Source organism: Sus scrofa, chromosome 2, assembly GCF_000003025.6.
Source record: "Sus scrofa isolate TJ Tabasco breed Duroc chromosome 2, Sscrofa11.1, whole genome shotgun sequence".
Lineage (NCBI taxonomy): Eukaryota > Metazoa > Chordata > Mammalia > Artiodactyla > Suidae > Sus > Sus scrofa.
Genome location: NC_010444.4, coordinates 44374352 through 44658268, shown reverse-complemented (window position 1 = coordinate 44658268; position 283917 = coordinate 44374352). Strand labels below are relative to the sequence as shown.

The 283917-nt window shown below is 38.6% G+C and overlaps 2 protein-coding genes, 1 long non-coding RNA gene and 1 pseudogene across 3 annotated transcripts; 2 read left to right on the top strand and 2 right to left on the bottom strand.

Annotated features, from left to right (window-relative positions):
* On the bottom strand, positions 15411-18783 carry LOC106507278 (annotated as a pseudogene).
* PDE3B (phosphodiesterase 3B) lies at positions 44194-241335 on the top strand. Its single transcript, XM_021083299.1, is given in 17 exon segments — positions 44194-45472; positions 161747-161797; positions 177847-178095; positions 184242-184384; positions 191752-191858; positions 199963-200164; positions 200721-200797; positions 206883-207034; positions 207753-207890; positions 208870-208900; positions 208903-208980; positions 210492-210605; positions 223581-223780; positions 230749-230952; positions 233589-233750; positions 237861-238116; positions 239303-241335. Coding segments are annotated over 17 exon segments (3357 nt in total). The 5' UTR covers positions 44194-44494; the 3' UTR covers positions 239518-241335.
* CYP2R1 (cytochrome P450, family 2, subfamily R, polypeptide 1) lies at positions 264147-282837 on the bottom strand. The gene is given in 6 exon segments (XM_003480731.4): positions 264147-264913; positions 266301-266630; positions 268066-268698; positions 273626-273767; positions 282526-282680; positions 282683-282837. Coding segments are annotated over 6 exon segments (1503 nt in total). The 5' UTR covers positions 282750-282837; the 3' UTR covers positions 264147-264737.
* Positions 282004-283640, top strand: LOC110259296. The gene is made up of 2 exons (XR_002341568.1): positions 282004-282310; positions 283516-283640. It is a non-coding gene; the product is annotated as an uncharacterized LOC110259296 (long non-coding RNA).

Here is a 283917-nt window from a genome sequence, read left to right as displayed (position 1 = left end):
GAAATGTTGCCATAAAGTTTCTAGCCCATTTCACTGGGAACTTGATAGAAATAACTTTCTTTCTTTCTTTCTTTCTTTCTTTCTTTCTTTCTTTCTTTCTTTCTTTCTTTCTTTCTTTCTTTCTTTCTCTTTCTTTCTGTCCATAACTCCGTTGTAATCCCATGTGGCCTAATAAACCTAAGGTACATGGTGGGATGAAGGAATCAAAGTCTTCTCAATGGGAAAGCAAAGACAGCCCAGGGTTACTGTCAAAAAAAACAACCCCCCCTCAACCCCACCCCTAAAAAAAAAATTCCCAGTAAGAGAAAAGCACAAAGATGGCCTTTCTTTCAGGAAAAGGTTCAGTATGTTGGCCTGAGTAAGGAAGGCAGCAGAATGTTAAGTTTGGTCTATAACACAGAGGAGCGATCCTCAGTGGAGGATGAAGAGACATTGGTATTGTTTACTCAACATCTGTTCTTTCTTCCTCTTTTTAACAGAACCCCCATGTTTCCCCTTGTAATTCACCCTCTTACATGCAGCCTTTACTTCCTTAAGCCAATCACTCTCCTCTCCCGTGAATGGTGTAGAAATGAATAGGTCACCTTGTGCAATGCTGGTCAGTGAGACATAAAGCCAAGTCCACTTGGGGGCTTCTGGGAAAGATTTGCTTGTTCATGGAAAAGAGACACATAGGAAGAGGCTGGGTGTGCATGTGATGCCTGGGTCTGGACAAAGTTGACATTAGCAATGAGAATGGTAGAGGAGAAAAAACGGAATATTCTTTCTTTAGTTCTCTTATGTGCTGCTTAAAAAAAAAAGAAAACAAAAAAAAACCCAGCTATCTTGGGGGGGCTATTAAAGGGGTTAAATTTTATTTATTTAATTAATTTACTTATTCATTTATTTATTTATTTTGTCTTTTTAGGGCTGCACCCACCACATATGGAAGTTCCCAGGCTAGGGGTCGAATTGGAACTACAGCTACCAGCCTATGCCACAGCCACAGCGACGCCAGATCTGAGCAGCTCATGGCCACACTGGATCCCTAACCCACTGAGTGAGGTCAGGGATTGAACCTGCAACCTCATGTTTCCTAGTCGGATTTGTTTCTGTTGCACCACAACAGGCACTCCAAAAGGGGTTAAATTTTAGATTAGGACATAAGTCACTCATTCCCAGTGAATAACACTATGCCATGCATTATTCCCTTTCAGAGTTTCAGCTTGACTCCCTATTTCAGGTGACTGTCAGTTGACTGATTCAGGAACGAGGCACTGGGCCTCAGTTACATATGTGATTTGCACAGCCTGTTGCAACAGAGGAGGACTGGTGCCAGGTCTAGGGTGCTGCCTAAATTGGTAAAAGTGGGACCTCGTTGGAAAAGATATGAAGGGAGTAGCTGTCAGATTAATGGTGTAAGGCTGGAGTAAGCTCTCCAAACAACTGTAGCCAAGGATTTCAGGGATACTTCCTGTTTCTAAACTAGGTTCTCATCTCTGGATGCCCCCAGCTCCACGGCTGTCCCAGGGTCTTGTGAAATTACCCCTTGAAACCTGCAACGTCTGCTGTCCCTCCACCTCAAAACATGAGACTAGCTGCCTGTGTTCTTGCCTAAGAGTCTCCAGACAGGGCCTGAAGAAGACGCATATCCTGTCAGACTTATTGCCTGAGTTTCTTGTTACTCTGGGGGAATGGAGACTCAATAAAAATAGAAAGGGGAGGGGTGTCATCTTGGCCAGATGCAATTACCTACATGGTCCCTTCAGGCCAATCTGACAGCCATGGCTTCAGGGTCTGATTTAAAAGGATTTTTAGATTGTTTTAAGGAGCAGAAGTGAGTACTTACATCCCTATTCCATGAACTTGTTCAATTAATTTGTCCAAGACCTCACATTAGTAAGTAAGGGTGAGAGGATTAAAATCCAAGTTTTCTATCTCCCAGCACCTGTGCACAGAACATGATGCTAAATGAGACCAGTCAAAGTTTGGGCCGGATAACTACACATGTGAGGATATCCTGTGAAGGGCTTGCAGTCAGAAAAAGATAATGAAACTGATCCCCACCCCCACTTTTCACCATTTTTCACCTTTCACTTCTACACAAATTTTAGTGAAGCCTCTTGTGGCCAGTATAGAGCACTGGTTGCTCACTGTAAATGCAAGGTTTCAGGCATAACACCAGCATCACACAGTTAGGTAAGTGGGTCCTACTTTGGTCTTGGGGAGACCACCTGTGTCGGCACACCTGTCATTTGGATATGTCCTACCAGAAGCTGAGGATCCAGCAGGATGGAGGAACCCACAAACCACTAAACATTTGTGGGACAGGGTATCTCACAAATGTGAGGATGGAGATGGTTCCCAGCAATGGGCACTTAGACAGAACTGTCTTAGGCAATGAGAAGCCTGGGCTATCACCAACCTGTTTGGGAGTAGGAAGGAAAGTTGTCCTACTCATCATCATTTCTGGGACATTTGTTTGAGAGAAAAGAATAGACCTTGTCTCAAACTTTCACCCTTGACTTGGTACCTTCATTGGGCAGAGAGTTCTATGCCAAGCTTTCCAGCTTCCTTCAAGGGCGTGAAAGAATGATAGTTATAGAAACTTATTTATGCATATGATTTTACATTTTATAATTATATTTATATACTGTAACTATAATTATATTAATATAATGATTTTATATTTTATTTTTTATAGATATAATTACTATTATGTTATAAGTTTATAATCTCAAGAATGCTTGCAGTGTGCCTCTTTTGGGGAACTGGGAATGGGCTATCATGCTTATGCTTGGAGTAGTCATATTTAAGCAGGTATTAAAAACGACTGTTGGTGGAGTTCCCTCTGTGGCGCAGTGGAAATGAACCCAACTAGTATCCATGAGGATGCGGGTTTGATCCCTGGCCTTAATCAGTGGGTCAAGGATCTGGTGTTGCTGTGAGCTGTGGTGTAGGTTGCAAATGCAGCTCAGATCTAGCGATGCCATGGCTGTGGTGTAGGCCAGCAGCTGCAGCTCCGATTTGACCCCTAGCCTGGGAATTTCCATATGCCACAGGTGCGGCCCTAAAAAAAATTAAAAAGCAATAAATAAATAAATAAATAAGACTGTTGGTGATGCAATGCATAAAGTTTAAAAAAACAAACTTGAATATGCAAGACAAGAAGCTGTCGCTCTTGGTCTAAAGTGCAGACAAAGAGAAAGACAGAAGGCAGCTTGCGTTGAGTGCTAGTTTCATGCACACTGAAAACAGAGACAAAGATCATGAGTGTTTCTCATGGATTCAGTGTGGGCTCAGCTGAAGAGCGCTAACCTGGAGTAATCTCAAATTTCACTCGAGTTTTGTTCAGGAAGGTGAAGTGACTCACACGGAAGGTTGGTCCACTGATTCCCCTTGCTGTGGGAGGAAACATAACTGACCAGATGGAGGTAAATGTACCCGCAGGACAGGCAGTTCAATGTGGTGCCTCCAAAGTACCCATGAAACCACCCACACGAAGAATAGCCAGCTTTGAACATCAGCCAGAGAGAGCTTTAAATATTTGCCACAACTACAGAAAACCAATACCAAAGCCCCTTCCTGTCCCTTAGTTCTTATTCACCTCCTTGTTTTGACCTTGGAGGATGGGGAGGCAGGCTGATGGCAAGAGGGAAAGGAGCAGAAGCATCAAGTAGGGAAATAGAGATGAAGCTGACTAAACTCTCTCATTGCCAGCGCTTTGTCAATGGTTCTAACACCGTAGCAGACATTCCACATATAGTTTAAACACCAAATATACATCTGAGCGAATTTCCTAAAGTAATGTCTTACTTCAAATTCCAGCTCTCTCAGCTTTACTGGGAAGGAAAGTAGAAGAAATGTATTTTAATGTTGGGAAGGACTTGCTAAGGGTAATTTTTCAGGGTACTTGTAGGAACTCACGCATGAGATGGGGAGCTAACTTACTCAAGAGAAAGTTAACCATCTTTCTTCTCCCCCTTATAGAGCAATCAAGCCGCAACCTCTATCCCTATTAGTAGAGCTGTGTTTTTACACTTGGATTCCTGGAATATTTCTTTTTCTTTCCTTTTCTTTCCTTTCCTTTCCTTTTCTTTTCTTGGTCTTTTCATCTTTTTAGGGCCCCACCCATGGCATGTGGAGGTTCCCAGGCTAGGGGTCGAATTAGAACTGTAGCTGCTGGCCTACACCACACCCACAGCATCAAGGGATCTGAGCCTCGTCTGCAACCTACACCACAGCTCACAGCAATGCCGGATCCTTAACCCACTGGGCGAGGCCAGGGATTGAACCTGCAACCTCATCGTTACTAGTCAGGTTCGTTAACCACTGAGCCATGGCAGGAACTCTGGATTCCTGGAATATTTCTTGATACTGATTTTCAATTCATAATTTTATGGATGTACTTCTGTCGCTACATCTCTGCATTTTGAACAAATGCTTAAAATTTGTTTCTTAGATTTGTAATTTAACAGTTGACAAGCCTAAGTTCAATAAGAATTTAACTGAGGTCAAATATTTGCTGCTTTTAGCGTGCTTAATAATTTCCATCTTTGTCTTTCTTGAGTAGTCATAAGTATTGGCATTTTATTTTTCTTCTTTCTATTCATTTTTATGAAATAGATTTAAATAAAATATTCAAATCATTGCATAAATCAGCAGTGTAGAACAATCCAGACAAAACAGAACCAATGACTGACAATGACTTCCTGGAAAGTGTGGAATAGATTTGTAAGTATGATGAATTTTGCTTGGATTTTAAGATGTGTACTTTGTCATTTTAATTCTCCTTCCTTGACAATTATGTTCAGGTTATTTTAAATATCTAGATTCAAGCCTTTCCATGTTCAAAGATGAAAATATTGGGAGCAAAACAGTTTTAGTCCATGCCTTGTCATGTGCTAGAGGTCACATGTGAGAACAAGAAGATTAGAAGTTAGTGTTTTCCTTTAAATAACCTCTACAGAAATATTTGTCAGGTCTTTCAGTGAGAGACCACAAATGAGAAAATTTAAAGTTTAAAAAAATCCAAGATAAATAAACGTAAGACTATAGGACCAAATATACTAATGTAAGGGTATTCACTAGTAGTTGAATGTTTTGAAAATTGAATTTTTCTAATTTGTGTGTATCAAAATCTTTCATCATGAAAATAGAACTGTAATAAGAAATGACAAAATGAGAAAGCATAGAAGCTAAGAACTCAGCTTTAGCTTGAATTCTTATTCTGCCACTTGTTAGCTGTAGGATATTGAAAAGGTCGCTTAGCTCACTGTATCTCAGTTTCCTCCTAGGTAAAAAGGGAAAAATAGTACCACCTCCCCACCAGAGTTCAGAACCAGTTATGAGACAGAAAAGGAAAAGTTAGATGGTGATGAAAATATCACCTGCTAAACTGCTGAAGGCTAGAATTGAAAGATGTGGTTTAGATATGACAACAATGGCCTTCCTAGTATGAACTCCAGTCACAGATCAGATAATGTTGAACCTGCTGATCTCCTCATGCAGGGGTCTGCCCTTGTAAACACGCGGCATGGAGGAACAGGATAGAATGCATGCTCTCTGTGGATCCCAGATTAAAATGAAGTAGCGAGAGGCTGAGATAAGCATTTAAAAATTCTTCTCCCTGAAGTTCCCATCGTGGCTCAGCAGTAATGAACCGGAGTAGTATCCATGAGGATGCAGGTTCCATCCCTGGCTCTCTCAGTGGGTTAAGGATCCCGCATTGCTGTGAGCTGTGGCAGACACAGCTCAGATCAGGTGTTGCTGTGTCTGTGGTATAGGCTGGCAGCTGTTTTTCCTATTTGACCCCTAGCCTTATGCCGAGGGTGTGACCCTAAAAATACCAAAAAAAAAAAAAAACCCACAAAAAACAAAAACAAAAACAAAACAAAAAATTCTTCTCCCTACCTCTTCAAGAAGAAAGTCTCGCCTCTTTCCCTGGGGAGGAGAAAGAGGAGCTGGCAGAGAGTGGACAAAGGGTATTACATTGGTGAAGCTCCTTCCAGAAGAAGGACGGGGAGGAAAGTTGTACCCTTAACACTTCCCAGACTTTTGTTCTCTTAATCCTTTGGGCTTGACAGTTTAGGCTATATTCAGCCAGGCTCTGGATATCCCCTTGTGGGGAAAAGATCAACAGATTATCAGTATGGTCCTGTTTTCAGTTTCATAAATGTGTTCCCCTAGGGAAGCGAATCGTGTTCCTCCCTGGGTCTTCCTGGTATACCCCAGGTCCGCAGTGTTGCTCCCCACCGAAATGCTCTGAGATAGGGCAGATGAGTACATTAAATAAACTAACTTAGAGGCAACATTTTACCCCAGGATGACAATCAATTCCCTACTTTTTTTTTCCCAGTCCAAATTATGTCTAGCCAAGTTGTTCAAGTTCATATTGTTTGGGTCCACTGAGAAGCAGATGCTGAGAAGGGATCAGACCTGTAAGAGATTTATCAGAAGAGGGAACCGGAAGGAATTCCCATACTGGTTCAGGGGTTAGCAAACCCAACTAGTATCCATGAGGACACAGGCTTGATCCCTGCCTCACTCAGTGGGTTAAGGATCCAGCGTTGCCGTGGGCTGTGGTGTAGGTTGCAGACGCCGTTGGGATCCTTCCTTGCTGTGGCATAGGCGGCAGCTACCACCCGGATTAGACCCCTAGCCTGGGAACCTCCACATGCTGTGGGTGTGGCCCTAAAAAGACAAAAGAATAAGAGGGAACAGGAGAAGAGGAGAGCCTTGAAATCATGGTGCATGTCTTACACCTGTGCAAGAAAGAAGAGCGGAAGACACAGTAGGGGGAAACAGACTAGTGCTGCTCCTGGAAAGGTTACATCTGAGTCATGGGGACTCTCTGAACCAAAGTCACTTGTTGGAGGAATTCTGTGTCTCACTGGGATGGGCCTGTTTTAATACCCCACCATCCTCAGTCATTGGCTAGGAGCAGCTGGTGGGAAGAGGGAAGGGTGGCCTCAGTGTGAACACAGTGGTGGGTCCAAGACTGTCAGGCCATTAAGATCTCTGCAGCTGGAAGATTTGAGCAGTGCATTTTCATGGCTACCACAGGTATATAATTCATCAGTGGTTCCACAATGATATCAAGTGACAGCATAAAGATACTCTAATAATAATATCCTAACAATGAGATACTTCACATTCCATGGAGAAATTATAGTAAAAAAAAAAATTAGAGATGTTCCCTGGTGGCCTAGCAATTAAAGAATCTGGTGTTGTCATGGCTATGGCTCAGGTTACTGCTATGGTATGGATTTGATCCCTGACCCGGAACGTCCATATGCCTTGGATGTAGCCAAAAAAAATTAAACCCCCACCATGCAAATTAAGTTCAAATAAGTTGCAGTCCAAAAGGATTAAAACCCTAAATCAAATTTTCTTGACTTTATGAGTTAAAGTTTAAAAAAAAATTAAAATCCAAAATTAATTTTCTCCACTTTCTTATCCTCTAAATCTTAGTCAAGATGATGTTGGGTTCCTTCAGTGCCACAGCACCTGGAATGGATGTGATTCTTTCAAGAATCAAGAATTAGAATTTGTCTTCATGATCCTCACTTTATAAAAAAAGTCCAAAGAATTCCTAGAACATACAAGACTGTAAAAGTTCATCTCATTAACTATACAATGTAAAAATCAAGCTGGAGTTCCCGTTGTGGCGCAGTGGTTAACGAATCCGACTAGGAACCATGAGGTTGCGGTTTCAATCCCTGCCCTTGCTCAGTGGGTTTATGATCCGGCATTGCCATGAGCTGTGGTGTAGGTCGCAGACGTGGCTCGGATCCAGCGTTGCTGTGGCTGTGGCGTAGGCTGGCGGCTACAGCTCCGATTCGACCCCTAGCCTGGGAACCTCCATATGCCGTGGGAGCGGCTCAAGAAATGGCAAAAAGACAAAAACAAAACAAAACCAAAAAAAAATCAAGCTAATTCCCAGATCATAAAGGAGTTATCACAGGAAAATTATGTTTCCAGATCACATCATTTGGTGAGGCTAAAGACCATATCAAAGGTACCCAAATTCAGGGGAGTAGATAGAGATAATCTGGGTTTTCATCTCACAAAAAGATTCATTCATTCACATTACAAATAATTATTGAATATCTGCTATGTTCCAGGAGGTATTCTAGCAGTGAAAGAAATAGACAAAAGTCCTTGCCCTCATGGAGCAAAATTGCATTCTGTTGAGGAAGACATGATTTAAATGGGATAAACAATTATGTTAGCATGTTAGTTTTATGATAAGGAGGAAAAAAATAAATAAAAGAGATTATGACATGTTAGGCAGGGACAAGAATATTAGCTAGAATAGTCAGGGAAGGCAATTTAGATTAAAAACCTAGAAGATGTTAAAGAGCAAGCCATGAGGTTATCTAGGGAGAGATCATTTTAGGGCATAGGAAACACAAAGGTGGGAGGCAGGAGTGTTCCTGGAGTGTTTAACAATCAAGGAGGCCTGTGTGGCTGAAGCAAGGTGGAAAGTGATAAGGGATGAGATCAGAGGGACACATGGTGACTGGTTATGTGGAGCTTTGTTAGCCTTCATTTTGATGAGCTGGGAAGCCAGTGGTGGGTTCAGAGCAGAGTACTGACTTGAACTAACATGATTACCTGGATACTGTGTTGAGAAGAGACTCTAAAGGACCAACTACTGAAGCAGGAGTATCGTTTAGAGAACTATTGCAATAACTTAGGGAGGAGATGATTGTGGCTTGGACTAAGGTGATGGCAGTGAGAGGAGTGACATACAGTTAGGTTTCTATATATAGTTTGATGGCAGTCACTTCCAAGTTCTTGGTGTTGAGAAAATGTGAGCTTAATCTCAGTTGGGAGAAAGCACCCATCAAGAAGTTAATCTCTCATTTCTGATGTGGGAGGAAGGGCCAGCTCTTCATACTATCTCCTTTCTCAGAAAGTGGCATTTGTGATACTTCTGGCTTCTAAAAACACTTTTAAGGAATTCCCTGGTGGTCTAGAGGTTAGGATCTGGTGCTTTCACTGCTGTGACCAGAGTTCAGTCCTTGGTCTGGGAACTGAGATCCCACCTCAAGCTGCTGCATGCCATGGCAAAAACAAACAAAAACAAAATAACATTTAAAAATTTTCACATGACGGCAGTCCCAGTCAATAGGCTTTACTCGAAGTATTGATCCTTCCTGTCTAAGATATTCAGAACTTCTTACTTTCCACCCTTTTCCCATTGATCCCCATGGTTCAGGTATCCCATGCTGAAAAGATTGGGGCTCTGTCTAGTTACATAGCCTCCGTGATGTCTCATGAATAGTACTTCAATCATGATCCTCAGGGCTTGTTGCCTTTACCTCTTGCCATGACTAAGACTCTTGCCTCCTCTGGATAACTTCCTCCTGCTTCCTACAGTTGTTTCAACAGGATAATCACCCTTAGCAGAGACCTGAACTAAAGCTGCTTTTGGAAGCTGTACCTCAAGGGCCTCGTGAGTTTCTATCACCAATATAGGTACTACTCAAGACCTTGTTTTTCATTTTGAATGTCACAAACCTTGAGTAGTGTTTTCTTCTTCTGCAGCAAGAGATTAGGCCTCTAGAGTTAGATTTCCTTCCTCTGTCCTACTGCTATTTTTCAGAAAGATTCATCTGAATTTATAGCAGTTCATCCTGATTTGATTGCTCCCCTTCTTTCTCTACCTATGGTAGAGATTTGAGCATCTTCTTTCTTCTGCTTTCTTATACACACTCTTAATTTTGTCTCTCTCTTGTTTTCTGCCTCAGACATGCATTTTTCTTACATGTGCCTCTAAATTTTGCTTTGTGGGGTCTCCCATAGTGAGACATATGAAATCTCAATGTTTGCCAAAAGCAAAGAAACTCTTACCTTCGCTAGTGGCATAATATTGCCAGGAGAGGAGTTCCCATTTGGGCTCGGTGGTTAATGAACCCGACTAGTAACCATGAGGTTGTAGGTTCGATCCCTGGCCTCGTTCAGTGAGTTAAGGGTCTGGCGTTGCCATAAGCGCTGGTGTAGGTTGCAGACATGGCTCGGATCCTGAGTTGCAGTGGCTGTGGCATACATAGCCTGGCAGCTGCAGCTCCGATTCAACCCTGAGTCTGGGAACCTCCATATGCTGTGGGTGCAGCCCTAAAAAAGACAAAAAAAAAAATTTTTCCAGGAGAAAGTCTTCTAGTTGATCAATATGAAATGCAGGACCAGGACTTGACTTGTCATTGTCTTTTCCCAGTCTTGCAGGGGCAGGACCTGTACCACACTGCTGCTGACCTCATCTAGATCAGACCAGAACACATGCTTTTTGCAGGCTGGAATGTAAGAAAGAGAGTGGGGAAGAGGAAAGGAACATCAGTTATATTTGATCTTTTTATGTGCCCTGATCTCATCCCAAACTCATGAAAGTTGCTTCTCCTCTCCTGGGTAGTAAGTGTATTTAGGAAGGAAGATTATTCTAATGGATGTTCTTTCATATGCAAGGCAATATCAGCAGTAAGGAGTAAGTGTTCCCCTATAAAAGTGTGTAAAATACTTAGCACGGTGCCTGGAAAAGGTTAGTTCTCAATAAATGTTGACTAATATAAGTAGAAAAATAATTGAAATATCGAGATGAAAATTATTTTCCAGTTTACTATTAATAGGAAGAGTTAAAGGGGAAAAGTAAAATGATTGAAGTAGAGCAACCAAGCAAATCCTATAACATTGGATTTTTTCAGAGTTTTTTAATTTTAAAGAGTAAACCTCTATGCCTTAAATTGTCCTGTTAATGCTCATCTATGCTACAACCTGCTTCAGACATGGAAACAGCCTGCAGACAAATGAACATGATTAGGTCAAGTGTGAAGTTTTTTTCCCTTGGACCTCAGGACCACAGAATTGGATTAATCCTAATCTTTGGTTATGACACACTGTCTTTGTTGGTTCCTCCCTCCCTCCCTGCCTTTCTCCCTCTTTGCCCTACCTTCTTCCTAATTTGCTCCCTCTCCTAAGGAATCTTATAGCATCAGTACCTTATTCTGAGTGGAACAGAACTTTGGGATTCTCCTGCCCCACCCTCTTTCCCTTTCCAGGCAACTGTCTTTAGTTGTTGGGCTGAATTTGAAATTTTAATAAACACTGAAAGTGACAGACTTGCCACATCTGGAAGAAAAACTGCTGTTTCTTTTGGTTTCTCCCAGAATTCTAAGTGCATCTCAAAAGCTCAAAGGAAGGGAGTGGTTTTGGCTCAAACTTTGCCCTGTTTGCCAGCCTCAGGGAGTCTGGGTTGAGTTAGAGGGAATGTAACAAAACCTGACAATGGACAAGTCTAATGTGCTTTGGAGTTTTATTATGAAACATCTGTGTAGTTCTGCTTTTCACCCAGTTGTGTCATAAGAAAACAACCAAAACATTCGTTTCAGTTTTTGCTAACCAGCTTTCAGAAAAACACAAATACATATTCAGTATTTAAATATTCTGTATTATAACTAGAAAATTATCATAAGATGTTGAAGATGTATTATGTACTGATTCACAAGTCAATTTTAAACTATCCCCTTACATTCCTTTATCAAAAATATGATCATATGTTTATATTTATATATAATGTGTACTATGTACAATAACAGAGATCCATATGAAAGCATACACATTAAAAACACAAACAAAATATTGGGACTTTTCATTATTTTATTATATAAACAATTTATGTTCATTAAAGAAAAATTGGATAATAGAAAAAACTAGAAAGAAGGAAAGATTATGTATGGAACAATTTATCAGTTTATTCTACTGGCAACTGATATTGTGCTAGGTGCTGAGAAAAATACATAGATGTCTAGGATATGGGCTGTAAACTATAGGAGAGAGACATTATTAAATACATGTATTTTGAATATTCAGTGAAAGATGAAGTTTGTCAGGCATCTTCAGTATTCCTATATCTTCCAGTTAACCTTTAACTCAGTCATTTAGAGGTAGGTTCTGTTTACCCAGAAATCAGATGATCTGTATCCAGGCTGTATCATGATTTAACTTGAGGTCCAGCTCTCTTTAGCCTGAATGTATCTGCACTTCATTCTTTAGAGAGGCAGCAGTTGGAAAAAAACCTTCCCACTTGTCACATGGACTGGGAGGGCTGGGTGGATGTGTGATAAAAGGTGCAGGGTTGATAGTGCCCATTGAAGACAAAGAAACTACATTGAGACGAAGGTAGGAAAGGGATATGTCATGTAGTATACTGATGACATTCCAAATTTCACAAGGAAGACAACTGCCAAAACAAAGTTTTTTCTACGTTTTTTTGTTGTTGTTGTTGTTCTTGTTTTTTTGGTTTTTAGGGCTGTGCTTGCGGCATATGGAGGTTCCTAGGCTAGGGGTCGAATCAGAGCTGCAGCTGCTGGCCTATACCACAGCCACAGCAACGCTAGATCTGAGCCACGTCTGCAACCTACACCATAGTTCACGGCAACACTGGATCCTTAACCCACTGAGTGAGGCCAGGGATCAAACCCACAACTTCATGGTTCCTAGTTGGATTGTTTCCCCTGTGCCATGACAGGATCTCCTTTCCAAGGTTATTTTGAATAAAATTTTGAAAAGGACTTTAACAAAACAGAGCCTAGTCAATAACCGAACAATTTTTTTTTTTTTTTTTTTTGCTTTTTAGGGCCACAGTGGTGGCATATGGAGTTTCCCAGGCTAGGGGTCAAATCAGAGCTACAGCTGCCAGCCTATACCACAGCCACAGCAATGCCAGATTTGAGCCATGTCTGTGACCCCCACCATACCTCACAACAACACTAGATCCTTAACCCACTGAGCAAGGCCAGGGATCAAACCTGAAACCTTATAATTCCTAGTCGGATTTGTTTCCACTGTGCTATTATGGGAACTCCAATAACTGAACAATTTTTAATCAGTATATTTAGTCACAGAGTGATCATGTGTAAAATTGACTCAAAAATTAATTGGTTTTTCTTGTACCACAGTGTATGCTGTTAATGGGAGACTTCCATTGGTTTCAGATAATTAAAACCATATTTCTAAGATTTACAAAATAATTATGCTGGAAATTATACAAAGGAGTAAAGTTGCAGTTTTTGTGCCCTGGCACAATGAGTTAAGAATCTAACTGCAGTGTCTTGGGTCACTATGGAGGTTTGTGTTCAGTCCCTGGACCAGCGCAGTGGATTAAAGGATCCAGCATTGCCACAGCTGTAGCTCAGATTCAGTGCCTGGCCTGGGAACTTCCATATGCCTCGGGCATGGCCATAAAAATTAAAAAAAAAAAGTTGTGAGACCCCATACCTATGATCACTTAACATAGCAAGGAATTTGAAGAGAAGCATTTCAGTTCTTCTTAGGTAAGGTGGTTGAGGCAGCTGAACATGAAGGAGAAACTGGGAGTTATGCAATTCCTGATTTCTTCCACTGGTGAAGCAAAACCAGACACTTTCTAATTCTCCCTCGATTATGATTTTTACATATACATACACATAAACTTCTAAAAAAATCAACATTAATATAATCTATTGCTTTCATTTATCCATCTCTCTACCATCCATTTATACTTCAGATATTTTTTAGGTACATGTTATGAGGGAATGCTCTTTTCTAGACATTGTGCAACTAAAGGCTTCAGTTGAAAAACAATTGCACGTCGTGAGATATGAGTTCATATAATAAAATGAAGCTGCTATGAGAAACTTGGAGTTTCTCTACCAAATAAATGAGCTTCAATTTAAGGAGAAAATAGTACTCAGTTTTCAAAACCGGGGGTTGTTTGTTTGTTTGTTTTTCAAAGAACACTCCTAAACTACTATGCAATTTTGAGTTATGAGTTTCTATTGCTAACAAACAAATGAAAAATCTTTCCCCTGGCAAAGAACATCAGCAGTAGGTTATTTGACCCTCATTGTGGTTTATTTCATTACATGATGAGTCACATTTTCTCCTTTGTTAGTTACAGAGGTTGAGAGAAATCTGGGGACTATATTTTACATAGACTACAAAAAATAAATTGTTCTCCAAACTGTATATCTAGCTCCCAAGTCTTCCTCCGGAGTTCTTTTTTGTATGTTTGTTTTTTGGCCTCACCCATGACATATGGAAGTTCCTGGGCCAGGTATTGAATCTGAGCCACAGCTGTGGCAATCCTGGGCTGGGGATGGACCTGTACCTCAGCAGAAACCTGAACCACTGCAGAGACAATAATGGCCATCTTTTATCCATTGCCAGCTGGACATTTCCCCACTAGTGCTCCATGGGCGGACAAACTCCTTATGTATAAAGCTTAAACCCTGTGTAGTCCTCACAAATCTAGTCTTCTTGAAATCTCTCATAATTAATAGTACCAACATCTACCTAATTTCTCAAACTAAAAATTGGATGCTCATTTAGAACCTGTCTTGCTTGCATTCTCGTTATTAGGTCATCACATTTTGTTAATTTTATCTTCAGAATAGATTCTTTGCCTCCTCATCACTGCCACCATGGTAGTGCCACTCACCCTTATGTTGCCTGGACCATTTCAAAGGCCTCCAAAATAATCTTCCTGCTTCTGGCTTCTCAATACTCTAGTCCATCCTCTGTATTGACATTAAAGTTATCTTTCTTCTAACTTAAATATGTTCTGGAGGCCTAGTGGTTAGAACTCAGTGCTTTCACTGCCGCAGCCCTGGTTCAATCCCTGGTCTGGGATTTGAAATCCCTCATCAAGCCACTCACTGTATGCCATAACCAGATAAATACATACATACATACATACACTCATGTCATTCTCTCTCTCTCTGAACGTCTTCGAGTAGATCCTTACTAACCATGGGATTAAGTCCAATAATTTTATTTTATTTTATTTTATTTTATTATTTATTTTTTGTAGGGCCGCACCCAGAGCATATGGAGGTTCCCAGGCTAAGGGTCAAATCAGAGCTGCAGCTCCTGGCCTACACTACAGCCACAGCAACACTCGATCTGAGCCACGTCTGTGGCCTACAGCACAGCTCACAGCAATGCCAGATCCTTAACCCACTGAGCAAGGCCAGGGGTTGAACCTGCAACCTCACGGTTACTAGTTGGATTCGCTCACAGCAATGCCAGATCCTTAACCCACTGAGCAAGGCCAGGGGTTGAACCTGCAACCTCACGGTTACTAGTTGGATTCGCTCACAGCAATGCCAGATCCTTAACCCACTGACCAAGGCCAGGGGTTGAACCTGCAACCTCACAGTTACTAGTTGGATTCGTTTCTGCTGTGCCATGACAGGAACTCTTTTTTCTTTTTTTCTTTCCTTTTTTTTTTTTTTGTCTTTTTGTCCTTTTAGGGCCATACTGGCAGCATATGGAGGTTCCTAGGCTAGGGGTCTTATTGGAGCTGTACCTGCCGGCCTACGCCTCAGCCACAACAAGAGCAATGCAGGATCTGAGCCACGTCTGTGACCTATACCATGGCTCACGGCAACACCAGATCCTTAACCCACTGATTGAGGCCAGGGATTGAACCTGAAACCTCATGGTTCCTAGTCAGATTCGTTTCCGCTATGCCACAACAGGAGCTCTGAGTCTGATGATTTTAGCATGGCCTTTAAGAATCTTTATAATCTGGCCCTACATATTCTTTTCTGGTCCATCTCTCTACAAGTATTATATGCTTCTGCCAAATGGGACTGCCTGGCTGTCTATGCTATGCATGCTCTTTTTTTATATCTAGGAGCTACTGAATATGCTATCTCTTTGTATAGAATCTGTATTGGGTAAACCCCTACTTATATTTCAGGATGTAGCTCAAATACCACCTCCTCTCAAAGCCATCTTTGAGGTCCTCTGGAAGAGTTATTAACCTCCACTGTCTGTGCTGGGCTATTCTTTGTCCTTTTTGACCCCCTATCTACCATTCCTCATCTCTCTTGTTCCTTGGGAGGCTGACCTCTTCAGACACAATTGATCAGGTTTTCTCTGACTTTCTGGTCAATTTGAACAATGGCAGGCCCTGGAAGAAGCTCAGAGGGCAGAAGAGAGTAAGACTGTAGTAATACTCTCCTAACTCCCTTCTCCCAGGCCTTGGATGGGCAAGGGCTGCATTAATCTAGTGAAAGAGTTCCTGGTGGGTAACGCTTCCTTACAGCTAGAGCCTTCTTCCTGGATTTTGGTGATAGTGCCTTGCCTTTGCCTTCTAGCCCTAGGAATGGGAGTAATTTCTCAATGTTAATGCTTAAATTATCCCCAACTCTGCTTACAGCTTTCTAAATAAATTATTAATCTCTCTTTAATCATTCTTTTTGGGTATGCCATCTGTTTCCTGTCCTGACTGCTATACTTCTTTAGTAGCATTTAGATATCTCCTTGACTGTACTTAACACATTATATTCCAGTTATTTTTGCCAATCTGTTCATTTCCTCCATTAAACTCCTTAGGGCTGGTCTGAATCCAGGGAAAGAATCCTTGTAACTAGATAGAGAAGAGCTTTCCTCTCCTAGAAGGGATTTGCAAAGACCAGGGTAGGAACTGCAGGCACCAGAGCAAGGAGGGGTCTCTGGAATATGCAGAAAACCTGGAGGACTTGGCAGTAATCTTTGCAAATGAGGTAAGTAGCTGCCCACCTGCCTTGCTCAGAGGGGTTAACCTGGCTGAAAAAAGAGAGTGTATACTTAAAAGGAAAATCAGAAAGGAAGGACTGAAAAATATGATCCAACCAGTTAATTTTGTCAATTTCAATCTCACCTGGGCTAACATTTGAGATGCTTGGTCTGGCCTTTTTTTTTTTTTTTTTTTTTTTTTTTTAAGAAACTATCTTCCATCAACTATTTCCATTTTAAGAGTTTGTGGAAGAACAGCCTAAGACCACTCAGTGGTTGTTCCTGCCCATTCTGTGGCCTGAGCAGTGGGAGCTGCAGACCAGTTTTCAGCAGTGGACTGAGCACTCAGTTTTCAGTGAGGAACTGCTGAGTGGACACGGAGGGCGCCTGCATGCCTTTGGACCAGCCTGCGACCTCAGGTTGAGTAGCAGTGAACTCAGGAGCAATCCATTCATCCTGAAATTCCTCCTTGGTCACAGCCTTCCTGGCTGCCACCTGCTCTTCCTTTTTTTATATATATGATTTTTATTTTTTTCCATTATAGTTTATTTACAGTGTTCTGTCAATTTATACTGTACAGCAAAATGACCCAGTCATACATATATATATACATATATTCTTTTTCTCACATATCCTCCATCATGTTCCATCACAAGTGACTAGATATAATTCCCTATGCTATACAGCTGGATGCTCTTCCTTTTTAATCACTTCACGAACTCTGTAGAAGTAGAGGTCAGAAATGACCTCCCATGGGTGTTCATAGGAGATGGTGTCATGCATGGGCAGAACCTCCCGGGCAAGCATCACAGCATCAGACCCACTGAGTGAGCTCCCTTGTTGCACAGGATGGCGATGTCCACATAACGCAGAGGAAACTCTGTGTTACACAGAGCAGTGGTAGGTGAGTGAACCTAAGAGGCCTCTGTGAGAGGCTGGTGGTCAGCCCTGGGATCATTAACCACCAGAAGTCTTGGCTCCTAGAAGCCTGCTTGGATCTGGTTAGGGAACCTTGCAGGAGTGAAACAGCCAGCAATAGAAGTGGCTCCAGTGGCAGGAGCAAACTTTAGCACAGCTCACTGGCCAGCATTCCAGGAGGATATGTCATTGACATCAGCTGAGTTTTTAATGGCAGCAATGGCAGGAGCTGCCAACAGAAGCTTCTTCCGGGTTCTCTTCAGATTTATGATGTAGATGCCCTCACTTTTCCTTTTGTAGATGTACTGTTCTCCATTTGGAAGTCCAGGTTGGTTCCACCTAAGTGGGTTCCTGCTACAAAAAAAATTTTTTTTTCTTTTTTAGGGCCGCACCCACAGCATATGGAGGTTCCTAGGCTAGGGGTCGAATCAGAGCTGTAGCTGCTGGCCTACGCCACAGCCACAGCAGTGCAGGATCCGAGCCACATCTGTGACCTACACCACAGCTCACAGCAGCACCAGATCCTTAACCCATTGAGCGAGGCCAGGGATCAAACCTGCATCCTCATGGATACTAGTCAGATTCATTAACTGCTGGGCCAGGATGGGAACTCCAGGTTCCTGCTACAAGGAATTTGAGGACATCCTCCTCCTTTATATAAAGGACATCAAGGGTTCCAGACATTGTGAAAGTTTCCCTTTAAGTTACAGTGGGAATCCAGAACTCTGCCACATGGACTGTGTAGCATGGAAGGCTAGCCTGGCATTTGGAATCCACTAATAAAGGCTTTCAGATTTCATCTAATAAAGGGACCAAGAACTATTAACAAAATGGCAATAACTCTAAAAATCATTTAAGATTTCTTAAACATCCATAACTGTTAGAGGTAAGAGTTGGAAGATACCAATAAATAGAACTTCTTCCTGCCCAGCTTTTCAACAAATTGAGAAATAAAAGATTAAGACAGATGAGCTCAGACAGACGGGCCTTGGCTGGTGGCTTAGTAGTTTAAGGACTTGGTGTTGTCACTTCTGTGTCTTGGGTGACTGCTGTGGTACAGGTTCAATCCCTGGCCCAGGAACTTCTGCATGCCATGGGCATAGCCAAAAAAACAAAAACAAAAACAAAAAACAACAACAAAAAAAACAAAACCAGAAACGAAAACCACCAAGAAAGCAAGATTAAGACAGAGTCAAAAACAATAATAAGAGCTCAAACTTCTGGAGCACTTATTTTGTAACAGGCTCTGTTTTTTTAATTTTTTTTGCTTTTTAGGGCCGCACCCATAGCTTATGTAAGTTCCCAGGTTAGGGGTCCAATCAGAGCTGGCCTATACCACAACCGTAGCAATGTGGGATCTGATCCACGACTGTGACCTACACCACAACTCACGGCAACACCAGATTCCTTACCCACTGAGCAAGGCCAGGGATTGAACCTGAATCCTCATGAACACTAGTCAGGTTTGTTTCTGCTGAGCCACAGTGGGAACTCTTAACAGGCTCTGTTCTAAGTGCTTGATATATATGAACTCAATATTTGCAACAATTCTGTGAGTAGATACTTTTAGTCCCACTTTTGTAGGTGGAGAAATGGAAGCATAGGGAAATTAAGTAACTTGCCCAAAGTCACATAGCTATTATTAAGTGGAAAATACTGAGGTATTAACCAGTTTGGATCCAGAGTCTATGCACCTAACCACCACACATATTGAGCACATTTATAATGGATAAAACCTGATGTTGGAGAATGTGATTTGTACCTACAGACAAGACGGATTCCTAGTAATGAACCCCTAGTCAAGCACAGTGCTGAATTTCTACAGTCTTCCTTTTATGGGGCCTGTTTCTGGAAGACTTGGGGCATGGAAGAGCAGAGAAATTATCTTCTTCATAGGCAGTCTGGCTGCAAGGAGAGGGAGAGAAGAAAGAGGGAGAGAGAGACAGATAGACAAATAGACAGAGGAGATAAACGGGGAGCTTACCTAAGCATGCCCACCTTTTTTTCTCATAGTTATCAATCAGATTAAGTAAATTCTTCTCTCCTAAGGGGGAAAGATTTGAGGGATGGAGGAATTTAGGGGTATTACACCAGTGGAGCCCCTTCTACATAGAAGGAAACATCAGATATTGGAAAGAGGTATTTTCCCCTCAGTGTAAAGTCCTATTTCTTTTTTAGTTCTCAATATCAATGCCACATTGTGTTAGAATTATTTGCTTGTCTGTCTCTATCTCCTTCTTCCTGCCTCACTTAACGTTGCTTCTTAATAGTAGAAATCTTTTTCTTCTAATCTCTGGATCTCCAGTGACTGACAGATGGTACCCACTTGGTCACTGCTTGTTAAATGAAAAAATGAACAAATAAATATTTTTTTCTAATTCCCAAAAAGTACAGGAGTGAGAACTTAACAGCATACTATGATTTGTTTTTAGCTTGGAAATAGATTAGCTGCTTTAGAACTTCAGCTTCTTGGTTTGTGGTCATCCTCAATCTTTTAATTCCTGGCTTTTATTTTTAATATAAAGCCATGACAGGTGAGCCGACAAGCTGAAAGCAAGCTTCCTACTCATTGCTGCTCCTATCCATGGCTTTTCTGTGATTGGAATCAGACAGTGGTAAGGAACAAGAGCCTCGCAGTTTAACACATATCTAGGTTATCCCTGGTCTACCAAAAAGAAGACTTGGGCTTTGGTGTCATTCAGCTTCGATTTGAAAACCCACTTTGCAACTTACTAGCTGTGTGACCTTGGGCAGGTTATGCTTGTAGTGGCTATGTTCTCGTAGTTTTTAGGCATCTTCCTTCTGTGAGGATGTCATTTGCTTTTCAGAAAGACTCCCATTTGACTGCTTTTATGGAATTACTCATGCCCTTGCTCATAGCCTCCTTTTCCATTTTTGAAGTCAGCCTGCTTTATCGTCCAGACATCAGATTCTGCCATCTGACAGCACGTGACTATCAAGAAATGTGATTTTTCCCTCTTACTTCTTTATCCTGTTTTTCTAGTTTGTGATTGTATCTCAATTAACTATTTCCTTAGTTACTGATTGACTTAATGGCATCCAACTTCATTGACATAATTGTGAACTTTGGCTACCACTAACATCTACTTGAATCACAGTAGCTTGTCAAATTGCCCTGATATTTTTATTGTGTCTTCCAGAACTGCTGAAGCTTACTACCAATGGTCACTTCAAAACGGTTCAGTTATTTTAGCCTCTCAGTAGAGTTATCCAAATGTAACACATGTTTCCTTGACCAATCAAGCCTGTGTATTTTGTACCTGGGAACACATATTTCTGGGAATGATATATAAAACTACCCAAAACCTAAGCATCTAAAGAAATGGTCATTTATAAATGAGAGCATAGAAATGAATAATTGGGAAAGACTTCAGCAAGACCCAGTTTTTCAAAACTGGACTCTCACTGTATTATGGGAGAACTTCTTGTCAGCTTGCTTCCATTTATTAATCCTTTCACGATCCTCCAAATGCAATGAGCCAAGTTCATCCTTGTTTTCACAGACTGTTGATTCACAAATTCAGAAGCTACTCCCCAAAGGCTGCTACATAATAGGTACCAGTGACACTTGCCCACCTGTACTTAGGTTTGTAAAGTGTTTCACACTCACTCTTCACTGGATTTGAGTTCTAGAACAGAAGATCTTACATGGAGCCAGCTTTAAACTACTAGAACAGTGATTCTCTATTTCATAGTTTTGACATCCTGGGTGTGTTTCTGCCTCCAAGACCAATGTTCATTCATTCATTCATTCAACTAACATTGAATCTTCTGTTTTAAGCACTGTGCAAGAAATTCTGGGGGGAAAATGAACATGACAGTCCTTGCATCTAAGTCAGAGAGAAAGATTTAAAATTAACCAACAAAATACAATGTGAAGATACTGTAACATAGATTTATATACAGAGCTAAAACAATACAGCAGGAAAGGCTAATTCAGACTCAAGCCTTAGGGTGACTTAAGCTTCAGAGGAGAGAAAGTTAATTAAAAACAAAACAAAATGAGAGTTCCGGCCGTGGCTCAGCGCAAACAAATCTGACTAGTATCCATAAGGCTATAGGTTCAATCCCTGGCCTCGCTCAGTGGGTTAAGGATCCTGAGTTGTCATGCATTGTGGTGTAGGTTGCAGACGCAGCTGGGATCTGATATTGCTGTGGCTGTGGCATAGGCAGCTCCGATTCGACCCCTAGCCTAGGAACTTCCATATGCTATGGCCCTAAAAGACAAACAACAACAACAACAAAAAACCCTGAATTTAAGTAAGATCAATTTAAATTCATTTAAGGAGTTCCCATTGTGGCTCAGTGGTTAACAAATCTGACTAGGAGCCATGAGGTTGTGGGTTCGATCCCTGGCCTCGCTCAGTGGGTTAAGGATCCAGTGTTGCTGTGAGCTGTGGTGTAGGTTGAAGATGCGGCTCGGATCTGGTGTTGCTGTGGCTGTTGCATAGGCCAGCAGCTGTAGCTCTGATTTGACTCCTAGCCTGGGAACCTCCATATGCTGCGGGTGTATCCCTAAAAAAGACAAAAAAAAAAAATTCATTTAAGTGTTTTTTTTTTTAAATTCCACATAGTAGAGTAATAATTTTTTCTTGGAGGTGTGGAGGATGGTATGACAGGAGAGATAGTTGTGAAATCTAACAAAGATAGAGTGTCACAACTCCAAAGAGGTTCAAAATCATTGTCCTAGTACCCTAGAAGTTTAAACATTTGCTTTCTCAGCCTTTGTTACATACAATTTCTAGGCAATGAGGAGTACTGGGAGAAATTTGTGCCCAATAAGCAGAACTAAAGAGTTTTAATAACAATCACTTATCTTTATCTTAATAATTATGATAGGGTAACTACATGGCTTTAGAATCTGGCTGCATATTTCCCATTTCATAAATAGGGGCATCTTAAGTTTTATACTTGAAGGATATTGGGAAAACATCCTTGATACTCATGTGCCTAATAGTAAAGTCAACAGTGATTTCCTCTCTGTTTGGTTACCAACATTCTTGATTGTGTGCGTGTGTGTGTGTGTGTGTATGTGTGTGTGAGAAATGGTTTTTTTAGTTTGAGAACATACCCGAACCTCTACTTGAGTTCTTTTTTAAATGCAACTATAAAAGAAAAAAGAACAAACAGGATTTCCTCTACAGCTAATATTGACTTAACTTTATAGGGTCCCAAGCCTGAACACCTCTGTTTATTCATGAAACAGATCCAGGCTATTGGTCCATTCAGATTTACTTCCAACCTTCCCAGTTCAGACTGTACAGCCAGTTTAACTCTTGGCTTCTCAGGTGACACAATTTTCAAGGATTATAGAAAAGACACAGCAGTGTTGAGAGGTTGTGAAAGAAACCCATGCCCTGGCCCACTGCCCAGTAGTCAAGAGTCCCTCAGCAAAAGAGAGTTTCCACTGATTACTCTTGGGAGTTACCCCCAGTTGAGCCTTTGTCTCAAACCATCTGGATGTTAAAAGTGCTAATAAGCAACTGACTCCCTGGCAGCATAAATTCAGTCTGGTGATACTGCTCTGGAAAACTCTAACGACAGAGATACTAGCAATGAAACAACAAAGCAACTTCCTAGGTTTTGAAGTTATCTGAGCTTCACTGTGAGACGGCAGATTGACAAATGAGGGGGTACTGGAGATGTCATAGTATACCGCTCAACTTTTTTGTAGATGAAAGCGGTCCTGTTTAGAATTTGTCCAACACCGTTTTCCTAGCTCTCTTAAAAGTAGCAAGTGTGGATCCCTTCTTAGAGGCCCTGGAATTATTTCACAGCTCTCACTGTGATAATTGTTGGCCAAGTTTAATGAGACCTGGCAGTTCTCTGAGAGTCATCAACATCATTTAAAGTTTGACTGCTAAGCTAATGCCTGAGGATAATAGCTTTGAGTCCTCTCAATCACAGTATTATGCATGAAAAATGATATTTGCCCTAATGATGACAAATGATGTGTGTGCGTCTGTGTGTCTGTCTGTGTGTGTTCTGGTATAATACTTTTTCATTTTCCTGTTCTGGCTTTTACATTGACCTATTTCAGACAGAGATGAAAAATGTGAATATATGCGTTTTACATAAACAGACATTTAGGTAATGGAAAAGGTCATCTTGTGAGATGTCTAGTGAGCACAAGCGCATTTATTCATTTTGTTTCAAGATCATGTTTCACTTTATTATTAGTGAGAAGCATTTGTCAAGAATTTCAGCTTCAATATTTCATGAAATTATCTCAAATAGAGCAGCACTGGTAATGAATTGGCACATAGCAACTACCTTTTTTCCATTGGGTTAAATGTCTATATCTATAATAGCTTTATAATCATTTTTCTTTTGCATCTTCCTTGGAAACCTCACACCTCAGGAAAAATATTCCAGACACTCTCACTTTAAAGGGCAACTCACATCTTTCACATTTCATTTAGAACTCCATTCAAGGAGTTAACCTGGAGTTCCTGTTGTGGCACAGCAGAAGCAAATCCGACTAGGAACCATGAGGTTGCAGGTTCAATCCCTGGCCTTGTTCAGTGGGTTAAGGATCTGGTGTTGCCATGAGCTGTGGTGTAGGTTGCAGACGTGGCTCAGATCTGGTGTTGCTGTGGGTGTGGTGTAGGTCAGCAGCTACAGCTCTGATTCAACCCCTAGCCTGGGAACCTCCATAGGCTGCAGGTACGGCCCTAAAAAGCAAAAAAAAAAAAAAAAAAAAAAAAGAGTTAACCTAATGTCACAGTTCTCTATCCTATATGATATTTCTCTATGACTTGGAAATACTAAATGCTTTTTAGGTGCCAGCCATGCTGTAAGACTCTACATTTAATAACTCATTTAGTCCTTATAATAGCTTTATAAATTAGGGTTAGTTCAACTAAAATAGCCTATGTATGTGTTTTCTTGAATTTCATTTCCAAATTATTAATTCATTTATAAAATACTTATAGAATGTATGGAAAGTGCTAAGTACTCTTCTAGGTATTCTAAATACAAAAAAAAAATCTAAAACTGGGTATGCACCCTATTTTTTAGGAGTTCAGGGTCAAGCAATTAGTAGTTCAGTTGCAGCTGATTTGCTGGACATTGTATAACTGATCAAACACATTAATAAGACTTCAGGCACATGATATGTGGCAATTTATATGGAGAATTCACTCTTTTCTATTCCAATTAGAAGAGAGGGTCAGAAATTGTTCACATTCCTCTGGGATCGACAACAATATTCACTTAAGCTTTTGCCTCAGGGCTGTATTAACTCTCCTGCCCCTATTCTAATATACTCTGAAGAGATCTGGACTGCCTGGAAATCCCACAGAACATCTCCCTGATGCATTATATTGATGGCATCATGCTGATTATTCAGGACAAGTAAGAAGCTAGTGTGCTGAAGGTATTGGTAAGACACAGTGTTCCAGAGGGATGGAGATAAAAATTCTATGAAGATTCAGGATTATGACCCTTCAGCCAAGTTTTTAGGGGTCCAATGGTCAGAGCATGACCAAGTATCCCCTCCAAATAAAAGAAAATTGCTGTATCTTGCATTTGTTACCATAAAGAGGGATACACAGTGCCTGGCAGGCCTCTTCAGGTTCTGGAGACAACACATTCCAAATCTACAAATACTGGGAGTTCCCTTCATGGCTCAGCACGACTAAGGAACCTGACTAGTACCCATGAGGACGCGGGGTTGATCCCTCGCCTTTCTTAGTGGGTTAAGGATCTGGTGTTGCTGTTAGCTGTGGTGTAGGTTGTAGACTTGGCTTGGATCCCACGTTGCTGTGGCTATGGCTCCAATTCAGCCACTAGCCTGGGAACATCTGTGTGCCTCTGATGTGGCCCTTAAAAAAAAAGCCATATCTACAAATATTGCTGCATATACTGAGTGACAGAAAGCAGCCAGCTTTGAGTAGGAGAGGTCCATGTTACAGTGCAAATAGCCCCACCACTTGGACCCTACAATTCAGCAGATCTTATGGTGTTGGTGGGAAGAAAAGATGCAATGTCTTATGGCAAGTCCCATTGGTAGAATAATAATACAAGCCTCTGGGATTCTGGATCAATGCTATGGCATTTGTAGCACAGAACTAACTATATGCCTTTGAGAAATAGATTTTGGTATGATATTGAGACTGGTAGAAGTGGAATGATACATGGGGCACCAGGTGACTATGGGTACAGAGCTGCCATTATGAGCTGGGTTCTGTTGGATATATCAACTCATAAAGTCAGATTGGGCCAGCAGCAGTCCACTGTAATATGGAAATGATACATCTGGAATGAAGCTCCAGTAGGACAGAGCACACAGTAAACAGTAAACTGCATGAGCAGATGGCCTAGACCAGCATGTCACTCACAACAGTTGCAACAGCACCTTTCCTCAGCTTGCTCCTAATGCCATATGGGGTGCGGGGGTTAGGGGGGAACTCCATGATCAACTAAAGGAGAAGAAAAAAAACAGCTTGATTTATAGATACATCAGTTCTGTATGTGGGTACAGGTTGAAAATGGACCATGGCTGCATTATAGCCAGATTCAAGGATAATCTTAAAAGACAGTTGGGAGGGAACATCTTCCCAACAGGTAAAGCTGTGAACAGTACACTTAGTCATCTACTTTTTTTGTGTGTGTGTGAAATGAGAAGTGGCCTAATGTGTAATGAAATGGGAAGTGGCCTGGAAAGAAAAGAAATAAAAAATTGGAGACAAGAAGATAGAGGCATGTTATGAACATGAAGAGTTTTATATCACACATTACAGCTCAACAGAAAGCATCTACCATAGAAGGAGAACTGAATAACCAAGGATATATAATAACTAGACAATTGGACATAAGCTAGTCTTTGTCATTGGCCACCCTGGAACTACCATAATGGGCACATGAACAAAGTTTACTTGTGGTGGCAGAAGAGACAGGCTATGCATGGGTCCAATAACATGGACTTTCTATTACATGGTCTAGTTTTCTACTGATTCTGAATGTCTAACTTGTCAGTAACAGAAACCAGTATAGATATATCATTATTTCTTAATAAGACCAACTTATCACTTAGTAAGTCAACTACAAAAGCTAGTGGCTTGTCCTCACAGAGATAGATATCTATTCTGGGTACAGTCTGGTCTTTCCTGATTGCCGTGTCTCAACCAGCACTACAATCTGCAGGCTTAAGAAATGCCTGATCCACAGGTATGAATCCCACACAATAAACATCTGAACAAATGACCCACTTCACTGTGAAGGGCGTACAGAATTGGACTCATGACTAGCCATATCAAATACTGCACCATTTAGAGGCATCCTACTTCACAGAACACTGGAATAGCCTTCTGAAGGCACAGCTATGAAGCAATATTCTGAAAGAATGCAGTGCCACCCTTTTAGAGAAAAGCCCAGGTCTTCCCTCTTCCTTCAGCTGGTCATACAGGAACTCTCTTCCTGTGTAACCCCTATAGCCATAGGTATGAGCTGAGGGAGGGGTGCCGTTGCAATCGTAGTGGATGGCATGGGGATCTGGACTAAATCAGAGACCTTTATATGGTGCCATGTCCACAATAGAAAAACACAGTGAACACCAAGGCATAGACTCAGGAAGAGTTGTATTTACTTTACTTCTGATAACCCACTGGGAATTTTGTCCTTCCTGTACTTGCAATTCTGAGCCCTACAGGGTCAGAGGCTCTGGGCCCCAGAAGGAGTGCACTCTTACGGAAAGTATCTCAGTGAACTGTATAAGTCATGGATCCTGCCAGGGAACTTTGGACTCCTTGCGTCCAGGGACCAGCACATAAAAAGAAGAGTAGCGTCTTGGCAGGGGTAATCAACCCTGCCATCAGGAGAAGGTAGTGCTGCTCTTACACAGCAGGGGTAGGAATATGTATAGAACTCAGGTGATCTACCTTGGAAGCCTCCTGGTACCCCTTTAGTCCACTGTAACTATGGATGGACCTGGGTAGCAACCCTGACTTGAAAAGGCCATGACTGCCAAGGACTAATATCCATGAGGAATGAAGGTCTGGGTCACAGCCTGGGATAAGCTACCGAGACTTGCAAGGTGGTCACTGTGAGCGATGGGAATTTAAAATGGACAAAAGAGGCGGGAGAGGACGAGTAGCAGATTACAGCCCCAAGACTAATTGCAGCAATGAGGACTCTGGCTTATCTCACTAACCTCTTTCTTCCAAGTTTTCTCCCAGAAGGAAAGGCCCACGGGAACCAAAGATCTGTTTCCTAGATCTGCATAGAGAAGCAGATTTGTCCAGAGCATGGGGTGGAATGTGGAAACCACAAGAGTGTGACACTCAAATCTGCTGAGGGGGGCATAATTGACTGTTGGACCCAAACCTTTCCCACTGGATGCACTCCTGTTTTTGCACCAGGCCAAACTTCCCTTGGACTCCTTCTAGCCAGTGGCAGCATAGCAGGGGTACTAAGCTAAGCCCATTTCTGTGATACAGGGACTCTTTTTAACAAGTAGCTTTGGCTTGATGACTTCCCATTGCCCTGGCTGGAACTGTGCTATAGTATAAGCCCTGTTCTACCTAAATCTTTCCTCTACTTCTCTTTCATTGGTGTCAGACTTGCATCACAGACTGAAGGGTCTCCCAACTGCCCTTGCTTTCTTTCCTTTCTTTCCCCCAATAAATCTTTTGCACATCTAATTCTGTCTTGGCATCCACCTCTCAGAGGATGCTAACATAATGCCACTGAGGAAATGAGACTTTAGTTAAACAAGAAAATGGTAGCACAGTTGGAGAACCTGTCTTCTTGTACTGGATATCTAGAAACTGTTCAGACAATGTTTACACTGTTGTCTGAAAACACCAATCCACAATTTATTATTTTTGCTACCCTAAAAAAGGAGGAAGTGCCAGTAAAAGAAAACGAAAGTAGAGGAATCACTTCCTCTATCTTTAACTGCTCTTTCACTTTTTTTTTCCCCCTATTTACAGTTTCTACTGTTACTTAAGCAGGAATCCATTGTGCTGTCTGGTATTGTGCAAATTTATATCACTTGGTATCTGAGCAAACATATTCCTATTACTAGAAAGCCACCAAAAAGTGTGTGCCATAAAGGGCTAAAAGCATAATCCTAATTCATAAAAATGGGAGAATTTTGTTACTGCCCAGTAAGTTATTTGAGAAAGAGAAACAGAGTTAGGACTCTTGTACAGAATCCTCTCATCTTTGCTATTAATGTTTAAATACATCACTCTATCTTTTTCTTATTTGGCTGCTCCATGGCCTATGGAGTTCTCAGGCCAGGGATTGAATCCAGTCCAGAGTTGTGAACTGAGTCACAGCTGCAGCAACACCGGATCCTTAACCCACTGCACCAGGCCAAGGATCCAATCTGTGCCCCTGCTGCTGCAGAGTTGAGCTACAGCAGGAACTCCTGTATGTATATTTCAGGAACTCTTGAATTCCTGAAATTGTATCTTACTTAACTAGAAAATAGGGGTAAGGGTATTTGCTCTCTAAGCTAAAGGAAGACATTTGCCCAGATGGATCTTTTGATCTTTTATATAATAACCGTACTTGATGATGAAGATGATGGTGTGTGTGTGTGTGTGTGTGTGTGTGTGTGATATAGGAAAAATAAGCTTAAGATTTGGGGTTGGAAGATGTGAACACAGCCCTACCACTTGTAAGAAACCTGAGTAAGTCCTATTGTCTTTTTGAGTCTTGCTTACCTTAGAGGTTGTTACAAAGTTTAAGTGCAACAGAGCGTGTGAAAAGGGTTTGTAAATTATAAAATGCCATGTGGATCTGAGCTTTTATGATGGTGATGATAATTAGGGAGCTTCTTTGACATGGCTTCTGATATATGGCAGATGTATATAGCATAAAGGAAGCAGGAAGTTGACTTAGCTCCTTGTACGAGTCCACTAGGGCTGCCATAACAAAATAACCATAGTCTAGGTGGCTTAGACAACAGAAATTCATTCTCTCAGAGTTCTTGAGACTAGAAGTCCGAAACAAGGTGCAGGCAGAGTTGGCTTCTCCTGAGGCTTCCCTTCTTGGTTTGCAGGCAGCTGTCTTCTTGCCATGTTCCCACAAGTCCTTTTCTCTGTGCAGACACACCCCAGCTATTTCTTCCTCTTCTTATGAGGACACCAGTCTTACTAGATTAGGTCCCCACCCCTATGATCTTTTGTACTGGTGACTACCTCTTTATAGGTCAAATGTCTCCAAGTACAGTCATATTGAGAGTTAGGGCTTCATCATATGATTGCACGGCGGGATATAATTAAGTTCATAAGCATTAAGTATATCAAAAGCCATTCTAAGTCCTACTCAATACTGCCCTTGTCTATGTCAGAATAATGCAGTTCTTGGACCTCCTACATCAGGATCAGTTGAGGTGCTGGGGAGATCCTACAGTCCCATCTTAGGTTTACTAGCTCAGAATCTTGGGGTTGGGGTTGGTGTTTTTACCATCTGAATAAAAGTTATCTAGATGATTTTCATGTACTAAAGTTTGATAATTAATGGGGGATGGACAAATTTCGAATTTGGGATTAACAATACACACTACTAAATATGAAACAGGTAAACAAAAAGAACCTACTGTATAGGGAACTATATTCTAGATCTTGTAAAAATCTATAAGGGAAAAAATCTGAAAAAGAATCACTTTGTTGAACACCTGAAACTAATGCATTGTAAACCAATTGTACTTACATTTTTTAAAAAAAAATTTAGTAATTGCTGATACAATGAAAGCACTTAGAAACTTTGGAGTCACACTGCCTATGTTCAGATGATGGCTCCAACAAGTACTAGCTGAGTAATCTTTGCCCAAACACTTAATATCCCTTGCCTCGATTTCCCCATATGTAAAGTGGGTACTGTTATTTTTACTACCTTCAGATTGTTGTGAGGATTTGAGATAGAGAGGATTAGAGAACCTAATGTGCTATATGTGTTTCACAATTTAAAAAATTGTATCATTTTTCATTTTATGTTCTGATAAAATAGTGATTCCATGAACCCTTTCTTCATTTTTATGCTCCTTTTTTCTTCCTTGCACTGCACTCCTCTCTCACCTCTAAATCCTACCCATATATATATTTTTTTCTTTTTAGGGCCGCACCCATAGCATATGGAGGTTCCTAGGCTAGGGGTTGAACTGGAGCTGCCCTTGCCAGCCTACACCACAGCCACAGAAACTTGGGATCTGAGCCGCGTCTGTGACCTACACCCATTGCTCATGGCAATGCTGGATCCTTAACCCACTAAGCGGGGTCAGGGATCGAACCCTCATCCTCATAGATACTAGTCGGGTTCGTTACCGCTGAGCTGCAACGGGAACTCCCCCGCCCATATTTTAAGATGGACTTTAAATCACACCTGTTTCATGTCACCTTTCCTAAATCCCCTTTGCTATATGGCTATCTCTTAGAGTTTTCCCTTTTTCATTGCAGTTTTTTGCATATGCCTTATCCCCTACTGGCCATTGACAGATGAGCCCACCCTCAAACATACATACACATATAACACACATTCCTTCAGAGTACCTAGAATGGGGCTTAAATTAGTAAATATTTGCTGAATGGAGTCTAAGAGGATTTTTTTTTTCCAAGCTGTAATTTGGCTTAATTCACTGTCTTATGCCCATGATAGACTGTAAGAAGTAGCTCATGATTTAGGGGCTAGCAGTGTACAGGAAAACTGGAAACAGAATTTTGACAAATGTAAATGTTTGCAGGGAGATGAAGCTAATATTTTCTCAATCCGCATGTCCCAGTAATCAAAAAGAAGTGGACCCTTTAGTTCTTATTATGAATATGTGGCCAGAGAAACTGCTTGCAAAGAACTCTGTGGAAGAGTAAAGAGCTTGAGAATGAGGTTGATGAAGGATGAAGGAATTTTGATTGTTAGAGAAACTTGGAGCCTACAGTTTATTTTGAAACTATTTTTAGTAAAGATTTAGTCAGGTTCATTCCTATGAAAGTTTGGATATGTCTGGTCTATTTTATAGCACAATAAAACCTCATGGTTTCCTGGTTGGCTGGTATTTGTTTAAAGAGAGTGGGTTGCTGGTCCAGACAGCATTTGAGAGGTTATAAGGAGAGGAAATCTGATGTAAACCTTTTCACCTGCAAAAAGGAGGGGTCACTAAGGAAAAAAAAGTGCCATACCCATGAGGTTTGCTGGTTAAAAAACCATAGTTTTGATTTGTTTAAAGTCTTGTCCATATTTGAGTGGATGTTAATCATCCCTTCAAACAAGATTACACATCCCCAAAAGACAGTATTAAAATCTTAAATTTATATAAGGGTTCTTGTTATTTTTCACAGTTTGCACTTACATTTAATATACTTACCAAAGCACTAAACCATGCTACAGAGTTGTCACTGGGAACAGGCCAAGCATAATTCTACTGAAGACTGGAATTAGGTTAACTGGATCACTGCAGTGAATTTAGTTATTTAGCAGGAAAAGGACATTAAACACACTTGTTTTTGTCTGAATTATCTGACTAGATTTTTTTTTAATTTGCTCTAAATATGCAAATTTACATTTGCTTCTCATTGGATCTCGTGACTTGTTTACTATTTCCAGAGCTGGTGAAAGTATTGTAATTTTAAAGAAAGAATATTAAATGAGACCATTTAAATGATCTTATCATCCAAGTCTTTTCAAAAAAGGATTTCTCACTGACTTCAAAGGGATACAAGGGCAAATAAAGAAAGAAAGAAAGAAAGAAAGAAAGAAAGAAAGAAAGAAAGAAAGAAAGAAAGAAAGAAAGAATCAGACTAAGATTGCAGTACTCACTGAAGCTAGATAACTGCTTGTTTTAAAAAAAGAAAGCTCTCAGAGCTATGTTAGGTGTTGGTCTCTGTATGATACTAAATCTGTAATCTCGCTGTCTTATTTTTTATTCCTAATTTGTAGGACACCACAATGAATACAAAATAAGTACTGGTTTAAAATACCCATTAATAAAAATGTAGGAAAGCCTGCAGGTACACATTGAGGGGAATCTGTTAATTTCTCTCTCTCTCTTTCTTTTTTTTTGGCCATGCCTGTGGCACATGGAAGTTCCTGGGCCAGGGTTCGAACCCAAACTACAGCAGTGACCCAAGCCACTTCAGTGACAACGCTGGATCCTTAACCCTTTGTGCCACAAAGGAACTCCAGAAATTTTTTATACAGGGAAAAGATATGTGTCTGTGGTCTTTATATTGTATCAGTAAGTTATTTGAATTGTATTTTTAGCTAAAACTAATGAAGGTAATGACGAAACTGTATAAACTTCTTGGCTAAACTTTCTAGAATGAAACCTTTCCTTTTTTTTATTTTTAACATTTTTTTTTTTTTTGCTTTTTAGGGCTGAACCTGAGGCATATGGAGGTTCCCAGGCTAGGGGTCTAATCAGAGTTGCAGCCAGCCTGCACCACAGCCACAGCAATGCAGGATCTGAGCCATGTCTGCGAACTTTTCTGCGACCTACACCACAGCTCATGTTATCACCAGAACCTTAACCCACTGAGCAAGGCCAGGGATCAAACCCACATCCACATGGATCCTAGTTGGGTTCGTTAATCACTGAACCATGAAGGGAACTCTGAAACTTTTCTTAATGTCAACATAAATATTAGTTTATTCCTAAATCCACTGTTCTACATAAGGCTGACAATGACCTCCTGTGGACACTCTCTTGTCTTCATCCTTTTTCTTTTTTTTTTATCTTTTGTCTTTTGTCTTCTTAGGGCTGGACCCCGAGGCATATGGAGATTCCCAGGCTAGATGTCAAATCGGAGCTGTAGCTGCCAGCCTACCACAGCCACAGCAATGCCAGATCCGAGCCTTGTCTGTGACCTACACCACAGCTCACAGGAACACCAGATCCTTAACCCACTGAACAAGGCCAGGGATCAAACCTACATCCTCATGGATGCTAGTTAGATTTGTTTCTGCTGAGCCATGACGGAAACTCCTGTCTTCATCTTTTTAGAATGTGGCATTTTATGGTTTTTGTCCCCCTTCTCAAAACTTCCTTCTTTAGGTATATGACACCACTCTTGCCTGATTTTCTAACCTTGCCACTTCCTTTTCAGTCATCCTTTGAGCAATCCTTTTGCTCCTTGTCTCTTATATGTTGGGATTCCTCAGAGTTCAGACACTGGTCCTTTTCTCACACTATGTACTCTTCTGAGTGATGTGTCATTTTCCTCCCAGGGTTCCATTCTGCCTGTATACTCCAGGTTTCCAGACTCTAGCTCTAAGTCCCACAGCTCTCTTGAACTTCAAACTCATATATCCAACTACCAAAGAACACTTCTACTTGGATTCAACCAGTTCAAAGTGAACCCACAATCTCTATACTCAATGATTTCTTTAGTACTTCTTATTCTGGTTAATAGCTTCAAGGTAGTCTAGTCATCCTGGCTAGACTCAGGGTATCCTCTTTGTATCCCCCCATTTCCCTCTATGGAATGGACCAGAAAGTTCTATAGTTGCTCCCTACTAATTAACTCAATCCTTCCTTTCCAAATTTATAGCCATTGCCTTACAGAACTTTATCTTTCATTTGGCCTATTATAAACGTTTCTTAAATGATTTTCCTGGCTTTGGTCTCACAGTTTCCCAAACTGTTTTGTTTGTTTGTTTGTTTGTTTGTCTTTTGTCTTTTTAGGGCCAAACCTGAGGTATATGGAAGTTCCCAGGCTAGGGGTCGAATCAGAGCTGTTGCTGCGGACCTGCACCACAGCCACAGCAACACCAGATCTGAGCCACGTCTGTGACCTACACCACAGGTCACAGCAACACCAGATCCTTAACCCACTGAGTGAGGCCAGGGATCGAACTCACAATCTCAGGGTTCCTGGTTGGATTCGTTTCCGCTGCGCCACGATGGGAACTTCTCTCAAACTATTCTTCATGCAGTACCAGCATTGAGATTTGAAACGTGCAACTAAAATTGGTCACCCCCCCAAAAAAATTAATCATGCCTGTTTCTTGCCTAAAAACTTTTAACAGTTCCTTAATTACTCACAGAATAAATTGCAGGCTCCACAGGATGACCTCTAGATCTTCCCATTATTTGACTTTCACCTACCTGTACAGCTTCTTTTCTCCATGCCCATCTTCTCTGCAAACCCAGTCATACCTACCCTGGTGAACTGTCCCAGAGGTGTCCATGCTGCTTCATGCCTCCACATCTTTATGCATATTGCTCTGTGTGGATACTCTACCTTCTCCTGTTACCTGGGAAACCTCAATTTGTTCTTTGGTACCCAAGCTAGCATCTCTTCATTTGTGAACTCCTCTTCATCCCACCACACTACTTGGTAAGAGCTACATTAGAACATTTCATACTGTGCTGCTCTTGTTTACATATTTTCTCCTCTACCAAGCTGAGGGCAGGGACCATATCTTATTCATATTTGTACTTTTAGTACCTAGGGCAATGCTTGGCACATGCTGAATGAATGAATAAACTTTTGCAAACATAAATGTTTTCTTGTCTTCACTGTGTTTTATGTTATTATGGATGAAATTGGTTGTTAATGTTTGATTTTTTTTTCTGTTTCTCCATGTTACTACCAATAGGCCCTAAATCAACATCTTTTCAGCAGAATTAAGTCTAAGATATGTAGGCGCATAAATTTATGATAATATTATGTAGCCATTCCTTTAAAAATTAACATATTAATTTTTTTGCATTTATAGTATACAATTAGAATACAGCATAAAATCCCTGTAGCATATGCCCTATGTTGAAAGAGAGCTGCTAATTTATCTATTTGTGTACTTAGGAAGACAAAGTCTTAGTTGAATGAAACAGCACTGAAAGCAAGCTTTGAAAGCAAGCTTTGAAAATAAGCTTTGAAAACAAGTTGAACAGATGAGATAATCTGAATTGATAGAATCCTGGAAAGTCCTGAAAAGATGGAGAACGTTAAGGAAGAGGACAGGATGTAAGACAAACTAAATTTATATTTACTGGTCATTTAGTCATTTTACATATTAATTTAATCCATAACAATGACCCCATAAGGAGGACATTGTCACCCCCACTTTGTAGATGAGGTAGGTAACATGAGACATTAAGTAACCTCCAAGGTCCTGCAGCTGCAAAGTGGTAACTGGATCTGACTGACGCTAAAGTTTCCTCCCCCCGCAGCATGCTGCCCTGGCTTTTATATAAAGTTCCCAGAGCTGCTGTGCTGCTGTGTGCAGCTTAGTAACACACACAAAGACACATTCTTTACTCCTATTTGCAGTGATCATATGTAGGTGGCTCACTTACTAGTTGACAGTAATAATTTTTATTTTCAATCCCAATGCTCATTTAAAGAAATCTATTCATGAATAGTCTCCAGTTTATTGATGATGCTAGATAATGAATTGGATGAATCTTTTTGAGCTTCTCTTACAAAACAACATAAATGTATTTTAAGTAGGTTTAGTGGAGAAAGCATACCTCGAAATTTTTCCTTGGTGTGCCTCGCTGCTGGCTCCATTTGGAATTTAGCAACGACTGCTATCTGGGGTAAAAGGCAGTTTGCTCTTGCTGCCTCCTGTACATTGCTTAGCCTGGCAGTTTGTCACTCTCCTGGGCAAGAATCCAGCTTGTGGTAGTGAGGTGGTTTTGTGGCAGAACTCCACAATTAACCACAAGTTCAGTGTCAACGGTAGGCTGCCACCGTCGTGGCTGTAATCCTTCAGATCTGCTGGGATAGCCAGAGCCGAAGAAACTACCGCTTGTCTAAGGAGGGAACAGGAAACTTGGAAAGAGTTTGCATTGCTATTTATTGTTCAAGATTCGGGATTTAGGTTTACTACCAAAAAAATCCAGGATATTTCAGATTAACAGTTATAGATTTAATATTTTTACCAGTTCATTTTGGTAAAAATATAGGGGATTTGTGTCAAAGATACAACTGTTGCTCTGAAAACTAGACGTAAAAAAATAAAAATTCTTAAAAGTAAAATATATTCCTTCATAGCAAAATAAATCTAGGTACCATCATTTGAATAAAAAAAAAATTCAACCACACATCTCTTAAACAGTTACTTTATATTGGGAATTAAATAAAACATAAATATAGAAATAATATTTTCTATAAATCTAAGAGAAAATGTTCTTTAACTGATGTGGTACAAATAGATGTTAAGAAAAACATTTTCCAGGAATAATATGGAATCTTTTGCATTAAATCATGTATTAAAAGTTTCAATTAAAATTCATTGACTAATAAAGCAAAACAAAAACATACCCAAAGGACATATAAATAAAATGATGTAATTTTAGTCAGTCTCCCAAGGCAATAGAGATAAAAACAAAAACTGGAAAATGGGACCTAAACAAACTTACAAGCTCTTGCACAGCTAAGGAAGCCATAAAAAAAAAAAAGAAGAAGAAGAAAAGACAACCTACGGAATGGGAAGAAATATTCGCAAAAGATGCAACTGACAAGGGCTTCATCTCCAAAATATACAAACAACTCATACAACTCAACAATAAGAAAAATAAACAACCCATCCAAAAAATGGGCAGAAGATCTATATGGACATTTCTCCAAAGAAGACATTCAGATGGCTGACAGAGACATGAAAAGATTCTCAACATCATTAATTATTAGAGAAATGCAAATCGAAACTACAATAAGGTGCCACCTTACACCAGTTGGAATGGCTATCATTAAAAAGTCCACAAATAACAAAAGCAGGAGAGGGTGTGGAGAAAAAGGAACCCTCCTACACTGTTCTTGGGAATGTAAGTTGGTGCAGCCACTGTGGAAAACAGTATGGAGGTTCCTCAGAAAACTAAAACTAGAATTATCATATGATCCAGCAATTTAATTCCTGGACATGCAGCTGGAAAAAACTGTAATTCAAAAATATACATGCACCCCTAGGCTCACAGCAGCACTATTCACAAAAGCTAAGACATGGAAACAACCTAAATGTCCACTGACAGATAAATAAATACAGAAGATATGGTACAGTGGAATACTACTCAGCCATAAAAAAGAAAAATAATGCCATTTGCAGCAACATGGATGCAACTACAGATTATCATACTAAGTAAAGTAAGTGAGAAAGAGAAAGATAAATACAACTTATATGTGGAATCTAAAATATGATATCACTTATATGTGGAATCTAAAATATGACATAAATGAAGTATCTACAAAACAGAAACAGACTCACAGACATAGAGAACAGACTTGTAGTTGCCAAGGGGGAGGGGAGAGGGAGTCGGATGGACTGGGAGTTTGGAGTTAGTAGAAACAAACTATCACCTTTAGAAAGGATAAACAACAAGGTCCTACCTTATAGCAAAGGGAGCTAGATACAATCTCCTGGGATAGACCATGATGGAAAATAATATAAAAAGGAATGTGTGTGTGTGTGTGTGTCACTTTGCTATACAGCAGAAATTGGCACAATATTGTATGTCAATTATACTTCAATAAAAAATAAAAATAAAATTTAAATCTGATTTAAATTTTTTTGAGAAATAAAAACATACTTCAAAAAAATTCTGAGTATTAACTCAGTACTTATGTATGACATGGAGACTGAATAAGACAGGATTTTGGGGTTTGAAGAGCACATTGACAACATTACCATGTAAACAAATATAACAGAATATGAACCTTTGTATAACAAATGGTAACAATAAATATCCACATATTAGGGCCATTCCATTTCTCTAGCCTCTTCATTCCTTCATTATTGTTCTTTGCCCCATTCATACTTTACCCTCCAGCCATCAAATACTTGAAATTATCCAAATGCATCATTCCTCCAGATTTTTAAACTTGCTTGTTTCCTTTGCCCAGATTATCTTTTCTCCTACTTTATTTAGGTAATGTCTCATCTTTCAATACTGAGCCTAGAAGTCTCTTTCTCTGATTCCTTAAGAGCATTACTTCTTAACACAATCCTCCACCTTGGTCTCAGTCGTCCGTTCTCCAAGCTCCCCGAGTACACTGAGCTTGCTTACATCTATATCGCAGATCCTATTACACTGGGCACTAATAGTCCTTTTATTTTTCTAGCTTTCACCATGAACCCTTAAAGGCTGTATCCTTATTAGCACAGTGCCCAGCACAATGTCAGGCACTTGACAAACACTTAACTGAATGAATGTAGTCATTAAGGAAGAGAGGTTAAATGTTGGCAGGGATAGTGGTACTTAGGAGAGCTGAGGAAGTAAAAGGAATTAGGGATTAAATATAGAGATGAGAGAAAGAAGACAGGCAGAGCAGGGAGAGAACTGGAACTGGTGGAAGAGAAACGAATCTTGAAAACAAGCTGAGATAATCACACAGCAGGGAGACTCTGAAAAAGAATTACTCTCCTTCTTTAATTGTTCTTGGAGTTCCTGTCATGGCTCAGCTATAAGGAACCCAGCTAGCATCCATGAGGACGCAGGTTCGATCCCTGTCCTCCCTCAGTGGGTTAAGGATCCGACGTTGCCATGAGCTGTGGTATAGGTTGCAGATGCAGCTCCAATTCGACCCCTAGCCTGGCAACTTCCATATGCTGCAGGTGCGGCATTAGAAACGACCAAAAAAAAGTTCTCAAGTACTGTTCCCAACAGTTGGTATCAGGTATTCTGTTGTGCTCTTTAATAGTTTACATGTGCCTAGGCCCTACGTCCAACAAAAAGAGGGAGCTTGAGGAAGCTTCTAAAGGAGTTTACGTTTTTTTTTTTTTTTTTTTTAATGTTTTAAATAGCATCTAGCTATTGAGATGATCTAAAAAGCGAGTCAAAGTGAGGTTCAGATTCTCAGATGAGTATTGGCTGGAAGGAAAATAGATATTGATATACTTGGGCCAAAGAATTGTCACTGCATATTGAAAACAATGATTTCTTCTATGCCAGAGAAAAGCCGGTCTTTTTAAAATTTTCAAATGTAAGTTTGTAAATGTTAATTCTTTCATTCTTTAAAATCTTATAAGGTTTTCATGTATTTTAAGGAATGGCTCTAGTTTTGGAATTTGGTATCTCAATGATCTTGCTTGATTTACTGGCTATTCCTGGAAGTTTCCTTGATATTTAAAATTTTTCAGACTATTTTATGTCATTATCTCTGAGGAATTAGGGCTTCTGTTACTAAATTCTGAAAGTTATATTTTAAAAATTTATTTATTTGCTTTTTTTTTTTTTTTTCTTTTAGAGCCATACCCTAAGCATATGAAGTTCCCAGGCTAGGGGTCTAATTGGAGCTACAGCTGCCTGCCTATGCCACAGCCACAGTAACGTGGGATCAGAGAAGAGTCTGTGACCTACACCACAGGTCATGGCAACACTGGATCCCCGACCCACTGCTCGAGGCCAGGGATGGAATCTGCATCCTCATGGATACTAGTCAGATTGGTTTTCGCTGCGCCGCAGCAGGAGCTCCTGAAAAGTTACATTTTAGAAAGAGAACTCAGTTCTAAGCATGTTCCAAAATCCAAATCCAATCAGATCCAAATCTACTTCAGACCATAGGTTTTAAATCAATCTTTTTCTCTTTCCTTTCCCTTCCTTTCCTTCTCCCTCCCTTCCTCCCCCTCTATTTCCTTTCTTTCTTTTGGCCCAAGGGTTCCAAAGAGGGGCTTCAGGTCACCATAGGAGGTGTCAGTGACCTGCCAGTGGTCATGCTCTGGGCTGGGGCATCTCCACTTCAATAACAGCAGTCTGCTTTTATTTGCTTAACACTTCTTTTGAAAAATGTTTGAAAACCAAGCAGAATGAGAACAGTTATAAAAAGCTCTTAAAGAACTGGTAAACTTTTCCCCCTGCTTTTCAACTACACTTAGCAAATCTTTAGAGGCTTCTCCATATATCTGAGCTAAAGGAGTCAGATCCCGAGGAGTTACTTGATTATAGGACAGTAATAATGACTGGACAGAGAATTATCTCTCATGCATCCACCTTTACCATCCCTTCCTACTTTTATTCCATGATAATAACTATAATAGGGTCACCAATAGATGTAGTGACTAAGATCCATTTAAAAATATTTAATTTTGGAAGGGAATTTCTGGGAATACTGCTCTAGAAATGGGTTTTCTTTACATCTGGATTTTAGAGTTTAGGAACTAATCCTAACTTAAAAAAAAAAAAAAAGGTTGCAAGCACAAGGTATAAGAACAGGGAATTAGACTTATCAGAGGATGGGGCAGGTGGGCAGGGGTTGTTGAGGCCTAATATGAGGCCCATTTGTTATTCTGAGGATGAAGGTTTAAGGAGAGAACAAGAGAATTCACAGAGAGGACAATATCCAGTCCAGCAACGGTGAGACCCTGAGGTGCCAGATGAAGTGGGTGTTCTAACAGCTGGGCTGAGCCCGATTACGGGATATCTCAATTGTTGCTTGGAAAGTTAGACAGGGGCAGGCAGTGGCACCCTGAAGGTCAATAAATGGGGTTTTTAGCCAGTAGACTAGGGGCAGAGCTTTTGGCCTAAATACCTAGGTAGGATTTTATTTTATTATTTTATTTTATTTTTTTGCTTTTTAGAGCTGCATCCATGGCATATTGGAAGTTCCCAGGCTACAGGTCCAATTGAAGCTTCAGCTGCTGGCCTATGCCACAGCCACAGCAACACCAAATCTGAGCCGTGTCTTCAACCTACACCACAGCTCACAGCAACGCCGGAACACACTGAGCGACGCCAGGGATTGAACCCGTCTCCTCATGGATACTAGTCTGGTTTGTTACCGCTGAGCCACGCCGGGAACTCTGTAGGCAGGATTTTAGTTCTTTCATAATTAATTGGGGCATTGGCAATTATCGGTGTGGGTACCTGAAATGGAGAACAAAACAAAATTCTCAGCTTATAACCTGGGGCATATGGGAAAACTCTATGAAGCTTGGGAGGATGGATCTCATTATCAGAACAAAGAAGTAGACAGACGGTTGCATTGCACCAGTACTTGGGAGCTGGGTGGTAAGCACTAGAATCTCACATCAGGGATCATCAAACTGGGAGAATGATTCTAGTGGGAAGATTATGTCAAGACTTGACGGAAGGCAAAGTTAGGTAGAATGAAGCTGGAGTAGAAAGTGTTGAAAAAAGTCAAGGTATGCTGTTTCTTTGAGTCTTTTTTTCACAAGAGACAATGGTTATTTTCTTCAACCTAAAGACAGGAGCTATGTAATTCTATTGGTTGTTTAGATCTAGTGAAACAATAACTAAATAATTTGAACTCTAAGACGTGCAGCCTACTAATAACCTCTGACAAAGACTGTAAACAGAGAAGGGAGTTGCTATAAACACAGCTAGCTGATTCTTTTTGTGCATGTTTTCAGTTAAGTAAACCGATGGCCTTTGGTCACGTCCTTATATTTTATCCTAGAATCCCCTCAGGTGCTAGGGTTGGTGTTTAGAGGGATGCACTCCAACTACAGGTTATTGAAAGACTTGGACTTTTAGCCTCAAAAAGACCTGGGAAGACAGCTTAGAGGAGAACTGGCAAGTATGAAGAGGGCTTTGAATTTTATTTTCCAGATAGTAATCCTTGAATACAAATCCTTTTATTTTTACTTGTCAACACAGAGTTTGCTTTAGTGTAGTGGCACAAATAATTTAAAGGTTGCTCTTGGCAATCTTTGGATCCTAAAAATGCCTATATATTTTTGGCATATAGAAATCATAGCTTTTCAAGACTGGAAGGGATTTTAAGTTCACCAAAATTAAACTGCTTCATTTTACATTTGAGAACACCGAGACCTGTAAAAGTTAAGTGAATCGCTTAATCCTGGGATATGAATGTTTGGGCCAGGACTAGAAACTATGACATGGATTTCTAATCTACTACTATTTCCATTATCATGCCCATCCTACCTTAGATGACAACCTAAGTTTTGAAAACAACAACTTCATAACAACTTTTTTTTTTCTTTTCCGGCTGTTCTGAGGCATATGGAGTTCCCAGGCCAGGGTTCAAATCCTAGCCGCAGTCACAACCTACCCGCCGGATCATTAACCCACTGTGCTGGCCCATGACAGAACCTGTGTCCCAGCGCTGTAGAGACACTCTCTATCCCATTGTGGGCCACAGCTGGAACTCCAACTACTTTATTACAACTTTAATCTGAATTTGTTCTAATTTTCAAAACAATTATTTTTTACAAGAATTTGTAATGTTGCACTTCAGTGATGCTGATACTAGTTTGTCATGCCCTACTCAAAATGTATCCTTAAGTTTCCTATTTTAATCTCTGACTGGTAGTGATGCTTCTGTTTATTTTCAATATACTTAAAAATGTATTTGCTGAGTTCTGTTGAAATGAGATTTTTTTAAAAAAAATTCAATTGTTGTGGTGGAAAAAAAAACCCATGAATTTTTATCTTTTAGGGCAAAGCATCTCAGTAATCAATTTGAAGCCTTTATTAAATATTTTTTCCCCTTATCCGAGAGGCAAACAAGGAAAAGGAACTCTGGTCTTTTCTCATTTTGGTCAAACACTTGTGCTAATTTCTCTGTGATTTATGCTATGTATGTGAACTATGACCATATATGAAAATAGTCTGTTCTAGGTCATGGCTGTGGGCAGAGATTAATTGGTGAAAAATGGGCCTGTTTGTGGGATTTACCACACAGTAAGGTTTCACATCTCCCTGGAAAAATGTGGAATTAGCTCTCTGAGAAATGCAGGGCTGTCATGAGGTTGAAGGGAGACTTTCGGTGGAGGGAAACACAGTTCACTCTCTAAGGCAGTTATGATTGGTGAAATTCCAGAGCAGTCCCTTTGGTACAGCAAAGTTCTTCCCGCTTTCAAGTCAGTGTTTCCTACGTGCAGTTAGTTTCACTAGTAATTCACAGATAGCATCCTATTTAGCTCCTTTCATGGCCAACTGATATAAACTAGGCAATGGTCTTGGTGAGAACTCCTAATCCTTCAATCGCCCCTGCAACCCCCCACCCCAACACGCAATTACAGTGAAAAAGCCTTCTACGTGGAAAGAACTTTCCAACAGATTTTCTAGGCATGTTGGGGGTAGGGATACAGATGTGAACAGAGGGTATGTTTGGGCAGGGAGTGCTAAGATGGAACAGTAGTTCCTCTCCCATGAAGATGGTTCTTGAGAAAGACAAACTCCATAATATCTACTAGGATGCTTCCAGAGAGCGCTCCAGGTGCATGCTTCTCCTTAAAAACCGTTGCAAGGGTCTGCAGCGTGGCCCAAGAGTCCACGTTGCTGCTGAGGGACAGATCTAGCCACAATGAGCTTGTTCGCCATGACCTTGGTGGTGGCTGACCCTTACCGGGTCACAGCACGCTTGGACAGTCCAATGACCCACCCTAAACTGAAATGAGGGTAGAGGTAGGACCCGCCGCCTCTTCAACTCAGTTTCTCTACTAGGCAATCCCCTTGGGGGCCATAAACGCCCTCTTAACCCAAGCTCCCGGTAGTGACCTGTCGGAGCTTGGCTGAAGTCTGTGACTTACCCCAAAGGGAACCTGCGCGCCTGGGGTCCCAGGATGGCGGGCGCGCCCTCTTCTATCCGAAAAGGACTCCGCCTGTCTCTCCCAGCCCCGGCCAGTCTTCCGACAGCCCTAGCCGCGCTCTCTCCAGTCCCCGCACTATTAGTGGGCAGGGGTCCCCGGCTCACGTCGAGACCAGCAGCTACGAGAACAAGAGGCGGTGCCGGTGGCTGCTGGACTGGACAGGGCGCGAGCGCGCGCGGGCGGCGGGCCGGGCGCGCGCCCGGCCGGGGCAGCGGCGGGGGAGGAGCGCCCGCCCGCCGCTCGCGCGCCCAACGGACCAGGCTGGGGCCGTGAGGTAACTGTTGCAGCCCGCGGGAGCTGGGAGGCGACACCGAGGCTCTAGTGTCGAGAAGTGTCCGAGGCAAAAGGAGAGGGTCCTGCCGCAGCGGTCCGGGAGCAAAGCCCCTTCCGCCCCTCTGCTCAGCCAGCATGTCGCGGACCCCGCCGCTTCCCCGGCCGCGCGGCGGGGACCCTGGGCCGAGGCGGCGGGCGCAGCCCTGACGCGCTGCCGAGCCGGGGGGCGCCCCGAGCGCGAGCCGCTGCTGCTGTCTGAGCGGGGCGTGCCGAGCCCCTGCTGCCACTCCGGGTCCGGGCCATGAGGAGGGACGAGCGAGACGCCAAAGCCATGCGGTATCCACAGCCGCCGGACGGGGCCGGCTCTCCCCCTGAGAGCCTGAGGAACGGCTACGTGAAGGGCTGCGTGAGCCCCCTGCGGCAGGACCCTCCGCGCGGCTTCTTCTTCCACCTCTGCCGCTTCTGCAACGTGGAGCTGCTGCTGCCGCCGCGGGCCTCCCCCCAGCAGCCGCGGCGCGGCTCCCCCTTCTCCCCGGCGCGCCTCGCGCTGGGCGCCCTGGCCGCCTTTGTCCTCGCCCTGCTGTTCGGCTCGGGGCCCGAGAGCTGGGCTGCTGGGGCCGCCCGGCTGCGGACCCTGTTAAGCGTTTGTTCGCACAGCCTCAGCCCCCTCTTCAGCATCGCCTGTGCCTTCTTCTTCCTCACCTGCTTCCTGACGCGGACCAAGCGGGGCCCCGGCCCGGGCCGGAGCGGCGGCGGCTCCTGGTGGCTGCTGGCGCTGCCTGGCTGCTGTTACCTGGGGGACTTCTTGGTGGAGCAGTGGGGGTCTTGGCCTTGGGGGGACGGAGACGCTGGGACCCCGGCCCCGCACACGCCCGCAGCGGTGGCAGGCAGGTGGTTCTTGGTGCTGAGCTGCGTGGGCTTGCTGACACTCGTGCACCCGGCGAGGCTCCAGCACAGCATCCTGGTGCTGCTCCTCTCCAGCTTCGTCTGGTGGGTGTCCTTCACCAGCCTCGGGGCGCTGACCCCAGCCGTCCGGCCGCTGCTGTCCTGCCTGGTGGGGAGCGTCGGCTGCCTGCTGGCCCTGGGGCTGGATCACTTCTTTCAAATCAGGGAAGCTCCCCATCATCCTCGGTTGTCCAGTACCGCCGAAGAAAAAGTGCCTGTGATCAGACCCCGGAGGAGGTCCAGCTGCGTGTCGTTCGGAGAAACTTCAGCCAGTTACTATGGAAGTTGCAAAATGTTTAGGAGACCTTCGTTGCCTTGCGTTTCGAGAGAACAGGTATGTTACCAGAAAGCAAGGTTTGGTAAGGAAGGGAGGGCGGTTTTATCGCTTCAGTTCCCGAGTTGAATTAGCGTGTTTGAAAGCATGTTAACTTCCAGGGTGAAAAAAAGAAAAGTTTTGTTCTGGAAAAAGTTCCTGAAATACAAGAAGCTTTTTTAAAAGGCAAAAGTACCTTTTATCTTTGAATAGAAATGAAGTAGCAGACTAGGCATATTGCACTTTTTAAAGAGTTTGCTATGCATTGGACGCATTCTCAGAATGAAATGAATTATTTTGAACTTTAATAGATTGACTACTCCCACTTTGGCAGAGTCTGATGTGTATCTTTGTGAAGCCATTTATCTGTTGCTGTTATAATGATGATGTCTCGCCGAAGATAACATGCAGTCATTAGAATGAGTGAATATATATACATGTGCATTTTAATCAGTGTGGTTTAATTATTCTGGATAATTAAGAGGACAAGTCTGAGATCTTACAATAAAAGGAACAGTGGTGAGTTTGGGAACGGAGATTTGTTAATTTAGATGAAAAGACTCGGAATAATTTTAAGACCCCCCCCCGCTGCATTTTTCAGAAGTACAGGCTAATAAAATCTTTTACAGACTAACTCAGGGTCGTGTTTGTTGCATAAGTAGGAGGGTGTTGTAACAATTTAACCTTTAAACTTAGTAATGTTTGGAAATATGCCAAAAGCATTTACAATTTCTTTTCCTGTAGGTTTTTACATGGTTTTGTTTTGTAAAGGAATTGAAATCATCATCATTAGGGGGAGAGTTTCTGTCTTTATGTAGCCTTGGGAAATCTTACCTGTTCTACCTTGGGGAGAAACTCACTAACTATAGTTCTATTCACTGAGCACTTACTAAATGCAAAATACTTACAATGTCTTAAATCCTTACAAGGACCCTCTATGACAGATGACATTAACCTCAAGTTAGAGATGAACAAATATTGAGGCTTATAGATATTACCCAGCGTCACACATCTAGTAAGTGGCAGTGCTGGAATTTGAAACTAGGTGTTCCAGTTTTCAGTGCTGTCTGCTAAACAACTAAAAGGATGAGTGTAGAGATTTTGCTTAAGTAGGAGTCTATACCATTGGTTTTCAGACTTCTTGATTAGTGATATGTTCTGCACCAGAGACCCAATATATTTGAAACAGAAGTTTCTTATTCTTACTACATCTGAAGCTCTTTGCTCTTTAAGTTAAAACTACAAGCTACTACACTATGTGTAGTGCTTAGAGACAACACCTTGCTTCCTGAAAAGTGCTTTCAGAGGCTGCTTTTGTGGCCTGTAGTTATTTAGCCAAATGCTTCAAGAAATGGTCAAAAGATGTAATGCCTTTTTTTTTTTTTTTTTTTTTTTTTTTTTCAGTTTACTGCCAGCGATGAGAGACAATGCTTAAAAATATGTATCAGGAGAAAAATTGTCATGAGAAGATTCACTGTAGAGCAGTTGTGTAGACTGGGAGAAAAGCATTTGACATTTGACTATTTGTGAATTGGGTGCATTTTTTAACACCAGCAAAGTGTTTTAGCACAGTTTCATCACATTTGCAGACAATTTTCCTGAGCTTAACTGCATTACAGTTTAACATAACCTAATTGTAATATATTGGCATAGAGAATTGTGGTTGTCAATCTTATAAATTGAAAATTCCTGGTCTTCTTAGTCCTGGTCTGGTGCCCTTTCCATCATAGCAACCCTTTTTCAGCTGTTAACTAAGTGCAGCGTTGTTATGCTACGGAGCTTTGTCAGTTTATATTAGAGGAAAATACAATTTGTGCTTTTAAAAAGGGCATATTTTATTAGTGCAGGAAACCCTTCTTCGCATTCCACTATGAATAGGAACATTTGGGTGGGGTCTTAAATATATACTAGTAGTTCAAGGGTTTATATATGGTTACTTAATGCTCAGTGTCATTATATAATACTCTTTGGGTATTACTAGAAACTACTAAGTATTTTTAACTTGGGAGCAATTGTAATAACAAAAATTTTTACTTATGCTTTTTCCTGAAGTTTAACAGTGGATCTGTGGTTTTGTTTGCATGTATGCTTTATGAAAGAAATTAAGAGGGAGCCAATATTTTTATGGGAATAAAATCAAGAGATTTTTCTGTTTTTCAAAGTGCTAAACTTCGTATATGACAATTGTAAAATCACTCTCATTTCAGAAAGTGAAGAGAGACAAACAGTTTTGGGTAGAAACTGATACAGGGGAAAAATGTCCTGGGGGAGTTCCCGTTATGGCACAGCAGAGATAAGTCCGTGGTTCTGGGTTCAGTCCCTGGCCTCGCTCAGTGGGTTAAGGATCCTGCATTGCCCTCAGCTGTGGTGTAGGTTGCAGACGTGGCTCGGACCTGATGTTGTTGTGGCTGTGGTGTAGGCTGGCAGCCGTAGTTCTGATTAGACCCCTAGCCTGGGAACCTCCATATGCCGAGAGTGAGGCCCTAAAAAGCAAAAAGAAAAAAAGAAAAATAACCTGGATTCATAGACGTTCGAGGGTTAAGTTTTGGCTCTACTGTCATATTGGAAAGTCAGTGAGCCTTTCCTAGTCTTTCCTGTCATATCAGGAGAATTGTTGAATTCTGTACTACCTTCCAATTCTTGAATTTATTCTTTTATTTAGTTTATACTTTTTGTAAGGTGTGAATAAAAACATGAATAAAACTTCGCAAGTTAGTAGATCTTGAAGTTTTACTTAAATGCTTATTATTGATACTATTAACCTGTATTTTCCAAGGTGTGGTATTTGGATCTGAACGAATATTCTGTATTTTTTGAAGAGAAAGAACTTTTAACAAGAATATGCAGACATTCATTTTTGGATCGATAAAATTATTACGCTGTCATTTCCTTAAGAATTTAAACATTTTTTTAACATCTTTGAAAAACAATTGAAAACATATCAATATAAATAAACATTTTTAATTGTAGGAGTAGATTTTTTTTTTTTTTTGTCTTTTGTTATTGTTGTTGTTGCTATCTCTTGGGCCGCTCCCGCGGCATATGGAGGTTCCCAGGCTAGGGGTTGAATCGGAGCTGTAGCCACCAGCCTACGCCAGAGCCACAGCAACGCGGGATCCGAGCCGCGTCTGCAACCTACACCACAGCTCACGGCAACGCCAGATCGTTAACCCACTGAGCAAGGGCAGGGACCGAACCCGCGACCTCATGGTTCCTAGTCGGATTCGTTAACCACTGCGCCACGACGGGAACTCCTGTAGGAGTAGATTTTAAGTAATTTTTAATGTTTGGGATGTTAGATACTGTGTTGAAAAATAATGACGTATGTTTGTAAAACATTTGATTTTCATAATTAGGTTTGAAGTTTAGTTACTGCTGACCATGTTCTACCTTGGTGGGTTAATGGAAAGAAGCACTAGGTTGCAGGGTATTTGCCAAGAGTCAGCTGAAACTAATAGGAAGTAAAAGAAAAAAATTTTTTTGTTGTCTACATAAGATGTTTTGGCCAGAATTTAACAAATACATTTCTGTGCCATTTTAATTGTATATTCTACAATGTAGTTTTCAACTTTAAATCAGATCATTTTGTGTGTCATAGACTAGATAAATACAAGGTTTTGAAAGGCATAAACATCTGTGTGTGAGGTATTTTTCTATACCTAAAATGTTGAGTGCTCTCTAAATGGTTAGGTAAATATTTAACAATTCTGTGGGCTTAAAGCCCATAAATATTATTTAAAGTGTTAATTTTATTTGGAAAAGGATACATATGTAGTATGAAGTCTTTTGAAAAAGATTTTTAAGTTCAAGTGATTATTTATTCCCCTCAGGAATTTGCAAGGCATAACCACTATGAATTTTTGTAAAGAATGCTGTAAAATTAAGGAAATTTAATGAGTCAGTTTTTTTTCTAATATCATGTTAATATTTTGTAGTAAAACATCAGCCTACGTAATAGTTTTATGCTCTATTTTGTAAATACTGTATGTACTCTGTCAGAGTTATTTTTCAAAAACACAGATTTGATCAAATCACTCACTCTGTTTTAAATCTCTGATGGCTTTTCATTGTCCACAGAATAATGTTCATGCCCTTCACCGTTGCTTTCAAAGTCCTTAATTACTTGTTAGCTTTTTTCTTCTTTTTTTGGTTTTGTTTGTCTTTATAAAAGCCATTAAGAATTATGGAGTACCCTCTCCCCACATCCATCCATGGCTCTAGCTATTTGAGGACTGCTTGTTGTTATTGATGTATAGATTTTTTTCTTTTGCTTTTACTGTTCACACTGGTTAAAATCTCCTTTAAGAAATGTGTAAGATTAAGAAATTTTTAGGCAGTACAGTGATGCTCAAGTTAATGTATAAACTAAAAACAAAACTCCATTGTAGCAGAGTTGGCCATATTTAAAAATAAAAGTTGATAAGTCATGTGAAACAGTGATGATGTGTGATAGAATATTTTCATCATGCTACATGAAATAGTTAGATCTCCATTGTTTGTTTTTGTACACAGAATGGAAGCTAAATAGGGCCAACCGTAAGTAAAACTTTGGTTTTACTGAAGCTTGTTTTTATAGTCCTCTGATTTTTTTAATCTTCCTCAGTCGCAGACCCTTCTCTCATTCTTTTTCCTTTTTCCCTTCTAGTTAGCAAGTTAGCCTATTTCCTTAGTGCTTTCTCCTAACTTACTATACCCAACCCAAAGCAGGAAGAGTCTATACCCGTGGGAAAAAGCTTATTTCAAAATAAACACATCTGTATAGATAGAAGAGATTTGGGGTTTGCTAATTGAAATCTACTCATTTTATAGAAAGAAAAAAAATTCAGCTCCAGAGAGAGAAAAATATTCTTTATGTTATGCCATGAGATATTGGGATACAGGGACTAGAACTACAAGTGTAGGTAAACTTGTAGTTTACACTTTACTTTACTGTACACTTTACTGTAGTTTACACTACACTTTCCATAAAGAGCATATGCACCTGCAGTCATAGTTTTCCAAGGCTGTTCTTAATTTGCCAGCTATCTCCAATTACATGATAAATAATGTCCCTGGTTAAAGGAGGTTGAGGGTAGTGGGGGGGGGTGGTACGGGGAGTGAGAGATAGGAGGTACTCTTGAAGTCACTTGGTTCAGGATGACCTTGAGGATAAACTTGGTACCTGATATTTCAGGGTGACTTGTCAGGATGCATCTGGTCTCAAACTCAAGTGCCTTTAGAGGCCAGCCACAGAGCCTTTGTACGTTATATGCTGAGGAAAGAGGGGAGGGGAGGGAGAATGGAAGTGAGCTGGCTGTTGCCTACTTTGCCTAAGGGCTTTCAGTTTAAACAAAACAAACTGAACAACCCTGTTAGCCAAGCAAAACTTTAGTAGAGCTGTGTTCTGTCTGTGGGTACTTCCTGACAGTTTACATTGTTCACCTTATTATTTAGAAGCAGCTTCATTTTTCTCTAAGAGATTGTTAGAAGCCTGTTCTTAGAAAAGGAGTGTATTTCACACTTTTTCTTTTACAACCTAGAACTTTTAATCCAGTATTAATTTACCTGGAAGGTATCTTTCTTTCTAGATTTTCCCTCCTCCATCAGATAGAGTACATTGTTTGGCTGCTTCTTTACATTTTGTGCAACTTCCTTTTAATATTTTAAATTTAGTTAGCATTTAAATTTGTTAACAAGAAATGCCATATATATATATATGTATATATATTTTTTGTACAATTTAGGGAAGAAAATAAAACCAAAAAAGAAAGTCAAGTGCTTACCACTCATTTCCTTTGTGTAACCTCTTTTGTATCCCCTTCTCTCTGCATCAGAAGCAATATATCTATCCTGCTTTTTTTTTTGCTATTCATTCCCTTATCTTTATAATTATAACCTCACTGAATGCATTACTAAGTAATCTAAATAGTATGTGGTCAGTATTGCCTGCTTTTGAACTTTAAATAGAATCATGAATTCATTTTTTGCTTGCTGTTTGAGCTTCATATATGTTGATACAGATGCATGTAGTTCATTTTTTTCAATGCTGTATAGTGTTTCATTGTATGACTATAATAAAATTTATCCATTCCACTGTTCATGGACCCATGGGTGGTTTTCACTTGTTTGCTATTAAGTCCAATGCTGCTATGAAAATTTTTGTGAATGTTTCCTGGTGCATGTGCGCATCTGGAAGTAGAATTGTTGAGTTGCAAGGGATGTTCATATTCACCTTTCCTCTGTATGGTAGGCAGAATAATGACACGCCAAAGAGGTCCATGTTCTAATCCTTGGAATTTGTAAGTGTGTTACCTCCAGTGACAAAGGAGACTTTACAGATGGGATTTAGTTAAGGCCCTTGTGAGGGGGAGATTATCCAGGATTATCTAAATAGACCCAGTGTAATTATAAGGGTCCTTAAAAAGTGGAAGAGGGAGGCAAAGAGATCAAAGGAGGAGATGTGCCAATGGAACTAGGGTTGGAGTAATACAAGGTGAGAAAGACTCAACTCAGTCTACCTTTGGCTTTGAGAATGGGAGAAGAAGGTCAGGGGGTCAATGAAAAGAAGCAGCCTTTTCACTGACTCCTGAAAAAGAAGCCGGAAAAGACAAGGAAACGGATTTTTCCCTAGGGCCTCCGGGAAAGTAACAGAGCCCTTTCAACACCTTGATTTTAGCTCAGTGAGGCCTTTGTCAGACGTAATGACCCACCAAACTTTAAGATGAAAAATTTGTTTTGTTTTATACCACCAAGTTTGTGGTAATTTTTTAAAGGAATGTATTAGTTTTCATTAACTGCTGTAACAGTTTGCTTGGGTGCTCTGACAAAATACCATAAACTGGATGGTTTACACACAGAACTTCACTGATTCTCTTATCCTGGAGTCTAGAAGTCCAAGATCAAAGTGTCCCCTGGATTAGTTCGTTAGAGGATCCTGAGGGAGAATCTGTTCCATGCTTGTCTCCTGGGTTCTGGTGATTTTCTGGCAGTCTTGGAATTTTTCTGCTTGTGGAAGCTTCACCCCATCCATCTCTGCCTTCATCTTCACATGGCGCTCTCTCTCTGTCTCTTCACAGTCTTCCCTTTGTGCCTGTGTGTCTTTGTGTTTCAATATCTCCCTTTTTTTAAGGACCCCCAATTATATCAGACTAGGGCCCACTCTGATCACCTCAATTTAATCGCCTCTGTAATGGCCTTATTTCCAAATGGAAGTCACTTTCTGAGGTATTTAAGGGTTAGAACTTCAGTGTTTTTGGGGGGGTGGGGGACACAAGTCAATCCATAAAAGTAGCAGTGGAAATCTAAGACTTGGGGAAGTTGAATTGCTTATTAGAATGGTGGCACCATTTACATTTTGCTGGCAGTGAATAAGAATGCCCTCGAGCCAGCGATTCCTATTACTGACTTTAATTTTTGTTAGTCTAGTGTGTGTGAAATGTATTTCTTTGTGATTTAATTTGAAGTTTTCTAATTACTAGTAAAACTGAGTATTTTTTATGTTTATGGATTGTATTTCTTATTCAGAGATTGTTCATGTCTTTTGCCCTTTAAAAAATTCAGTGGTTTGTTTTTTCTTAATTCATGAGTTCTGTTTTGCTTTTTAATATTCTGGATTTAATCCTTTATTGATTTTTTTTTTTTTTTTTGCCATTTCTTGGGCCGCTCCCGTGGCATATAGAGGTTTCCAGGCTAGGGGTCCAGTCGGAGTTGTAGCTTCCAGCCTACGCCAGAGCCACAGCAACGCGGGATCTGAGCGGCATCTGCGACCTACACCACAGCTCACGGCAACGCCGGATCGTTTGTTTACCCACTGAGCAAGGGCAGGGATCGAACCCACAACCTCATGGTTCCTAGTCAGATTTGTTAACCACTGCGCCACTGAGGGGAACTCCCTTTATTGATTATTTAGGTTAAATACCTTCTTCCAGATTTTATGGTATGTTTTAATAACTGAGGTTTTTAATTTTAATGTTATTAAATATACTAGTCTTTTCCTCTAATTATAAGACTCTTCATGTCTTGTTTATAAAACCCTTCTTTGTTGGAAGTCATAGACTCCTATATTGTCTTTTTATAGTTTTAAAGCTTTGCTTTTTATCTGCCTAGAATTGACTTACATATATAAATGTGATATAGAAATCCAATTTCATTTTTTTGCTCATATACATAACCAGTTGGGTCGGCGCAATTCATTGAAAAGTTTATTCTCCATTTATTAGCAGTGCTGCCTCTGTCATATATCAAATTTCAGTGTATGTATGAGTCTGTATCTGGCCTCTCTGCTATGCTTCATCAGTTTATACACCTTGTGCTAATACCACACTGTCTTACTTGTATTAGCTTTATAATAAGACAATGTACAGTAAGTCCCCACGACTTGTTATTCTTCAAGAATTTGTCAGTTATTTTTGGACCTTTGCTTTTCAATAAAAATTTTAGAATAAGCTTGTCAAGTTCTACAAAAAAATCCTGTTGGAATTTTATTGCCATTGCATTAAATCTTTTATTTTATTTTATTTTATTTATTTATAGGGCCACACCCACAGCATATGGAAGTTCCCAGGCTAGGGGGCAAACCTGAGCTGCTGCTGCCAGCCTCCACCACAGCCACAGCAACACCAAATCTGAGCCTCATCTGTGACCTGCACCATAGCTCACAGCAACGAGGGATCCTTAACCCATTGATCGGGACCAGGGATCAAACTCATATCCTCATGGATACCAGTCAGGTTTGTTATGGCTGAGTCACAATGGGAACTCCTTTTTTTTTTTTTTCTTGTCTTTTTGCCATTTCTTGGGCTGCTCTCGTGGCATATGGAGGTTCCCAGGCTAGGGGTCGAATCGGAGCTGTAGCTGCCAGCCTACGCCAGAGCCACAGCAACGCAGGATCCGAGCCGCGTCTGCGACCTACACCACAGCTCACGGCAACGCCGGATCTTTAACCCACTGAGCAAGGCCAGGGATCGAACCCGCCACCTCATGGTTCCTAGTCAGATTCGTTAACCACTGCGCCACGACGGGAACTCCCCCTTTTTTTTTTCTCAATGGCTGCATCCATAGCTTTAGTAACACCAGATCCTTTAACCTACCCTGCGGTCTGGGGATCAGACATGTGCCTCCACAGTGAGTGACCTGAGTGCTACCCCACTGGGCCACCACAGAAACACTTGCCTGAAATCTTTTGAACCATTTAGAGAAGAATTTGATTTTTTTTTTTTTTTTTTTTGTCTTTTTAGGGCCACATCCACAGCATTTGGAAGTTCCCAGGCTAGGGGTAGAATTGGAGCTGGAACTGCCAGCTTATTCCACAGCCACAGCAACACCAGATCCGAGCCTTATCTGTGACCTATGCTGCAGCAGCTCATGGCAATGCCAGATCCTTAACCCACTAAGTGGGGCCAGGGATCTAACCCGAATCCTCATGGTTTGTTACCACTGAGCCACAATGGGAACTCCATTGTGGAGTTTGCAAATTTATTTTCTTCATATCTTTTTTATTATCCATTTTATTTGTTTAGCATCTGCATTTATGTGTTCTTTTTCATTCCGAAAATCATTTATATGGTTTCTCTTTGTTTCTTAATCACCCTTGCTAGAAATTTGTTTTTTAATCTTTCAAAAAAACTAGCTCTTGGATTGGCATTTATTTTCTATTTTATTTATATCAACTCTTTTATTATTTTTTTTTCTTTCTTTGAGTTTCTTTTCTTTTTTTTTTTTTACTTTTTAGGGCCACACCCTCGTCATATAGAGGTGCTCAGGCTAGGAGTCAAATTGGAGCTACAGCTGTGGCCTGCACCACAGACGAAGCAGTGCAGGATCCGAGCTGCATCTGCGACCTACGCCACAGCTTGTGGCAATGCTAGTTCCTTAACCCACTGAGCGAGGCCAGGGATTGAACCTGAAACCTCATGGTTCCTAGTTGGATTCATTTCTGCTGTGCCATGATGGGAACTCCTGAGTTTATTTTCTTGATCCTTTTTAAACTTTTTTTTTTTTTTTTTTTTTAAGTATTTCCTCTTCTCTTTATTCCCAGTAAGGATCGCTTCTGTACTGTAAGTGCATTTCATATATTCATACATAACACACCTCTTAAGTCATGTATAAAGGTCTGGTTGCATAAATCAGACCATGGGTTTATACCTTACATGACAGGCATTCAGAAATAAGAAAAGAAAAAAAAATCCTCATTACACCTTTCATTTTAGGTAGTATCTTTGAGATGCTAAGCCCATTAACTTTAAGTTTTTCCAGCAAATGCATTTAAGATTATATATTTCTCTCTAAATATTGCTTTAGTTGAATTTTATAAGGTTTTTTTTTTTTTTCCTTTTCTTTTTGGCCATGCCTGTGACATGCTGAAGTTCTGGGGCAGGGATCCAGCCTGAGCCATAGCAGTGACACCAAATCCTTAACCACTAGGCCACCAGGGAACTCCAAATTTCAAAAGTTTTGATGTGTAGCGTGGTTATTGTTCAGTCCTAAGAATTTTCTAATTTTCATTTTAATTTCCCTTTTAACTCACAATTGTTTAGGAAAAAAATCCTAATCATATGTATGATTTCTCATTATTGTTGCTTTCCTGTTTGATTGCCTTGTGGGCAAAGAATGTGGCCTAACATATGATCAGTTTTATAAATATTCTATGTACTTGAAAAATGTATTTTTCAGTTTTTCAGTAGATGTGTTTGTTAGCTGTCTGGTAGATAAAAATTGTAAAATGTCTTTATTATACCTTCTTTGTTTTTACTGACTTTATCTTCTTGACCCATTATTAACTAGACAGCATTAAAAAAACTCACTTTGCTGGTAGATTTCCCATAGTTTGTGCATAGGTGTATGGAGAAATGAACTTTTAAAATTGGATAGAATTATTTATCAAAGGCGGAAAAGAAAGGATGCATGGGAGAGTGTCTGTGTCAAATGTTTAAATAGTCAATGTGAGAAAGTAATGAAAAATTAGTTTGATCAGCATTAACATGTATTTACAATTGCCTTTTATATATGCCAGGCCCTGGAGAGATACTAAGATGACAGTCACAGAGTCTCTATGGCAAGGAGATCACACTTTAATGGAGAGGAAAAAATGTAAATAAATAATTAAAATTCAGTGTGGTAAGTGATATAACAAAGGAATAAACAAGGTACCATTGAAGCTTTAGGGAAGAAAAAACTAACCTTCTCCAGGAGGAGAGTCAGAAAGCCTTCAAAAAGTACATTAACAATTGAACTTTAATCTTCAAAGAAAGTTTGAAGTCTTATTGATATAAAACAAATTTTAAAAAACTTAAAATTTTCACTTCTGTGACCTGAAAAAGAATTTTTCAGAGTTATTACAGCATAATTCCACCTTACTCTAAATATGTTTGGAAGTAAATACTTCTCAACTAAGACTATAAAGTCACAGAAACAAACTGATGCCAATCAGGCAAACTGTTCACCTTTGGTCACCAATCATTCTGACAACCAAAAATGATATTTAAATTCTCTATTAGAAATGTCAGTATCAGTGGTAAAAATAATATAGGCAATAAAGAAATGTAAGCTAGGATTAGAAAAGAGGAATTATTATAAGATGTAGTAATTACCAAGTGCTCACTATGTGCTAGTCCCAACAACTCTGTGAAGTATTAAGATCCTGTTTTGCAGCCGGAAACTAAGACAGATAAATTGACTAGACCCAAATCACTTAGCTAGTACATAGAAAATACCACAATCTGTTAAGTGTCATTTTTAGTATGTAACAAGTCCCTAAGAGCTCTCCCAATTGAACAACTAAACTGCAGGTTTAAACATTTTAGAATATTTTTTGAAAGCAATCATTGAGCAGGGGGAAAAAAAAAAAATCTCAGCTCCTAAAAAAAAGTGAAAGTAATGAAGGGGAGGAAAAAATTTCTCTTCCTTTTTAGGTTCTTTGGCTGATTGAGTAATTTAAAATGACATAAGACAAATTAATAGGAGAAAAACAATTTTGTATGTATAAGAGCCCCATAAAAAAATGAGACTCAAAGAAGTGACTAAAGCACTTATACCTCTAAGACAAAAGAAACAATAAATTTGTGAAGAATTGACGAGGCAAAGAGGTTTGGGTTTAGGGTAGTGAATTGGTGGAGAAGTAACAACATTTGATATACAGCATTCTTGGCCCTAAATGCCCTATCTCTGGTAATAAGGATGGCTTCTCCCCTCCTGGTACATGGAGGAGTACCTCTCACTTGGGAGATTTATATCCTGCTTTGGGGGAGGGAGGGACAAAGGAGAGTCAGAATCCTTGCACTACTGTTTCTCAAGTAAACTTTAATTCAAAATAATCAGTTTGCCAAAGTGGTATATTCTGTTCCCATTCAGTAGGAATACAAAGAGGTAAGCAGATATTAAACCTAGATTTCATTGGAAGATTTCTGACTATCCTTAGAGACCTTGAACATTTGTTTCTGTTAGGTATGGCCAGGCTTAAGAGATAAAACCGGAGTTCCTGTCATGGCGCAGTGGAAATGAATCCGACTAGGAAACATGAGGTTGCGGGTTTGATCCCTGGCCTCACTAAGTGGGTTAAGGATCCATTGTTGCCATGAGCTGTGGTGTAGGTCGCAGACACGGCTGGGATCTGTGGGATCTGGCATTGCTGTGAGGTGTAGTGTAGGTTGCAGATGCGGCTAGGATCTCGTGTTGCTGTGTCTGTGGCATAGACTGGTGGCTATAGCTCCGATTTGACCCCTAGCCTGGGAACCTCCATATGCCACTGGTGTGGCCCTTAAAGGACAAAAAAAAAAAAAAAAAAAAAAAAAAAAAAGAAGGAAAAAAGAAAAAAAAAAAGATTAAAACCTAGGGTCTGTCCAGCACCAGAAATCTAATAGAAAAACTCCTGCATAAAAGCTGAAATTCCAAAGTGCCTCTCCCGGCAGTGTAAGGATAGGTGAGAAATAAATATGGGGATGGGATGCCTGTCTTCACCTTGGCATAAGGGCTGGGGGTGGGGTATAAGATAAATCTCCCCTGGGAATATATAACCACAAGAGGGCCCCTAGGTAGGTGTTGTTTTTGTTTGTTTGTTTGTTTGAGTTTTCTTTTTTGTTTTTTTTTTTTTTCCACTGTACAGCATGGGGACCCAATTACACATACAGGTATACATAATTTTTTCTCCCATTGTTGTGCTGCGATGTAAGTATCTAGACATAGTTCTCAGTGCTACACTGCAGGATCTCATTTTAAATCCATTCCAAGAGCAATGGTTTGCATCCATTAAACCCAAGCTCCCAATCTTTCCCATTCCCTCCCCCTTTCCCCAGGCAACCACAAGTCTATTCTCCAAGTCCATGATTTTTCTTTTCTGTGGAAAGGTTCATTTGTGCTGTATATTAGATACCAGATATGAGTGATATCATATGGTATTTGTCTTTCTCTTTCTGACTTATTTCACTCAGTATGAGAGTCTCTAGTTCATCCATGTTGCTGCAAATCGCATTATGTCATTCTTTTTTATGGCTGAGTAGTATTCCATTGTGTATATACACCACATCTTCCTAACCCAGTCATCTTTCGATGGACATTTGGGTTGTTTTCATGTCTTGGCTATTGTGAATAGAGCTGCAAAGAACATGTGGGTGGGTTTTTTTTTTTTTTAATTGTGGTAAGACACACATAACATAAAATTTACCATTTTAACCATTTAAACATCTACAGTTTAGTGGTGTTAAGTACATTCACATTGTTGTGCAACCATCACCACCATCTATCTCTAGAACTTTTTTATCTTCCCATATTGAAACTCCATTCCCCCTCTGAGCCCCTGGTAAGTGTTTTCTAACTTTCTGTTTCTATGAATTCAACTGCTTTTAGATACTCTATGCAAATGGAATCATACCGTATTTATCTTTTTGTAACTGACTGACTTCATTTGGCAGAATCATCTTTGTAATTTTGATAGGAATTGCATTGAATCCATAGATTGCTTTGAGTAATGTTGACATCTTAATAATAGTAAGCCCTACAGTTCATTAACATCGGATGTCTATCTGTATTTTGATTCTTTTTTTTCAGCGGTGTTTACATGTCTTCTACCCCTTTGGTTAAGTTTATTCTTAAGTATTCTTTTTGATGCTATTGTGTATGGGATTGTTTCTTAATTTCATTTTTGAATATTTCATTGTTAATGTTTAGAAATTTAACTGACTTATATGTATTGATTTTGTATCCTACAGCCTTCCTGAATCTGTGTATTCTAACCTTTCGTGTATGTGTGTGGAGTCTTTGGGGTCCTCGTTTAGTTAAAATTTTTAAAATTAATGTCATTTTTTAGAGCAGTTTAAAGTTCACAGCAGAATTGAGGGGAATTGATTTCTGTTATACAATTTGCCCGCACGTGGCCATGGCCTCTGCTCATATCAACAGCTCCCACCAGTAACATTTGTTAGGACTGATGAACCCACATTGATACAGCATAATCACCCAAAATCCATAGTTTACATCATGTTTCACTCTTGGTATTGTACATTTTTTGGGTTTAGATAAATGTATAATGACATATATTCATCATTGTGGAAAATACATAGAAAGTATTTTCACCACCCTAAAAAATCCTCTGTGCTCTGCATATTCATCCCTTACCCCTCTTGGGAGCCACAAAGCTTCTTACTTTCTCCATGGTTCTGCCTTTTCCAGAATGTCATGTAAGTGAAATCATAGAGTAGTCATTTAGTTTTTTTAATCTGAATTAATGCTATGTATGTGGCCTTAGAAACCTCAAGTGAAAAATGTAAAGTGGTCTGAGGTGATTCTTAGAAGTACATTCAAATTCTCTAAGGCCTCAAATCCCCACAGATAAAATTCCAAGGAAATTGAGCAGTGCATAGTCAGAAATCCACAAAACTTGCAAGGAAACAAGGCACTATGAATAAGAACCTGCAGAAAAAAGTATGCAGAGAAAGAAACACCCACAAAGGCTTCAGAGCTTGGAGATGTTATACATCAGATATTTAAAATATGTTTAATTTGCTTAAATAAATGAAATAGAAGCTTGCAGAAATGATTGAGGAATAAAGGACTAAAAGAATAATCATGCAGATTTGAAAGAGAACTTCTAAAGATGAAAAATAACCACAAATTAAAACCTGATGCACGTATTAAATAGCAGTTGAGAGACAGGATATGCAAACCAGAAGATAGATTCAAAGAAATTGTCGTTACTAACAGTGCCTCATTTGTTCATGAGGGAAGAACAAGCCAGAACTAAATTGTCCACAATGTTTTGCAGAGAGAAAAAGAGGTGGAAATTAAGAAAGAGGGATCAAGAAAAGTTGGATAATAGGAGTTCCCATCATGGCTCAGTGGTTAACGAATCCGACTAGGAACCATGAGGTTGCAGGTTCGGTCCCTGACCTTGCTCAGTGGGTTAACGATCCGGCGTTGCCGTGAGCTGTGGTGAAGGTTGCAGACGCGGCTCAGATCCCAAGTTGCTGTGGCTCTGGCGTAGACTGGCGGCTAAAGCGCGGATTAGACCCCTAGCCTGGGAACCTCCACATGCTGCGGGAGCCACCCTAGAAAAGGCAAAAAGACAAACAAAACAAAACAAAAGACAAAAAAAGCTTAGATAATAAAGGAAAAAGTTTAATGTGAATTTAATTGAAGTTCCAAAAGATGATCATAAAAGGGAGAAGAGACAATATTTGAGGAGATAATGGCTGTAAAATAGAACTTTATAGAGCTGATGAAAAATACCAACCAATATCCAGAAAGCCCAAGTGGAGTAAAGAAAAAGAAATCCACTCTTAGTTTCTATCATTGAAAAATTCAGAACACCCACAGTGGAGAGAAGTACTGAAAGAAGGCAGAGAGAAAAGAGAAGTTATTTACCCAAAAAATGAATGGCAATTATATTGAAAAGTGACTTATTAATAGTAAGAGTGCCAGAAAACAGTAGACTGTCATTGGTCATGTGCTGAGGGAAAATAACTGTCAAAGTAGAAACCAAAGCTAAGCAAAACTGTCTTTCTAGAAAGGGAACGTATTAAAACCATTTCAGACCAGGAAAAACAGTTTCTACAAGCAAAAATATGTATACTTCAGGCAGAAGGAAGAACTGAAATCAAAAATGAATGCTGATAGTAAAATACAGGTTAAAATTAAGTAACCTTGATGTTCTGAAACATTACTAACAGTGCCTCATTTGTTCATGAGGGAAGAACAAGCCAGAACTAAAACTAGAAAAAAATAGCCTTTACCGTGGAAGAAAAAATAGTGAGATGGAGTGAGGATCTTTTCTCTCTAGTGAGAATGGTGGAGTGGGGAGACAGAAAGGTATGACTATTTTTATATGAAGAAAGAGAGGTCTAAAGATATTTTAGGTCTGAGTGTCTGAAAGGTTAGTGGTGTCATTAGTTAACATAGGGAATATGGGGAAAGGACCTGGTTTGGGAGAAATGACAAAGAGCTTGGTGTTATTGATTAATGCACATTTTCTCACGTGTATGCTTGTTGTCTCTAAGTGCGATGTGACTTCCTGAGAACAGGGGTCAAACATTTCTGTTTCGTATTTCTCATAGTGCATTTTGGAGTTGACAGTGGTTATCTATTGTTGTGTTTACTCTGTCATTTTTCATAATAGTTCTGCGTTGCCCTTGAATGAAGGAAAGAGCTCTAGGTGGAGATGGTTCCAATTCCCTCCTGTCTTTGGTGTTCTCCTTAACAATAAGCTGTGTTGCACAATTGTGAAGCCAGACTGCTTCAGAGTTTAAATGGCATCTCTGCCACTGACAAGATACTGGGCAAGTTGTTTAACTTCTCTGTACCTCAGTTTTCCCAGGTGTAAACTGGGGTTAATAATAGTATCTATTTGAGTTCCCGCCCAGACACAGCGGAAATGAATCCGACTAGGAACTGTGAGGTTGCAAGTTTGATTCCTGGCCTTGCTCAGTGGGTTAAGGATCCGCGTTGCCGTGAGCTGACTCAGCTCGGATCTGGCGTTGCTGAGGCTGTGGCGTAGGCCGGCAGCTGTAGCTCCGATACGACCTCTAGCCTGCGAACCACCATGTGCTGCTAGTACAGCCCTAAAAAGCAATAATAATAATAATAATAATAATAATAGTAATAATAATAATAGCATCTGTTTCACTGATGTGAGGCATTGTGAGGATTAAATGAGTTGATAACTTGTTAAATTCTTAAAACAGATCCTGGCACCTGACAGGTTGTCATGCAAGGTTAGTGTTTGTTGTTACTAATAGTTCAGACTTTCATCTTTGAATTGCTTGGTGCTTTATGCCAAATTACTCTAAAATCAATGGTAAAGCTAATTGCAATTTAGATCTTTCAAGCAATTCTTTTTTGGGAAGGTGGGGGTATGTCCACTGCATGCTGAAGTTTCTGGGCCAGGGAATCAAACCTGTACCAGAGCAGTGACAATGCCAGATCTTTAACCTGCTGAGCCACCAGGCAACTCCAAGCAATCCCTTTTTATTGTTCTGATACTTCTCTTACAATCTGTATTAAGTAAAAAATGTGTGCATGAGAGATTTTATGGGGGAAATTCTTTCATCAGTTGTTCGGTATTAGGACAACAAAGAAAAGATGCAACTGATGATTTCAAAAGCGATTAAAAGAGCTAATTGGAGTACTTAATCTTTTGAAGTTTCAGTGTTAAAGATTAAGAACCTTTGGTCTACCAGACGACGAATTCGTCAACTATTGCAACTATAACTTTCTGTCCCTTAAACTTTTGTTCCAGTTTTTCACTTTGGAAGTACCCTGGAACTTCAAACAAATGGCCTCACTCGTAAGTCTTGCTTCATAGTTCACTGTCTGCTAAGCATGTTGACAGTTTTATGGAGCCTAACCCCAGGGCTGATAAGAGGGAGACAAGAGATGAGGAAACAGAAGGCTAGGAACGCTATGTAAAAAAGTGATTTCTCCTACCCTCCAGTCACCATTAGGCACCAAGCTTTACTGCTTCTTTAATTTAACGCTTAGTTCCATTTTTTAGATAAAGTTCCCTGAAGACCTTTCACTACTTAAGTGATGATGCTTTAAAGCAGACGAAAATAATTATGGATGTGAATTTTTATAAATATGTGGGAAAATATCTTTCCTTAGAAGTTAAATACCTATGTATGCCTTAGTAAACACCAATATTTATTATTTTACAAGTCATTTTTCTTTTGTTGTAAATTAGGCACCATGTAGAATTAGCTTTGCTCTCTGAAAATTCACTCCTTCAGCAAACATTGCTAGGGTGAATGTTCTGCTAGGAACTAGAGGGCTATGAAGAAGAATTATGTATGGATATTATACCCAGGAGTTTAGTATAAGATAAAAGTGAAGATTTTGTTTTAAATAAGAAGACATTATAATATTGTAGCACCTAAGAGGGCTCAATAAATAACACCCACATTTTTCCCCAAATTTTGAACAAACTGAGAAAAGAATGATAGATGAGTATCAGAATACCACCTTTATTCCTGGTAAAGCTCATGTTGCAGCACATGGCTTATATATGCAGGCTGTTTTACTTTCTAATATGAAGCCCAGAGTTAAATAGACATACCTGGTCACAGACAGGACAGGGCCAGGAACATCTTCCCTATTTGCTAGGAAAGCCTATTTGTGGAGGAGCACTGGAGAACTTCCAGCTGGCAGATAGGCTCCCAAGAGCAAAAGGCAACAGGTAGAATTATGGTATGTAATTCTTTAGTCTAAACTTACCAATCATGTACTATTATTCCCCTTCTAGGAGAAAAATAGTGAGGGGATAAAGAGAGGCCAGGAGTTTTAGGGAAAATTCCAACTTATGGAAACAGTAGGGTTGAGGAAAAGGCATTGCCTTTCAACATGAAAATGGAGGTCCTTGGTAATCTTAACACGTTTTATGCAACAAGTATTTTATTTTATTTTATTTTATTTGGCTGCACCTGTGGCATGTGGAACTTCTTGGGGCCAGAGTTCACACCAGTGCCACAGTAGCAACCTGAGCCGCTGCAGTGACGATTCCGGATCTTAACCTGCTGCACCATAGGGAACTCCTACAACAAGCATTTTAAATTTTGTATGTCCTCGGTTTTGCTACTGTAGTTTTGACATAGTTGTATGGAGCACTGAATTTTAAAACTGAGGCTGGATTCTGCCTTTGTTCATTTCTTACTTCTCTTGACAATATTGAGTCACTTCCTTCTCAGTGTGCATCTACTATTGCTCTTTATACTCAATATATTTGTATTGACAGGTCTTTCGTACTTCCTTATTTTGTGTTCTTTAAATGCAAGGACAGTTTCTTATTTATGCATCCCCTTTGCTTGGCATATACCAAATAGTTTCTTGAATTGAATTATTGCACTAAATACTATTCTTTTTTAGCACTTAACATGGCATTTTTTCCTCATTGCTACCTAATACTCATAATTCCATCATTGAAAATAATGCAAGGTGGAGGATACCTAAAGAATATGTTATTGAAATCAGAGAACCCAACAGTAATCTTCTCCAGTAGAGGAAGATTGCTTTAGGTGAATAATAGCGTTTATAGAGGAAGTTTAGGTGAATATTCAAAGTTGGGAGAATGGAGACTAATGCAGGTCCTTGTGGGTAGGAATTCCCTCTTTGAAAGAAAAAAGAAGCTTCCTGTTGTGCATCAGTGGTTAACGAATCCAACTAGCATTCGGGAGGATGCAGGTTTGATCCCCGGCCTCACTCAGTGGGTTAAGAATCTGGCAGTGCTGTGAGCTGTGGTGTAGGTTGCAGATGCAGCTCGGATCCCATCTTGCTGTGGCTGTGGCGTAGGGCTCCGATTTGGCCCCTAGCCTGGGAACCTCTATATGCTGAGGGTGTGGCCCTAAAAAGACAAAAGACAAAAAAAAAAAAAAAAAAAAAAAAAGAGAGAGAGAGAGAGACAGATGGCATATAACAATTTGAGATGACATTGTGGTAGTTTAGTAGTATTCTAAATAACTTTGATGTTACTTTTTCAGATATGGCTTATTAAAACATGCTTAGATTTGGTTAAAAATTCCTAGGTGTTGGAATGATTTTCAATTAACCAATGTTGATAGAATGAATAATTTCAGTGCTAAGATGCTTTTTAAAAAATTTCTAGGGAGGAGTTCCTGTCATGGTGCAGTGGTTAACAAATCCAGCTAGGAACCATGAGGTTGCAGGTTCGATCCCTGGCCTTGCTCAGTGGGTTAAGGATCCAGCATTGCTGTGAGCTGTGGTGTAGGTTGCAGATAGGGCTTGGATCCTGAGCTGCTGTGGCTGTGGCATAGGCTGGCAGCGATGGCTCCGATTTGGCCCCTAGCCTGGGAACCTCCATATGCCACAGGAGCACCCTAGAAAAGGCAAAAAGTCAAAAAAAAAAAAAACATTTCTAGGGAGAACTTTGCATTCTTAATACAGATCTGCTAATTTTTATAGTTTGCCAGGTAGGAAGATGGTAGTAAATTATTAGTCATAATTTACATAGCAAACTCCAGAAGTGTGATTATGTTAAATTAAGTATTTTTTTTCAGGTAACTAAGTTTATCTTTTTACAAATAATACCATTTTAATTTAAATACATTTAAAAAAAAAATACAGAGTTCTCGTCGTGGCTCAGTGGTAATGAATCCAACTAGGAACCATGAGGTTGTGAGTTCGATCCCTGGCCTTGCTCAGTGGGATAAAGGGTCCAGTGTTGCTGTGGGCTGTGGTATAGGTTGCAGACTCGGCTTGGATCTGGCGTGGCTGTGGCTGTAGCTCTGATTAGACCCTTAACCTGGAACCTCCATATGCCGCAGGTGCGGCCCTAGAAAAGACAAAAAGATAAAAAAAAAAAAATTCATGTTTACTCCTGTTTCTGCTTACTGAATTGATCTTGATGAAAAGAGTTATTTCCCTGATAAGGAAGCATTGTCTTTTTAAGCACTGTTTCTTTGCGTCATGCCCTAAGAGCCTTATAAATTGTCCTTGCCATGTACTAAGTGATCTCAGACTTGGTATTTTGAATTTTTGCCTGCTCTTTAATAGTTATTTTGCTTGCTTCTTGCTGTTAGCTCTTATTTCTTAGTTATCAATCTTTAACAGACATCCTCTTCACCTTCTCTTATTTGTTGCTGATTATTAACAGTAGGTCAGGAAACTAACCAAGCTAGTTGGAATTGGCCAGTAAAAGTAAGGATGAAAAGGCCTTTAAGTCTTTCTAATGGATAAAGTGTATGGACTTTGTAACATCTATTTTGACTATGCAGAGACCTTTTTTGCTTGTTTTGATAAGAATCTCTGGATAAATAAGATGTTAGTCATATTGATTCAACATGAGCCATCAAATATAGATTTATTTTTCCTTTTCTTTTCTAGTGAGGTATATTATACATAACATAAAGTGAACAAATGTCAGATATATAGCTCCACAAAATTTGGCATATGTATATACCCATATAATTATCACTCATATCAAAATAAGGAACATTTCTAGAACCCTAGCTGGCTCATTCATGTTCTCTCCCAGTTAATAGCCTCATCCAGAAATGTCCACGATTCTGACCTCTATCCTAATAAATTAGTTTTGCCTGTTTTTGAATCTTTATAGAAACTGAAAATTTTTTCATTTGTTTAAAGTTTTATTGAAATGTAGTTGATTTACAATGTTGTTAATTTCTGCTATACAATGAAGTAATTCAGTTATACATATACAGAAAACTGATGTTTGAGTTTTATCATTTTCTAATGAAGCATTGTTCTTTTATTTATTTATTTATTTTTATTTTTATTTTTATTTTTTGTCTTTTTAGGGCCGCACTTGTGGCATGTGGAGGTTCTCAGGCTGGGGGTCAAATTGGATATACAGGTGATGGCCTACGCCACAGCCACAGCAACGCCAGCACTGAGCCACATTGTAACCTACACCACAGCTCATGACAACACCAGATCTTTAACCCACTGAGTGAGGCCAGGGATCGAACCCAAAACCTTATGATTCCTAGTTGGATTTGTTTCCACTGTGCCACAATGGGAACTCCTATTCTTACAATTTTTTAATGTTATTTCCCCCTTTTATTCTTGGAACACTCATTCATTGCCTGCTGTGGGCAAGAAATTAATGATTTGGGAGATTCAAAGATGAATAAAACATACTTGTCATCAAGAAACTTGCAGTCTAGGGAGTTCCCATCATAGCCACTGCAGCCCTTAGACATCTAAGGGCAGAGATAGGAGGCTGTTGTCAAGACTCAGAGGGCAGCTGTATGAGGTCTATTTGAACCGCAGCTTTGGTTTCTCATAGCAGGGGATTAATAACTAGAGGTGATATTACATGAGAGCTGGGGAGCATTACTCTAGGCTCACTCTTCCTTTCTCCATTGGCTGAATTCACCCAAAAGACAGACTAAAGGAGGCTGCTGATACAGTCAATTCAGGATAGCCTTCTGGGGATGCAAAACAGAGTGGAGAAAAGTAGAGTATGGATCTGGAGGGACAAATGAAATATACCCAGCATAATTGGCTCTTTTATTTTAATTAATTAATTTATTTATTGGGTCTTTTTGTCTTTTAGGGCTGTACCTGTGGCATATGGGGGTTCCCAGGCTAGGGGTCCAATCAGAGCTGTAGCCACCGGCCTACACCAGAGCCACAGCAACTCGGGATCCAAGCCATGTCTGCAACCTACACCACAGCTCACAGCAACGCCAGATCCGTAACCCCCTGAGTGAGGCCAGGGATCGAACCCGTGTCCTTATGGATGCTAGTCGGGTTCACTAACCTCTGAGCCATGGTGGGAATTCCCATAATTGGCATTTTAAAAACACAGAGGATACCATTCTCTGCAGAAGTGGAGGACTAGCTGCTTAGGAAGAGAAAATGATAATACACAGAGTTAGAGGAGTAATGAAATAAAAAGCGTGTTCAGAAAATGGGAAGTATTTCGGTTTGGAGTATATGCTGAGCAAAGAGGAATAATAGTTCATGAAGTTGGAAGATGGGATAGAATTGCGAGAAATGTTAATTTTTACACCAATTTTCCTCTTAGTATTGTCTTACATTATTCATAGTATGTGTCATAAATGTATCAGAATCAGTATTGCCTTCATTATTAGGTAGAAGAAGACATCTGGGTCAAGTTCTGAGCTTTAGCATTGCTATCTCAGTGTTTTGCACATAGTGACACAGTACAGATAATAGAGCAGGGGTCATTTGGAGAGTAAGGCTTTCATTTAAGAATGTAGGCTCTGGAGTTTGCTGTCTGTGTTTGTCTCCTGGCTCCAGAATGCACTTTCCAGCTTGATGAGAGAGGCAGATTACCTAATCCAGGCCTCAGTTTTCTCGCTGGTAAAATAGGCATAGTCATAATAACTTTAGTTATTGTGGTGATTAAATGTAGTGTAGGCACTGTCAAGAAATGTTACCTGTTTTAAAATTACATTTAGGAGAATAAAAGTTGTCTTCAAGTACTTGAATGCCTGCTGTATGAAATATGGGTTAAACTTCCTATTTTCGTGAGAACTTCTGGGGTCAACACTGAGATTAATGTGTATAAATATCAGAGAGGCAGCTTTTTGATTAGTATGAGAAAATATTTTGATCATTTAAGGTTGCTGGGATCCGAATTGATTACCTTGTGCAATAATGATTTGTATGCCAGAGGAAGTATTAAGTGTGTAAGAAAAGACTGGGGCTATTTGAAAGTATATTCATTTCATGAAAACACAACAAAAGTAGATAACATCTTCAGGATACCTCCCAGCTATAACTTTATTCTCTTGAGTCTGTGAAAAATGAAGCACCGGATAAACCCTATTGATATCCTTTTCCCCCTCTTTTTGTTCCTCTTGACAAGGTCAGTCCCTCCTGTACTCCCCCTGCCACCTGAATCCAGCTTGAATGTCATCTTTATTTAATAGTATTGAGCACATACAAATGTGCCAGATTTTGATTAGTACTGTGAATAAGACACGTAAGGTTCTCACTCTAACGGAGCCTTAACAAGATGCTAGTACAAGTAAATAGAAAATAAAAGCACAGTAAAATAACTTCAGGTAGTTCTAAATACAGTGATACATGAAGAAAGCAAAACAATAATGGACCTAGATGGAGGAGGTGGAGGTGGTGCTTTAGGTAAGATGGTCAGGAAAAGCATCTCTGAAGGGACATTTTAACTGACACATGAATGTTGAGAAGGAGCTGGTCATGTAAGCTCTGGGGAAGAACATTCCAAGCAGAAGGACCAGCAAAGGCAGAGACTCTTGGTGGGCATGACCCTGGCATTCTTAGGGGTTAGAAAGAAAGCTGGGTGCCTGGAGAGCAGTAGGAGAGTTAAGAAGCTCATGAATCACATAGGGCCTTGTAGACCATATTGACACTTGCATTTCTTTCTAACTGCCTCTCTAATGGGGAGGCATGGAACAATACTACAATATAATTGATGTTTCAAAAACATTATTCGTGCTTTTTTGTTGCTGAGAAGTAGCCAGAGTGAAGCAGGAAGATAGGCGACAGTTGAAGCCGTCCAAGTGAGAGAGAAGAGGCTTGAACTGTCTCAGGGGACTTTCTCCCCACATCCTACCCCACCCCCCTTTTACCTCTTAGCTAGAATGTTTTTGTTTTTGTTTTTTTGCTTTTTAGGGCTGCACTTGCAGTATATGGAGGTTCCCGGGCTAGGGGTTGAACTGGAGCTACAGCTAGCAGCCTACACCACAGCCACAGCAACACCAAATCTAAGCTGTGTCTTCAACCTACACCACAGCTCGTGGCAACATCAGATCCTTAAATCACTGGGCAAGGCCAGGGATCGAATCCACAACTTCATGGTTCCTAGTCGGATTTGTTTCCACTGCGCCATGATGGGAACTCCCTAGAGTGTTTTTTTTAAATACCTATAGTGCTTTACATACGCTACTGTTAAAGTGCCTTTAGTTACGTGTGTGATTGTCGTCTTCCTTAGATGCTGAGTTCCTTAAGCACGGGGGCAGTCTTATCCCTCTTCATTCCTTATCCTTAGTACTGTAGGTAGCAATGTAGCACTGTTGTTAATGTAGCACTTAATAAATGTCTATTAAGTGAGTTCATTCATACTCTTTATTAAGGTTAGAGAAGTTCCTTTCTATTTTTAGTTTGCTGAAAGTTGAATGTTGTCAAATGTGTTTTCTGCATCCAGTGATATCATTTAGCCTTTTTTATTAGACTGTTAGTATGATGGATTACATTGATTGCTTTTTAAATATCAAACCTGCTTTTGCATTGCAGGGATAAGTCCCACTTGGTTGTGGAGTATTATCATTCTTATGTATTACTGGATTTGATTTGTTAATTATTTTATTAACAATTTTTGGGCCTGGAGTTCCCATTGTGGCTCAGTGGGTTAAGAACCCAATATTCATGAGGATGTGAGTTCAGTCCCTGCCCTTGCTCAGCAGGTTAAGGATCCGGCTTTGTCACAATTACAGCTTGGATCCCAGATTGCTGTGGCTGTGGTGTAGGCCTGCAGCAGCAGCCCTGATTCAACTCCTAGCCTGGGAGCTTCCATATGCTGCAAGTGCAGCCATAAAAAGGAAAAAAAAAAAGAATTTTTGGAGTTCCTGTCGTGGCACAGCGGAAATGAATCTGACTAGGAACCATGAGGTTGCAGGTTTGATCCCTGACCTCTCTCAGTGGGTTAAGGATCTGGCATTGCCGCGAGCTGTAGTGTAGGTCAGAGACATGGTTCAGATCTGGTGTTGCTGTGGCTCTGGCCTAGGCTGGCAGCGGTAGCTCCGATTGGACCCCTAGCCTGGGAACCTCCATATACCACAGTTGTGGCCCTGAAAAGCGCGCGCGCACACACACACACACACACACACACACACACACACACACACACAAAAGAATTTTTGGGTCTATGTTCACGAGAGATATACGTTTGTAGATTTTTTTGGTACTGTTTTTTTTTGTCTGGTTTTTGTATCATAGTAATGGTATTCCCGGTGTGAGTTAGAAAGTATTCCTTTTTTATTTTCAGTTAGTTTTGTTTATTTTTTAAATGTTTGTTAGAATTTGCTAGTGATATTATTGGGGACTAGAAATTCCTTTTTTCTCTTTGGAAATTTTAAACTACGTATTCATTGCTTTTCTCTATTGTTTATCTATTGTGTTTTTTTAATTGATGTCTGATCTTATTGTTACATTTTTTCTGCTTGCTTTAGGCTTATTTTGTTCTCGTAGTTTGTTAAGGTAGAAGCTTAGATGATTGATTCTAGATTTCTCTTCTAAAATAAGTGTTTAGTGTTTTAATTTTCCCTTTAAACACTACTCTGCATGTCATAAATTTTGATGTGTTGTATTTTAATTTTTATTTGGTTCATAGTATTTTCTAATTTCCCTTTAAACTTCCTCTTTGAGTCGTAGCTTATTTAGAAGTTGCTTCATTTCTAAGTGCTTAGTTGTTTCTGTTACTTTTTGAATCTCTAGTTGAATTTCTAGTTTAATTAGTCTAACTTTCTGGCCAGAAAGCTACTTTATATGACTTCAATCCTCTACATATATTTGGTGCATGTGTATGATCTTTTCTCTGATGTAGTTTTACCTTGGATGGACTTGCCAGGTCATAGGGTATGTCTATGCTTCAGTTTTGCTAAATAATACCGAAATTGTTTTTTAAATGAAGTGATGATCAAAAACTTTGTAGAGGTAGAAAAGTTACTGCTTTGTGATTTCTCAAATGTTACTTCAATGACAACCCTTGAAATAAGTTATACTGAATTGATTTGAAATATCTGAATATTGAAATAGAATATTGAAGTTGTATCCCAAAATGTATAACGTTGAAAAATATTTAAATGCTCTGAGAGCCAGTGAGAAATATGAAGCAACATTGTTAAATGCTGTTAGAAAAACAATGGAACTGTGTTCACTTAATATTAAATACTGAAATTCTAAAGGTTTTTCCTGGAAATTTGATTGATTTTGCTGCCAGCCCATCAGGTGGTATTTTGAGTCCATTTGATACACCATACCTGAGCTGTATCAAGAACAGATGGAAGTTCTTGGGGGAACTTTCTTACTGGTCCAAAATTTGAGATAGGGTGATAGTTACAGGGCTACAAAAGTAGTCCTGGAGTTGCCATTGTTTCTGTTTTATTTGCTTAACAAACAGATTTTTTTTTTTCCTCTTCTTTCACAGATTGTATGAATGACATACAATTATTTTATTTATTAGTGTTTAATCAACTAGCATATAATTTTAAGATAATAATTCTAAAGGTGAAATGGATCCTAATTGAGTAATTTAGGAATATACTCAAATCACCATGTAATTTCCCCTTTTTGAACAATGCAAAGTATGTACTTCTCATACTATACAGATTCAAAAAGTTTCTGACTGTTTAGGAGATACTTTTCTCTTAAAGCTGCATTCAGAATTTTATTTCTCTGATACTAACTTGAAAGTATTCAGTTTCCCTTTTCATTTCATTTTGTTGACATTGATTTTTATTGCTGTTTTTGGTTAAAAAAATTAAAATTTCACTAACATTTTGTTTTTTAGTGTTTTTAAGAAATTACAGATTTGAATTTGAAATATTTTTGTATGTCAGGCAGTCTGCCAGTTTTTTAACTGTAGAATCTTCATAACATCAAAGAGTTGCATGTTCTAGAGCTTAGAGAAAAATGGACACACTGAATCCTAGCAACTGAAGGCAAATAGATACGTCAGTGCCACACTATGTCAGCAGTTTGTCCTGTTTGCTTGGGGAACTCTTTTGTTTTAGTAGCATGTTTACAATGAAGTCTTTCACTGGAGCAGGACTACAGGACTGAATATATACTCTGTATTGTCTGAGCGGATTCTGTATCAAAGACATGTATACAGGCATATTATTTATTTATTGCTAATATTTAGTCTTATATATTGTATTTATTTTCTTTCTTAAAAGTATTTTATCTGTTCATGTTTCATAACTAGCAATTAATTAAGTTTGCACTTCTGATTATGGTGTCATGAGAGAGCACTGAGTGTGCTTCCAGATAAATTATTATAACTAGATCTATATGTTTATGAGCCACATGACTTGTTTTTAAGAGGGAAGTTTAAGCTATTAGAGGTGGAGTAATCTGTATACTTCTTGATCAAGACCTATCATTTCATTGTGCCTTAATTTTAAAGATTATTCTGAAAATCATTTACTAAGAACTTAAAACATAGCATTAAAATGAAGTTTAAAGTATACCCGGAGCTGTGGGATTTTGTGTGTATTTTGAGGGAGCAGATGTTATCTCCATGAAAAAGGCCAGTAGGCAGTTGAATCAGAAACCACACGGTTGGAGCCTAAAAAGAGAATGAGACTAGAGATAAACTTTCAAAGATACTCAATATGATTCCTTGAAAGTCTACTATAGCTCCTGGGAATTCAGGCCTTGAAGTTCATGCAGACCACAAGACTGGCTTCTTCCTTTCCCATAGGGTTGATAGTTTAGTCATTGTATTCTAGAGGGAGAATTATTTGCTAAGGTCATAGTTGAAGCTTGAGAATGTGACTATGGAAAGAAGAAAAAGGAGCATTCATAGAATTTTTTAAAAATTAAGGACAGTGTGACTTTGGGAGATACCTATATTGTGCAGGTTTTTAGGATAATGGCAAAGATTGTGGGATATACCTGTATTTAGTGGTTGGTATGTCAAAGAGGAGTCAGTGAAGAAAACAGTCAGAGTGGTAGGATGTGGGGATTTACCACTTGTGCAATTTCTTCCAAGACTTGGGGAGAAAGGGGTTTACATGATTACATTGTTTTTTCAGGATTTCCAAAAGTCAAGTATTTAATTTTTTTATTTTATTATTTTTTAAAATTACTCATTGAATTTTACTACATTTATAGTTGTACAGGGGTCATCACAACCCAATTTTATAGCATTTCTACCCCAAACCCCCAGCATATCCCTCACCCCCAACCTGTCTCATTTGGAAACCATAAGTTTTTCAAAGTCTGTGGGTGAGTATCTGTTCTGCAAAGAAGTTCGTTGTGTCCTTTTTTAGATTCCATGTGTAAGTGATAGCATATGATGTTGGTATCTCACTGGCTAAGCTCACTTAGCATGGTAATTTCTAGGTCCATCCACGTTGCGGCAAATGCCATTATTTATTTCCTTTTATTTTATTTATTTTTTGCTTTTTTATTTATTTTTATTTTTTTCTTATCAAGTAGTCTTAATTGTAATCAATTGTTATTTCCCCAATACATTTTTCTCTATTGTACAGTATGGTGACCCAGTTACACATACATGTACACATTCTATTTTCTGTCATTATCATGCTTCATCATAAGTGACTAGACATAGTTCCCAGTGCTACACAGCAGGATCTCATTGCTAATCCATTCCAAAGGCAATAGTCTGCATCTGTTAAACCCAAGCTCCCAATGCATCCCCCTCCCTCCTCCTCCCCCTTGACAAGTCTATTCTCCCAGTCCATGATTTTCTTTTCTGTGGAAAGGTTCGTTTGTGCCCTATGTTAGAGTCCAAATATAAGTGATATCATATGGTATTTGTCTTTCTCTTTCTGACTTATTTCACTTAGTATGAGAGTCTCTAGTTTTATCCATGTTGCTGAAAATCGCATTATTTCGTTCTTTTTTATGGCTGAGTAGTATTCCATTGTGTATGTATACCACATCTTCCTAATCCAATCATCTGTCAATGGACATTTGAGTTATTTCCATGTCTTGGCTATTGTGAATAGTGCTGCAGTGAACATACAGGTGCATGTGTCTTTTTCAAGGAAAGTTTTGTGTGGGTATATGCCCAAGAGTGGGATTGCTGGGTCGTATGGTAGTTGTATGTATAGTTTTCTAAGGTACCTCCATACTGTTCTCCATAGTGATTATACCAGCTTACATTCCCACCAGCAGTGCAGGAGGGTTCCCTTTTCTCCAACCCCCCCCAGCATTTGTTATTTGTGGTCTTATTAATGATGGCCCTTCTTACTGGTGTGAGGTGGTATCTCATGGTAGTTTTGATTTGCATTTCTCTAATAATCAGTGATGCTGAGCATTTTTTCATGTGCTTGTGGCCATCTGTATATCTACCTTGGAGAAATGTCTATTCAGGTCTTTTGTCCATTTTTCTATTGGGTTGTTGGCTTTTTTGCTGTTGAGTTGTATAAGTTGTTTGTATATTTTAGAGATTAATTCTTGTCAGTTGCATCATTTGAAACTATTTTCTCCCATTCTGTAAGTTGTCTTTTTGGGTTTTTTAATGGTTTCCTTTGCTGTGCAAAAGCTTGTCAGTTTGATTAGGTCCCCATTGGTTTATTTTTGCTTTTATTTCTGTTGCTTTGGGAGACTGACCTGAGAAAACATTTGTAAGGTTGATGTCAGAGAATGTTTTGCCTATGTTCTCTTCCAGGAGTTTGATGGTGTCTTGTCTTATATTTAGGTTTTTAAGCCATTTTGAGTTTATTTTCATGCATGGAGTGAGAATGTGTTCTAGTTTCATTGATTTGCATGCAGCTGTCCAGCTTTCCCAGCAATACATGCTGAAAAGACTGTCTTTTTCCCATTTTATATTCTTGCCTCCTTTGTCAAAGATTAATTGACCATGAGTGTCTGGGTTTATTTCTGGGTTCTCTATTCTGTTCCATAGGTCAGTATGTCTTTTGGTACCAGTACCACACTGTCTTGATGACTATGGCTTTGTAATATTGCCTGAAGATTGGGAGAGTTATGCCTTCTGCTTGGTTTTTGTTCTTCAGAATTGCTTTGGCAATTCTGGGTCTTTTGTGGCTCCATATAAATTTTTGGATTGTGTGTTCTAGTTCTGTGAAAAATGTCATGGATAATTTGATAGGGATTGTGTCGAATCTGTAGATTGCTTTGGCTAGTATGGCCATTTTTACAATGGTAATTTTTCCAACCCAGGAGCATGGAATATCTTTCCATTTCTTTGTATCTTCTTTAATTTCCTTGATTAATGTTTTATAGTTCTCAGCGTATACTCCTTGGTCAAGTGTATTCCCAGGTATTTGATTTTTTGGGGTGCGATTTTAAAAGGTGTTGTATTTTTGTATTCCTTTTCTAATATTTCATTGTTTATATACAGAAATACGACTGATCTTTGAATGTTAATCTTATATCCTGCTACTTTACTGAATTTGTTGATCAGTTCAAGTAGTTTTTGGGTTGAGTCCTCAGGGTTTTCTATATACAGTATCATGTCATCTGCATACAGTGACAATTTTACCACTTCTCTTACTATTTGGATGCCTTTTATTTGTTTTGTTTGTCTGATTGCTGTGGCTAGGCCTTCCAATACTATGTTGAATAATAGCGGTGAGAGTGGGCATCCTTGTCTTGTTCCGGATTTTAGTGGGAAGGCTTTCAGCTTTTCTCCATTGAGTATTGTGTTTGCTGCGGGTTTGTCCTAAATGGCTTTGATTATGTTATGTTGCCTCTATACCTACTTTGGTAAGAGGTTTTTTTTTTTTTTCTTTCCCTTGTCTTTGCCTTTTTGGGGTGTCACCTGAGGCATGTGGCAGTTCCTAGGCTAGGGGTCTAATTGGAGCTACAGCTGCCGGCCTACACCACAGCCACAGAAACGCCAAATCCTTAACCCACTGAGTGAGGCCAGGGATGGAACCGGCAAACTCATTATTCCTAGTCAGATTCGTTTCTGCTATGCCATGGCGGGAACTCCCTGGTAAGAGTTTTTATCATGAATGGGTATTGGACTTTGTCAGATGCTTTTTCTGCATTTATTGAGATGATCATGTGGTTTTTTGACTTTTCTTTTGTTAATGCGGTGTATGACATTCATTGATTTGCATATGTTGAACCATCCTTGTGAACCTGGGATGAATCCCACCTGGTCGTGTTGTATGATCTTTTTTATATGTTGTTGGATTCGGATGGCTAAAAATTCGTTGAGATTTTTTGCATCTAAATTCATCAAAGATATTGGCCTATAGTTTTCTTTTTTGGTGGTATCTTTGTCTGGTTTTGGAATTAGCGTGATGGTGGCATCATAGAATGTCTTTGGGAGTGTTCCTTCTTGAACCTTTTGAAGAAGCTTAAGGAGGATGGGTATAAGTTCCTCTTTATATGTTTGGTAGAATTCGCCTGTGAAGCCATCAGGTCCTGGACTTATTTATTTCCTTTTAATGGCTGAGTAATATTCCATTGTGTATATGTACCACTTCTTTATCCACTCTTCTGTTGGTGGACATTTAGGTTGTTTCCATGTCTTGGCTATTGTATATAGTGCTGCAATGAACATTGGAGTACATGTATCTTTTTGAGTTGTGGTTTTCTCTGAATAGATGCCCAGGAGTGAGATTGCTGGGTCAAATGGTAATTCTATTTTTAGTTTTCTGAGGAATCTCCATACTGTTTTCCACAGTGTTTGCACCAATTTACATTCCCACCAGCAGTGTAATAGGATTCCCTTTTCTCCATACTGTCTCCAGCATTTTTGGATGATGGCCATTCTGGCTGGTGTAAGGTGGTACCTCATATGGTTTTGATTTGCATTTCTCTAATAATGAGTGATGTTGAACGTCTTTTCATGTGTTTCTCGGCCGTCTGTATGTCTTCTTTGGAGAACTGTCTGTTTAGAACTTCTGCCCATTTTTTGATGGGGATGTTTGTTTTTTTGGTATGGAGCTGCAGAAGGTGTTTATAAATTTTGGAGATTAATCCCTTGTCAGTCGATTCATTTGCAGAGATGTTCTCCCATTTTATGGGTTGTCTTTTCCTTTTGTTTAGGGTTTCCTTTTCTGTGCAGAAACTTTTAAGTTTAATTAAGTCCCATTTGTTTATTTTTGTTTTCATTGTCATTACCTAGGAGGTGAATCTGAGAAGATGTTGCTGTTGTTTATGTCAGAGAGTGTTTGGCCTATGTTTTCCTCTAAGAGTTTTATAGAGTCTGGTCTTATATCTAGGTCTTTAATCCATTTGGAGTTTATTTTTGTGTATGGTGTTAGGGAGTATTCTAATTTCATTCTTTTCCATGTGGCTGTCCAGTTTTCCCAGCACCACTTATTGAATGGGCTGTCTTTTCCCCATTGTATATTCTTGCCTCTTTTGTCATAGATTAGTTGACTGTAGGTGGGTGGGTTTAATTCTGGGCTTTCTATCCTGTTCCAGATCTATATTTCTGTCTTTGTGCCAGTACTATATGGTTTTGATGACTGTAGCTTTGTAGTACAGTCTGAAGTGAGGGAGCCTGATTCCTTCAGCTCCATTTTTCTTTTTCAGGATGGCTTTGGCTATTCTGGGTCTTTTGTGCTTCCAAACAAACTTTAAAATATCTTGTTCAAGTTCTTTGAAAAATGTCCTTGGTAATTTGATAGGGATTGCATTGAATCTGTAGATTGCCTTGGGTAGTATAGTCATTTTGATGATACTGACTCTTCCAATCCAAGAGCATGGTATGTCTTTCCATCTGTTTGTGTCATAAAAGTCAGTTATTTTCAACGTGCTTTCCATTCTTGATTTAGCCTCATGTAATGTAGCTTTGGCATGCCTGTAGGTGTTTTTGGGAGCCATCTATGGGGAAGTTAAATTGGGGTTACATTTAGTTTGGGTGGCATATGTTTATGTGGCTCATTTTCACTTCAGAGTATAGTTTTTGCTAGCTGTTCTGATATAGGAATGACATTTGGAATACAGTTAACCCTTGAATAAAACAGGTTCAAACTATGTGTATTTACTTATATGAGGATTTTTTTCAAGAATAAATACTATACATTGCTCGAGTTCCCTTGTGGCTCAGTGGGTTAAGATCTGGCATTATCACTGCTGTGACTGTGCTTACAGCTGTGTTGTGGGTTTGATTCCTGGCCCAGGAATTTCTACATGCCACAGGCATGGCCAAATATACATACACACACACACTCACATTATAGTACTATGCTATCTGAGGCTTGTTAAATCTGTGGATGTGGAACCATATATATGGAGGAACTGCCTATGCATTAAGGTGACTATAAATTATATGCAGATTTTCGAGGATTTAGAGGGTTGGCACTCCTAATTCCCCCCACCCCTGGCCAGGTGTACTCTTTTTTATTTATTTATTTTTGTCTTTTTAGGGCCACACAGGTGGAGGTTCCCAGGCTAGGGGTCTAATTGGAGCTGTAGCTGCAAACCTATGCCACAGCTACAGCAATGCCAGATCTGAGGCGCGTCTGTGACCTACACCACAGCTCACAGCAATGCTGGATCCTTAACCCACTGAGTGAGGCCAGGGATCAAACCCGCAACCTCATGGTTCCTACTCGGATTCTTTTCCACTGCGCCACGACAGGAACTCCATGTACTCGTTACTTATTGTGCTGACCTAGTGTTATGACAAAAAGATGCAAGGCCAGAGATTATAGATGATAAGGAAGAAGTATGTGAGTAGTGTAAGAGAAACACACTTTGAAATAGAGCCAAAAGCTAGTCTGGGGAAAAGTCTTCTGAATCTGATAGCTTTATATATTAAAGAAATAAATGGAAATTTCCTCAAATTTGGCAATACTAAAATTTTATATCACAGCCAGTAAAAGTTTGTGAACCTAAATGAATATTTTCTAAAATGTAATGATTTACTCTTCAGAAAGATTTTTTTAAGTCTCTTTATAGAAAATCTTGCATATCATTTTCACACAAAGAAATGATCATGAAATACATGGTAATTAAAATGTAGAAAAGTAGTATAGGAGTAGTTAGGGAGTTCATCATTGTTAGAATTATGATGTTCTTTTTCCAGATTTTTGTGATACTTGTATTGCTGTGATCCCCCCCATTCTAGATAAGTATTGACCTTTACATCTAAGTTTGTACTTGTATTTCTGCTTTTTTTTCTTAAGGAGGTTCCCCTAAATTGTTTAAAATCCAGACCCACCAAAACCTAAGAGGCATGGAATCATGGAAGTCAGGAGAATACAGTTTAAGGATAGAGGATGTGTTCTGTTTTAAATGATGCATTGAGGTAGTAAGGAAGGCAGTTTGACTTAGTGATAAAGATTATTATTGATGGTTATATGAATTTGGGAGTGGAGTATGGAAGTTGTATACTTTTTCAAGGAAGTGGCTGTAGATGTCAAATAGCGTGTTTTGGGGAAAAGGCAAGGTCCCAGCAAATTTTGTGTGTATGTGTGTAAATATTTCAAAGATAGATGCACCTCTAAGTATGTTAGAGAGGAAAATATATATGTACAGCACGGTAGGAAAAATTAGAGATAATAGCAAGAGAGGTTCAAAGTAGAGACAGTGGCTAGAGCAGGGGGAAACATCCACTCCTATACCCTGAAGTGGTTTGTTTTTTAATTGATGTTTAATGGATATATAACATTATGTTAGTTTTGGGTATACAACATAATGATTTGATATTTGTATTTATTACAGAATAATCATAATAAATCTAGTTAACATCTATCACTATACATACTTTACCCCCCAAATTGTTTGTTCCTGTGATGAGGACTTTTAAGATTTTGCAACTTTAGCTAAATCTAAAGCAACTTTCAAATATGCAATACAGCATTATTGCATATTAGCAACTCTTAGCAACTTTCAAATATGCAATACAGTATTGTTAACTATAGCCACTGTGCTGTACATTTCATCCCTATGACTTATTTAGTTTATAACTGGAACTTTGTGCCTTTTGACCTCCTCTACCCGTTTTGTACACCCCCACCCCTCACTTCTGGCAGCCACCAGTCTTTTCTCTGTGTCTGTAGCTTGTTTGTTGTTTTTTGATTTCACATATAAATGAAATCATATAGCATTTTTCTTTTCTCTCTGACTTATTTCACTTAGCATAATGCCCCTAAGGTCCATCCATTCTGTCACAAATGGCAAGATTTTTATTCTTTTTTATGGCTGCATAATATGTGTGTGTGTACACACACACATATACCCCATTTTCTTTCTATCCATTGATCCATCAATGGATATTTAGGTTATTTCCCTATCTTGGCCAGTTGTAAATAATGCTGCATTTCAGCAGTTCTTTAGTCATTACTGTTTTAGCTCTGTGTTAATGCTGAGTATAGAAATTGGTCTTAGTACTGCTGGCCCCAGGCAGTTCATCCCCAAACCATGACATACTCTATGCTTAGTTGGCTTCAAAATAATAGAACTTTAAAAAATTTGCATTTACATGGCTATGTCTCTCATGACATAAATGGAACATGTTAGTTTAACATGTTAAACTCAATCTTCCATAGTCTTCTTTGACTTTATGAAATGGTTGCCCCCAAATTTAAGATATATGTCAAGTCTTTCACTGGTAGAATTATATAAACTGATTATTATCAAAGACATGGAATAGAGTTATTTTCTTTTAGTTTTATAGATGCAAAAGGGTACAAATTAAGTATCAGATAAGATATTTATTATTAATTTTTCCATTCCATCCACTTATATTTATTAGGTGCTTACTGCCTGTCAGACATGGGTCTGTGTGCTGGGGGAAAGCAGTGAGCAACATGGACCAGGTCTCTGCCTTCATGGAACTTGCATTCTAATGGAGGAGATAGCAGATAAGCAAATGAGCCATAAACATGTATTATCAGATAGTAATGTGTGTTATGAAGAAAAATAGGGGAGAGTAAAAAAATAGTGGAGGATGATATTTAGATAATGTGATAGGAAAGCCAGGTAGGAAATCTATATACCTTTTTGTCATTATATTTAGAAAACTATTTTATGCAAACCAGAATGTGTTTGTGAAGATCAAACCATTTAATATTTAGTAGGATCATTGCATATTCACCATAATTTTCTCATCTTGGAGTTCCCATTGTGGCTCAGCAGAAATGAATCTGACTAGTATCCATGAGGACACAGGTTTGATTCCCTGGCCTTGCTCAGTGGGTTAAGGATCCAGCATTGCTGTGAGCTGTGGTGTAGGTCACAGATGCAGCTGGGATCTGGCATTGCTGTGGCTGTGGTGTAGACTGGCAGCTACAGCTCTGATGTGGCCCCTAGCCTGGGAACCTCCATATGCCGCAGGTGCGGCCCTAAAAAAACAAAAAGAAATTCTCATCTTTAAAATTATTTACAATAGTACGTACCACTCTGTAGATTTATTGAAGAGTTTAAATAAGATTGTGTGTGTGTGTGTCGTGTGTGTGCACACATATGCTTGGCACAATGCTTGAGATATTATCAACTCTCAATAAATGTTGAGTCTCCTTTTTAGCCTGACTTTATTTGATATTATTTATTACATATGAATTTATGTGAACCAATAGGTAATAAGTTGACCAAGTCCTCTGTTATGTACCTTATTTTCCTGCATATATCTCCAAATTCCAGGTTGAAACTTATGGGATTTTTTTTAAATTTACAGAATAAAAATTTTTTAAATTGAGGCATAACATTCATACTACAAAGTACACTAATCTTAAATATACTGCTCAGTGAGTATTTTCATAGGTATATACACAGGTAATTACCACCCAGATCCAAATATACAACACTCCTAGCATACCAGAAGAAACCTTTGTTCATGCTTAGAGACACTGTTCTCTCCAAATGTTAACCACTATTCTAACTCCTGTCTCCATCAATTTTTTTGGTCTGTTTTTGAATTTCATATAAGTTGTTACTTGATATGTTATCTTTTATATCTGGTTTTGTTTGCTGAAAATAATGCCTACAGGATTCATACTTGTTGTTAAATGTATCACAGGTTTGTTCTTTAATAGTTCTGTGTAGTATTCCATAATACAAATGTACCACTATTTGTTCATTCCCCGGTTTATGAGTTATTTCCATTTTGGAGGAGCAGGTGTGAATAAAGCTGTTGTATAAGAAATATTCTTATACATTTTTTGGTTGACATATTAATTTTTGTTGACTATATGTAGGAATAGGTTTACTGAATCTTAGGGTAGGTGTTATGTTTGACTGCAGTATAAGCTTCCAATCAGTTTCCCAAAGTTGTACCAATTTACACACCCAGTAGTAGTTGACGACAGTTCCATTTGCTGCACATTCTAATCAACACTTCACATCAGTGTTTAGCTATTCTCTAAGCTATGTAGTGGTGTGTCATTGTCACTTTACATTTCTTTGGTGCTAATAATGCTTGAGTACTTTTCTGTATGTTGATGGGTCATTTGGATATTCTCCTTTATGAAATTCTTGTTTAGATCTTCTATCTATTTAAAAATTGGATTGTCTGTTTTTATTATTGATTTATAGTAGTCTTTTATATTCTTTATGAGCATTTTTTGTTTGTTTGTTTGTTTGTTTTTTGTCTTTTCTAGGGCCACACCTACGGCATATGGAGGTTCCCAGGCTAGGGGTCTAATCAGAGCTGTAGCTGCCGGCCTACATCAGAGCCACTGCAACTCTGGATCCGAGCTGCATCTGCAACCTACACCACAGCTCACGGCAATGCCAGATCCTTGACCCACTGAGTGAGGCCAGGGATCGAACCCACAACCTCATGGTTCCTAGTCAGATTCGTTAATCACTGAGCCATGACGGGAACTCCTTTTATGTGTTTTTGATAGAAAACATTTGCTGGATTTATGTATTGCAAATATCTTTGGTTGGTCTGTGGCTTATCTTTTTTTTTTTTTTTCTTTCTCTTAATGATATCTTTCAGTAAACAGAAACTCTTAATTTTAGGAGCTTTCTGGTGGCTGAGTGAGTTAAGGATCTGGTGTTGTCATTGCTGTGGCTCTGGTTACAGCTGTGACGTGGGGTTTGATACCTAGCCTGGGAACTTCCACATGCTTCAGAAGCAGCCAAAAAAAAAAAAAAAAAAAAAAGTTTTTAACTTTAATGAAGTACAACTCTTTTTTTTTTTTTTTTCCCAGCTGCAACCATGGCATATGAAAGTTCCCAGGTCAGGATCAAATCCAACCTATGCCACAGCTGCAGCAACGCCAGATCTTTAACCTGCTCTGCCACAGAGAATGCTGGATCTTAATTTGCTGCACCATGGCAGGGACTCCTGTTTTTTTGTTTTTTGTTTTCCTATTAGTACGTTAGTAGTTTTAGTTTTTAGCAGTTTAGTAGCTTTTTGAATATTAATCTTTAAAATCTGCTTACAGTGAATATCATGAGGATATTCACTTACATTTTCTTCTAGCTTTATACTTTTCATTTTGAGGTTTGTGATCTATCTTAAATTGATTTTGTTAATGGTGTGAAATTGAGGTCAAATTTATTGTTTTTTTCATACTGATTTCTAGGGTTCTAGCACCATTGATTGAAAAGTCTCTCTTTTCCCTGCTCATATTTACAGTGGCATCTTTTCCATAAAGCAAGTGACTGTGTATGTCCGGATCTAGTTTTGGACTCTTTCATTAGTATATTCGTCCATCCTTTGACCATTGTCACACTCACTTTATAGTAAATATTAAAGTTGGGTTGTGTAAGTTCTTTGGTTTTGTTAATTTTTTTTGATGGTCTCATGTTGTTTTTTTTATAATGATTTTTATTTTTTCCATTATAGCTGGTTTACAGTGTTCTGTCACTTTTCTACTGTTCAGCAAGGTGACCCAGCTACACATACATGTATACATTCTTTTTTCTCACATTATCATGCTCCATCATAGGTGACCAGATAGAGTTCCCAGTGCTGTACAGCAGGATCTCATTGCTTTTTGCTTTTAAGAGCAGTACCTGTGGCATATAGAGGTTCCCAGGCTAAGGGTTGAATTGGAGCTGCAGCTGTCCGCCTATACCACAGCACATGGCAATGCTGTATCCTTAAGCCACGGAGTGAGGGCAGGGATCAAACCCACATCCTGATGGATACTAGTCGGGTTCTTAACCCACTGAGCCACAATGGGAACTCTGCCTCATCTCATTTTTTAACATATTTAGGTCTTTTCTTTATGTTTTCTCTTCCTTGTATCTTAGATTTGCAGAACTTCCTTCCCTTTGACCAGAGTAAGAGGGGAAGGACTCTGCAGAACTAATTTAAAATCCTGACTTTATCCTTTTTAAAAAATGCTTATTTTTTATTACTTAGTGAATTTTATTACATTTATAGGTGTACAACAGTCATAACAACCAAATTTTATCGTATGTCCATCCCAAACCCTCAGAACATCCCCCCATCCCCAACCTTTCTCATTTGGAAACCATAAGTTTTTCAAAGTCTGTGAGTCAGTATCTGTTCTGCAAAGAAGTTCATTGGTTCTTTTTTTAGATTCCACATGTAAGTGATAGCATTTGATGTTGGTGTCTCATTTGTCTGACTGACTTCACTTAGCATGATAATTTCTAGGTCCATCCATGTTGCTAAATATGCCGTTATTTCTTTCCTTTTAATGGCTGAGTAATATTCCATTGTGTATATGTACCACATCTTCTTTATCCACTCCTCCATTGATGGACATTTAGGTTATTTCCATGTCTTAGCTATTGCAAATAGTGCTGCAATGAACATTGGAGTGCATGTGTCTTTTTGAGTCATGTTTTCTCTGGATAGATGCCCAGGAGTGGGATTGCTGGAAATCAACTGCATTTCTGTATACTAACAATGAAAGATCAGAAAGAGAAATTAGGGAGGCAATCCTGTTTACCATCACATCCAAAAGAATAAAATACCTAGGAGTAAACCTACCTAAAGAGACAAAAGACCTGTACTCTGAAAACTATATGACACTGATGAAAGGAAACAAAGATGACACAAATACATGGAAAGACATACCATGCTCTTGGATTGGAGCTACTACCCAAGGCAATCTACAGATTCAGTACAATCCCTATTAAATTACCAAAGACATTTTTCACAGAACTTGAACAAAATATTTTAAAGTTTGTTTGGAAGCACAAAAGACCCAGACTAGCCAAAGCCATCCTGAAAAAGAAAAGTGTAGCTGGACGAATCAGGCTCCCTCACTTCAGACTGTACTACAAAGCTATAGTCATCAATGCTCTATGGTACTGGCACAAAGACGGAAATGTAGATCAGTGGAACAGGATAGAAAACTTAGGATATAGTCATCAAAATATAGGGTATGGTTGCTTCTTCTATGGTTGAGGAAACTGAAGCTCAGAGAAGTTAAGCAGGATTAGTAGCTGGGAGATAATGATCTGGTATTAAAAATAAGTTCTATCTTACTTCGAAATCCATGATATGTAATGTACGATGGAGGAAAGTGACTGACCAAGTGGTCATATGGAAGTCTTTAAATACTAGAAATTATCCTTTTGAAAGCTGAGAGACTTCTTTTGAAAACTTTTTTTTCTGTCAGCTTAAGAATCACACTCTTGATGACTGCTTCTTAGCTGTTTGTGAGGGCTTGTGGCTTAAAGCAGCTAAGCTTTATAATTCTCTGCTGGCTCTGTCCACTGAAAAGCCTACCCATTCCAAAACTGAACAAATCAGTTTTATTTCTCTGTGGTAACAAATGGTTACTTGGAATTTACTGGAATTCCTCTTTTTCCAAATCCACATACTCCTGGCAAAAATTCTTTGACTTTGTAGAAGTTAAGATATTTCCTAGCATAGGTTAGGTTCAGAGAGTCAGTTCATCCTATACTGACAGGACCAAGGATGGGGAAAAAACTTCATACAAAGGAAATATAAGTTGATTTTTAAGATTTATCTGGTGCTTTATTCACCCCCTAGTTCAAGCGTTCTCATCAGAGACTCTTATAAAAAGAAAATTAACTTTTATTTCACATGGAAGCATCTTTTCTTCTAAGGAATACAAAATACATGAAAAGATGTACCTTGTTGATCATCAAAGAATTCAGATTTTCAAACAATTATTTACTAGTGACTTATTATTCTGTAGCTATTTACATTTTATTTTTAGGAGTGTATTGGAAATGTTTGATTCCTTATGAATTTTCAGCAAGTTATAATGTTTAGTCACTAAAATTTATACTGTGCCAATGACATTATGTTATTCTCTTCGTATGAAAGCCTCAATAAGTTTTTCTTGTTTACAGTTAACTTAATTAGAAAGTCTGGCTCCCTTTGAAACAGCTTCTCATTTTTAAAGCATAAAGCATTATTTAGTGAAGCCTACAAAAGAGTAATGTTAGAGAAGGTAATTCTTTTTAGGAGAAAAATGTTTTGTGTGTTAATAAAATCTCAGGACTTTAGAGCTGGAAACTTTTCCAAGAGATGATTTAATCCTTTTGGTACTTGTGATATTGATACCTTTTTTAAATGAATTTTATTACATTTATAGGTGTACAATAATCATCACAGATATTGATATCTTAATGGGATTATTTTGTTGGCAGAGTATTTATTGGTTTCTAAAATCCTGTATTAATTATGGGTGCCTCCAACAATGGAGATATAAATTTAATTTAAAGGGACAGATGTTATGGAGAAAAACAATTTATTCAGTCTTTGACATAGGAAAATTTGATGGAGGGCATTAGGTATTGTGCCATGTGCTCCTAGGTATGCAAATGAAAGCAACACAACCATTGCTCTGAGTAGTCACAATCATTGGAGGAAAAAAGGGGGAATAAATATTATTTTTAGCCTTGGTCACCTTAAAAATTGGAGTTAACGTATTGGCTCTCTGGTCTTTTTCTTTCTCTTTAGTTCTGTTGGTAATAGTAGACCTTATTCTTTTTCTAATCTGTAGGTCTAATTGCTTAATATGTGGGCTTTAGTATTTAGTAAGGTTAATTACTAGTATGAGAATTAAGGATTTCACTTTGGTTTTTATATAAAGCTAGACATGGATAGACTTGATAGTTAATTATTTGTGCTGAATAATAAAAATTTGGAAGTTTTATGTAGTAGTAGAATTGGAAACACTTGCTCTAGAAGTTCCACTGAAATCTGAGATCGAAGGAGAGGAAATTGATTTTGTAATAATAATTTTGTGAAATAGGAAAAAAATTTTAAATTATTATGCTGTCAAAATAAGTATTTATTTAGAGTGGAATACTTTAATGTTGAATTACTTATGAACTGACAACTAATCTTTTGCCTAAGATTAATATCATAGTACAGTGCTTTAAAAACTTTCAAAGAAAATGCTTGTCAGTTATTTCCACTTTTAGGGTATTTTTCCTAAATTCTTTGTTAAATAAAAAAAAAATTACTTATGATACTCTAGATGAGGCTTTCCCTCCAAATGAAGTTTTCTCTTTTTACCTCTCTGTGTTCTCATGTGTAATATTCAAGTGATACTGTTGCTGGCAAGATCTCCTAACTAGATTTCTTTTCCTATCGTAAATGTTCTGATATCATCATTATTTTCTTTTCTGTCTTTTGCCATGGTTCAGTCATCTTATGGGAGCCTGACACAGTAAAAGAGCAAAAGGTTATCTGGAAAAGAGATGAAACTGAAACTACAAGTGATTAAATATATACTAAGTTATCAGTTACTACTTGTATATATTCCATGGCAAATTTTATATTTGTACTGGCTTTTCCTTGTTTTTTAGCAGCCCTTTTTGGAGTATCTCCTTTAGTCATTTAGTTAATTAACAAATCTAAGTGCTGGTTATGTGTGTAACATTTCTGTGAACATTAGGTTATTAATTTGTGCTCAAGTGATAGTATTCAGTTTTAATATTAACTTTGTAAAACATAAATAGGTAGCCATCCCAACAGACAGAGCTTAATATTCCTAACAAATTTTACTTTGTGTATTTAAATGGCAGAAATAAATGAATTTATTCATATCTACTTCTCTTCTGTCTACAAAAATGAATAGGTTTAATTATATTTCCTGTTACCATTTTCTTAAGTTTTATTGAATGAGATGTCTAAAATGAGCAGTAGATATTATATGTATTGCAATTATCTCTGTATTCCAGTTACTTACACCACATCTTTACAGCTGATAATAAAAAATAGTTTTAAAAGCTTGAATGATTTTAACATGAAATTTCTGTTCCATTTTTGTAAATACATTTTTGTTTCCTTCCAAGTAATACATATACATAGTTAAAAATCAAATAGCACTAAAAGATTGAAAATGAAAAATTGCAGTCCCCTTGCTAGTTCTTCCCCATTCTCCAGTCCTGCTCTTTAGACATAATCACGCCTAATTCTTTGCACTATTTCTTATGGTATTTAGCTACATAATTTAAATAATACATCTCTTTGGCCAATTTCTTGGCTTAAATAATTCCTATATGTTAATGAGAATTTAGGTTTCTTAGAATTCTTCCCTTTTACTCTTCCACTCTCTTACTATAGCTGTGTCACAATTTTAAAATCTATTTTTGGTATTTACATTCTTTGAATATGAAAATATTGTTTACTGTTGAACTCATTCCACTTTTTTTTTTTAAGCATCCAGTGTTACTCTTAAAAAAGTCCAAAGTCAATCTGATTTCTCTCTGGAAGCTTTTAGGATTTTCTTTATCCTGGTGTTCACAAATTTTGTGATGTTGTACTTTGGTATATGTCTTTCAAATATGCTGATATTTGATTTTTTTTAATTTAAGAGTTATCTTTTAATTTGGGGAAATTTTCCTGCAGTTTTTAGTAATTTCTTTTTCTCGTCTTTTTGGCTTTTTCTTTCTGGATTTATTGTTAATTGGCCATTATATCTCCTTTTTTGACATTGCATCTCTTGGATTAATTGCCTAACTTTTAAAATCTTTTTCTTTTCTCACAAAGTCCATCTCTTAGGATTTTTGTTTTATTTTTCTAGTTGTCCTTCATCTTCCCATCCTTCTGAGTTATAAAATTTGGGGGGTTTTTTTGTTTGTTTTTTGAGTGGTTTTTTTTGTTGTTGTTGTTGTTTTGTTTTTTTGTTTTTTGGCTTTTTAGGGCCACACCCACAGCATATAGAAGTTCCCAGGCTAGGGGATGAATCAGAGCTGCAGCTGCTGGCCTACACCACAGCTCAATGCAATGCTGGATCCTTAACCCACTGAGCAAGGCCAGGGATCGAACCCATATCCTCACGGGTACTAGTTGGGTTTGTTAACCACTGAGCCACTATGGGAACTGAATTATAAAATTTTTGTTACCATGGTTTAATTTTCTCCAAGGGTTTTCTTGTTCTCTGTTCCCATTTAATTTTAATTTTTATTATTATTTATTTATTTATTTTTGTCTTTTTAGGGCCATGCACGCAGGATATGGAGGTTCCCAGGCTAGGAGTCAAAATAGGAACTGTAGCTGCCAGCCTACATCGCAGCTCACGGCAATGCTGGATCCTTAGCCCACTGAAGCGAGGCCAGGGATAGAACCCAATCCTCAAGGATGCTAGTTGGGTTTGTTAACCACTCAACCATGATAGAAACTCCTCTGTTCCCATTTTAATATTACATATTTGTTTCATGTATACAATATCTATTCTTATCTCTCTGAGATTATCGATAACGGTTTATCAATATTCTGTTTCTTTTTCCTGCCATTTCCTAATTTCTTGTGGCTCATTTTAGTCTTTGCCGTTCTCTTGGAAGCTTTCATCAGATCCTTAGAGTCTTAGCTCTCTCAAAAGCAGACTCTGAGATAGGGAGATGATTCCAGGAATTATCATGAAAGAATGAGGTGAGACAGTACAAGAGGAAAACTAGTAAAGAGAATATTGATTGAGTGGATTACTGCTGTGGGCAGCTCTGTATTACAGGAGACCCTCAGGGAGACTCTGTGCTATCCAATGCTGATCACTAGCCATGTACTGTTATTTGAATTTAAGTTAATTAAATAAAATTAAAAATTCAGTTTTTGGGAGTTCCCGTCGTGGCACATTGGTTAACGAATCCGACTAGGAACCATGAGGTTGCGGGTTCGGTCCCTGCCCTTGCTCAGTGGGTTAACGATCCGGCGTTGCTGTGAGCTGTGGTGTAGGTTGCAGACGCGGCTTGGATCCCACGTTGCTGTGGCTCTGGCATAGGCTGGAGGCTACAGCTCCGATTCAACCCCTAGCCTGGGAACCTCCATATGCCACGGGAGCAGCCCAAGAAACAGCAAAAAGACAAAAAAAAAAAAAAAAAAAAAAAAAAAAAATTCAGTTTTTGGTCACACTAGCCATATCTAAAGTGCTCAATAGCTACTTGGAGCTAGTGGCTGCCATTTAGGTCAGTGCAAATATTGAATGTTTCCACATTGTTTTAGAGCAAACCACAGAATTGTGTCACTGAGGTGCAAGAAAGCAGGGCACTTTATCTACCAATATCTGTCCCTATTGGTTCAAGTTGCTCCCAGCATTGTTAACGACCTCTTACTCTTGTTTTGTGTCAGCCTGCTGTCTCATCTCTGTTTTCTACCGGGTGCCTCCTGACACCAAATGGAGAATTTCTTTACATCTCTTGTCTCTAGAATTTCTCCAGAGACCAAAATTCTGGTCTGTCAGTTTAAAGGATAGTAGTCACTTGACTGAGTATGGTGGAGGTAGTCTCTTATCAGTATAAATATGTAGGTTTTCAGTCAAACTCCCCAGATTTTAGTGGGCAATCTCACCCAAATATTCTATGGCAATTGGTGTCTTTAAGCTCTGAGTCTCTGGAAGTTTCTGAGGGTACATTGACTTCCTATTCTTTTTCCCTACTGTAGGCTCTTAGGTTTCAATCTTTTTTGATTGGCAAAATGCCACTCCTTTAGGGCTTAAGAAACATTATGATATACAGTGTTTCAAAGATGGAGAACTATAAAGAAAAATATAGTTGTAATTCTTGTAATGCTGGGATAAATCCAACTAGGCCTGCTGTGTTGTTTTTTCTTTCTTTAATCCCAGGATCTTTTATTTGATTAAATTTTAGGAGACTTGCCACCACTCACTGATATCAAGGCTGCCATGATTGTATTGTTTTTTTCTCCTCCACTTTGCTGTGTTTAGTTTGCTAATATTTTATTGAGAATTTTGTGTCTATTTGCATAAGACATTTTGGCATTTAATGGCATTAAGAAATAACATCCATTCTCATCTTGTTTTGATATCAGTGTTACACTAGACTTGTGAAAAAAATTGGTGTGTTACCTCTTTTTCTGTCATCTGCAATAGTTTGTACAAAAAAATTGGGATTATTTGTTCCTTAATGTCTGTTTGAGGTACTCAATTTGAGCCTAGTTGTGTGTGTGTGTGTGTGTGTGTGTGTGTGTGTGTGAGAGAGAGAGAGAGAGAGAGGAGAGGGAGAGAAAGAGACACTGCTTCCTTCTATTTTAATACTTTTCTTCATAAGTATATTAAAAAAATATTTCTTTCAGTTAAGGTCAGCTGGTGTAAGCTCTTTTTGTGTGTCTGAAAGTTTCTTTCTTTTTTTTTTTGCTATTTCTTTGGGCCGCTCTGCGGCATATGGAGGTTCCTAGGCTAGGGGTCGAATCGGAGCTGTAGCCACCGGCCTACGCCAGAGCCACAGCAACGCGGGATCTGAGCCGCGTCTGCAACCTACACCACAGCTCACGGCAACGCCGGATCGTTAACCCACTGAGCAAGGGCAGGGACCGAACCAGCAACCTCATGGTTCCTAGTTGGATTCGTTAACCACTGCGCCACACGGGAACTCCTGAAAGTTTCTTTGTTTAACTCTTACACTTGAATGATAGTTTAGCAAGATATAGAATTCAGATTGACGGTTTTGTCCCCCTAGGTTTTTCCTCCTCAAACATCTTTTGAAAAATTTCCAAATGTCTTCTTTAAGTTTGGCATGATGACCAGATGGCTTGATATTTTAACTTGAATCTTACTTATATTAGGTCTGTAGATCTAACAAACAGAAATTAACTTTTTGAATGGCTATCCCAGTTTCTATTAGACATGAGCAATATTTATGACAAAAAAGTTCTTTATAGTTTCAGATATCTTTAATTTTAAAGGCAAGTTGTTTTTTTTTTTTCCCTGAAAGAATAAACCAGCATTTCTGAATCATAGCTCAATATTAGAACCTACTGATTTGATTGGTATGGGATGGGAGTCTAGGCCTGAGCTATCTTTTGATGTGCCCAGATAATTCTAATGTATAGATAGGGATTAAAAAAAAACACGGAGTTACAAATTGACATGTATTTTCAGTGAAATTCTAGTATAAATTTCATAGTCTTTTTAAAAAAACTATTGACAATCTAACTCTAAAATTTACATGGAGGAGTTCCCTTCGTGGCACAGCAGAAATTAATACAACTGGTATCCATGAAGATTTGGGTTCGATCCCTGACCTTGCTCAATTGGTTAATGATCAAGCATTGAGGTGAGCTGTGGTATAGGTTGCAGATACAGCTTGGATTCCACATTGCTGTGGTTGTGACATAGGCCAGCAGCTGTAGCTCTGATTCCACTCCTAGCCTGGGCACTTCCATATGCCACGGCTGCAGCCCTAAAAAGTAAAAAAAAAAGAATAATGATAAAATAAAATTTACATGGAAAGACATTAATACTCAAAACAATTTATAAAAAAAAATAATTCAGACTTAAACTACTTGATTTCAAGATTCATTCAAATACAGTGTGGTAGTAGTAATGGGGTAGACATTATGAATCAGTGGAATAGAATTGAAAGCCCAAAAATAGACCCACATATATAAGGTTAGTGAATTTTTGTCAAGGGTGCCAAAGAACTTCAAAGGGGAGGTTATAGTTTTCAACAAATGTCCTGGAACAACTGGCTAATCGATGGGGAGAAAAATGAACACTGACCCTACTACACACCATATACAACAAAGGGTTATAGACCAAAATTTAAAACTAAAAAACTATAGGAGTTCCTCTCATGGCTCAGTGGTAACAAAGCCGACTAGTATCCATGAGGACACGGGTTCGATCCCTGGCCTTGCTCAGTGGTTTAAAGGATCTGGCATTGCCATAAGCTGTGGTGTAGGTCACAGATGCAGCTTCGATCCCCTAGTGTTGCTGTGGCTGTAGCATAGGCCAGTGGCTGCAGCTCTGATTGAACTTCTAGCCTGGGAACTTCCATATGCTGCAGGTGAGGCCCTAAAAAGCAAACAACAACAACAACCTCCCCTGAAAAAAAAAAAAAAACAAAAGAAACCCCTATAAAAACATCTAGAAGAAAATACTGAACATTAAAAACACCATAAAAGAAAAAAAAATAATTAACTGGACTTCATTAGTTAAAAACTTTTCTTCTTTGAAAGCTATCAGAAAAGGAAAAGGCAAGCACTTGCATGGGAAAATATTTTTTAAACATGTTATCTGATGAGTGACTTTTGTCTAGAACATTTAAAGATCTCTTACAGCTCATTAAAAAGAAAATGATTGAATTAAAATTAGGCAAAAAATGTAAACACTGCTGCTAGGAATGTAAAATTGTACATTCCCTTGGAAAATATTTTAGCAGTTTAGTATATGATCTTGGAATTCTCCCCTAGGTATTTAATGAAGAGAAATGAAGACATACAGCCTCAGAAAAATTTTGTTTATGGATGTTTACAGCACTTTTGTTCATAATAGCCCTAAATGTTCATGCAAGGTGAGTGGGTAAAACAAATTGTGGTCTATCCCTACAATGGAATGCTACTCATTAATAAAAGGGAATGAACTATGAATACACACAATGACATGTGAATCTCAAAACATTATACTAAGTGGAAGAAGCCATAATACAAAGGAGTAAATCTGTATAATTCAGCTTATATAATGTTCTAGAAGATGAAAAAGAATTTATAGTGTCACAAAGCAAATCAATGATCTGTTACCTAAGGGCAGTGGTAGGGGGAATTGAATGCAGAGGAGTGTGAGGGAACTTTAGTTGGTGGAAATATGTATATCTTACTTGTGATAATTACACAGTTGTACAATATTTGTCAAAAATCATCAAACTGAACATTTTAAATACATAGCTATATTTAAATTTTTCTTCAATAAATTTGATTTTAAGGAAATTAACACCGGCATTCCCTGGTGGTTCGGTGGGTTAAGAATCCACCGATATCACCACTATGACTAGGGTTGCTGTGTGATGCAGGTTCGATCCCTGACCCAGGAACCTCTGCATGCTGTGGGCATGGCCAAAAATAAATACATTTTAAAAATAAAAAAGCAAAAAATAAAAGTAACACTGTATTAAACTGATATTTTTGTCCAGTTACAGTAGTATATATGTCTTTTTCTTAAATATTTATTACTTTACTACGGGTATACATTGACAGTTTAAAATTCTAGAATGAAAATTACACTTCCAGAAGGATTGTAACTCATCTTTTTTTTTGGCCACCCTGTGGCATATGGAGTTCCCAGCCCTGGGATCAGATCCGAGCAAACTTGGATCCTTTAACCCACTGTGCCAGGCCAGGGGTGGAACCTGCATCCTGGCACTGCAGAGTTGTACCACAGTGGGAACTCCTGTAACTGCTCTTTTTAACTGTGTGTGTGTGTGTGTGTGTGTGTGTGTGTGTGTGTGTTTGGAGTCTTTACACGCATCCTCCCCCAAAACAAAACAAAAACAAAAAATAAACTGGGAATTGTAGTTTTATTTTACATTTGCCTATAAAGACAAAGACCATTTGGGGAATGATATTGTCGCTTCTAGTTTTTGTTTTGTGACTTCAGATCCATGTTTAGTGGTTAAACTACAGTGTTTATGGTTGAATGTGGAGTATTTACTATGGAGAAAGTGTATGTACAACCTTGGCTCATTTACAAATAAAATATTTTAGTTTTTAATTGAATGTTGATATAGCATGGATGTTAAGTGTAGGTTACAATTATATTCTGTATGTATTACTGGGAATTTTTTATTATTTATATAGTAATAAGATGAAAAAACTGTATATTGTTTAAAAACTATGGGGACAGTAGCTATTTCAGATCTTTTATGTGAGCCTGTGAAAGCTCACAAAATGGGATGCAATGACCATGTTTTTAGACTGTTGGAGTGATTGTAAACAGATGAAGACATGCTGAGTCAGGCACTCCAGGACTTTGGCAGTTGCCCTGGAAACAATTTGCATTATACCTGCTAGCAATAATCTCCCCCTTTCCCTTCCCTCTCTGTCTTTCTCTCTCCTCCCCACTCCCTCCTGCCCCTTCCTTTCTTTTCGATGATGGCAGTGCAAGTTGAAATATGTATTCTGATCTAGGCTCACACTTAAAAATTGAGGTGAATGAAGGAAAATTAAACTGTAGTTTTAATTAGACTATATCATACAGTACCTAAAACTGAAAGGTTAAGTAAGTTGATTTATATTTTAAAGTATTATATTTTTGGAGTTCCCACTGTGGCACAGTGTGTTACGGATCCAGCATTGCTGCAGCTATGGTGTAGGTAAGCAGCTGTGGCTCAGATTTTGATCCCTGACCTGGGAACTTCCATATGCCATGGGGACAGCAAAAAAAATATATATTTTCTTAGCATCTGTATTCAGTTTAAGATGGTAGACTGAAATTTATAATTTCCTGAGTGACTTTGGATAAATTAATTCAGCCCTCTGTTTCTCAATTTACTCATTTGTAGAATGGCAGTGGTAACAGTACCACAACTAGTGGTGATGTAAGGATTAGATGAGCTGTTGTGTTTGAGGTGCTGGCACATAGTAACTACCCAGTAATTTGCATGTCATCATCATCATATCCAAAGTAAAATTTCTCCTATACCCCATGATGGCTATTTTAATGTATGTGTTTCTAAGAGTTAATGTATTTAAAAGAAAAATGCTGGTAATATGACACTGTCAAAGAAACAGAAAGATGTGTATTGTAAATTTTACATCATATATGTGGTTGAATTTTTAAATAATGTGTTACGTTTACGTAATAATCATTTTTTAAATTTAATTTAATTTTTAAAATTCTTCCCCCAATACAGTTTTTTTCCTACTGTACAGCATGGTGACCCAGTTACACATACATGTACACATTCTATTTTCTGTCATTATCATGCTTCATCATAAGCGACTAGACATAGTTCCCAGTGCTACACAGCAGGATCTCATTGCTAATCCATTCCAAAGGCAACAGTCTGCATCTGTTAACCCCAAGCTCCCAATCCACCCCACTCCCTCTCCCTCCCCCTTGGCAACCACAAGACTATTCTCCCAGTCCATAAATTTTGTTTTCTGTGGAAAGGTTTGTTTGTGCCCTATATTAGATTCCAGATATAAGTGATACCATATGGTATTTGTCTTTCTCTTTCTGACTTATTTCACTTAGTATGAGAGTCTCTAGTTTTATCCATGTTGCTGAAAATCGCATTATTTCGTTCTTTTTTATGGCTGAGTAGTATTCCATTGTGTATGTATACCATATCTTCCTAATCCAATCATCTGTTGATGGACATTTGGGTTGTTTCCATGTCTTGGCTGTTGTGAATAGTGCTGCAGTGAACATACAGGTGCATGTATCTTTTTCAAGGAAAGTTTTGTGTGGGTATATGCCCAAGAGTGGGATTGCTGGGTCGTATGGTAGTTGTATGTATAGTTTTCTAAGGTACCTCCATACTGTTCTCCATAGTGATTATACCAGCTTACATTCCCACCAACAGTGCATGAGGGTTCCCTTTTCTCCACCCCCCCCCAGCGTTTGTTATTTGTGGACTTATTAATGATGGCCCTTCTTACTGGTGTGAGTATCTCGTGGTAGTTTTGATTTGCCTTTCTCTAATAATCAGGATGTTGAGCATTTTTTCACATGCTTGTTGGCCATCTGTTGTAATCATCATTTAGATGGGCAATTTTCATTTGTTTTTAGAATTTTTGGCCACTTTCATAGACTTCAAAATAGCTTAAAGGACATAATTTGTTTTCATATAAACATATTTTAGTATTTTGGTGCATCCTATATCTTAAACATCTGACAGCATGTAGTGACAAGATTGATTTCTCCTTTATTCAATCATCTAAGAAATTCATACTTTGTACCAGATGCTGGGGATAGCATAGTGAACAAGACAGTCAAGATTCATGCTATCGTGAAACTTAGAAATCACTTTTGGGGGAGGCACTGGAGAAGAGTGATTGGACAAGATAGTATATGAAAGAATTAGATAACTTCAGATAGTGTGATTAAGTCCTAAGAAGAAAATAAAACAGGTTGATGGGATAAAGTGTGCCTGGAAGGACTAATTTAGATTGCATGGTTATAGAAGTCCTTTGTGAGAGATGCAGTTTGAGCTGAGACTTGAATGACCAGGAGACAGTCTCATGAAGACCTGGGATGGCTTTTCTGTTAGTGGGAATAGGAGTGCAGCTGCTTGTTAGGCCTGATGATTGTGACATATTTGAATACTTTAAAAGATAAATAATACTACAGGGTATGATTGGAAGAGTAATAGAGTAGAGGGGGTGTAAAGATAAGCAGGGATCTCTCAGTCATAGCCTTGGGAATCATTTCTTACTGACTCTGAACATGATGCCACTAGCAAAGAGAATTATGGAAAACATGTGGTTGGTATTAACAATGTGGCTTTTCAGAAACCAAAAAAAATCCGCAAAGGTTTTTTATTGGGGATTTGAAAGTATAATAAAAGAAATAATCATAATTTTTTAGGCTCTGGGGATAAACCAGTCCTGACTGATACGTGGCTTCTCTTTAGTGAATTATCAAGGTATAAAAATGTGTTTTGAAAGCAGTAGAGGAGAAAACTTGTGCACAGTACCCTTTTCTCCTATTACATATATATGTATTATATAATTACATAAATATATACATAGAGATTGATATAGGTACATATGAATATTAATAATTTTGGTATTATTGTGAATGCTATTATAGGATATGAACCTATCATTGTTGCGTAGAATTTACAAACTATGCATTTTGCTGGTAATTTTCTATTTTGTATTTGCACTCTGAGGAATTACATTAATCTTTTAGTTACTGGAATAGTGGTTGAATAGTGTTGGGAATAGTGAATTAGTTGCTCTTTGTTTCACTCAGTTTGATAGTTTACTTGAATATCATGGATTTTATGAAGGACTAGACTGTTTAAAGTTTTTCCTTTTAAGCTAACTTCTGTCATGTTGGTAGGTGACTTTTCTCTTTCTGTTTCAGAGCCACAGACCACAAGTACCCTTTGCCCTAGTTAACCATCTGGAAATTTTGTGCCACTGATAATTACTAGAAAGATAATATATGGAAAATGTTGTGTCTACTATGTGTATGTGCACAACAACTGATAGTTCTCCCTCCAGATTGGAGTATAGAATTAGAATATGAAAAAATTTTTATGCTATTCCTAGCAGATAATTTTTATTTCATTTTGAGTTGTGATACCTAGTTCACCTCTAGTATTTTAAAAAGTTGTCAAAATTTTTAAAAATTATAAACAACTCATGCTCGTGGTCAGCAATTGAAATAGTAGAATAAGATGTACAAAGAAAAGTAAAAGTTCTTACAGTCCTTGCAGTCTTATTACCCAGAGATAAACATTGTTCGTTTCCTTCTAGAAATTTTTTATGTTTATGCAGTCATGTGTAAGAGTATGTTTGTATAAATTTACATATATAGTGTATCCTCCCTTCCTTTCTCTTTTTATATGTATAAGATCTACAATACTGTTCTGCAGTATTTTTGTCACATAATACATACTCCATATATCTTTCATAGACCCATCTTGTTTTTTATAACAGTTACATGGTAGTCCACTGTTTGAATAAAATGTAATTTATTGACCTGGCTGCTATTGATAAACCTGCTTCCAGTTTCCTTGTAACTTGTATACTTGCATCTTGTATGAGTTATCCATGCGTATATGCCTTTTAAGAGTTTGAAAGGAGGGAGTTCCCATTGTGGCTTAGTGGTAACAAACCCAACTAGTATCCATGAGGATGCAGGTTTGATCCCTGGCCCCACTAAGTGGATTAAGGATCTGGTGTTGCCATGAGCTGTGGTATACGTTGCAGATGTGCCTCAGATCTTGCCGTGGCTATGGTGTAGGCCAGCAGCTGCAGCTGCAGTTCGACTCCTAGCTTGGGAACATCCACATGCCACGGGTGCAGCCCTAAAAAAGGGGGGAGGGGATGAGTTTAAAAGGAGTTGTCAAATATTCTTTCAAAATAATAGCAGTAGTTTATAATGAATTAAAATGGACTTAAATTTTGCAGCCATATGATACAGATTGGATCTGGCAAGAATCATCAATGGATGCTAAAATCCAAGTGGAACTTTTTTGTGTGTCTTTTTTTGTCTTTCTAGGGCTGTACCTGTGGCATATGGAGGTTCCAAGGCTAGGGTCCAATCAGAGCTGTAGCCACCAGCCTACACCAGAGCCACAGCAACGCAGGATTCAAGCCGCGACTGTGACCTACACCACAGCTCATGGCAACACTGGATCCTTAACCCACTGAGCGAGGCCAGGGATCGCTAGTCTGTTTCGTTAACCGCTGAGCCATGACGGGAACTCCCAAGTGGAACTTTTAATGAGGATCAGGATATTTGAATGATTTTAAAATTTCTCCTTACAAAGTGCTTATTAGTTGCAAGGGAAAAAATAGTAACTATACAGAGGCAATATCAGACAACACTTGGAACAGAGGATCAAAATTAATAGCGATAAGGGGTAGATGGACATTGTGTGTTTCCAGACGTGATTCTCTAAACAGTATGAGTATTTCAACCAGGAATGAATAACTTAAATCTAATTATGAGAAGAGATCAGACAAACCCTAAAATGAGGGGCATAATATTAAAAACAAAGGGTTATATTCTTTACAAAGTCAATGTTGAGATCCTGTCATGACTTAGTGGTAATGAACCCTATTAGTATCCATGAGGACTCGGGTTCAGTCCTTGGCCCCACTCAGTGGGTTGAGGATCTGGTGTTACTGTGAGCTGTGGTGTAGATCTCAGATGCGACTCGGATTCTGCATTGCTGTGGCTGTGGTGTAGGCCTGCAGCTGCAGCTCCAATTTGACCCCTAGCCTGGGAACTTCCATATGCTGCAGATGCAGCCCTAAAAAGGAAAAAAGTCAGTGTCATAAGGCAAAGAGAAACTTTAGAAAAGTTATAGTTATTTATTTATTTATTTATAATTAAAAAAATTTTTTTGGCCATACCCACAGCGCCTGGAAGTTCTTGGGCCAAGTATTGAACCACACCACAGGAGCAACATGATCTGCTGAAGTGACAATGCTGGATCACTAACCTGCTGCACCACAAGGTTTAGTTTAAAGGAAAGTAAAGAGAGAAAATTAAATGTAATACCCTATTGTAGATTGGATCCTATTAAAAACTATACGGCATTATTGGGTCAATTGACAAAATCGAAATAGGACAGTAGATTTGATTGGAGTATTTAGCAGTGTTGGTTTTTCTGAAGTTAACCATAGTATGATTACTTAAGAGAATACCCGTATTCTTATAAATTTACACTGAAGAATTTAGGGATGCAGGGTATGATATAAGCCATTTTGTCTATAAAGTTTCAAGAGGAAAAAATAGAGAATATGCGTGCAAGAGTACATATATGATAAGGCAGATAGGACAACATATTAACAAGAGATGAGTCCAGGAGAAGACAAACAGAGCCTTTATGCACTGATCTTATTTTGCAACTCTTCTGTAAGTTTACAATTATGTTCAAATAAGATGTTTAAAAAAGATTATTTTCTTATAAAATGCCTTTTAAGAGCTATTTATAAAATCAAAGGTTTTTAATCAGTGGTATTTTATTATGTATTAAGCAGAGAAATAATTCTAAAATCTAGCTATATCTCATTGACAGAAGTGATAGCAATTTTGATTTGAAGAGTTCCTCATGGCTACTATGATTAACTGGTATTAAATATTGGGATACAAAACTAATGTTTTTAGAATCTTGAATTGGGGAAGATTAATGTAGGCTTCATGTTAGGACAGTGACGAAAGTGCAGAAGTTTCTGTGGTGTAGTGGTGAGATGAGATAGAGGAATTGGCTAGAGAATTCAGAGTTGCAGAAAGTGAATTTGAAAGTAAATTTCCATGTAAATGCTACCACTGTAGAGCAATGTTTCTAGTCTTTTCATTCCTAAGGACACTTATGTATCTCATTGATTTTAATATTCACTTTTTTTTCACATTTTAAAACCTCTGAAATCTGGATGTGCCTTACAATCAATGGCATTTGACAGTCAGTTCTTCCATAAAATATTTGTGTTTGCTTCTCTCATAGCCTGGGGACCCTAGCAACCCAACTCCATTTTAATGAGGATTTGAACCACACTAGTAGTATGAATTCAGATTACAAGTCTGTGTTAGTTCTGGATGGTGGTTCAAATTTGAAAGAGAGTTACGCCCCTTCAGCTACTGCCAAGGTTAAGATGACAAGTTTCTGTGCTGTTGCTTTTCATTTAATAGGTTTCTTTTTTTCTCCTATGTACTTTACATCAAGCTTCATTATGAGCTTTTCTATTATATTCCTCATGTTGGACATTTTTCATTTTTAGTTGTACATAAAAATAATATTGATAATGTACTTTTTTTTCCCCTTCCTGGCTAATCTTAACATTCTTACTGTTTGGATATATGTTCTTAATTATATTATTCCTGTTCATGGTTTCACAATGAGCCAGAGGAATCTTTCTAAAAGGAAAATAGCACCCTATATTTATAGTTCAAGCTCCCTTAAGCCATTTATCATGGTGAGAAGTTGCAGCGTAGTCACTGTGGCAGGTTTTGGTTTGGAGGACATTTGTGGTAATATTATAGAATAGATGAATGAGTATCCATATGCCTTGGAGTTAACCTTGGTTTTGAATCCTCTGCAACTTACCTTTGCAGGTTATTAACCTTTCTGAACCTTAATTTCCTTATCTAGATAATGGATATGATAATACTACTCTGATGATGTTATTGTGAGCCTTCCACAAGATAATATATATTAAAGGTCTTATGTGGCAACTGGCACAAATGTGGTGTTGAATAGCTGATTGATTTTGGGGTTGACTGTAATAGCTCTTGGTTTTGGTTTCTCAGGATATTCCCTTCCATCCAGTCCCTCTTCTTTTAGAAATATATCTTGCCCACCCACTCCCTACCCCCTCTACGCCTCTACCCAACCACCAGAAGTGTGGCCGCATTACTCACCCTGGTGATCTAGGTTAATGCCATAGATAAAATAATAGGTTTAAATCTGAATGGGCATGTAACCAAAGTCCTTCAGAGTCTTGTCTGGCCAGAGATTTATATGTGTACATCGAGGAAGAAAACCTCTCTTTTACACTGCTGTTATGAATATGAGATTTAGGCTCTGAAGCTTTGGGCATCATCTTCCAATTCTATATGGAGAAATTCTGCTGAAATAATAAAGCTAAGGAGAAACTATCAGGGATAAGAGGTGGGTGCGGGGGGAGGATGGTTAGGGGCGCACATACACACACACTCAACCAACTGAAGGAGACCTACTTCCATTTTTTTGAGGCCCTTCTTTCTGCAGCTTTTCTGGGGCTTATTGTGGTTTGCTTTGTCTTTCTGTCACTTGCAATGCACAGTCCTAATGGGTAGGTATGATAATGATATTATTTGTCTAAAGAATTTTTCTTGTTCAAAGAACTGCCTTTATTGCTTCCATGCTAAATATCCAAAAACTACTGTTTAACAGGGCATTAAATGGGGGGGGGGATTTAAATGTCTGAGGAAAGGAATATAAATTACGATTTTTTTAAAGGAATGTCCCTGAGTTTAGGATGTTTTTTTTCATGTCACATGATTCTTTCCAGTGATGCTACATAGAATACTGTATTGAAAATAGACTTCTGTTTAGATGTTCAAAGAAAAATTTCAGTGTAATTTTGTTTATTTTTTATTTTTTTTGCTTTTTAGGGCTACAGGTGTGGCATATTGAAGTTCCCAGCCTGTGGTTCAAATTGGAGCTGCAGCTGCTGGCCTACACCACAGCCACAGCAATGTGGGATCCGAGCAGTGTCTGTGACCTACACCACAGCTTACAGCAATGCCGGATCCTTAACCCACTGATGGAGGCCAGGGATGGAACCTGCATCCTCATGGATACTAGTCAGATTCATTCCCACTGTACCACAACGGGAACTCTGCAGTATAATTTTAGATAGATACTCTTAGTTATTTTAGAAGCTCTGATTAAAGATATAATGGGCAAAGGGGATGAAATTACATGTGCAATTTTTTGTGGGTTGGATCTATACTGCTTTTCCTTAAGTATCTCAGATAGAGTGATCAGAGCCTGACTGGTCTGAGGGGTGACCTGGAATGTAAGTGGGAGGCTCAGAAGGGTAATGAATCAGTGTCAGCATCCACAGCTGGTAAAAATACTCTTTGTGTTCTCAAATGGGATAGTTAGTCTGGATAGGGGCCAAGGATCATAACATTCACATGCAAGTTTATAATTTGATTAGGACTTGAGAACATGTTAGGGAAGGAAGGAATTTCCTTTAAAATCATGTTGCACACTGAATATTCAGTGTGGTAGAAATGATTAAGCTGAGAAGCCAAGAAAAAAATTTAGTCATTCTTCCAAATCTGAGAAGAGCTGTATTTAGAGAATAGTACACAAACTCCTACCATTTGTATCTGTTTTCTTTTCTTGGTGTGCGTTAGTATTTAAATATTACCCAAGATTGTAAAAGTGATTTATGTGGGTGTGCAAAAGATGTTTTAAAAGTAGATGATAATCCTGTGGATTGGCTTAACTTATTTTCTTTGCAAGTGGTTGCATAGGAGAGTTAAATACAAGTCTACTAATGTCAGGTTTAAGTAATGCCTTAATATAATGTCTTAAATAATGAACTGTTTGACCGTACTGCAGATTGTCCTATAAGCCCTTTAATATGTCTCAGAAAGTTGTGCAAAAGAATGATGTTGAGATCCTTTACTGTCAGGCACATAGAATTACTTCATTTAGCATTTATTTTTAAAAATTAGAATACCAGTTTTATGTAGGACTCCATGATAAATAAGTAGTCTGCTGTAGGCCAAGTACATTCTTAGAGTTAAAATATTTATACAAATATCTGTTACCCAAAGCATTATATATTAAATATCTTATGCCAAGTATAAGCTGAAAGTATCATCAAAATCCATTTGGGTTTGTGATGGTTAATTTTATGTGTCAACTCGACTGGGCCATGGGATACCCAAATATTTGGTCAAACATTATTTTGAGTGTATCTATGAGAGCGTTTTGGAATGAGGTGAACATTTAAATAAATAGACTAGGAAAGCAGATTGCCCTCCCTAATGTGAGTGGGCCTCATGCAATCAGTTGAAGGCCTATGAGTAGAACAAAAATAATTCCTTCTAGTCTGACTGCCTTCAAACTAGAACATTAGCGTTTTTCCTACAGACTCAGTCTGAAACATTGGCTCTTCCTGGGCCTTGAGCTTGCTATATTTAAACAGGAACTGTACCATTGGCTGGTTCTCAGATTGGAACTGTTGGCTCTCTTGGGTTTTCCAGCTTCCTGTACGCCCTGAAGATCTTGGGATTGGCCAGCCTCCATAATTGTGTGAGCCAGTACCTTATGATAAATCTCTTTATATCTATATATTTACTCTTAGCGCCCTTTCTCTGGGCAACCTGGACTATTACAGGGTGACTCTGAAAGGTATCAAGGAGAAGGTGGGATTTAAAATATAGCTTGGCAGTTCCTGCTGTGGCACAGTGTGTTAATGATCTGGCTTGTCTCCATAGTGTTGCCAGTTTGATCTCTGGCCCGATGCAGTGGGTTAAAGATCCGGCATTCGGCAGCCGTGGTGTAGGCCATAACTGCAGCTTAGATTCAGTCCCTGGCCCAGGAACTTTTATAAGTCACAGGTGCAGCCAAAAAAAAAAAAAAAAAAAAAAAGTGCAGGCCTCTTGTCTAGCAGGATTTCATGAGGTAAAGATGGTAAAGAAAAACATCATAGGCAGAGGAAATAGCACATGTGATGGGAGCAATCTTAAGTAGTATAATTTGGCTGGAGTTCAGGGTATTTCCATTGCTGTTTTGCATTTCAGATGAGTTGTAGGAGGACGCCAGTTTTATTACAGCCTGTCTAGTTTTGGATGGTGGTGGTGGTTGTATGTGTGTGCCTTTTTTTTTTTTAATGACAGTAACTGATTATTGATTAAAGAGGAAGCCTACTTTCTCAGCATCCTAATTAATCTAACCTGTGATCATTTTTCATTCCTTTGCCATGTTCTAGTCCAGGGGAAGTGATGGTTGTGTGTGTGTGTGTGTTGCTTTTTGTATTGGTCTTTGTATTGGTCTTGGCAGGTTTCACGGTGAACATGATAGCATTCTTCCTTTGGCCCTATTTTAAGCTTGCATCTCTGTTTGTGGATCTAAGTTACAGAAAAGCAAAGATTTCTATAACTTTGAAATTCATGTTTATTACTGAGCCCTTGAAATATGGCTAGTGTGGCTAAGAAATAGGATTTTAAGTTTAATTTTCACTAAATTGTTACATATGGCTGGTAGCTAGCTACTGAATGGGGTAGAATACTTATATAGAATTTAAGCAGTTTTGACCTGTTTCTAGGTCTTTGGTGTTGAGAAAGGCTGACCAGGTAGCTCTTTCACTCACGTATGGTAAACACGTATTTAAAATAGAAAATTATTTTAAACTCATTTAAATATGTTTTTGGTGATTACACAGTAAATGAATTTTGATATTGTCAACTCCAGTAAAAGTAGTTATTAGTTGACTGATTATTTAATTCAGCCTAATACCAAATATTGTGTATAGATATTGCGAAGTGATGTATTAACAAGAGGATTAGTAAATTAGTGACGGAAAAGAGTCATGCAATAAAAGAAGGGAGAATTAAAATGGGTGTGAGAGAGAAATCTAAAAAAGTCTCAGTGGAGATTAGTTTGGCAAAGAAAAAATCTGTACCAATTGCCAGAGTAAAAAGAGAAAATCCAACAACAACAACAAAAATCTTTGTGTAGTAAAAAGACGTATGCCATTTTGTCAAGAGAGAAGCTTTTCCTTAAGATGAAACATAAAGAGAAATTTTTTGAAAAAAAAATTTTTTTAAGGCTGCGGGTGTGGCATATGGAAGTTCCCAGGCTAGGAGTCAAGTAGGAGCTATAGCTGCCAGCCACAGCCACAGCAACACAGGATCCAAGCTGCTTCTGCAACCTGCACCACAGTTCATGGCAATGCCAGGTCCTTAACCCACTGAGCAGGGCCAGGGATCAAATCTACATCTTCATGGATTCTAGTTGGGTTCATTTCCACTAAGCCACATGGGAACTCTGAAATTTATTGAATTTTATAGGGAGTGTTGAATAGCATCATGGATGACATCATTTCATAAATGATGGGAGATATTTTCATCATACTGTTTACATCAGATCTTGATAAAAATGTATGAAGACTTAATGTCTGCCAGTGACCACATGAGTGAGCTTGTAGGCAGATCCTTCAGCCCTATGTTGACCATAGCCCCTGCTGATAGCTTGACTCTCACCTCATGAGAACTTGAGTCAGAGGCCCTCAGCTAGGCCTCTTTCAGATTATTTATCTATATCTGTGAGATTAAAAACGTTTGTTTTGGAGTTCCTGTCATGGCACAGTGGAAACGAATCTGACTAGTATCCATGAGGATGCAAGGTCAATCCCAGGCCTCATTCAGTGGGTCAAGAATCCAGTGTTGCTGTGAGCTGTGGGTGTAGGTTGCAGACACAGCTTGGATCTGGTGGTGTTGTTACTGTGGGTAGGCCAGTGGCTCCAGCTCTGATTTGACCCCTAGCTTGGGAAACCTCCATATGCCATAGGTATGGACCTAAAAAGACAAATAAAAATAAAAATAAAATGTTTGTTTTAAGCTGCTTAGTTTGGGCATAACATTTTTTTCTTCTGGCCATACCCATGGCATGAGGAAGTTTCCAAGCCAGGGATTGAACCCTGGACATAGCAGTGGCAATGCTTGAGTCCTTAACCACTAGGCCACCTGGGAACTCCTGGCATAACTATTTTACACAGAAGAGATAACTAATATATACCTACCATGTGTTTATTTTGCTGTGATTTTTTTTTAGGATGCAGTACTTGATATTAAGTGTTGAATAGATATAGTTTTCAAAAGTTATTTGTGAAAATTTATTTACAATTTAATTTAGTTGAAGGTATAAATATAATTAGAAAAAGGGCTAAGAATAAGGCACCCCAACTAGCCCACCTAAATGGCATCTGGCCATTTGAATGAATGAAAAATAGCTAATAATAGCTGACATGTACTGAGCTTTTTCTATGTGTAGGAAAGTGTGCTAAGCATACTGTGTGCATCCTCTCATTTGATCCTCACAAAAATCCCATGAAGTACTGTAAGCTTTAAGAGATTAAGTAACTTTCCTAAAGTTACAGAGACAGATGCAGTCAGGACTTAAACCCAAATCTCTTTGACTCCAATTTAGCCAGCAGACCGTACCGCCATCAGAGAACCTCTCAGGTGCAGAAATCCATGTAACAAACTTCTGAGGAATTCTTAAGTTTTGGTGGATCCTGTAGATGTAGTGATGAAGACAGTGAAATACAATCTCTGCTCTCACGGTATTTATAATCTTCTGTAGAAAATAGACACCAATAAAATGGGTGTATATTTACAGGCTGAGGGAAGTGCTATGGGGGTGAGTTCTGAGATCCTTTGTTAAAAGCACGGTTCTGTTATAGGCGGAGTAATGACTTGCTTAGGAGGTGAGAGAAGGCCAGTGTTGTGGTAGCACAGAAACTAAAAGGAAGAGTGGTGTGAGATTAGGCCAGAAAGATATGCGCACACTAGACTGGCCAGGCCTTGGAGTCCTGTTTTGCTCTTCTCCTAAGGTGTGTGAAAAGCTATTGAGAAGTTTTCTGTAATAGATATTAAGGCTTTCTTTTTGAAAAGATTATTGTACCTGCAATATGGACAATACATTTTAGAGGTACCAGAGTGGCTATGGGAAGATTATTAGGAAATGTTGCAATAATCCAACTTAGTAAGATGGACTAGGGCGACAGCAAAAGTCTTTTCAGAAATGGAAATAGATTTGAAAAATGACTATAAGATAAAATCATAAGGACTTAGTGATAGATTACCAGAAGCTGGGGGAGAAGGAGATAACAAGGATGACTGAAATATTTCTGGCTTCCCTATCTGGATGGATGGTGATGTGATGTACTAAGGTATGGAACGTTGGAAACGGGACAGGATTGGTGGTAAAGCTCACAAGACAGTTCTTGCTGAGTTTGAGATATTTTTGAGTCATCCATGTTGAAATCTTGAGATGCATGTATTAGATTGGATCTAAGAAAACTCTGGGCTAGAATTGTTAGAGAAATGTAAATCAAAACTACAATGAGGTATCATCTCACACCAGTCAAAATGGCCATCATCAGAAATCTACAAATAATAAATGCTGGAGAGGGTGTGAAGAAAAGGAACCTTCCTACACTGTTGGCAAAATATAAATTTGTACAACAATTGTGGAAGACAGTATGGCAGTTCCTTTAAAAAAATAAAAATAGAATCACCCTATGATCCAGCAATCCTACTCCTGGGCCTATACCCAAAAAAGATGAAAACTTAACAAAAAGACACATACCCCAGTGTTCATAGTAGCAGCATTTACAATAGCCAAGACATGGAAGCAAACTAAATGTCCATCAAAAGATAAATGGATGAAGATGTGATACACACACACACACACACACACAAACAAAGGAATTCTACTCAACTATAAAAAAGAATGAAATAATGCCATTTGCAACAGTGTGGATGGACCTAGAGATTATCATACTATGTGAAGTATAAATCAGAAAAAGATATCATGATACACTTATATGTGGAATCTAGAAAAGAATGGTATAAATGAACTTATTTATAAAACAGAAACTGACTCACAGACATAGAAAACAGGAGTTCCCTTGTGCAGTGGGTTAAGGATCTGGTGATATCACTGCAGCATCTTGGGTTGCTGTTGTGGCATGGGTTTGATCCTTGGCCCAGAAACTTCCACATGCCATGGGCATGGCTCCTCAAAAAAATGATTTTGGAGTTGCCTGGTGGCTCACCAGTTAAGGATCCAACATCATCACTGCTATGGTGCGGGTTTGACCCCTGGCCTGGGAACTTCCACCACATCCATGATGTGAGTGCTGCCAAAATAAATAAATGAATGCATGAAAGAAACAGACATAGAAAACAAGTTTATGGTTACCAAAGGGGAAAGAGGAGATGGGGGAGAGGGATAAATTAGGAGTATGGGATTAATACATACAAACTACTATGTATAAAATAGGTAAAACAACAAGGACCTACTATATAGCACAATGACTTATTATCAGTATCTTCTAATTACCTATAATGGAAAAGAATCTGAAAAAGAATATATATATGTGTGTGTGTATATATATGTATATATAACTGAATCACTTTGCTATACATCTGAAACATTGTAAACAACTATACTTCAATTTAAAAAAATAACTCTGAAAAGGGAACCCTCCTGCACTGCTGGTGGGAATGTAAACTGGCACAGCCACTATGGAGAACAGTTTGGAGATACCTTAGAAACCTATACATAGAACTTCCATATGACCCGCAATCCCACTCTTGGGCATCTATCCGGACAAAGCTCTACTTAAAAGAGACACTGCACCCGCATGTTCATTGCAGCACTATTCACAATAGCCAGGACATGGAAACAACCAATGTCCATCGACAGATGATTGGATTCGGAAGAGGTGGTATATATACACAATGGAATACTACTCAGCCATAAAAAAGGATGACATAATGCCATTTGCAGCAACATGGATGGAACTAGAGAATCTCATACTGAGTGAAATGAGCCAGAAAGACAAAGACAAATACCATATGATATCACTTATAACTGGAATCTAATATCCAGCACAAATGAACATCTCCTCAGAAAAGAAAATCATGGACTTGGAGAAGAGACTTGTGGTGCCTGATGGGAGGGGGAGGGAGTGGGAGGGATCGGGAGCTTGGGCTTATCAGACACAACCTAGAATAGATTTATAAGGAGATCCCGCTGAATAGCATTGAGAACTATGTCTAGATACTCATGTTGCAACAGAAGAAAGGGTGGGGGAAAAAACTGTAATTGCAATGTATACATCTAAGGATAACCTGACCCCCTTGCTGTACAGTGGGAAAATAAAAAAAAAAAAAAAATAAAAAAAATAAAAATAAAAAAATAACTCTGGGCTGGAGATAAAAATAGGTAGGTGGAAACTGAAGTGGTGGATAAGAATGGGCAAATAGGTAGAAACTGAAGTGGTGGATAAAGAATGCCTTGTGAGAGCTAGTGAAAGGGTCTAGAAGTCCAATATTAACTGGCCAAGCTGAAGAGAATAACTTACCGAGGAGACAGTAGGAGGATTCTTGACATCGTTTACTCATCCATTCAACAAATATCTTAGTGCCTACTATATACCAGGCAGTATTATAGGATCCAGGGATATGGCAGTGGACAAGACAAAGTCCTTACTCTCTTAGAGCCTGCACTGTAGTGACAATATATACATAAATAAGTAAATAAGTAATTCAGAGAGGGACAAGTGCTGGAAGGAAATAGAGAAAGATTATGTGATAGCATCTGAGATGGGGAAGACTTAAAAGAGGAATAAGACTTTTGAGGAAAATAAAGGACTTGTTGTAGCCATGCTACTTTTGAGGTGTCTGATAGCCAACTGGGTAATAGTGGCTGCTGCATGCTAGTGAATAGCACTAACATTCACCCAGTTTGGCAGTTGTTCTTTATTCCTTCTTTTTTTTTTTTTTTTTTTGTCTTACATCCCATATTCAGTGCCTTAGAGTAACTCTTGACAACTATCTTTTAAATAGGTGCCCAGTCTAATTACTTTGATTAATGGTACTATCTCTTTAGTCCAAGTCACTGTTTCTATTTACCTAAACTAATATAGTAACCACTTTTCTGGTTCCCACCTTCTAATCTTCACATTGTAGCCAGAGGGATCTTTTAAAAATGAAAATCTGAGTTCTTGTTGTGGCCTGGTGGTAACAAACCCACTAGTATCCATGAGGACCCAGGTTCCATCCCTGGCCTTACTTGGTGGGTTAAGGATCCGGTGTTGCTGTGAGCTGTGGGGTAGGTTGCAGACACGGCTTGGATCCCACGTTGCTGTGGCTCTGGCGTAGGCCAGCAACTGCAGCTCTCATTTGACCTCTAGCCTGGGAACTTCCATATGCCATGGATGCAGTCCTAAAAAGCAAAATAATAATAATAATAAATAAAATAAAATGAAAATCTTAACCGGTCACTTCCTTGCATGAATGCTCTAGTTTTTTTCCTATCAAGTCTAAATGCTTTACAATGGCTATAATGTCCTATTAGATCTGGTCACTTTCTACTTTTTCTGACTTCACATTCAAAAGCCTTTTCACTCTATTTCAGTTACACCGGCCAGGACTCCTCACTGTTCCTTTGTGAAATCAACACTTCCTGTGTTTAGGGTGCTTAAATTTGCTGTTTCTTCTGCTTAGAATGCTCTTCCTTACATATTTCTCTCACTTTATGCTAATTCCTGTTCAAGTGTGAGCATATTAGAGAGGTTTTACCTGACCATCTCTCCCTGCCTGACTGTCATTCTATATCTCTTTAACTACTTTATTTTTCATTCCACTTATCACCCCCCTCACAAACACATTTGTTTATTATCTTTTCCCTCTCTAGAATTCAAAGACGTTATCTTAGTTATCTCTGTATTCCCGTAGCTTAAGATAATGCCTGGTGCATAATGTGTGTGTTCAGTAATGATTTGTTGAATGAATGGATATATGTAAGTCTAGAGTTTGAGGGGAAAAGTTCAGTGCTGAAATGCAAATTTAGAAGTCAGTAGCATATAGATGGTTTTTAAAACCATAGGAGATTATTAAGGGACAGCATGTGGTCATAGCAGAAAAGGGGACCCAGGTTAAGTCTTGGGCTACTTTTCCATTTATAAATCAGAATAGAGGAGTTCCCGTCATGGCACAATGGAAATGAATCCAACTAGAAACCATGAGGTTGTGGGTTTGATCCTTGGCCTTGCTCAGATAGTTAAGGATCTGGCGTTGCCATGAGCTGTGGTGTAGATTGCAGATGTGGATCAGATCTGGAGTTGCTGTGGCTGTGGCGTAGGCCAACAGCTGTATCTCTGATTCAGTCCCTAGCCTGGGAACCTCCATATGCCGCAGGTGAGGCCCTAGAAAGCAAAACAAATAAACAAACAAACAGAAATCAATCAATCAGAATAGAAAGACCCAGGAAATTAGGAGTAATACCAGAAGAGATTTATCATTGAAACAAAGAGAGGACATGTTTTCAGGATAGAATTGTACTGAATGACACTGAGAGGTTGACCAAGGTGAGGTTTATGAATTAACCATTGAATTCGGCAAAGTGAAGGTGGTTTTGTGGCCTCCAGGAGTTTTTTCTTGGAATGGCTGAGATAGAAACCCAATTTTAATAGAAAAGGGGGTGAAGGTCAAGAAGTAGGAAGAACAAAGTACAGAGCTCCTTTGAGAAGTTTTGTTGTGTCTGTAGGGTAACAGAGAATTGGGTGATTAATGAAGGAAGGAAATGAAGTTAAGAGAGAGCTAAAGCATTCCCTGGAATTTTCTGAATTTCTGGATCCATCCATCTTGATTACCTCCTCTTGTGTTGAGGTTGAGCTATCATCAGTTAACTGGAGGATTTGTTTATAATGCCTTTTTACAAGGTGGCAAAATGTAGCTTCCTCCCTTTTTTATCTACCTTCTATCTATCTTTGTCCATTTCATTAGAGTCCTTGGTAAATGCTTTCTGTTTGTTTGTTTTCCAGCTGCGCTCATGGTATGTGGAAGGTCCTAGGCCAGGGACAAACCAGATCCTTTACCCACTGTGCCACAGGAGAATTCCGCTTTCCATTTCTTTAAATAACCGTTTAGTAAATTAAGCTTTTTCAGCTGTTTGATGATTTTATTGCATTGTATAACCATCACAGATACTTTAAAGTGTCAACATAGTAGTAATAATTGTAATAAGACGCTAATGTGTATTGATATTTACTATGTACATGGGACCTTTTGAAGTGATTCACTTGAATTTATTGAGTTAATATTCAGAACAACCCTGGGAGACATGTGCTATTATTATTCTTGACAAAGGATCCAGGGATATGGGATACAGAGAATTTGAACTAATTTCGTCAAGATAATTCAACTAGTAAGTGGCTGTCAGTGTTGTTGGAGAGCGTTTGCTCTTAGGCACTATGCTCATCTGTCTCTACATTAAACAAAGCAAATATCTCATCTTCCAATTACATTAAATAAATATGCCCTTGGTTAAACGTTTGGTACAGTCAAGAGCTCTCCTTTCATATCATCTATCATAAGAATAGATGTGTTAGAATAGGTTGTCGGTATTTCCATTCTTTAATAATCAGGTTTCAGAGTTAGATGAGACATTTAATTAAATAATGACTGGAATAAAATTTACTAATCAGATAGACCTGTTTGCTAGATTGCATTTTTTTTCCCCATGTATCTTTTTTGGCCTTCCTCTGTTAGTTGTGAACTTTAGTTTTAAATTTATTTCGTGCCATGAGTAATTTAATTAACCTTACAAGGCTTACCATTTCCAGAATGTTAGAGTAGCCATTATCAAGTTCACACTTCTTAAATATGCTCTTTTGGATTCATGACATTCCATTTTGACAGTGATAAAGAGCATACTCATAGGCATCATTGAAAAGGAATGTTAGAACTGTTTATGTGATAGTTCTACAAGTTTCTTTCACTTATATAACAGCAAGGTCTTATCAGCATGCTTATATAGAGTTTATAATGGATGAGTAGGTTTTTATAAGGTAATTAGTAAATGCTTAAGTGGCAAATAAAAGTTTTTAGGAATTTAACTTTTAGAGTTATTTTAGGATTAGAATTTAAATTTTTTAAATTATGAATTTAAGTAAGTTCTTTCATTTCAGGTTATTGTCCAAATCAAATGTGACTGATAAAAGCTATGAAAGAGTTTGTTCTAATAGTGAAAGGCTAAAAGTTTATTTAAATAAATTTTTATGCTTTATGAAGGTCACACGACTTAATGAAAATATTTTTACTGCCACAGTTGTGAAGAAATTGCAAGAGCTTAAGAGTTAGTAATTTTCATGCTAACATTATAAAGAATGCTACAGGCAGTGGAGAGGAGCTGGGAGGGTCAGAGAAAAGGAAGAAGTAACATTTTCTTTTGCGCACCTACTATATTCTTGGTAAACCAGAGATATGGCGTTTACTTGTTTCTCACAGAACTCTTGCAACGTAAGTATTAGTCATTTCCCTTTTACTGAAGAGGAAAATGATGTTGTAAAGGTTATCTTGATGAAGATCACACAGGTAGAACCAGAATTAAAATCTAGATCTGTTTAATACTCAAGCCAAATCTGTACTTTTGCTTCATGGAGTTTTTTTTGACCTTCTTATGCAGAAACTTACTTTATATCATAGCAGGATTTCTATGGTATTAAAATTTTTATTCATGTAGCTATTATAAATATCAAGATATTATACTATATATATATATATATATATATATATATATATGCCTGCCGATTTTTTAAATATAAATAGAGTTGCATAAACTTTTTGCCAAGTTGCATAAACTGCCTCATCTTTCCAAGTGCTATGGAATAACTAAATTAAAGTAGATCTCTCAGATATACATGATCATTGATGTTTTTCCAGAACCCAGACACTTTTATGTCAGTATGGTTCCAGACCATGCTCACCGCCATATTCAGGATACCCATGAACAGTCTCATATTTCCACCCAGTTCATTTATCTTCTGTAGGAGACTTTGAGTTAGACAACCTTTTCCCATTACCTTTGGTATAGTTTCAGATAAGGGCAAGATCAAATGTTTCTTGAAGATATTTTCTTTAGCGTTTATCTTAGAATGCCAACAGCAAATGCATTATTTACTGATGTGGATAAATAAGAAAGCATCTCAATCCTTTTACTTATTTAATTTTTTAGGGTCGCACCTGCAGCATAAGAAGTTCTCAGGCTAGGGGTCAAATCAGAGCTCCAGCCTACACCACAGCCACAGCAATGCCAGATTTGAGCTGAGTCTGAGACCTACACCACAGCTTACAGCAATGCCGGATCCTTAACCCACTGAGGAGGCCAGGGATCAAACCCACATCTTCAGAGATACTAGTTGGGTTTGTTACCCCTGAGCCACAGCGAGATCTCCTCACCCTTTTATTAATCAGATTCATGGCTCAATTATTTTAAGAATTTCAAATAAAATGATAGTAACGTATTAATCTGATGGCTGTCTTTGAAATTAATTCGAATATACTGACTTTTATGTTTATTCCCATAGTGACCTCTGACCAAAAAAGCAGTAAAGTTCTAGCCTGGGTAGAACTAATTGTAGTTTCTCAAATTTATATAATGAGAAATTTTGCTTTAGTAAAAGTAAGTCATATTTTTCACTGCCAGCTCTGCTTCTCTATTTTATCTCATCTTGGTTGCAGAAATTACTACATACTACAATACCAAGATTTTATGATGTTGCATATTTTAATTTGCAAGCAAAGAGTTTTGCTAAAACATTTGTAAGACCTAAGTACTAGAGACAGGATTAAGATGGCAGAATAGAAGGACTGGAGCTCAATTCTCTCCTAAAAACAACAAAATTCACAACTAAAGACTGAGCCATCTCCACCCAAATGGACCAGGACCTGAAAAAGATACCCTACTCCAGAAGAAAAAGAGGAGGCCACATCAAGAGGTAGGAGGGGTGATATCATGATATAAACAACCCCATATCTCCTGGGTGGGAAGCTCCACAGACTGGAAACTAACTGGTTCACAGAGACTCACCTACAGGAGTGAGAATTCTGAGCCACACATCAAACCGTCACATGCTGGGATCTGGCACTGGGAGAAAGAGCCCCTGGAGCATCTGGCATTGAAGGCCAGTGGGGCTTGTGCACAGGAGCTCCACAGCACTGGGGGAGACGGAGACCCATTCTTAAAAGGCACACACGGACTTTCACGTGCACTGGGTCCCAGGGCAGAGTGAGGTCTCCATAGGAATCTGGGTCAAACCTGACTGCAGTTCTTGGAGGACATCCTGGGAAAACAGGGGTGAATGTGGCTTGTTGTGAGGGAAGGACATTGAAGGCAAAGCTCTAAGGAATATTCGGCAGCTGCCTTTCTCTAGAGATGGCCATTTTGGGAAAATCTGGCCCCATCTATCAGTCAGCGCTGAGAAGCCCCAGGGCAAACAATAGTCCAGGTGGGATTGCAGCCCTGCCCCTCAGTAAACAGGCTATCTAAAGACCCCTCAGGCTGCCTCTAGAGACTAAGCCCCACCCACAGGAGGGATTAGAATCAGCTCCACCTACCATTGGGCAGGCATCAGCCCCTCCCATCAGGAAGCCTAAGCAAGCCCCCATACCAGCTTCAGCCACAAGGGGGCAGACACCAGAAGTAGAGAGGCTACAACTCTATTATCTATAAAAAGGTCACCACACCAAAAACCTATAAAAATGAAAAGACAGAGAACTATAACTCAGATGAGGGAGAAAAGAAAAACCCCAGAAAAACAGCTAAGCAATAAGGAGATTCTTAGCCTTCAGGAAAAAGACTTTAGATTGTTGATGCTGAAGATGATGTAAGACATCGGAAATAAACTGGAGGAAAAGATGGATAACTTACAGGAAACACTGAGCAAAGAGATACAAGATGTAAAACTTAAATAAGAAGAGATGCAAAATACAATAACTGAAAAAAAAACTCACTAGAAGCAGCTAACAGCAGAATATAGGAGGGAAAGAACGAATAAGCAAGGTGGAGGACAGGCTAGTGGAAATTATGGATGCAGAACAGAAAAGAGAAAAAAGATTGAAAAGAAATGAAGAGAGTCTCAGAGAACTCTGGGACAACGTTAAACGCACCAACATCCATATTATAGGGGTGTCAGAAGGAGAAGAGAGAGAGAAGGGAGCAGAAAAAATATTCCAAGAGATAATAGCCGAAAACTTCCCTAACATGGTAAAGGAACCACTCACTCAATTCCAGAAGCACAACAAGTACCATATAAAATAAACCCAAGGAGGAATACACCAAGACACATAGTAATCAAACTTACCAAAATGAAAGACAAACAGAAAATCTTGAAAGCAGCTAGGGAAAAGAAACAACATACAAGGGAACCCCAATAAGGTTATCGGCAGATTTTTCAGCAGAAACTCTGCAGGCCAGAAGGGAGTGGCATGATATACTTAACGTGATGAAAGGAAAAAACCTCCAACCAAGATTACTCTACCCAGCAAGGCTCTCATTCAGATTTGAAGGAGAAATCAAAACCTTCACAGATAAGCAAAAGCTAAGAGAATTCAGCAATGCTAAAGCAGCCTTACAACAAATACTAAAGGAACTTCTCTAGGCAGAAAAGAAAAGATAACTACAGAAAACAAAAATTCCACAGATGACAAGGCTCACCAGTAAAGATGTATATACAGTAAAGATACAAAATCATCCATGCACAATTATACCACCAAAATCAGAAATCATGAGAAGAGGTGGTTACAAATGCAGGACACTGGAGATGAACTTGCAGTTAAAAGACCAACAACTTAAAACAATCTCATATACATATAGACTCTTATAGCAAAACTTCAGAATAACTGCAAACCAAAAATCTACAGTTGATACACAAAAAAGGAATCTCTGGAGAAGAAATATATCTCATAGTAAATAAGTGCATAATCCACCACGAAGGGGGTCATTTGACATCATTCTTGGAATGCTGAAGTCTTCTTACATCTGATTCTGATTTCCTCTCCATCAAAGAATTTATGATAATTATAATTAATGCAACTGTACAATTAAATAATACAGTTTCTACAACTGTATTATTAATAACCATTTCTCTCCATGGTACAATGTAAGGTCTATAATGTCTTGTTTATCACATCACCTAGAATGGTGTAATGCCTATATTGAAGAATCAATAAGATGTAACAAATTGTGAGGACTTATTTTCAGAGGGTATATTATTTTTGTTATTATTACCATTAAGTTATTCTTTTTATTATGCTATATAAAATATTTAATGGTAAAAAATAAATAAAAATACTTTATAATCAACTATAATGGAAAAAATAAAAGTCATTAAAAGATGGATTGAAAAAAAAAAAAGACCTAAGTACTGTGAGAGAAATATGATATTCAGAGTTTGAGTATAACTTTCAGGGTTATACCCATTATATAAAATATAATTAATCTCCACACTTAAATACTACATAAACAAATTTGGGTATAAAATCATAATCCTAAATTTTGCTTTGCATTTAATGAAGTATTCAAATACTTGATAACAAAAACATAATTCATGACTAGAATGATTGAATAAATTATTAATTGAGAGTATATAAGTTAGGGTTCTTAGTAACAAATAACAGAAATCAACTTTGGCTCTTTTAAGAACTAAAGAAAAAAATATTGAAAGAATATCGAGAAGGTCACAGAATCCCTGGGAAAGGTGGAAAACTAGTCTCAAGAAAAGGACAAAAAAGAAGTTAGGCGAAGACAATACCATAACAAAACATCATAGCATATCCATCTGGCGAATGTATATACATGCATGGCAGCCACCAACAGTGAATACTCACTTGCATGTTGATTATCATAGCTGATCCAGTTCCACCTGTTACCTCTGCCACTGGTACCTCAGAACTTTGATGTTGCTGCCATCCATTTCCACCTGTCTCCAGAATAGATTCTCTGATGTTCCCCTTCATTGCATTATCATCCACCAATTTGAAGCCCTGGACAGGTGTTTCTGAGCAGTTGATCTAAGGACATATGCAAGTGCCATTAACTCCCAGAATGATTGGGAAGTGAGCTCTGTGGACCACCAACATCGGGTAGAGAATTTCTCGAATGTAGAAAGGGAGTTCAGATGTTAGGTGGCCAATCATGGACAGATATCCACTATATTCTTTTACTGCATCTGTGTTCTTTCTTTTCCATTTTTTTATGAATTCTTTTACCCTGTGATGACACAAGAGAAAAAGTCATAAATGATTATAGTATTTTAGAATTATTTGGAGACAGTATTACACTAGCTGTTCTTTGAAGTTTCAGGGTTTTTTTCAATCTTATTTTAGTTATTGTTTTAGCAGATTCTGTTAAGTCACAGAAATGTTGGTAAAGACATACTGATTGTATTCTTCGAGCATTATCACTTAAACATAGACTTCTGCTTCTTCTGAAAGATATGATTTCCGTAGATATATCCTCACCTTTTTACCTGGTTTGGATAATATGCTCTCAAAGTGTAAAGGAAGGAGCAAAAACTTTAGAGCCAGACTTGTCACTTTGTCATGATCATTTGACTTCTGTCTTTTTTTTTGGGGGGGGGGGCGTCCACACCCACGGCATTTGGAAGTTCCCTGGCTAAGGGTCCAATCAGAGCTATAGCTGCTGGCCTATGCCACAGCCACAGCAACATCAGATCCAAGCCGCATCTGTGACCTACACCCCAGCTCATGGCAACGCCGGATCCTTAACCCAGGGATCGAACCCGAAAGGCCAGGGACATGCAACCTCATGGTTTCTAGTCAGATTCATTTCCACTGCACCACGACAGGAACTCCCTGTCATGATCATTTGATATCTAACATTTACTGTTATTTCCACTTTAGTCATGAGGAAACTGAATCATAGAGGTCAAGTAGCTCAAGAATTTTTGATTAAACATGAATGATTAAACATGAAAAAGCCAGAAAAATTTGGTAACTTTGTCTCCCCTCCCCAAGGTAGAATAGATATTTTTATTGTGTCTTAGGTATGCAGTGGTTCCCATATTCAGATTGTAGATACCTAATTTGTAATTTATCTACAATAATAGGTAATGATGTTAGATCAGTTTGTCTTCTCTATATTTTATGTTTAGAATTTTGTTCATATTCTAAATAATAACTCTTGATTATACCCCACCACTATCACTTTATATTTAATATTACATATATATATATATATATTTTTGTCTTTCAGGGCCACACCCGCAGCATATGGAGGTTCCCAGGCTAGGGGTGGAACTACAGCTATAGCTGCCCGCCTACACCACAGCCACAGCAACATGGGATCCAACCTGCATCTGCAACCTACACCACAGCTCACGGCAACACCTGATCCATGACCCACTGAATGAGGCCAGGGATCAAACCTGCACCCTTGTGGATACTATTTGGGTTTGATACCACTGAGCCATGACAGGAACTCCTGTATTTAATATTTAAAAATTTTAAAGCCTTTTACTTTGATTTTATCCCTGTGACACCCTTGTAAAATGTCAATTTTATAGATGTGAAAACTGAAATATATGGAGGAAAAATTATTTCTTTCAGCTCAATCTTCTAAATAGTGATTATGTACTTTATTTAAAGACTTGGTATGTAATTGAGTCAGAGCATGTTTTAATTTTTTTGAAAATGTACTATTGTTTAAATAGTATTAATTTTCTTTTTCTCAAGAGAAATATATTACTGTTTGGTGCTATTTAGCTATTCAGCTATAATTTACTTCCCATAGAAAAACTGCCTTCATTGGACTTATATCTTCGTAGAAGGAGATAGCAAATAAATGTAAAAACTTGTGGTCAACTGTTGATAGGTAAGTGTTATGGCCAAAATTAAGCAAGGAGGAATAAAAGAGAGCTCTGGCATTGGGAGAGGGGAATTGTAATTTTAAACAGGGTTTTTGCAGAAGACCCTCTTAGGAATTTGGCACCTGAGCAAAAAGAGTCCTAAAGGAGGTATGGGGAGGGAGACATGCAAAAACCTTGGAGAACATTTCTTTACAGGCAGAGAGAAGAGTAAGGGCATCGGTCCTGAGACAGGAGCATGTTTAACATGTTCAAGTTGAGGCAGAGAATGTCAAAAGCTGGGCAAGCAGAAGGACAAGGAAAAGGAGATGAGATTTTAAAAAGTAATGAAAAAGCTTACAAAAGTGCAGGTTTGTTTTTTTTTCCTCTTATGTATAGGTTACAAACTGGTACCTGTCCTGAATGTTTTAGTTGTAATAAGAATTGTCAGCATGTCAGAGGATGTGTTTGAGCAGCTGTAATTTACTGGGGCAACTAGGTTGAGAACCTTGAACAGATCAAATATACTCTGAAGAATTGTACTTTTAATATATAATTTGAAGTCTTTTTTAGTATCATTTTTTCACTGTTTGATAAAATTGAGAGGAAAATAATGATCTTAAAAAACACAGCTATTCAAGAAAACTTACTAGAATGGATCATCTGTGTTTGCCAAACAAATATATCAGGTTAGCTTTCTAGATGTTTTGCCTTGTGTAAAATAATAACTGATAACATGATTTCTGTCTTGGGCCGTTTCATAAAAGACAAATCAAATAGCTTTTTAATTCCCATTGTTAGACACACATATTTTTAATATTTTAAAAGCAGACATTATGGAAAACTCATTTTGGCATATTAATATACTCATTTTGGCATATTAGTATACTTATTGCTTTATAAAATGACAGTATGAAAAAATAGCATTCAGATTATTCTAAGATGCTTTAACATCTTTAATTTTTGCTTATTAGGTTTCACTAATATTTATCAATAAAGAGTTACAACAAGAAGTGTATGAGGGGAATTCCCATCATGGCTCAGCAGAAACGAGTCTGACTAGTAGCCATGAGGACGCAGGTTCAATCCCTGGCCTAGCTCATTGGGTTAAGGATCCGTCATTGCCATGAGCTGTGGTGTAGGTTGTAGACACGGCTCAGATCTGGCATTGCTGTGGCTGTGGTGTAGGCCAGCAGCTACAGCTCCAATTTAATCCCTAGCTTGGGAACCTCAGTACGCCACAGGTGCATCCCTAAAAAACAAACAAAAAAGTGTATGAGGATTTTATAGGTGTCAGGTATGTTAAAAGATTAGGAGTGAATGTTTTATCTTGTAAAATTATTTTTTAGAAGTTCCCCTTGTGGCTCAGCGGAAACAAATCTGACTAGTATCCATGAGGATGTGAGTTAAAGATCCAGCATTGCTGCAGCTATGGTGTAGGCCAGTAGCTGTAGCTCTGATTTGACCCCTAGCCTGCGAACTTCCATATGCTGCACCTGTGGGCCTTAAGAATAAATAAATAATTAATTAAAAAACTAATAAAACTGCAAATTTTGTATTTTTTTATTATGTTAACTATGCCTATCCTATCTTTTCCTGTTTTCTCTATTTTACTTTCAAATTCTCCTGTTTCTTTCTCTTAATCCATCAAAGTTGGAAATTGACTAAAATTTCTAGTTTATTTTAAGGTATGAGTTCTGAGATCTTTGTAAATTCTCAAACTCACAAATAGAAGTATAGTAACTTTGTGAAAGCATGACTTGTAAATATATACTTTTCAGGCTAGGGTGTGGGAGTCAGCTAGTAGATAAACCTAGATTGTCCTACTTTAACAATTTGCTATTCTTCTCGTTTATAATACCTTATATGAAGTGATAAAAATTTTTGTTCAGAATTATTTTATTGGAAATGGTCTTAAAAAGGAAGCAATTGGTAGTTGTAAAAGTAGAAAGAGGAATTTCCATTTTGGTGCAGTAGTAACCAACACGACTAGTATCCATGATGTGGGTTCAATCCCTGGCCTCACTCAGTGGGTTAAGGATCTGTGGTGTAGCTTGCAGACGTAGCTCGGATCTGGCCTTGTGGCTGTGGTGTAGGCCCGCAGCTGCAGCTCTGATAAAAAGTAGAGAGAAAGAAATCTCCTCTGTCCCAATGGCCTTGCCACAGCTGTGGTGTAGGTCAGTCACAGCGTTGGCTCTGATTAGATCCCTGGCACAGGAACTTCTATATGCTGTGGGTGTGCCCCCCCCCCAACAACAACAACAACAAAATGTAGAGAGAAGAATGAAAAAGGCTCAGAAAGATCTGACTTTTAACTAGAAAATAGAAGTTTGAGTCATCAAAGAGTAGGATGTTGTTTTTTTGCAAGAGTTTGGATTTAGCCTTAACAAAGCCACCATTACTCTATAGGAGGAAAGAGAAAAGGGAGTCTATTTCAGAAAGTGATTTTTCTATATTAAAAACTGCTTGAGAAAGAAAACATTTTACTGAAAATTGAAAATGATTGAAAACTGAACATTCAGTTTGAGGATATGCATAGGAGTCACCTGACTCAAAATTTCAAGTATAATTTTGATTCCAATATATCATTTCTTCTGACATTGAAATTAAACACAGTTAATTTTTACAACATATTGATAACAATCTTGCTGAACTTACTGTTTCTTATAAATTTTACCTTGTTTTTCTTGGAGCTTCCAAGTAAATAATTGATAATATCATCTCCAACAGTGATAATTTTTCTTTCTTTCCAACCTCATATTTTGTTTTTCTTCTCTAATTGCACAAAGTGAGCACTTCCAAGACAGTGATTTTTCATTATTTCTTCAACAAGTTATATACTTTTTCTTCTTTTACTTGTTAATAAGGGGAAGTCTATTAGCAGGTTGCGCAATATTGAATTATACCTGTGTTTTCTGAAACATATCACATGATTCTATCCTTTCTTCTTTTTCTTTCTTAGGGCCTCACCCGCAGCATATGGAGGTTCCCAGGCTAGGGGCTGGATCGGAGCTACAGCTGCTGGTCTACGACAGCCACAATGCCAGATCTGAGCTGCATCTGTGACCCACACCACAGCTCAGGCAACGCCGGATCCTCAACCCACAGAGCGAGGCCAGGAATCAAAACTGCAACCTCATGGTTCCCAGTCAGATTCACCTCCACTGTGACATCATGGGAACTCCTCCATTCTTTTTTCATTAATTTTTTATTATGAAGATTTTAACCACACAGAAAAGTTGAAATAATTCATTGAACATCTGTATATCCTCTGTCTGAATTTGATAATTGTCAGTGTTTTGCTATTTTGCTCAGCTTTTTCTAAACTATTTGAAATCATTAGAAATCATGATACTTCACCCTATATACTTCACCATACATTTCTAAGAATAAGGCCTCCAACATAACTACAAAACCCCTATCATATCTAAGAAAATTAATAATTCTATATTATCTAATATCCATTCTTGATGTTTTCCCAAACATCCCAAGAATATCATTTATAGCTCTCATTTTTTTCCAAATGAGGCAAAGTTTAAACATTGCATGTAGTTATGTCTCTTTTGTCTTATTTAATTCTAGAACAACACCCTCCCTACCATTTTTTTCCCCCTTCATTGACTTTCTGAAGAATCCAGGACAGTTTTCTTGATAGACACTGCCATTATTCTCAGAGGTTTTTACTAATGTAAGACAAATATTAAACATGCAACTTCATACATTATTTTATAAATATGCAAGATTATATAGATGAGAAAATTGAAAAGTGATGAGATTAAATCAAGATAACACAACGGATAGCGGCCAAGATGTGTTCTAACTGGATCTGGTTTTGAAACTCACTCTTTTCAACCATTATCAAGATGATTCTGATTTTAAGATGGTAAATAAAATTTTGAGCATGTGAAATCCAGGTGGTAGATACTTCTTTTTTAAATTGCAGACAAATAGTGTTTCTAGATGAGAAATAAAACCTTGAAAAATACTTGCTCTTAAGAGTGGTCAGACTGTGGGGTTCTAAACCTACAGGTTAACCTGCAGACCTGTTTTGCCTTAGGGATGTTCCGTGATATACTGTTTGATGACATAGACTTCACTGTAGAGCTTTGTTTGAGAATCTCCTTTAGTTCAGCTTTCGCAGAATTTTATCTACTGTTTTAAATTTTTCTAAATTTGCTTGTATACCATCTGTTACCTTGTAAGACCCATTGGCAGTTAAATTCTCCTTTAGCCAGTACTCACACACCTACAGATCAGATACGTTGATGATCCCAAGAAGACATGTATTTGTTTTGTTTTTGTTTGTTTTGTGTCTTTTTAAAGCTGTACCTGCAGCATATGGAAGTTCCCAGGCTAGGGGTTGAATCGAAGCTGTAGCCGCCAGCCCATACCACAGCCACAGCAATCCCACTTCTGAGTCATGTCTGTGACTACACCACAGCTTACAGCAGGGCTGGATCCTTTAACTCACTGAGTGAGGCCAGGGATCGAACCTGCATCCTCGTGGATACTAGTCAGGTTCGTTACCACTGAGCCACAACAGGAACTGCATGATACCAATGTGTTTGTGATTCATTCAGCCAGGAATCTTTCTAAGCTTAGAGGTAACTTCTGTGTAGTATGGATACTAGGATAAATTCCTTTATTCTTTCCCACTTCAGACTTAGTTTAGTTGCAAGTTTCAATTAATGTGTGCTTTGGACTTGAGTGCCCAATAGTCTTAGTTGATTGTTATTTGTTGTTTGACTACCTTAGACAAAAAGCCGCAAAATTTAAATGCCTGGATATTACAGCATAGGTGTTGAATTTAATCCATTTAATTTTTCTGTAGTATTTGCTGGCTAATTAGGGAGTACTAAATCAGATTAATTTTCTCAGTACATTCAATTTTTTTAAACTGTTTTCCTGTTATTATATCCAGATTGTTAAGCTTTGATGGGAGTGGGCTTGGGGAATGGTGTATTGAAACTGAATTAGCAGAACAGATAATATCTATTGAGCACTAACTTTGTGCTCAAGCACAAGAACTGTGTGAAGTGATTTATACCTGTATCTTCCTTCTCACAAAAGTCCTTTGAAGTTGGTACCATAATTAGCTCCATCTTTACAGACATGAGACAAAGTTAAGACTTTTCCAGGGTCACACAGCTATTAAGTAGTAGAGCCTAGATTTGAACTCAATTCTGGGAAAGTCATACTCTTTATTGCCTTGCCACTGCTGCTACTACCTATTCAATACTATCTATTCATCTCTGTTCTACAGATGAGGAAACTAAGGTATAAAATGGCTAAGTAGTTTTCTTTGGAAGGACTTCTTTGACTACTTAGCCCATCTGATGATTCTTTGTTCTCTAGAATAAACTCAAAGTGATTCTGCTAAAGTGACAGCTATTAACTAACTTTGATTAGTTTGATCCATTTCATATATAAAAGTAATAGAAACATGTAAAAGAGCATGAAAACTTAAGAAGCCACCTAGAAGATCTTGACCCAATCAGTATTGTTTTGGAACTGCAATTTGAAAAGAACTTTAGCCAAATGCTAATTTGATCCTTTTTAACCAAAGAGCAGTACACAAGGATAAAAGAGATAGTTCCTGTTTTTTCTGTTGTTTGTCTGAAATGAGCTTTTCTTCCATCCTGCTTCCCCTCCCCCCTTTCTCTTATTGGGTAATCAAATCCCACCAACCTTCTTCCTGTGGCTCCCTTAGAAACAATCTCTTCCTCCTTTGAACTTGCCTAATAATTTAATTGTTTTTCTCTTGCTCATTGGATCTTACAAGATAACAGGTGAGTTCAGAATATCTTTTGACTTTCCCATATTTTATCTCAGCTAATTTTTATTAACCTTTTGGTTTTTGTCAGTGTGATATGATGACGCATCAATTACAGCGAGCACTCATTTGAATAAATATATTTTAAATGTTGTAGAATTATGTTTAGATGTTTATTCACATTTTAGCTTTTTTTTTTTTTGGCATTTCCTTTGTCTTCAAGTGTAGGGCCTGGATAAGTTGTTTGACTAATAATCCAATTTCTCTTTCTCCTTTGTCTCCACCTTTCACTATAATTAAAGTTAAACTCATGGTAATTGTAACAAGAACAATTTGCAGGGTACTTAGGAATTCTTGTTACAGAGGAGAAATTTAAAATATGTTTAGTTTTAAGTGTACTGGTTAAATAAACAAATGCCCAGGGGTGTCACTGGGAGGTCTGTGGAATAGTCTGTGGTACTGCAAACCAAAGGAATATAATAAGGAAAGCCGAGAAAGCACAGAATGGAAGAAATAGGAGTGAAAAAAGGTTTGGCAGTGGTAGTGAATCACAAGAAACTGTCTCTCTTGCTGTTTGTTCTTGGCTAAAAAATTTTAAGAGATGAGGAAGCCAAGTACAGTTCTGTTCAAGCTGCCTCCTTTCAAAAAACCAGGTAACAAATATGCCTTAAATTTACTCTTTTCTGAAATATGATGTTCATGCTTGAAATGTGCTATTGTGGAATAAAGTTCATATCTGACGTAATATATCTGACCTTCCTCAGCTTGTGACATTGCTGTTTTTTAACACACATGTTTGTCATTACTGTCTTTTAGAAAGTTTGTAGGCCCTCATCCAGGAAAAGAAACTAACCGCAACCAAATGAGTCTGTATTATGCCTAGGATAAAAAAATATTGACTTTGAACCTTAAACATGAAACAATGAATTGATTTTAATCTTAAAATTAAATCATTACTTCAGTCTGTCATATGGCTCATAAGTTCTGGTTTATTGAATTTTTAGAAACATGTAGAATTAAGCATTGCAACTTTTTAATACTTTTGTTGAAAAATATTTAAAGTGTAATACAGATATGCTTTAGTTTAATAACCACAATATACTTTATAATGTTTAATTTTCATGGTATCAGAGGGCTTTGAGTATGAATTAATATACTAAACAGTAAACTATTATAGTATGCACAAGAGATTTCCTAGTACGGTATTCTCATTTTCACCCAATAACATCCTCCAGATGAGGTACAGAGGTTATGTGACTTGCCCGAGGTCCCATGGCTAGTAAGTGGAGCCAAGTCTCTATTTACTGCCTTTATTCATTGTACTGTGATTTCTGTGCATACAGAAGGCATGGGGTGTGCCATCAGCTTCCTCTAATCCTAGTAATATTGCTAGACTAGCTATTTGGAGTAAATTCCTGATAGGTCGCAATGTCATAAAATCAGGATGAAGAAAATACAAGCGTACAAACCATAGAATTAGAAATAGGAGTTCCCGTCGTGGTGCAGCAGAACGATATTGACTAGGAACCATGAGGTTTTGGTTCGATCCTATCTTTGCTCAATGGGTTACAGATCCAGCATTGCCATGAGGTGTAGGTCGCAGACGTGGCTCTGATCTGGCATTACTGTGGCTGTGGTGTAGGCCAGCGGATATATCTCGGATTAGACCCCTGGCCTGGGCATCTCCATATGCCGCAGGTGCAGCCCTAAAAAACACGCGCATGCACGCACGCATGCACGCACACACACACACACACACACACACACAAATAGAAGGGAACCTTAGCTTTTTAGTCCAGTGATCCCCATACCTGGCTGTACCTCAGAATTAACTAAGTAGCATTTTATTTCCTGGTACCTGTCCTACTTTCAGACTTTTCTGAATTAATAGGTTCAATGTGGATTGTAGGGGTTGAGATGAGTTTCTTTTATCTTTCTTTTTGCTTTTTAGGGCCACACCTGCAGTATATGGAAGTTTCCCAGGATAGAGGTTGAATCAGAGGCGCAGCTGCAGGCCTACACCACAGCCACAGCAATACCTGATCTGAGCTGCGTCTGCGAGCTACACCACAGCTCATGGCAACACCAGATTCTTAACCCACTGAGCGAGGCCAAGGATTGAACCCGCATCCTCATGGGTACCAATCGGGGGTTTTTTTGGTTTGTTTGTTTGTTTTTACTACTGAGCCACAATGGGAATTCTGAGACAGCTTTCTTAAATGAGTCTCATGATATATGAGATCCTCTGATAGTCCATTCCTTTGCATGGACAAAAAAAAAAAAAAAAACTTTCATTTTAGCCAGCAACTTTCATGTAAGTGCTAATAAATGGTAAAACTTGGACTCAACGATGTTCTCTTATATCTTAGCCCAGCGCTTTCCCCATCCACTACTTGCCTATAACTTCTCAGGCATCTTTTGCTTGAGACACTTAGAGGTACTCCCTAAGTTGTTATAATACTAAATTAAAGGTAATAATAACAATAGTAATTCTGTCCATATTTTCCTCTATTATGAAAGTCATTTTGTATTTCAGTGGTGTTTATACACTGTGTTACTTTAGTCTCCTTTTTAGTTATCAATCCACTTTTATACCTCACTTACGTTTTTGTTGTTTGGCAGTAGTTTGTGATAGTGTATTTGCCAATCTCCTCAACATTGGCTTCAGAGCTTTAAAAATACTCTTCAGGAAGGAGTTCCCTTTGTGGCTCAGTGGTTAACAAATCCCAACTAGGAACCATGAGACTGCGGGTTCAATCCCTGGTCTTGCTCAGTGGATTAAGGATCCAGCGTTGCTGTGACCTGTGGTGTAGGTTGCAGATGCAGCTTGGATCCCAAGTTGCTGTGGCTCTGGTGTAGGCCATCAGCTGTAGCTCCGATTAGACTCCTAGCCTGGGAACCTCCCTACACTGCAGGTGCAGCCCTAAAAAGACAAAAGACCAAAAAAAAGAAAAAAAAAAAAGTACTCTTCAGGAGGTCCCATCATGGCTCAGTGGCTAACGATCCCAACTAGTATCCGTGAGTACTCGGGTTCGATCCCTGACCTTGCTCAGTGGGTTAAGGATCTGGTGTTGCTGTGGCTATGGATTCTACCCCTACAGCTCCCATTCGACCTCCATATGCTGCAGTGCGGCCCTAAAAAGACAAAACAAAACAATACTCCTTCAGAAGATGATCCATAAATTGAATATATTTTCTGAGAGACTCTAGAGGTTGAGAAAAAATAATAGTTCAATGATCTTATAGTCGGGCAGTTTACAGTCCAGTAACTATGTCTGGGAGACTATACTGATTATAATAATTGGTACTAGTTTGTTTATAAGAACCAAACCATATGTCTGACCTGAAAGGAAAAACAACAACAACAACAACAACATAATAGGAGGCTAACAATTTAAAAATGACTAGCATTTATGGACACTTTAATATGTGCCAAATATTGTGTTCAGTGCTTTGCAGACATTATTTCATTTTATCCTTTACAGTAATTCTTGTAGATAACTGCCCTGTGGGAGATTTTTTTTTTCAAGGTACAGTACAACAAAGTATGCATGATCTTCTTGATAAAAAGTATATACTGTTGGAGTTCCCATCATGGTTCAGTGGTAATGAATCCAACTAGCATCCATGAGAACATGGGTTCAATCCCTGGCCTCACTCAGTGGGTTAAGGATCTGGTGTTGCACTCAGCTGTGGTGTAGGTCGCAGACACGGCTCAGATCCCAAGTTGCTGTGGCCCTGGTGTAGACTGGCAGCTACAGCTGCTATTTGACCCCTAGCCTGGGAACTTCCACCAAAAAAAAAAAAAAAAAAGGTATATACTGTTATGATCTCTTTTTTAGAGATTCAGAAACAAAAACTCAGAATGTTTAAAATACATTGCTTGTAGTCACATAGTTAAGTGGCAGATCTAGGACTTGAACTCAGCCCTGAGGCCAAAGTCCATATTCCTGATTCACTATCATTGATGCAGTTTTAATTTGGCAAACACTTACAGAGTTCCTACACTGCACTTGAAAGATCTAAACCTTGAAAGATCAGAAATGACCAGGTACTTTGCTCCTGAAATCAGTACAACCAGTAATCCAGGAGACCCTGGTTAGTCAGAGTTCTCATTGAAATTTCAGACCTATTCAAGATGTATGGATGTCTATTGGACTGTTGTACTAATTGTCAGAGATTACATATATTTTTTCTCTTTTTTGGCCAAAGGAAAAGCATTCAATTAAATGTATCATAAACTCGAATTGATTGCAGTCCTTCAAGAAAAGGTGATGGGCATTGAGATTCATACCTCTGCACTCCATTTGGAAAAAAGGTGAAAAGTTCCAAGGCAGAACAGAGGAAATGATGTATAGAAACATCCAAGGGTACAGAGCCTATGTGAACCTATGTCATAGGGAGTAGAGGAATGGGATACAAAGGAGAATTCTCTTGTGGCACAGCAGGTTAAAATCTGGCATTGCACTGCAGGGCCTTTGGTCACTTCTGTGGTATGGTTTTGATCGCTGGCCTGGGAACTTCGATATGCTACAAGCACAGCCAAAACACATACACACACACACTCACAGAAGGAAAAAACTTTGAACCTTGGAGATATATGATAAATGTTAAGGTTCTCTGTTTTGAGGTTGTGAAGTTAGGACTATGAAAAAAAGAAAGGAAATAGCTTGCATTATGAGAGTTTTAAAAATATTACCAGATTTATCCTAAATAGAATGTTAGATCTTCCAGTGGAAAGTATGGAAAAATAGTGGGTTATTGTCTAGAACTTAAAGGTGAAAAAGAGCACTTTACTTGTACTGTGTAAAAGAGATGGCTTATACTATACAGGCTAGCCACAGATGGCTGTTGAAACTTCAATTAAACAAATTAAAATGAAAAATCCAGTCTCTCAGCCTCACTAGCCACATATCAAGTGCTCAACAGTCATACATAGCCCATGGCAATCATGTTACACAAAGCATTTCCATCATGGAAAAAAGTTTTATTGGACAGCACTGCAATAGACTCACCACAGAAGTATGCTGGTTTTTAGGGTATATATTCAGGATTTGGCAAAGAGCCTTCCTAAATTTGTCAGTATCCTTGAGAGTTATCCAGTTCAGATGAGCCACATAGGGATGAGAGCAAGGAAGAGAATGTGGAAACAACTTTATAGTCCTCTATAAAAAGGAACATGTTGGGAATAGGTAGGGTGTGTGTGTGTGTGTATATATCACTTGTTTTTGATGATTAAGATAACTGAACACTGAAGAAGGATAGCAGAAGATGAATAATCTAGTTTATGTTGTTCTTCCTTGCAAGGTAAGGGCTAGGCATTTGATCTAGGCTGGATGTCCTGAGACTAGGTATTGTTAGAAGGTGCCCAAGACGATGGCTGTGGGGTCTAAGAGCAAAGCACAGAATGCACCCTGATAAACTAAATGAGCAAAAGATGCCCAGTCAAGAGCACATTAAGAGGATAGCCTGAAGTACAGAAGGAAGCAAAAGCTCCAAGGGATGGTAAAAACATCTTGAAGTACAGAAGTCCTTGGAAGTTTTGTGTGAAGCAAAAATTTTAAAGAGAAAATAGACTTGCTGCGTGGGGAAGATTGTGTAATGCTTTTGGATCATAACAAAAATGACATCTCTTTTATACATATTTTATTTCAGTATTTTTGGGCATGGAGAGTTAATTTGTTTTCTGACTAAAAAGGGTGGAACTGAAGTTGCTCTAGGGAGCTAAAGTCCCAGATCAATGAAGATTATAGCATGTGAATGTTCAGTTTTAACATCCTAATACAGATTAATTTTGTCCAGGGTATGCAGTGAATCTACAAGAGATTAGCAACCAGCCTTTATTTTTCTTGGAGGCACTGTGGAGACATGAGAAGGGTTCTGGAATACTAGAGATAGGTACATGACTCTTGATTTTCAGAGGGCAGAAAAGAGGGTTCCACAAACAATAAATACATTGGCTTGACATAGTCTCAGATAAGATTAAAAGGATAGGTTTTGAGTGCTCAAGAGAGGTAGCCATGGTCGCCAGGAATCAATATGGGCTCATGTGCATTGGCTCCTCCAATCCACCACATGCTAGCTGTGTAGCCCTGGGCAATTTGCTTCGTATCTCTGTCTCATTTCTCATTTTTAAGATTAAAAATAATGCTATATTCTTTTTTTATTTACATCTTCTTTTTGCATACTAATAGCTCTTCATTAAAGAAAATTTTTATTGTTATTTCCCCAATACAGTTTTTTTTTCCTACTGTACAGCATGGTGACCCAGTTACACATACATGTACATATTCTATTTTTGCACATTATCATGCTCCATCACCAGACATAGTTCCCAGTGCTATACAGCAGGATCCCATTGCTTATCCATTCCAAAGGCAATAGTTTACATCTATTAACCCCAAATTCCCAGTCCCTCCCAGCCCCTCCCCCTCATGTCCATGATTTTCTATGGAAAGGTTCATTCATGCCATATATTAGATTCCAGATATAAGTGAAATCATATGGTATATGTATTTCTCTTTCTGACTTACTTCACTTAGTATGAGAGGCTCTGGTTCCATCCATGTTGCTGCAAAAGACATTATTTTATTCTTCTTTATGGCTGAGTAGTATTCCATTGTGTATATATTCCACATCATCTTAATCCAATCACCTGCTGATGGACATTTGGTTTGTTTCCATGTCTTGGTATTACTTTTCTATTCTCTATTTTGTTTAGCCATTCTAATATTTATTATTAACTTTATTTCTGCTACTTTTGGATTGAAGTTAGGTTTTTGATTTGTGATCTTTCTCTTTTATTAAAATATAGCATTTATAGCTATACATTTCCCTCTGAGCACTGCTTTGGGTTTTAGTATGTTGTGTTTTCATTATTATTTGCCTCAAAATATATTCTACATTTATTTTTAATTTCTTCTTGACTCATTTAAGAATATGTTTAATTTTCAGAGTTCCCATTGAGGCTCAGCAGTAACGAACTTGACTAGTATCCATGAGAACATGGGTTCAATCCCTGGCCTCTCTCAGAGGGTTAAGGATCCACCATTGCCATGAGCTGTGGTGTAGGTCACAGAGGTGGCTCAGATCCTGTGTTACTATGGCTGTGGTGCAGGCCAGTGGCTGCAGCTCCAATTCAACCCCTAGCCTGGGAACTTCCTAATGCGATAGGTATGGCCCTAAAAAAGACAAAAATAAAGAATATGTTTACATATTTGTGTGTTTTCTCGTTTTCCTTGTTATTGAGTTTTAGTTTCATTTACTTGTGTTCAGAGAACATACTTCTTATAATTTCAATCATTTTAGATTTACTGAGACTTGTTTTATATATGATCTATCCTGGGACATGTTCTATGTGCACTTGAGGAAAATGTTGTGTTCTGTTGTTGAATGTTTTGTCCCATATATAACTGTTAGGTCTAGTTGATTTACAGCATTGTTCAAATCCCCAGTTTCCTTATTTATTTATTTATTTTTGATCTCCTGTATTGTTTTTCTATTCATTATTGAAAAATGGGGTGTTGAAGTTTCTAACTACCATTGTAAACTATTATAACTAGCTTTATTTCTCTTCTTTCTTTTCTGCTTCATTTATTTTGGGGGCTCTATTGCTAATAATTATTAACAAATATTGTTTCTTGATGGATTAACCACTTTATCAACATCTAAGGTCTTTATTTGTCCCTTAAAATAATTTTTTGTGGAGTTCCTATCGTGGCTCAGTGGTTAACGAGTCCGACTAGAAACCATGAGGTTGCAGGTTTGATTCCTGGCCTTGCTCAGTGGGTTAAGGATCTGGGGTTGCCGTGAGCTGTGGTGTAGGTCACAGATGTGGCTTGGATGCCGCATTGCTGTGGCTCTCGTGTAGGCTGGTGGCTACAGCTCCAATTAGACCCCTAGCCTGGGAACCTCCATATGCAACGAGTGCGGCCCTAGAAAAAGACAAAATAACAATAATTATAACAGTTTTTTGTTTTAACATATCTTTTGTCTGATATTAGTGTAGCTCTCTTGCTTACTATATGCATGGGAAATCCTTTTCCTATCCTTTCAATTTCAATTTATTTGTGTCTTTAGATCTAAAATGAGTCTCTTTTAGATAATATATATTGGACCATATTTTAAAAATCCATCTTGCCAGTCTCTGCCTTTAATTGTACAGTTTAATACGTTTACATTTAAAGTAATTACCTTGGTGTTCTCATTGTGGTGCAATAGGTTAAAGGATGTACATTGCTGCAGATACAGCGTAGGCTGCAGCTATGGCTCAGATTCAGTCCCTGGCCTGGGAATTTTTATATGCTGTGGGCATGGCCATTTAAAAAAAAAGAAAAAAGAAATTACCTTAAAGGAAGAAGTTACTTCTGCCATATTGCTTTTTGTTTTCTACAAATCTCATATTTTTCCCCTAAATTTCTCCATTATTGCCACCTTTTGTTAAATTTCTCCATTATTGCCACCTGCAGGTTAAAATGAAGGCTTTTCACTACAAGTAATTTTAAAGCTTTAATATTCTTTTAATTTTCACATAATCAATTTAAATTAGCCTCATTGTTATATAACAGTATTCTTTTAAGTTATGTGAAATAGCTGCTAATTTATTTTCACATAGAAAGGAGCTAAAATATCCCAGTTATATTTTCACATGAAACTTCTCACAAATGCTTATTTAAATCTTGACCCAAATATAATAAAGGTTATTACATTCATTCTTTAATCATTTTTAAGTGGGAAAAAATTATTAACAGTGGAATTCTCACCATCTAACTTTTTCATCTCTCTCTGTCTCTCTCTTTTTTTCAAATCATTCATTATGGCTTTGGATGGTCTCTAGGCAGCTACATTGATTAACTATATTATAGTTAAGGTGAAAAGAAAATGTTATTTTTCTTCATTGTTTGAAATATCCGTATTATAATGGCAGTACTCAAAATCTAATTTCATAAATGTTTGAAGACCTACCTATGGCATTAGGAACTTTCTATTTTTATGTAAGACTGTTTTATACCTAGGTTAGCACACACACATACACACACGTGCATGCACGTGCACACACATACATAAATGCAAAATAATAGAATATTCAGGTTGAGAGGGAAGTGAAAAATTATCTAATCTGACTCTTCAATGTTTGAATTACCTTGAACATATAACTAAATAGTAGGCTAGCTTCTGCAAAGATCAACCCAATGATGAATAATAACTCAGTACTTCTGGAGATTATACATCTTATTTTAGGAGAGCATTGACTAATTAAAAGCAAATACTTAGTGAGGTAGTCTGCTTTTTTGTTTAAACCCATTGGCCCCAGATTTCTTGGGGGCTATAGAGAATAACCAAAACCCTCTTCCTAACATTCATGAAATATTTGAGGGCATCATTTATGACCTATTTCTTCATTCCTAAAGTTTCTCCACTAGATTAAAATTTTCTAATTCTTTCAGCTATTCTTCATGTGTCACACAGTTATTTTCTGTCATTTAGAATGTGTTTCAGATGATTCCTATCAGGGATAAAGACCGTGATAGAATTCAGGGAATGCATTGATTTGGATATTATTTTAGTCAACATTTTCCAGAGAAACAAAGGCATGAGAGAGGAGAGAGAGAGAGGAAAAGGGAGGGAGGGAGAGAGAGAGGGAGAGAGAAGAGGAATTGGTTCAGCCAATAATGGAAGTTGAGAAGTTGGCACACTGGAGATTAGGGAGGAGTAGTTCTGCTCCCAGTCTGGGGGCCTGAGAACCAGGACAGGTGAATTCAGAGTTTCAGTCTGGGTCAGAATACTACTGGAAGAGACAGTGTTCCAGCTCATGGTCAAGCAAGAAGTTTCTTCCTACCAGTCCTTTTTTGTTCTTTTCAGATCTGCAGTTGATTAATGTTCACTCACATAGGGAGGGTAATCTCCTTTCTTCAGTCTGCTGATTCAAATGTTAATCTCATAAAAAAACAAATAAACAAAAACACTCTCAGGGACCCATCCAGAACATCTGGCTTAAAGTCTGGGCCCCCAGTGACCCAATCAAGTTGATAACATAAACTTAACCATCACAGATATGAATAAAATATATTCTTAAATTTCCTAGGTTCTGAATGAATTTTGGCATTAAAAAAATTATGATTGTTGGAGTTCCCACTGTGGCACACTGGCTTAAGAATCAGACTGCAGCAGCTCAGGTCACTACAGAAGCGCAGATTCAATCCCTGACCTGGTGCAGTGGGTTAAAGGATCCATGGTGCATAGCTGTGACCTATACCACTGTGGCTGGGCTTGGATTCAATCACTGGGCTGGAAACTTCCATATAAAAAATTATGGCTATTGACAATAAAACACTATAGCTAAACCTGTGACTTTATACCAGTAGAAATCACAGATAATTTCATACACACTGCAGCTGTTGCAGATATTTTCAAATAGTGACATTCATTATTACTTATAGTATATGCACGTTCTTATTGTGAGAAGAGTGTACATTATTAAATCTTATTTTAATATTCTAAATGGAAATTTTATTGAATAATTGCTTTTTATTTTGTTTTAGAATATTATTCTGAAGAGACCATAGGCCTTACCAAGCTGCAGAATAAGTTCATTGTTCTAGAAGTGGTTAAAAATCTTTTAGTGTGTACTTTCTCTAAAGTGTAATTTTTATTATTTATTTATTTATTTATTTATTCTCTTTTTAGGGCCGCACCTGCAGCATATGGCAGTTCCCAGGCTAAGGGTCTAATTGGAGCTGTAGCCGCAGGCCCACGCCACAGCCACGGCAATGCCAGATCTGAGACCCGTCTGTGACCTATACCACGCTCACAGCAGTGCCAGATCCTTAACCCACTGAGCAAGGCCAGGCATCGAACCCGCAACCTCATGGTTCCTAGCTGGATTTGTTTCCACTGCACCATGATGCTAACTCCCTAAACTGTAATTTTTAATATAAATACATTTAATGTTTGTGGCCCACAAACAGTAAGTAGGGGAAGCTGTCATCTTGAGTCTATGTAACATAAACCAAGACCCCATTTATTTGGGGGAACATTGAGTTCACATCAATTAGAATTAGTCCATCTTTTTTGTTTGTTTGTTTTGAATGGTTAATTTTGTCTTTAATTTATTTTATATTTTTAATTTTGTTTTTCTTTTTCAGCTGCACCTATGGCATATGAAAGTTCCTGGGCAGGGGACTGAATCCAAGCCATAGCTTCAACCTATGCCACAGTTGCGGTAATGCCAGATCCTAACTCAAACCACTGGGGCAGGGATTGAACCCAAGCTACCAAAGAGACAACAGCAGATTCTTAACCTGCTGTATCTCAGTGGCAACTCCTATTTTTTATCTTCTAATGCATTTTTATTGAAGTATAGATGCTGTACAATATTATATGCTATAGGGTACAATATAGTAAGTCACAATTTTTAAAGGTTATGCTGTATTTATATTTATTATAAAATATTGGCTATATTCCTCACATTGTACAATATATCCGTATAGCTGGTTTTATACTTAGTAGTTTGTACCTATTAATCTCCTATCCCTATATTTCCCCAACCCCCTTCCCTCTCCCCACTGGTAATGAGTGGTTTGTTTTCTCTCTCTGTGTTTCTGCTTCTTTTTTGTTATATTCACTAGTTTGTTGTAGTTTTAGATTCCACATACAAGTGATATCATATAGTATTTGTCTTTCTCTGTCTGAGAATTAGTCTATCTTCTGATTCAGCCTGTCCTGGTTTTTATTGTTTCTGAATCACTGTTAATATATTCTCTGCTCTGTGCCTACATCATCCACAAATATGATAAGCATACCCTCTATATCACAGATTGCTACACCCAGCTGCCCATTATAATCATCTGAGGAACTGTAAAAAATAGATTCTTAGGTCCTACCTCACACTTAATATTATGGCATTAAGTATGGTAAAATGAGTTTTGCATTTGTTACGGTACTGGAATAAGGGAGTGGGGAAGAGAGGTCAGCTTCACTAACAGCTATAATTACTCTGTCACGGCCAAACACATGATTATTTTTGGGATTGCAAACAAGCCACGCTAAAAGTGTGTGTGTGTGTGTGTGTGTGTGCGTGCGCATGTTTCTTGGTGTGAGATCTCATATAATAGGTTTCAATAACTGGTTATTAAATTCATTATGGTAAGGTGGTATTGATGTAATGATGTTGTGTAAATATAATGATCTTGGTATATATCCCAAATGTTAATGATTCCTAGCACTAGCACACCAATGATAATTGTATTATTAGAAAAAAGCTGTCACAGTAACTTATTTGTTGTTCACTTGCCTTTCTTTAATACATGTGGGGTAAAATGCGTGTTGAATAACTTTCTGAGTTTTATAACAGCTTTACTTTAAAAACCAAGAAGTGAAATAAATGCCAAACTAGCACTTTCTCTGAATGTTCAGTAATTTGTGTGAGACCATTTGAAGGAGACTTCCAAAGTCTGCACAAATTTCATGTCAAGAAGATGATGTTTTTGTAAACATTTCAGCAGGTCATCATTTTCTTAGGCTCACTTTCATAGCTGGATTTTATTTACTCATTTTTCCATTGAGTATTCATTTATTTGAGCCCCTTCCATGATCCATGTACTTTGTTAGTCACTGAGGATAAATAAGGAATAAATAAGGATAAATAAATAAGGAAGGAACCTCGCCATCAAAAAGTCTAGGAGAAGAGATGGAAATGTAAACAAATACTTGAATGTTAATGTCAAAATAAAATCGAATGCTCTTGATGCTGCCTTTTTTTTTTTTTTTTTTTTTTTTTTTTTTTTTTTTTTTTTTTTAGGGCCGCACGCACAGCATTTGGAGATTCCCAGGCTCGGGGTCAAATCAGAGCTGTAGCCGCCAGCACAACCACAGCAACACCAGATCAGAGCTGTCTCAGACCTACACCACAGTTCACAGCAATGCCAGATCCTTAAGCCACTGAGTGAGACCAGGGATCGAACCTGCATCCTCATGGATACTAGTCAGATTCGTTTCCTCTGAGCCATAACAGGAACTCTGATGATAGATTTTTTTAATGAAATCTCATCAGTAATAACATTTGATGTTCTGATAACCCTTGGATTCAAAAATTCTATCTAAAGTCGACATGTTTATTCTCAGATGACAGTTCTGATTTCTTTAGGCTGAAAATTCTCTAAAAACCCAGTAGCTTTGATTTTCATAGGTAAATGTTAAGCTAACCATCCATCCCCATATCGTCAGCATTTTCTACCAAAGAGAAGTATAGTTATTTTTATGCCTCTGTGTTTAAGTGATAGAGGTAATTGAAAATAGAATGACAAACTTATCTCTTTTAGTGGATCAGAGAGGAGCAGGAGCTACCTACCCATCTGATCACAGCTATCATATTGTTTTTGAACTTTTTTCTTAGAATAATAAAAAAATTAATTTATGAATATGAAAATGGGAACTTCCCATTGTAGCTCAGTGGAAGCAAATCTGACTAGTATCCAAGAGGACTCAGGCTTGATTCCTGGCCTTGTTCAGTGGGTTAAGGATCTGGCATTGCCGTGAGCTGTGGTGTAAGGTCACAGACGCGGCTCAGATCTGGCGTTGCTGTGACTGTGGTGTAGGCCAGTGGCTACACCTCTGGATTCGACCCCTCACCTGGGACTCTCCACATGCTGTGGGTGGGGCCCTAAAAAAAAAAAAAAAGAAAAAAAAAGGTCTATAAAATTGACTTGCAATTTTCTCATACTTTTTACTGTTTTCTGAAGAAAAGTAATAACATTTTCTGCAATGTTCAGTCAACTCAAGTGTTTAAATATTTTAGTAAGCAAAATGTACATAAAACCTTAAAATAATTACTTTTTTGGGGAAAACCCAAATAGGCCCTGGAGATTTTTAAAATCCACTTGATGTTAGATGACTAAATGATGTTTTTCTTTCAAAGTTAAAAAACAAAAATTGTTATGAAAATAGTTCATTGCACACCAATAAAATCATGTAGGCTTATTTATTTTTACTTTTGAACAAGAGAGTGACTGTGGAAGCTTGTGTTTTAGGAACTTCCTGCTGTGTTAAATACCATACAAAGACATAGAGTAATATGGGTTGTGAGATAGGACTCAGCTTAGATAGGCAGAAACTTCAAAAAGCATTTTTAGCTTTAAAGGAATAGTTTGCTTTTCTTAAATTATCTGTTCCATTCTGAGTTGCACAGATATTTATGGAAATGCAGTTTTGTTTTTTCTTTGACAATTTGATCATTTAATTGAATAGTCTAATTTTACTGGATAGTTTCCTTAACACTTTAGTTTTAGTACATTTAAATCAAGAGAACTGATTATTAGCATCAATGATGCTAATAAACGTTCACACTATTGCGACAATTTGTACAGTAGTACATAAGGTTTTCATGGATATTATCTCACTTTTTCTGAATAACCTGTGAGTGTGAGTATTATTACTCCTTTATAGATGACATTATTTAAAAGAGCTCTTCAGTTAGTCCTTTGGAAACATGAAGTGTTCAGAATGTGAGCAGCCCCAATTTATCACTTTATTGATGTGGATTTTCATAATGATGATATTCCTGTTTAACTTGCTGTTTCTGCACCTCCTCACCCATAATAATGTATGCTTAGACTTGAATTCTCTATGTACTTTTGACCATGCACCACTCCTCCCCTTCACTCCCTCCCAAACCAAGAGGTTGCAGTCTTGGAAAGACATTCCATGTAATATTCTACCATTATATACTGTATAGTTGGAGTCTAGGGCTGAGACTGAAATTTTCTGAATGAGAGAAACCATCCTCAACCATTATTATTAATACTGAACTGCTTAACAAATTCAACCTAATATTACAAGGAATAACAAAGCTTTAATGCAGACTTTATACTATGGTGGAACTAATTTTGATGACAATAAATGTTTGGATCACAGGTAGTGTCCTGCTGCTTTATATACTTCGCATGTTGTCAAAAGTTTGAACAAGAAATGGGGGAGTTCCCCGACTAAGGCACAGTGGGTTGGGAATCTGATTGCAGCTGCTTGGGTTGGTCAGTGTGATCCATGGCCTGGCACAGTGAGTTAAAGGGTCTGGGGTTTCTGCAGCTGTAGCATAGGTGGCAACTTTGGCTCAGATTCAGTCCCTGATTTAGGAATTTCCATATGCAATGGGTACAGCCATTGAAAACAAACAAACAAACAAACAAAAACCCACCACCAACAACAAAAACAAACAAATTGAATCTCCATTTCCACACAAATTTTCATCAGATATATATCCTAGATCAAAGTATAGTTCCAGGAGTTGTATTCAGAACTCAAGGATTTTCCAGATTTCAAAATCCATTTAACTGCACAGAGAACTTCTAAGTAACCTTCAACTAGAACAGATTATCTGCAACATAATGACATGCTGCAATGCAAATATCAGGGGGAGAGTCTAATCTAATTCTATAAATACCTTTCAAGTGATGAGTATGCTCAATTAAAATCATATGCTTATCAACTGGTACCCATATTTGCCAGTCCCTGTCTGTATGAAAAGACATTTTCAAAGGTGAAATTTGTAAAAATCTCATTAGTGATGTACATTAACAAATGAATATCGATGGTGAGAATAGGGAACACCAACTTTGAGTCTCAATTAAATGAAATGCTTTCCTTCCAAACTAGTTTCATTCTTCTCATTGGCAGATCTGCATTACAAAACTTATACTATTATTATATTCTGAATGTTTTCAGTTAAAAATTATAGAAATATGTTTGTCTCTCATTATAGAAGTTCCTATATAGTAGCCTTACTCTTGTTTTCTGGCTTCCAGTGTCTAAAATATTGACTCTCTGGCCCATTAGATAGAAAGTGCCAACTTCAAGCTAAGCAGTTATTCATTTGTTTTTAAGTGATCCCATGATTATCCAAACACAAAGAAATAAATTTCTATTGGTGAGGTTTCAACTATCAGTAGAGGAAAAAAAATACTTCTCACCATTTCTGGAACAGATTTTAGGTTACCATTTAACCCACCTTCTTTATCTTGCAGTTACTATTCCAAGGTTCAGTGGAAGCTAGTTATTGGTAGAATTGAAAATAAAACTAAGATATTCTGTTTTCTGTCTAGTATCCTTCCTAGTATACTTTATTCATATGTAAATGCTTATACTGGGTGCTAAGGATATTAAAAAATAAATATGAAAACTTGCCTAAATCATCCAGGGACATTATAATTTAGGTAGTACATCAACCAGAGCCCCAGCAAGAAACAGATGGCACACTAAAATAGAGTAACTAAGGATCATTTACTAAAGGAGTATTTATGAAACTGTTGAAGAGAGTTAAGGGAAATAACCCTTATTACCACCCAGGGCCTGAAGAGAGACGAGGGATAGCTATAGAAGTTATAGAAGAGGTTCCCCAGCAGATGGAAACTGTAGCTTTTGGTGGAGGAACCCAGTCACTGCCAGCCTATGCTGTCTAGGAAGGAGCTGGTGGTGTCCCCATCTCTAAATACCTAACCTTCATTCTCCTCTGGCCCTCTCCTCTCCTGCTGGTGCCTCTCGTCGTCTCCCACTGAAAGCCAGATGACAAACAGCTTTTTGATGTGGTCCAAAATGGTCAGCTTGCTAAGCGAAAACTGCCATACAGAGTGGATCTGAAGGCACAAATGGAGAGTACCCAGCACTGGGAGCAAGATTATGTTACAACAATATGCGGTAACATATTATTCTAAATGAGAAATCTAGACACCATGTTTCAGACAACACCATATTAACACATAAAATACCATTTTATAGCATTTTTGTAGTGCTTTAGGTTTTATAAAGTATATTTTCAATTTATCTTTACAAGTTTAGGATGGTACGTTCTTTTATATACTGGCATTTGGAACAAAAGTAGTTCAGTCCTTGTTTTTTCTAAGTTGGTAGGACACTTCTTCCACTGCATAAAGTTGTATTCTCCAATAGAAGCAGATGTGGTTTTTTTTTTGTTTGTTTGTTTCTTTTGTTTTGTTTTACAGCCACATCTGTGGCATATGGGCTAGGAGTTGAATCAGAGCTGTAGCTGCAGCTTACAGCAATGCTAGATCCTTAACTGAGCAAGGCCATGGACCAAACCTGCATCCTCACAGAGACTATGTTGGGTCATTAACCACTAAGCCACAATGGGAACTCCCTGAGATATTGTTTTAAGTGGTTAAGAACTCAGTTTTAGCAGGACACCCAAGTACTGAAGCCAGGAGAGCAGATAATGTATTATTTACCATTTGAAAATTCATTGCTTTCACGTTTTTTGTAAACTAATCTTTTCTGTGGGATGAAAGAGACTTCAGTAGTATTGATTCTTAGCATAAAAATAAATTGTAGGAGTTCCCATTGTGGATCAGTGGTAATGAACCCAACTAGTATACATAGGGACGCAGGTTCAATTCCTGGCCCCACTCAGAGCGGGTTAAAGATCCAGCCTTGCCATGAGCTGCGGTATAGCTTGCAGACATGGCTCGGATCCCACATTGCTGTGGCTGTGGCCCTAAAAAGACAAATAAATAAATAAATTGTGAATATTCAAGTATGTAGTTACTGAATTTCTGGATTTTGTAGGTAGAAAACCATAATTTGAGTTCTTGCTCTACTACTCACTTGCCATGTAAACTTGGTCAAGTTAGTCTCTCTCAGTCATGATTAACTATAAAAATGAGTACAACAGGTCTTAAATGAGACAGCGGCATGTAGTATGCTCTCGATAGATATTAGCTATTATTAATAGTATTAATAGGCTCCATAACCAAAATTTCACATTTATAAAATGTGACAAGTAATTTCATTCTACAAGTATTTATTAAGCAACTGTTGTGTGCTAGGGATTCACTTTGTTAGATGCTGGGATCACAGAAACAGATCAGATCTTGTCTTCCTAGGCTGAAGGTACATAACTAGCATTTGACTTATAGTAATAATTGGTGAATTAGTAAACAGTGCCTATACTGACATAGATGTTGCCAGCCTAATAGTTTGTTGAGCTGTCTTCATTAACTATCAGCATACCAAATATGGTAGGTTAGTTTACTTTTTTAAAGTTTTGTGGTCAAGAATTAGGTTATCACTGTGCTTAGATTCACTAATCTCAGAGTAATGCCGGCCAGCTTGATGTGCATTTGTCCCCTAATGAGTGAGTAGCCATTAATTTAGGGGGAAAAAAGACTACTGAGTTAATAAAACTGGAAGTGTTTTTAAAATTTTACTAATACATTGATCATTGACAGACCTTAATATAACTAACTGGTTTCCTTTTCTTTGCCAGTTGGAGCTGCTAATGGTGACTACAGCACTATCACAAGGTTTAATGTTTGGGAAAATAAGTTGATAGCACACTGAACAGTTAGTAATTGCCGTCAGTCTAGATAGGGTCTCTATAAGTTATTTGAAGCTTACTTTTGATCTGTTTCTTTTGCTGATCTGTGTCATATTACTGTAATAGTTAATTCATATTAAATAACCCTCACATTTTTACTATTTTATTCTGTTGTTTTTTTTTTTTTTTCTTTTTTCTTTTTATGGCTACACCTGCAGCATATGGAAGTTCCCAGTGTAGGGGTCGAATTAGAGCTGCAGCTGCAGGCAGGTCACAGCCACAGCAACACAGGATGAGAGCTGCATCTGCAACCTACACCACAGCTTACAATAACACCAGATCCTTAACCCATTGAGTCAGGCCAGGGATCAAACCCGCATCCTCACAGAGACAGTGTCGGGTCCTTAACCTGCTGAGCCACAGTGGGAATTCCAATTTTATTCTATTTTATACATGGAAAATTAATGTTTAGTGGTCTCCTACATGATTAAGTTTTTAGTAAAATGTAGTGTTACATTTATTTCTATACTTAGAAATTATTAAAAGGTAATTTTGTTTATGCAAAGCATAAAACTTTTAGTACATTTTTTTTCCATAAGTTTAGGATACTGTGATGGTCCCTGGGGAAATCTAATTTTTTTTTAATATGTGAGGTTCCATTTTCATTTTCAGATCAGTCCCTGTGGGGCTAGTATCTTTGCTTAATTTTAATTGCAGTTATTAATTTTAATCACAGTTACAAAACCTGTTTATTCAAGCAAGTATGAAACAGATACTTCTGGGAAACTGAATAATTTCTTCCTTGAATAAAAACTCCCAAATGAAAAATGGTAAATTTTAATTTTAAATGGAAAAAAAGTTTTGTTGATTTTTTTTTTTTTTTTTTTGTCGTTTGCTTTTTTTAGGGCTGTACCTGCGGCATGTGGAAGTTCCCAAGCTGGGGGTCTAATCGCAGCTGTAGCCACCAGCCTACACCAGAGCCATAGCAACGTGGGATCCAAGCTGCATCTGTGACATACACTACAACTCACAGCAACGCCAGATCCTTAACCCACTGAGCGAGGCCAGGGATCAAACCCAAAACCTCATGGTTCCTAGTCATGTTCTTTTCCATTGCGCCATGACGGGAAGTCCTGTTTTGTTGATTTTTAAGTTTCATTCTTAGTCAACTAAAATCTACTTTGATGCTTATATGATAATTTTTTTAATACCTCTGTCTCCTAAATTTAATATTCAGGCAGGTAAGGGCCTACCTAGTAAATATATCTGTTAAATATTTAAAATTTTATCCATAAAGTTATATTAAACAAGTGATAAGAAAATATTCTTAAATATACCTGAATTTTGGAGATGTAGCCATTTGACAAAATAAGAGTCTTTTTGTGATCCTGAATCTTTACAGTATTGGCAGAGTGCTAGTTCATGTTGAATAATCTGAATTCTTACTGTTGCTTTCTAAGTTAACTTGTGGTTACTACCTTCAAAATGTTTTATTATTTAAAGAATACTTCCATTGTAGCCTTTAAGTATATTTGCTGTTTTAAGAGGTCAGCTGTGTTAATTGAGGTTAAGAAATAGGAAGTAGAGAATAGGAACCAAGGAAAATAGGAAGGTTTAAGTCAGATGTAGAGAGTGGTAAGCAGGTTTTTGTTGTTAGATTTCCCCCTCCATGAGTTTGGGGGAGATAATCAGATGTGCGTTTGGTTGGAAAGATGAGTTGGTAGAATTATAAAAGTAATCAAAGAGATGTCTTTATTTTCTTTGGAGAAGGCTTGTCTCACTTAAACCCAAATAGTTCCAAGAAAAATCACTTAATTACTGTAGTCCTTGTTTTCTTTTATCCATGAAATGAGAAGATCAGAATTAGCTTCTAAATTCCCCTCAGCTCAAATATACCCTGAATAATTCTAACAGGAGAGTAACAGGATACATGTGGCTTCAGAAATTGATTTTATTGTATAAAACAGGTAGCATCAATTGGAGGCTGTTGAAAGTGATCTAGGTTTGACACGATAAAAACGTGAAAACATTGTGATAACAGAAAGTAATATCTATTATTTCTAAATATCTAGAATTAGATTGATACGGGGAAGAAAGTGTCATTTATTCATTCAGCAAGATACTTCAGTCTAAGTTGAATTTTATATAAAAACTGACCTCACAGGTTGAGTGTAATGATATAAAAAGCTCCCAAAAGAGTACCTAATGTAGTCAACAGACAGGTTTTCAGAACCCCTCTTGTTGCCTCTGGTTTGCCAGACTTGAGATTGTCTCCCCTTTTTAAGCTAAGTTTTACTTGTTTTAGTTATGATGAGATAGGAATTTGAGGACAGTAAAAGACTGAGACTGAGGAGCTCCCGTCATGGCGCAGTGGTTAATGAATCCGACTGGGAACCATGAGGTTATGGGTTTAATCCCTGGCCTTGCTCAGTGGGTTAACAATCCGGCGTTGCTGTGAGCTGTGGTATAAATTGCAGACATGGCTGAGATCCCCCGTTGCTGTGGCTGTGGTGTAGGCCGGTGGCTGCAGCTCCGATTCGACCCCTAGCCTGGGAACCTCCAAATGCTACTGGAGCGCTGGAGTGACCCTACAAATGGCAAAAAGACAAAAAATAAATAAATAAATAAATAAGACTGAGACTGATTAAAGGTCACCACTTGTTCTCTTTAAAATGCATGACCCTACACACAAGGTGACCCAGCCATATGTATACTTTGCTATACAGCAGAAATTGACAGAACATTTAAATCAACTATAATTTAAAAAAGAGAATAAAAGTGAAAAGAATATTAAAAAAAAAAAATACACACAAGGTGACCCAGCCATATGTATACTTTGCTATACAGCAGAAATTGACAGAACATTTAAATCAACTATAATTTAAAAAAGAGAATAAAAGTGAAAAGAATATTAAAAAAATAAAATAAAATAAAATAAAATAAAATGCATGACCCAAGCAGTCTTTTTTTGCCATTTCTTGGGCTGCTCCCGTGGCATATGGAAGTCCCCCGGCTAGGGGTCGAACCGGAGCCGCAGCCACCGGCCTACGCCAGAGCCACAGCAACGCAGGATCGGAGCCGCGTCTGCGACCTACACCACAGCTCATGGCAACGTCGGATCGTCAACCCACTGAGCAAGGCCAGGGATCCAGCCGGCAACGTCATGGTTCTTAGTCGGATTCGTTAACCACTGTGCCACGACAGGAACTCCGACCCAAGCAGTATTTAGCTGCTGCTTACAAGGATTTCCACCCTGTAGCCAAAAGGGTTGGACATAGTTAAAGATGGGAAACTTCCACAGTCCAGGACCCATGAATGGTGTCTATAGTTCTAATGATCAAAGGCAGGTTGGGGTGGGCAGACTTCAGCGGGCAGGCTACAGTGGAGTATCAAAGCCTGGAGCTGAATCCTTGGAGGGAACTTTTAGCTTTTTCCTACAGCAGTATTCTTACCCTCTTCAAGTACTCTTGAGACAGAAATTACAAATTGATGATGAAATACACTCTCTGTCCATGGTGAAATACCATTAGGACTCTCCTTTGTGTTATTTGGGAATACAAAGGTCACGGGCCTGTGTAAACGTATTAGAGAGTCATAGACCTCAGAAAAGCCAAGAAGCAGAATTCCTAAACAAAGGGGCTTCCAAGCAGGGAACTTGCATCTTATTTTCCTCTGTACGAATTATGTAACTACTACATCAGTAAGCCTGGTGTCTTTGGTTAGTTCATGATTCTTTAGCCTAAAGGACTATCAGAGGGGGAAAAAATGTACTTGCTTTCTTAAGCAGAGGGTAAATATGCCTAGGCCAACAAGTTCCTTTGGTTACTTGAACATCTGTGCAATTTGTGGATCTTTTAGATATGTGAGCTGGATAGAGTTGATTGCCTTGGGGTAGGGGTGGGGAAGCAACTCAGCCTCCTCTGAGTTGAAGCAGATGAGAAGCATTATACTGCAGCATTTGAGACCCTGGGCTCTGGCATCAGTCTGCTTGAGTTGTCATATATATAGATGGAGATGATTTAGATTTGGTGATAAAACCATTATTTTAGGTTGAACTCAGATCTCCCCAGAAGGTTTTTGTGATCTCCTGGTTTTCTCTCTAGACTGGAGTCAAGTTTGTAGCATATTCCTGTGATTGAGGTGAGAAACCTTTTGTTCTCTTTTGGTCTTGTTCATAAATGGTGGTTCGAATTCTAGAATATTTATTAGGAAATTCCTCACGCAATCCTGATTTGTTCACATGTTTCACATTTGTAAGATCTTTTAAATATTAGCTATTATTATTTAAAATCTTGCTTAAATTGTACTGAAAATTATATAGCAACTTAAAAAGAAAACATTATTCACAGTAGGAGGAAGAGAGAGGTTATATGTTTAGAGTCCCATTTCTTTTTTTTTTTTTCCAGTTACTTTTGATACATTCTCCCCAGAATATGTATCCCTTTATTTATTTTTTTTAAGGTCTCCACCTGTGGCATATGGAAGTTCCCAGACTAGGGGTCGAATCGGAGCTGCGGCTGCCAGCCACAGCAATGCCAGATCCAACCCCTGCCTGCAACCTACACCATAGCTCATGGCAAATCTAGATCCTTAGCGCACTGAGCGGGGCCAGGGATCGAACCTGCACCCTCATGGGTACCAGCTGGGTTCATTACTGCTGAGCCACAATGGGAACTCCCCAGAATATGTATCTTTTGGTGGGAATGTAGAGTCCATGTCAGGGATATAGATAAAATTTTGCTCAATCATAAGCTAGAGAAACCGGTTGGGACATGTGCCATGTTACATATCCAGGAAGGACACAGGAGGTCTAGAAGAGAAGCAGGCAGATGAAAACTTGAAAACATCTGGAGGGAACAAGAGATTTAAGAATACTGGTAAAATAGAGGCTCTTCCATATTATATTTGGAAAATGACAGTCTCTGCTTGAATTCCCTTTAGCACAATTAGACCATGATGTTTATAACAATTTTAAAATTTTAAAATGAGTCTGAAAAATATTAGGGTTAGGAAAAAAAGTAGGGAGTTCCCGTTGTGGCTCAGTGGTTAACGAATCCGACTAGGAACCATGATGTTGCCGGTTCAATCCCTGGCCTTGCTCAGTGGGTTAAGGATCTGGCGTTGCTGTGAGCTGTGGTGTAGGTCGCAGACATGGCTTGGATCCCGCGTTGCTGGTGTAGGCTGGCAGCTACAGCTCCCATTAGACTCCTAGCCTGGGAACCTCCATATGCCGAGGGAGCGGCCCTAGAAAACGCAAGAAGACCAAAAAAAAAAGAAAGTATGTGTTTTACTCAATTTCAGAACATCGAATGATAAAAACAAAAGTCTCATGCTGTCAATAGAATATGGAGATTAATTGGTATTTTTACAGGTTAAAGTTCTACCTATTTCAAATAATAAGTGACCTCAGTACTCTCATATATTGCTCCACTCAACTTATATTTGTCCCTTGTCCCTTTAAATATTGTTATTTCTGGTTTTGTACACTTAACAGGAAAAAAACCTTACATGTATATTTTACGTGCTACTTTATTATCAGTATGGGTTTAGAAAAATCCTTTTCGGAGTTGACTGGCATGTTGAAGGACCAGCAAAATAAACCAGAATAGCTAAGAGAGAATTACAGGAGAGGAATTGGAAACAAAAAGTAACCATCACTCTTTTGAGGAATTTTGCTATAAATGGGAGCAGAGAATTGGAAACGGCTGGGTGTGAGTATGATCATGAGAACGTGTGTGAGAGATGTGAGGAACTACAGTATATTTATAGTCTAATGGGAATGATTTAGTAGCAAGAAAAAAGAATGATGAAGTAAGGAAGAGGGAGAAAATTGCTTGTGAAATATCCTCAGATAGAATCCAGGGGATTGGATCTAGTGCCATTGACTAGACCTGGTGAAGTTCATCTGTAGTAACAGAATGAAATGCAGGGAGTGTGGGATGGGGGTATCGGAAGGCAGTTTGATAATTTGATGACTTTTTTTTAACTTATGAGTTTTGGAAAGAAAGGTCTCATCAAAAGTTAAAATAATTATCCTTTCAGCATAGTAATAGAAAGGGGATAAAATTGGAGGGTTATAAATCTAAATTCAAATTCTAGCTCTGTGATTTATTAGCTGACATCTGACAGAAGAACTTGGTTAACAATGACCCTGTATTACTCAGGGGTTCAGGGAGAAATAGAATTCATTCCAAGGTGGTTCCAATAAAAAGATTTTAATGATGAATCCACTTTGAGCGAGTGAGCAGGGTTAATAGGATAGACAAGAGGTGGCTAGGCAACTAGAGACAAGTAACTATGGAAAGCTATTATCTCACCTGAGGCTGAAGGAACAAGGGTGGAAATGGTGTTTCCAGAGTCACAGCTGAAGTTGTGAAGGGAAGACCATCTGCTAAGAGCTGTAGTCATGGAGGAACTACAGTTATTACCAGAGACACAGGTGTGTAGGCAGAGGCAGCAGAGAAAAAATAACCTTCATCTCTCTCTCCTCCCAAACTCATTTCCTGCTGTCATCATCTCTCAATCTGAGCGGAAATCAGCTGCATGGGAGCTCAGGAGATGCAGAGCATAGGGGTCTGTCTCCCCAGAGAGCACAGGAAGGCAAAGAATGGATCTGGAAGGCAAATGCAGAATAATTAATATAATCACTAAGCCTCAACTTCTCCATACATAAAAGGGGTTACTTGCAAAACTTGTGATTTTACATGGCTGCCAAGCACCTGCTGTATTACTAGCACATAGTGCTGTTGATAATAATAGTAGTAAATGATAATTATAAGATGATGTAGCATAATGGTTAAGAATCCTTAAGGCTTTGGAATGAGGCAGATCTGAATTTAATTTCTGTCCCTGCCACTTACTAGTCATGTGACCCTGGGCAGCTTACTTCACCTTTTTTAGTCTCTGTTGTGTCATTTGCAAAATGAGGAAATAAGGCTTACCACAAAGAATTCTAGTAAAGATTAAAGAGGACATTAGGTATTAGGAATCTAACAGTGCTGGTGCATAGCTTGCAGTCTAAGCCACCACAGCTGTAATCATATATTTTGATTGATTAGTAAGAATAGTAAATGAAATTAGTTTCTAAGTAATGCTAGTCTCCACCCACTCTCCCCCCCCCTTTTTTTCCCCTGCTTCTCAGTTTTTCTGGCTGGGGCCCTTCTGTGTCATGCAAGGGTCAGGGTTACTATCTTTGTACTTTCAACTAGTAGAAAGTACCATTTTGGTTAGTTTAGCTTTTTGACTGTCCATTTATTTTGTATTTTTGGTTTATATTCAATAAACAGAGTTAAATGGGCCTAAGGTGGAAGGCATAAAAATAGAAAAAGTTGTTAGTGCTAAAATTCAATCAGTTTCATTAGCCTAGATTTATACATGAAGCTCAAGTAAAATATCAACAAGAAACACGAGAATAAAGGATGCTTTAACAGTTAATTCAGAGTTATACCATAATGGCTAATCTTTCAAATTTCACATAAATATCACAGTTCTGTAAGCTTGACTTGAGGACACATATATGTTTTTCCTTTTGGCTACATGGGGAACAATGAAATAAAACCTCATTGACGTAATTGAACCTGATAACATCTCCTGGTTGTGCTGCTGATGTTTCACTGTGGTATTGGTGGTTTTGTAGAGCTCTGTGAAGCATGTTGGACTTATAAACATATTCAAACAGAAACTTTTATCAGGATTCAACTTTTTAACCACAAAGAAAAGCTGAATTTATATAAAGGCACAGTCTTGGGTTTACTTTATCATGTCAACTAAAAGAATTTTTTAATAGTATGCACCTGGTATGTTATTTATGATAAAATGCTATTTTTAAAATTATCTTGAACAGGTAACTACAGTGTGTGAAAATATATAATAATTTTCAATAACTGTATTATACTTGAGTTTAGATGGAAACAAATATAATATTTAGAGCCCCTAAAAATAGCCATTAAAATTTCATACTTTTGTTAAATCTTATAATAGAACCATGATTTGAGAACATATCATCGTCACCGTAACTTCTTGCTTTACTGTTATTCAAAGTTTAGCCATGTTTCAATTATTTATTTATTCTTATATTTAAATTATAAGATCTACTTTGGCATTGGGATTGAACTTTAGATGCCTACATTTTAATGGACTTGGGAACAGTTTACATACAAAGCATATACTATATACTTGGAAATAAAATTTTAAAAGGGCTATACATTATATAGGAAGAATGAGGCTTCTACTGATGTTTCTTAAACTTTTTTTTTTTTTTTTTTTGGTCTTTTCAGGGCCACAGCCATGGCATATGGAAGTTCCCAGGCTAGGGGTCGAATCAGCGCTGTAACCACCAGCCTACGCCACTGCCACAGCAATGTGGGATCTGAGCCGAATCTGCAACCTACTCTGCACCTTGCAGCAACACCAGATCCTTAACCCACTGAGTGAGGCCAGGGATCAAACCCACATCCTCATGGATATTAGTTGGGTTCTTAACCTGCTGAGCCACAATGGTAACTCCTTAAACTTTTAATATCCATGCACTATCCACTATGTATTCACTGTAAGTGGCATGCACTACCAATATTAGATAAATATATTAAAATGATTCATAATTTTTAAAAACTAAAAAAATTACATTACCAGTGAACATTGTTTGCAATAGTAAAAGCATTCTGTTTTAGCTCACTGATGTAAAGAGGTATGTGTTGTAGGTTCATTCTGTATCTAACCAAATTCTTTCCTTTTTTCTATTTCTCTTCAATTGGAAAAATCCAAGCAAAACTATAACCTACAATGGAAAGCAGCAAGTGTTTTTTTGACTGTTGGTTCTGAATACTCTAATTCAACAAGGACCCTGGAATCAGAAAGAGATTTCTTTCAAGACTGTGTCAGTTGCTAAGTAATGGGCATTGTCATACTTAAAAACTTGAGAAATAGTTCTTTGCATTTTATTGAAGAAAAACTTCTATTTACTATTTGCAGGTTTATTTGTACTCCATTTTCCCACAGCACGCTGAAAAGATGTACATACACTCTGTGGCCCAAAATTGAGTGCCTGTGTGTTATGCTCTTTCTTTAAAACTGAAATCATGCCCAGCATGTATGTTTTAACCACCAAGCTGTTTTCTGTGACTAAAGCAGTGGTAGATCTATAGTTAAGAGGTAATCTCATTGTTTAGTAAGTCTTTTTCTTACTGAACAGTTAACTGATTCTTTCAGAATTGATTGCAGCACATTTTTCAAGTCTCTCTCATAGTTCACAGAATAATCATTAAATAGGAAAAAATCATATTTTGTAGTATGAGTTTACACATAAAAATTTGTCTGCTATCTTTTGTTGTCTGTATTACACATAAACCAAGAGCTGATTTGGATTCATCATATGAGTGCATTTGCCTGCCAGTAAAGTGAAATATCTGCCATGTACACATATGATAATAATTACTCTGTTACCTTTTATGCCTTTTCAGTTCTGTGATGTCCCAAGGTGTCATGTAATAAATACGTTTTGGAAATTATTTGGTCTGGTTTCTCTACCAGCATAATGTTTGTTATCTGTGTGACTAGTTTTACAAGTCTCTCAGCAATAGTTTGTCTTTTGTGTATGCTTTTCCTATGAAAGGCACAGACTCTGAATGGTGCCTCTATAGTTTTTGTCTCCTCTGTTTTAGGGACAGAAATCTTGAGTTTCATATAAGAAAGTATTGTGTGTTTATTCTAGAAAAGTTCTACTGGTTTATCAAAAAGCTTCATATTTTGTTTGAATGTCATCAGTGTTTCAAAGTAGACAATATGCAGAAGAATATAGAGTGAATGAATTGCAAGTCTGAAAAAAAGTCTAGTTTTTCGATAGTCATTCTTGTATCACTTAATAGTATATATTTGTTTTCATGGGTTGTGGTATTATCACACCCACAGATTTGTAGTCAGTTTGCATTAGAATCTTATTCTTGATTTTGGCTTAGCATTTATTCTGAGTTATTTATGTTACTATTTTTATTAGTACTTTAAGCTTTAGGAAACCAATTTTGAGCCATTTTTTCCCCCTTTGGAATAATACTGTAACAGAATGTAAAGAATACAGAGTTCCCATTATGGCTCAGTGGTAATGAACCTGACTGGTATCCGTGAGGATGTGGGTTCGATCCCTGGCCTTACTCAGTGGATTAAGGATCTGGCATTGCCACAAGATGCAGTGTAGGTCACAGATGCAGCTTGGATCCTGCGCTGCTGTGGCTGTGGTGTAGGCTGGCAACTGTAGCTCCGATTTGACTCCTAGCCTGGGAACTTACATATGCCGCAAGTTGGGTCCTAAAAAGCAAAACAACAACAACATCTCAGAATGTAGAGAATGCAAATTTAACAGATATAAACAGTAGTATTCAAATGACATGAAAATATTTCTACTAAAATGATTTGTAGTCTTACAGGATAATGCAGGTCCTTAGGGCACCTGGCCCACTTTTCAAAATATAATGATTATTAAGATGATAGTTTTGTGGAAATCAGTTATTTTATATTTCAACATTTTGAAATATGTATAAACTAAATTGGTTCTTTTATTCTTCCTATAAATATTCCAGACCCCTGAGGAACGACTGGTGATTCACAGATTTAATTAATAATGGCTAATACCCTGCTACTGTTTCCCAGTTTGAATTTTTATCTAAGTGCTAATATTATAGAGATATTGAGCAAGATTTTCATTAAGGATTTTGCTCCTTTGGGGAAATCTCTCACTCTACCCTGTATATTAGTTCTCCTACTGTCCTGAATCATTCCTATTAAGTATAAACAAGCTCTAGAACCTACCATTTTTTGTTTGTTTGTTTGTTTGTTTTTTGTCTTTTTGCTATTTCTTGGGCCGCTCCCGCGGCATATGGAAGTTTCCAGGCTAGGGGTCGAATCGGAGCTGTAGCCACAGGCCTACGCCAGAACCACAGCAACGCGGGATCCGAGCCGCATCTGCAACCTACACCACAGCTCACGGCAACGCCGGATCGTTAACCCACTGAGCAAGGGCAGGGATCGAACCCGCAACCTCATGGTTCCTAGTCGGATTCGTTAACCACTGCGCCACGATGGGAACTCCCAGAACCTACCATTTTAACAGAAGTATTATCACCACATTCTTTTCCAGCTATCACTCCATTTCATTCTTGCCTCATACAGCACAATTCCTAGAAAGTTTACTCTCGTCACTGTCTCTGCTTCTTTACCAGAATAGACACTAAGGATAATAACAGATACCATCAATCCACCATTAACTTTGAACATTACCAATAACTTTGAAATTAACTGTATGCCATTCTCAGATTCAGTTTTCTTCTCTTCCCCCTTAGAGATGATTATACTGAATTTCTGTATGGTTTCCCCTATATTTATATTTCTAAAAAATATGTTTCAGAGAGTTCCTGTTGTGGCTCAGTGGGTTAAAGACCCAGTGTTGTCTCTGTGAGAATGTGGGTTCAATCTCTGGCCTGGCTCAGTGAGTTAAAGATCCAGCATTGCTGCAAGCTGCAGCCTAGGTCGCAGATGTGGCTCAGATCCAGCATTGCTGTGGCTTTGGCACAGGCCGGTAGCTGCAGCGCCAACTCCAATTTGACCACTAGCCTAGGAACTTCCATATGCTTCAGGTGCAGCTGTAAAAAGAAAAAGTATATTTCAATGTGTTTAATTTTATATGTATATATTTAGACTATATACATACATTCCTCATGCAATATTATATTTTTAGGATTCATTCATATAGGAGGTAACTATCTTTCATCATTTTCACTGTTGTTTTCCACTGTATGAATATACCAAAATTTCCCCATGTTGTTATTGACAGATATTTGCATTGTATTTAGTTTTCTTGCTACCCAAAACAGTGCAACTCTGTGCATTTATGTTCTTGTCTCCTGGAATCAAACTATATAGCAAAGGATCAAGCTTTGGGGCTCTGCCCCAATCTGTTGTGGACCCATGCTTTTAAAAAATACACCAAAACCTTCTCAATATCAAATTGTTATAAAAATTTCTAAATATTTACTTTCTGTACCTTTCTTATTGTCTACTACACCTCGAATAACACTGTTCTAAGATGTACCTAGCTGCAGAATTCCAGGATCATGTATCTTCCACTACTTAAGTGGAAAAATTTTTTTTTTTTTTTTTTTTGCTCTTTTTAGGGCCGTACCTGCAGCATATGGAGGGTCCCAGGCTAGGGGTCAAATCGGAGCTGTAGCAGCCAGCTTGTGCCACAGCCATGCCAACACCAGACCCAGGCCATGTCTGCCACCTACATCACACAGCTCACAGCCATGCTGAACCTCCAACCCACTGACCAAGGCCAGGGATCGAACCCACATCTTCACGGATACTAGTTGGGTTTATTACCACTGAGTCACAATGGAAACTCCCAGAAAATTTTGTTTTCTTAAAATCACTAGTATTCTCATTGTCCAGTTTACACAGAAGGCCGTCTACCTGTAATTTGTGGCTTTCACTGTATTTTGTTTTCAGTTCCTAATATACAGGGGATTTCAGACTAAGACCTAGTATTTTTTTGGTAAATGTATTGATCCCAGAGAAAGTGACCGCAAATAAGATTGAGCTGCTGAAGAGTTTATTTGAAGCTAGGGTAGCAAGTACAAGTGAGAGAAAACCAAGATGATGGGATAAAGGGCAAAGGAGAAGTGAGTTTATTAAGGGAGATGGTCTGCAATAACAAATGCAACCGTAGAGAGAGCTAGAAAGGATAAACATAGAGAAAAAAAACCTTGTACATAGTAAAGTAAGAGCACAGTTAAATAGGATGTACACATTATCTCCCATGTCAGCAGCAGCTTTTGAAAATGCAGCCTTGGACTGGTCTCAGTGCATTAGGGAACTTTCTCAGAATGTAAACTAGTGATGCTCTTATGGGAAGCAGGACTACTTATGTATGTATGTATGAAAATTTAATATTGTAGATTTAGTTTATCTCTGTATGTACTGTGGTGTTAGGAGGGCCACAGCCATTTTAATATTTTAAAGGTTTTGTGGTTTTTTTTTGCCACCGAGTTACTAACTTAGATCTCTTGGGAGTGATAAGACTACTGTTAAGAATTCATAATATGAATGTAGGAGTTCTCGTTGCAGCGCAGTGGTTAATGAATCCGACTAGGAACCCTTGCTCAGTGGGTTAAGGATCCAGCGTTGCCGTGAGCTGTGGTGTAGGTTGCAGACTCGGCTTGGATCCCACGTTGCTGTGGCTCTGGTGTAGGCTGGCAGCTACAGGTCCGATTTGACCCCTAGCCTGGGAACCTCCATATGCCGTGAGAGCGGCCCGAGAAAATGACAAAAAGACAAAAAAAAAAAAAAAAAAAGAATTCATAATATGAATGTAAATATGGCTGTTGGCATTGGAGGGCAGATATTTAAAAAGATAATCATACAGGTTAATGAAGTAGGGGGCAAGGAAGACTCAATGTTAAGATACTCTCCTAATGAAAGTATGCTGGAGTAAGCAAGAAATCAGCTTCTACTTAGACTAACGGCTTAAAGAAATGAGGTACATATATGTCACTTTGTAGAAGAAATGCAGAAGTATGGATTAAATGGTAGCATGTTAGGCATGTTTGTAGACTCCAAAAACAGTGTCATAGGTAATCTTTAGTGACCCATCATGTGGTTCTGTCTTCACTCCTCTCTAGTCTGTATTTTTATTAGTGAACTTAAGGAAAGATCAGGTTTACAAATGTCATGATGATGAGAGGAGTGGTGAATAGGTTAGTCGACATTCTCACTCTCCAAAGAAACTTGGACAGGTTAAAATGAGGACTGAAGGGAAGTATTGCGGTTGGGAATAAAAAGCCAGTTGTATAAGAATAGCATGAAGCAAATGGAGCATGTATATCAAATATAAAAGAAACTCAGGGGTTTTAGGTTATGTTCTTTTTTTCTTTTTTTTTTGTCTTTGCTAGGGCCGCACCTGCGGCATATGGAGGTTCCCAGGCTAGGGGTCTAATCAGAGCTGTAGCTGCCGGCCTACACCACAGCCACAGCAACATGGGATCCAAGCCCCGCCTGTGGCCTACATCATAGCTCACAGCAACACTGGATCGTTAACTCACTGAGCAAGGCCAGGGATCGAACCCGTAACCTCATGGTTCCTAGTGGGATTCGTTAACCACTGAGCCACAATGGCAACTCCCTAGGTTATGGTCATCTTAATGTGAATGCTCCTAAAACGTTATTAATGTTTTGGAGTTCCCCTCATGGCTCAGTGGTTAATGAACCCGACTAGGATCCATGAGGATGCGGATTTGATCCCTGACCTCACTCAGTGGGTTAAGGATCTGGAGTTGCCATGAGCTGTGGTGTAGGTAACAGATGCAGCTCTGATTCAACCCATAGCCGGGGAACCTCCGTATGGCACGGGTTCAGCCCTAAAAAGCAAAAAAAAAAGGCAAAAAAATTTATTAATGTCTTAGAGTGCATTAATTGATGTCTCTAGAATCTAGAATGTATGCTGGCTAAGTCACAACTTAAAATAATTATATGAGAACCACACTTAGGACTATATAAAATACTGCATAAATTTGGTGAGTCTACTAAATAACATTATGTACTTTGCATGTAGCTATACCATAGTCATTTTGCAGGTACAAGGCCGTGAATTTTGTAAGTGGTTGTAGTCTGTCTGGATTTTCTTTGGGAAGAAATAGGTTTCTCCTCACTGGCAAGAAATGACCTTCTGCAACAATGTTGACAAGGTGATAATGACAATTGACAATTTTTTAAAGTGATCATATTATCTAAAATAGGGGTCAGTAAGCTCTAGCCCACTGACCAAATCCTGCCAGCAACCTGTTTTGTATGGCCATTGAGCTAAGAATATTGTTCTGTTTTGTTGCATTTAAAGGGCTGTAAAGCAAACAAACAAACAAATGCAAAGAATATGCCGTGGAAACTTTATGTGGCTTGCAAAACCTAAAATATTTACTACTTGTACCTTCACAGAAAAAAATCTGCCAACTCCTAATAAAATATCAAACCTATGATGGAGTATATCTTTGTGCATTTTAATATTTTTTTTTGCAACCAGGATCCTTACGACCAAGGACAAGAAACAACACAAATATTTCAGTACATAGAAACTATATGATTACATTACAAATTAACCAGGCTTATGTTCCAAGACTAGGGTTTCAAAGCTATGTAGAAAATCACAATTATAATCAATTACTTAAGCAAAAGGAGACCTACTTATTAAGTAAATTTAAAAGAAATTTAAGATTAATGATAGGGAGCAGTTATAGTTTGATAAATTAAAGCTAATTTTATTTCTTTGAGCAGTTCCTCTTGGATGGGGAGGTAGCCACAAACCCTGCTAGGACGAGAAGGGCAGGAAGAAACTAGTCTAGTACTAAGAAGTTATCATTGATAATCTATAAAGGTGACAAAAAGGAAATCCGTAGTTATCTGTGTATCAAAAGGAGTGTTAATTTTTATAAATCCATTCCCTTATATGTAAACCACAGGGCCAGCTTTCTAAAGTGTTTTTGATAGAAATGCCCTATTGGTAAGGAAATATCACCACCTACTGACATGATTTAAAATGACAGATTATGAGCCTTTGGAGAGTGGGAGGGGGAAGAGCGGTGATTTGTTATTTTTCTTGTATTTTTAGCAAATGGGTGTGATTTTGGATTTACATTTTCAGTTCTGTGTAATAGATATTTTGAAGGTTAATATAGTTTAGTGACCTTATTCTTTTGATTTGTCAATCACAGATTGCATAGTTAATGAGATATTCCATCTAAGGGATAATTTTATTCTCACCTTCCCAGTTCCTCTCAAACCATAAGGTATTTTAGGTATCTGTAATCGAAGATGCTCCATTTTGTCTTTACATGCATTTGTTTATTTCCAGGTATAACAAAGTGGATTTCTCTTTTTCAGATGATTCTTTGGGATTGGGACTTAAAGCAGTGGGACAAACCTCACTATCAGGTAAATATAAGTGATATCAGTATAATATCTGTAATCAAACTTTTGATACATAAGTTGAAGTTACATTCAGAAGATTTCTATGTTTTAAGATTTTTCTTTAGCTAAACTAAAATAACTAGAACTTTCATTTAGTTGGATTTTTTAAAATACATTTTAATTGAAGAAAATGAAAAGAAACTAAACTTATATAGTTATTTATTAAATGTTGCTAATTAATCTGGTCTCAAAATAGACTATTAGTTCTATGTTAAGGATGAGATTTATTTTTCTAGTTGTGGACAACTGATCCACAGAGAGGGGGAAACAAAAACAGATTAAAAGCCATGTATGATAAAAAGCAAAGCAATTGAAAATAAATTTATTACAGAAGTATATCAAAAATTGCACAGCTTAATGAATTGTCAACAAATAAGTATCCCATGTATCTAGTACATATATCAAGAAATAGAACATTGGAGTTCCCATCCTGGCTCAGTGGTTAACGAATCTGACTAGCATCCACGCAGGTTTGATCCCTGGCCTTGCAGGGGGTTAAGGATCTGGCGTTGCCGTGAGCTGTGGTGTGTGAGCTGCGGTGTAGGTCACAGATGCAGCTCAGATACTGTGGGGCTGTGGCTGTGGTGTAGGCCTGCAGCTACAGCTCCAATTGACCCCTATCCTGGGAACCTCCACATGCTGCAGTGCAGCCCTAAAAAGCAAAAAAAAAAAAAAAAAAGCAAAAAAAGGAAGAAATAGAACATTCCTGGCATCCCACAAGCCTCACTTACATACCAATCTAATCATTACCTATGTTTCCATAGAAAATCTCTATCCTGGAGTTCCCGTGGTGGCGCAGTGGTTAACGAATCCGACTAGGAACCATGAGGTTGCGGGTTCGATCCCTGCCCTTGCTCAGTGGGTTAACGATCCGGCGTTGCCGTGAGCTGTGGTGTAGATCGCAGACGCGGCTCGGATCCCGCGTTGCTGTGGCTCTGGCGTAGGCCGGTGGCTACAGCTCCGATTAGACCCCTAGCCTGGGAACCTCCATATGCCGTGAGAGCGGCCCAAGAAATGGCAAAAAGACAAAAAAAAAAAAAAAAAAAAAAAAAAAGAAAAAAGAAAATCTCTATCCTGACTTCCAGCATTTAGTTCTGCTTATTTGTCAGCTTTATAAGTAGGATCATACAAAATGTACTTTTTAAAACATTCTTTGATCACTTTAGGTTGGTATCAGTGGAACTGAAAATAGAAGTATAGGAGAAAAAGGAAAAATCACTCAAACATCAAGGAATATGTTAATTTTGTTAACTTTTCGTATATTTTTTAGGTCTTTTCCTACTTCTCAATTGTATTGAAGTGTTTGTATATTCAAGTCTAAAAATGTGTAATATTATATTTCATGATGCAGTTTTGAAACCTTATGTTTTTCACATTAATGGATAAACATTAATAAATAAGAAACCTTTGTCAGTTGTGTTTATAGACCCACTACCTTTTTTTATCACATTAATTTAGTTAGTTGTCCCAACAGAAGAATTTTTTTTTTCTTTTTAAGCCCACACCCACGGCAGAAGGAAGTTCCCAGGCTAAGGGTCAAATCACCACAGTCACAGCAATGAAGGATCCAAGCCATACCACAGCTCAAGGCAACGCCAGATCCCTGACCCACTAAGCGAGGCCAGAGATTGAACCTGCATCCTCATGGATACTAGTAGGATTCATTTCCTCTGCACCACAATGGGAACTCTGGTTGGCTTTTATTTTTAAACTATAAATGAAGTAGAGACAAGAGCTCATTAAGAATAAAATATTCTAGGAATTTCCTGGTGACTCAGTTTAAGATTTAAGGATCCAGCATTGTCGCTGCAGTGGCTCATGTTTGACCCCTGGCCTGGGAGCTTTTATATACTGCGGGCATAGCCAGAAAAAAAAGTTAAAGTGTAACACTCATATATAAAAGTGCACAGGCCATAACTGTACAACTAGATGAATTTTCTGAATTAAAATATGCATGTGGAGAGAGGAGGACAAGATGGCGGAGGAGTAGGAGGACACGCTCGCCCTCTCCCACAAACACAACAAAAAAAGCACATCTACAGAGTAAATGACTCGCACAGAACAGCAACCAATTGCTGGCAGAGGAACCTAAACTCCAATAACGGCAAGAAAAAATATGCAACCTAGAATACTCTATCCAGCAAGAATATCATTTAAAATAGAAGGGGAAATAAAAATTTTTCCCAACAAACAAAAACTTAAAGAATACAGCAACACAAAACCCAGGTTAAAGGAAATATTGAAAGGGCTTCTCTAAACCAAAAAGAAAGGAAGGAAAGGGAAGAAAAAAGTAAAGAAAAAAAAAAGAAGAAGAGGACTAGGACTGAGGAAACCGCAATCAGAGAGCAGTCACTCAAATAAGCCAGCATACAGATTTAATCATGAACATGCTTCAAACAAAATAAAATTAAAAAGAAAAAAATAAAAAAGAGTCATCAAAACCATAAAATGTGGGCAAGGGATGTCAGGAGGTAAATAACCCTTTTTGTTTATATGTATGTCTTTCTTCTTAATTTTAATATAGTAATGAAGTGTTTGAACTTACAGGACCATCAGGCTAAAACACACAATTATGGGAAGGGGTTAGCATACTTAAAAAACAGGGCAACCACAAGCGAAAACCAAATATTGCATCTGCAAAAAATGAAAAAAAAAAAATACACTCAAGCAGATAATAACAGGAGACCATCCAACCAAAAAAAAAAAAAAAAAAAAAAAAAAGAAAGGAAGAATGGAGAACCATAGAATCAACTGGAACACGAGGTTCAAATGGCAATAAATAATCATCTATCAATTATCACCTTAAATGTCAATGGACTGAATGCCCCAATCAAAAGACACAGGGTGGCTGAGTGGATAAAAAGGCAAAAACCTTCAATATGCTGCCTACAAGAAACTCACCTTAGGACAAAAGATACATATAGATTGAAAGTGAAAGGGTGGGGAAAAATATTTCACGCCAATAGACATGACAGAAAAGCAGGAGTCACAACGCTCATATCAGACAAAATAGACTTTAAAACAAAAGACATAAAGAAAGACAAAGAAGGACACTATTTAATGATTAAGGGATCCATCCAAGGAGAGGATGTTACTATCATCAACATATATGCCCCAAATATAGGAGCACCCAGATACATACAACAAATATTAACAGACATAAAGGGAGATATTGATGAGAATACAATCATAGTAGGAGACCTAAATACCCCCCTCACATCAATGCACAGATCCTCTAGACAGAAAACCAATAAAGCAACAGAGATCATAAAGGAAACAATAGAAAAGTTAGACTTAATTGATATCTTCAGGACACTACATCCGAAAAAAACAGAATACACATTCTTCTCAAATACTCATGGAACATTCTCAAGAATCGACCACATATTGGGACACAAAGCGAATATCAATAAATTTAGGAGTGTAGAAATTATCTCAAGTATCTTCTCTGACCACAATGCCATGAAATTAGAAATCAACCATGGGAAAAGGAAAGAGAAAAAACCTACTACATGGAGACTCAACAACATGCTACTAAAAAACCAATGGGTCAATGAGGAAATCAAGAAGGAAATTAAAAACTATCTTGAAACATGATAATGAAGACACAGCCTCTCAAAATCTATGGGATGCTGCGAAAGCAGTGCTCAGAGGGAAATTTATAGCAATCCAGGCCTTTCTCAAAAAAGAAGAAAGATCCCAAATTGACAACTTAACCCTCCACCTAAACGAATTAGAAAAAGAAGAACAGGAGTTCCCGTCGTGGCGCAGTGGTTAACGAATCCGACTAGGAACCATGAGGTTGCGGGTTCGGTCCCTGCCCTTGCTCAGTGGGTTAACAATCGGCGTTGCCGTGAGCTGTGGTGTAGGTTGCAGACGCGGCTCGGATCCTGCGTTGCTGTGGTTCTGGCGTAGGCCGGTGGCTACAGCTCCGATTCAACCCCTAGCCCGGGAACCTCCATATGCCGTGGGAGCGGCCCAAGAAATAGCAACAACAACAACAACAACAACAACAACAAAGACAAAAAGACAAAAAGACAAAAAAAAAAAAAAAAAGAAAAAGAAGAACAAAAAAGTCCTAAAGTCAGCAGAAGGAAGGAAATTATAAAGATCAAAGAAGAAATCAGTAAAATAGAGACTCAAAAAACAATAGAGAAAATTAATAAAACCAAGAGCTTGTTCTTTGAAAAGGTGAACAAAATTGACAAACCCCTGGCCAGACTCACTAAAAAGAGGAGAGAAAGAACCCAAATAACCAAAATTATAAATGAAAAAGGAGAAATCACAACGGATACAGCAGAAATACAAAAAAACCATAAGAGAATACTATGAACAACTGTATGGCAACAAGTTTGACAATCTGGAAGAAATGGACAATTTTCTAGAATCTTACAGCCTGCCAAAACTGAATCAAGCAGAAACAGACCAACTGAACAGACCGATCACTAGAAATGAAATTGAAGAGGTCATAAAATCACTCCCTACAAATAAAAGTCCAGGACCAGATGGCTTCACAGGTGAATTCTATCAAACATATAAAGAGGAATTGGTGCCCATCCTCCTTAAACTCTTCCAAAAGGTTGAAGAAGGAATACTCCCAAAGACATTCTATGAGGCCACCATCACCCTCATTCCAAAACCAGACAGAGATACCACCAAAAAAGAAAACTATCGGCCAATATCATTGATGAATATAGATGCAAAAATTCTCAACAAAATCTTAGCCAACCGAATCCAACAACATATCAAAAAAATTATACACCATGATCAGGTTGGGTTCATCCCAGGTTCACAAGGATGGTTCAACATACGCAAATCAATCAGAATCATACACCACATTAACAAAAAAAAGGTCAAAAATCATATGATCATCTCAATAGACGCAGAAAAAGCATTTGACAAAGTTCAACATCCATTCATGATCAAGACCCTCGCCAAAGTGGGTATAGAAGGAACATTCCTGAATATAATCAAAGCCATTTATGATAAACCCACAGCAAATATAATACTCAATGGGGAAAAACTAAAAGCCTTCTCATTCAAATCTGGAACAAGACAGGGATGCCCACTCTCACCACTGCTCTTCAACATCGTTTTGGAAGTCCTAGCCACAGCAATTAGACAAACAAAAGAAATAAAAGGCATCCATATAGGAAGAGAAGAGATCAAACTGTCACTGTATGCAGATGACATGATACTATACATAGAAAACCCTAAGGACTCAACCCCAAAACTCCTTGAACTGATTAATAAATTCAGCAAAGTGGCAGGATATAAGATTAACATTCAGAAGTCAGTTGCATTTCTGTATACCAGCAATGAAACATTAGAAAAGGAATACAAAAATACGATACCTTTTAAAATTGCACCTCACAAAATCAAATACCTCGGGAATACACCTGACCAAAGAGGTAAAGGACCTATATGCCGAGAACTATAAAACTTTAATCAAAGAAATCAAAGAAGATGTAAAGAAATAGAAAGATATTCCATGTTCCTGGATTGGAAAAATCAATATTGTAAAAATGCCCTTACTACCCAAAGCAATCTACAGATTCAATGCAATCCCTATCAAATTACCCATGATATTTTTCACAGAACTAGAACAAACAATCCAAACATTTATATGGAACAACAAAAGACCCAGAATCACCAAAGCAATCCTGAGAAACAAAAACCAAGCAGGAGGCATAACTCTCCCAGACTTCAAGAAATACTACAAAGCCACAGTCATCAAAACAGTGTGGTACTGGTATCAAAACAGACAGACAGACCAATGGAACAGAATAGAGAACCCGGAAATAAACCCTGACACCTATGGTCAATTAATCTTTGACAAGGGAGGCAAGAACATAAAATGGGAAAAGGAAAGTCTATTCAGCAAGCATTGCTGGGAAACCTGGACAGCTGCATGCAAAGCAATGAAACGAGAACACACCCTCACACCATGCACAAAAATAAACTCCAAATGGCTGAAAGACTTAAATATACGACAGGACACCATCAAACTCCTAGAAGAAAACATAGGCAAAACACTCTCTGACATCAACCTCATGAATATTTTCTCAGGTCAGTCTCCCAAAGCAATAGAAATTAGAGCAAAAATAAACCCATGGGACCTCATCAAACTGACAAGCTTTTGCACAGCAAAGGAAACCCAAAAGAAAACAAAAAGACAACTTACAGAATGGGAGAAAACAGTTTCAAATGATGCAACTGACAAGGGCTTAATCTCTAGAATATATAAGCAACTTATACAACCCAACAGCAAAAAAACCAATCAATCAATGGAAAAATGGGCAAAAGACCTGAATAGACATTTCTCCAAGGAAGATATACAGATGGCCAACAAACACATGAAAAAATGCTCAACATCGCTGATTATAAGAGAAATGCAAATGAAAACTACCATGAGATACCACCTCACACCAGTCAGAATGGCCATCATTAATAAATCCACAAAGAACAAGTGCTGGAGGGGCTGTGGAGAAAAGGGAACCCTCCTGCACTGCTGGTGGGAATGTAAACTGGTACAGCCACTATGGAGAACAGTTTGGAGATACCTTAGAAATCTATACATAGAACTTCCATATGACCCCGCAATCCCACTCTTGGGCATCTATCCGGACAAAGCTCTACTTAAAAGAGACACGTGCACCCGCATGTTCATTGCAGCACTATTCACAATAGCCAGGACGTGGAAACAACCCAAATGTCCATCGACAGATGACTGGATTCGGAAGAAGTGGTATATATACACAATGGAATACTACTCAGCCATAAAAAAGACATAATGCCATTTGCAGCAACATGGATGGAACTAGAGAATCTCATACTGAGTGAAATAAGCGAGAAAGACAAAGACAAATACCATATGATATCACTTATAACTGGAATCTAATATCCAGCACAAATGAACATCTCCTCAGAAAAGAAAATCATGGACTTGGAGAAGAGACTTGTGGCTGCCTGATGGGAGGGGGAGGGAGTGGGAGGGATCGGGAGCTTGGGCTTATCAGACACAAACTAGAATAGATTTACAAGGAGATCCTGCTGAATAGCATTGAGAACTATGTCTAGATACTCATGTTGCAACAGAAGAAAGGGTGGGGGAAAAAAACTGTAACTGCAATGTATACATCTAAGGATAACCTGACCCCCTTGCTGTACAGTGGGAAAAAAAAATATGCATGTGACCATTTTTCAGATGAAGAATTCAACACCCCAAATCTCCCCACCTAGTCATCAACTTCTCCCAAATATTATTTCAGTCCTGATTTCTGTCATCACACCATGCTTTTCTTGTCTTTTTCTGAATTTTATATAAATGAAAGCATTCATGTATTTTGTTTTGCTTCTTTTTGTAAGATTCTTCTTCTTACTATTATTGATACTTTGTCTCTTTAGGGCCACACCCATGGCATATGGAGGTTCCCAGGCTAGGGGCTGAATCAGAGCTGTAGCTGCCGGCCTACACCACGGCCACAGCAATGCCAGATCCTTAACCCCCTGAGCGAGGACAGGGATTGAACCCGCAACCTCATCATTTCTAGTCGGATTCCTTAACTACTGCACCACAACATGAACTCCTCATTGTGGCTTTAATATTTGTTTTCACTGATTCATCAGGTTGAGAATCTTTTCATATGTTAATTTGCTTCCCAAATATCCTTTGGTAAGTCTTTTCCCCATTTTTCTACAGATTAACTAGCTTTTACTTAAGTGATCAATATGAATTCTTCATGTGTTTTATACATTAATATACCTACTCGTGAAAAAGATCTTCTCCCTGTCTATGGCTTGGTCCTGTTGAAAATATTCTATATATCATTTTATTGTGTGCCAGCTTATCAATCATTTCCTTTTTTGCCTAGTGATTTTTTGTATGTGTCCTATTTAAGAACTCTTTTTCTATCATGCGGGTTGTAAAAAAAAACCAAAACCTCTTCTGTTACCTTCTAGTAGTTTCTTTTTTTAATTGAAGTATAGTTGGTTCACAGTGTTGTGTTAGTTTGTTGTGTACAACAAAGTGATTCAGTTACACACACACATTCTTTTTTAGATTCGTTTCCCTAATAGATTAATATAAGATACTGAGTTTCCTCCTAGAAGCTTTGTTTTACTTTCCATCTTTAGATTTGTAATTGCATCTGGAATTGATTTTTCTATATTGTGTGATTTATAGATCAAGACTTTTTTTTCCATATGGATATCCCATTGATGCACTTCTTTCTTCTTTGCACTGCATCATCACTTTTGTCATATATCAAGTGACCATTTGTAGATCTGTTTTAGGACTTTTTATTCTGGTCTATTTGTCAATTTGTCTATCCACAAATTGATTCCACATTCATTAATTACTGTAGCTTTATAATGTCTTGATATCTGATAAGTTCTCCAGCTTTGTTCTCCTTCAAAGTTATCTTGGCTATTTTTTAATAAACTTGAAAATTTCCATACACAAAAAAATACTGCTAGGATTTTGATTGAGATAATATTGACTATACAGATCAGTATGAGGAAAATTTGCATTTCTGTAATACTGAGGCTTTCAATCCATGAAAATCATTTATTCCTTCACTTCTCTGAGTCATCTCATTTATTCCTAGATCTTTAATTTTTTTGATTGCAAAATACCTATCAATTTTTAGAAAAAGTTTGTCCTCATAGAAATACAACTGATTTTTATATGTTGAGCCTTGCATCTAGTGACTTTGCTAAATTTACTCATTAATTCTGATAGCTTGTCTGAAGATTCTTTGAGAGTCTTTTAGGGATTGAATAATGTCATCAATAAATAAAGACAGGTTTATTGATTTATTTCCAATCCTATGCCATTTTTCTTGCATTACCGTATGGTTTAGGGCCTCCAATGCAATGTTGGACAGAAGTGGTACTAGTAGGCAGCTTTGTCTTGTTTATGAACTCTGGGAGAAAATGTTCAACAGGTTCACCACTAATGTTTTCTATAGTTACCCTTTATCAGATTAAGGAAGTTCCATTCCAATCCCAGTTTACTAAAAAGTTTTTTTTCTCTTTTAAGTCATGAGTAAGTATAGAATTTTATCAGATGCTTTTTCTGCATCTATTGAGACTATCCCTGGATTTCCCCCCATTTATTCTATTAATGTGGTAAACTATATTGTTTAATTTTTGTGGCCATGTTGACCCATCCCTCAATTCCCAGAATAAGACGAATTTTATCAAGATAAGATATATTTTCTTTTTAAAAATATATATCACTGGAGTTTATTAATATTTTGTTGTTGTTGTTTTGTCTTTTCTAGGACCACACCCGTGGCATATGGAGGTTCCCAAGTCTAATCAGAGCTGTAGTCACTGGCCTACACCAGAGCCACAGCAAAGTGGGATCCGAGCCGCATCTGCGACCTATATCACAGCTCATGGAACACCAGATCCTTAACCCATTGAGCGAGGCCAGGGATTGAACCTGCAACCTCATGGTTTCTTGTCAGATTCACTTCCACTGCGCCACAACGGGAACTCCTATTTTGGAATTTTGAACACAAGTTTACTAGAGAGAGTTGGCCTATGATTGTTTTTTCCTCGTGTTTTTGACTTGTTTTGATATAAATGCTACACTGGTCTCATAAAATAAGGTGGGAAATTATCTCAGTTTTAAGCTTTTTTTTTTTTTTTTTTAAGGGCTGCACCCACTTCATATGGAGGTTCCCAGGCCAGAGGTCGGTCTAATTTGGAGCTACAGCTGCTGGCCTATTCCAGATCCACAGCAACATGGGATCCGAGCCGCATCTGCAACCTACACCACAGCTCACTGCAATGCCAGATCCTTAACCCACAGTGAGGCCAGGGATCAGAACCCTCAACCTCATGGTTCCTAGTCGGATTCGTTTCTGCTGCACCACGATGGGAACTCCAGTTTGAAGCTTTTTATGGACAAGTCTTAAATTATTAAGTTTCCTTAATAGTTTTAGGGCTATTTAGATTTTCTACTCCATATTAGTTTTGCTGGTGTTATTTTTCTGAGAACTCCTTTCGTGTTGTTCCCTCCAGCACTAAGACTGCTGCAAGATCTATTTTACTTTCAAAATAGAAATCTTTTTGAGGATTTCTGCTTGGTTTTTCCATCTCTTGGCCACTGTTTATAAATTGGCAAATATCTCCAGGGCAAAAGCAGCTCTGAATTCAAGCTTGCCTCCTTGTTCTTTGCTTCTCTCTGGGCATTTGAAGCTCTGTCTGTCTTTAGAACACTAAATTCCAGTTTTGGTCTCCCAGCCCCTTGAGCCTAGAAAGCTCTACGATATATTTCCTAGCCTCATAACTGCTCTGCTTCTCATCCTCTCTGCCCTGTGCCAGCTATGAATTACAGCAAATTCCAAAAGGGGAAAAAGTTGCACAGAATGTTGGGTTCATTTAAGTTACTTTCTCTTAACTCTGAGTTCTTATTTTTTTGAGCCCTGGCTGTTTGACTGTGTTCTGATGCCTTGAAAAAATGCTGCTTGTATTTTATTTTGGCTTTCTAGGCAGTTGCTCTATGCAGAAGAGTTGGTCTGATTCAAACTAGTCCTCCGAAGCTGAAAAATTAGGCGACCTTCTTATTCTTAAGTCACTTTTAACATATTTACCCATCTCTAAATTGGGAATAATATAGTTCCCTCAAAGCACTGATTAAAATAATAATAATATGTGCCAGGTACACAGTAGCACAACCAAAATGTAAGCTAATATAAATATAAATTATAGTAAATACTAAGCATCTCTGAAATTATACCATAAGACAGGAGTCTGCAATTTTTTTCCCTATATAGGGCCAGATAGCAAACATACAGCCACCCACTCTTCCCCCTCCTCCTCCTCTCCTTCAGTAACTCTTAATACATAGAATTTATTCTTAACTATGTAAAAACAAGAATTTGTCAATTATAAGCCAATGGGAAGTAAGAATTTAAGTAAAACTTTTTAAATTATAGCAAACAATTTGAACAAAGTCAGATGATGTCACTCTCTTGATCACTGCTCTCCTATCTGACGAAAAATAAAAGATAAATCCTAATCATGAACTTAATCATGGTTCCTTCCTTTTCTCCCTTTTACTTCTCTGACCTCATCTTCTACGATTTTCTCTTCCATTTACTCTGCTTCAGCTACACTGGCCTCCTTGCTCTTCCCCAAACAAGCCAGGCAGGCTTCTGCTTCTGCATCTTTGCTCACTCTAATCTTTCTGCCTGGAATGCTCCTTTCCCACACCTTTGGTCAAGTCTTAACATAAGTCCTGCCTTATTTTCCTCCCTAAAATTTCATTGTCTTCCATCACTTCTTTTTCCCTTTTCTTGCTTTATTTCTCTTGGACCGGCTCAAAATCCATGATTCTGAGGGTCCATTTTCCTTACCCTGGAATCTGATGTTCTCAAATACTGGTTCTAACATGCCTCTCCGGCCTTATTTTCCACTGCTTTAAAAAAAAAAAAAAGAATTCCCACTGTGGCACAATGGAATCAGTGGTGTCTCTGCAACACCAGGTTGCAGATTCAATCCCTGGCCTGGCATTGCCACAGCTGTAGTGTAGGTCACAGCTGTTGCTCAGATCTGATTCCTGGCCCAGGAACTCCATATGCCTCAAGGTGGCCCAAAGGCGCGGGGTGGGGGGGTGGGGGTGGGATATATGTACATGCACATACATATATATGGTGCTATACTTTAAAAATTTCATATTCCCTCTACATTGTTATTTTACCACTTTTGCACCTTTATTTATGCCCTCTCCTTGAGGAATGAGCTCCTCCAAATAAATTATGTTTATTGTAAAAAATTATTTTCTCCTAATCATTATAAATAAAATCCTGTGACATTATTAGTTCAGCTCAAGTGGTACCCTTTTCTTAACATTTCTGTTATTACCTATATCCCCTTTGAACTCTGGTGCCAGTTTATCTGTATTTTAAATCATTTTCTGTAACAATAATATTTATTGCACTGTACCTGTATGTACTATACATTGCTTTAAGTGCTCTTCATATCATCTGCTAAGTACCACTGTAAACTTTGGAAATAACGCAAGAGGCAAACAAAGGAGAAGTCTAAAGAAACAAAGAAGAGAAGTTAGGGACAACATAGTAAGAGAGTGCCTTAGAACCATCACCCACCAGCAAAAGGTGATGCAGACTCCCAGCTTAGCCAGAATGGGATGCAGGTAGGCTCTTTCCATCCTCAGAATTAAAAGAGTCTTGCCAACTACGCCAAGGGGGAGTCGATCAGGAATTCCAATGACATTGAGTGGCTGGGGATATACTCATATTCCATACAGGGTGTGAGACTCCCCCTCCCAGTGAGAGACAGTGCGTGGCCAGGTCTTGGCAAACCAGGAGCCTTGCCCAGAAAATGCTCTTTGTTCTTGTGTCCGGGAGACTCCCATCCCCCCACCTAGAGGTACCAGGTAGTGGAACCTGAGGAAGCTGCCCACCAACTCCCACCTCCAGGCACCAGCAGGGAGCAGTGGAAACCCTAGTGGCACCAGAAGAAAATCAGACAGACTGAAAATACCATTGTGAATGCCCTAAAAATTAAATTGTCACTAGAACTACAGCCTGAAAAAGTAAACCAGGACTTGTGTTCTAAATATAATCAGGAAGACCATCTCCTATAGCAGAATAGCCAAAATGTTAATGATAAAAAATTTTTTTTTTTTTTTTTGTCTTTTTTTGTCTCTTGTCTCTTGTTGTTGTTGTTGCTATTTCTTGGGCCGCATCCTGCGGCATATGGAGGTTCCCAGGCTAGGGGTTGAATCGGAGCTGTAGCCACCGGCCTACGCCAGAGCCACAGCAACGGGGATGCGAGCCGCGTCTGCAACCTACACCACAGCTCACGGCAACGCCGGATCGTTAACCCACTGAGCAAGGGCAGGGACCGAACCCACAACCTCATGGTTCCTAGTCGGATTCGTTAACCACTGCGCCACGACGGGAACTCCTTAATGATAAAATTTTGAAAATCACCTGTCATACCAAGAACCATGCAAATCACAGCTTGAATGAGAAAAGACAACCAGTGTTTAATACCAAGATGAATCAGATTTGGAATTGTCTGAAAAGGAATTTTAAAGTAGAAATCATAAAAATGTCCTAACAAGCAATTACAAATTCTTTTGAAACAAATGAACAAAATAGAAAATCTCAGCAAAGAAATAGATGTACCCCCCAAAAAAAAGAAAATTATAAAAAAGTGTATAACACAATAATGGAAATAAAAAAGTTGTTAAATGGGCTCAATAGAGTGAAGATGACAAGATAGAATCTGTGATCTTGAGGGTAGATCAATAGAATTTACCTAATTTGAACAACCTAGAGAAAATGCATGGAAACAAAATGAACAGAGGCTTGGGGACCTGAGAGACAGTAACAAAAGATCCAACATTCATATCATCAGTGTCTGAGAAGGAGAGAGACTGGATTTTAAAAAACATTTGAAGAAATAATGCTGAAAATTTCCCAAATTTTGCAAAAGAATAATTCTGCAAATTCAAGAAGATGAGTTAATCCCAAATAGAATCAATCCCCTCAGAAATCTACTCTATGTCGATAAAACTTTTGAAAACTAAAAACAAGGAGAATATCTTGAAAGCAGCCAGAGAGAAATGACACAGTGCCTGTAAAGGAACACCAGCTCTGATGACAGCAGATTTATTATTTAGGTAGGGGAAAACAGATACTGTTATATACAATGCATGGAAGTATAAGTTTGACCAACACATGAAAGAGTAGTTTTTGATGGTTTTACGTGTTCGTTTACTTTGGTTCAGTAGTTCAAGTTATGGAAAGTTATCTGTCGGAAGTATACTTCGCTATCTACAGTGACATACAGAGAGACGTATTTGTTTATAATGACTAGAAATAGGCTATGGCCCAATAATGGGGAATGTTTAAAATTAAAACTAATACAAAATAATACTTCACAAGTAAAAAAATCCACAAAGAGCAAAGATATTATTAGCTAATTGTTGGTCTAACTTTCATAACATTTCTCAACTTCAAAATGTGTTAAGGGATACTTAATAAGCAGTGAACTCAGTAAATACCTTGAATAATTATGAATTACAGATACACAAATATAAATTCAAGATACAATAAAACAAACAAGTAACATTTAATTCAGTGTTTTTTAGGGTTTTGGTTTTTTTGTTGTTGTTGTTGTTTGCCTTTTTTAGGGCACATGGAAGTTCCTAGGCTAGGGGTCTGATTGGAGCTACAGCTGCTGGCCTACACCAGAGCCACAGCAATGCTGGATCTGAGCCACGTCTGTGACCTGCAGCATAGCTCACAGCAATGCTGGATCCATGACCCACTAATCGAGGCCAGGGATCAAACCTGCATCCTCATGGATACTAGTCAGATTCACTTTCTCTGAGCCGCAACGGTAACTCCTAATTCCCTGTTCTGATTATCAGTGTACTTATTTTTGTGGGTCATTGAGTTAAACATCATTACATGTATTTTTTAAAAAAGTAAAAATCATATCATATATATATATATATACACACACACATATATGAAATATTTAAATTTTAAAAATGTATTTCCATCAGTTTTTAAGGGCCCAGTCTTATGCTATTCCTTCCATGTTAACCATTCAGTTCCATGTTATCACTATCTCCTTTGAACATCATTTTTTTTCTCTTTTTATCTCATCATTTTCCATAGTCTTGATAGTATTATTACTATCAATGGTATTGTATATTGTACTTTAAATATATGCACTATATATTGTTTTATGTGCTTTACATAGATTATCAGATTTAATTCTCTCATCATCTTTTAAAGACTATCCCCACTTTATAGTGAAGAAACTGAAAAGTTCAGATGTTGAATAACTTGCTTTATGTTACAGGGTTAAAGTTTAGATTTCAAACTCAGATGTTTTCACAACAAAGCCTTGTCACTATGCTGGACTGCCTCTTAAGTGAAGAGTAAACGAAAGAAATGCTGTACACATTTAAAAGAAATTTTGACATAAAGGAAAGAAAATCATAAATAAATGAAATGCCCAAATTATACATCCTGAAATACAAATTTGATTCCATACTAGTATGAAGTCATTAATGAATACTGTTAAATGAGACACACTAATGAGAAATATAGGGAAAATATCACAATATCTGGTACATACTTCAGCATCAAAAATTTTAAGGTTAAAATCATATCACTTGTTATATCATTTATGCCATGTTCAAATAAATGAAATTTAATATTGAATAGGATTCAATTAGTTGTTGTTAGATGGACTTTTAATTAAAGTAGAGTAAATTCTAAATAAAGAACTACCATATGTTCCAGCAATCCCACTCCTGGGCATATATCCAGAGAAAACCATAAATCAAAAGGATATGTGCACCCCAGTGTTCACTGCAGCACTATTTAACAATAGCCAAGACATGGAAACAACCCAAATGTCCATTAACAGAAGACTGGATAAAGAAGATGTGGTACATATATACAATGGAATATTACTCAGCCACAAAAAAGAATGAAATGCCATTTGCAGCAACATGGATGGATCTAGAGATTATCATACTAAGTGAAGTAAGACAGAGGAAAAACAAATATCATATATCACTTATATATGGGATCTAATTTTAAAATAATACAAAATAACTTATTTATAAAACAGAAATAGACTCACAGACTTCAAAAGCAAACTTTATGGTTACCAAAGGGGAAAAGTGCCAGAGTGGGATAAATTAAGAGTTGGGGATTAACATATACACACTATTATATCTAAAATAGAAAACTAACAAGGACCTACTGTACAGCACAGGGAAATCTACTCAAAATCTGTAATTATATGGGAAAAAATATGAAGAATGGATATAATGTATATATACAACTGACTCACTTTGCTATACTTGTGAAACTAACACAACATTGTAAGTCAGCTATACGCCAGTAAAACTTTATTTTTAAAGGTAGAGTAAGTTCTTAAATGTTAAATTTTCTGTGTAACCAATATATAATTTTGTGTATTTTTTTTTTCTTTTCTAGAATTCTGGAGGTGGAAGTGGAGTTGATCTTTCAATGCTAAATGAGGCTCGCAATATGGTGTCAGATCTTCTCAGTGACCCAACCCTTCCCCCACAAGTCGTTTCTTCCCTACGGAGTATCAGTAGCTTGATGGGTGCTTTCTCAGGCTCCTGTAGGCCAAAGATTAACCCTCTCACGCCATTTCCTGGATTTTATCCCTGTTCTGAAATAGAGGACCCAGCTGAGAAAGGAGATCGAAAACTTCACAAGGTCAAATTTAGTAATCAGCCAGCCCTATTCATCATGTTTAATAACGTTTTCAAATTAAAATTACTCCTTTAAATCTTAAATAAGATAGAATTTTGTTTTAAAAGTCCAGCCTCTTTTAGTTGTTTAGTTGCTTGAACATTGGCGGTCATTGCAATCTCAAATAATTCTAAGCAAGTACTTAGTTTTTATTCTAAATAATATTCTTGTTATTAGCAGTTGTAACTTCATCAGTAACAAGGTTCTTATTATTGCCATTGTTATTGTTTTTTAAGAAATAGAGAACAGGCAAATTTAATTCTAGGTGGTACAACAAACTAGAGGTCAAACTGTGTCATTGAACTTATTCTTTAGAAACCAGAATTGTTCTTTTTGAACCAAGGAAAAATGGTCATCATAATATTCATTTTATGAAATTACATAGCATTATTTTAAACTGATTTTCTCAGTTTTTGGAACTGTCTCTTCTGACCACTATCACTTACCCCCTGTAGATTGCTATAGCCCAGTAAGCATTGATTTTTCCATCAGTAGATAAGGGATAAATTTTTCTTTAAATATCAATAATTCAAAATAGGATTTCCTTTAGAAAATGATAAATACTAGAAAATACTATCTTTAGAAAATAATAAATACTAGAAAATTCTTTCCTTTAGAAAATAGATACACAGAGAGCTTGTGATTTCTTTATTTGGCTATCCATATCTTTACCAGCAACTAAAATTATAAGACTTTAAAAATAGAAATATCTCAGGAGTTCCCATCGTGGCGCAGTAGAAACAAATCCAGCTAGAACCATGAGGTTGAGGGTTCAATCCCTGGCCTCCAGTAGTGGGTTAAGGATCCGGTGTTGCTGTGAGCTGTGGTGTAGGTCGCAGACACGGCTCAGATCTGGCATGGCTGTGGCTGTGGCATAAGCCAATAGCTGCAGCTCCAATTCAGTCCATAGCCTGGGAAACTCCATATGCCTCGGGTGCAGCCCTAAAAGGACATAAAGACAAAATAATAATAATAATAATAAAATAAAAAAATAAAAAGAATAACTTAGAGATTATTCTACTATAACTACTTTATTCTACTGGTTAAAGAAACTAAGAGAAGATAAAATTTAAATCAGTTAATTTAGTTCATTGTAATAGTGATAGAGCTCAGAAAAAGTTAAATATAGGGTTAAGGATCCAGTGTTGTCACTGCAGTGGTTTAAGTCAGTCCCTGAGAACATGCTGCAGGTGTGACCAAAAAAAAAAAAAAAAAAGAAGGAAAGAAAAGAAAAAGTTAAATACAGTTTTTGGAAGGACTTTGATCATCAGTTAATTTCATTTTCTTAGTTCTTAGCATTATTGTACAGAAATGTTGAAAGATTAAGCAAGTCTGATTGGGGCAAGATTTTGATAATTACTAATCCTAAATCTGGATCATACATAGTTATGTGATGCTTTTATTTTATAAAGTATCTATAGTAGCACCTGCATTACTCAATGCCCAATGGGACTTGGTTAAATGGCATTTTTTTTAGCTCCGTACCTACAAAAAATAGGTTAATCACAAGCATCAAAAAGGGATAGCAATAAATTCATCAGTTAAATAACTTTCTCTTGAGTTAGTTTTCATTTGATATGTTGATTTTCCTTTGTATTTTCCATCGACATTTGATGTTTAGAACAGTGCTTTTCTTTTGTCTTTTTTTTTTTTTTTTTTGCTCTTCAAGGCAGCACCCGCAGCATATGAAGGTTTTCCTAGGCTAGGGGTTGAACTGGAGCTGTTGCTGCAGCCAAGGCCACAGGAATGCAGGATCTGAGCCGCATCTGCAACCTACACCGCAGCTCACAACGCCGGACCCTTAACCCACTGAGCAAGGCCAGGGAGCGAACCAGCATCCTCATGGATGCCTGTCAGATTCGTTAACTGCTGAGCCACGAAGGGAACTCCAGAACAGTAATTTTTAAAAATAGTAATTCTTAAAAATCTTTTTTGTTTGTTTGTTTTTTGGGCCAAACTTGTGGCATATGGAGGTTCCCAGGCTAGGGGTCCAATCAGAGCTACAGCAGCTATAGCTGCTGGCCTGCGCCACAGCCACAACAACACAGAATCCAAGCTGTGTCTGTGACATACACTACAGCTCATGGCAACACTGAATCCCCAACCCACTGATTCAGGCCAGGGATCAAACCCAAAACCTCATGGTTCCTAGCCGGTTTTGTTTCTGCTGTGCACAAAGGGAACTCCCTAATTCTTAAAAATCTTAATCGTAAAAATCACATTGATGTTAGTATTATGTTTACTACGTAGAAAAGTATACTGATACATTTTAGAAACATTTTAAACTGCAATATTAATTAAACAGGATGCCTAATTGCCTCATTTCTTTTTCTTTTTAGGGCTGCACCTATACACATGAAAGTTCCCAGGCAAGGGGTCAAATCAGAGCCTCAGTCACTGGCCTACGCTACAGCCACAGCAATGCCAGATCCAAGCCACATCTGCAACATACACTGCAGCTTTCGGCAATGCTGAACACTATATCCTTAACCCATTAAGCAAGGCCAGAGATTGAACCCGCTTTCTCAAGGATACTAGTCAGGTACTTTTTTTTTTAATCGTTTTAGGGCCACACTGGTGGCATATGGAAATTGCCAGGCTAGGGGTCGAATCAGAGCTGTAGCCACTGGCCACAGCCACGCCAGATCCGAGCCAAGTCTGTGACCTACACCACAGCTCATGGCAATGCTGGATCCTTAATCCACTGAGCAAGGCCATGGAGCAAACCCACGTCCTCATGGATACTAGTTGGGTTTAACCGCCGAGCCATGACAGGAACTCCTAATCAGTTTCTTTTTTTTTTTTTTTAATTTTCCCACTGTACAGCAAGGGGTCAGGTTATCCTTACATGTATACATTACAATTATATTTTTCCCCCACCCTTTCTTCTGTTGCAACATGAGTATCTAGACATAGTTCTCAATGCTATTCAGCAGGATCTCCTTGTACATCTATTCTAAGTTGTGTCTGATAAGCCCAAGCTCCCGATCCCTCCCACTCCCTCCCCTCCCATCAGGCAGCCACAAGTCTCTTCTCCAAGTCCATGATTTTCTTTTCTAAGGAGATGTTCATTTGTGCTGGATATTAGATTCCAGTTATAAGTGATGGTATTTGTCTTTGTCTTTCTGGCTCATTTCACTCAGTATGAGATTCTCTAGTTCCATCCATGTTGCTGCAAATGGCATTATGTCTTTTTTTTATGGCTGAGTAGTATTCCATTGTGTATATATACCACTTCTTCTGAATCCAATCATCTGTCGATGGACATTTGGGTTGTTTCCACGTCCTGGCTATTGTGAATAGTGCTGCAATGAACATGCGGTGCATGTGTCTCTTTTAAGTAGAGCTTTGTCCGGATAGATGCCCAAGAGTGGGATTGCGGGGTCATATGGAAGTTCTATGTATAGATTACTAAGGTATCTCCAAACTGTTCTCCATAGTGGCTGTACCAGTTTACGTTCCCACCAACAGTGCAGGAGGGTTCCCTTTTCTCCACAGCCCCTCCAGCACTTGTTATTTGTGGATTTATTAATGATGGCCATTCTGACTGGTGTGAGGTGGTATCTCATGGTAGTTTTCATTTGCATTTCTCTTATAATCAGCGATGTTGAGCATTTTTTCATGTGTTTGTTGGCCATCTGTATATCTTCCTTGGAGAAATGTCTATTCAGGTCTTTTGCCCATTTTTCCACTGATTGGTTTTTTTGCTGTTGGGTTATATAAATTGTTTATATATTCTAGAGATTAAGCCCTTGTTCGTTGCATCATTTGAAACTGTTTTCTCCCATTCTGTAAGTTGTCTTTTTGTTTTCTTTTGGGTTTCCTTTGCTGTGCAAAAGCTTGTCAGTTTGATGAGGTCCCATGGGTTTATTTTTGCTCTAATTTCTATTGCTTTGGGAGACTGACCTGAGAAAATATTCATGAGGTTGATGTCAGAGAGTGTTTTGCCTATGTTTTCTTCTAGGAGTTTGATGGTGTCCTGTCGTATATTTAAGTCTTTCAGCCATTTGGAGTTTATTTTTGTGCATGGTGTGAGGGTGTGTTCTCGTTTCATTGCTTTGCATGCAGCTGTCCAGGTTTCCCAGCAATGCTTGCTGAATAGACTTTCCTTTTCCCATTTTATGTTCTTGCCTCCCTTGTCAAAGATTAATTGACCATAGGTATCAGGGTTTATTTCCGGGTTCTCTATTCTGTTCCATTGGTCTGTCTGTCTGTTTTGATACCAGTACCACAGTGTTTTGATGACTGTGGCTTTGTAGTATTTCTTGAAGTCTGGGAGAGTGATGCCTCCTGCTTGGTTTTTGTTTCTCAGGATTGCTTTGGTGATTCTGGGTCTTTTGTTGTTCCATATAAATGTTTGGATTGTTTGTTCTAGTTCTGTGAAAAATATCATGGGTAATTTGATAGGGATTCCTAGTCAGTTTCTTAACCCAATGATTTGCCTCATTTCTTTTTTTGTTTGTTTTGTTTTTGTTTACTTTTTTTCATTTCTTGAACTTTCTAGTTTATCAGGCTTATTCTGAGTATTGGAGTTACTGTGAGTCATATAAGAACCAAGAAGTAATTCTTTAAACTTCTATTTGAATTTTTATATCTAACTTATTTCTGCTTTTAGAAGAGAGTATAAAAAGCCTGATGTTACTTCAGAAAAGAACAATAGCATTTATGAAAAAATAGTAAAGAAAAAGGAGCTAGAACAGATAATTTTAAAAGATGTCATATATATGTTAAGAATTAAGCAAGAGCTCAGTGGTAATGAACCTGACTAGTACCCATGAGGATGGGGGTTCGATCTCTGGCCTGCTCAGCGGGTTAGGGATCTGGTGTTGCTGAGAGCTGTGGTATAGGTCCCAGAGGTGGATCAGATCTGGCGTTGCTGTAGCTGTGGTATAGGCCAGCACCTGAAGCTCCAATTCTGCACCTAGCCTGGGAACTTACATATGCTTTAGAGGCAGCCCTAAAAAGTGAGAAAACAAAAAAACTAAAACAAAACTAAGAGTATAGGAACCTAAATTATAGTCAGAAAGGACAAAATACCATAAACAACTTTTTCAGTGTAAGTCTAACTATCTCTCTGAGATGGTTTCATGTCTGCTGATAGGGGAAATTCATAAGAAGCAGAAACTTTTATGTAAATTTCAATAAAATACCTATTCACAGTGGTCAGAAGTAGAATATTCTGGTTAACATTTGAACTAAGAATATTTTCAAACACTAAGGTAAATTATTCTCTTTTTTTGTAACTCAGAGGTAGGTTCTTTATTATATCTTTCCTTGATATTTTAGATTATTAGACTTTTGAAACCCCAACTTCCTATTTTTTAATGATTAGTAATTTTAATAAATGGCATTTTATCATCCTTTACATTGTTTACCCTTTGCGTTTTTTAATTGAATTGTTATTGATTGTGAGGGTAAAATATTCTTAATTTGAAAGGTGTTCTGAATTTAATTTAGCCATTAATTTAAAAGGTAGCTTAGAATTCTGCAGTTTAACTTCTATAAACATTAGTGTTATACTGAAAATATAAAAAAGTTTGGATATAGGGTTGATCATACCTGATCCTAAGCTTGCCCTCTGAAGTCGTTTTTCAAGGTACATCTTTCATATCTACTTTTAAAATTGTCAGTTGTTTATTTCTCATAAAACTAAGAATAAAATATACAAAAAAAGAAAAAAATTTAGTTAAACCTTAGGGAGGTCAGAAATCATTTTTTAGTAGGAGAAGGATAAGTAGAACAATAGATATAATGTGATATATGGAGCAAAACTGACAGATTTTCAGAATAAAATGTTCTGTTTCTCCTGTGCATGCTAAAAACGTGCAGTTGACCCTTGAACAACATAGGTTTGAACTGTGCGGGGCCCACTTATATGCAAATCTTTTTCAGTAGTAAATTCCACAGATGCGAAATCCTGGAGGTGGAGGAAGGACACGTAAGGAGGGCCAGCTATAAATTACACCCGAATATTCAGCTGTGTCCCTAAGCCCTGAGTTATTCAAGGGTCGGTTGTACTTTGTATTGCTATTTTCATGTACCATCTTGAGTATCACATTTATGGCATATTATAGGGTGACAATTTTAACCATTGTTAAATTATTCCACAGGGGCTAAACAGTAGGACTAGTCTGCCAACTCCACAGCTGAGAAGGAGCTCAGGAACTTCAGGTCTGCCGCCCATCGACCAGACTTCTCCAAGGTGGGAACGCAGTAATGGCAAAAGGCCTCACCAAGAATTTGGTATTTCAAGGTAAAATCCCCAGAGCCTTTTCAAGGATCCTGAATCTCATACATTTGCATTGTTTCTGTGAATGAAGTTTGAAATAGTTGTAAAGGGGGAGGTTCCCATCGTGGTGCAGCAGAAACGAGTCCAACTAGGAACTGTGAGGTTGTGGGTTCGATCCCTGGCCTCGCTCAGTGGGTTAACGATCTGGCATTGCTGTGAGGTGTGGTGTAGGTCGCAGATGTGGCTCGGATCTCGTGTTGCTGTGTCTGTGTCATAGGCCGGCGGCTACAGCTCCAATTAGACTCCTAGCCTGGGAACCTCCATATGCCGTGGGTGCAGCCCTAAAAAGACCAAAAGCAAAAAAAAAAAAAAAAAAAAAAAACCACAGAAATAGTTGTAAAGGCATAAAGGGACCAGTGAAGTAATTTAGGTATAGCACAGCACAGTTTGTAAGATGGCCTGATAGAGAAACTGATTCTTAAAAAGAAGATAAATGTGCTTTCTCCCCCCCAAATTGGTAAGTTACAAAGCTTGCTGGGGCCTTAAGAATATGAGCCAGGGAGACAGTTAAAGAAATGAGGATCAATTTAGGACACAGTACTTGGGAAAGCCACGGTAGAGGAGGCCTCATAAGGGGCAGTCACTAGTCCACTGCATGGTGTTCAAAGTTTCTGACTTGTGAAAAAGGAAGAGCATCCCCTGGGCTCACCCCAGATGTTATCTCAGACATGAGAGGTAAGATCCTGTGCATAAGGTCATAGGACTCTTTCAAGCCCTGTCCTGCTGGAGAACAAAGACCACTAATATATTCTATAGAGGATTTCCTTGGAACTAAACAGTGCTAATCCTACAAAGTAAAGGCAACCAAATGAGGCTGGAAAATTGCAGAAGTTGGAAGGAATCTTCTGAATGTAAACATACCCATACTCTGATAACAGAGGATTCAATACTTTGCCTTTTTTAAAGGCCAGGAAAGATATCGATCTCTTGTGTGTTAGAGGCTTCTATTCGTCAGTTATCTAACCATGTTAATAAAATTGGAATCAAGGAGTTCCTGTTGTGGCTCAGCAGGTTAATGACCCTGTTTGTCTCTATGAGGATGAGGGTTTGATCCGTGGCCTCACTCAGTGTGTTAAGGATCCCGTGTTGCAGCAAGCGGCAGCATAGTTTGCAGATGTAGCTTGGATGGGGTATTGCCAAGGCTGTGGCGTAGGCTCGAGCTGCAGCTCTGATTCAGCCCCTAGCCTGGGAACTTCCATATGCCATAAGTGCAGCCATAAAAAAGAAAACAAAATTTTTAAATTGGAATCAGTGTAAATTTCCTGTTAAGCCGCTCAATTACAATGAAGCATGTATTATAACTTTTCTTAGCTTGAACTGTGTAATTACACATTGGAAGCAGTAGATGGCAGAGTTGGATCATAGCTAACTTCTCTCTTAAACTTTGTTACCATTTATATATGAACTATGATCAGACACTTGTAATTTTCCAGATTCTTTTGTGATTTATTAATTTGAGTCTTCTACAGTACATTCAAGTAGATGAACTCCTTTTTTATAAAAGAAAAGCTGAGCGAAATGACATATAAAACAGGATTTCTAGTATGAAGAGAACATTACAAGAAAATGAGCTTTGGTCCAGAGCTTGCCCAGAGCCCAAAGATGATATGGTTTTTGTTGCTGTTTTGTTTTGTTTTTTTAAACGGAAGCAGGATATGACGAAGTCAGTGACGTTAGGTACTGAAAATACGACAGATCTTTCTTAACCATGGGAAACAACCTCTTGAGAATATTTTTGCGTTTAAGAATGACAAAAAATGATTCTATTTTTTTTGTCTTTCCGTCACATTGATGTAACAGCCACGCATTTAAAATTAAGTGTTTGATACACTGAGGTAGGATTATTTTTATCTTACTGCCTCACACTATTGATATGAAAATAGAAGCATGGAAATCTAATCTTGATATGAACATATCTCAGAGTTAAAGGTAAATATAGGCAGATTCAATATACTGACTCAACCCTCATTAAAACAAAATCATACACCTCATAAAAGATTTAGAAATTTGGAGACTAAATTATGATGGTATTATGAAACATCTACTTTAAAGAGATGAGGCTAAAGGTAATTTTTTCAAGGGTGCAGAAGCTGGAGCTTTTCAGTAATAAATTTTTAAGTATACTTTGAACATAGGGTAATGGGGCCATATGACGCATTTATAACCACTCTTCCTTTTTAAATTCAAGTCTAACAGAAATGTCTGTGATAGGAATATTTTTTTATCTGTCCATTCAGTTCAGTAGTCTCTAGCTACCTGTGGCTATTGATCACTTGAAGTGTGTCTAGTATGACTGAGGAATTTAATTTAAATTTTATTTTATATTAAGTAATGAAAATATAAAGAGCCGTGCACAACAATCATGTAGATGTAAATGGTATCCATATTAGACAGCAAAGCTATAGATCTTTAACGTTTGGTGACATTTTCTTTGGGAGGCTTTATGCTTTAGTAGCACAGAACTAATAGGCTTGTGTTAGGGTATTCCAGAATGGAGACCACGTTTTGATCTGAATGCAGCTCTGCATTCTGATCATAGCTGCTCTGACTGTAATTTTAAATGACCCTAACTCTGATTTCAATATCTCCCTGAGACTATGTCGGAAACAAAATTTTTCATCCATGCAGCTGCTTTTCTGTTACTATTGTTTTGTCCTCATTTCTGGCACAATGCTGCTATCTATTCTCTAGTTTTGTGGTTGCTAATAAAATTGATGTACCTAGAAAACTTGGTGTTATCATTGGATCCTGTTACCTTAGTCTACAGGTAATCAGTTGTCCAGTCTGTCTCTGAACCTCTTTTCCTCTCTTCCTTTTTTTTTTTTTTTTTTTTTGCCTTTCTGCCATTTTCTTGGGCCGCTCTCTCGGCATATGGAGGTTCCCAGGCTAGGGGTCGAATCAGAGCTGTAGCCACCAGCCTACGCCAGAGCCAAAGCAACGCTGGATCCGAGCTGCCTCTGCAACCTACACCACAGCTCACAGCAACGCCGGATCGTTAACCCACTGAGCAAGGGCAGGGACCGAACCCACAACCTCATGGTTCCTAGTCGGATTCGTTAACCACTGCGCCATGATGGGAACTCCCCTTTTTTTTCTTTTATCACTTTGCCTACACCATTTCATGCTTTCATTGTTCCTTACCGGGCTATTGAGTTATCCTTGCCATTTCTAATATCCTTTATTCTCTGATCCATCTTCTCCCCTTCTACCAGAAATCTTCCTTAACCGAAACTTTGGTTACATAGTTTTTCTAATCATTAAGTTTTTGGACATTTATCAAAGCCTGTAGAATTACTGCCAGATTCCTAGCCTGAGATTCAAAATTCTTTTACTCCCTCATGACAAAACTGCACCCTTACTTGGGAAAATTAAACAGAGATGAGCAGTCTTGCAGAGAATAATAGAAAAATGATTTGGAAAGCTCTCTAGGTGAAACCAACAGGCATGTAATTTGTGTTAGACTCTTCCTTGAAGTTTTCTCATAATTTTGTTTTTAGTTTCACTCCATTTGAAAAGTAAGCTTAATTATTTTTTAGCCTACCTCACTGTTAAGGAAACCCACAGGTAGAAGGGTTAGTCCTGCTTGAACAGCCACTGTATTACCTATGCTTTAAGAGTTTACCACTGTTCATCTCTTAGAGGACTTGTGATTTTAATTCATTAGGAGGGCCATGACTTTACAACTCCAAAACACCTCTCCAGTATCAATTTTATTTACCTGAAACTCCAGTCCAGCTCACCTATTTCATACTCCTTCTATTTTACACATCCATGCGCCCTTTCAGCGGTTCCCTCTACCTGGGCTGGACCTTCTCACCCTACCTCTGTATTGTTAAAGACAGATGTCAGCTCAGATGTCAGCACTTCAGGATGACACCTAGACAGCCCCCCAAGGAAAAATCATCTGTATGGCCTCTGAATCTCGTTCTTTGCTTCTTTTATGGCAATTTCCATTTTCTACCTTATTTTAGCCATTACTATCCTTCTGAGGTTGCTTGGTTACTGTGAAGAGTTTGGGATTACATTAAGATGGGTCTTTGAAGATAATGGCTGCATAACAAGTATCTTGCAGGGGTATGGTGTCCATGTAACGACTGACACTGCCTTCTGATTAAGTTTCAGATGTAGGATGAAGTTTTCCTGGTCAAGAAATTCCATGGAGGGTTGAATAATCCTTCTTTAGGTTGGCTGGGAATTGAATTACCCAAGTACAGTGTTAGTACGTAGGGTTGAAAGAGTGGTTGAACCACTATCCACGGACCATCTGCTGGGACCCAGACCCTCCCTGTGGACCATCAGCACGTATTCAGAGCCCACAGCTATTCCCTTTGAACAGACTTTCCCCGGGAAAATACAGGCAAACTGCATCCCAAAACTCACAGGGCTATCCTCTATAGGTACTCCTATCCTAAAGAGCCTTACCTTTAACCTCTTTGCCGATTCATCATTTATCACCGTACGTGCTTTTAATTAAATCTAATTTGTTGCCCAGCAATAGTATGTCTCCTAAATAGTGTACTTGGGAACCAGCTTGTCAATTATGTGTTTCATAGTTTATTAGAGATTTATACCAGTGCCTGGACACTATTTGAACTGCAGAGGTTCAAGAGGGCCGATGGTGTCACCCCACTCAATTCTTAAGATAATGGCTATATAAGTCTGGATATTGTATAGCCAAAAGGTTCTTGCAGCTGCTAAAAAAAAAAAAAAAAAAAAAAGAGGTGATACAAACCTTTTCAAGGTAATTTGTATTGATTGTCTAGAAATCAAGTCTTACTAAATGGTTTAACTCTGTGACCATAACATTTGAGGTCTCTTGTCATGTTGTGCATTTGGATTTTTAGGACTGATTCCCAAGTCTGACTTTAATCACCTTCCTGCCAACTATTTAATAATCACTAAGACTCCGAGGTATCTTGCCTTCTGTTTTCTGCAGTCTTGTTTTATCTGTTCTCATTGGAGTGTATATTTATCTAGTTCTAGGTCAGGAATTAATGAGATGATTCTGGACCTGAGCTGAAAACCTATACTTTGACCTATACCTTTCAATGCTAAATAACTAATGTTTAGCATTTAATGTCTCATTTATTAAAAGACCCTAGATTAAGGCAGAGTACTGTGGAGCAGAGCCTCAGGTCTCTTCTCCAAAGGAAAAAAACCCTGTCTTCGTTTTGAATATTAACCAGGAAGTAGACAGATTTTTCTATTTGAATATTGCCCTGGGTGGCATTGTTACTCTTCTTTCCCTGTCTCTCCCACACTATAGGTAGGCAGTGAATATTCAAATACAAAGAATGATTGAGCATTGGTAGGGAGATGAGTTTCTGTGAGCAGTATTATTTACATATTGCCTTTTTTTTTTAACATTGCCAACAAATTATTATTACTACTAGCTTGAACAAAAAAATATTATAGACTCTAAAGGCTAGATGTTACCCCTGAAGTCCTTTATTCTAAATCTCCAGTTTTACAGATGGAGAAACACACACAAAGATAGCAACAGAATTGTCTTGTGGAAAGGGCATACACTTTACAGTCAGAAACATTTAAGAATCAGAGAAATTCGAAGTTGAATTTTAGCTCTGCCACCGTGAATTCTACCTGTGTGAATTACTTCTCTTCTTGAAGCCGCAGTTTTCTTATCTAATAATAGCATTGTTCATGTGACTGAAAGAGATGAAATATGTAAAATACCTAAAACAATGAATGATATATCATACTCAAAATAGTGCTGTTATTATAACTTTTGGTTAAAACTTCTCTGTTAATATTAAGTAGTTTTGAACTGGTTTTACATGCTTTCTCTTTATAATACAGAATCTTTTTCCTACATGAGGATATAAGACAAACTAGATTCCTAGAAAAAGGCCCAAGAAGAGCCTCAAAGCAGGAGTTAGCTAGACTCTATTCACTCAGGACTGGGGACTGGAAAAGATCTATAATATAGAGAAATGAGAATAGGAACCTAAAGAGAGGGTCATTCATTTAATCCACAAATGTCTGTTGCACATCTTCACCAGGCACTGTGAGTCAGTGAGGAAAAAGAGTCTATACGCATCTATAATCTGAAATTATAATACAGAATGGGCAAATGTTATAGTAAAGGCATGAACAAAAAATTCTTAGGTCACAGAAAAATAGATTTCTCTTGAGTAATAGAGGGTGAAAATGGAGAAAAGATGAAGGGGTTGGGGAAAAGCTTTTTGAGAACCTAGCTTACACTAACAAAATACCAAGTGAAAAATAGAGAATCTAGATTTGTCCTTGATCCTGTGGCAAAGTGCCCTCATCAGGAGCTGACAGAAGAAAACAGATTAGTGAATATCTAAGAAAGGGTGTGCTGTCTATATGATGCTGGGCCTAAAGCTTTAAATAGATAATCCTAAAAAGTATCAATTGGTGACTTGTGATTACTCACCTATATTTAATGTCCTCTTAAGAACCCTAAAACCTATAATAAATATTTAAGTTATAGGATATGATTGTGTTAATGGGTAATCAATATCTGTGAAGAAGAGGAGAAGAGAGTGAAAAACTGTGTATGTTAGGCCAGTGATTCTCCCTGAGGTCCCAGGACCATTTAGGTACTTATTAGAAATGCCACTTCTATGATCTTGTCCCAGATCTAGTGAATCAGAAATCCTGGGGGTGGGACTAGCAGTCTGTGTTGTAAGAAGCCCACCAGGTGAAATTAGTAACCTACTTTCATGCCAGCATTCAGCAAATTATAGCCTGTGGACCTACTGTGGCATATAACCTGTTTTTGCCCATAAAGTTATATTGAAATACAGCCTCACTAATTTGTTTATTATTGCGTTTTGTTTGTTTGTCCTTTTTAGGGCTGTACCTGCGGCACATGGAAGTTCCCAGGCTAGGGGTCAAATCGGAACTGCAGCTGCCAGCATCTGCTACAGCCACAGCAGTGCCAGACCTGAGCTTCGTCTGTGACCTACACCACACTGTTCACAGCAATGCCAGATCCTTAACCCACTGAGTAAGGCCAGGGATTGAACCTGCATCCTCATGGATTCCAGTTGGGTTCATTACCTTTGATCCACAATAGGAACTCCTCATTATTGTTTATGGTTGTTTTTGTACTACAGTGGCAGAGTAAAGTAAATGCAACAGAGACTTCATGGCCTGAAGAGCCCAAAGTATTTACTGTTGGGTTCTTTACAGAAAAAGTTTGCTGACTCCTGCCTTACTCCTTAAGTGCTAGATGTCTAAGCTAGATGTATAGGCATATATTTGTTAATTGAATTAAAGACCATAAAGAAAAAAGGAATTTCTTAGGTTTTTAAAATTCTTAACCTATTATTTTTCCCTTTTAGTCAAGGATGCTATCTTAATGGGCCCTTTAGTTCAAATCTACTGACAATCCCGAAGCAAAGGTCATCTTCTGTATCATTAACTCACCATATAGGTCTAAGAAGATCTGGTAAGAAAACATTCTTTGTGATTTAAATATGCGAAATCTCAAAGTATATACTAGTGCAAACTTTGTCATTACTTATTTGTAGCTAATTTTGAATACCATTTCATGTATCGTGTTAACATAACTAAGCAGTTTGGGTTGGCTGTGAGTTGGCCATTTGCTCATTTTTTCATTTTTGAACATCTGCTATGTATCAGGCACTTTGTTAGGCACTAGGGATTCAGGGGTAAAATACAGAACTATCTAAACATGCATAGTTGCAAACAAGGGAACTATTTCTGAAACACGCATTTCCAGAACAAGGGAAAACCCTCAGGAAAAGACATTCTTTTGTAGCATGGTAATTGTGAAGGAAAAAAAAAAAATCTTAATACGAGAATGGAAAAATCCTTGACTATATCCAAATCATAGTTTATCTATCTGTGGTAGAGCTAATTTTTATAGCATTATATTAGTTTTAGGTGTACAACTAAATGATTTTGATATTTGTATATATTGTGAAATCATCACCATAATAAATCTAGTGAACATCTATCACCATACATAGTTACAACATTCTTTTATTATGAGAACCTTTAACATCTATTCTCTTAGCAACTTTTAGGTATGCAATATAGTATTATTATGCAATAGAGTGTTATTTGCAATACAATATTATTAACTATAGTCACCAAAGATAATAAAAGGGCATACTTAAGGTTTTGCAAAAACAAAATTATCAACCTAGAATTCTTTATCCAGTAAAAATATCCTTTAAAAATTAAGGTGAAATAACATTTTTTTTCATACAAACTAAAGCTGGTAGAATTTATTGCTAGTAGACTTGTACCACTAAGATTCAGCAAAAGAAGTTACTTAAGTTGGAGGGAAAATGATCCAGATTGAAGCATGGATCTTCAGGAACGAATGGAAAGCACTGGTAAGCCTAAATGGGTGCATATAAGTGAATACTGATGATTAAAACAATGACTCCCTTGTGGCTTGCATAATGTATGAAGAAGTCAAATATATGGAAACAATGGCACATAGGGCAGGAAGGGGTAAATTAGATTTAAACTTACAGTGTACTGTAGCAATGATTGAAAAGTACTGAAAAGTTCTAATTTAAAAGAAACTTAATACTTCAGAGATCCACGTTTTAATATCCAGGGTGAAAATTAAAAGAACAAAAAGAAAAAATATAAGCCAAAACCTAATATAGAAGGTAAAATGGAATGATTAAAATTTTTTTTGAGTTTTCATTGTGGCACAGGGGTTGATGATCTGCCTTTTCTCTATGGCAGTGCCAGTTTGATTCCCTGCCTGGCTCAGTGGATTAAGGATCCGGCATTGCCGCAGCTGTAGCATAGGTCACAGCTGTGGCTTGGATTTGATTGCTGGCCTGGGAACGTCCTTATTATGCCACAGGTGTTACCAAAAAAGGAAAGAAGAAAAAAAAAAGTTGGAGCCCAAAATAATCCAAAAGAGAAAGTAAGAAAAACAAAAACCCATAAGGAACAACTGAAAAAGAAATAGCAAGATGGTGGATTAAACAAACTATAGAAAATATACACCTTGTGTGGATGGTTGGCAAGAGGGCAGGGGTACCAGGGACCTGACCTGAGTTACAGTATACTATCTAAAATGTCCAGTTTTCAATAAAAACTTGAAAATACACACCAATTAAAAGACACAGATTGTCAGACAGCAAGTATATGCTCTTTACAAAAGACACACCCTAAATCTAAGGGCACAGATAGGTCTGATCTCATAGCTATAAAACCCACAAACCCAAAATTAATAGAACTAAAGGTAGATAAAGACAAATCCGTATTTATTATGGAAATTTTAACTCACCACTCTCATTTTCTAGTAGAATAGCAAACCACAATATTCATAGAGATATACGGAAGATTAAAACAACATGATTTAACTGACTTGACCTAATTGACCATAAAGCACTACACTCAGACATTAAAAGATAAATGTTTTTCCCAAGGATACTCACAAGGTTGATGAAAATAGATGATTTGCTGGGCTATTCTTCTGTGATATTTTAATTGGGAGCAGTTCCCATCCCCTCTCTCTTCCCAGCTCAGTGGTACTATAACTAAAAGCCAGTAGCTTTGCAGCCTCAAGTCTGACCTCTTTTGAAATAAAAGCAACATCCTGGGAGTGAGGGGGATGGATTGGGGGTTTGGGAATTGCAAAGGCACACTTCTGTATATGGGATGCAGGATCAATGGGGACCTGCACAAGGAAGTCTATTCAGTGTTCTGTGATAACTTATATGGGAATGGATATGTTTACAAGTATAACTGAATTACTTTGCTATACAGCAGAAATTATCACAGCATTGAAAGCAACTCTACTTTAATGAAATTAAATTTAAAAATAAAAACTTAAAAAAAATTTTTTAAAGCAACATCCTGAGAATACATTGTTTTGTCCAAACTTATGGCTTCCTGGAAAACCTCTCTATGTTTCCAGGGTGTTTTAGATATTTTGACTCAGAACTCAGCTCTCAAAAAAAAACCCCAAAAAACCCCCACACCCTGAAGTTCCTGTTGTAGATCAGCAGGTTATGGACCTGATCATGTGAGGATACAGGTTCAATCCCTAGTATCACTCTGGATTAAGGATCCTGCATTGCTGCAGGCTGCAGCATAGATTTCGGATGCACCTTGGATCCAGTGTTGTAGTAGCTGTGGAGTGGGATGCACCTGCAACTCCACTTCAGCCCCTGGCCTGGGAACTTACATATGCTTCAGGCATGGGCCATAGAAAGAAAAACAAAACCCATATCCTATGCCAGGCAACATTGTGAGTGCTTATGGCTGTGATTTGAACTGGGCAACAAGAGCCGATTGGGAATTTAAAAGGAGATCCTGGATAATAGATGGCCATGTTGGAAAGTGGGAAGCTCTGACGTGTTCCTAAAGATCTGCTAGGCCAAGAGCACAAGTGTAAGGCTGTGCACATGCCCAGGAAAGATCTGGGAAAGGAGAAGGCCCACCTGTAGCTGATCTTGAGGTCCTGCACAAGCAGGAAGTTAAAGCTGAGGCTGTCTTGTAGATTGTCTGGAAGCTTGAAGTTCAGTATCTTTTCAAACAGATTCTCATCTACAGATGAGAGATAGTCAAGACACTTAAAGAAAAAAAATCGAGGAAGAAAAAAAAAAAAAAAACAGTGGAGAACTCAGTGGCAACACACCTCAGAAAAAACAAAATCTGCATAATGAATCCAGGAAATTACTCAATGAACAATCAGAAACAAAACCTAACACAAAACCAGCAACACAAATGTTGGGGGTGAAAGAGATCTGATACTAGAATTATTACAATATAGCATCTAAAATGTCTAGGTTTCAACAAAAAATTATGAAGCATGCAAAGAAACAAGAAAGTTTTAACCATGTAGATAGACAATGAAAAACCACCAATGGAAAATTTCCCTGAGGGGGCTTGGATTTTTGTTTAGCAATGACTTAAAATGTGTTACCATAAATAGGTTTACCAGTGACTTTAAATGTGTTACCATAAATGTTTGAGGAAACCATATCTTAAGTATTTAGGGAGAATGTGACAACAATGACTCACCAAGGAGAGAACTAGAAATTATAAAATTATAAAATAAATAATTGTAAAATAATTACCACTTCTACTCAACATTGGGTTTGAGGTTCTACAGGTTAAAAGGAATAAAAGGAAGATGTAAAACTATTTGCAGATGACATTAAATTAAAAGGAATAAAAGTAAGGTGTACTGCTGTATAGCACTGGGAACTATATCTAGTCACTTATGACGGAGCATGATAATGTGAGAAAAAAGAATGTATATATGTATGTGTGACTGAGTCACCTTGCTGTACAGTGGAAAATTGATAGAACACTGTTAACCGGCTATAATGGAAAAAAAATAAAAATCATTAAAAATGAAAATAAAATAAATAAAATTAATAAAAAATAAAAAGGAAGATATAAAACTATTTGTAGATGACATTGTCATGTATTTATAAATTCCTAAGAAATCCATTAAAACCTCTTCCATCCAATAAACAGGTTCATCAGTGAGGCAGAACACAAAATCTATATGCAAAAATCGATTATATTTCTCTATAATAGCAAGGAAAAATGAAAAACTAAAATTTAAGAAAATAATTTCATTTATAATTAAATGAGGTCAGGACAACTGGATATACACTTTTATGAAAAAATGAATTTGGAACCTATCTGTTGTCATCATACTCAAAAACTAACTCAAAAAGCTCATGGGCTCAAATGTAAGAGTGAAACCATAAAACTTGAAGAAAACACGAAAATCTTTGTGACTTTGGATATTGAGTAAAGGATTGTTAGCTATGACACCAAAAGCAAATTCAAGGGACCCAGAATAGCTAAAACAACCTTTAATAATAAGAAAAATGGGAAGAAAAAAATTGATAATAGGAATTCATTAAAATTAAGAACATTTTTACTTCTACAGATGCTTAAAGAAAGTGAAAAGACAATCCCTAGTATGGGAGAAAATATTTGCAAATTATAATTTGACAATGTACTTGTATTCAGAATAGACCTAAAGATCTCTTCAACTCAATAATAAAAACACAAATGACCTCACTAAAAAATTGGCAAAAGATTTGAATAGATGTTTCTCGAAGGAGATGTACAAATAGCCCTCAAACACATGAAAAATACTCAGCATCATTAGTCATTAGGGAAATGCAAATCAAAACCAGAATGAACCATGACCTCACACTCACTCTGATGTCTATAATTCTAAAGACAGCATAACAAGTGTTGGAAAAATGTTCAGAAGTAGGAACACTCATACGTCTGTGATGGGAAAGTAAAATGCTACAGCTACTTTGGAAGACAATTTGGCAGTTCAGTACTTGAAGAGAAATAAAATTGTGCTATATTCATACATACAATTTTATATGTCATTCAAAATGAATGAATATGTGAAATGTCTTTTTAAAATGTTGAGTAAAGTAAGCAAGGCATAAAAGCATTTATACTGTCTGATTCAATTTACAAAGTTCAAAAAAAGGGCAAAACTAATCTGAATTGTTAAGAGATACATATGTGGTATAAATTTAAAGAGAGGCAAGAAAAACAGTTACCATAAAAATAAAACTAACGATTTCCTTTAATGAGAGGGAGAGTAATAAGGACTTGGACAGGGGTTTCTGATCTCTGGGCCGTGTTCTACATTTAGCTTGAGTTGTAAGCATTCCTGTTATAACCTTTCTGTAGGTGTTATATTTCACGATTAAAAAGGTTTATTTAAAATAAAAATTATGAATCTGGGGTTTCCCATTGTGTCTCAGCAGAAACGAACCTGATTAGTGTCCATGAGGATGTGGTTCGATCCCTGGCACCACTAAGTGGATTAAGGATCTGATGTTGCTGTGACCTGTGGCTTAGGTCGCAGATGTGGCTCGGATTTGGTGTTGCTGTGGCTGTGGCTTAGGCTGGCAGCTGCAGCTCTGATTCAGCCCTTTGCCTGTGAACTTCCACATGCCATGTGATGAATCTGTATTGTAGAAAGAATTCAAGAGTTGCTAGGTTTTTCTCTACCATTTTGTCCTCTGCTTTAAACTTTTCTATGTTTTATCAGAACTCTACCTTATAACTAGTTTATCCTTTATTCTTCCTAGCCTGTTTGTCAGGGCTTTGGACACTCACTAGTATAATTGGAGAAAAAAATGCTGAAAATTGGAACTGTAGTCTCCAGTTAGTAACTAACCACTATGATTTTTTTTTTTAAATGACTGCACGTGCAGCATATGGAGGTTCTTGGGGCAGGGATTGAATCTGACCTGCAGCAGCACTGGATCCTTTGACTCACTGTGCCAGGCCAGGGACTAAACCCACACGTCCACAGTGACCCTGCAGTGTGCGTCACAGCGGGAACTCCCAATTGTGATTTTGACAAGCAAGACACTTCCCCTCTCTAGTCCTCAGTTTCCTCTTCTGAAACATAAAGTGTTTGATGAGATTATTTATAAGATCTTGTTCAATCCTAACATTATATGAAGCTATAGGAGCCTCTAAACAAATCAGTTCAATAGAACAGCATTGCAAGGAGTATGTTAACCGTGTAAATAAATCAAGTTTCTTGATTTTTATTTTGGCAGTTTTTTTCTTCACATGTAAAATTAAAATACTATTTAACTCAAAAGTGTTATTATGAAGACTAAATAACACATTGTGTTTGTCAGAGTTTTCCAGAGAAACAGAACCAATAGGATGTTTGTGTGTATATATATACACCTACTATATACATATATACATGCATAAGTAAACATAGGTATGCACATACATATGGAGGAGAAGGTGATTGATTGATTGATTGACTGATGAGCATTGGCTGCCAGATTGTGAGGGCTGCTGGGTCTGAAATTTTCAGGGCAGGCTACCAGGCTGAAAATTCTAGCAGGAGTCGATGTTGTAGCCTTGACTTGGAAGGCAGTCTGGAGGCAAAATTCCTTCCTTTTTGGAGGACCTCAGTTTTTTTCTCCTAAAGCCTTTAACTAATTGAATAAGGCCAACCCACATTATGAAGTAAACTTAGTCTACTGTTTTCAGTGTTAATCACATCTGAAAAAATACCTAAATAGCAAGCCCTACTAAACTGGACAACTGGGTACATAGCTTAGCCAAAATGGCACATAAAACTAACCATCACACACATCTATAACTATGTCTCAAAATATCATAGGTCCTTAATAATTGTTATGTATGGAGTTCCCATCATGGTTCAGTAGTTAATGAGTCCGACTAGGAACCATGGGGTTGCTGGTTCAATCCCTGGCCTCGATCAGTGGGTTGGGGATCCAGCACTGCCGTGAGCTGTGGTGAAGGTTGCAGACTCGGCTCAGATCCCATGTTGCTGTGGCTGTGGTGTAGACTGGCAGCTGTAGCTCTGATTAGACCCCTAGCCTGGGAACCTCCATATGCCTCAGGTGCAGCCCTAGAAAAGACACACACACACAAAAAAGATAACTGTTATTTGCTTTACTCTCTGCTTCACACTTGACTTGGATCTTTATTTCAAAATAAAGTTTTAAATCTGCCTACACCCCTCCTGATATACCCTTAGTTCAAGGCACCCAGCAAAGGCTTCTTGAGCTAAATCAGTAGGATTAGGGATGCTTTTCTGAAACACTCTTTTTTTCCCTTATATTAGGAATTAGCACTTGCTTGTATTTTCAACTAGACTTTAGGTTTGTTGAGTTGTTGGATGGCATCTTTTTTTCTCCATTGTGATAGCCTGCACATTTTCCAGCATTTAATATGTTCTCAAATACTTGTTGAATGAATGAATGAGCTGGAAAGATTTTGATTTTTTTAAAAGGGATCTGCTGTTGTGTTAATATAATTTTATCATATGCTCAACTTGCTTAATGCTATTAAGAACTTTGCTTCTTTGATAAAAACATGAATTTTATTGTATTAGAAAATATTCTGTAAAATTTGGTGAAGATGCTTTTGTTATGTGGATAATCAAGCTGATAGGGACACACAATGAGAAAGTTAAAGACCAATATGAACTAGGAAAATTTGTACCACACGCTATGTATATTTTAGTTATATTCCTAATATTTACTTACTATGTGCCAGCCTGCCACAGGGTGTTTATTCCACAAGCATTGATGATGACAAATACGATCTATATTCTGCTTGATTTCTAGAATATCTTGAAGATAGCACATAGAAATCTATTTTATCAGAGTTCCTGTCATGGCTCAGTGGTAATGAATCCAACTAGTATCCATAAGGATGCAGGTTTGATCCCTGGCCTCACTCAGTGGGTTAAGGATCCAGAGTTTCCGTGAGCTGTGTTGTAGGTCACAGACACAGCTTGGATCCTGTGTTGCTGTGGCTGTGATATAGGCCATCAGCTACAGCTCTGATTTGACCCCTGGTCTGGGAATTTCCATATGCCTCAGGTGCAGCAGGGCCAAAAAAGAGAAAAAAAAAAACTATTTTATCCTTTAATTGTAAATACTTTTCTTTCTTTAAAGAAGGAAAATATTCTTTATAAATACCCCAAAATAGACAATAAATATATACATAGAAACATACATACCTATTTCTTTCCTCTTTTTTCAATTTTCTAGGTGCTTTACCCAGCCCGAATTCTCCCAGTCATGGACCAATGTCTGCTGGCTCTCCAACTAACCGGTCACCTATAGAATTTCCTGATACTGCTGATTTTCTTTCTAAACCAAGTGTTATTTTACACAGATCTCTGGGCAGTGCACCCAATTCACCAGATTTTTGTCAGCAAATTAGAAATTCTGATAGCAATTTATGTAACAGGTAGGTTTCCTGAATGTCTATTATTTCCATTTCAAAATATAGGTTATTTTATAAAGTATTACCAGTTTTCCAGTTCTGTATTATAACTATATGATGAAGACTATATCCTCTCCTTCATCTAGTAGTTTTTATTCTAAACAATTTTCTTCTCATTCCAGTGCTATTATTCATTTCCCAGCTAAATGATTACCATCTGAAGTGAAATACAGTGGTATTCTATCCATCATAAGATATCAGTAAATGTATGAGAATTATTTTAATATCTACTAATTTAGTGCCTATTTATAATACCCAGATCTTATGGCATTCATTCTCATTTCTGCTTTGATGGTAATAAGATCTCAGTGTGATTTTCAAAATATGTTATTTCCTTCAGGGACACAGATGCTAGGATAAAGCATCTATTAAGGATAAAGCCTATTATTAAGTTTATAAAGAGATTGAATATTAGGATATTTTGAGTTGAGATCTTGCAGTTAAAAAACAACCAGATTTGGTAAAAAAAAGTTTTGCCTCATTTATCATATGTACATATTTATCTGTTTTATTTTACAAGCTGTGGACATCAAATATTGAAATATGCTTCAACATCTGAATCAGAGTCTGGTACAGACTGCCACAGGGGAAAGTCAGGTGAGATTGCAGAAATCCAGTGGGTTTAAAAGCATTTCCTTATATATTTTTTTAAATGAATGAATCACTTTAATTTTAGGTTATTCATCTTTAAAATGAAGATTATAATGTTTTTATCTACTTCACAGTAGTATTAGAAAATTATAAATAGATGGCAAAAGTATTTTGAAGAGTAAAAATGTACTGCACAAATGAATATAGCCTTTTGTCACAGCTAGGGTTCGCAAACAGTGAAATTAATTATATTAACATTGAAATTTAAATTGCACAATATAAGCTCAAAAGGGTTTGCATACATTTTTAAAATAATTACACAGAGGAGCTATTTTAAAATTTAGTTAATTATATTATTCTGAAGTATATCCTTAAACAAGAAGTATTGTTGGTGATAAAATTATAGTTTTTTATAACATTAAAACATTGATGACTCAGGCATCCAGTAATAGTTAGCTAGTTAACTCATATCATCATTTTCACTGAAGATAGCTAGAAAGGCCACAAATTATTAACAACAACAACAAAAAAAAAACCTGCTTGAAGCACTGAAGAACTAACAACTCCTCAGAATTTCCAGTACAGGATCTGGAGGAGGATAGAAGTCTAAGAAAGTGAGTCTCTCAAGTTTGGGGCACCAAAAAGATGTTTGTTGCTTCTAGATGGGCCAGTAACTGATAGAATGAGCAGTCCCTTTTGGCAGTTTTGTGGGACTAGGGAGACAAAGATTTGGAATTGAAGGCTTAACTGTGGTAGGAATAACTTGGTAAACTCTATAGTACTGCAGCCTAGTAATAAAGGTAAACCAGAAATAGATAAGCCTTTTCAGGGATTATATGTACTATCAATCCCTTCATATACTTTAAAATTCAATTTTTTATGTCATACAATAGTTTCTGGTTTTTGCATTTTAAAGGATTAAAAAACAACAAAGAATACCAATCCTTCACAAACTTCCAAAACGTAGAAGAGGGAAAACTTCCTAATTCATTCTATAAGACCATAATCAGACAAAGAAAAGAAAATCAGGAGTTCCCTTTGTGGCTCAGTTCTCCATGAGAACTCAGGTTCCATCCCTGGCCTTGCTCAGTGAGTTAAGGATCTGGTGTTTCCATGAGCTGTGGTGTAGGTTGTAGACGTGGCTCAGATCCCTCATTGCCATGGCTGTGATGTAGGACAACAGCTACAGCTCCGATTCAACCCTTAGCCTGGGAACTTCCAAATGCCTCAGGTGTGGCCATAAAAAGACAAAAAACAAATAACAAAAAGCAAAAAAACAAGAAAAACCATAGACTAACATTCTTATAGCCTTAACAATATACTAGCAAACTGAATCAAGCAACAGATAAAATATCATACCATGACCGAGAGGTACTTATCCCAGGAATTGAAGGGTGGTTAACATTTGAAAATCAATCAAGGTAATACACTACATTAATAAAATAAAGGGTGCACGGGGTTGGGGACAACACATGATAGTCTAAACAGATGCAGAAAAAGCATTTGACAAAATGCAACATTCTGTCATGATGAAAACAAACAAGTAATATCAGGGAATTTCTTCAACCTGATAAAAGGCATCTTTGAAACCAACACAGAGCTAACACCATCCTTATTGGGGAAAGATTGATGCTTTCCCCCTAAAATCAAGGATAAGAGGATTTTCGCATTCAGCACATCTATTCAATATCATACTGGAGGTTCTAGCCAGGAAAATTAGAAAAGATAAAGAAATAAAGTTACCCTGAATGGAAATAAGTAAACCTTTCCTTATTCACATATCATTTGTAGAAAATCCCAAATATACACACATACACACACGCGATTATTAGAACCAATAAACAAGTTTAGTAAAGTTACAAGATACAATTTTTTGTTGTTGTTGTTGTTGGTTGGTTGGTTTTTTTGCTTTTTAGGGTCTCACCCACAGCATATGGAGGTTCCCAGGCTTGGGGTCCAATCAGAGCTGCAGGTGCCAGCCTATGCAATAGCCACAGAAACTCACAGCAGTGCTGGATCCTTAGCCCACTGAGCAAGGCCAGGGATTGAACCTACACCTTCATGGGTCCTAGTCAGGTTCGTTAACCGTTGAGCCAATCAATCATATTTCTACATGCCAGCATGAACCATCATAAGTTGAAATTAATAGTATCAAAAAGAGTAAGTAGAGACAGCGGGCAGTCAACTGGCTAGTGCACCTGATTTCCAATGTGTACAGAACGCTTGCTGAGGCCTTGGCCGACTTCTTGTCAGAGGGTAGTTTCACGGCCTGGAGGGCACTGTGGATACATAATGTGAGCACAGCTGCCATGTACCTCATCAGCAAGAGGATCAAGATCAGGCACAACCTCTAGGAGAAGTGCTATGAGAGCCTCTGTGAGGTTGCTAATGAATGGGTGGCAACCACTGGCAAAGGTCAACCCTTCAAGGGGGACCAGAGGCTGAACCTGACTGATCTAGTGATGTATGGCATGCTGCATGTGATGGAAGGCCTGGAGATCTTCGACAACCTGATATATTGCACTCACATCCAGCCCATGTACCTGTGGGTGAAGGAGGCCAACACTGAGGTTCCCTGGAAACTGAGCGTCCCAGCCTGCAGGAGGGGGGTGACAGTGGAAGACACCAGCTTCAGGGGACCAAAGCTTCTGGGCCATCACCTAGCAGTGGTGTGCAGTGAGGGCACTCGATCATTGGTCCCCTAGTCTCTAGCTCTGGACATTTGCTGGGGTCCTTGGATGTTGGTGAACAGAAGTCCAGGCTCAGTTTTCATTCATTAACTAGGAAAAGAATTTGGACCCTTACCTCATTACATATATAGAAAGTAATTCAAAATAAATCATAGGCCTGTGTGTTAGAAGTTAAAATCATGAAATTTGTAGAAGAAAATATAGAACCAGGTCTGTGTGACCTTGGTTTAAGTAAAACATCCTTTACTTAAAACAGCACAATTCATGAAAGAAAAACTGACAAATTGGAATTCAGTGAAATTTAAAACTTTTCCACTTCAAAAGACACCAATAAGAAAATCAAAGATGGGAGTTCCTGTTGTTGCTCAGCAATAATGAACCCAACTAATATCCATGAGGACACAGGTTTGATTCCCCGGCCTTACTCAGTGGGTTAAGGATCTGGCATTGTTGTGAGCTATGGTGTAGGTCACAGACATGGCTCAGATTTCGAGTTGCTGTGGCTCTAGTGTAGGCTGTCAGCTATAGCTCCAATTCAGCCCCTAGCCTGGGAACTTCCATATGCTGTGGGTGCAGCCCTGAAGAGACAAAAATAAAATAAATAAATATAGTTAATACATTTTTTAAAATGTGACATAAAAGGGGGGGGGAGTTATTCCCATTGTAGTGCAGTGGAAATGAATCCAAATAGTATCCATGAGGATGTGGGTTCAATCCCTGGCCTTGCTCAGTGGGTTGGGGATCTGGTATTGCCATGAGCTGTGGTATAGGTTGCAGATGCCTCTTGGATCCCATGTTGCTGTGGCTATGGCATAAGCCAGCAGCTGCAGCTCCGATTTGACCCCTAGCCTGGGAACTTACATATGCTGCGGTGCAGCCCTAAAAAGACAAAAAAAAAAAAAAGACAAAACAAAAATCAAAGACAAACCACAGATTGGGAAAAAATATTTGCAAATTATACATCTGATGCAGGTCATATCCATGATATAGAACTCTTACCACTCAATAGGAAGACATCAACCAACTCACTTAAAAAGTGGGCAACAGATGTTAGCTATTTTGGTGAAAGTCATGGAGAAGGATATGAAAGATATAAGCGAATGGGTAGTAAACATTAAAAATGATTAACATCATTAGTCATTAGAGAAATGCAAATTAATACTATAGTAAGATACTACACTCAAATTAGAATAGCTATAGTCAAAAAGACAGACAATACCAAGTGTTGCCAGCGATGCAGAGAAATTGGAACCCTGTACATTGTTGATGGGAACGTAAAGTGGTCAACCCAATTTGGAAAACATTTTGACAGTTCTAAGATATAAATTTACCGTATCCAGCAGTAACATGGATAAGAATTTACTCGAGAAAAAGCATATGAGCTTTCAGAGACAGGATTATGAATACTTTTGACATCATTATTCACCATAGTACTAAACTGGAAATTATCCAAATGTCTATCAACCTATAAATGATAAATATCATGTGGTATATCCATACAGTGGAATTCTCTTTAACAAAAAAATAAACTGCTGATATATGATTCTACACGGATAAACTTCAAAATATTATTCTAAATGAAAGAAACCAAGCTTAAAAAGTTATATAGTTTGATTCCATTTATATTAAATTTTAGAAAAGACAAATTTATATAGAGTTTAAAAGAGACTGAATTTCCAAGATGTGTTATATGTCTGTTGGGTATTGACCAGTCCATATAAATATGACCTCTCTCTGGGCTTCTTCCAATATGTTGGCTGGAGTCCAAGAGAAGAGGCTCTAGAAGCTGCCAGTCTAGTTAATGGCTCAACCCAGACCAAAGTGTCACTTCTGTCATATTCTGTTAATCAAAGCAGTCATGTGGCCTGTCCAGATTCCAGGGAGATGGGAAATAAATGCTCCCTTGATGAAGCAATAAGAATGCATTTCTAAAGAATGCATGTGGCATAAGAGTGTGTTGTATATATATTTGGAAAAGAAATTGCTACATTTATTTCAACTTTATTATCTGCAAGATATCGTTATTAGGAATTTAGATTAAAAAGTAAATCATGTACTTCAGATGTCAACAATTTTTGAATTAGGGCTGTTTTGGAATATTATTGTCATTAGCGCCTTAACTTTCTAAGAACAGTTAAATAGTCCAAACTTTTAAATTTTCTTAAAATACGTTTTATCTTTAAAAAAAAGATACTTTCCAAAGGATAATACTTCTTTATCATCAATTAATGATTTTTAGAATATTCAGTGTGTTAGGTTCAGACTTGACTAACATTTATTGATCATCTATTGTATGTAACATCTAGTAAGACAGGTGTTATCCACATTTTACAGGGGAGAAAACTTGCCATTATTAAGTACAAAAATCAGGATTTAAATCTGGTTCTTCTGAAACAACTCAAATGAGTACTCTTAAAAACACTTCTTTAAAAAAAAAATCCCTACATATTAAAAACTAAATAAGCCCTAAGTTTGTAGCTTGGTGAATTTCATACATCTAATATACCTATATAATCAATACTCAAGTCAATAAACAAAATATTACCAGCACCCCAGAATTTCCCCTCAGGCCCCCCTTCCAGGAATATCCTCAAAAGGTAACATTCATTCTGTTTTTCAGTACTCATGTATATCAATTTTGATATGTTTTTGAACTTTTCATAAAGAGAATCACAGAGTATGTACCTTTGTACTGGCTTCCTTCACTTAACATTTGTGTATTTTTAAGAATAATCCATATTGGTACATGTGATTGTAGTTCACTCTTTGTTCTGTAGTGTTCAATAGCGTGAGTACATTACAGTTAACTTATTCTATTGTTGATGGATTTGGGGAAAGTTCCCTGTTTTGTGTACTACAGATGCAATGAGTATGAATTTTTTTTACATGTAAATGAGTGCAGTTTAGCGACCAGTGCTGCTTCCCTTTTCCATGTAATTTGGGGAAAAGAATATTATTAATCTCGCTGGTTTTGAGAAATAACTCGATGCATGACATTGTTTTAATTTTTAGATGTGCCTTACTCTCACTCATCACTATGAATTTAGAATTTTCCTATCTAAAACTCAAATAATGTCAGGTATTTGAAATTATTTACATGAAATTGGTTTAAAAGAAAAAAGCTACTAGTGGGAGGGGCTGACTTTTCTGGGTCTCACTTTTTTTTAGTGAATATCCATCATCCTGTTCATCCAGGTGTGGATATATCAGGTAAAATATTGCCTGAGCACAAGACATAGGCCAAAATGGTCCAGCAAGATACAGCTTAATGGTGTCATTAATTTAAATTAAATGCCAGTATGGTCCACTTTATCTGAATATTTTTTACAAATTTTTCTTATGAAACTCTTCACACAGGGCAAGTTTTATTTTTATTTATTATTTTATATATTTTTTGAAAGGTGACGAAGATGATACCATTTTCCCAAGAGCATCACTCAACCTTACAGAAGCTCAACAAGAAGTTGAAACAGAGAACAGAGACTGCAGAAAATTATTTTGGGAAGGTGATACTCACCTAACAGAAGAGGCACAGAATGAAGAGCAACCAAATGTAAAAGATAAACTTTCAGTATGATTATGTTAAGGTGAAATATATTATTAGTTAGTACCAAGTTCATTGTTTTTGCCCAGAATAAGGTTTTTAATATGATATATTTATTTTTAATTTTACTGAAAAGTCACTATTAACACCTTAAAGAAAATCTTAGGTTAAATAAAAATAATTACATTTCAGCTCATAGAACATGCATTCATTTTTAAATGAACACATTTTATTTAGTTTTATAGTAAATATATTACTTTGTATGATATTTTCTTCATTGTATGTGTTTAAGTATGAGGAAGTAAATATGCACATAGTTATAAAAAATGATGAAAATAATTGCTTACTTATAATAGCAGTTTTTTCTTTAAAGTTCAGATTTTAAGCATTTTAAGGTAAAAAATCCATCCATTTCTTTTGAGGAATTATCCTACTAATAAATGCCAGTATTCTATGATTTTTTGATAGCTATAACTTCCAAAATGAAAATGATGTGTTTAAGATTTGTGCAATGTTTTGGAAATATATTTTTATCTATAAAAGTAATGTAAAGATTAAGTCTTCTGATGCCTAGAAAACACGTTTATATTTGACATGTTATCTGAAGATAACATTCTACAAAGAGAATAGTATGGTAAGTACAGATTATATTTGAGAATAACTGTTGTAGAAAGTAATACTGACCATTTTTAAGTTGGTTTGGGTTATTTCCCTCCTCCATGTACAGACTGAACAGGAAGCATCATTGGACCTGGATTTAATAGAAGATTATGACTCATTAATAGAAAAGATGAGTAACTGGAATTTTCAAATTTTTGAACTTGCAGAAAAAATGGGAGAGAAATCAGGAAGGATCCTCAGTCAGGTTTGTTTCAAACTCTACTTATTATAAATTAATTTTTTTCTTGAATCTTTATAAAAAGCAAAATCTGAAGATATGTAATATTGATTTAGGTACAAGTTCAGCATTGTTCATTGAATTATTTTTTCACAAGTTTTCAATATAAAATTTGAAAAGAGAAATCTGTGTATATATAAACCCATATATAACCAAATGTATTATTATGTAAAGTATTTCATAATTTCATATATATGTGAAGTCATTTTTTTGCCTATAATAGTGGGATTTAAGCTAAAGAAATAATAAAGATTTACTTTTTACTGAATCTTAAGGTTGAAAAGGATATGGAAAGGGATTTAGTTCTAAAGATTGAAATTTATGCTTCATCTTTTTCACCTGTCCTCCCTGTGCTTTACCCAAGAAGGCAAGGCCAGCTAGTTCATTTCATGCTAGAATCATGGAAAAATACTTCCATTTTACACCCAGATTCCCAAGTTCTCCCTGGTGGATCCATAAAACAACATCCTGAAATATCACTCTCATTAATCCCAAAATGTATTATATATGAAATGCAAGGACATAAGGATAAATTATGTGGAGGACATAAGTTCATCTCATTGAAGTCTTTAAGACAGAAATGTGATATATGTATTGTTCTGAGTTCTTCTAACACCCAGGACTAGAACGAAAGGCTAAAAGGCAAAGTAGAAAAATTTTAAAACTAGGACATGACATGGTCATCTGTCTTTGGTTTTCAAGTGCTTTATAGGGTGATAACTTCTTTTTCATGTTTTGGAAAGAATTCCCTGTAGGGAAGTTTTTAATACATTATTAAGACATATATATAGTTAATTTCCCCAAATACAAATCACAAAAACACATTATACTCAACTCAAAATAGGAATTTGGACAGTGTCTGATTTATGTATTTATTTTTTTTGTAAATCAACTACTCTAAGAAATTCTGATTTTTAAAGTGAACTTTCTCTTAATTGACATTTAGGTTATGTATATCCTATTTCAAGACACTGGTTTATGGAGATATTTAAAATTCCCATTCTACAATTCATTAACTACTTTCGTGCATTAGAAAATGGTTATCGAGACATTCCTTGTAAGTATTAACATATCTTATTATTTAAGTTGAAATAATACTACTTGTTTTGAAATTCTTCCTTCAGACGGTCTCTGAAACACTTTTTAAATTATGTGTTTGGACAAGTTGGAAAATAGAGATTTAAAAAGGAAATCTACATCCTCCTACCCAGAGTTCTTATATATATTTATTTTTTTATGACATGAATCATATAATACCTTTTTATAATCTACTTTTTTGCTTAACCATGTAGTAAACATCTTTCTATGTCAATAATTATTCTGCTAAGTGCCTTACTGTACTTATGTTTGGTAACATTAAGTCATGAATTTCAGAAATTTCTTGACTTTAAAATGTTTCACATTTATCCATAGAATTTTTTTTTTAACTGTGTCCTGATTATGGGATAATTTTTAATAGTTACTTAATTTTAGGGCAAAATAGAATTTTAATTTTATTAAGAAAAGATATAGTTTATGTGTTGATTCATTCTATAGTTAACCTCTATGTGGACACGTGTTTGGGAAATTAATTATATAGAGGGCAAATAATTCTTAATTTGGAAAAACTCATAAATAATGTTGATGCTTAATAGTTTAATGTGCAATATATGTACTATAATTACCACCTACAAGGTAGGCATTTTGAAAAGTGGCTGAATTTTATAAATGGGATAAAGTGATAAAAGGTGGACTTCAAGGACAGGGAAAGGGAAAAAATAAAGTGATGGTGAGTCTTCACTGTCACCTCCAATTAGGACATATTAGGTAAGATAACAGTTTTTGGAAGCTAACTTTTCTAAATTTTAGTTTCCAAATTTGTAAATGTGAATAACTATAGTACCTGCCCCATAAGTAGTGATAATTCATGTAAAGCACATGTCAGAATTCATAGCACATAGTAAATGATCAATAAAAAGTAGTGACTGCAGTAATAATTAAGCTCCTAGTGGGTTTAAATCAATCATGGCTATAGTCTGAACTTTTAATATTATATTATCTACTAATGCTACATGGTAGGTACTCATTAAATGTTTGTTGAAACATCAGCTATGACTATAATCATTACATTCACAAAGGTAACCTCATTTGGTCTTTGTTGGAAAGGTAGTATTATCTACCTTTTACAAATGAGAAGCAGAAGGATCTTTCCCAAGATGATAAAACTGGAAATAGCAAAGCTGGGTTTCATTTGTAGGTTTTACGTTTTCACATAGTGGTATTTCAGTAAACCAATGTTTTGCTGATCACATACTATTTGTCAGACACTACTCTGGATGTTTTATATACCTTTTAACATGTAATCCTTACAGCAGGCCTGAGAGATAGGTATTTCATAGTATATGTGAAAGTTTTTAACACATCGAGAAACTTTACAAAATATGTTTTCATAACAAAAATATAACTATGGGAAATTAGATGAAGCCATACATTTTGAGGATACTATATGACTAGAAAGTACTTTTTAAAATGTCCTATATTAAAAAACAACAAAATGACCATTTTTATAAAACATTTTGGTGACTTTAGATCACAATCGTATACATGCCACAGATGTCCTACATGCTGTTTGGTATCTGACAACACGGCCAATTCCTGGCTTACAAAAGATCCACAATGATCATGGAACGGGAAATGACACAGGTACTTAGTTCAACAAATTTTTCCTTTAATTATTTGATTAGGAATAATAAGTGAAGCTCTCATTTCATTGTCTCTGATTTCTTGTAATTCAATGAATTTTATTGTATTTACAATTGTACAGCCATCATCACAACCTAATTTTACAAAATTTCCATCCCCAGACTCCTGCCCATTCGCTGCCCCTCAACAACCTGTCTCTTTGGTAACCATAAGTTTTTCAAAGTCTGTGACTCTTTTTCTATTACCAAATAAATTCATTGTATTCTTTTTTTAGATTCCACTTACAAGTGATAGCATATGTGTTTGTGTCTCACTGTCTAACTTCACTTAGCATGATAATGTCTAGGTTCTTCGTGTTGCTGCAAATACCATTATTTTATTCCTTTTTATGGCTGAGTAATATTCCATTGTGTATATGTAGCACATCTTTTTTATCCACTCCTCTTTCAGAGGACATTTAAGTTGCTTACATGTCTTGGCTATTGTATAATAGTGCCACCATGAACATTGAGGTACATGTATCTTTTTGAGTCATGGTTTTCTCTGCATAGATGCCCAGGAGAAGGCTTGCTGGATCATATGGTAATTCTATTTTTAGTTTTTTAAAGAATCTCCATACTGTTTTCCATAGTGGTTGCACCAATTTACATTCTCACCAACAGTGTAAGAGGTGGGGATGTAAATCTTCTCCACACCCTCGCCAGCATTTATTGTTTGTAGACTTTTTGATGATGGCCATTCTGGATGGTGTAAATTGGTGCCCCATAGTAGTAGCATTAGTGATGTCAGACATCTTTTCATGTGTTTTATTGGTCATCAGTGTGTCTTCTTGGGATAATTGACTGTTTAGATCTTCTGCCCATTTTTTGATGGGGTTGTTTATTTTTTTGGTCTTGAGCTGCAGGAGGTGGTTGTATATTTTGGAGATTAATCCTTGTCAGTCACTTCATTTTCTCCCATTCTGTGGGTTATCTTTTCATTTTGTTTAGGGTGTCATTTGCTGTGCAAAAACTTAAGTTTAATTAGGTCCCATTTGTTTATACTTGTTTTTATTGTCATTACTCTAAGAAGTGGAGCTGAGAAGATAGTGCTGCCGTTTATGTCAGAAAGTACTCGGCCTGTGTTTTCCTTTAAGAGTTTTATGTAAGTATCTGGTCTTTAATCCATTTTGAGTTTATTTTTGTGTATGGTGTTAGGGCATGTTCTAATTTCATTCTTTTAAATGTAGCTATTCAGTATTCCCAGCAACTCTTACTGAAGGGGCTGTCTTTTTCCACTGAATATTCTTGACTGCTTTGTCATAGATCAGTTGATCACAGTGCATGGGTTTAATTCTGGGCTTTCTATCCTGTTCCACTATATTTCTGTTTTTGTGCCAGTACCGTATGTTTTTGATGACTGTAGCTTTGTAGTATAGTCTGAAGTCAGGGAGCCTGATTCCTCCAGCTCCATTTTCTTTCTCACGATTGCTTTGCCTATCCTGGGTCTTTTGTACTTCCAAACTTTCAAATGTTTTGGGCTAGTTCTGTGAAAAATGCCATTTGTAATTTGATAGAGATTGCATTGAGTCTGTAGACTGCCTTGGTAGTATAGTCATTTTGACAGTATTGATTCTTCCAGTCCAAGAGCATGGTATATTATCTTTCCATCTGTTTGTATAATTTTTTTTTCTTTCTTTTTCAGGGCTGTACCCGTGGCACATGTAAGTTCCCAGGCTAGGGGTTGAATCAGAGCTACAGCTGCTGTCCTGCACCACAGCCACAGGAACTAAGAATCCAAGCCATGCCTGTGACCTACACAACTCACAGCAATGCTGGACCCCTGACCCATTGAGCAAGGCCAGAGACTGAACTCATATCTTCATGGATACTAGTTGGATGCCTTTCCACTGTTCCATGATGGGAACTCCCTGTTTGTGTCATTTTTAATTTCTTTCATCAGCATCTTATAGTTTTCAGAGTACAGATCTTTTGTCTCTTTAGGTAGTTTTTTTCTGTATTTTATTTTGATGTGATGGTAAATGGGATTTTTTCCCTAATGTCTCTTTCTGATTTTTCAGTAAATAGAAATGAAGTAGATTTCTGTGTATTAATTTTGTATCTTGCAACTTTACCAAATTCATTGATGAGCTCTCACAGTTTTCTGGTAGTGTCGTTAGGACTTTTTAGGTATAGTATCATGTCATTTGCAAACAATGATAGTTTTACTTCTTCCTTTCAATTAGAATTCCTTTTTTTTTTTTTTTTTCCATTGCCATGGCTAAGATTTCCAAAGCTCTGTTAATAGAAGTGGCAAGAGCAGACATCGTTGTCTTGTTCTGATCGTAGTAGGGAATCTTTCAGCTTTTCACCATTGAGAAGGATGTTAGCTTGGGTGTGTCATATATGGCCTTTATTATGTTGAGGTAAGTTCCCTCTATGCCCACTTTCTGGAGGGTTTTATCTGAAATGGGTGTTGGATTTTGTCAACAGCCTTTTCTTCATCTACTGAGAGGATCCTATGATTTTTATTCTTCAGTTTTTTAATGTGGTGTACCACACTGATTGATTTGCAAGTACTGAAAAATCTTTGCATCCCGGGGATAAATACCACTATCATGGTGTATGATCCTTTTACTGTGTTGCTGGATTTGGATTGTTTGTATTTTGTTGAGGATTTTTGCATCTATGTTCATCAGCGATATTGATTGGTCTGTAATTTTCTGTTTTCATTTTTTTTGTAATATCTTTGTCTGCTTTGGTATCAGGGTGATGGTGACCTCATAGAAGGAGTTTGTTCCTTCCTCTGCAGTTTTTTTGGAATAGTTTCAGAAAGATAGGTGTTAACTCCTCTCTAAATTTTTGGCGGAATTCGCCTGTGAAGCCATCTGGTCCTGGATTTTGTTTGTTGGAAATTTTTCATCACAGTTTCAATTTCAGTACTTGCAATTGTCTGTTCATCTTTTCTGTTTCTTCTTGGTTTAGTCTTAGAAGATTGTACTTTTCTAAGAATTTGTCCATTTTTTCTAGGTTGTCTTTTTATTGGCATATATTTGCTTATAGTAGTCTTTTATGAGGTATTTCTGTTAAGTACAAAAGTATTAATGTTATATCTGTTGTAACTTTTTCATTTCTAATTTTATTGATTTGAGTCCTCTTTCTTTTTTTCTTGATGAGTATGGCTAAGGGTTTATCAATTTTGTTGATCTTTCAAAGAACCAGCTTTTTTTTTTTTTTTTTTTTTTCCAGCTATTTCTTGGGCCGCTCCCACGGCATATGGAGATTCCCAGGCTAGGGGTCGAATCGAGCTGTAGCCACCGGCCTACGCCAGAGCCACAGCAACACGGGATCTGAGGCGCATCTGCAACCTACACTACAGCTCACGGCAATGCCGGATCGTTAACCCACTGAGTAAAGGCAGGGATCAACCCTGCAACTTCATGGTTCCTAGTCAGATTCGTTAACCACTGCACCACAACGGGAACTCCCCAGAACCAGCTTTTAGTTTCACTCATTTTCCCTATGGGTTTCTTCATTGCTATTTTGTTTATTTCTGCTCTGATCTTTATGATTTCTTTCCTTCTGCTATTTTTGGGTTTAGTCTGTTCTTCTCTCTCTAGTTTCTTTAGGTATAAAGTTAGTTTTTTATCTGAGCTTTTTCTTGTTTTCTGAGGTAGGCTTGTATTTCTACAGACTTGCCTCTTAAAACTGCTTTTGCTGCATCCCATAGTTTTTGGATTGTTGTGTCTTTGTTGTCTTTGCTACTAGGTATTTTTAAATTTCCTCTTTGATTTCTTCAGTGATCCATTGGTTGTGTAGGAGCACATTGTTTAGTCTCCACGTTTGTGTATTTGCAGTTTTTTTTCTTGTTGTTGATTTCCAGTCTTAAAGCATTGTGGTTGGAAAAGATGCTTGATGTGATTTCAATTTTCCTAAATTTACTGAGGCTTGATTTGTGGCCCAGAATGTGATCTATCCTAAAGGATGTTCATGTGCACTTGAGAACAATGTGTGTTCTGCTGCTTTTGGATGTCATATTCTGTAAATATCTATTAAGTCTGTCTGGTCCAAGGCATCATTAAGGCCTGTATTTCCTTTTTGATTTTCTGTCTGGATGATCTGTCCATTAAGTAAGTAGGGGGTTAAAGTTCGCCACTAATATTGTGTTATTGTCAATTTATCCATTTAAGACTATTAGCAGTTGCTTTATATATTGAGGGGATCCTATGTTGGGTGCATATATATTTACAACTGTTATATCTTCTTCTTGAATTGATCTTTTGATTATTATATAATCCTTCTTTGTCTCCTATACAATTCATTATTTATTAATTTTTATTAGGGCCACATTCACAGCATTTGGATGGTCCCAGGCTAGGGGTTGAATCGAAGCTATAGCCACTGGCCAGTACCACAGCCACAGCAACACCAGATCTGAGCAGCATCTGCAACCTATGCCACAGCTCACGGCAATGGCGGATCCTTAACCTGCTGAGCAAGAAGGGGATCAAACCTGCATCCTCACAGATACAAGTCAGATTTGTTTCCACAGAGCCACAACAGGAACTCCAAAATTCTCTATTTTGAATTCTATTTTGTCTGATATGAGAATGGCTATTCCGCTTTCTTTTGATTTTCATTTGCATGGAATATTTTCTGCCATCCTCCCACTTTCAGTTTGCATGTGTCCCTAGAACTGAAGTGGGTCTTTTGGAGACGGCATAAATATGCGTCTTGTTTTTGTATTCATTCAGTCAGTCTATGTCTCTCAGTTGGGACATTTAGTCCATTTACATTTAAGGTAATTATTATGTATGTTCTTACTGCCACTTTGTTCATTGTTTTGGATTTGTTTTTGTTGGTCTTTTTTCTTCCCTTCTCATAGGTTGGATTTGTTAACCACTGAGCCATGACAAGAACTCCCTTCTTCTCTTGTGGTTTTATGATTATCTTTAGTGTTATATTTGGATTGCTTCTCTTTTTTGTGTAGATTTTTGCTTTGCATTTACCATTAAGTTTTTTTTCTTTTTCTTTTTTTTTTTTTTGTTGTCTTTTTGCCTTTTCCAGGGCCACTCCCACAGCATATGGAGGTTCCCAGGCTAGGGGTCCAATTGGAGCTGTAGCCACCAGCCTACGCCAGAGCCATAGCAACACGGGATCTGAGCCGCGTCTGCAACCTACACCACAGCTCACGGCAACGCCGGATCCTTAACCCACTGAACAAAGCCAGGGATTGAACCTGCCACCTCATGGTTCCTAGGCAGATTCGTTAACCACTGCACAACGACAGGAACTCCTACCATTTAGTTTTGATGTATCAGTCTATATCAAACAAGGTTAAGTTGCTGGTCTCTTAATTACAAATGCATCTCCAGTATTCTGCATTTGTACCATCCTCTTCTCACAGTTTCTGGTTTTGGTAACATATTTGTGTTGGATGATTTTTTACTTTTACTGTATATTTGCCTTTACTGGTGAACTTTGGCATTTGTCGTATTTTTGTTTCTAGTTCTGGCCTTTTCTTTTCCACTTAGAGAAGTTCTTTTACTATTTGCAGTAAAGCTGGTTTAGTGGTGCTAAATTGTCTTAGCTCTTACTTGTCAGTAAAGCTTTTGATTTCTCCTTCAAATCTGAATGAGAACCTTGCTGGGTAGAGTAATCTTGGTGGAGGTTTTTTCCTTTCATTGCTTTAAATTTATCTTTCCACTCCCTTCTGGCTTGCAGAGTTTCTGCTGAAAACCAGCCAGATAACCTTAGCAGTTTCCTTGTATGTTATTTCTTTTCCCTAACTGCTTTCAGTATTTCTCTGTCTTTAATTTTAGTCAAGTTTATTAATATGTGTCATGGAATTCCTCCTTAGATTTACTTTATATGGTACTCATTGTGCTTCCTGGGTCTAAATGAGCGATTCTTTTCCCATGTTAAGAAGTTTTCTGCTATTATCTCTTCAGATATTTTCTCTGGCCCTGTCTCTCTTTCTTCTCTTTCTGGCACCCCTATAATGTGGATGTAGGTGTGTTTAAAGTTGTCCCAGAGTTCTCTTAGACTGTTTTCATTTATTTTCAGTCTTTTTTCTCTTTTCTCTTCCACATCAGTAATTTCCACCAGGCTGTCTTCAACCTCACTTACTGGTCTTCTGCCTCCTGTATTCTGCTTTTGGTTCATTCTAGTGAATTTTTTATTTCAGTTATTGTATTTATTCAGTTATTATGTTGTATCTTTGTTTGCCTAATCTTTAAATCTTCTATTTCTTTGTTCATTGCTTCTTATAATTTATCAATCTTTGCCTCCAGTTTATTTCTAAGATCTTGAATCATCTTTACTGTCATTAAGTCTAAAGTCTTTTTTATGGAGGTTGCTAATCTCCAGATCACTTGGCTGTTTTTCTGGGGGTTTTTCTTGTTCCTTTATCTGAGTCATAATTCCTTGTGTTTTCATTTTGTGTAGATTTTTTTGTGGGGGCTCCTTTTTGTAAGCAATAGGATTGTAGCCTATCTTGCTTCTGATGTCTGCTGCCCTTGTGACTGAAGTTGGTACAGGCACCTTTCTGCAGGCTTCCTGATTGGAGGGACTGATTCTTATCCCACTTGTTGGTGGGGCTTTGTCTCTGGGTGTGATTAGAGGTGGCTGTGTGAAAAGAAAATCATGGACATGGAGAACAGACTTGTGGTTGCCAAGGGGGAGGGGTACGGAATGGGATGGATTATGAATTTGGGGTTAAGAGATGCAAACTATTGCTTTTGGAATGGATAAGCAATGAAATCCTGCTGTATAGCACTGGGAACTATGTCTAGTCACTTATGATGGAGCATGATAATGTGAGAAAAAATGTATACATGTATGTGTAAGTGGGTCACCTTGCTGTACAGTAGAAAACTGACAGAACACTGTAAACCAGTTATCATGGAAAAAATAAAAATCATTATAAATAAAAAATAAATAAATAGAGGTGGATATGTGCCTAGGAGGTCTTTGCCAGCCTGTTTGCTGATGAGTGGGGCTGTGTTCCCACCCAGTTTGTTGTTTAACCTGTTGCTTCTCAACCCTGATGGGTAGGGCCAGATTTTCCAAAATGGCACCTCTAGAGGAGCACACACTTATGATTATTCCCGAGACCTTTGCCTCTAATGTCTTTCCCCCACAATGAGCCACAGTCACCTGCTTTTTTCCCAGGAGACCCTCCAAGAATAGCAGGCAGGTCTGACCCCGATTCCTATGGAGCATACACTTTGCCCTGGGACCCAGTGCACACAAAAGCCTCTGTGCCTTTCAAGAGTGGAGTCTCTGATTCCCCCAGTCCCGTCAAGCTCCTGCACACAAGCCATGCCAGCCCTCAATGCCAAGTGCTCTGAGGGCTCCACCTCCCAAAACCAGACCCTCAGGCATGGGGACCTGATATGGGGCTCAGAACTCTCACACCTGTGGGTGAGCCTCTGCAGTATAGTTACTTTCCAGTCTGTGGGCCCCACCCACCCAGCAGGTATGGAGTTGCTTATTTCATGTACTCACCCCTCCTACCATCTCGATGTGGCCTCCTCTTTGTCTTTTTGTATAGGATATCTTTTTTGTTAGTTTCCAGTCTATTTTGTTGATGGTTGTTCAGCAGTAGGTTGTAATTTTGTTTTCATGAGGGAAGGTGAGATCCAGTCCTCTACTCTGCCATCTTAATCCTGTCTTCTCATTATCTCTGTTCTTTAAAATTCTTTATTAAGTAAACCTTAGTACATATAAATTTTGATGCATAAATAATGACATGTAAGTCAGGAGACCCTAAGAGTGAGGTTAATATTTAATACTACTCAGTATACCATGGGACTACATCAAACTAAAAACCTTCTACACAGCAAAGATGATTTAAAAAATGAAAACACAACCTACAGAACAGGAGAAGCTATTTGCAAAACATATACTGGGTAAGGGCTTAATATCCAAAATCATCAAGAACTTGTACAGACATACATTCTAATGGAACAGAATAGAGAAGCCAGAAGTAAACCCAGACACCTCGGTCAGTCTTCTACAAAGAAGGCAAGAATATAAAAATGGGGAAAAGACAGTCTTTTCAGCAAGTGGCTCTGGGAAAACTGGACAGCCCCATGTAAATCAATGAAAGTGGAACACACCCTCACACCATGAACAAAAATAAACTCAAAATGGCTTAAAGACTTACGTAAGACAAGATACCATCAAACACCCAGAAGAGAACATAGGCAAAACATTCTCTGACACCAACCTTACAAATGTTTTCTCAGGTCAATCTCCCAAAGCAACAGAAATAAAAGCAAAAATAAACCAGTGGGACCTCATCAAACAGACAAGCTTTTGCACAGCAAAGGAAATCATAAAAAAAAACCCAAAACGACAACTTACAGAATGGGAGAAAATAATTTCAAATGATGCAACTAACAAGGGCTTAATATCTAAATTATACAAACAACTTATATAACTCAACAGCAAAAAAGCCAACAATCCAATTGAAAAATGGGCAAAAGACCTGAATAGACATTTCTTCAAAGAAGATATACTGATGGCCAACAAGCACATGAAAAGATGCTCAACATCACTGATTGTTAGAGAAATGCAAATCAAAACTACTATGAGGTACCACCTCACATCAGTCAGAATGGTCATTATTAATAAGTCACAGATAACAAATGCGGGAGAGGGTGTGGAGAAAGGGAAGCTTCCTGCACTCTTGGTGGAATGTAAGCTGGTACAACCACTATGGAAAACAGTATAGCGGTGCCTTAGAAAACTATACATGGAACTACCATATGACCTAGCAATCCACTCTTGGGCATATATCAGGACAAAACTTTCCTTGAAAAAGATACATGCACCTGGATATGCAATGCAGCACTATTCACAATAGCCAAGACATGGAAACAACCTAAATGTCCATCAATAGATGAATGGATTAAGAAGATGTGGTATATATATATATATACAATGGAATACTACTCAGCCATAAAAAAGAACAAAATAATGTCATTTGCAACAACATGGATGGAACTAGAGATTCTCATACCAAGTAAAGTAAGTCAGAAAGAGAAAGACAAATACCATATGATATCACTGGAATCTAATATATGGCACAAATGAACCTTTCTACAGAAAAGAAACTCATGGACATAGAGAACATACTTGTGGTTGCCAAGAGGGAGGTGGAGGGAGTGGGAGGGACTGGGAATTTGGGGTTAGTGGATGCAAACTATTGCATTTGGAATGGATAAGCAATGAGATCCTGCTGTATAGCACTGGGAACTATACCTAGTCACTTATGATGGAACATGATAATGTAGAAAAAAGCATGTAAATATGTATGGTGACTGGGTCACCTGGCTGTACAGTAGAAAATGGACAGAACACTGTAAACCAGCTATAATGGAAAAAAATAAAAATCATTTTTAAAAAAATAGAACTCAATAACCAAACAATAATCCAATTTTTAAAAAATGGGTGGAAAAGCAAAGTAGATACCCAAATGGCCAACAGGTACATGAAAATGTGCTCAACATCATTAATATCAGGGAAATGCAAATCAAAACCACTTGTTAGAATGGCTGTCATTAAAAAGACAAGAGCTGGAGTACCCCCCTGTGGCACAGTGGGTCAAGAATCTGACTTTAGCAGTTCGGGTCACTGTAGAGGCATGTGTTTGATCCCTGGCCCAGGAAGCTGGTGCATCCCCACGAAGGAAAAAAAAAAAAAAAAAAAGGCAAGAGGTAAGTCTATAAGGGAACTTTGTGCAATGTTGAAGGGAGGGTAAATTGGTTGAGCCACTGTGGAAAACAATATGAAGATTCCTCAGAAAATTAGAAACAGGACTGCCATATGACACAGCAATTTCACTTTTTGTATAAGTCCAAAGGAAATGAAAACAAGAGTTTGAAGAGATATAGGCACTCCCATGTTTATTACAGCATTATGCACAGCAGCCAAGACATGGAAACAACGTGTCAATGGATGAACATATTAAGAAGATGTGTATACATACACAATGGAATATTATCCAGCTATGATACAGAAGAAAATCTTGCCATTTGCAACAACATGGATGGGACTCGAGGGCATTATGCTAAATGAAATAGAGTTAAGAAATTCTATATGATATCATATATATATATATATCTTAAAATGCTGACGTTGTGAAAACAGTATAATGGGGTTAGCAGAGGCTGGGGTAAGGGAATTGGGGACATGTTTGAGGGTACAGACGTGGAACTACTAAATAAACAAGTGCTGGAGAGCTCATGTACAGCATAGTCATTACGTCAACAATACTATAATAATTTCTGAGAAACTAGATCTTAATTGTTCTCACCACAAAAAAAGAAATGATAATTATGTGATGTAGAGGTGTTTGCTAATGTGAGCATTAAATGAAATAACGTATGAAAGTGCCCAGCATCACTCAGGCACAGTTGGCTGTCAGCAAGGTCTTGGCACCCTTGTCCAAAATCAATCAACCATAAATAGGAGAATTTGTTTTTAGACTCTGAATTCTATTCCATTGATCTGTGCGTCTATCCTTATGTCAGTACCACAGTATCTACTTTGCTGAAGCCTTAGAGTAAACTTTGAAATTGTTCTTTTTCAAGACGGTTTTGGCTGGTCTGGATCGCTTACATTTCCATATGAATTTCAAGGCCAGCTTATATATCTCTACCACAAAAAGCCAGCTGGGATTTTTATAGGGATTGTGTTGAACGATAGATCATTTTGGAGAATATTGTCATCTTAACAATATGAAGTCTTCTGAACCACAAACATGGGCATTTTCCACTTATATATGTTTAATTTATTTCAGCCCTACTTTTTAGTTTTCAGAATACTGATTTTTGCACTTCTTTTGTTAATTTTTTCATAAGTATTTTAATTCTTTTTGATGGTAGTGTAAATGGAATTGATTTCCTGTGGCATGTAAACGTGGGATATAACCCACGCCACTACAGTGACCTGAGCCACTGCACTGACAACACTAGATCTTTGACCCACTGCACCATGAGAGAATTCCTTGGGTTCATTTTTTTTTTTAATTATTATTTATCTCCAGTATGGAGAATAAAATTGATTATTTTGCATGTTGATCTTTACCTTCTAACTTTGATGATCTCATTTACTAGTTCTTATAGTTTTCCAGTGGATTTCTTAAGATTTTTCTATATACAGGATCATGTCATCTACAAGGAGAGACAGTTTTACCTCTTCCCTTTCAATCTGGATGCCTTTTACTGAGGCCTCCTTTTAAATGGAATCTATAGTAGTTATGTTTAGCTGTTCTTGCCATCTATTTTCTTTTTTATACTATTAATTCATGTTATACATATACACATTAAGGTATTAAGATCCAAATATATCTAAGTAATTATTAAGTTTTAAGGGATATCTTTTGCTATTTTTGATAGTCTATGTATATATTTTAAATTCTAGGAGAAATACAGAATGCATATAATGCAGGAAAAAATCTAAGTTATTGACTCTGACATTGATAATTAAAGTCTTGTCAGAAATTTGAATATTTAAATAAATTTTATCCATACATTTAACTGTCTTGTTTTCACTTTTTATAATTATTTTTTTAAAATAGTTCTAGGAGTTCCCTGGTGGCTCAGCAGGTTAAGGATCTGTCATTGTTGCTACTGTGGCCCAGTCACTGCTGTGATGTGGGTTCTAACCCTGGCCTAGGAACTTCCACATGCAGCAGGTGTGGCAAAAAAAAAAAAAAAAAAAGCTCTAGTGTGTGTAATTCAAAAACTCAGTTTAGGTACAAAATATAAACAGCATGAAAAGAATCAGCTATCTTTATAATCATCAGTAGTGTATATTAAAGTCATTATGTTAAAAAAAAAAAAAAAACCTTGTGATCACAAATACTGAGTGAACTAAATTATGATAAGATCCTTTTGGACTTTGACAAGCCAGGACATTATTTTGAGTTTCCATTGCTGAACACAACCAATGAATGAATTTTGTATCTCTCTAATATCTTTGAGGTTTTATTTGCTGTCTACTCTCAATAGTTTATTACTTCCTTCCTATACTTTAAGATTCCTTTAGCAAAAACAATCAAGTGACCACCTAAATAGATAAAGCTATCAAATTACAAAAAAGGAAAAAACAAATGGTAAGATATTAGGATACCAAAAAAACACAGTGCTAACATGAAAATAGTTTCTAACTAGAAGACAAAAAGAGTTATATTGATAGAGTTATTCCTCAGTTTCCCATGCTTTTTCAGTTTTTTTTTTTTTAACAGTATTTTATAAGGGGCTTCATAGAAGGAAAAAGAAGAAGAAGGGTTGCAGTCAGGATTACAAATGAAATGTAATCTATCTGGATAAGATTCGAAAAGCATCTACGTTGAAAAGCTTTGCTTGTTAATACATTAAATTCCTATTATCTCTATATTATTTTCATAAAACTTTATTCTCCAGATTGGCTTTTCCTATTACTCTGGCCATTATATCTAACCCTCAGATGTTTAGAAAATCAGAGGATTTTAAAAATTGTTACTTAAGGAGTTCCCGTCATGGCTCAGTGGTTAACGAATACGACTAGGAACCTTGAGGTTGCAGGTCTAATCCCAGGCCTCACTCAGTGGGTTAAGAATTCCGCGTCGCTATGGCTGTGGTGTAGGCCGGCTCCAATTAGACCCCGAGCCTGGGAACCTCCATATGCCGTGCATGCAGCCCCAGAAAAGACAAAAAGACAAAAATAAATAAATAAAATAAATAAAAAATTATCACTTGAGTAAGAGCATCATGAGAATTCTGTCATGTCCTGTAAAGTAAATGACTCAGAGTAGTATTTAACACTGTTCCTGTTAGCATGTATGCTGAAAATAGGATACTGCTTTATGTCTATATTTATAAAGAGTATTTTGTAGGTAAGTCAGCAAATAAGATAGATAATCATGTTACTTATGTGAATCTCCTCCTTAGCTTCACTGTGAGGATGTTATGTGTAATACTTGTTTATTTTGCTTGTTCTTCAGATTCTAATGGTAGAATTAACCCTGGGCGCATTGCTTACATTTCTTCGAGGAGCTGCTCTATTCCAGATGAGAGCTATGGTTGTCTATCTTCAAACATTCCTGCATTAGAATTGATGGCTCTATACGTGGCAGCTGCCATGCATGATTATGATCACCCAGGGCGGACAAATGCATTTCTAGTGGCTACAAATGCCCCTCAGGTAGGAAATACTTTTTCAGAAAGTTTAAGGAGTGGATTCTGAAATTTTACACCCATGCTATATTTTCCACTGTAAACCAGTCTTTAGTAGAATCATTTAGCCATTGGATAATACCCATGGCATTAATGACATGTGGCTAAAGAGAGAACAATCATCTTCTTCAACTTGAAAATAAATAAATGTTGTTTCTGGAAGAATAATTTGCTGTTTTATGAAATTCTGGAGTCCTTGCTGTCAGTATCTTTGCCTTTGATCAAGTTGATAAGACTTTGACTAGGTGTAAGACTTACTCTCCTTTCTAGCAAGATCCTTTGTAGGCTAAAAGCTGTAATGATTGCAAACTATTATTATTTTCCTTGTTGTTGTCCCCCCTTTTTTTCCTAAGACATTCATAGTATGCAGACTTTAAGTCTCTTAGCTCTGCATATATTCATGTATGTAAAAAATCTTCTAGTACCATATTATGTTTGTATCCAGTACAGCTGATAAGATGCAAGATTCCTTTAGAGTCACAATTTGCATAAGAGGTAGGAGTTCCCAACAAATGGATACTGTAATTGTAATGTTTTTAAATATTGGAACTTGGAACTAAATACAATCAGCCTACCATATCCAGGGGTTCTGCCTCCATGAATTCAATCATGGATCAAAATATTTGAAAATTTAAAAGAATTCCTGAAAGTTCCAAAAAGCAAAACCTGAATTTGTTGCACACCAGCAACTGTTTATATTGCATTAGGTATTATAAGTAATCTAGAGAAAATTTAAAGTATACAGGGGATGTGTGCAGATTATATGAAAATACTACATCATTTTATATAAGGGATTTGAGCATCTGCAGGAGTCCTAGAATCAATTCCCTGCAGACACTGAGGGATGACTGTACTTGGGTTTAAGCAGAATGTAGTGTGGTTGCGAGTGTTTGTTTAAGCTGGCGATTCCTGAAATGTCAGCTTTGTATTTCTGCCTGCCTGCCTTACAAAGAATAAGTTGTCAATGATTGTTTGCTGGATTCAGTTTACTTCCTCTCTCTGCTGCTGCACGTTCAAACCTCAGTTCTGATTCTTTCATCTTGTACAGCCATTCTCTGTGTACATTTTCTCATTTCTCCCTTTTTAGAATATAGGAGATAGACATAAAATATAAGAGAGAGATTCTCTAGCCAGAACAAGAAGAGGATTCAGAGAGAGAGAGAGAAAATTAAAAGTGCTATGTGATTTATTTTCTCCAGTTAGACTTTCATCTATTCATAGCTCATGATTTCCACAGGTAACTTTTAAATGCATTTCAATCTAGATATTAATATTTTTCCACTTTACAAGAATTGCTTTTGGAGAAATTACCCACTAAGAAACACACATTTCCTCATTGGCAATCCCATTCTGCAAGAATCAGATATGCACTTCATACTCTGAAAATCTTAGTCCTATGGCAAGTCACAGACCTGAGCAGCAGTGGCACAGTGGGAAAAGCACTAGTCTTGGAATTGAGAGAGCTGAGTTTTATTGAGAGAGCTGTGTGATGTTAGGCACGTAACTTATTTTTCTTAACCTCAAAATATGTACCTCATATGATTCAGGGAAAAATGAGGTAACATTTGGAAAGTTTTCTACTGAATCAGATAATATGTAGACTATTTACTATGCTGTTCTACTCTCTGCTTTCAGTCTCTCTTTATTAGCTTTGCGTCATATAGGTGAGTCAGACTTGTTTATTATCTCTTCTTCAAGGATATTACAAGTTAGTGAACTCTAATGTTACTTGGATAAAATTTATATAAGCCATGTACTCAAAACTGTTGTTCTGATCAAAATACAAACATGAAGTCTGGACACAATCAATATCCATGTGTTATTTCTAACTTCTCATTGTTAAGGACTGCCAGGAGACAGGAGGAGAAAAGGGGAGAGCTCTGATTGGAAAAGAAATTGATCAAAGTTCAGCTGTGAAAAAGGATGGCCTTTTACCTAGTCTCTCTGCTTCCTTCCTGCTCCCCTTCAGTCTGTTTTCAACACATAGCAGCCATAGTGGCCCTGCGTAAATGTTACACATCACTCTGTTTAGAACCCTCACTCCTCCGCCCCAAAAAAAGTCAGTATTAACCCCCATCAGGTCTCCTTCTATAATTCGCTCAGGTCTAGCCTCAGGGCCTCCTTGCTCTTTCCTTTGGTGTGTAGGCACACTCCCTTTCTGAGAACCTGGGCCCTTTCTGTTCTCCCTGGCGAGTGCCCTTTCCCCAGACATCTCTATATAGCTCATTTTGTCACCTCCTTCCATCCGAAATTTCAGAAGCCCCTCCCTGGCACTCATTACCTTCCTACCCTGACTTGTTTCTTCCATAGCAGCGAACATTTAGCTTACTATGTATTTTGCTTGGATGTTTGTTTTCTTTACTACATGCCTCTCCTTGATGGAATATAACTTTCCATGAGGGCAGGGGTTTTTGTCTCTTGTTTTTCCTAATATACCTAGAATGGTGCCTTACACACAAAAGGTATTGGAAAGTAAAAATATTGAATGTAAGGAGGCCTGATTTCTTTGCTCGGCAGGACTGCTAAGGTTGTCTGAAACATACTCTCTTCTTCTCAAAGTAATGAAATTCACGAGACCGTCTTCAGCCATTGTCTGTGAAATAAGGACTCCTTTGTGAAAGCCTGATGCTTAACTGGTTTATTAGTAATAAAGCAGCCTCTCTTAGGACACTTAGTAGGTCTAATCAGGGCATAATTAGTGGAACATATTATTACTCTGGTGTATGATAAAAAGGGACGATAATGTATAGTACTTCCAATTGGATCAAGCATTCTTCATTCTCATGGTAAGGGAAGTATGTGGGAAGACTTAGGAGGATTATTTTGAATCCTTGCCATGAAAAAAGGGGGAACATTTAGTCAGGTTTATCCTGGAGGGATGTCAGTATTAAGATTCTAAGAGATTTCTGAGCTCCCGCTAAGTAAATGGTTGGCTGAAAGATGGAGATCAGTGATTGAAATGTTAGAGTTTGTAGAATATTTTGATTTGGGGTAAAAAGGAACAAAACTTTGAGAACTGTAGATCTGAGACAGTCATAAATTTTTGTCTGCCCAAATATGGATCAAGATGGTAGTTAAAGTGCACTTGTCTCCCCTTCCTCCTGATCAAAATAACAGTAGGGAATGAAGCTCATTATGTGTGTAAGAGACAGAGAGATGATTACAACACAAGTGCTAGGAAAGAAGTAAAACCAGGGAAGGAGATATAGGGAGTGCTGGCGTAGAAGGATGATTAGAGATCTGTATCCAGCTAAGCTACAGTTGAATATTAAGAGCAAAATTAAGAGTCTCAGGTATGCAGAGATTTTTAAAAATCATGTCCCATACATTCTGAGAATGTTCCATTAAAAAATGTGTTTTAGCAAAACAAGAGTGATAACTAAGACAAAGGGTCTTAGAAGAAACAGGATTACCAGAAATTTTAGAAGCCAGAACTTGAGGGTAAAGGAATCCCTAGATGACAGCTGTTCATCAAGATTATTTCTTTAAAGAGAATGGCTTTTTTTTTTTTTCCCCTAAAAATAAGTGCTTGTTTAAAAAAAAAAAATGCAGGGGGCAGGGGGGACTGTCTTCCTTCTCTAGTTGTTAGGGCACTTTCAGTAAAAGCCAGCTGAGGCTTAATTTTATTTTACCTGGAATGTTTTCCTCACCAAGTTTAAGCTTGGCTTGTTGCTCTGTGTGCCCCCATCTAGTATTCTTCCTAAAGTAGAACTGAGATTTGCCTCCTCCTTACTGTTCCATGATTCTCACCTCCACTCATCCATGAGGTAGTGAGTTTACTGGGGTCCAGCAGGGGACTCCTTCCACCTCTTCTCCAGGTGGGTTTTTCCTTCTTTTTTTTTTTTTTTTTTTGTCTTTCTGTCTTTCCTAAGGCTGCACCTGCAGCACAGGTTCCCAGGCTAGGGGTCTCATCAGAGTGGCAGCTGCCAACCTACGCCACGGCACAACAACACCGGATCCAAGCCGCGTCTGCGACCTACACCACAGCTCATGGCGACACCAGATCCTTAACCAACTGAGTGAGGCCAGGGATCGAACCTGCAACCTCATGGTTCCTAGTTGGATTCGTTAACCACTGAGCCACGACGGGAACTCTGGGTTTTTCCCTTCTTATGTGATGACTTAGATGGCCTTTCCTCAACCATTCCCACTTTCACAGGTCTTTAAAGCTTCCAGTATGAAGATTATATCTAGATTCTAATATTGGTTCAGATTTTTTTTGGGGGGGGTCCCCATTATCTATTTCTCTGGTAGTTTCAGAGGCAAATTAGGATGTTGAAGGAATTCTGAACTACTGATTCCTTTTACTGATCTCGCTAACTGGGAGTTTAAGTCAGCTAGCTTTACAGGGCACTCATTATACATTGTGCTTTGAGCTAGGAGTTTGATTACTTCTTCCTGAAATAAGTCTATTGATAGTTTATCAGTCTTTATTGGATTTAAGCATGAATTAGTTAAATCACTATTAAATGTAAGTTGGCCCCTTAGGGTATCTTTGAAGTTTAACACGTACAGTGTTTTAGTTTGATACATATACTGTAATATGATTACCACCATAGCAATAGCCAAGACCTCCATCACATCCCATAACAACTTTGTGTGTATGTGTGGTAAGAACATTTGAGATCTAGCTTCTTAGCCATTTTCAAGTACATAATATAGTATTGTTAATTAACATCACAGGTTGTACACTAGATCCCCAGAACATACTCATTGTCTGACTGCAAGTTGTACCCTTAGACCATCATCTCCCAATCGTCCCCTGATAACCACCTATTCTACTGTTTCTACGAATTCAGGTTTTTCAGGGCCGGGGGGAGGCGGGGACCACGCCTGTGGCATGCAAAAAGTTCTCAGGCCAGGAATCAAATACCCGGGCCACAGCAGCAGCCTAAGCCATTGGATCCTTAACCCACTGCACTGCAAGGGAACTCCCCTGTGAGTTCGGTCCACATATAAAAGTGTCTTTCTCTGTCAGACCTATCTCACTTAGCACAATGCTATCGCTGTCTACCTATGCATAGCAATGGCCAGATTTCCTTTTTTCTCATGGCTAAAAAATATTCCAGGAGTTCCCATCATGGCTCAGTGAAAACGAATCTGACTAGTATCCATGGGGACGCATGTTCATTGTAGGTCACAGACATGGTTTGGATGCTGCAAGCTGTGGCTGTGGTATAAGCCAGCAGCTATAGCTCTCATTGGACCCCTAGTCTGGGAACCTCCATATGCCCTAAAAAGATAAAAATTAAAAAATTAAAATAAAAAAATAGAAAATATTCCATTGTGTGTATATTACATCTTCTTTATCTATTCATCCATTGGTGGACAGAGACTCTTTCCAGCCTTTTTATGACCCACTGCAAAGTTTAAATCCTATCATTGCTTAGATAAAATCAAACAATGTTTAAACAAACAGTTTCCTGATGGTCCAGTGGTTGGGACTTGGTGCTTTTACCACTGTAGCCTGGGCTTGAGCCCTGTTCTGGGAACAAAGATCCTACATCAAACTGCCGCATGCTGTGGCCAAAAAAAAAATCCCAAAAGAACAAAAACTTATCAAACTCCCAACTATTTATACTTAAAGCTAGACTATAGTTAGGTTTCACTTAAACATAAAATGATTTAATTAGGTTCAGAATATGCATCTTAACTGAGATTGTACTATATTTTTATCTGTCCTTTTCCATTAAACATGAAGCTCTATGAAAATAGGGACAGGGTTTTAATTTTTTTTTCCATTTCCGGTCACACCCACAGTATATGGAAGTTCACAGGCCAGGGACAGAATCAGAACCACAACTGTGACCTGAGACATAACTGTAGCAATGCCAGATCCTTAACCCACTGCACCAGGTGGCAGGGACTGAACCTGTGCCATCACAGAGACAACGCCAGATCATTAACCCACTGCACCACAACAGAATTCCTACAGGTTTTAATTTTTTTTTTTTTTTTTTTGGCCATCCCATGGAATATGGGCCTGGGCCAGGGATCAGCTCCGAGCAGGGGATCAGCTCCAAGCCGCAGTTGCCACAACGTGGGATCCTTTTAACCCACTGTGCCAGGTCGGGGATCGAACCTGCATCCTGGCCCTCAGAGACGCCTCTGATACCACAGCGGGAACTCCCAAGTTTTAATTTTTATCCTCAGCCTTTAGCACCGGCTATGAGTGTTTTTTTTTTAATAATTACTGTGCTCATTTAATAATTTTTAAAACTGCTTATTTGTTAAAGGTAGAAGAAGCTTTAGAAATTTTATAATCCAGTGGTTTTTTAAAACCTGTATTCCCAAATCCTAGACTACTGAGGAAGTACCGGAGTCTTCCCCTGAAGCAAGGTGGAAAAAACGTGAATAGATGTACACCATTTGAACCGAGGATTTGTGTCTTTACTCAATTGATACTTCCTTGACTGCCAGGCCCTGTGTCAGTAGGAGGTAGAGGATGTGTCCTTCTCATTCCTGTGGGTTTCTAACTCCCCTTTCCCTACACACTGCTCCGGGTTCCTCTCCTTCAGTCACCACCACCACTCATTCCATGCTCGGGAAAGAGCATGATGCATATCCCTAAACCTGCTCTCTCTCTCTCTATCCTTCATGACTTTATGAACAGGAGCTTTATCTCAGAAGGTTTACTGATTTAATGAGGTAGCCTTCAAACATCAACTTTACATTTCTTGGGAGGCAGTGTGGTGTCTATAAAGAAGATGAACTTTGGAGGCAAATTACCCTTTGCTTCCTGGCTGTGAATGCTGGAAAGGTGTGCCTTATTCTCTTTGCACTTCCAGTCTACCATTTATAAAATTATCACCCCTTCTTTACTGGTATCAAATGTAATAGGTGCTCATTATATTCTTCCAACCTGGTCATAACTCTGTTTATTATGGAAGTTCACTATCATGGGATGCCTGCCTCATTTTTCTTGTTCCTTTTTAGGCAGTTTTGTACAACGACAGATCTGTTCTGGAAAATCATCATGCTGCATCGGCCTGGAATCTTTATCTTTCTCGTCCAGAATACAACTTCCTTCTTAATCTTGATCATGTGGAATTCAAGCGCTTTCGTTTTTTAGTCATTGAAACAATCCTTGCCACAGACCTTAAAAAGCATTTTGATTTCCTTGCTGAATTCAATGCCAAGGTTTGTTACACAAATTAATTCCTGGTTTCAAAAAGTAGAAATCATTGTCATTATTGCTGACAAAAGATATATATATATGTGTGTGTGTGTGTGTGTATATATATATATATATTTTGTGTGTGTGTGTGTGTGTGTTTTTAGGGCAGCATCCACAGCATATGGAGGTTCTCAGGTTAGGGGTCCAATCAGAGCTGCAGCTGCCGGCCTATGCCACAGCCACAGCGACACCAGATCCAAGCCACGTCTGCAACCTACACCACAGCTCACAGCAACGCTGGATCCTTAACCCACTGATGCGAGGCCAGGGATCAAACCCGCGTCCTCATGGATCCTAGTTGGGTTGGTTAACCGCTGAGCCACAACTGGAACTCCAAAAAGATATATTTTAATGTTAATTAGAATACCACTCATGAAGTCATGATAAATCTGATAATACAATATATATGCCAATATTTTTTTAAAAAAAATTATAACATGTCCAAAAATACTGTTGTCTACCACATTTCCAATTATGTCAGTTGAAGTTTTTAGGGACAGATTTGAGAAAATCATGCCCAGTGCCCAGTAAGGCATCTTATGAAGTTAAAGATGTGTTTTTAAGAAGCCCGTTATGCCTACTTTACTGCACCTGTTTCCCTTTTTCATATGATCGAGTGTTTAACTGGCAGGTGTGGGATTGGAGGAGGACTTGAGAATAAGGCACAAACGGAACTACTGTTTATTAGGCTTGTGCACTGCGGGCAGTCGTGCTGGTGAAGAACAGGCATGAACAGGTGGAAAGCCCTGCCCTCACTGAACTCACATTCATCACGGAATTGAGAACCACTGCCCTCCTGCAATAGTGGTACTAGTGGGAGTGTGTTCTGTCCCCCAGACAAAGGGATGAAAAAAAGTTAAGAACCACTGCATTAGATTCCTGAGGGAAGGAAGCCCCATCTTTTGCAGGCAGGAGACTGTTGTTTTCTTGATAATATTTGTGTCCTGAAGGATGGTGTACCTTCAGAGTAGAGAAACAGGTATCACAGTAGTATTAGATTTAACCTTCTGGAAGGAGGCCTATACATGTTGCTGTTGTGGTATTGATAAAGAACTTAGAAAAATCAGCAAGAAATCAGTGTGCCTTTAAAATTATTTCATAGTTGTATAGTTCTTTTGGTTAATAAAAATTCATTTAGGAGCTCCCGTCATGGTTCTGTGGTTAACAAATCTGACTAGGAACCACAGGTTGCGGGTTCGATCCCTGGCCTTGCTCAGTGGGTTAACGATCCGGCGTTGCCGGGACCTGTGGTGTGGGTCGCAGATGCAGCTCGGACTCCGAGTTGCTGTGGCTCTGGCATAGGCCGGTGGCTATAGCTCTGATTAGACCCCTAACCTGGGAAACCTCCATATGCCGCGGAGCAGCCCTTAGAAAAGGCAGAAAGACAAAATAAATAAATAAATAAATAAATAAAAATTTGTTTAAGCGCTTGTCAGAATAAATAGAAGTTTTTACAGGTGAAAGATTATCTAGCCCAAAACTTTTGAATCTGTGTCCTTCAAGACTTCTATTGTGCAGTCTCTCTCTCAGGAAGATGCCACATGAGTGGAGCTCTAGACTACACAATTTCAGTCTAAAGCCTTTGCCTTTCTTTTCGGTTTTCTATACTGGTGGTCTACATAAAATTTCCTTTGACAGAGGGTTGGATACCAAAAAATGTACCATCACAATAAAGCTCCGAAGCCATTGGTATGACCCATTCACTTTCTTTCTTGCTTTTTTTTTTTTTTTTTTTTTCCTTTTTTGTCTGCAGCATGTGGAAGTTCCCAGGCCCCAGTCCAGGGATTAAACCAACGCCACAGTGACCTGAGTCACTGCAGTGACAATGCCAGGTCCTTAACTTTGAGCCACAAAGGAACTCCCACTTTATTTCTTACAAGAGAAAATTTGAGTTCTTAAAAGGCATAGTAATTTGCCAGATAATTACCATTTATTTAAATAACTTAGCATTTACTATGAACTATGTGTTTTTCATTTGTTAATCCTCTTGGCAATATAGCTAGATCGATATTACTTTTCCTGTTTTATAAATGAAGAAAGACTCAAGGAGCTTAAGTAATTTTTCTAGTGTTACACAATGAAATAAATTAGTAAATCATTGTGAGTCAGGATTTAAAATCCTGACTTGTGTTCTAAGACTTCTAAGACTTGTGTTCTTTTAGCTATATCATGTTGCCTTTTACAGGTAGAGCCAACTTCTCCTTAGATCCTTAAGTGTTCCTTTTTGAGGTAGAAATAGTTACAATTCTGATATATTTGATTTTGCATATATATATTTTATATCATATTAATATATAATATACAAATTACAATTTTCTTTGGTAATCACAAATATTGAAATCCATGGTTATGCTTTTATAGTGCTCTTCTTCCAATAAAACAAAATTACAATGACACTTCAAAGGGAAATTTAACCTACAGAGGTACGTGTTATGGCTCAATCAATTCAAAGAAGCGTGTGTTGAAATTTTTCCATGTCATTGAGAGGAAACAATTTTGAGATTAGTTGGTTAAAAAAAAAGAAAAAGAAAAGAGAAAAAAAACAAAACAAAACTCCTGTGCCCTCAGTACCTAAAATAATTCTGTTTTTTCAAACTAGGCCAATGATGTGAATAGTAATGGCATAGAATGGAGTAATGAAAATGATCGCCTCTTAGTATGCCAGGTGTGCATCAAACTGGCAGATATAAATGGCCCAGCAAAAATTCGAGACTTGCATTTGAAATGGACAGAAGGCATTGTCAATGAATTTTATGAGCAGGTAAGTTGAAACATGAGATAGGTGGAATTTTTAAGAGCTGCCCTCTGACGACCACATCCTTTGGATTTGGATAGCTACATTAAATGCTTGAAATAACTTGCTTTGACAAAAAATGTTGCATTTGCTCTGGTCTTATTATTCTCAGCTTTTTTGCCTTTGTTGTTAAAATTTAAAAACAAGAAATACCTTATTGCCGATAAAGGAATGGGTTGAACGTGCTGGAGTCTAGAGCTTAGCGAAGACTACGTTATCATTCCAAGGTCCCTTTCAACCCTGAAAGCCTATAACCTAAGATAATTTATTTCCAAAAGTTGTTTAATTGATTCAGAGTATACTTGGATTATATTTTTTTTTATTTATTTATTTTTGCTTTTTAGGGCCTCACCCGCGGCATATGGAGGTTCCCAGGCTAGGGGTCTAACCAAGCTACAGCTGCTGGCCTACGCCACAGCCAGAGCCACGCCAGATCCAAGCCATGTCTGCGACCTACACCACAGCTCACAACAATGCCAGATCTTTAACCCGCTGAATGAGGGTAGGGATTGAACCTGCAACCTCATGGTTCCTAGTCGGATTCATTTCTACTGCGCCACAATGGGAACTCCTGGATTATATTTCTAAAGCAAACTCATTGTCAGCTTTGCTGTAGAAAGACCTTAGAAATATCAGCTGGGTAAAGGTCCTGGCAGAGGCTAAGATATTAGAGCTAGAAATGAGGACAGAGTAGTGGCTTTCCAGGTTCAAAGAGGTAAATATGCTCTTTTTTCATGTTTTTAAATCTTGTCTTTAAAATAATCCTACCACTCTGTAGTCTCTATCATTTTTTGGTCCAACTTTGAGGCTCCCTACAATATAAATGAATACTGATTTTTTCCACAAGTCTAACATTTCAGTATCTCCGAAGTAACAAATACATCCTCCTGCTTTGGAATTGCATTCCTTGGGAATCCTTACTGGCCCTAGAAATCAAGGAAGATCAAGATACCTACCAAGTGGGACTTCTGTGACAGGGCTTTCTTACCATTAGTTGAACTCCAGTAGGAGGGATGAAGTGAGCCTATAAACCATGCACACTTGTATCTGCTATGCCTTGTCACACCCGGATTGTACTGAATGACCAGTAAGTGTACAGTGTCTCTCACACACCTTAGCTAAACATCCCAATACAATAGTGAATACTCTGTTGTTTACAAGTTAACAAAATACCATACTGTATAATCATGAAAATAGTAAAATCTTAGTAATAATCTTCAAATACTTTTGTCTGATAGATTTGAACTAAATTTTATGTAATTTGAAGCAATAAATGGTTATAAATATTTAATTTGTGGATTGCAATATGTATAGTAGTTTGCATATTCCCATCCTCATTCTCAAAGGTAGTTGAAACCTCAGGCTTCAGTTTATGTTCACAGAAGAATTTCATGCCAAGGAAAAAATGCTATCTTTACATTATCTATACAGAAATAATAAGAAAGTGGTAGCATATGCTAATAATAGAAAACTCACTAATTCAGTGAAAGACCATTAGAAAGTTTCATTTAGACCCATTTTATAGTATTTTTTTTAATTTAGAAAATTTACTAAAAAAACTTTGAATCCTGCCTCTTCTTCCCTACCAGCAATGTGACCTTGGGTAAGTTACCTAACCTCTCTGTGCCTCAGTTTCCTCATTGAGAAAATAGGAATATAGATGGTATCTGCCTTATAAGGTTGCCATGAGGATTAAATTATGTATAAAGTTCTTAGAATGATTCTTGACATATAAGTGCTCAATAAATATTAACTATTATAACTATTATAATTCCAGGTCACTAAAAACAATATAATATTTCAGATAGTTTCACTTAATCTTTCTAGGTTTCATTATTCATATCTCAAAGGAGAAAAATATCATCTGGGGAGTTCCCTTGTGGCCCTCTGGGTTAAGGATCCAGCATTGTCACTGCAGCAGCTTGAGTCACTGTTGTGACGTAGGTTCAGTCCCTGGCCTGGAAACTTCCACAGGCCACAGGTGCAGCCAAAAAAAAAAAAAAAAAAAAAAAATCTATTCCCCCCCCAAAAAAAGCCATCTGATAACCCTACCCACAGCGTGGGGTCATGAAGGTTAACTGTGCTAATCTATAAGAAAGTCGTAGTCAACTCTCATCAAAACCATCAGACTTTCTTCTCAGTCTAATTATACTATTAAGCATCCATCAGCTATGGATGCAAATTTCTAACCTTGCCCCATCTTTTACCTGTTTATTATCTTAATTATATTGTCTTTATATGCTGTAGCCATTTATGTGCCATGGGCTTAGAAAAGCCAAACTATTATTTAAAAAAAAAAAAAAAAAGTCAAACCTATGAAACTGTACAATGCTCTGGATAACCAACTGGGTATCTTTTTTTTAATCTTAATAGTTTTCTTCCTCACAGAGGATAAAGTCACGTGAGACAGTTGATCATGAGACAGCTTCTGTCTCCTCAGGGCCCTCTTGGCTCAGCACAGACACCGCTCGCCTACAGAATTTGTGCCCTGTGGAGAGTACTCGTCCTCCACTGGTTCAGACGCCAGGCACTCAAATACTAATATGCTAATAGTACCATTTGGAGACTGCTCAGCACTGTGCTCAGCATATATAATACTGCGTGTCATCCTCATAGCAGCCCTGCAGATTATCATTCAAATCTTACACGTGAATTGGGCATACAGCTTGCCCAGTGCCACACAAGCAGTAGATGGCAAAGGCAGATTTTGATCTGTCTGGTCTCCAGGCGTGCTCTCCTCAACCCTAGAGACCACAGTAGGTATCACAGGGAGGCAGCCGGGGTTCTGGGCCCAGAATCCTCACGTTAACCACAGGGGCTCTTTACTTCTGTCTCTTTTACATATTGAGTTTCCTGATTTAGATTCAGTAAAGGGTTCTGTTGTTACCAAAAAAGGACAAAGTATTGAAAAACATTTGCAAAATTCAACTCTGTACACTTGAGGTACAATTTACAGCAACCAAAATATTTCCATTGTATCATCTCCCCCTAGGAGAAAGAGGATCTATATTTGACATTATAGAATTTTGGTAATTTATATAGAATTTTTTTGTTGTTGTTGTTGTTTTTTTGTCTTTTTGCCATTTCTTGGGCCACTCCCGCGGCATATGGAGGTTCCCAGGCTAGGGGTCGAATCGGAGCTGTAGCCACCAGCCTATGCCAGAGCCACAGCAACGCGGGATCCGAGCCGTGTCTGCAACCTACACCACAGCTCATGGCAACGCCGGATCGTTAACCCACTGAGCAAGGGCAGGGAGCGAACCCGCAACCTCGTGGTTCCTAGTCGGATTCGTTAACCACTGCGCCACGACGGGAACTCCCAATTTATATAGAATTTAATAGAATTTATACATTTTGGAGTTCTCCTGTGGTTAAAGGTTAAAAGTCCAGCATTGTCACTGCAGTGGCTTGGGTCACTGCTGTGGCGCCGGTTCAGTCCCTGGCCTGGGAACTTCCACATGCCAGGGACATGGCAAAAAATTTTATATACTCTATTGATATAATTTTGTTTTTTTTTAGTAAATTTGCTGATTTTTTAAAGATGGGTTTTTTTCTTGTTACCTGAATATCAACCATACTGGTTGACTGGGAGTGTAAGTGTAAAGTCTTGTTTAGGTTTCCTTAAAAAGCAGGAGTTCCCGTCGTGGCGCAGTGGTTAACGAATCCGACTAGGAACCATGAGGTTGCGGGTTCGGCCCCTGCCCTTGCTCAGTGGGTTAATGATCCGGCGTTGCCGTGAGCTGTGGTGTAGGTTGCAGACACGGCTCGGATCCCGCGTTGCTGTGCCTCTGGCGTAGGCCGGTGGCTACAGCTCCGATTCGACCCCTAGCCTGGGAACCTCCATATGCCGCGGGAGCAGCCCAAGAAATAGCAACAACAACAACAAAAGACAAAAAAAAAAAAAAAAAAAAAGCAGAGAAATTCTTACAGTTGAAATTAGATTTGTTGATTCTTTGTAAAAAATTATTTTGATGTAGACTGCGCTTATTTAAAAAATCTCAAGATAATCTTAACAGCAAAGCTCAGTGGTTGTCCTTTCATCAGTTAAAGATGTACTTTTCTCTCTAATACGATCAGGGAGATGAAGAAGCAAATCTTGGTTTGCCCATCAGTCCCTTCATGGATCGTTCTTCTCCTCAACTAGCAAAGCTCCAGGAGTCTTTTATCACTCACATAGTGGGTCCCCTGTGTAACTCCTATGATGCTGCTGGTTTGCTGCCGGGTCAATGGATAGAAGCAGATGAGGACGATGATGCCGAAAGTTGTTATGATGAAGAAGATGGTGAAGAATTAGATACAGAGGATGAAGAAATAGAAGACAATCTAAACCCTAGTAAGAATATAGGGATACTATCATTTCTTTAATGTTATTAACTGCAAATGTCCACTTAATTGGGATCTTTGTTTTTAAGATACAGATTCAGTAGTTCTGTATACTTGCTTCTGTCTCAATGTTCAGATTGAATAGTCTCATCTTGAGTAACTACTGTTTAGGTACCATGCAAATACTGTCACACAACAAGCATTCTTAGTTAAGGTCGCATCTCTGGCAGTGTTGTCCTCCAGCCAGTGCTCTTAAGCAGGCTCTACCTGTGCACCCATGATGGGACTGTCTCCAGGTCTGAACTCATGTGACGTGGCTGCGCCTCTTTGTCCTGACTCTTCCTCACACCACCCTTCCCGGTTATCATGCCCTTCACATAGCCCTGGGAAGTAGTTCAACCCAGTTGGGGAAGAAGACAATACATATTCCCTGACTCTAAGAGGGAAACCAAGTTTTGTGGCATTATGGTTTTGAACTACCAAATTGTAATGCATAGTGTTTCTATATGAAGCAATGAGTATAAACAGAAAATGAAAAAGGAACATCTGTCACCTTTGTAACTATAAGTGAAATCAGTTATTTGCTCTTTAAAGGTGGGATTTAAATTCTATCTCGCCAATTAATTTTTGTTTCACAAGCATGTTACAAATTAGAACATATAAGGTAGCTTAGAAGAAGATAACAAAGAACTCCCCACACCCTAGCCTATATTCAGGAGTGGCAGAGTGAAGAGCAGAATAATCTTATGCTGCTATCATCTGATGTCATCTTGGGAAAGTGACTAGCTTCTAAAAATTTATACTCAACATTTTGATAATTGTGTTTATTAATTCAATACATTTTTAAAATTCCCTCAAAAGATTCATTTTGCATTTTTTTTTTTTAATCTCTGAAATTTCAGGCCCATCCTCCCTTCTCCCCACTCCTCCCATCCCACCCAGTCTTCCCTAATCCCCTTCCCTGTTTTCATACATAATACTTAACACTCCCTAAGACACTCATGTCTGGTTTCTTTGCTTATCTAGATCTTCCCACTAAAAAGAGAGCTCCATAGTTCAGGGATTATTTTCATCTTTCTTGTAACTATAACCCCAGTGCTTAGATAAATGCCTGGAATATAACAGGCACTCAGGTATTTATTGAATGATTGAATCATATTGCAATGATTAGAATATATGTGTGTTAAATTTCACAGAACCACAGAGAAGGAAAGGTAGACGGCGAATATTTTGTCAGCTAATGCACCACCTCACCGAAAACCACAAGATATGGAAGGAAATCATAGAGGAAGAAGAGAAATGTAAAGCTGATGGGAATAAACTGCAGGTGGAGAATTCTTCCTTACCTCAAGGAGATGAGATTCAGGTCATTGAAGAAGCAGATGAAGAGGAAGAGAGACAGTTGGAATAACAGAAAAGGCGTATTGAAGACACCCCAAGGGCCGTGCCCAGTGCTCGTGGCGCTGACTCGGAAATGACGGCTGCCGTGTGGACAGGCCTTAACGCTGTGAGAGGGTCCCACTCCCATGCACTTGCCCCACGTGAACTGAAGCAGTTTCCTCAGAGCCGGGCTTCATTTGACTTGTGTTGTCAAGCCCTCACTTAAAGCATTTACTGGTGTATACTTGTCATAATACTGCTTTGCTGGCTAGAAGGCTCTTATTTTCATGAGCAGGGAGCTATAACTAAAAACTCAAGTATCTTAACTTTAGTTTCCTAAGTAGCCAGAACTTTTTGCTTTCTTGAATACAGGATTTAAAACAAAAGAAAACAAAAACAAAAACCAGGATTCGTATTGTACTTCCAAACATGTCTTTTATGTCTCTGAATGCTGGGTGGCAGGGGCTGTCGGGGGTTGGGGGGGGCAGTCTGTGCCTACCTAAAAAAGAAATCCAATGTTGCCTTTCTGAGGGATCTGTTCAGTGCAGTACACTGTTCAGTGCTGTTGTCCAGCTAGATTGATCCAAGAAGGACTGAGAAAGCTTTGTTATTTTTAACAAAATCCAGGTGCATCAATTTTTGATGCTTTTTACTGTTTTTTATCTACTCTGTTTGTGTTCTTTCTGCTCAGAGTATTCAGGTTTGTCATGGACATCAGAAGTCTGAATTCCAGTCTTACCGACTTTATAGCCCATGGTTGAATTTTAAAGCTGTTTAGGTTTAACAATGAAGGAATTTTATTCTTTAGTCAAAACTGTTCTTATTTTTACTCTTGCTCAGGATTAGTATTTTTAAACATTTAGTTTAATATAAACACAACATAGACTTGTCAGAAGGAAAAAAAATTGTCCTAATATTGATGTTAAGCTTTATGTAATGAGCATCATTCTCTTTTCTTAGATAAATTTGAGACTAATTAAAGCCAAGGAAAAAGAGGTGCCTGTCTTTTGCCTTAATACAAAAACCAACTGCAGTCAATCCTATCAAAGATAAAGAACAAATGAAATAGTGTGAGCTCTAAAGGTCACACACGTTGAATAAATAATTGAATATGTGCTTATCGTGAGACCCCGATCTTGGGTGTCATGTGTTTAGTTGCTCTAAAACTGATGTTCACCTTTCTGTTAATTTCCTTCTGCCTTGAGATTACATGACAGAAGTGACCTGTGACTACTCAATACTTCTAGAGCCCAAATGCAAGTCTAATTTCTGAGATAAAGTAAATGATGGACGTACTTATTTAATTTTTATATTAAAAACATCTAAATATTTTAGTAAGTCATTTTACAAAATGCACATTAAGATAATTGCAAAGAAAATGGACCATATTTACAATGTTTATAAACTTGTTAAGGCCCAGATAAATACCCTAGCTGGGAATTTTTTTTGAAGCTATAAAGAGCAGCCAAAATGAAAGCAAGATGGTAGACCAATATTTTCTATTATTCTTGGAGACCATATAATATCTTGGGTCCATACAGCTTTTCTAGACAGTGAAACCATTAATTTTCCAAAGTAATTCCTTTAAGAATATATCGGCAGGCAGTTTCTTCTGTACCTAGAATATTTAGCTTATCTGAAAGATATTAAAGATTTATGGAAGTACTGAAGTTTTGATCCTGTATAGTAGTATCATAATATTTAATGAATTACTAAGCTTTATTTATTTAGATGTGTTGAGTGCCGAGTTCCTTCCTACTATGTTTGCTACCATTGCTACATAATTGTAAACTGGTCCCTCAGTACTGAGTAATAAAATTTTAACTAATTTATTGAGTTTGCCCTTACAGCATATGCATCTCTCTGCTGCCTTTTTTTTTTTTTCTTTTTAGAGCCACACCTGTGGCATATGGAAGTTCCTGGGGGTTGAATCAGAGCTCCAGCTACTGCCTACACCACAGCTCATGACAACACTGGATCCTTAACCCACTGAGCAAGGCCAAGGATTCAACCTGCATCCTCGTGGATACTAGTTGGATTTGTTACCACTGAGCCACAATGGGAACTCCCATCTCTGTGCTTCTATTTCTCTGATGCAGTTTACATCTTGCAGAAGTATATTTCTGCTATTGCAAAGTACATGTATTTATAAATTCACACATCGTGTCTGTATAATGAGACTCAAACTTCCTTACTTTCTGTTTTATTAAGATTTTGTGGCGTTTCCTTATGGCCTAGTGGTTAAGGATTCAGTTGTTACTGCTGTGGCTCAGGTTTGATCCCTGGCCCAGGAACTTTTGCATGCCACAGGTGTGGCCAAAAAATAAAAATAAAGAAATAAAATTTTGGGAGTTCCCGTTGTGGCTCAATGGTTAACGAATCCGACTAGGAACCATGAGGTTTCAGGTTTGATCCCTGGCCTCACTCAGTAGGTTAAGGATTCAGCGTTGCTGTGATATAGTTGCAGACGAAGGTTGGATCCTGAGTTGCTGTGGCTCTGGTGAAGGCTGGTGGCTACAGCTCCAATTAGACCCCTAGCCTGGGAACCTCCATGTGCCACGGGTGTGGTCCTAGAAAAGACAAAAAAGAAAAAATAAATAAAATTTTGTATTGGGTTGTTTAGTGTATATATTTATTTTCTCAAAAAGGCATGTTTTTATTCTATTAAAAATGCTATAGTGAAAACTCAAATAATTTAACCTTTTATTTATTTAACCTTTGTTAAATAATTGAGATACAGGGAGTCCCCCTTGTGGCGCAGCAGAAATGAAGCCAACTCATATCCATGAGAATGTGGGTTTGATCCCTGGCCTTGCTCAGTGGGTTAAGGATCTGGCATTGCTGTGAGCTGTGGTGTTGGTCGCAGACGTGGCTCAGATCTAGCATTGCTATAGCTGTGGTGCAGGCCGGCAGCTGTAGCTCCAATTTGACCCCTAACCTTGGCACTTCCACAGGCTGCACATTAGGCCCTAAAAAGAAAAAAAAAAAAAATACATTAAAATAACCCAAACACTAAAAAAGTGCTTTTGCTGAAGTTTATACATTGCAAGAAATGAATGTGAGTGTATATTAGGTAAACAGCACTATTAGATGGAATCTTACTTGAGAAATTGCAGCAAGTAACATTGCAAATCTTATTTTTGTTATTACTCAGATCAGTTTTTTAAGTTAGAATCATTTTCATCATGAATTTGCTATTGTTTTAAGTCATTGGTCTTAGAAGTAAGCTTGTGGTGCTATAATATATATGTGCTTACTGATATTTTTCTCCATAAAAAAAAAAAATCTACTTTTTAAAGTCATTTCATGATTTGAAGGCTGTTTTCTGCTCTTCTCACTCAGCTGGTGCTGTTAGGTTGTTTTTTACTTATTTTTATAAGAATCCTGGAAATTCTGCACCACTTAAGTGTCTGTCTATATTGTATCATCTCATAGGAACAACTTCACAAAGGAGATGAATAGAGCCAACTCTATTCATCTAAACTCTATTCATCTATTCAGCTAAAGTCACCAAGCCAGTCAGCAGCTCGAGAGGGTGTGTGGGGATGACTGGTTTGCGGAGCAGCAATGAAAGCTTCCCAGAGGCCAGGGACTTTAATACTGAGAACTGAAGACGTCGGAGTTAGTTTGGAGATGATTGCTTGTGAACAGAGAACAACAGTGTGTGCAGAGGCCATGAGAAGAGAAAGCATCCTTGCTCTGGAGAGCCAAAAGAGATTTAGACTGGCTGGCACTTAGCGTGCAAGAGGGAAATGGTACAGAGGCAGTGGCTGATGAAGGGCCTTGTAAAGCATGACAGGCTATTTAAACTTCATTCCGAAAGGAAATGTGGAAAAATTGGAAGTTTTAATCTGAAAGTGACACAATTAAATTCACATTTTATGAGGCTCATTCAAACAACATATGTTGAGTAGAAGAATAAGATTAGGAGTTCCTGTTGTGGCTCAGTGGTTAACGAATCCAACTGGGAACCATGAGGTTGCGGGTTCGATCCCTGGCCTTTGCGCAGTGGGTTAAGGATCTGGCGTTGCCGTGAGCTGTGATGTAGGTCACAGGCGTGGCTTGGATCCCGCGTTGCTGTGGCTCTGGTGTAGACCGACAGCTACAGCTCTGATTTGACCCCTAGCCTGGGAATCAACATATGCTGTGGGAGCTGCCCTAAAAAAGGAAATAAAAAAAAAAAAAGATTAGACATGGGGAAATCGCAGTGATCTCAACTAGGACAGACGGTAAATGGACTGGAGATTTGTGATAGAGAACCAATTTGCCCTGAATAACCAGATATAGTGGTAAAGAGATGATGATGGCAACTTTCCCAGATTTCCCATTTAGACAACTTGTCAGTGTCACTCCCTGAGACTGGTATACTAGAGAAGGAGATTTTAGATGTGATGGAGGGTGAGGTGTTTGTATATATCCTAATGATTCTCTCTCTCTGGAGAACTTTAAAATTGCCAGGAGTTCCTGTTGTGGTACAGCGGAAACTAATCTGACAAGTACCCACCAGGATGCGGGTTTGATCCCTGGCCTCACTCATTGGGTTAAGGATCCAGCATTGCCGTGAGCTGTGGTGTAGGTTGCAGACATGGCTCAGATCCCACGTTGCTGTGGCTGTGGTGTAGGCCAGCAGCTACAGCTCCGATTGGACCCCTAGCCTGGGAACTTCCATATGCCTCAGGTGCAACTCTAAAAAGCAAATAAAATATGCAAACACAAGGAAAGAAACAGAAGAAATAGCAGAAATAGCAAATTTAGACTCCTCAATTATCTTCAGATGTTACACTGCATTATCAAAAACAATATAAAATTACCATGTGTTAAATGTTTAAGAAGATAAAATGAGATGACAAAAAATGAGCAAGGTATAATAAATTTAAAAATCACCAGGGAGAAATGACTGTTAGACTGACAGCAAACATGGCTATACCAAAAATGGAAGCCAAAAGAGACTATATTATCTTCTAGTAGTCACAATGTTAGGCATTGTTGTTAGTTATTCATATAAGTACGATATGTGATTTAAAAATGTGAGACAGGAGCTCCCTTGTGGCACAGCAGGTTAAGGATCTGGCGTTGGCACTGCAGTGGCTCCTGCACTGCTATGACGCAGGTTCAATCCCTGGTCTTGGAACTTCCACATATCGCAGGCACCCCCCCCCAAAAAAAACAAATGTGAAATATTTATATTTTGTCACAACTTTTATAACATAGGTATTGTCTGTTTTGTAAAGGAGGAAATTCACCATGTGCATAAAATATATGTATTTAATAGTCTCAAAGATGCATAAATCAAAAGTTGGTAGAACTACAGAGAAAAACTGGCAAATCTACAACCTGAGTGGGAGCTTGAACACTCAATGAACGAGGTTCCACCATAGCACAGTGGGTTAAGAATCCAACTGCAGCACCTTGGGTCCTTGCAGAGCTGCAGATTCAACACCCTGGATGGGCACAGTGGGTTAAAGCTTCCTGCACAGGTCACAGCTGAGGCTCAGATTCAATCCCTGGCCCAGGAACTTACATATGCCACTGGTACAGCCATAAAATTAACAAAAGAAAAACTCAATGAGTTAAATAGACCAGAAGTGTGTAAAAATTGAATAGCACGATGAATGGTCTTGGACAAATACAGGACCCCCAAATCCAAGAATGACTCTGTTTTTCTTAAACATCTAAAGAACACTTAGAAGTTGACCACGTAGTTGTTTATAAAGAAGATCTCAATAAATTTCAAACAACCCATGTTCCCTGATTACAAAGCAATTAATTAGAAATAAATAATACAAAAGCAAATATATTAATTAATAGTCATTTTTGGTCTTTCATTGGGAATGAAGACTGCAAACATGGCATATTATGTGGGAGGGAAAATCTGGTGAATAATATAAACTTTGTTTCTTAGACTGTAATTTCTTCATAAAGCAACAAAATTATAAACCAGTTCTTTCTGTAAATACAAAAAGAAAAAAGGAATAAATAACAAAGAACTCTAAAAACTATGTATGCTTGATAGATTTAAGAAATTGCTCCTAAATAACTTCCAGATCAAAAAAGAAATACTACTAGGAATTAAGTCATTTAGGGGACAATACCCATTTCACAAGTGAGGAAAATGAGACTTGACCAAAGACCACATGACTGGAAAGGGAAAGGAGTACAAATGGGAAAATGAATTGGCTGGGGAGCTCAAGAGATAAACTTATGGCCCTTTATCATTAATCTGGATAGGTGACCTTTCCCACTTGGCCAGTTGCTTCTCCCGAAAACCTTGCTCTGGAGGGGTCCTTCCAGCTCTCCCACTATGAAATAAGATCTCTCCATTTCCTTTCACAGCCTCTTCACCTAGAGAGCCTCACAGCCCTGATACACAAGTCTTAAATCAGACTAATTTAATCAGAATGAGGAGAAGAGGGTCGAACTTGGGTATCTGCATTTTGCAAAGGTCCCATGAGATTCCAGTGAGCATCCAAGGTGGAGAACCAATGTATTAGAAGTCCCTGCAGGGCAGACATGAATGAGGACCACCCTGATCTGCCTTGTTCTGCTGCTCCCTCCAATACCCTCAGGTGCCTCCTTCCTGTCCTAGGGCTACTGCTGAAGCTGCAGTCATACCTCGTAACTGCTTTCCCCAGTATTTGCTGTCCCCTCTCTGTTGACAGCCCTAATGGATCCTGCAGATTAAACATTCCCAGCCATCTCCAGCTGCCCTGGGATTAGCCAGCCTGACAATAGCAGAAACCGCCCTAGCTCCTGATTCTAATGGAATAATTTACGGTAAACGGTCTCTTTTTCTCCCCCAAGGAGCCCAGGCTCCTTAGACAAATGGAGATGAGCAAGCGCTGCTTCTAATGAGATGAAGGAACAGAGATGAGCTGTCCAAATGGAGTGGGTGTCACAGCAGCTGCTGTATTAAGTGAGAGACACTGAAGGCTTCAAGTCCTTCTGGTAAACTAGCCACTACAGTGGCAGGTACAGCCAAGAGCCTTTCAGAGACCAGAGTACAGCCTCCACGTGGGACTTCCTATTAGGATGGGCCCCAGGGGAGGTGATGGGGGTCCCTCTTCTCTGTTCACTTCCTACATCAGAATTATTGACCAGGGAACATTTTTCCATGTCCCTAAACTTTTGCTGCAGTTATCTTGTTTATCCATTATTAATTCACTCACTCAATAGATATCTATTTTCAACACGAACAAGGTGAAGGCCATGTTTCTTTTACAAGTTGTGTACAGCCCGGCAGCAGAATTAAATTTGTGCTATGGCCGGACACTCACTGGAGCTGTAGCTCAGATGACACTGACAAGATCCCCTTGTGAACATACTCAAGTTCATGTTCACTTGGTCCCTGGAGACCCTATCAGTTGCAGCATGCAAGGAGATTTCTGGGAGGAAAGAGAATTTGACTGTGCCCGTTCCCCTGGCTGCTGTTTACTAGACACACTGGGATGATTTTGCACTAATACAAACACTGGTCATTATGTTGTACACCTGAAACTAATTAACATTCAATTAGATCTATTAAAAAAGGCCCCCTAAGAGGGGAGGGGGACACAGGCACTTATTCCTAATGGCTGCTGGACTCATTTCTAGACCCCACCTGCTGGCAGAGGAGATTCCTCAATGTACTCTTAACACCGTGTAGATTGATTCCAGAGATGAGTGGGACAGAGTTTGTCTGTGCCCCATGCCTAGAGTTGAGTTTGGTAGGAGAAAGTTAGTTAATACCTGCGATGCCTTAACCTTCTGAAGAGAACAATGAGACAATTTCAGAATCCAATGGAAGATAGAAAATAGAAAACTTCTGTCTCCATGTGGTTTAATCACCTTGTTGGAAGCACAAAACCCATCTATCTGGCCACCACTGATTCAAGAATTTACACCAAGCCCAAGTTCTAATCCTTAAACTAAGCTTAGTCTGTCTCTCATACTCCTCCTCAAGAATTTCAACTAGTAAACTAAGAAACCATGATTAAGAACTTTGAATCACACTATCAAATAGTAGAGATGTTGGACTTAACCAAGTCATTGCAATGGGCCAAATTTGTGTGTCCCTGCCCAAATTCATATATTGAAACCTAATCCCCAGCGCAACGGATGTGGGCCTTTGGGGATTAGGCCAAGAGGGCACTTATGCAAGGGAGAATTAACATTAGAAATTGACACATTAACCAATTAAAGAGAAGAAAGAACGAATTTTTTTTTTTTGGCTTTTGTCTTTTTATGGCTGCACCCGAAGCATATGGAGGTTCCCAGGCTAGGAATCTAATTGGAGCTGTAGTCACCGGCCTACACCACAGCCACAACAACTGGGGATCCGAGCCTTGTCTGCGTCTGTGGCCTACACCATGCTCACGGTGATGCCGGATCCTTAACCCACTGAGCAAGGCCAGGGATCAAACCCGTAACCTCAAGTTTCCTAGTCAGATTCATTTCCACTGTGCCATGACGGGAACTCCAAGAATGAATTATTATTATTATTATTATTTTGTCTTTTTGCCTTTTTCTAGGGCCACTCCCTCGGCATATGGAGGTTCCCAGGCTAGGGGTCTAATTGGAGCTGTAGCCTCTGGCCACAGCCACAGCAACTTGAGATCCAAGCCACGTCTTTGACCTACACCACAGCTCATGGCAACACCGGATCCTTAACCCACTGAGCAAGGCTAGGGATCGAACCCACAACCTCATGTTCCTAGTCAGATTCATTAACCACTGAGCCACGACGGGAACTCCAAGAATGAATTATTTTTAATGGCCGCATCTGTGGCATATATGAAAGTTCCCAGGCTAGGGGTTGAATCGGAGCTCCAGCTGCCAGCCGACACCACAGCCACAGCAACACCAGAGCCAAGCTGCGTCTGCAACTTGCACCACGGCTCACAGCAACACCAGATCCTTTAACCCACTGAGCGAGGCTAGGGATCCAACCTGCTTCCTCATGCATGCTAGTTGGGTTCTTAACCCACTGAGCTACAATGGGAACTCCTGATCATTTCAATAGATGCAAAAAATGCTAAAAGCCACCCTTCATCGTTGAAGAAATAAAGAAAAGAGGAATGAAAGAAGGAAGGCTGTATGGATGGCAGGGAGAGAAAAAAAGAGAAATCTAGAATATAAGGGAACTTAAGTTTGGGGGTTACACATAGAAGAACGATAGTTAATGTTGTATGTAACAATGAAATGTTAAGTCATTCCCTTAGACAAGAAAGTTCACTATCAGCACTTTTCATTAACACGCGACTGGAAGTTCTAACCACAGTAGTAGTAAGAAATAAAAGCCATAATAATTGGAAAGGAAGAAACAAAACTGTCATTATTTAAAGATATTTATTTCCTAATAGAAAATCCCAAGAATTGAGAAAAAGAATTAAATTTTTCAAAATAGAAAGTTTAGCACTGTTGTCATATATTATCAATATACTGATTTCTACTGCATTTTCAGAGACCAGGATCAAAGTCTATCACCAATTTTACTCGAGAAATGGTCCCCAAGTTCAGGGGCCCAGACTCACTTCAGCTCTCCAGAAGAGGCTTCACACATAGTCAAAATTTCCAGCTGGGGCTCTCTGTTTTTTTCTTTAAGGAAAGCTTTTAAAGAGGATAGTCACAGTTAATGTCATCAGGAAGACAGACAGCGTAAGTGGAGATCTGGTTGCTAACGCTTTGTCTCGGTCTATTTTCCCTTAATAACCGTTTCAACACTATCAGCCTGAATGAAGACAAAGAAGATCCAAAGAGATATAAAATATGCACCGTTAAGAAGACTTGGTATGATTCATTACATTTGAGTTCAAATAACTGCATTCGGAAAAGGATAAATGGAGAAGGGCTGGTTTAATAAGCCCTCTAGTGATAAAAGCCCTGGGAACTGTTGTCAATTATCTATGTTTCTCGGGTTAAAAAAGAAAAAAGAAAAAAAGAAAAAGGTGTCTCAAATTGCATTCCTCAAAATATATTGTCTGCATCCACCCATTCTGAAATAGCCAGAGAAAATAAATGGAACACTGGTAAATTAAAAGTCCAGAGAAGAATGATAAGAGCCAAATTAGATAAAGAAGCTATGATACTTGAGTCTGTAGAAGCAAAGATTCACAGGGGAACCCAAGTGAGAGCTTTCTTCTAATGTTTATTCTTCTAATGTTTAAAGTGGGTGGCCACTGCAGTTCCTGTCTAGGAACCATAAGGTTGTGGGTTTGATTCTGGCACACTCAGCGGATTAAGGATCTGGTGTTGCTGTGGCTGTGTGTAGGTGCAGACATGGCTTGATCTGATCAGAAGACAGACAGCGTGTCTGAACACTGGTAAATTAAAAGTCCAGAGAAGAATGATAAGAGCCAAATTAGATAAAGAAGCTATGATACTTGAGTCTGTAGAAGCAAAGATTCACAGGGGAACCCAAGTGAGAGCTTTCTTCTAATGTTTATTCTTCTAATGTTTAAAGTGGGTGGGCCACTGCAGTTCCTGTCTAGGAACCATAAGGTTGTGGGTTTGATTCCTGGCCACACTCAGCGGATTAAGGATCTGGTGTTGCTGTGGGCTGTGCTGTAGGTTGCAGACATGGCTTGGATCCTGCATTGCTGTGGCTGTGGCGTAGGCCAGAGGCTACAGCTCTGATTTGACCTCTAGTCCGGGAAATTCAATATGCTGCGGGTACAGCCCTAAAAAGACATAAATAAAGTGGGGGCCATATATTTAAATACCTACAAGACCAGACAGAAAGTTCAAATTAATGATGTGCATTTGGTGCAGTGCCTATCATGTAAAAAGCCACAAACTCAGCTCCAATTGTTTTTTTCTATTCAAAATGCCAGCCCATTATAGCAATACAATCTCACCTCAGCAAACAAGAAAAATTCCAAATAAACAACCTAAACTTACACCTAAAACAACCAGAGAAAGGAGAACAAACAAAACCCAAAGTCAGTAGAAAGGAAGAAATAAAGATCAGAGCAGAAATAAATGCTAACAAAATGCCAGCCCAGCATTGATGGAACATCACATTTTTTAAAGAAAAGCTGAAAATACAGATTTTTACAAGAAATCTGTATTTTTAATTTTTTTTTTTTTAAGGGCCGCACCTAGAGCATATGGACATTCCCAGGCTAGGGGTCAAATCGGAGCTGTAGCCACCGGCCTACACCACAGCCACAGCAATGCCAAATGGGAGCCACGTCTGTGACCCACACCATAGCTCACAGCAACGTTGATCCTGTGTCCTCAGGTACACTAGTCAGATTCGTTTCCACTGAGCCACAATGGGAACTCCAGAAATCTAGGTGTTTAAATCTTAAAAGTTTTATTTTTAAAATTAAACCTAGGAGTTCCCGTCGTGGTGCAGCTGAAACGAATCTGACCGGGAACCATGATGTTGCGGGTTTGGTCCCTGGCCTCGCTCAGTGGGTTAAGGATCCAGTGTTGCTGTGAGCTGTGGTGTGGGTTGCAGACACTGCTCGGATCTGGAGTTGCTGTGGCTGTGACAGAGGCCGGCAGCTGTAGCTCCGATTTGACCCCTAGCCTGGGAACCTCCATGTGCCGTGGGTGCAGCCCTGAAAAACAAAACAAAAAATAAATACAGAGAAATGAAATTAAACCTAAATATTCTGGAACCATTTCCAGCGTGGGGGTGTGGTTTCTTTCCACACAGAAGCAAAGAGTGATTTTTCCAACAGCAGCTGGGGGTCCAACCGTTCAACTCTATTCCAACACCATTTACCCCGAGACGGCATCAGACACCACAAGTTAAGGGCTCAGTCTCACATCCAGCTCATTACCTGTACTTCTAACCAACTGGCTATAAAACAGAAGCTTCCGCAACCCCCTCCTTGGGTTCAATTAACTTGCAAGACCAGCTCTCAGAATTCAGAAAACCAATTTACTCACCAGATGACTGGTTTATTACAGGACGATGTTAAAAGGATTCGAACCAACAGCCAGATGAAAAGATATGCAAGGCGAGGTCCTGGACAAAGGAACTTCTGTCCTTTTGGAGTTTGGAACCACAGTGGCATGTGGAGGCGTTCTGCTTCACCCACCTGGAAGCTCTCCAAAACCCTTTCCTTTGGAATTTTGCGGAGGCTTCAGGACCAGGAAGAGTTGATTAAAGCCACTGGCGTTGGCGATTAATTCAACGTCCAGACATTTTCTCCTCCTCCGCAATCAGGGGGTGGGACTGAGAGTTCCCACCCTCTAAGCAAATTTGTTCCCCTGATAAAGAGCCTGTCCTTAAGTGCTTTCTAAAATCACCTGATTAACATAAACCCAATTGTGGTGGAAAGAGGCTTATTGTGAATAACCAGACTCCCTTTTCACCTGCAGGGGTCTGCAGCATTTTTTCTGAAACTGAGGACAAGAAACCAAATATCATAACAAAGGATGCTCCCCTGGGTCTTACTGTTGAGGAAATTCCCAAGGGTTTGGGAACTGTGAGCCAGAAACTGTGGACAGAGAGACCCAAGGTATTTACTGTGAGGTTTTGTGAGGCAGTCGGGGATTTAGAAAGGGCTCAGGATCTCTCATGAGATCACAATCAGATGCAAGCTAGGTGTGCAGTCAACTTGAGGTTTGGGGAGAAGCTACTCCCACAGTGGCTCATTCACATGGTTGGCATGATGATCCGAGCAATTGGCGGGAGGCTTCAGTTTCTCTCCTTGTAGGACTGCTTGAGTGTCCTCAGGAGAGGAATGGCGACTCCCAATCTAGAGGAAAGAACAAAGTAGCTGGAAAACTTATGGGACATAGCCACCTCTAAGACCTATTGGATGAGGCCTGAGAGAGGTGACTGGACAAAGCCAATGGGAAAAAGGAAGAAAGTCTGGACCCCCCGTTGGTACCCCCAACCCTAAGAAATAAAAACCTCCATAAAACAATAGGAAGGGGGGACTCATCCTTCCCCTCCCAGTGTCTGTGCTGGGAGCTATTTGCTGTCCTGTAATAAAGACTTGGGCTTGCTTGCTGCCTGTGTGTTGAAGTTCATTCTTCAGCTCCGAGAACAGAAACCTGGATTCTGGTAAAATCTTTCTGGTAACAATCATGACATGATAACTGGCTTCCCCCGGAAGAGCAAAGAGTCCAGGGTGTAAAGCTGCAATGTGTTTAGACAAGCCTTAGAATTCACGCACCACCACTTTCATCACCTTCTGTTCATCACACAGACCGGCCACGATTAAAGGTGTGTACCAGGTGAGCATCGCTGAGGGTATTTTTTGAGGCTAGCGACCGCATTCCATCTGTTGGTTTTCCTCGTCTTTAACGATTAATGATTAATGATTTATCCTGGCGCTCTCTCCACCTCATACATACATAGAAAAAAGCCTGATTCTTTATAAAGCTGTAAAATGCTCTGTTAAAGGATATACTTTTCTTCCATAGATAAAAATGTGTTGTTACATTGACGTTTTTTGTCTCATGTTGCTAGTAGAAATAACACACTAGTAAATAACCTGGCGCTTATGTCCCTTCAAAGTGTTCAAGTTGTTAACTGGAGATTGGCACTTGCCATCTGCCTCTACATGGACTGAATCACGAGCCTCTGCAGCTGCTGATCCTCAACACCCCCTGAGAGGAGCTGAAAGTGAAGATCAGGTGTGAGGCATTCAGTGCTCTGGGAAAACTGGCAGAGCAGGTCCTCAGGTAGATGTTTTCAGGAGATTTAATGAGCCCAATTCTTGTTATCTCCTCATATCCAGAAAAGCACTCAGATCCTGCCTGGTGACATCTGCTCCTTGTGACTAACAGTAAACTTCATGAGACTAGCAGCAACCGTCTGCAAAATGTGTGCTTCACAGCATGTGCCTCCCCCTTCCCTGAAATCACATATGTAATAATATTCTCCCCTTCCTCTTGGGAGAGCTCTCAGAAATGCTGCCTCCTAGAATATACCCCAAATAAAACTAAACTCTCAACTTTTAGGCTGTGCTTTTTTTTTTCTTTCCTCCTGTCTTTTTATTTTTAGGGCAGCACCCGAGGCACATGGAGGTTCCTGGGGCTAAGGGTCAAATCGGCGCTGTAGCCGCTGGCCTACACCACAGCCACAGCAACTCAGGATCCTAGCCACGTCTGTGACCGACACCACAGCTGACGGCAACACCGGATCCTTAACTCACTGAGTTAGGCCAGGGATCGAACCCGAAACCTCATGGATACTAGTCAGATTCATTTCCACTGAGCCACGACGGGAACTCCAGGTTGTGCATGTTTTTAAGGCAACAAAGTGAAAACGCAAGAGTTTCCTAAGAACTGGAATTGTTCAGTCAAAAGATGACGGCATCTCTTATTTGAGAGTTAATGCCAAATTCCCTTCCATAGAAAATGTCTTTGTACTTTTGCCATGTCTGAAAGTGCATGTTTCAGCACACCTCCTCAGTAGTGATTACTGTCAAGTTCTAGTTGTTTGCCAATATCATAGATGAGATATGTTATCTTAGTAAAGTTTACATTTACATTTTTTTTTTCTTCCTGAGTCCACAGCATGTGTACGTTTCCGGGTCAGGGATCGAACCTATGCCAGAGCAGCAAACCAAGCTGCTTCTGCGACAGTGCTGGATCCTTAACCCACCACACCACAGAACTTCTGCATTTCCTTTTTTGAGTAAGGTTTAGTTATCTTTTTGGATGTTTCCAATGTGGTGTATGTGATGAGAAGTGTCTTAACTGGTTTTCTGACCAATGATTGTGTTTTTTTTAGGGCTGCACCCATGGTATGTGGAGGTTCCCAGGCTAGGGGTTGAATTGGAGCTGTAGCCGCTGGCCTACGCCACAGCCACGCCAGATCTGACCTGCATCGGTGACCTATACCACAGCTCCCAGAAATGCCAGATTCTTAACCCACTGAGGGAGGCCAGATATAGAAAGTGCATCCTTACAGAAACTAGTCAGATGCTAGTCAGGGAACTTCTGACCAATGTTTTCTAATGCATTATTAAAATTTTTTTTCTGTGTTCTTAGATTAAGGAAATTAGCCTTAATAAGATTTGCATATTTTTTCCCAGCTTGTTTCCACTTATAGGGTTGTTTGCCTTGCAGAAGATTTATGTCGTTGTTTTCATGTTATCTTTTATTCCTACAGTATATCCTGCACTACAATAGTTATTGTGTAGCTATATAAAGAATAAGAAAGTCTTCTGTGAGATACCTAGACATCTCCAGGATAAATCACATTAAACAAAAGAGTTTACAGAATGTAAACAAAGAATGTTGCAGCCGTCAAGCCCTCAGCAGTCCCCATCCCCCCAGTGCACCCTGCTGGGATTCAGATGGAGAAAAAAAAGGATACTAGCCTATGATAGTTAAGGTGCATTCAAAGTCCAGACTCTTGCATCTTCCCCTACAGGGAAAAGCGCTAAAATCATTAATTTGAGATGTCTTTTTTCTTAAGCAGTAATGTTTTGATATTTTACTACCTGATTTCTTTTTATTGTCGTTGTTTTGCAAAAACGCCTATATATTCTTGCTCCTCCCTTATCTGGGAGAGCCTGACTTATGTCCTCAGTAATGCCCCCAAATAAAGCATCATTGAGAATTATTTCTCAGCTTTTAGATTGTGCATTTCTTTCCCAGACAACAAGGCATATGCTATATGGATTCAAATTTTAGCTGGTTTCCAAATGACTGAAGAATAGCCCCAATACTACTTACTAAAAAGCCCATCTTTGTTCCACTGGCTTGATGGTCTTCTACGTATTTGCATTTTTTTCTAACACTTTCAATTCCATTTGTCTATTCACACCAATATGACACTAATTATTCAAACTCTATCATATGTTTCAATACCTGATGGGGCTAAAACTCCACGCTGCTCTTCTTTTTGTGGCTATTCTTTTACCTTTTTCTGTGACTTTTAGAAACAGCTTCTCTGGTTCTATGGAAAAAAAAAAAAAAGAAAAAGAAAAAGAAAACAAACCAACCCTGATCTCATTAAATTCATACCTTAGCCTAGGGATAAGTGACAGCTTTGTGTTGTCTCCTTATCCAAGAGCTTATCTATCCATTTGTCAAAATCTTCTTTTAGCTGTGTAGGGGAGCAGAATTTGCCACCCTAAGACATATTTTTTTAGTATATTGTTTTAGGCTGGTTATTTTCTGCAAAAAGGCGGACTAGGGAAAAACTCTGAAATCCCATGACATTTACATGTGTAAGAAAAAACTAATTGGAAGGACATCTCCCTCTCTGTACCCAGACGAGGAGAATGGACAAGTCTCTAGAAACTCTTTATCCAGGGAGAAGCTGATGCTTAAATCTGCATCACAATCATCCTTTGTTTACCGTGCTTTTCTTGGTAAACTCCCATAACTCTCCCCACCTCCATCAGCCTCTTAAAAGAGGCTAAAGCTGAGAATGAGGAGGTGAGAGGGCTGCAGCCTTTTGGGTGAGTTACTCAGTTTTCCTGAGTCTCCTGGATACATGTTACTAAATTTGTTTGATCTTCTGCTAATCTCTCATGTCAATTTAATTCTTTTTTTTTTTTTTTTTTTTTTTTGTCTTTTTGCCACTTCTTGGGCTACTCCCGAGGCATATGGAGGTTCCCAAGCTAGGGGTCCAATCGGAACCATAGCTACCGGCCTACACCAGAGCCACAGCAACTCGGGATCTGAGCCGTGTCTGCAACCTACACCACAGCTCATGGCCACGCCGGATCCTTAACCCACTGAGCAAGGCCAGGGATCAAACCCGCAACCTCATGGTTCCTAGTTGGACTCGTTAACCACTGCACCACAAAGGGAACTCTTCGATTTAATTCTTAGATCAGCCAGAGGAAATGGCCCAGGAATCCACATGCCATGGGTGCAGCCCTAAAAAGACAATAAAATAAAATAAATGTAGTGTTGGATCTTTTCTTAAAAATTTATTTAGGGGGAATTCCCTTTGTGGCTCACTGGGTTAAGAACCTGACTAGTATCCAGGTGTGATCTCAGAGAGAGAGCTGTGAGTGACGGCTTGGAGCAAGATTTTAATTTTCTGTTCAAGAACTGAACCTGGGCAACTTGGTTGAAAACCAGGAATCCCAGTCACTAGATTAGCCAGAGGCTAAAAGTAGAATTGCCCCGATTCTTGCCCCCTGTTGAAAGCAAGAATGTTTCAAGGAGGCAAAGATTCTGAAAACAGGTATATGTGGGAGAGTAGTTAAATAAACTCCTCCTCTCTATAAACTACCATATAGAGTTTGTATAGTAGCTTATTTATAGTCTACTACTATATAGAGGAGGAATTTATTTAAGTCAGAAGCAAAGAGGTAATACACACCCTAAAGAGGAGTGTGGGTGCTGGTGTCCCCTGAAGGTGGAGTACCCCAGGGAGGTGACCTAAAGCACTTATATGGCACAGTCCTTCCGGTCTTTTTTTCCTTTGGCCAATAGTTTTAGTTTTCACACCCGACGGGGCACAGGACCTTCCCTAATATGCACACGCAACTTTTGACAAAGATGGATTCTAGAGCAATGTCCAGGATCCGGACGAATTATAGCCTGGCGATCCCGCCCTTTTTGCCCCTGGTAGTCTTACTGCGCATGTGTAACTGGGGAGGTCTCCTTGACCCCAGGAGTGATGGACGTGGTCCTCTTGTTTCTGCTCCAGCAGAGCTCAGCTCTTGCCATTAACTTTCCTCGAGGTGTCAGAGAAAAACAAAGCCCAATTTACTTGCCTAACAAGTCCCAGCTGTTCTCAGCCCAGCTACCTCTTACCTCAGAAGGGTACGGGTTCAATCCCTGGCCTTGCTCAGTGGGTTAAGGATCCAGCAGTGCCATGAGCAGTGGTGGAGGTCGCAGACATGGCTCAGACCTGGCTTGGCTGTGGCTGTGGCATAGATGGGCAGCTGCAGCTCTGATTTGACCCCTAGCCTGGGAACTTCCACATGCTGTGGGTTCCCCCTAAAAAGACTAATTACATACATACATAAAGTTAACAGGCATAAGTTTGCTGTTTAGAGTCTACAAAAGCATTCAAAATTTACTTTTTCTTTCTATGCTATAGCATAGCTCTCAGATAGTTTTCTGAGAGCCACATCTTCAGCAACTTTTTATTTTATGAAAACTGGTCTGTTGAAACTCTTCGAGGACAGATTTGGTAAATTATATTTTCATAGAGATTATCCATTTCATTCAAGTCTTCAAACTTCTTTGCACTTAGTTGTATAAATCAATTTCTTACAATTATTAAAATTCTATTTCTGGATTATTCTCCTTTGTCATTTTATATTTTGAGTATTGATGCTGTCTCCCTTTTTTCTTTGATTAATCAGGTTAGAAACTAGTTTGTAATTTCAGAATCAGCAAACATTTTTTGTACAGGGGCTGATAGTAATAGTTTAGGCTTTACAAGCCAAGAACATTATGTAGGTACTTAGATAAAAGAGTAAAAATTTTCTGCAAAATTTTTATTGATGATATTCATAGTATAATTATAGTAATTACAATCTTAAAGTTATACTTTTTTGTCTTTTTTTTTTTTTTTTTTTTTTGCCATTTCTTGGGCCGCTCCCACGGCATATGGAGGTTCCCAGGCTAGGGGTCGAATCTGAGCTGTAGCTGCCAGCCTACGCCAGAGCCACAGCAACGCGGGATCCGAGCCACGTCTGCAACCTACACCACAGCTCACGGCAACGCCGGATCCTTAACCCACTGAGCAAGGGCAGGGACTGAACCCGCAACCTCATGGTTCCTAGTCGGATTCGTTAACCACCGCGCCACGACGGGAACTCCTTAAAGTTATACTTTTTAAAAAAAGTAATATTGACCCACTAATGAGAAAAAAAGAATTACTTTGAGGGATACATTTTGCTTAATTGGGGTTCAAAGTTTGTGTTTCATTATCATTAGAAACATTACAAATGTTCATCTGCTAATGCTGACCTGTAATGAGATTTATATGTTTCATATAACATATAATTTTTTTTTTTTTTTTTTTTTTTTGCCATGCCTGCAGCATGTGGAAGTTCCCAGGCCAGGAATCAAACGTGTGCCTCAGCAGTGGCCCAAGGAGCTATAGTGACAATGCTGGATCCTTAACCTGCTGCGCTACAAGAGACCTCTCACATGTTTCATATTTTTAAGTGCCTCTTTACACAGACAGGTACTGCTAAATACTGATATCAATCCACGAGCATCTGATTTTAATTGAGTACATTAATCACTGGAAAAGCATTTATAGAATTTGGTAAATTCTCTGATGTTTGCCTTTTAGCATGTCATTATTTTGCAGACTAATTGCTTACAGTTGAAGTTTAGGTGGAAGCTCCTCAATTGAAACAGTTAAACAAATTGTGAAATAAGGATATTTTCTTTGCACTTGCATCCAGGTCTAAAAAAGAGCTTCTGGAACTATATTTTAAGTTCAAAAGATGTATCTGCTGAAAAGCTGCACAGGAATGGAAGCCTAACTTCTTATTTTAACTATTGGTAGCCCAAAAATACACAGTGTTCACGCTGTTGTCGAAATGACTTCACCTCAGTAAGTTTCCCACAGAAGCACTTTGGAGTAAGCTCATTAGGAACCATCAAGTCTGCTGAAAAAGCTGATGTCCAAAGCCATTCAGTATTTGGTAACAATGGCTGAGGGTGGTTCTCCTCCCTCAGAAAAATTTGTCTTGGCCCTGAGCTCAAAAATTTGCAGTAAAATGTTATTGCTGCTAAATCATTGAACTGTTAGGTGGTAGAGCAAGTCAGGATATTCAGATTTTATTTCTGACAAAAATTCACAAAACGGATGGTACTTAAGTCCATGAGAATAAATGAAGTGTATCGTTGACACTACTGGTTTTATAACATATTCGGGTATTTTCTGCAAAGTACCTGTTGATAATGTTATTTGAAAAAGTGTACCTTTTGATGCTCCAAATCTATTTTTTTTTTTTTCTATCTGTTGTAACACATCTTTTTTCTTTTTTTGCTTTTTAGGGCCGCACCCCTGGCATACGGAGGTTCCCAGGCTAGGGGTCCAGTTGGTGCTACAGCTGCCCACCTATGCCACAGCACAGCACCACAAGATCTGAGCTGCATCTGCAACCTACACCACAGCTCATGGCAGCACCAGATCCTTGACTGACTGATCCAGGCCAGGGATGGAACCCGCAACCTCATGGTTAATAGTTGTATTCGTTTCTGCTGTGCCACAATGGGAACTCCTCAGTTGTAACACATCTTAGCAGATTCATTCCTAGGCTGTAGTGAATTAGTACTTTTTCATCTTTGTAGATGTTTTATGCAGACTATTCACAGAGGCTAAATTTTCAAACTTGGTATTGACTCTTTGAATAAACAACTGAACAGTATTTGTAATATCTGTTAACTCATCCTTGAGCAAAGGAAAATCAATCGTCTGTCTTGTTCTTTAATTGACTGAACATTGTGACCAATGTCCTCAATGCTGAGCAGCTGTGCTCACTGCAAGACTATTAGTCTTAAGTTTATTTTCTCTGGACATAATTCCTTGGCTGCTGCAATTATACACAATTTAATAAATTCCCAATTAGTCAATGGCTTTCCTTGCATGGATAACTAATGAGCCATTCAGAAATTTACTTCAGTTGCAGCTTCATTTCCATTTTTTTGTGAAGAAATTGTGCTACCATGTAGTCCATTTTTATTTTTTATATTTTTTGCATTATTAGGGCCACACCCGAGGCATATGGAGGTTCCCAGGCTAGGGGTGGAATCAGAGCTGCAACTGCCAGCCCACACCACAGCCACAGCAATGCCAGATCCTAACCAAGTCTGTGAACTACACCACAGCTCATGGCAATGCCATGTCCTTAACCTACTAAGTAGGGCCAGGAATCAAACCTGCATCCTCATGGATCTTGGTCAGGTTCATTAAGTGCTGAGCCATGAAGGGAACTCCTGGTCCATTTTTAAAATTTCTAATTTTTCTGATGGTCTTTTCTTCTGTTAGGAATACCATGATGAGTTTGGTAATGCCTAAGTCTATTGTAGAGCTCCAGAGTCATTGCACAACACACATAAAGCTTTGCCAGCTAATTTGGTAACAAAATAATCCACACTCCATGGAGCCTTGAAAGCCTGACATTTAGGAGTTCCCTGGGGACTGGCATTGTCACTGCTGTGGCTCAGATTTGATCCCTGGCCCAGGGAATTTCTGTATGCTGCAGGTGCAGCCAGAAAAAAAAAAAAGCCCAATGTTCAAAGTTCACTTTTCTCCTTTTGTTTTAGCTTGGCATAATGAGTACATGCTGGCAGTAAAAAAAAGAAAAAAAAAGAAAAAAATTAAATATTAAATAAATTATTGCTATCTGGAGATATTACTAGAAATGCTGTCGAATTATAAGTGCATCACTCATGTGTGGCATAGGAAGCAGCATGTGGGGTGATGAGAATGCCACATAGTTTCCATCACAACCACTCATCTAGACCATTGTAGCACAAAAAATGCCTGTAAGTTTTTATATCATTATATTTTATACATATTTATTTCTTTTCTGTACTCTGAGATAATTTTATGAACTCTAACTTTGAAAAGCTGAAGATTTTCATGTGGCACAAAATAGTCTTTTTTTTTTCAACAATTTAAAAATGTAAAAACAATTCTTAGCTTGTAGGCTATAAAAACAGATGGCAGTCAAAACTTCCTCTGTGGGATATAAAACTGCAGACCCTTGATCTAATGTATTGAATTTTTTTTTTTTTTTTTTTTACTGGCTGAACCCGAAGCATATGGAAGTTCTCTGGCCAGGGACAGAATTTGAGCCACAGGCGTGACCTTTTAACTCACTGTGCTGGGCTGGGGATTGAACCCACACCTCTGCAGTGACCTTAGCTCCTGCAGTCAGATTCTTAACCCACTGCGCCATAGCCAGAACTCCTAATGTATTGATTTTTTAAAAAAAGTATGTAACCTATTGGTTTTATTTTTCTATTGCCTACCTCATTAATTCCTGCTTGTCAAAAATTTGTAATTTCTTTCTTCTACTTTTCTTTGGTTTGCTATTTTTTTTTTTGCCATTTTTCTAATTAAAAAAATAGCATGTTTAATTCATTCTCAACATTAATTTCTTCATGGAAATAAATACATAGGGCTATAAGTTTTCTTCTGAGGACGACTGCATCTGTATACCATAGATTTTTTTTCTTAATGAATTTTATGACATTTGTAGATGTACAACAATCATCACAACCAAATTTTACAGCATTTCTACCCCAAACCCTCAGTGCATCTCCCCACCCCTCAACCTGTCTCATTTGAAAACCATAAGTTTTTCAGTCTGTAAGTCAGTATCTGTTCTGCAAAGAAGTTCATTGTGTCCTTTTTTCAGATTCCACATGTAAGTGAAAGCATTTGATGTTGGTATCTCATTGTATGGCTGATTTCACTTAGCTTGATAATTTCTAGGTCCATCCATGTTGCTGTAAATGCCGTTATTCCTTTCCTTTTAATGCCCGAGTAATATTCCATTGTGTATATGTACCACTTCTTTTTTTTTTTTTTTTTTTTTTCTTTGTCTTTATGCTATTTCTTTAGGGCCGCTCCTGTGGCATATGGAGGTTCCCAGGCTAGGGGTCGAATTGGAGCTGTAGCCACTGGCCTACGCCAGAGCCACAGCAACGCAGGAATCCGAGCCGCATCTGCAACCTACACCACAGCTCACGGCAACGCCGGATCCTTAACCCATTGAGCAAGGGCAGGGATCGAACCCGCAACCTCATGGTTCCTAGTCGGATTCATTAACTACTGCGCCACGACAGGAACTCCTGTACCACTTCTTTGTCCACTCCTCTGTCGATGGACATTTAGGTTGTTGCCATGTCTTGGCTACTGCATATAGTGCTGCAATGAACATTAGAGTACGTGTCTTTTTGAGTCATGGTTTTCTCTGGATAGATGCCCAGGAATGGGATTGCTGGATCAAATGGTAGCTCTATTTTCAGTTTTCTGAGGAATCTCCATACTGTTTTCCACAGTGGTTCCACCAATTTACATTCTCACCAACAGTGTAATAGGGTTCCTTTTTCTCCACACCCTCTCCAGCACTTACTGTTTGTAGATTTTTGATGATGGCCATTCTGCCCGTGTAAGGTAGCTCATAGTGGTTTTGATTTGCATTTTTCTAATAATGAGTGATGTTGAACATCTTTTCATGTGTTTTTTGGCCATCTGTATGTCTTCTTTGGAGAATTGTCTGTTTAGATCTTCCGCCCATTTTTTGATGGGGTTGTTTGTTTTTTTTGGTATTGAGCTGTAGGAAGTGTTTATAAATTTTGTAGATTAATCCCTTGTCAGTCGCTTCACTGGCAAATATTTCCTCCCATTATGTGGGTTGTCTTTTCATTTTGTTTAGGATTTCCTTTGCTGTGCAGAAACTTATAAGTTTAATTAAGTCCCATTTGTTTATTTTTGTTTTTATGTATTCCATAGATTCTGATGTGCAGTTTTTATCACTGTTTTCTAGAAATTCTGCAATTATGGTTTGTATTTCTCCTTGCCCAAAGATTATTTTGCAATTTCATTTTAATTTCAAGATATAAAGACAGTTCTGTTTTCTGGTTTTTTTATTATTTATTTACTTATTTATTTGTCTTTTTGCCTTTTCTAGGGCTGCTCCCAAGGGACATGGAGCTTCCCAGGCTAGGGGTATAATCAGAGCTGTAGCCGCCAGCCTACACCACAGCCACAGCAACGTGGGATCCCTAACCCACTGAGCAAGGCCTGGGATCGAACCTGCAACCTCATGGTTCCTAGTCAGATTTGTTAACCACTAAACGGGAACTCCTGTTTTCTGGTTTTTAAATTTTGTTAATACCCAATACCCATTCTTTCTGCATTATGTTCATAATCAAATCTTTAATATTTATACTTCTAAAATTTTTAAAATTCATTTTCGGTCCCTTACACAATTTTCATGAACATTACATGGCACTTATAAAAATAGCATATTCTATTATCAGGTTTAAAATCTGATGTATAGTCATCAGCTCTACCTTACTGATTATGTAATGTAGATCTTCTTTCATTTTTTTCTTTTTTCTTTTTTGGGCCACACCCAAGGCATATGTAAGTTCCCAGGCCAGGAGTTGAATCAGAGCTACAACTGCCCGCCTATGCCAGAGCCACAGCAACCGGGATTCCAGCCACATCTGTCTGCAACCTACACCACAGCTCATGGCAAGGCCAGATCCTTAAACCACTCAGTGAGGCCAGGGATCGAACCTGCGTCCTCATGGATACTAGCCAGATTCGTTTCCACTGAGTCATGATGGGAACTCCCCCATCATTCTTAAATGTCTCAATTTATGCAGTTACCTTGCCTCTAAAGCATGTTTTTTGTATTTGAATAGTATTCTTTTTAGAAAACTAATAGTAATCCAAGGAACTGCCTAGAGACCTCTAAAAGATTAAAGGATTCGGAGTTCCTGCTGTGGCTCAGTGGAAATAAACCTGACTAATATCCATGAGGATGTGGCTCCCATCCCTGGACTCACTCAGTGGGTTAAGGATCTGGCCTTACCATGAGCTGTGGTGTAGGGTGCAGGCATGGCTCGGGTCCCAAGTTACCATGGCTGTGGCATAGCTGGCAGCTATAGTTCTGATTGAACCCCTCGCCTGGGAGCTTCCACATCCCGCAGGTGTGACCCTAAAAAGACAAAATAAATAAATAGTTAAAGGATTCAATCTTTAGGCACTGTGACTATTTTGGAAAAGAAGTGGCACTGGGGGAAAAGTCTGTTTCCACAAATAATAGTCACATGTCATTTTTATTTTAAATACATTATTGTAACTTCCTGAACTACTTCTATGAAGGGTCACAGGGAACCTCATTTGTAGGAAGAATGATGCAGCTTTTATGCAGATATAGTGGGAAGCAAGATTTGAAGGCATTGGTAGGTTTTACATTAAATATATAGATATTTATCTGTCACCTGTCACCACGTAAAATAACTCTGTAGTACAAACTCATCTAGTTGGGTTCTAATTTCTTTAGCCCACTATTAAACCAGATAAGTACCACACAATCTGTTAATGACAATACCTGATCAGAAGAGAGCTGGCATTAGCATTTGGAAGCAAAGCCCCCAGACAGGAGTAAGTTGGAGTCAAGAAGGGATGAAGCGTATCTGGTGTTCAACAAGAGGCTGCAAAGTCAGGGCATCAATGGCCCTTCTTAGTATCTTCAGCAACAACTGTTATTTGACCTCTGTTTTCATTAGATGATTCTACTTTGTAAGTCATAAAAGGTTAGGAAAAAAATAACAGCTAATACTTATTCTGAGGCAAACATATAGCCTTGTTCCAAAAAAAACATCTGTGCATTTTCAGCGTCTTTCTGCGCAGATGAGGTAGGGCTGGGGCTGCAACGTCATGCCCAACTTGGGCTTCAGATTTGGAACCAGTCCATGGGGAAAATGCAAGTGAAATCGCTGAAGCAAGGCTGTAAAAAACAGGAACATTTCCATCCGAGCCAGCTGTTCTCCAAGACAATGTCTTCTCCCTAAACATAAAAAAAACTGGCATAATAATTTTTTTAAATCCAAGATATTTGCCAAAATTTATGGCTAATATATACCACTCGGGAAATCTAGAATTAAAAGAAAGTCTATTAAAGGATTTTCTTAAGCCCCAAAGAACAGACATTGGCACTTTGGGTCCCAGAGCCCCTTTTTACCTTACCACCTTTTGTCAGGTCAAGACTCTTGTAAGCTTATTAGTCTCACTCTCCACTTTCTTTGCATGTGGCAACAGAACCTGAGATGGGCTGTGAAAGATCTGAGGTGTGACATTTTGTTCTATAGACCCAGGAGAAGCTCATTTCAAATGACGGCACATGTGCCCTCCCTCAATGAAATAAGTTTCCAGTCCATCTTCCAGGGGTCTTGTGATCTGTGTACTTTTTCCCAACAGAAGCAAAAAAAAATTTTTTTTTTTTTGCTTTTTTAGGGCTGCACCCGTGGCATATGGGGGTTCCCAGGCTAGGGGTCGAATTGGAGCTGTAGCTGCAGGCCTACATCACAGCCACAGCAACACAGGATCTGAACCTCATCTGTGACTTACACCACAGCTCACAGCAATGCTGGATTCTTAACCCACTGAGCGGGGCCAGGGATTGAACCCACAACCTCATGGCTCCTAGTCGGATTCGTTTCCACTGTGCCACGACGGGAATTCCAGAAGCAATTTTTTTTTTTTTTTTTTTTTTGTCTTTTGTCTTTTTTGTCTTTTGTTGTTGTTGTTGCTATTTCTTGGGCCGCTCCCGCGGCATATGGAGGTTCCCAGGCTAGGGGTTGAATCGGAGCTGTAGCCACCGGCCTACGCCAGAGCCACAGCAACGTGGGATCCGAGCCGCGTCTGCAACCTACACTACAGCTCACAGCAACGCCGGATCGTTAACCCACTGAGCAAGGGCAGGGACCGAACCTGCAACCTCATGGTTCCTAGTTGGATTCGTTAACCACTGCGCCACGATGGGAACTCCAGAAGCAATATTTTTGACAATGAGGTATAATAATTGAGAGCCAAGAGAGCTACTTCACATTATGATGCCATTCCCCTCGCTGGGTCTCAGCTTCCTAAGCTGCCTGTTACTGATGTCTGGCTCTGTGAGTTTTGATTACAAGCCAAAAATCCATAAGCAAGAAAGTTTTAGAAGAAGCCAAAGCTTCTCAACAGTTTCTCTCTAGCTGCTAACATGGGGCTTGTTTATTCTGAGTAGAAACAGATGTTAGGGATCTCTAATTCAACCATTCCCTCCCGTAAGAGTAAATGCTGCTTTAGAATTAGAATATTAATTCTACAACAGAAGCTTCAGATTAAGATGTTATATGTGATAAATCATCATTATACTTTGTCCTAAAATTCTGCCCCTGTGAAAGTTCTCTTACCTAGGGAGAAAGGAACCAAAGCTTCCTTCTTGGAAAAACATCCACTGCTGTCCAGAAATCGCTCTGGATAGAATATTTCTGGGTCTCTCCAGTACTTTTCATCAAAGTGTACAGAATAGAGATTTGTAATTACTGTTGTGCCTTTAGGAATGGAATAACCACGTACAATGGCATCTTCAGAAGTTGCATGGAAAATCCCTAATGGCACTATATTACAGAATCTTAAAACTTCATGCAAAACTGCCTCCGTATAAGGCATTTTGCATTTGTCATCCCAAGAAGGCTTCCCGTTTGGTCCTATAATTAAATCAATCTCTTTATGAACTTGTCCTGTAACAGAAAAAGTGTTCAAGTTATTATGCAATTCTTAGAATTATATCTAAAGTAATTTCCCTTTGGGATTAAAATAAAGGATAGCCCAGAGTAAGCCAATAAGGTATGGGTACACCCTGGATTCAGATTTTTTATTATCTTAAATACATGCCATATATCTTATACAATCAGTAGCCAATGCTCTGAATAATTTTGTTGTGAAAAATACATTAAAATTAATAAAAATAAAAATGACACTGGAGTTCTTGTCGTGGCGCAGTAGTTAACGAATCCAACTAGGAACCATGAGGTTGCAGGTTCGATCCCTGGCCTTGCTCAGTGGGTTAAGGCTCTGTCGTTGCCGTGAGCTATGGTGTAGATCGCAGATGTGGCTCGGATCCCATGTTGCTGTGGCTCTGGCGAAGGCCAGCATCTACAGCCTCTGATTAGACCCCTAGCCTGGGAACCTCCATATGCCATGCGAGCAGCCCTAGAAAAGACAAAAAGACCAAAAACAAACAAACAAACAAACAAACCTAGGGTTAGAATAACAACACTCTCAGCAAGGAAAATAGCAAAGCATAAAGACTTGAATTAGGAGTTCCTGTCATGGCTCAGGGGAAAGGAATCTGACGAGCATCCATGAAGACAGAGGTTCAATCCCTGGCCTCCTTGCTGAGCGGGTTAAGTATCCAGCATTGCTGTGATCTATAGGTCACAGACTCGGCTCTGATCTGACATTGCTGTGGTTGTGGTGTAGGCCAGTGGCTACAGCTCCAATTCGACCCCCAGCCTGGGAACCTCCATGTGCCGCAGGTATGGACCAAAAAAGACAAAACAAAACCAAAAAACCCAGAAAAACTTGAATTAAAAAAAAACAGGAGTTCCCTTTGTAGCTCAGCAGTAACAACGAGAAGCCATGAGGATGTGGGTTCTATCCCTGGCCTCACTCAGTGGGTTTAGGATTTGGCACTGCCTTGAGCTGTGGTATAGGTTGCAGATGTGGCTCAGATCTGGCATTGCTGTGGCATGAGAAAGCAGCTGTGGTATGAGAAAGCAGCTGCAGCTCTGATTCAACCCCTAGCCTGGAAACTTCCATATGTGCAGATGCGGCTCTTAAAAAAACAAAAACAAAAATGAAAAACCGACAACAACAAAATAGAAGCCAGGCTGTTCAGGTCCCAGCTAAGTCACTTCTAGTGGCAAATCATCCATTCAGCCTTTTCCCTCATTTATAAAATAGGTATTCCAAGACCCATCTCTGAGGTTTTTATATGAGTTAACAGTTTTGAAAACCTTATTAAGTATTAAATATTTTTTTTTTGGCTAGCTATTTAGGCTCTCTGGCTACATAGGAGTTCCTAAATAAAATGCTTTCTACATGGCCAAAGACTCTAAAACATGTGTGAGTCCTAACTGTAAGAACAGACCTTGAGATAAGGAGAATCCTCACCTTGAATGTTTGGGTAAAGGGCCATGAAAAGAATTGCCCATCGTAACACATTGGTTGTAGTTTCAGTTCCAGCAATGATGAGTTCACCTACAGAGAAAATCAGGTTTTCTTTGGAGAAAGTAGATGATGGGTCCTTTTCACCTTGATCCATCTCATCTAAATAAGCATCAACAAAATGCTGAGGTGACTGAGGCTTTCTGTTGATGGAAGCTTTTTCGATAAGCCTGGAGAGAAAATCGTAGACCACAGCTGCATTTCTAAACAGCTGCTGATGTTTTCCAAAAGGTAAGATGCCAATCCATGGAAAGGCATTATAGAGGAAGACTGAGGCACTGGCGGCTAGTTCCACATTTTCACTAAATAACTCAATCATGTGCTGAAAATCAGTGTCTTCATAAGTGAATCGTTCTCCAAAAATGATCAGATTGGTTATGTTTGAAACAGCATTTGTTATTAATTGTTTAAAGTCAAAAGGTCTACTACTGTATGTTTCAATAGCATCCATGAAAAATTTGGTTTCTTCTAAGATTTTAGATTCAAAAGACTTTTGGCCATATCCAAAAGAGCGAAAGCTGTTTACAGCTAATCTTCTGTGATCAACCCATCCTCGGCCATATCTGGAATTGAGTAACCCTAAAAAAAGTAAAGAATGGTTAGTCATATTCTTCTCAAAATTATCTTTCTGTAAAACTATTAAAGGAGTTCCCTGGTAGCTCAGCAGGTTAAGGACCTGGCAATGTCAGTGCTATGGTGTGGGTTTGATCCCTGAGCTAGGAACTTCTGCGTGCCCTGAGCAAGGCCAAAAAACATTTTTTTTTTTGTTAATTTTGTCATTCCAACATCACATTATAGCTAAAAATGCTACGGGCGGTGGGAGGGGGGGCAAGGCTAGTTAGTCATTCTTCAAATTTTCTATAAAACCAAAACTAGACGCAATAGGTAAGCTTTATTCTCTGCTACCTATTAGCCATGGAATATTATAAACAAAGCTTGTCTCTATGTCTCATCTGAGGATAAGCAGCAAAGACCGATAATCTCCCACCACAAGAAACTGGACCATCCTTGTGTAATTTAATCTGGGTGAACTAGGCCCAGGTGACTTTATTATCGAACCTTTAATATAAGCCTAATTTACAGAAGATAAATGCTGTGTGTTCTATGGGCAAAACTTTATCCTGGACTAAACACACACCTGAAAAATCATCCTTATAGAATTAGACATTTTCTACTTTAAGAGACTAGATTTTTTTTTCTTCTTCTTCTTCATTTTTGGTTGTGTCATGGCACAGGGAGTTCCTGGGTCAGGGATCAGATCTGAGCTAAAGTTTTAACCTACTCTGCAGCTGCAGCAACACCAGATCCTTTAACCCACTGTGCTGGGCCAGGGGTTGAACATGCAGCCTGGTGCTGCAGAGACACAGCTAATCCCATTGTGCCATAGCAGGAACTCCTAAAAGACTAGATTTTATTTTTATCTTTTTTTTTTTTTTTTTTTTGTATGCATCCATGGCTTATGAAAGTTCCCAGACTAGGGATTCAACCTGGGCTGCAGCAGGGAAACACTGAATCGTAACCACTAGACCATCAGAGAACTCTGAGACTAGATTTTAGAATACAAATTTCCTCCCATTAAAGGCATATGTTATCTAATAATATAACTGGCAGAGGCAAGGGTGAATGAGGAATGTAATGGAAATATCAAAACTAAAGGAGAGGAGTTCTCGTTGTGGCGCAGCAGAAATGAATCCGACTAGGAACAATGAGGTTGTGGGTTTGATCCCTGGCCTGCTCAGTGGGTCAAGGATCCGGCATTGCCATGAGCTGTGGTGCAGGCTGAAGACTCGGCTCGGATCCTGCATTACTGTGGCTGTGGTCTGGGCTGGCAGCTACAGCTCTGATTGGACCCCCAGCCTGGGAACCTCCACATACCTCAGGTATGGCCCTAAAAAGATTAAAAAAAAAAAACAAAACCCAAAACCTAAACTAAAGGAGATGCTAGGGACTGAACGTTTGTGCCTCCACAAAACTCAAATGCTCCAGTGTGATGGCATTAGGAGGTGGGGCCTTTGGGAGGAATTAGGTCACGAGTCCTCATGAATGGGCTTAGTGTTCTTGTAAGAAGGGACATGAGAAAAGTTGATGGCTCTTGGTTATGTGAGGATATTAGAAGACAGCTATCTACAAAGGAGGAAGGAGGCTCTTTCCAGACAGTGGATCTGCTGGCACCTTGATCTTAAACTTCCCAGACTCCAGATCTGTGAGAATAAATATTTGTTGTTTAAGCCACTCTGTCTGTGATTTTCTGTTACAGCAGACCAAACTAAGAGGACAAACATGAAACTCAAACTTCTAATGTTGATACTGCTTGCTTTAATACTTCAGAGTCTCCATAGTACACTCCACCATTCTGGCATGTCTACTATGCAATATTTTCCCTTTAAATCAACTAATAAGAAAGAAAACATCAGAAGTTTCCGTGTGGCACAGCAGGTTAAGGATCCAGCATTGCCACAGCTGTGGTGTATGTCACAACTGTGGTGCAGTTTTGATCCCTGGCCCAGGAAATTCCATGGGAATGGCAAAAGAAAGAAAGAAAGAAAGAACACCTTCAGGAGTTCCTGTCATAGCACAGTGGAAACAAATCCAACTAGGAACCATAACGTTTCGGGTTTGACCCCTGGCCTTGCTCAGTGGGTTAAGGATCCAGCATTGCCGTAAGCTGTAGTGTAGGTCGCAGACGCGGCTTGGATCTGGCATTGCTGTGGCTGTGGTGTACGTGTAGCTGCCGGCCTGGCTTCAGCTCAGACCTAGCATTTTTTTTTTTTTTTTTTTTTTTTTTTTTTTTTTTTTTTTTTTTTTTTTTTTTTTTTTTTTTTTTTTTTTTTTTTTTTTTTTTTTTTTTTGCTCTGATTCAACCCATAGCCTAGGCACTTTCATATGCGACAGATGCAGCCCTAAAAAAAAAAAAAAAAAGTTCACCATACATAAGGCCATCTTTAACCTTGTGCAACAATCTTATAGTCCTTAGTCCATTCTCTTTTTCATACTCCCAGATGACTATTAATTCCACAAATATTCATTCAACAGGTATTATGGAGCAAAAATGTCATGGATATATGAATGAAAAAAAGAGGCAAAGATGACTATTTGTCATGGCCCTTACATACGAGTGAGGAGAGGCAAACAAATTACACAGCAAGGAAGGAGATGTAGGATAGCTGGGAAAAGCCTCTCAACTCCTGAGGAGTTGACACAAGTAAAGATAGACATAGGAGATGGAAATGAATCAAGCAGATATCCAGGGAAAGATCACTGCAGGGAGAATCAGTGCAAAGGCACTGAGATGAAAGCAAGCCTAAGAGAAATGTATGTATGTGGGATACATGTGCATAACATATAAACACAGTTGCACAGAAAAAAGTACAGCGGGAGTTCCCGTCGTGGCGCAGTGGTTGGCGAATCCGACTAGGAACCATGAGGTTTCGGGTTCGGTCCCTGCCCTTGCTCAGTGGGTGAACGATCCGGCGTTGCCGTGAGCTGTGGTGTAGGTTGCAGACGCGGCTCGGATCCCGCGTTGCTGTGGCTCTGGCGTAGGCCGGTGGCTACAGCTCTGATAAGACCCCTAGCCTGGGAACCTCCATATGCCGCGGAAGTGGCCCAAGAGATAGCAACAACAACAACAACAAAACAACAACAACAACAAAAAAAAGACAAAAAAAAAAAAAGAAAAAAGTACAGCGGAGCCTTATTATATAACCTTACACTGGCCAACCTGTGTGCCGGGGCATAGGCTGAACCCACCTAAAGGGCAACTATTCTCTATTCAAACAGCCAGTTGATGGTGGTTTTGATTTTCCAGTTTTAAGTTCAATGCATATGCATCTTAAAATAACACATCTAATTTTCTACCTATTTTTCTCTATTTCTTTGAAAATCTTAAGTTGAATGTTTATCTTATCTTTATGATAAAAATAGTTCAACTTATAAATTTATAGCTTAAGATATGTGCTTTAGGAGTTCCCGTAGTGGTGCAGTGGTTAATGAATCTGACTAGGAACCATGAGGTTGCAGGTTCGATCCCTGGCCTCGCTCAGTGGGTTAAGGATCCTGGCGTTGCCATGAGCTGTGGTGTAGGTTGCAGACGTGACTTAGATCCCGTATTGCTGTGGCTCTGGTGCAGGCTGGTGGCGGCTATGGCTCTGATTCGGCCCCTAGCCTGGGAACCTCCACATGCCGTGAGAGCGGCCCAAGAAAAGGCAAAAAGACAACAACAACAACAAAAAAAAATGTACTTTATCCTACATTTCATTCTGACCACATCGTTCATTTTCATAATTTCTTTAAAGGTCTTCTATTATAATTGTGGTATAATTTTGAGCATTTAAGAAGGTGGAGATTTACATTTTATTTATATTATTGCTTTCAAGTATCATCATACTCTTATCTGAGAATTTGGCCTTTAAAACTGGTGTTTTCTTTGCATTAGTTTATTTGCTTTGCAATTTAATACAGTTAATTTTAATTTTTTTCTTTTTCAATCAATGTCTTTATCTTTAGTCTACATAACCAAGACATTATTGAATTTTCCTTTGAAATGAAGTGTGAATCTCTCATTAAATTGGAAAATTTTACTCATCATTGTTATAAAAATGCTCACACCATTAAGTATGAAACGGATGTATTTTGATGTCAACATTCTATTTTAAGCTTTCTATTGCTGCTTGCCTCTTATTCATTCTGTTAATTTTCAGCCTTTCTCCCTTGTTGAATATGAAATCATCCGACACTGATCAACATTAAACCATAGAGAATTCTAGTTCTTTACACAAACTCTGCCACTATTCATTTGCATATCATAATATTATTAGTTGCAAGGGGCTGTTTCAGGATCTACAAGCTATAAAACGATAGCTAAAGCTATAAAATGTCACCAAGCTCTAAAGACTAGCCTCAAAGATACTTTTGATTCAACTGTGGTGGCATGTGGGTATTCTTAACTTGTTTCAAAAAACCTGCACATTTTATTAAGTGGTAATTCTTTTTTTTTTTTTTTTTTTTTGTCTTTGTACCTTTTCTAGGGCTGCTCCTGCAGCATATGGAGGTTCCCAGGCTAGGGGTCTAATTGGAGCTGTAGCCGCCAGCCACAGCCACAGCAATTCCAGATCTGAGCCGTGTCTGTGACCTACACCACAGCTCATGGCAACGCTGGATCCTTGACCCACTAAGCAAAGCCAGGGATTGAACCCGCAACCTCATGGTTCCTAGTTGGGTTCATTAACCACTGAGCCACGACGGGAACTCCCAAGTGCTAATTCTTTAAAACATTATTTACTAGAACTGAACTACCACAGTAGAATTAGAATGTACTGGTCTAAAATATGACTGTAATGCAACCTGAAAGGTCCTCAAATACTAGGTTCTGTAACCTAAAATGACTAATTAATACTTTCCTGTTAATCACCACAATGGAATCGAATCTCTATGCATTAAATTTATATAAAATAAGAAATATTACTTAAAACAGTTTAGTAAATCACAAGATAGGTGAAAATAAACATACCTCCCATTTTTGTCATCTTCATGAATAAAGGCAGGCATGGTCTGTCTGCAAAAATTTCACTTTGATGAACGAGGCATTCCTTTACTACATCATAGCCATTTAGAACCACAGTTGATATACCTCCAAGATCTAAGCTGAAGATCTGTGAGAAGAAAAGAAAAATATTTAAATGGCAAGATATATGGAGAAAAATAACCATGGAAATCCATACAAACCAAGGCCAGCTCTTCCAGTATTTGTTATTCCCTGAAAATTTTGGCCATTACTGAACTGACAAGGTTTAAGAGTTCCTTCTCTCTACAAGGCATATCAAACACCAGGATTTCATTATGCATTCAGTGGCTCAAGACAAAAATCCTATAAATTGTGTAAGTAATGTGCTGCAAGTGCAGCCATAAAAAGAAAAAAAAAAAAACATGGTACATTCATGCAGTGGAATATTACTCAACAAGGACATAGAATGAACTATTGATATGTACAACAATCTGAATCAATCCCAAATGCATTATGATAAGTGAAAAAAAGCGAGGCTCAGAATGCTACATATTGTATTACTGCATTTACATGACATTCTGGAAGAGGCAAACTCATATTTGCGGCCTGGAAATGCATGGAGGGGTTTGACAACAAAGGAGCACATGGGAAGTTTTAGGTTGAGAAAAATGTTCTGTATCTTGACTCTAATGGTGGACACTGAACTGTATGAGTTTGTTAAAATTTATTGCACCTGGAGTTCCCATCTTGGCGCAGGGGAAACGAATCCGACTAGGAACCATGAGGTTGTGGGTTTGATTCCTGGCCCCGCTCAGTGGGTTAAGGATCTGGCGTTGCCGTGAGCTGTGGTGTAGATCACAGACGTGGCTTGGATCTGGTGTTGCTGTGGCTGTAATGTGGGCTGGCAACAACAGCTCCGATTAGACCTCTGGCCTGGGAATCTTCATATGCCGTGCGGCCCTAAAAAGACCAAAAAAAATTTTTTTATTGCACCTAAAAAGGGTGGATTTTACTACATACAAATTATTCTTCAATAAACCTTACTTACAAAAAAAAAAAAAAAAAAAAAAGAAAGAAAGAAAGAAAAGAGTAACAGGCTCAGAAGACCTGGGTTCTAGTATAAGTCTTTTCACAAAACAGATATAGGGCACTGGGCAGAAAAATTTTGGGCTTCAGGGCTGCCATAGAAAGTCAAAAAATAATTTGAGTTATATGCTCTTTTATTTCTTTTTACGGCTGTACCTGTGGCATGTGGAAGTTCCCAGGCTAGGACAAATCAGAGCTGCAGCTGGCACAGCCATGGCAACACCAGATCTGAGCCGCAGATTGCAGCAACCCCAGACCCTTAACCTACTGAGTGAGGCCAGGGATCGAACCTGCATCCTCAAGGAGACTATGTTAAGTTCTTAATCTGCTGAGTTCCAATAGAACTCCACATATGCTCTTTTGAAATTAAGTCTAGGAGGTCTTCTGTGGCACAGTGGGTTAAGGATCCAGCATTGTCACTGCAGCAGCTTGGGTTGCTGCTGTAGCACAGGTTTGATCCTCAATCCAGGAGCTTTCACATGCCACAGGCAAGGCCAAAAAAAAAAAAAAAAAAAAAAAAAAAAAATTCATTCCAGCTCAAAACATTCAATGATATCTCAGAATCTCTGTTTATTTACAAGATGAATGAGGAAGTGACTCCATCCACATATTTATTATTCCACGGCTGGGGGAACCAGGAGGCTTAACAGAGAATTGAAGTTCAGCAGAAAAATAGTTACAGCAGCCCAAGTGGTGGAGACCTCCAAGTAGTAACAGTCAACCAACTGAGCAACAGTCTTTGGCACAAGAATGGGTCAGCAGGTACATCCAGAACTTTGGGGAAGGAGCTTGGACTCCCTACCGTAAGCGCTATTAGTCAAAAGCTGTCGTGTAAGAGTTTCAGCATAAAGGGAGTTATGAGCTGAGCAAAGGTGGGGTTCTATCAGTTTCCAAAGCAGTAATGGGATGGTCTTTTACCAGAAGTTAATTTTAAGCAGATAAAAAGGAAAAACTCCCCTCCTGTGTCTCCTCTACTCTCTGCAACACTTAGGACAACCATATGTGTGGACTTTCCATACATTAAGCAATTCTGTGACATCGGCTGGGTGGCTTACAATTTAACTCAACTCTGACACTATCTCCCTGGAGAAAGTGTCAGATTCCATAGGTTAAGAGCTCAGTGTCACAAAAGACACTTCGGACTCCCCACTTCAGACTCGAATCACAAGTCCAGGCTGTTACATGTGCTTCTGATCAAAGGGCTATAAATCAGAGGTTTCTATGATCTCCTCCTCAGGTTTGATTGACTTGTTAGAGTGGTTCACAGAACTCAAGACAATTATTTTCCTTTCGAGATTACCCGTTTCTTAGGGGTTGCTGCAGCTGCAGCATAGGTTACAACTGCTAGGTTGCAATTGTGGCTGGGATCTGATCCCTGACCCGGGAACACCATATGCTGCAGGGCAGCCAAAAAAGAAAAAGGGGGGGGGGCGGGGGGAGAAAAGGAAAAGATATAACTGAGGAGCAGCTGTAAGGAAGAGGTGGATAGGGCAAGTGTATAGTCAGGCCACTCTAAGTGGCTGTTCTCTTGTTCTTGGTACATCCCAGACGAGTGCCCTACTCACTGATTAACCTTCCTACATACTTGCCCCAGGCCCCAGCTAGTGATTGTTCTTATCAAGGGGCAGTGAGGGGTGTGCCCCTCTGCTAGTTTCCCTGGTAACTAATGAGCCAACCAGAGTCAATTCTCTCAATGGCTGGTAATCTCCTCCCCACCCATCACCCCTAGGAGGGAAAGAATGCCGCCAGTTCTGGCCACCATCTGCCATGCACTGTGGGATGCTGCTCCAAGACCTTGCTTCAGACAGAAGATTCCCCCATCCATTAAACCACTGATGTCTCTGATGCTGACTCCGTGCTCTTTCTTCGGTCTTGAAGCTGGGCAAGTACAGGCCCTGTAGGCCTGCAGAGCGCAGCCCAACAGCAAGGTACAAGGACAGGGGTAAGGAGTCTCCATGCTCTCTCAAGACGTGTTAGCCTCCACTCACCTCCACTGGTTCACCATTTCACCAATTCAACACGGAAGCTCTCCGAGGCCAGTAATGAGGCATTTTTTATGGAGGTGTTACTACCTAGGCATGGTTGATTAAATCACTGGACACTGGTGACTGACTCAAACTCCAGCCCCTCTCCCTTTCCCAGAGGAAAGGTGAGGAGGACTAAAACCTCCAACCCTCTAATTCTGGTTGGTTCTCCAGGCAACAAGTTCCCATTCTTAAGAGCTTTCCATTAATATTAAAACATGAACTCTGAGGTGGGTGAAAGGAGCTTGTTAGGATACAAAAGATGCCTTTATCACTCTAACTCTTATGAAATTCTCAGCGTTTAAGGAGGTTGTGCCAGGAAAGGTACAAGGACCAAATACATATTTATTAAAAATCATGATTTCATAGCAGTTAATAAAACATGGCATTACTGAATAGACAGTGCTCCTGATGCAGGAGAAAAAAATCCTAACTTTGTGATCGAATCAATTTTGTCATTGATTTTACAAAGATTAAAAATTGCGTTAACAGGAAGGCAGAACAGGGCAATTAACTTCAGGGTAAAGCTGCCAGGCTGTGGACACTAGGAATTATAAAAACCAAGGAGGAGCCAAGCTTGAGAAAGTTGTTTTACAATCCACGTTTACTCAAAAATGAGATATCTCTCTATTTGAGGGCAAAACTGGGGAAACTGTTACTTGAACTAGCATCTATTCTGGTTTATGCTGTTTTCAAGGACTTTTGGTAAAGGTTTGTAAATCAAATTGTGAAAATTCATCCTTATACTACTTTGATCTATGGAAGCATCCAAGACTAGGTCTATATATTTTTAATTTATTCAAATAATTTTTAGTATTACTATGGGCTGGTTATGATGCTGGCAGAGATGGAAATGAGAACACATGAAACACCTTCTAGGAGTCAGTCTATGATTTTCAAGTCTCTTCCCCTCCTCCCAAGCTAGCGCTACCCACAATTTTTCACTATCTCAAGTTAATGACCATTACATCCATCCTTCAAGCTACTCAGGGATCAAACTGCCCATGAGCTGCCCGTGTTGACTCCATTTTTCACCCTAGCCCCACATCACTGCTCAGGGTGATGTTTCAACTTTCACCATACAGATAGAACATGACAATTTCGTACCACTTCCATCACCGACATTCTGATCCTTCATTTTTCCCCAGTGTTATCTCTACAGCCTCTTAACCTGTCTCTTTACAGGTGATTCTCAACATGGCATACTCCTGCTACATGGCCTCTGTACCTGTTCCTTTGGCCAGGAATATTCTTGCCCTAGATATTCCCATACCTTGCTCCTTCACTTCCTTTAAGCATTTGCTCAGATACCTTTTTTTTGCAGTGAACCCTGCTCTAACCCATTGAAATTTCACCTCCTAGCGTTCTCCATCTCCCTTACCCGAATTTAGTTTACTTTATACCCTGTACCCTAACATTATATAACTTACTGTTTTTGTTTTGTTTTGTTTTTGTCCTTTCAGGGCTGCACCCGCAGCACATGGAGGTTCCCAGGCTAGGGGTCGAATCAGCTGCTGGCCTACTCCAGAGCCACAGCAACACCAAATCTGAGCCATGTCTGCAACCTAAACCACAGCTCACAGCATCGCTGAGCGCCAGATCCTTAACCCACTAAGCAAGGCCAGGGATTGAACCCACAACCTCATGGTTTCTAGTCGGATTCGTTTCCGCTGTGCCAAGACGGGAACTCCCATAACTTACTGTCTTTGTCCTGCTCCCCACCCCCCTCCACCACTAGAATGTAAGCTACATGACGGCAGGGATTTTGATCTGTCTTGTTCATTGCTATATATTCATACCTAAGAAAGTACTTAGCACATGATAACAATTGATAAATATATGTTGACTTAAAGAATAGTGGTGGAGACACACAAACACTATGGGCTGAGTGATAATAACAGAGGAATGTAAAAAGTGCTATTGATGAAAACTGATAAATAATTGCCACCTACTTTTCAACACTTGCTTGGGCTGTATTCTCATTTGTCATGCCTTCTTTAACTGCCATACTGTCCAAACCTCACCAAGTCATTAGGAGCCAACCTCTATGAAGCCTTTCTTGGTGCACTCTCTCTCTTAAACCACCAAAGCACATGCTTAGACGTTCCTGTGGCACTTATTTAATAGTATTTAAAACAAGATACATTCATATTCCTGGCTTCTGCTTGCCTGCTAAATTATAAATTCTTCAGATTCAGTGATTTCATCTCTTTCATCTTTGAATGCTCCATAGACTCTCATTCAATGCCTTGCATAAATCTCAATAAATGCTTACTGTATAAATAAATTATAGGTTGTCAACTCTACTTGCCTCAAAGTAATTATTTTATTATCCTTACATGCATTACCCGAAAATAATCTGTAAAAGCTCTCGTACTAGCTTTGCTAGCTAGGGAATGCTTCTTGAAATCTGGGTTAAGATTAGTCACTGCAGAAGCTTACACATTCAGAATGAGTCTCCAAGGAAATGGTAATTCTCAATGCAGTACATTGCTATATTAGACTGTCTTTAAAATGACTGTATAAGACTTGAGGACTGGTTGTCTTCATTTCAAGAATTATGAAGGAGAATTGAATTCACAGACTTCATAAAAGTAGGTGTCACTTGAAGTGATTGTCATTTCTCATAAGCAATTTTAAAGTCCAGAGCTTTCTTCTCCAAGCACACATCGCCACATCATCAAGTAAGACAGCGGAAAAATAAGATTCTATTTATAAATAGGACATATAAACAACTTTCCAAAACCATGTAGAAGTACAGGAGATAACGGTTTCCTCCTCTTCCCAAAAAATGTATAGTATTTTAACAATTCACACCAACTTCGAGAATTTGTCAGAACTGGAAAATACCTCTATGACAGTGGGAGACATGTAGGGGTGTTTCACAGCTAAGATTAAGAGCAAGCAGTTTAAAGGGTTAACGTGTTAGGTGGTTTTCAACTTCAATCTCAAGCAGAGTTACTCCAACAATGCCTACTATTCAATGCATATATCCCTCTACTTCTTTTTTTTCTGCCTCTCTTGCACCTAACCGCACAGGTTAGCCCTATTTGATTTTACCACCTCAAGTAAAATGACGCTTTGTAAAGACCCATGGTTGCCTCAAATAGTGTACCAGCAACAAACTGGTTACTCATGCCCAAATCCATTAAACCAGAGCTATCTATCCCAAGATGACAGTCTTCCAACACATTTATTGTTTAACTGATAATCCACTGTTTATAAGCAGATTGGGTAGGGGGGTCCCCAGAAAAAGAATCTGGTATTGCTTTTTTGACTTGAGTCATTTTTGCCCAAAGTTATTTTGGGATCTAAGCCTGGCCACAATGCTTGCCCTTGAACAAGTCTCAGTAATAAATCCTAAAGGAACAAAAGAACAAATGATTGCTATCTGGCAAGAGAAGTAACAACGGCAAAGATAATGTATCAGTAGTAAAGCCTCACAGTTCTGTGTGAATGGTAACCAATGGTAACGATTAGTATGAAGCATTCAGCCACCTCCTCTACAGCAACCTAAGAGATGATGCTGACCTTTTCTGACCCTCTGAGACTTCAATCAATTAGAGTTTGGACTCCGTTGACCTTTGTCCCAATTCTGTGCTGAATTCCCTTGCTCAATCCCTTTCATGAATATGCACACACCGCCCAAGTCTTCATGAATATGCATGTTCTCAACTTAAAAACTTCCCCAACTTTGCTGTTTGGGGGATAGGCTGTTTTGGGAAAAATCCCTGGTGTTCTACTTACTTGTTGCAAGTAATAAATCACTCCTTTTCTGATCTTTGGGCTGTTTTTGTTTTTCGTCACCCACCAAAAGGCAAACCCAGTTTTTTGGGTAACACTACTGGAAGAGTTAGATTACCCCCTCCCCTAAAAATAACATTCATAGAAAATAGAGTTCCTTTCACTTCAAGTATCTATGTATGAAAAACAATTTCCTATTCAGCACAACAGCATCTCACATAATTGGTCTAAAACCACTTTTTAGGAGATTCCCTGAGCAGCAGGTTAAGGATCTAGCCTTGTCACTGCAGCAGCTCCCTTATCACTAGAGGTTCTGGTCACTGCTATGGCACAGGTTGGATCCCTGGCCCCTGAACTTCCCTATGTCCTGCGCTTGGCCCCGCAAAAACCACAACACTTTTTACATTGTAGATCCAATTAATAGTTCTGTAATTAATAACCAAGAATGTCTGAGTAACACTTAACTGTGTTCAGTTATCACTATCACCATTAAGTATATGAAAAAAAATTAAGATTCAGACAAATAAAGGTCAAATTTTATATGCCGAAAGGACTCAACTTCCGTCTTATGCTTTCACATCTTATGATTTCTCTAGAATATTAATGATGCTTCTTACCAACATAACAGAGATAAAATATATTTGATGAAAACCATGAAAATACACTCAAGAATTGGAGGACTGGAAAATTAAAGAATTAAATATATTTGCTTTATCTAAGTCCAGCCTCCCTTTAGGAATATAAGCCATTAGTGAATGACAAAAACCTGGAATAATTCTTGTAAAAATTAGTTAAAATATGGATGTAAGCCCAAACCAAAAATACAATTGCCAAACAACCTTGTTGTACTTTTCCTTCACAACTCACACAATTTGTAGTCAATCATTAGATTAATTTATTTCTCATCAGACTGTAACTCTAAAATCGGGTTGTGACTGCCTTCTTCACCTCTTCCTTTCCAGCACTTGGCAGAGCCTGGCTCGTTGTTTACTATAAAGGAATGGATTCAAAAGAAAATCCCGCTAGGAGTTCCTGTGTGGTGCAGTGGAAAGGAATCCGACTAGGAACCATGAGGTTTCGGGTTCAATCCCTGGCCTCACTCAGTGGATTAAGGATCTGGCATTTCCATGAGCTGCGGTGTGGGCGGCAGATTCAGATCAGATCCGGCCTGGCTGTGGTGGTGGCTGTGGCTGGCAGCTGTAGCTCCAATTGGACCCCTAGTCTGGGAACCTCCATATGCCGCCGGTGAAGCCCTAAAAAAGAAAAAAAGAAAACCGGTGAGTCTGGTTAGGACCAGTGTTCTGGAAACTTCTGGCTACGTGCGATCAGAACACCCCTCCAAACGCAAGCTGGTGTTGTGGGCTTTTCCCTGAGAGCTCGCAGCAGTGTGACGCCTGCAAGTCACTCAGCGGGCCTGCGCTGCTGTTTCCTGCTCCGTAAAACCGGGAGAACCAGAAGACCTGCCCCTGGGCACCCGCACTGCACTGATTTTTACTCACTAATTAATTCGCTCTTTCTGTCATTTTCCCCGGAGCCTTCACCTGCGCTCCCATTCTCACAACAAACGCCCTAGACCAGCCATTCTCAATTGCAAACAACCTCTTGTTAACCACCAACAGGGTCCTAGAATTCAGACACTTGGTTCTCCCCAGAAGCCATAGGTGAAAGCTAATCTACGTGCGGGAAGCTGGGCGCAGGCTTCTTGGTGCTCTAAACAGCATCTGTCACGCCCGACGGTGCGGCCGGCGCGGCCGGGAGCCCCTTTTGCGCATGCGCGGGGAAACCTCCCCGGAGCCCTCCGAGGCGGGAGGACCTGATGCGATCCCGCCGACGCCAGGTGGGTGGTGAGCGCGGCTGAGAGGAACTCCCCCACCTCCCCGTCCCAACCCCCCCAGCGGCGGCGCGGCTGGTGGACCTCGCACCCCAACCCCGGAAGCCGGCCTCTCCAAGCCGCCCGCACAGAGAGGGTTCACGGTAGCTTGCGCCCACGAGCGTCGGACAGCCCGGGAGGAAGGTCTGGGCCCTCCCTGCCCGAGGCCCGTCGGGCTGTACCTCGCCGTACACCTGGCTCTGCTTTTTCATGTAGATATGAGGGAGCTCGGCCGAGGCGGCTAGCGAGTAGATGTTGCCGATAAATGGCAGCCCCGACGGTCCCGGGGGGAAGCCCGACGGCCGTCTCTGCTTCAAAAGCTGGCGGACCCCGAGGCGAAGAGCAGCAAGAAGAGAACGCCGCCAAGGGCCGCCGGGAACACTTCAGCTCCGGGAGGTTCCCACATGGCCCGCAGCTGGGGCTGCGAACCCCCGCGGCCGTAGGACCCGGGGAGTGCTCCAACTCCGCCGCATCCTATTGGCCCGAGGACCCGAGGACCCGCCTCACTGCCATGGCCATTGGCTGGCTGAGCGTAGGGCCTGCGGCCAGTTACAACGGGATTGGAAGAGATCAGAGTTCGCTGTGTGGAAGGCGAGCAGCCCTTTGGATCTGGGCGCGGTTCTAGGCAAGCCCCAGCCTGGCTGGGCACCGAGCCTGGAGGCTTTATCCAGGATGTTGACAGCCAGGGCCTGGAAGACAAGACAGTACCGCCTCCCTTCCTGGGCCAGGGACCTTGCGTCGTTGTAGACCAGCCCTTTCTTTGGAGATCTTTTTAGGAACCAGGTCTGCCTATTTCAGACTAGAAAACTGGGGAGATTATCAGCACTGCAGTCTTTATTTAGCAGGACTTGATAATCTTCAGAATCTCCATTAAAGGACTGATCCACCTGGAGTTCCCTAGTGGCCTAGCAGGTTGAGAATCCGGTGCTGTCACTCCTGTGGCAGGGTTTCCATCCCTGACTGGGGAGCTACCAGCCGTGGGCACTGGCCTTAAAAGAAAAAGAAAAAAAATTGACCCATTGATATAAAAAGAAAATAATCTCACTATTTGGCCTCTTTTACTCATCTATTTTTTCATCCTTATGTTAAGAGGTATTTTTGCATGTGATATCTTATGAATTGTAATTGCACAATATTTAGGCAACCTGAGTTAATGATGCATCTTTTCACAGTTTCCCCAACAGGTTACTTCTTGACAATCAAAGAAGACTCTGGTCTGCAGTTGCCCAGGGATGGTACTTACTACTCAAACTTTTTGCCTCTGCTACGTAAAATGAAGCAACTGATTGCCTACTTGGAAATATCTATTTGCTATTTCTGTTTCTCTCTCGCTCTTTTTTTTTTTCTTTTCTTTTTGCCTTTTCTAGGGCTGCTTCTCACGCCATATGGAGGTTCCCAGCCTAGGGGGCTAATCGGAGCTGTAGCCGCTGACCTATGCCACAGCAGCATGGGATCCGAGCCTCGACCTACACCACAGGTCCCGGCAACGCTGGATCCTTAACCCACTGAGCAAGGCCAGGGATTGAAACCGCAACCTCATGGTTCCTAGTCAGATTCGTTAACCACTGAGCCAC